Source organism: Elephas maximus, chromosome 5 (assembly GCF_024166365.1).
Source record: "Elephas maximus indicus isolate mEleMax1 chromosome 5, mEleMax1 primary haplotype, whole genome shotgun sequence".
In the NCBI taxonomy this organism is placed as follows: Eukaryota; Metazoa; Chordata; class Mammalia; order Proboscidea; family Elephantidae; genus Elephas; species Elephas maximus.
The window spans coordinates 43,562,318-43,850,675 of NC_064823.1; the positions used below are offsets into that span (position 1 = coordinate 43,562,318).

The window sequence follows — 288,358 nt, forward strand, 5'->3', positions numbered from 1 at the left end:
TTTGTTTTGTTCAGTTTGTTAAAGTCAGTCAAAGTCTCTGGCCTCCTCTTCTGGGGACTCTTGTCCGTTTCTTTACTTAGCTAACTCCTCCTTATTTTTCATGACTCAATTCTGATATGCTGGTGTCTTGGTTTCTTAGTGCTGCTATAGCAGAGATACCACAAGTGGATGGCTTTAACAAACAGAAATTTATTTTCTCACAGTTTTTAGGGGACTAGAAGTTCAAATGCAGGGTGCCAGTGCTGGGGGTAGGCTTTCTTTCTCCGTTGGCTCTGGAGGGAGGTTTTTGTTTTCAGCTTCTGTTCCCCAGTTCCTTGGGGATGTGAGATGAGTATCTGCCCCTTCATTTGTGCTTCCTTCACTGTGCCTAATCTGCTCTTTCTACATCTCAAAAGTGATTGGCTTAGGGCACACCCTACACTGGTATGGTCTCACTAACATAACAAAAAGCCCTGTTCCCAAATGGAATTATATATAGGGGTTTGGGATTTGCAACACAAATTTTGGGGGGACACAATTCAATCCTTAACACCTGGTATGTGCTCCTTTAGCACCCTGAACCTCTCCTACGATAAACTATTACATTCCTTAGGCTGTTTAATTATCTGACTCTCTTACTGGAAAATATTTGCTAACATTGAGTGTTTAATATTTACTGTGTCCTTTATTAAGTATTTTCTTTGACATATCTCATTTGGTTCTCATATCAATCCTGTGAAGGAGACACTTTGATTATAAATAATTAAACCAATGCTTATGTTAAGTAGTTTGCTAAAGTCATACAGCTAATAAGCTCCATAAGGGTAGCATGGTGTTGGTCTTGCCTACCATTTAATTCTTAAGGAATAAGCATGTACCTAGCATTTAGATATTGAATAAATATTGTAAGAGGTCCCTGGGTGGTGCAAACAGCTAATGTTCTCAGCTGCTAACTGAAAGGCTGGCCTTTTGAGTCCACCCAGAGGCTCCTCAGGAGAAAAACCTGGTGATCTACTGCCCAAAAATCTGCCACCGAAAACCATATGGAACATAGTTCTACTCTGACACACTCAGGGCTGCCATGAGCCACAATCGACTGGACAGCAACTGGTTGATTACATATTGTAAAGTCAATACAAAAAAATGCTATATAAATAAATAATGTAAGTGTACTTATGTGTGGTGGACACATCTCAGTCCACTGGCTGGGGAAACTAGAGGACAAAGGTTAAATGGCCTGCCTATGGTCACACAGCTAATAAGTAGCCTGACTGGTATTTGAACCTGAGCAGCTGACTTCAGAGCCCATGCTCTTAACCATGGCCTAATTCTTCCTTTGCATGAATAGAAATGCTTAAAATGGCAGAAATATTAAGAAAATAAATGAAACCATCAACAAAGCACAGCAAATTAAAGAACAAAAAACCCAAACCAATTGCCATCGAGCTGATTCCCACCCACGGTAACCCCATGTGTGTTAGAGTAGAACTGGGCCTCCATAAGGTTTTCTTTGGCTGACTTTTCAGAAGTTACCTCCAGCCTTTTTTCTGAGGCACCTGGGGGACTCAAAACTCTAAACTTTCAGTCAGCAGCAGGATGTTAGCTGTTTGCACCACCCAGAAACCCATAGAAAATTAACATCACCATTTACTAAGGCAATTCCTTAGTCCTTGAGACTGTCTCCCATGAAGTCCTCAGTGTACTGACAGGGGATAGAAGCACAGTCCTGGACATTGAAAACATGTCCAAAAGAAAGGATTCTTTTTTATTCTGGAACATCCCAGCTTCACTGACTAATCAGTGATAAAAAAAAAAATACCAAATATTTAACTGAAGTATTTCCCTCATTCTTTTGGCACTGAAATGTATACTCAAATGGCATTCTCTGAGGAAAATGGGGAAAGAAATCCGATGGGATTAAGGTGAAAAGTTGAAGTCTACCAGCTATACCGAAAGAGGGCTGCTGTGGTCCAGGAAAAAAAGAAGAATGGAAAAATTCTTGTAGTTCCTAACAAGGCAAAAAAGTTTAACTTGGTCTTGTCAAGTACAAATAGCACTTGGGTGGCCAGAGAAAAAAGCAAAGGAATGCTTTCTTAGGTGTGTTTTTCTACCTTTCCAAAAGAGAAAATTTTATTGTTGTGAGTCATCTAATTTCTGTATTGTTTTGGTAGTTTTTACTCTAAAGAGTTAGGCCTTATCAGCTTTTCTTTTCTTTCCTTTTTTTTTTTTTTGTTACAAAAAAGAAGAAATTTGAATAATAATCAAAAAGACAATTTACTCTTTGGGGGATGATGACAGGGGAGATGAGGGCAGAGGGATCTCTAGAAGGGTGATCTTTCTCACCACCATCAGGATTTACGTCTCTGCAGCTCTTGGTAGCTCCAGTGCCCAGACTCCAGTAATTGTCACAAATCGGGTGGTAGAGCCTTATTTGACTTGGCTGTTGTCTTTTTTGAAACACTGTACTATCTTGTGATTGTACATATCCGAGATTACTTGATGAAGAATAGCAACAGTTTGTGGTCTCAGCCCATCAGTTAAACATGTTTCAACCTAAAGAACCCGATTTGCATTCTATCTGGCTATTGAAAATTCTATTCAGTAATACTCAAGGATGGTGGAGCTCCTCCTTGGAGCCTCATGAGGGTGGAAGTCTAGATTCCCTACTCAGCCTTTGCAGGCTTGAGTGGGGTAGGGCCACAGCTTTTCTGCAGTGTCTGGGTGGAGTAGAGCATTTATGATCTCAAAGCTTTCTGTCTTGCTAAACTGCCCTTTTCCTAGTCCTTTTGCTAGAGAGAGCAAGCTGTTGTTGAGCGCTTTTTGTGTCTGCTCCTGTTGGTGTTTCTCGGTTGCTGGCTTTTTCAGCTCCAAGTCTGGGACATGAGTCAAAAAGAAAGCCCAGGGAACTTACGCCTGGTCCAGAAGTTCCTAGATGGTCTGCCTACCCCTAGGAGTCTTCTTATGTCTGAGATTATATACATGTCTCTAGTGTTTTTAGTGGGAGGAGAAGTACAGCATGTATTCCATTTTCCTGAAACTGGTAGAAAACAAAATAAAACAAAAAAACCAAACCTGTCGCCATCAAGTCAATTCCAACTCAGCAACTCTACAGGACAGAGTAGAACTGCTCCATAGGGTTTCCAAGGAGTGGCTGGTGGAATTGAACTGCTGACCTTTTGGTTGGCAGCCAAGCTCTTAACCACTGTGCCACCAGGGCTCCAAGACTACACCCTGTCAAAGGCAGAAACTTTCGAGACCTGGGGAAACAAGGCAGTCCTGTTGAGTTCTGGCTCTCACAGATTTCACTGTTTGACAGAACAAAATGTTCCCTGGTCCTGTGCCATCTTCACAATAGTAGATATGTTTGAGCCCATTGTTGTAGCCACTGTGTCAATCCATCTCATTGAGGGTCTTCCTCTTTTTCCCACCTTAGGACCTTTATAGTGTCTCTTCCTTCTGCCTAGAATGCTTCTGCTTCAGATATCTTAGATCTTCCTGACCTCACCTCCTTCAAGCCTTTGCCCAAATTTCAGTTTCTCACAGAGGTCTATACTGACCACCCTATTTAAAATAACAACTGCTCACCCACCTCCAGTACTTGACTTTTTTTAATAGCACTTATCACTTTCTATTATACTATATTATATCTATCATACTATACCACATCTGTGACATGGTTCTTTATCCAAGTCTGGAAGTTGTGGGAGAAGCCTGAGATTCTTGGATGCCAGCTTCAGGCAGTAGAACCATACACGCCAAATGTAGTCAGTCACCGCAGCAGTGATTGTGGTGGAACACGCAACCAAAGGCCTGAGAGACAGCTGAGGCAATGAGAAACTGGGGAGAAACATAAGATGCATCTGAATACCCAATACAGCCCTTTAAAGCAGTAGGTAAGAAAGCTAGGAGAACAACGCAGGAGGTCCCACATTTGACTAGCAGGAGTCTGAGAAACAGAAAAGAGAAAATATAGGGGACAAAGGAGCTATGAGAGTATTTTCCAAAATATGAGAATCTTTTCCAAAACTGAAGTTCATGGGTTTTCATATTGAAAATACTTAATGAATGAAAAACTGTATTTCAGAATCAACAACAAAGACCCCAAAATATTATAAGTCAAATGCAAAAGATGGACATTCAGAATGGTATTGGACTGCTAAACAACACACAGGATACTAAATGAGGGTGGAGCAATGACTTCTGTGATCTTAGAAGCCTAGGAGTAAAATTAAATTACTAGTTCAGTATGAGGCTAGAATTGTTTTCTGATATGTAAAACAAAAAACCCATTGCTATTGAGTCAATTCCAACTTATGGTGACCCCATGTGTTACACAGTAGCATTGCTTCAATAGAGTTTTCTTAGCTGAAATCTTTATCGAAACAGGTTGCCAGGCCTTTCTTCTGTGGTGCTGCTGAGCGGGTTTGTACTACCAACCTTTAGGTTAACCAAAATCAAACCTGTTGTTTTGAGTCAATTCCGACTCACAGTGACCCTATAGGACAGAATAGAACTGCCCCATAGGGTTTCCAATGAGTGGCTGGTAGATTCGAGCTGCTGATCTTTTGGTTAGTCTACCAGCTACTCACCCCAATCCATATTAATTTCTTCCTGGGACTCAGCTAGTATCGATCTTCTCTAGCACTCTTTGCTGTTAAGTGTTGCCATGTTACAGAACTCTTAGCTACTTTAACATGAGTTGATATGAATGACACCATTTTCTGGTCTGGTCTACAACATCTTCCCCATACGTTCCTCCATGTTCTTTTCTCCTTTGGGCTTGTTGGAATGTGGATGAATCCTCGGGAAAACCTGGCAAAGATGGCAGAGTGTCACTGCAGCCTGGTCCTAGAATGACTACATGGAGCAGGGCTCCCTGCCAACTTGTTCACCCCACCCCCTATACAGTTATATGAGCAAGAAAGAAGCTTCAATAGAGTGTGTGTTTAGACATTTTAGAGTGGTTTTATGGCAGTGATCCTAGCCTAGTTAATACAAGGGTATCCCACAGAGGAGCAGAGTGAAGGGTGAAAGCCGTGCAACCAGGCTGTCCTGGAAGTCTGTTTCACTTGGAGCAGAAGGACAGGGCACATTAGGAGGAGGTCACCGGGAGAAAAATGGAAGTGATGTGTTGGAACGTTTGGAAAAAATTTTTGATAGAGGTTTAGCACACCTATTAGAGTATTTAAAAAACAAAATAATAGATACACAGAAAGCTAAACAAAGACAATTTCAACTCCAGGAAAAACAAAAGGTTGTATGAAAAGGAAATATGTATAATGCGCAACTTGCTTTGAGCAATGAATATTTTCTGGTCATAGTAATGTAAAGGACTGCTGGCTTAGATGAAAATTATAACACAATTATATTGAGAAGCTGAAGAATTAAAGGGAAATGTGTGTGTGTACATATCTGTGTGTATGATGACACGCTTTGACTTTTGTAACAGAAGGTGAATAGAAAATGTTTAAAATAGATCAGAAAATAGCAGACTAAGTCTATTATTTTAAAATATATAATAATTACCAGGAGAAACAGCACACAAACTGAAAATGTTTTCCACTGGGAGTGGGGTGAGGAAGTAGGACTGTGGGCTAGGCAAGGGAGCGTTTGTTTTCGTGAAAGCCTTTTAGCTCTAGTTGACGATTAAAAAATTACATATATGCACATATTGGATAAAATCATTTATATATTGTAATTTTTTTTCTTTTTTAAAGATTGGGCAATTGCCATCGAGTCCATTCCTACTCATAGCGACCCTACAGGGCAAAGTAGAACTGCCCACAGCCGTAATCTTTATGGAAGCAGACTGTTACATCTTTTGCCCACAGAGCAGCTGGTAGGTTTGAACCACTGATCTTTAGGTTAGCAGCCAAGCCATTAACCACTGCACCGCCAGGGCTTCTTCCTTAAAGACTGAATGAGATGTGAATTAGGCAAGAAGTGCAGAGAGCTCTTTCAAGAAGCTTTGCCTGCAAAAAACAATGGGGCAAGAGCTGGAAGATTCAAGAGAAGACTGAAAATCTTTTAAAAACTAAGGTAATAATAGCTAACTAGCTAAATCGTGCAGGGTTTGTAATGAAAAGCAAAGCTCCCTGCCCCACTCTTTCCAACTCATAGTTTTCCATTCGCTTATAAACCCATGGAGGCCCTGGTGGAGCAGTGGTTAATTGCAACGGCTGCCAACCTGAAGGTCAGCAGTTCGAATCTACCAGATGCTCCTTGGAAACTCTATGGGGCAATTCTACTCTGTCCTACAGGGTCGCTACAAGTCGAAATCGACTCCACGGCACTGGGTTTGGTTTTTCAGTTATAAACCCATGGTTTCTGTCAGCGTATTACGTATGAATGCAATTTTCTGCCTGTGAGAGGAGGGCATGCATAGGGATTTCTGCAAAGTGAATAAGCAGATTGGCTCTGGCACAACTGTTCTGCCTGGTCCCTACCACCAGCCAGCCTCTTCAGAGGGAGGGAACGCCCAGCGGGGAAACTAGTGTGTATGCATGAAGTTAGAGGACTTCAGGGCACTGCTCTTCGGAATCCTGTGACCTCACAGAATCACAATGTCCACACCAGCGAAATGCTTGTGCAAAGATTAAAGAAAAAAAACAGTTCTGCTTGCAGTTTAGCTTAACACCGTGAGGGCTGAAGCAAAAATGAGAACTGGGCTCAGAAAAGCTTTTCTGTTGGCATCTCTGTGCAGACTCTGAGTGACTGTAATTATAAAGAGGCATGCAGTAGTCCTGTGGTCACACATCTACCGAGAGTAGCCTGGGTAGGGATATATTTTATTGTCCTCAAGTGACTACAACCATAACAATCATGCTGTAAACATACAATGTTTACCTTCTGAACTTTAATGAAGCAACCGTACCAGTAAAAAAGAACAACCAAAATTACGGAAGGTTTCAAACAAACATAAAAAACCCCAAAGGAAAATGACTTACCTGGCCTGCAGGTCATTATCTAATGATATTTAAAGATTATATTTTTAAAAACTTAGCTTCCTGTGCTTTTTCTTTTCCCGGCACATTTAAAGAATGACAGATTTGCCTAGTTTAATGTAATATAATCCATTATAAAAAACCACTGAACTGTAAAGCTATGGGCAGGGCTAGCACAAAAATATATACCACTGCCCTGGAGGAAAATTCAGGTGGGAGGAAGGTAATGGTAACTAACTTGGAAAGAATCAGCCAACCATTTCCAGACAGATATTTCATAAGTATTTCCCACCAGGGACCTAACTCCCAGGTGTTTCCATAATACTGTCAGCCATATTGAAATGTTGGTAGGGGAGCAAAAGCACTTGATCTTGTGACATGTGGTTACTACCAGCCTAGAAGAGGGGATTCAGATCCTTCGAAGACCAGATAGGTAAGAAAAATGAGAGTGATGGTTGGACTCAAGAGTACACTCATTAAGTTTAATCTACACTTATACATGTATATACACATACTGACACACCAACCATCAAAACTAAAAAAACCAAACCCATGGCTGTCGAGTCGATTCTGACTCACAGCGACCCTACAGGACAGGGTAGAACTGCCCCATAGGGCTTCCAAAGAGCAGCTGGTAGATTCAAACTGCTGAGGTTTTGGTTAGCAGCCAAGCTCTTAACCACTGTGCCACCAGGGCCCCACACCAACCACACTGCTGGCCGAACAAGAGTCAGCTGGTCACATCCTTCCTAAAACCAGTTGCTGTCAAGATGATTCTGACTCATGATGACTCCATGTGTTTCAGAGTAGAACTGCTCTCCATAGGGTTTTTATGACTGTGACCTTTTAGAAGCAGATCACCAGGCCTTTCTTCCAACGTACTTCTGGGTGGGCTCAAACTTCTAAACTTTCGATTAGTAGCCCAGAGTTTAACTGTGCCACCCAGGGACTACATCCTTCCTATGGGCAACCAATTTGTGATCTCTGCTTAGTTGCAGGAAAAGTTTCCCAGCCCAAGCCCTAGGATCATAAAGGATCTTTAGAGTCTTCAGGGTTCTGATCCCATCCTGGAGCAGAACTGATTTAGGTCTAGAGGCAGTTAATCCAAAATAATTGCCTGAAATCCCACCCATCCTCCACCCTCCAAGGTCTGCTTATACACCAACTCCTCCATGAAATCATCCCATTCCCCCTTTGAGCCTTATTGTCTGCTTGCCTTTCTCAGTACCTCTGTTATTGCAAATCTCACTGTGTTGTATTCCCGTGGCTTTGTACATGTCAGATTCAGCCTGTGGATCACAAGGCCCAGCGTTACCTGTGTAAACCCTAAATAATTGTTTGTAAAATTTACTCTAAGCAATTTCTGGGCATTTTGATTGGTTCCTATATATTATAGAACATGCTTGAACTGTATCCAAATCAGAGTACCTCCCACCTAACTTATTCTCTCAGCCTTTCCCAAACTGTTGTTGCTCAAAACATTAGTCCCAAGAGATACTCCTGGAGAGGTGCTCCATGGTCAAATACTGCACTCCATATCCTGACAGAGAGTCACACGTTGATATTGTAAAGGCTCGGAGAAGGTCAGGAGAGATAAAAAAAAAAAAAAAGTTTACCTTTTTTTCACTCAGGGTTTTCTTCACATATTGGACCATGGAACCCCTTTTAATGGAACCCTTTAATATCTTTTTCCTTGGAATGTCACCTTTTGAGAGGCAGCATCCTATATTGGGCAAGGACACAGAATCTGGCACCAGGCTGCTTCTGACCCAATCTTGGCTCAGTCATTCATTGTCCTTGGGTAAATCACTAGACTTCTTCATGCCTAAGCTTTCTCATCTGTAAAATGGGCACAATAATAGGACATACATATAGGGCTGTTATGAGAATGAAATGAATTAATACATGCAAACTATATGCCTGGCATGTAATAAGTACTATGTAAGTGCTTAATCCATTACCTGTCTGTCAGCTTGTCATAATGTGGTGGCTTACGTGTTACTATGACGTTGGAAGCTATGTCACCAGTATTTCAAATACCAGCAGAGTCACCCATGGTAGACATGTTTCAATGGAGCTTCCAGACTAAGATAGACTAGGAAGAAAGGCCTGATGATCTACATCTGAAAATTAACCAGTGAAAACTTTATGGATCATAAAAGAATACTGTCCAATATAGTGCTGCAAGACGAGCCTCCAGGTTGGAAGACACTCAATACACAATAGCCACAGCAATGGACTCAAACATACCAGTGATCATCAAGATGTCACAGGACCAGACAATGTTTTATTCTGTTATAAATAAGATCACCACAAATCAGAGCCAACTCAATGGCAACAAATAATAACAACAAAGTGGTAAATAGAATGTTGGGGTCAACCAGGCCCCAGCCTAAATTTGAGGTTTAAGTTCAATAATCTCTCCTCTCTATCCACTCCAAATTCAGAAACAAAAAAGAAATCAGATAGAGTCTGGAAGACTGAGCTGAAACTATTGGTTTTATGACAAATAAAAGCCGATTAGAGAAGGGGCTCACTAAACGATTTGTTAATATGGCCCTGCCTCTTCCTCTCTAAAAAAAAAAACAAAACAAAACCCATTGTCATCGAGTAGATTCCGATTCATAGTCACCCTCATTCAATTCTACCGTCACAGTCACAGGCTGAGTTGGACATGTGGCTTTTTTTACCGGGGCAGGTCATTACAGCAGAGTGAGCAGAGAAGTGTCCTGAGAATCAGCTGCTCTAAAAGAGAAAGAAAAAAGACAACTTCAGTTCCTACTTCCCCACATCACCAATCAGCAATTTCACTCCTCCTTGCTTGGGGAGAACGTGTGAGAGGTCAAGAGAGTATAGAATTGTTCTCAGTTCTTTTTCTCCTAGGTCCCAAATTTGGAAATTCCCCCGTCCCTATGGAAAATGAGATGGTAGGGATATATCCCTTAGCCCCCTACACAAAATGTTGGGATGAAATGGATCTGAAGATGTGATCCTGCCTTAAAATTCTAGCTACTTGTAAGATAAATACACACATACATACTCACATGCAAAATACCAAATGTTTGTGAGGATATGGAAAAATTGGAACCCTCATCCATCCATTGCTGGTGGGAATGCAAAATGGTACAGCCACTGTGGAAAACAGTTTGGCAGTTCCTCAAAAAGTTAAACATTGTACTACCATCAAAAAACCATATCACCCAGCAATTCCACTGCTAGGTGTATACCCAAGAGACCTGAAAGCAGCAACGCAAACAGACACATGTACACCAATGTTCATAACAGCACTATTCACAATAGCCAAAAGGTGGAAACAACCTAAATGTCCATCAATGGATGAATGGATAAAGAGAATATAGTACATACATACAGTGGAATGCTACTCAGCCATAAAGAGAAATGATGTCCTCATACATATTACAGTATGGATGAACCTTGAAAACATTAGGCTGAATGAAATAGGTGTATCACAAAAGGACAAATATTGCATGATCTCACTTAGGTAAAATAATAAGAATAAGCAAATGCATAGAGACCAAGGCTTATTCGTGTTTACCCCCCCCACCCCCACCCAACCCAGGGAGGGAGAAAAAAGGGAGAGTCATTATTTAGGAAGCAGTGAATTTCTGTGTGTGGTGATGGGAAATTTGGCAACAATTATGGGTGATGGCTGTACAACATGATTAATTTAATTGTTATCACTAAATTGTACACCTAAAAATGTTGACTTGTCAAATGTTGTTATATATATTTTTACAACCATAATTTTTTTTTTTTTGGCTACTTGGAGTCCCTTGATCTCACCTAGGGCTCAGAGGTTACCTAGACTCTGGGGGATGTGGATACTCCTTGGTGTTGCACTTGGGGCCATCTCCAGTTGGCTGTGCCCTTGGGACCTAGGTATTTCAAGAATGAATTTTTTTGTGAGGTTTCACCAATATCCTTTTTGGTCTTGGAAACAGCTTTTTAGCAGCTAATGTACAACAACACATATTTACATCATTAATAAAGATTTGGGAAAAACAAATATTCAGTAATGGGAATAAAATGAAGTTGCACACAGGGCAAAGATACTGTTTCAAATAGTAATGGAATTTTTAGGGCAGTGATACTATTCTGTAGGATATTGTAATGGTGGACACATAAAATTCTGCATTCGTCATAATGCCATAGAAGTGTACAATGGGCAGAGTGAACCCTAATGTAAACTCTGGACCTTAGCTAAATCAAAATTAAGAAATAATGTGCAAGGGGGAAAGGGGTCTATGGGAACTCTCTGTACTTTCTGCACAAATTTTCTATAAACCTAAAACTGCTCTATAAAATAAAGCCTATATTTAGTTTTTAATGTGTTAGATCTGCTTGGGCTGACTTGGAGGGGGAATAGTATGCTTGTGGGAAAATGGCAGGTACTGGAGGTTGGGTGGGAGCCAAAAAGTAAGAATGATGCCAAAGAGTCTGTTTGTTCTGTTTTCTAAACTCATCCAAGAGATTGCTTGGATATTGCTTCATGGTCCAGTAGTCTCTGGGCTGCTAAACTAAACCAAAACCATTGCCAAAGGGCCAATGACAACTCATGGCAATTTCATGCGTGTAGGGTAGAACTGCACTCCATAGCGTTTTCAAGGCTATGGCCTCTTGGAAGGAGGCATCTCTGGGTGAGTTCTCGCCACTAACCCTCTGGTTAGTAGTCAAGAACTTAACCGTTTGCACCACCCAGGGACTCCCCGGGCTGCCTAGGTCTTTGAATATTTGTTTAGCAGCCTCTGTTTCTTAATTCATTCATCTATTTATTAGTTTATCCTTGTATTAATTAATTCGACAAGCTTTCATTGTGTACCTACTGTGTGCCAGGCACTTGGTAAGACATCGAGAATATAGAGATGAATAAAACCTATTGCCCATCCTCCAGATGTAGTGGAGGCTTTAAACATGGAAACAGAATAGATCTTGAAGGCAGAGATAGAGAGTTGTTCATCACTGTATCACCAACACCTGGCATGGTGGCTGACATATAAACCCAAAACCCATGACATCGAGTCAATTCCTACTCATAGCACCCCTATAAGATGGAGTAGAGCTCCCCCACAAAGTTTCCAAGGCTGTAATCTTTACAGAAGCAGGCTGCTATATCTTTCTCCTGCGGAAGGCTGGTGGGTTTGAAACACTAATCTTTTAGTTAGTAGCTGAGCTCTTAACCACTTCACCAACCAGAGCTCCTGGCTGGAATATAAACCAAAACCAAACCAAACCCAGTGCCATCGAGTAGATTCCGACTCATAGCGACCCTATAGGACAGAGTAGAGCTGCCCCATAGAGTTTCCAAGGAGTGCCTGGCGGATTCAAACTGCTGGCCTCTTGGTTAGCAGCCATAGCACTTAACCACTACGCCACCAGGGTTTCCGGCTGGAATATAGTAGGCATTTAATAAATGTTTGTTGAAGGACTCAGTGAAGGTATTGGACATATATCAATAAAGCAACTATCACATTGTAATGTTAAACTACCAAATATATGTAATGTAATCAAAGACTTCAATACATACCAAAAGGTCCCTTGCATGGTAGGAATTTAATTAAGATTTGCTGATTGGAAAAATATCCCAACATAATCTACACAGTATGTATTCTGTAATATATGGAAACGTCAACCGTGTTAAATCTCTGCTGAGCTCTAACTATGCTTTAAATGATTCATCGTGTAGTTAAAAGTTCCAGGGTAGAGTGTTCTCTTCCTTAACACTAGCTAATATTTCATTCAGTTGTGGCTCAACCTAAGTGAAACCATTGACATCAACAAAGGACATCAATTCTTCTAGTTACCTCCGTGAAAAGGATAGCATGGCATGGGACCACAGTAACTGTGAGGGCATTTATAGCAGTGGGTGTGTTTATATTCTTATTGATTTCTGATAGCGCTTTTAAAATAGAAGCCATAAATTATGCATGGTCAAGACCAGCTGGGAACTGTAAGGGAACTACACTTAAAACAAATGGCTCAAGAACTGTGGAGTCAGCTGGCTCACAGGGAGGATTTCTAACAATAGTTTATTTGTAACTGCTTGTTATGGATTGTATTGTGTCCTGCAAAAATGTGTGTCAAATTGGCCAGGCCATGATTCCCAGTATTGTGTGGTTGCCTACCGTTTTGTGATCTGATGTGGTTATCCTATGTGTTATAAACCCTAACCTCTAATAAGGCAGGATTAGAGGCAGTTATGTTAATGCGGCAGGACTCAATTTACAGGGTTAGAGTGTATCTTAAATCATCTCTTTTGAGACATGGAAGAGAGAAGCGAGCAGAGAGCAGAGAGGGCTCATTACCACCAAGCAAGAAGAGCCAAGAGCGCACACGTCTTTTGAATCGGGGGTCCCTGAGCTTAGAAGCTCCTAGACCAGGGGAAGACTGATGACAAGGACCTCCTCCCAGAGTCAACAGAGAGGGAAAGGCTTGCACTGGAGCTGGCTTCCTGAATCTGGACTTCAGCCTCCTAAACTGTGAAAGAACAAATGTCTGTTTGTTAAAGCCATCCACTTGTGGTATTTCTGTTACAGCAGCACTAGATAACTAAGACACTGCTACTAGCCATGCTCATGGCCTTAGAGTATGCTAAGGGTGTCTCATGTGTGGCTATAACCACAGATCAGATGCCAGCTGTGGAGAGGGCACATACGACCCAGTGCCTGCCTGTGTTAGGTGTTATTATTAGGAGTGGTTCTAGGGCTATGTCCTGTTCCACAGATGATCACCCAAAGGGGGCCACTGAGCTCCTCACATGAGACCGTGGCCTCTATTAACTGAGCAGAATTCTCTTCATGTCACAATATGACAGAAACTCTAAAAGATCACATGATAGGGCTGCATTTGTTCAATAAACCAAAAAAAAAAAAAACAAGCTTGTTGCCATTAAGTCAATTGTAACTCATGGTGACACCACGTGTGTCAGAGCAGAACTGTGCTCCACAGGGTTTTCAATGGATGAGTTTTTGGAAGTAGATCTCCTGGCCTTTCTGAGTGAATTTGAACCTCCAAACTTTCAGTTAGCAGCCAAGCACGTTAACCTCTTGCACCATCCAGAAACTCTGACTAGGACTACCTGGTGCTTTATAAATATTTATTAAATTGTTCCATGAATGATTAAATAACACCAGAGTTATCATTTCACAAGGAATATGGTTTAAGTTATTTTAGCAGAAGAAATTTCTTTCTCTTTTTCTGTCTCAGGTGGGATTATTACTTACCACAGAGATGTATACTTGGTCTTTTGGTAACTAGTGAGGGACACATCAACAACTCCAGCTGGCGGAGAAGTTGACACTCTTAGTTTAAACATGATTCAGAACTACAGGAAAAGTCTTGAGGCAATAGCTATCCTACAACCACAGAGTGAGGATCTCAATGAATGGAAAACACAGGAATCAAATTGGCTACATCCGTGGAAAGAGACAATGGAAAAGCTCAATGTCACCAGCCAGAACAAGGCCAGGGGCTGACTGCAGAACAGACCACCAATTGCTCATATGCAAGTTAAAGCTGAAGCTGAGGAAAATTAAAACAAGTCCATGAGAGCCAAAATATGACCTCCTGAATTTGGAGACCATCTCAAGAATAGATTTGACACTTTGAACACTAATGACTGAAGATCAGATGGTTTGTGGGAAGACATCAAGGACACCATAAATGAAGAAAGTAAAAAAGTCATTAAAAAGAGAGGGGAAAAAAAAGAAAAGACCAAAATGGATGTCAGCAGAGACTCTGAAACTTGCTCTTGAACGTTGTGTAGCTAAAGCAAATGGAAGAAATGATGAAGTAAAAGAGCGGAACAGATTTCAAAGTGCGGCTTGAAAAGACATAGTAAAATATTATAATGAAATGTGCAAAGGCCTGGAGTTAGAAAACCAAAAGGGAAGAACACACTCAGCATTTCTCAAGTTGAAAGAACTGAAGAAAAAATTCAAGCCTCAAGTTGCAATATTGAAGGATTCTGTGGGCAAAATATTGAATGATGCAGGAAGCACCAAAAGCAGATGGAAGAATACACAGACTCACGGTACCAAAACGAATTGATCAACCTTCAATCATTTCAGGAGATAGCGTGTGAACAAGAACCAATGATACTGAAGGAAGGAGTCCAAGCTGCACTGAAGGCATCGACAAAAAACAAGGCTACAGGAATTGACGGACTATCTATTTGAGATGTTTCAACAAACAGATGCAGGGATGGAGGTGCTCATTCATTTATGCCAAGAAATTTGGAAGACAGCTACCTGGCTTTGAGAACTAGGGTGCACTTGACCCAAGCCATGACATTTTCAATCACCTCGTATGCATGTAAAAGTTGGGCAATGAATAAGGAAGACAGAAGAAAAATGGATGTATTTGAATTATGGTGCCAGTGAAGAATATTGAATATACACCAAGGACTGCCAGAAAATGAACAAATCTGTCTTGGATGAAGTACAGCTGGAATACTTCGTAGAAGCTCTCTGACCTGCTGATCTTGGTTTCACCAGCCCCTGCAGCTATGTGAATCAGGAGAAGCCTCTATCGAGATCCATGGACTTAGGACGTTCCAACCTCTACAATTGCGTGAGCCATTTCCTTGATATAAATCTCTCTATAAATACATTTATACACTTCACTGGTTTTGCTTCTCTACAGAATCCAGACTAAGACAGGCAGGAACCTAGAACCTTTGGAAAGTGGTTTGCCAATGCTCTGGGACCTTTTCTTCTGGCATGCCATGTGGAAGTAGAGTTCATTCTTTTTCTTCATTTTTTTTTAATTGTACTTTAGGTGAAAGCTTACAGCTCCAGTTAATCTCTCATACAAAATTTTATACACACATAGTCATGTGACACTAGTTGCAATCCCCATAATGTGACAGCACACTCCCCCTTTCCACCTTGGGTTATCTGTGTCCATCCAATCAGCTCTTGTCCCTTCTTGCCTTCTCATCCTGTCTCCAGACAGGACCTGCCAATTTGGTCTCATGTATGTGCTTGAACTAAGAAGCACACTCTTCACGAGAATTATTTTATGTTTTATAGTCCAGTCTAATCTTTTTTTTTTTTTTAACTTTTATTGCGCTTCAAGTGAACCTTTACAAATCAAGTCAGACTGTCACATATAAGTTTATATACACCTTACTCCATACTCCCACTTGCTCTCCCCCTAATGAGTCAGCCCTTCCAGTCTCTCCTTTCGTGACAATTTTGCCAGCTTCCAACTCTCTCTATCCTTCCATCCCTCCTCCAGACAGGAGATGCCAACACAGTCTCAAGTGTCCGCCTGATACAAATAGCTCACTCTTCATCAGCATCTCTCTCCTACCCACTGTCCAGTCCCTTCCATGTCTGATGAGTTGTCTTCGGGAATGGTTCCTGTCCTGGGCCAACAGAAGGTTTGGGGACCATGACAGCCAGGATTCCCCTAGTCTCACTCAGACCATTAAATATGGTCTTTTTGTGAGAATTTGGGGTCTGCATCCCACTGATCTCCTGCTTCCTCAGGGGTTCTCTGTTGTGCTCCCTGTCAGGGCAGTCATCGCTTGTGGTCGGGCACCAACTAGTTCTTCTGGTCTCAGGATGATGTAAGTCACTGGTTCATGTGGCCCTTTCTGTCTCTTGGGCTCATAGTTATCGTGTGACCTTGGTGTTCTTCATTCTCCTTTGATCCAGGTGGGTTGAGACCAACTGATGCATCTTAGATGGCCGCTTGTTAGCATTTAAGACCCCCGACGCCACATTTCAAAGTGGGATGCAGAATGTTTTCAAAATAGAATTATTTTGCCAATTGACTTAGAAGTCCCCTTAAACCATAGTCCCCAAACCCCCGCCCTTGCTCCACTGACCTTTGAAGCATTCATTTTATCCCAGAAACTTCTTTGCTTTTGGTCCAGTCCAGTTGAGCTGACCTTCCATATATTGAGTATTGTCCTTCCCTTCACCTAAAGCAGTTCTTATCTACTAACTAATCAGCAAAAAACCCTTTCCCACCCTCCCTCCCTCCCCGCCTCGTAACCACAAAAGTATGTGTTCTTCTCAGTTTATACTATTTCTCAAGATCTTATAATAGTGGTCTTATACAATATTTGTCCTTTTGCCTCTGACTAATTTCGCTCAGCATAATGCCCTCCAGGTTCCTCCATGTTATGAAATGTTTCACAGATTCTTCACTGTTCTTTATCGATGCGTAGTATTCCATTGTGTGAATATACCACAATTTATTTACCCATTCATCCGTTGACGGACACCTTGGTTGCTTCCAGCTTTTTGCTATTGTAAACAGAGCTGCAATAAACATGGGTGTGCATATATCTGTTTGTGTGAAGGCTCTTGTTTCTCTAGGGTATATTCCGAGGAGTGGGATTTCTGGGTTGTGTGGTAACTCTATTTCTAACTTTTTAAGGAAACGCCAGATAGATTTCCAAAGTGGTTGTACCATTTTACATTCCCACCAGCAGTGTATAAGAGTTCCAATCTCTCCGCAGCCTCTCCAACATTTATTATTTTGTGTTTTTTGGATTAATGCCAGCCTTGTTGGAGTGAAGTGGAATCTCATCGTAGTTTTAATTTGCATTTCTCTAATGGCTAATGATCCAGAGCATTTTCTCATGTATCTGTTAGCTGCCTGAATATCTTCTTTAGTGAAGTGCGTGTTCATCTCCTTTGCCCACTTCTTGATTGGGTTGTTTGTCTTTTTGTGGTTGAGTTTTGACAGAATCATATAGATTTTAGAGATCAGGCGCTGGTCGGAGATGTCATAGCTGAAAATTCTTTCCCAGTCTGTAGGTGGTATTTTTACTCTTTTGGTGAAGTCTTTAGATGTTTTTTTTTTTTTTTTTTTTTTAGATGAGCATAGGTGTTTGATTTTTAGGAGCTCCCAGTTATCTGGTTTCTCTTCATCATTTTTGGTAATGTTTTGTATTCTCGCCTTGTATTAGGGCTCCTAAGGTTGTCCTTATTTTTTCTTCCATGATCTTTATCGTTTTAGTCTTTATGTTTAGGTCTTTGATCCACTTGGAGTTAGTTTTTGTGCTTGGTGTGAGGTATGGGTCCTGTTTCATTTTTTTGCAAATGGATATCCAGTTATGCCAGCATCATTTGTTAAAAAGACTATCTTTTCTCCAATTGACTGACACTGGGCCTTTGTCAAATATCAGCTGCCCATATGTGGACGGATTTATATCTGGGTTCTCAATTCTGTTCCATTGGTCTATGTGCCTGTTGTTGTACCAGTACCAGGCTGTTTTGACTACTGTGGCTGTCTAATAGGTTCTGAAATCAGGTAGAGTGAGGCCTCCCACTTTCTTCTTCCTTTTCAGTAATGCTTTACTTATCCGAGGCTTCTTTCCCTTCCATATGAAGTTAGTGATTTATTTCTCCATCACATTAAAAAATGTCATTGGAATTTGGATCGGAAGTGCATTGTATGTATAGATGGCTTTTGGTAGAATAGACATTTTTACTATGTTAAGTCTTCCTATCCAAGAGCAAGGTATGTTTTTCCACTTAAGTAGGTCCTTTTTAGTTTCTTGTAGTAGTACTTTGTAGTTTCCTTTGTATAGGTCTTTTACATGTTTGGTAAGATTTATTCCTAAGTATTTTATCTTCTTGGGGGCTATTGTGAATGGTATTGATTTAGTTACTTCCTCTTCAATGTTCTTTTTGTTGATGTAGAGGAATCCAAGTGATTTTTGCATGTTTATCTTATAACCTGAGACTCTGCCAAACTCTTCTATTAGTTTCAATAGTTTTCTGGAGGATTCCTTAGGGTTTTCTGTGTATAAGATCATGTCATCTGCAAATAGAGATAATTTTACTTCCTCCTTGCCAATCTGGATGCCCTTTATTTCTTTGTCTAGCCTAATTGCTCTGGCTCGGACCTCTAGCACAATGTTGAATAAGAGTGGTGATAAAGGGCATCCTTGTCTGGTTCCCATTCTCAAGGGAAATGTTTTCAGGTTCTCTCCATTTAGAGTGATGTTGGCTGTTGGCTTTGTATAGATGCTCTTTATTATGCTGAGGAATTTTCCTTCAATTCCTATTCTGGTAAGAGTTTTTATCATAAATGGGTGTTGAACTTTGTCAAATGCCTTTTCTGCATCAATTGATAAAATCATGCGGTTTTTGTCTTTTGTTTTATTTATATGGTGGATTACATTAATGGTTTTTCTAATATTAAACCAGCCTTGCATAAAAATTAGCCTTGCATACCTGGTATAAATCCCACTTGGTCATGGTGGATTATTTTTTTGATATGTTGTTGAATTCTATTGGCTAGGGTTTTGTTGAGGATTTTTGCATCTATGTTCATGAGGGATATAGGTCTGTAATTTTCTTTTTTTGTGATGTCTTTACCTGGTTTTGGTATCAGGGAAATGGTGGCTTCATAGAATGAGTTAGGTAGTATTCCGTCATTTTCTATACTTTGAAATACCTTTAGTAGTATTGGTGTTAACTCTTCTCTGAAAGTTTGGTAGAACTGTGCAGTAAAGCCATCCGGGCCAGGACTTTTTTTTTGTTGGGAGTTTTTTGATTACCATTTCAATCTCTTTTTTTTGTTATGGGTCTATTTAGTTGTTCAACTTCTGATTGTGTTAGTTTAGGTAGGTAGTGTTTTTCCAGGAATTCATTCATTTCTTCTAGGTTTGCAAATTTGTTAGAGTACAATTTTTCGTAATAATCTGATATGATTCTTTTAATTTCAGTTGGGTCTGTTGTGATGTGGCCCATCTCGTTTCTTATTCGGGTTATTTGTTTCCTTTCCTGTATTTCTTTAGTCAGTCTGGGCAATGGTTTATCAATTTTGTTAATTTTTTTAAAGAACCAGCTTTTGGCTTTGTTAATTCTTTCAATTGTTTTTCTGTTCTCTAATTCATTTAGTTCAGCTCTAATTTTTATTATTTGTTTTCTTCTGGTGCCTGATGGATTCTTTTGTTGCTCACTTTCTATTTGTTCAAGTTGTAGGGACAGTTCTCTGATTTTGGCTCTTTCTTCTTTTTGTATGTGTGCATTTATCGATATAAATTAGCCTCTGAGCACTGCTTTTGCTGTGTCCCAGAGGTTTTGATAGGAAGTGTTTTCATTCTCGTTGCATTCTATGAATTTCCTTATTCCGTCCTTAATGTCTTCTATAACCCAGTCTTTTTTCAGGAGGGTATTGTTCAGTTTCCAAGTATTTGATTTCTTTTCCCTAGTTTTTCTGTTATTGATTTCTAGTTTTATTGCCTTGTGGTCTGAGAAGATGCTTTGTAATATTTTGATGTTTTGGATTCTGCAAAGGTTTGTTTTATGACCTAATATGTGGTCTATTCTAGAGAATGTTCCATGTGCGCTAGAAAAAAAAGTATACTTTGCAGCAGTTGGGTGGAGAGTTCTGTATAAGTCAATGAGGTCAAGTTGGTTGATGGTTGTAATTAGGTCTTCCGTGTCTCTATTGAGCTTCTTACTGGATGTCCTGTCCTTCTCCAAAAGTGGTGTGTTGAAGTCTCCCACTATAATTGTGGAGGTGTCTATCTCACTTTTCAGTTCTGTTAAAATTTGATTTATGTATCTTGCAGCCCTGTCATTGGGTGCATAATATTTAATATGGTTATATCTTCCTGGTCAATTGTCCCTTTTATCATTATGTAGTGTCCTTCTTTATCCTTTGTGGTGGATTTAACTTTAAAGTCTATTTTGTCAGAAATTAATATTGCTACTCCTGCTCTTTTTTGCTTATTGTTTGCTTGATATATTTTTTTCCATCCTTTGAGTTTTAGTTTGTTTGTGTCTCTAAGTCTAAAGTGTGTCTCTTGTAGGCAGCATATAGATGGATCGTGTTTCTTTATCCAGTCTGAGACTCTCTGTCTCTTTATTGGTGCATTTAGTCCACTTACATTCAGTGTAATTATAGATAAGTATGTGTTTTTTTTTTCATGTGTTTAGTATTGTCATTTTGATGCCTTTTTATGTGTGTTGTTGACAATTTCATTTTTCCACTTACTTTTTTGTGCTGAAACGTTTTTCTTTGTAAATTGTGTGTTCCGCATTTTCATAGTATTTGACTTTATGTTTGCTGAGTCATTACGTTTGTCTTGGTTTTTATTTTGAGTTATGGACTTGTTATACCTCTTTGTGGTTACCTTAATATTTACCCCTATTTTTCTAAGTAAAAACCTAACTTGTATTGGCCTATAACGCCTTGTATCCCTCTGCATATGGCAGTTCTATGCCACCTGTATTTAGTCCCTGTTTTTGATTATTGTGATCTTTTACATATTGACTTCAATAATTCCTTGTTTTGAGCATTTTTTTTTTTTTTAGATTAATCTTAATTTGTTTTTGTGATTTCCCTATTTGAGTTGATATCAGGATGTTCTGTTTTGTGACCTTATGTTGTGCTGGTATCTGATATTATTGGTTTTCTGACCAAACAATTTCCTTTACTATTTCTTGTAGCTTTGGTTTGGTTTTTGCAAATTCTCTAAGCTTGTGTTTATCTGTAAATATCTTAATTTTGCCTTCATATTTCAGAGAGAGTTTTGCTGCATATATGATCCTTGGCTGGCAGTTGTTCTCCTTCAGTGCTCTGTATATGTCATCCTATTGCCTTCTTGCCTGCATGGTTTCTGCTGAGTAGTCTGAACTTATTCTTATTGATTCTCCCTTGTAGGAGACCTTTCTTTTCTCCCTGGCTGCTTTTAAAATTTTCTCTTTAACTTTGGTTTTGGCGAGTTTGATGATAATATGTCTTGGTGCTTTCCTTTTTGGATCAATCTTAAATGGGGTTCAATGAGCATCTTGAATAGATATCCTTTCATCTTTCATGATGTCAGGGAAGTTTTCTGTCAGCAGATCTTCAGCTATTCTCTCCGTGTTTTCTGTCCTCCCTCCCTGTTCTGGGACTTCAATCACTTGCAAGTTATCCTTCCTGATAGAGTCCCACGTGATTTTAGGGTTTCTTCATTTTTTTTAATTCTTTTATCTGATTTTTTTTCAGCTGTGTTGGTGTTAATTCCCTGGTCCTCCAGATTTCCCAGTCTGCATTCTAATTGCTCGAGTCTGCTCCTCTGACTTCCTATTACATTGTCTAATTCTGTAATTTTATTGTTAATATTTTGGATTTTTGAATGCTGTCTCTCTATGGATTCTTGCAACTTATTAATTTTTCCACTACGTTCTTGAATAATCTTTTTGAGTTCTTCAACTGTTTTATCAGTGTGTTCCTTGGCTTTTTCTGCAGATTGCCTTATTTCATTTCTGAGGTCATCCCTGATGTCTTGAAGCACTCTGTAAATTAGTTTTTTTATGTTCTGTGTCTGATAATTCCAGGATTGTATCTTCATTTGGGAAAGATTTTGATTCTTTAGTTTGGGGGGTTGTAGAAGCAGTCATGGTCTGCTTCTTAATGTGGTTTGATATGGACTGCTGTCTCTGAGCCATCACTAAGATATTGTAGTGATTTATTCTATATTTGCTCACTGAGTCTTATCTTGTTTTGTTTTATTTGAATATACATGGATGGGCTACTAGATTGCGCTGTCTTGATAGTTGTAGCCCTTGACTTACTTATGTCCTATTTCCAGCTGGTTTGGGCTGTTACCAGGTATATATGCCTGAGTCCATTCACTATTCTTGAGTAGAATCTGATTTTGGGTCATCAAGTGTGTGATGCACACTGTCACCTATCCACCTTGAGAAGTAGTGGTGATAGTTGTGTGCACCAGATTCTAGTAGCAGCTGGGGTTCACACTCCGAGGGGGCAGGATGCTGACAGGCTTCCCCCAAATGTCAGTGAGGTAGGTGTGTCTCTATTCCTAAAGCACCTTGGTGGGTGGGCTCTGTAGCTGTACCTTAGGCCCCCAATACAAGTACCTCTACAGATTGGTAGGTGTCACCCTCCTTAGATCCCTAAGGCAGGAGGCTAGGTGGTCTGGGGGGAGCTTCAGCCCTCAGTTCCCTGTTGTAGGTCAGTGGGGGTTCTGCTGAATACGCAGAGATATCAGACCTGGGAAACTTGTCTTTCCAGTAAATCCACTAAAACAAATGCAGTTAGATCCCTATCAGAAATGCCTTTGCTTTATAATAGCCACCTTGTTCCCTGTAGGGATGAAAGCCCGAGACTGTGGATCACATATGCTTGGCTGGAGCTGGTTCTGTGTTTTTAGCCCAATTAGGGAAGGATTTTTGGTCCCTGGGTTTTTTGTGTTTGCTTCTCTCAGGCCAGAAGAATGGGTTAGGAAAAGACCAAAAAAAAAAAAAGGAAAAGATAAACCTCGGAGCAGTTCTTCCTCTGGCTCAGGAAATTCCAATGTTAATGAAGCAGCCTGGGAAGGGGAAGTCCAGTCTAATCTTTGTCCAAAGAGTAGGCTTTGGGAATGGTTTTAGTTCTGGCTTAACATAGCATCCAGGGGCCATGGCTCTGGGAGTTCCTCCAGGCTTAATCAGACCATTAAGTCTGGTCTTTTTATGTGAATTTGAGTTCTGTTCCACACTTTTCTCCTGCTCCATCAGGGACTCTCTGTTGTGTTACCTGTCAGGGTAGTCATTGGTGGTAGCTGGGCACCATCTAGTTCTTCTGTTCTCAGGCTGATGAGTCTCTGGTTTATGTGACCCTTTTGTCTCTTGGGCTAATATTTTCCTTGTGTCTTTGTTGTTCTTAATTCTCATTTGCTCCAAGTTAGGACCAATTGATGTATCTCAGATGGCCACTCACAAGCTTCTAAGGCCCCAAACACCACTCACCAATGTGAGATGCAGAACATTTTCTTAATAAACTTTGTTATGCCAATTCACCTGGATTTCCCACAAGACGATGATCCCCAGACCCCAGCCCCAGTTACTCTGTCACTTGAAGTGTTTGGCTGTGTTCAGAAAACTTCTCTTAACAAATATTTGTTGATTACTGCATGCTAGCTGCAGGGTCTACAGTGGCAAGAGACCCAGACCTAATGAAATTTTCTGGTAGTCTAGTGAGCAAAAAAAACTTTAAAACCAAATCACAAAAATAAATAAAAGTGTTTCAAATAGTGATATGTGTTGTAGAAGAGAAGTGTAAAATCAAAAACAAAACCAAACCCATTGCCTTCAAGTCAATTCCAACTCACAGTGCCCCTACAGGACAGAGTAGAACTGCCCCACAGGGTTTCCAAGGCTGTAATCTTTATGGAAGCAGGCTGCCACATCTTTCTCCTGCAGAGGAGCTGGTGGGTTTGAGCTGTAGACCTTTCATTTAGCAGCTGAGTCCTTAACCATTGCACCATCCGTGCTCCTCAACATTGTTATAGGAGAGCCTAATTTAGATTTAGGGGTTGGAGAAGACCACATTTTTAGTAAATGACATTAAGCTGAGAGTTGACGCCTGGGTTGAAGATAGCTAAGCAGTGTGTATGTGTGTGTGTATACAGATGCCTGGTGTGTTTGAGTGGTGGGACCTAAGTGTTGGGTTGATGGGAAGTATCCAAGGCTGAAGAAAGATCTCTTAGGGGTCTTGGGGGTGGGGAGAAGAGCTTGCTCTTATGAAAAACTGTTGGAAGACGGAGTGGTTGTCATATGGCATCTGAGGCAGAGACAGGTATGAGTTGAAGCTGGAGAGAGAGGCAAAGCTGTGTCATTCAGCATCTTGTAGTCCATGTTGAGGATTTGAGATGATATCCCAACAGAGCGAGTGTGATTGCAATGATCTACAGTGTGAAGATGGAGTAAGGAGCACTCCGGCTGGTGACCTGAACAATGGTGTATCAGCATCAATTCTTAAAGGGTACAGGGATTGGCATATGACCTTCGGTGCAATGGCAATGAAACAGGGTCATGTTTCATGGTGCATTTTGTAGGCTATCAATGATTGTGATAGTGCTTTATCAATGGTGTGAGAAACCATGCAGGAAAATCTTATGTGCTAGGTAGGTTCTCTTCAAAATGTCAGATGCCCTGAGCCTATGTGCAAACACGTGGAAGGCAGAGCCAGTGAACAGAGAGTCCCACTGAAAGCTGGAGTAGGCAGTCTAACCACAAGCTGTGATATAAACAAGACCACTACAGACTCAGTATCAGAGAGTCCCACTGAAAGCTGGACTAGGCAGTCTAACCACAAGCTGTGATATAAACAAGACCACTACAGACTCAGTATTACATTAAAAACATAAAGACTCTATTAATTACAGACCAATATCTCTCATGAATATAGATGCAAAAATTCTCAACAAAATTCTAGCCAATAGAATTCAGCATCCTATCAAAAAAAGTAATACTCCATGACCAAGTAGGATTCATACCAGCTATTCATTTCCATGCAAGGATGGTTCAACATTAGAAAATCAGTCAACAGAATCCACGACATAAATAAAAAGAATCACATGATCATCTCAATCGATGCAGAAAAGGCATTTGACAAAGTCCAACACCCATTCCTGATAAAAACTCTCAATAAAATATGTATGGAAGGGAAATTTCTCAACATAATAAAGGGCATCTATGCAAAACCAATGGCCAACATCATTCTTAACAGAGAGAGGCTGAAAACATTCCCCTTAAGAACAGGAACAAGACAAGGATACCCTTTATCATCTCTCCTATTTAACATTGTGTTGGAAATCTTAGCTAGAGCAATAAGGCAAGAAACAGAAATAAAGGGCATCTAAATTGGTAATGAAGAAGTTAAACTCTCCCTATTTGCATATGATATGATGCTGTGCTTAGAAAATCCAGAAGACTCTACCAGAAAACTACTGGAACTAATAGAAAGATTCGGCAGAGTAGCAGGATACAAGATCAACATACAAATATCAGTTGGATTCCTATACACCAAAAAAGAAAATGATGAAAAGGAAATCGGGAAAACAATACCATTTATAATAGCCCCTAAAAAAAATAAAATACTTGGGAATAAATCTAACCAGGGATGTAAAAGACCTATACAAAGAAAACTGCAAAACACTACTGTAAGAAATTGAAAGAGATCTACATAAATGGAAAAACATACCATGTCCATGGATAGGTATACTCAACATTGTGAAAAATGACAATTCTACCCAAAGTGATTTACAAATACAATGCAATACCGATCCAAATACCAACAACATTCTTTAAAGAGATGGAAAAAGTTATCATTAACTTTATATGAAAAAGGAAGAGGACCCAGATAAGTAAAGCACTACTGAAGAAGAAGAATAAAGTAGGAGGACTCACACTATCTGACCCCAGAACCTACTACACAACTACCGTAGTCAAAACAGCCTGGTACTGGTACAACAACAGATACATTGACCAATGGAACAGAATTGAGAACCCAAATATAAATCCATCCACCTATGGTCACCTGATCTTTGACAAGGGCCCAAAGTTCATCAAATGGGGAAAAGACAGTCTTTTTAACAAATGGTACTGGCAAAACTGGATGTCCATCTGCAAAAAAATGAAACAGGACCCATACTTCACACCATATACAAAAACTAACTGAAAATGGATCAAAGACCTAAATATAAAGCCAAAAACTATGAAATTCATAGAAGAAAAAATAGGATCAATGCTAGAGGCCCTAATACATGGCATTAATAGGATACAAATCACGACCAACAACACACAGGCTATAAGCTAGATAGCTGGGATCTTCTAAAAATTAAACACTTATGCACATCAAAAGACTTCACCAAAAGAGTAAAAAGAGGACCCACAGACTGAGGAAAAAAAAATTGGCTATTACGAACCAGACAAACATCTAATCTCTAAAATCTACAAGAAAATCCAACACCTCTACAACAAAAGGACAAATAATCCAATTAAAAAATAGGCAAAGGATGTGAACAGACACTTCACCAAAGAAGACATTCAAGAGGCCAACAGACACATGAGGAAATGCTCATGATCTCTAGCCATCAGAGAAATGCAAATCAAAACCACAATGAGATATCATCTTGCTCTGGCATAACTGGCATAAATCAATAAAACAGAAAATAACAAATGTTGAAGAGGCTGCGGGGAGGTTGGAACTCTTAGGCACTGCTGGTGGGAATGCAAAATGAAACAACCATTTTGGAAAATGATATGGCACTTCCTTAGAAAGCTAGAAATAGAAATACCATATGATCCAGCAATTCCACTCCTAGGAGTATATCCTACAGAAATAAAAGTCATAACACGAATAAATATATGTACACCCATGTTCACTGCAGCATTGTTCACAATAGCAAAAAGATGGAATCAACTAGATGCCCATTAACAGATGAATGGATAAACAAACTGTGGTACATACTCACAATGGAGTACTACGCAACGCTGAAGAACAGTGATGAATCTGTGAAGCATCATATAACATGGATGCATGTGGAGGACATTATGCTGAGTGAAATAAATCAATCACGAAAGGACAAATATTGTATGAGACCACTACTGTAAAAACTCGAGAGGGTTTACATACAAAAAGAAACAGTCTTTGATGGTTACGAGGGTGGGAAGGGGTGGGGACGGAAAAACACTTAATAGGTAAGTGATAACTTTGGTGAAGGGTAAAACAGTACACAATACTGGGGAAGGCAGCACAGCCTGTACAAGGCATGGCCGTGGTAGCTCCAGAGATACCCTGAAACTCCCTGAGAGACCGAATTGCTAGGCTGAGGGCTGTGGGGACCATAGTCTCAGGGGATATCTAGCTCAACTGGCATAGCAAGAGTTTATAAAGAAAATATTCTACATTCTACTTTGGTGAGTAGTGTCTGGGGTCTTAAAACCTGTGAGCAGCCTTCTAGGATACTCCATCGGCCTCACTCTTTCGGGAACAAGGAAGAATGAAGAAAATTAATGACACAAGGGAAAGATTAGTCCAAAGGACTAATGGACCACATGTACCACAGCCTCTACCAGACTGAATCCAGTACAACAAGATGGTGCCTGGCTGCCACCACTGACTGCTCTGACAGGGATCACAATAGAGGGTCCTGGACAGAGCTGGAGAAAAACGTAGAACAAAATTCTAACTCAAAAAGAAAGACCAGACTTGCTGGCCTGACAGACCAGAGAAACCCTGAGAGTATGGCCTGGGGACACCCTTTCATCTCAGATATGAGGCCACTCCTGAGGTTCACCCTTCAGCCAAAGATTGCGTAGGCACACGGAACAAAACAAGACTAAAGTGGCACACCAGCTCTGAGGCGGGGACTGGAAAGTAGGAGGACACAGGAAAGCTGGTAATAGGGAGCCCAGGGTTGAGGAGGGAGAGTGTTGACATGTCGTGGGGTTGTTAACTAATGTCATTCAACAATGTGTGTACTGTTTGATTAGAAACTCATTTGTTCTGTAAATCGTCATCTAAAGTTCAAAAAAATATATAAAAAGAAAAAATAAGACTCTATTATTATTGATTCCCTATTGCCTATTGAGGCCCATTTAAAATGTTGACCCCAAATTTTGCCCTAATAGAACCTCTCCTGGCCAGCTGTTCCATCCCACCTCCCAGCTCTAGAAATTAATAAAATAAAGTAAAATAAAAAAGATGTTGTCAATTCCAACTCATGGCAACATGTATTTCAAATAGTGTGCTCCATAGGGTTTTCAATGGCTGATTTTTCAGGAATAAATCACCAGGCCTTTCTTCCAAGGCATCTCTGGGTGGACTCAAACCACCAACCTTTCAGTTAGCAGCTGAGTATGTTAACCATTTACATCATCTAGGGACTCCCCCAGAAATATAAGGGGAATAACTTACTCATTAGACCTTTGTGTTAAACTTGAAAAAAAAAGTTTTCCCTGTATATTTCTTAAGAAAGAGTAACCAAAAATCACTAAGTTGCAAAATAGTTCACATTCTAAAGAATGTCTGTGGTTCTGCCCGTTTGCAAAGCCTGGGCTGGGATTTTTTTTTTTTTTAAATGTGGCTTATGGGAAGCATACGTATAATTTTGTTTCCAAACCTAAAATCCAATGAGCCAAGTAAAACCCTATAGATTAGTAGAGAAAAAGGAGGGCTAGCATTCCAAGCTCTGTTTATATGAGTTCAAACATCAGATTAAAAAGAAAAAAAAAGGAAGTTGTTGCATAAAAGCATTATTTAAAGGCTACCAGATGGATTATGTGATCTATTGTTTAGGGGTGTATTAGGTCAGAAGGGTAATAAATTCTTGACTTTAAGAAAATATTCCAGATCACGACCAGGCCTGCTACAGAATGAATCTGAATTGGCTGGAGAAGCAATGGGCTAATTGTTTCAGAAAATAGAGAATGAGGACAAAAATGTACTAGGAATGCACAGTATATATGAAGCCCACACACTCCTCTTATGATTCCACACATGAGTGAAAACCTCCAGTCCTAAGGCAGTAAATCCAAACTGAGACTTCGACTTGATGGCACTGGGTTTTTTGGGTTCTATCCATATTTATGCCCATTCCAAAGAAAGATGATCCACTGAATGTGGAAATTATTGAACAATATAATTAACATCACACAGAAATAAAATTTTGCTGAAGATCATTCCAAAGCAGCCGAAGCAGTATATTGACAGGGAACTGCCAAATTCAAGCTGGATTCAGAAGAGAATGTGGCTGATGTCAAATGGATCTTGGCTGAAAGCAGAGAATACCGGAAAGATGTTTACCTGTGTTTTATTGACTATGCAAAGGCATTCAACTGTGTGGATCATAACAAATTACGGATAACATTGTGAAGAACAGGAATTCCAGAACACTTAAAAAAAAAAATTTTTTTTTTTTAATTGTGTTCATGTGGAACATGTACATAGACCAACAGAACGAGGGGATGCTGTATGGTTTAAATTCAGGAAAGGTGTGTGTCAGGGTTGTATTCTTTCACCATACTTATTCAATCTCTATACTGAGCAAATAATCCAAGAAGCTGGACTATATGAAGAAGAACGGGGCATCAGAACTGGAGGAAGACTCATTAACAATCTGCAATATTCAGATGACACAATCTTGCTTTCTGAAAATGAAGAGGGCTTGAAGTACTTACTCATGAAGATCAAAGACTGTAGCCTTTGGTATGGATTACACCTCAACATAAAGAAAACAAAAATCCTCACAATTGGACCAATAAGCAACATCATGATAAACAGAGAAAAGACTGAAGTTGTCAAGGATTTCATTTTACTTGGATCCACAATCAATGCACATGGAAGCGGCAGTCAGGAAATCAAACAAAGCATTGCACTAGACAAATCTGTGCAAGAGACCTCTTTAAAGTGTTAAAAAGCAAAGATATCACTTTAAGGAATAAGGTGTGCCTGACCCAAGCTATGGTGATTTCAGTCACCTCATTTGCACGCAAAAGCTGAACAATGAGTAAGGAAGACCAAAGAAGAATTGATACCTTTGAATTGTGGTATTGGCAAAGAATATTGAATACATCACGGACGAAGAAAGAACAAATCTGTCTTGGATGAAGTACAGCCAGAATGCTCTGTAGAAGCAAGGATTGGGAGACTTTGTCTCACATACTTTGGACATGTTATCAGGAGGGACCAGTCCCTGGAGACGGACATCATGCTTGGTAAAGGAGAGGGTCAAAGAAAAAGAGGAAGACCCTCAACGAGAGGGACTGACACAGTGGCTGCAACAATGGGCTCAAGCGAACAACGATTGTGAGGACAGCACAGGACCGGGCAGTGTTTTGTTCTGGTGTACATAGAGTCGCTATAAGTAAGAACCGACTCCATGGCACCTAACAACAACAACCATTATGTGCTTTGCTTAGCAGAATGATAACTTTGCTTTCCTCCATCTTATTGGCCTAATCTTAAAATAATGGGAAAATAATAATAACCTACTTGACAGCTAGAACTATGTCTATGAAGAAAAATCATTATAAAGCCACTAACAAATATATGCTGGATTTACAGACTGAGCAGTGTAAAGTCAGAACAAATATTTGCCAGATCTTATTTGCCACAGGATTGTGCAATCTGCCTTCTAGATAGCACAGTGAGGCTGTTCTTACCCCCTTCCTAGTCTTGGACCATGGAGACTAGATACAGCCAGCTAGACTAGACAGTCTAACTATAAACTGTGATATAGACAAGACCACTACAGGGGCAGTGTTACATAAATTCTCTATTATTACTGATTCCCAATTGCCCGCTCAGGCCCAGATGGTTCCATACTAGAGTGCCAGGAAAATAGGCACCTCTCAGCTGTCAAAATGGCTTGAAGGTGAGAGAGTTAAATTCTGATTACCATTTAGAGCCCAAATTATTCCAAATGTTTTGTACCATATTTTAATTGTATCAAAATTAATTTGTTCTCTCTGATTATTCAGTTTTCAAGAGACTTAAGGGTGTATTTAGACAACATGCTAAATTTTAAGGAATGACCCCTAAAAGGGTTAGTTCAAGGATTTCTTAGTTAATATTTGGGAAGTGCTAATAAAGAAAAAAACAGTTACTTTGACCATGACAAGCATTATTTTATTTAGAATTGTATAAAGATCTAACTTTATGATTTGTGTTGGGGTTTGTCTGATGTTACAGTTAAGGTCAATTGTCGTTGGGTGCCATAGAGTCAGTTCTGGTTCAGAGTGACCCCATGTGATGGAGTAGAACGGCCTCCTTGGGTTTTCTTGGCTGTACTTTCTACAGAAGCAGATTATAAAGTCTTTTGTCTGTGGAACCCTTGAGTGGGTTCGAACACCAACCTTTCAGTTGACAGCTGAGGGCTTAACTGTTACACCACCAGGACTCCTTAAAATAAATTAGGATATTATAAAAATGGAAAATGCTATTTAAATTCTCTGTTTTATTAAGAGTCTCTACATGAAAATACTTTGTTTTCTCCCAGTAAAAATGTTCGAAGTCCTTAAAAACAATGTTGACAGCATCGAGCTGTATAACTTCTTTACTAAACTGAGTTTCCACAATCAAGGAAAACAATTGTTCTAAAATGGTAACTAAAAATTAACTTTGCATGTCCTACATGTTAATATTTTGCATATCTTTATAAGTCATAAATCAAATGCAGTCTGGACTTGTTACTAATAAAAAGCAGGAGGGGAAGGGGTTAAAATATCTAGAGCTGAGCTGTTTCGGAGTTCCAGTGATTGAGATACTAGTTTTAAGTGGACAATTGAAAGGCCCCATCCTCTCACCTCGTCCCCAGCAGCTGCCTTTATTTGAACACCCTTCATGGGACACAACTGAAAAGTGGAGGAAAGGATGGTCATTTGAAATTGTTTCTTTGGAATCCTCAGGACAGAGAAATAAACTCATGGCCTAAAGGCATCATTAATTCTTGCAGTAAGGCAATAATTAACCTTTTTATAAGCCATTGTTATTTTCAGATACTTCATGCATTTTATTTGCTGAAAGAGTAGCCTTCATTAACAAATGCTTTTTGGATACTATGTTTAAATCCCGATCACTGCGGAAATTAACATATATTAACTTTGCCAATGTTAAAAGAATTTTTTTAAAAATTTAAGCTTTAGGTAAAGCACAATATGATTTTTCTCATCTGCTGATTCATTTTAATACCTAAGAATATGTTTCCTGCCAGTATCTTGGATTTTGATTTGTAGATTGCCTGTACTCCGTTCTTCACCATCTTCCCATTCTCCTGAGGCCATTTCATAGGTTGTTAGCGTCTGTGTTAGAAGGAATAAAGTTAGCCCAATGTTGTGTTACTGCTTACGAGTTCTAGCAATTGAGGAGGTACGGATGGAAAAGTCAGGAACAAGTTTCTCTCATCATATTATTTCAGGAGTTTTCGCCCATACTTGTTCTCTCCCTAAGTTCTAAGTATTATTTCTGCACAACTTTTACGGGTTGCACTAAGCAATAAAATAATAACAGTATAAAGATAATGTTACTTACATTCAGGACAGTTTCTGTCTAAAGCAATTGGTAAGAATATCTGAGGCTTTCAAATGATATTTGCTTCAGCTCTACTTTAATAAGAAAAACAGTCATCAATAGTTTTTAAAAATACCCTTGGGTTTGCACACTACTGAACAGCATGGTCTATCTTTGCCTGTAATTTAGTTTTGGGACTCTAAAATGGTTTGATTCTGTTGTCATCGTGGACAGAATAAACTGTTGTAAATACCAGGTGAGGTGGAAGAGGCCAGCTGTCTACCAGATTCTGTTTTACCCTTCTTTTAAATTATAGAATTTTAGGAAGGCCCATAGCTTACAGCCTAGCGATACCATTTCCATTTTTTTTTTTTTTTTTTTTTACAGCTAGATCTGCCCATGTATCTACATTCTCCCCAATGCGAGAACTGTTGTACATAGTGTAGCTATGAGTCAGAACTGACCCTATGGGACCTCACAACAACAACAGTGGAATGTAAGTTCAGGTGATACGTGCCATTTCCAGGTTCAGAGCGTAAAACACAGCACGCACGCTCCTCCAAGCTCTTTCCCTTCTCTTGAGTGCTAAACAGGGACCGTTCTGGGCCCAGCTGCAACCATGCAGGTAAGGAACACCCCCTAGAGGATGGGAGAGAAACAAGAGTCATTCATCCTTTCAACTTATATTCACTGAGAATTTACGCCATACAGATAGCATTCTAAAGGCTGAGAACACATAAAATCTCCACCCTCACTGAGCTCAAATGGGTAGTAAAAAAAAAGGTAAATAAGTATAATGTGTAGTTTGTTAGAAACAAATGCTAAGGAGAAAAATTAAAGCAGTGAGGGGAGATTTGAAATGTCGACTCATTACTAGACCATTATAAGAAACTGAGAACAAATAGTGCATAGACAAGGTAATGACAGTAGGAGGAGAAGCTGTTGAATGTGAGCCGAGAGAATTTGCAGATGGGCTGAATGTGGACGTGAAAGAAAAAAAGAAAAGAATCAAGGATAATACCGAAACATATTTTTTAATAGTGCTCGTTGTTGTTGAAAATATGGACAGCAGAACATAAACCAATTCAACGATTTCTACATGTACAGTTCAGTGGGCATTGATTACATGCTTCAAGTTGTACAAACATTTTCACCCTCCTTTTCTGAATTGTTCCTCCCCCGTTAACATAAACTCACTGCCCCCTGAGCTTCCTATCTAATGTTTCCAGTTGCTGTGTCAATTCAACCCCATACAGATAGTTCTTTAAAGGAACCCATCACTCAAGGCAGATATTCTTTATTGAGTAAGTTAAACTATTTCATTTAAAGAAGACTTCAGGGGATAATTTCGGTTTAAGTTTAAAGATTATCTCAGGGTAATAGTTTCAGGGGTTCATCCAGCCTCCATGGCTCCAGAAAATCTGGATTCCATGAAAATTTGAAATCTGTTCTGCTTTTCACCCCTTTTGATCAGAATTTATCTGTAGAATCTTTGATCAAAACATTCAGTAATGATAGCCAGGCACCATCCAGTCCTTCTGGTCTCATGGCAAAGGAAGCAGTTGTTCATGGAGCCAATTAGCCACACATTCCATCTCCTCCTCTTATTCCTGACTCTCCTTCTTCTTCTGTTACCACAGCAAATAGAGACCAACTGTTACGCCTTATACCGCCACTTGCAAGCTTTTAAGACCCCAGACACTATAGACACCAAGATTTTTGACTTGAGGAACTTGAAAAAATTAGAGTAATTGCTGTTAGTTTAGATTGGAATGACTATAGGAGGACTTGGGAGAAAATATCAGTAACTCTAATTTTGGACATGTTAAGGGTGTGATGCCTGTTAGACTCCAACAGGGGTGTCAAGTAGTCAGTAGAAATATGAGTCTTCAGGTCAGGAGGGGATTCAGACTAGAAATATTCATTTAGAAGTCATCACTTTGTATCAACACATAAGTTAAGATGTTATTTAACATCATGGGACTAGATGACATTACCTAGGGAGTAATATAGAAAGAGAAATAGTCCAAAGACTGAACCCTGTATACTAATCTTTCAATGTAAAGGATATAAGAGGGAACCAGTCAAGAAAACTGAGAAGGAGCAGCAAGAAAGATTAGAAGGTGTGTCAAGAAGTCTGGTGTCTTGAAAAACAAGCAAAATAAGCTAGAAAGATGGAGGGAAATTGGATCCCTGAACGACTGTGTGGAGCAGTGCAGCCCATTTATTCATTCTGCACATTAAATTCAAGAAAAATAATCTTTATACTTCTTATTTGTTTTTTCACATCATAACAATAACAGTGTTTACTGAGGACTTACTCTGTGCTAGACATTGTGTTCATCTTTCTAGATACAACATTGTCCTCTTTTTTTTTTTTTTCAATAAAGACAGATGCTTGCATACCCACTGCCCAGCTAAGATAGATATGGAACATTACCAGAGGCTTTGAAGCCCTGTCTTTGAACTTTCTTGATTATATCTATCTCCATACCTCTTCTGATGAACATTCAGACTTACCAGATTTTTGCTGTTACAAACAAGCTGTTATAAATGTTTTTGTACATGTCACCTAGTGCACATATGCAAGAATTTTTTGCTCTGAGGTGTACCAGAGTGGAATTTTCTTCATCAAAGGGTATGTAGATTTCAACTAGATATTTCCTAATCATTTACAAAAGTAGTTACACTAATTTACTTCATACTTTTTAATCTGCTGAAATATTGAGTCTCTTAGATAAGAAATTTTAAACTTTTACCCTAATATCAGTCAAAGAGTAAATGGTATCACCAAATAAATCTTCAAACCCACTGCCGTCGAGTCAAAACCAAAAAATTAACATTTACAAGAAATCTGTTTCTAAATATCATCTTTGAAGTGGTGTGTGTGTGTGTGCGTGTGTGTGTGTGTTTGGAAGAGTTTAAACATCTTAATGATTTTTTTTTCAAACAAGTAATTTGAAGTTAATTCTAGTATAATTTTTATGGTCTTACAGAATGCCTTGTTTCTGGTTAAATGGAATCTGCCTATGTACACTTGATAAGTACTTCTAGTTTTGCTTTCCTGAGAACAAACCAGAGGTGAAATTGAGATGATGAGAGATTATTTAATTGAAGAGCTCTTTCACTGATCTTTGACCTTAGTTATTCTATGGTCCCACTGTACTTGGTTATTCTGTCGTTACATTGTACACTCTTGACTTTTAAGAGCCAAGAGGACTACCTCCTTAACCAAGTTCTATTTTTTAATTAATAGTTCTGCCTGAAGGAAATGAACAGGAAAGGATTAAGTCATTTTGATACTCATTGGTGTGTTATGTAGTCATTTTCAAATTTTGTTTCTGTGCCCAGATATGTCACAGTGGGTACATCTTCTTGACTATATATTACATGAGGACACTACTGTTAGGATTTCTAGGCAGTCTATTTGGTGTTATCCCTTTCCTCTCACAACCTATTATCGTCCCTTAATCTAGAGACTATGAAGATCTTTGTTACCATTTTATAAAAGTGCAGATTTTAAATTGTACTCCTATAATCTTCCCTTACAGCCGAGTAATGTCTGATGCGGCCCCAATGTTTTGCAGGGTCTAAATGCTATAAAGTACTCTGTCATGGATTGAATTGTGTCCCCCCAAAATATGTGTCAACTTGGCTAGGCCGTGATTTCCAGTATTGTGTGATTGTCCACCATTTTGTCATCTGATGTGATTTTCCTGTGTGTTGTAAATCCTAACCTCTATGGTGTTAATGAGGCAGGATTAGTGGCAGCTATGTTAATAAGGAAAGACACAATCTGCAGGGTTAGGTTATATCTTGAGTCTATCTCTTTTGAGATATAAAAGAGAGAAGCGAGCAGAGAGAATAGGGACCTCACCACCACCACCAAGCAAGAAAAGCCAAGAGTGGAGTGTGTCCTTTGGACTGGGGTCCCTGTGCTGAGAAGCTCCTAGACCAGGGGAAGATTGATGACAAGGACCTTCCCCTAGAGCTGACAGAGAAAGAAAGCCTTCCCCTGGAACTGGCACCCTGAATTTGGACTTCTAGCCTCATAGACTGTGAGAGAATAAATTTCTCTTTGTTAAAGCCATGCACTTGTGGTATTTCTATTATAGAAGCACTGGATAACCAAGACATGCTCCCTTTTAAATATAATAGGAAACTCAACAACAATAAAAACAAAACAGAGTAGAACTGCAGATGCAAAGCTGACGTCATCAAATGTATACCAGGCCAGTCTTGAACAAGAGCCACGCCTTCAGATTCGACCAGAATGGAAGGATCCTAACTCAGAGAAATATAGAGGAGAATAAAAAGCACTTGGAGCAGTAGATGCCAAATTTCTTAACCTGATATCCAGGAACTGCAGAATTCTGGAGTCTAAATGGCATCGTATAGCATAAGTCAGAAAACCTAGTATTACAGATTAAATTGTGTCCTCCCAAAATATGTGTCAATTTGGCTAGGCCATAATTCCCAGTATTGTGTGGTAGTCCTCCACTTTGTGATCTGATATAATTTTCCTATGTATTGTAAATCCTAACCTCTATGGTGTTAATGAGGCAGGATTAGAGGCAGTTATGTTAATGAGGAAAGACACAATCTGCAGGATTAGGTTATATCTTGAGCCAATCTCTTTTGAGATATAAAAGAGAGAAGCGAGCAGAGAGGATAGGGATCTCATCACCACCAAGCAAGAAAAGCCAAGAGTGGAGTGTGTCCTTTGGACTGGGGTCCCTGCGCTGAGAAGCTCCTAGACCAGGGGAAGATTGATGACAAGGTCCTTCCCCCAGAGCTGACAGAGAAAGAAAGTCTTCCCCTGGAGCTGGGCCCTGAATGCACACTTCTAGCCTCCTAAACTTTGAGAGAATACATTTCTGTTTCTTAAAGCCGTTCATTTGTGGTGTTTCTGTTATAGCAGCACTAGATAGCTAAGACACCTGGGTTCCAGTGTCAGCTCAAACACACGCCACCCGTGAACCCTGGGTAAGTTATTTAGTCTTTCTGAGCCTCTGCTTTCCCATCTGCAAAATGGGAGGCAAAGGTATGGCAATCATGAGACCAGCTGGTGAAGTTCTGCAGGGCCAGGACTGGAGGAAGGTATTTCATGCAAGGCTAAGGGGAAATACCAAAATCAAGGAAGTAAGCAAAACTAAGGTCAAAGGAAGAAACCTATTCGATATGTTAAAAAGTGGCATCTATTCAGTTTGCCAAGATTAAAGGGGCAGAAGTATTTTTCAGAACTCAGCTTACTTAACCAGAAACATGAAAATCAAAAGAAAGCAAGGGCAGTTGGTTGAGTGATGTCAAGAAGGAGGGAACATTCCAGGGACATTGTCTAGAATAGTGTCACTGACCATTACGTGACAGAAGTGGGATGATCTTTGGGTGGGTGTACTCTTCATATGAGACGATAATACCTATCCTGTCTACGTTGTCTGATTCTTCCTTCACGTTTACACTTACTTGTTCACTCATTCAACCCATTAAGCAAACACTAATGAGCAAGACACAGAACTAGTCAGTGGATATAAAATTGTAAGTAGACATGATTCTTAACCTCCTGAAACGTACAATCTAAGTAGAGACCACAGATTTTAATCAAATAAAACTACTTAATTTACAAGCACACCACTTATTACAAGCCAGTTGCATTGTTCTAAGTGTCTTGCAAATATTTATTTAATACTCATAACAACTGTAAGGTAAAACCAAAAACCTAATGCCGTCGAGTCGATTCTGTTAGGTATCATTATTATCCTCAATTTACACATGAGAATACTGAGGTATAGAGAGATTAGATAATATGCTCTAGGTCACAGTTAGCAGAGAAGGATTGGAATCCAGACAATCTGGGACCAAAATCCATACTCTTAAACCATATATTTGCAAACTGTGATAAATGTTCTGTAGGAAAAGTATAGGGAATATAATGGCTTCTAACAAGTGGATCTGATTGACCCATCTTAGGGGAAAGAAATGAAATTAGACCAGAAGTTTAAAAAAAAAAAATCATGGCTTAGTGTCAAATATCCCAGGTAGTTCAACCAATATGAAATAGAAAATAGGACATTGAATTTGGCAATAGAGAGGTCAGTCACGACTGTGGTAACAGTTTCAGAGGGTTCTGGAAGCAGAAGATAAATTAGTCAGTTTCTGGTTAATTTTCAGTTTCCCAAGAAGGAATGGGGTGCTCTGGGAAGTGGGAAGTTCCTCCCTTTGGAGATTTTCTTCATAATAGGCCGTTAATCCTCATTTCCCATTAGTACATGTTTTAGTCATTATTGCCATTTGTATCCTTATTTTTTCAAATTATGGTTTATTTTCAAATTAAGTTTTGGGGGTTTAAAAATGTTTACTTTGTCTGAAATATATACCAGTGTGTGTTCTTTTTATAGAAAAAATGATGGAATTTTTTTTTTAATATTACTTTTCTAGGAATGTGAATGCAGGTATCTTCTGAGCTTCTTAATTTTCATCTGCTTTTGTTTGCTCTGAGCCTAGCACACTGCCCAGCACTGTGCAGGCCCTTAACAAATGTTTATTGGTGCTAAAGCAACCAGTTCCTTTGGTTAAAAACCTGCCCAAGTACGTATTCGGCAAGATATAGAGCTGTGGTTCTCAACCCTGGCTTCGCATTAAAACCATCTTGGCGATTTTTAAAATACCAATAGCCAGATCCCACCCCAGGACAATTAATCAGAATCCCAGCGCCCAAGCCCTCGGTAGGATTTAAAAGCTTTCCAGGTGATTCTAACGGGTGGCCAGGGCTGAGAACCACTGGTGTGGTCCAAAGTTTTTTGAATTTTATTTTAACATAGACTTCTCTGCATTTTACATTTTGCATCAGGCTTTGCCCCATTTTTTTTGCCAGGTTTTTAAAACCAAGAATGAAATAGCTTCTCTATGCTCCCCTGTTTTAGTACATTTAAGGATTTAACATGAGAAGGAAAGATGGCGATTGGGGAGGCAATAGAGTTTTGCTCTCTTAGCCTTTGTTCCACCCTCTGGGTTATTATGACCTTACCCTTTGGCCACTTACATGGCAATTAGTTCTAGAAGTAGTACTTGGCAACCACATGGGCAGAGTTCATGAGGGGACTATCTTACGAGTGCTATTTGTAATCAAACCCATAGTGGTTTTGGAACTTCGAAAACTCAATGAAAGGGTAGAGTTAAAATTTAAAAGCTATATGAAGTTCAAGGAGCTTTTGCCCTTCAAAGGCAAAGCAAAGTAAAATTAAGGGGTTCAAAATCATAGTTCTGAGTATGATGTCTTTAAAAAGATTTATTTTTGGAGCTAATTTTGGTATAGTTGTGCCTAAGATTATAAACACTGCCTTCTGATCTTTCTTCTTCCATTTACGTTCTTATAATCCTCCCGTTTTTATAACTCAGGGGTAAGAAGTATCAGAATTAAAGGCCTTTTCGTTGTCCTCTGTAGTAAAACATTGTTTTCTTTCCATAGTAAATGAAACAGTCACAAAACTTATGATTCTGCTTCAAAGATAAATAAATAATTCAAGTGAGTGGTTTTAGAAAGAGCTACCCTGTTCAGAATAAAAGAAAATGTTTATTTAGAAAATGAAAATGTTTTCTCAGGAGGGCACTAAATTTTGAACAAATATTTGAGAAAATATTTATTCTGTAGGGAACAGCATCACCAGAAAACCATGATAAATAGGTTGCTTCACATTATAAACATTTTATACCTTTGTACTAAACTTATCAGGTACAAAGTAAAGAGAAAAATTGGCTATTAAGTAAAAAATCTATCCAGTCAAACTAGTAATTTAAGCCATCTAAATTCACTCTGATTTTACTAGTTAAATTAGCAGGATAATTACCAGTTTTGAACTTGGTTTTATATTATATAACATTAGTATCATTTTGTATTTTTTTTATGTACGGTTATAACATTACTATTCAGTAAATAATTGGTTCCAATAAAATTGGTTTTGTATCTTAAATATAATAATGGCCTTATTAAGATTACAAAACATTTGAATTAACTAATTAAACTACTTGATTGGTCGATAATTGTATGTTGAGGTATTTTGAAGTAAACAAATCTAAACGCTAAACTTTGAATTAGACTTTGGACATCAATTCCTGCTTCATTCTATGGTTTTCCTCAAACTTTTTAGTGTTTTGTGTGTGAATTAAATGCTTGAAATTTTTTAAGATGTGCATCAGAACTTGACTGTAATGCATTCAAACTGTTGTGTCTGTATGTATATGCCACATTTATTAAATAAGTAAATTTAGAAAAAGAAAAGTCAAGTCCCCTATGAAAGTAATAGGAGAACTTCTGCTCTCAACATGAGGTCATGGTGAATTACTGTCAGTTTTCTACTCTGGATTATAAATCTTGTTTTACTCCTCTTTCTTTCCTTCCTTCCTCCCGCCTTCTCTTCCTTCCTCCCTGCCTTCCTCTTTTCCGCCTTCCCTCCTTTCCTCCCTCCCTTCCTTCCTTTCTTCTGTTCATTCTCCCTTTCCTTTTTTTTCCTTCCTTTCCCATCCCTTCCTTCCATGCCTTACTTCTTTCCTCCATTTCCCTTCCTCTTCTTCCCTTATTTCCACCTCCTTTTCTTCCCTCTCTTTCTTCTTTCATAAAATATTTATTGGATCTATGCTATACACCAAGTATTGGCTAGCAGTAAGGTCGTGAACCCCTGTCTGCATGGCAGTTTTATATTCTAAGTTGGAAGGCTTAGATGGAAAATTGGAAAAAAAAAATGAGAAATTACAATAGTATTAAATAATAATAATAAAAATAAAATTTAGCAAACATTTTCTATGCGTTAGATGCTATTCTAACCATTTAATTGCATTACCTAATTTATCCTCACAACAATCCTATGAAATGAGCACTATTATTTCCACTCTTCTACAGGTGGTGTAACTGAGGCCCCAAGAAACTAAACAACTTGGCTACAGAGATAGTAAGTGGTGGGAAGTGTGATTTAAATGCAGAGTTTGGCCTCAGAACCTGTCGTCTTAACCTCTAATCTATACTACACAGAGAAATTCTTCAACTGAAGAGAAGGTAGCAAACAAAATTGCTTGGTTTGTTTATTTGCAGCATCAAAATATTTTTTTTCTGTGCTTTTTATATAAATATAAATTTGACATAACTTTGCAGAGAAACTTTTCATCTTGAGTGTCTGGTGGAAATCTGTTGTTTTTCCAAGGTTTAGTTCATATTTGTCTTTTTATACATAGGACCCAGTTCTGCTTGAAAGCATGTTCCAAATTTTGACTGCAGGACTGGAAAAGTATCTTGGCTGCAAACTAGATTGATCAAATAAACTTTCCAAATGAATGGCTTTTCAAATGGATTTGGCCAAGGATATGTGTATAGTAAAGACAGATTTCATGTCTAAGCATTGGTAGAGTGTTTCCTTAGGGAAAAAATGGTTAGTGTTGCACACCTGGCATTTCCTATGGCCGCTCTGAGATAGATAAGGGCATCTTCCAGTTTGGGAATTGAGGTGCTAATAGCAATTACAGCCGTATCCAAAAGCTCTTATTTCAGATTCTGCAGGTGCTTCAGTTACAGTCTATATATGCATAACACTATGACTTTTCTCCGAGTGAAATAATAATGATAATCGAAAGTTACCATTTATCTGGTGCTTTCTATGAGCCAGACTCTCTGCTAACCAAAACAATGGAAAAAAATAACATTTAATAAAAGACAGTAAGTGCTACCGTGAGTGCAACAAGTGTACCTGGGAACAGAATGCCACAGACGGAAAGGGAAAGACAGGAAGGTGAAGTAGCTGATATTACCTTAATGTTGTGAAGGGTCTATCCCTAAAATAACTGCTAGGACATTCTCAACTGGTGCTTCCAAGCCCTGATGTCTCTCCCATGGCAGGAGGCAGTGCCCTTGGTTGGATATGATGGCGACAACAGCAGCGCTTTGAGCCTTCAGGAGGCTGAGAGTGGGTAGCTTGGTATCAAGTCCCTAAACAGGTAAGACAGCCAGAGTGGATGTGGGAGAGGAGACAGAAGGTAGTAACTGTACCCTCTTGAGATCCTTAGGCCTTTGTATGAGCTCTGACCTCTTCTTTGTCATTTTGTAAGCAGAACACGAAGAAATACACCTGGTGCATACAGCACAGAGATTTTATGAGGCCTATAAAACTTTTTGTTTTTTTTTTTTAAACTAGTTATGAGGCAAGTTTGGAGGCCAGATTTGAAGAAAAGTTGGAAATGTTTGGATTAAGGTGCAAGAATTTAGATGTTTAACCAGGAGTTGGTAACATGGTGACTAATGATACCACTCTGGAGACTATTTAGGTGACCTGTGTATTGTTTTAGCTACTTTATTCATACTTAAAAAAAAAAAAAAAAGTTTATATGAAGGAGAGCCAGAAGCAAGAGAGCTTCCTTTAAAATAACCACAAACCAGTTGTTGTCAAGTCAACTCTAAGTCATGGTGACCCCGTGTGTGTCTGAGTAGAACTGTGCCCCTTAGGATTTTCAATTGCTGATTTTTCAGAAGTAGATCACCAAGCCTTTCTTCTGAGGCCCTCTGGGTGGGTTTGAGCCACCAAACTTGTGGTTAGCAGCCAAGCACATTGACCACTTGTACCACTCAGGGACTCCAAAATTCACTGTAGATAATCATTTAGCCTGCCACAGTCCCATGAATGGTGACAGAACAAGTGAGACGTCTGGGTCAGAGATAAAGGACTTCATTACAAAAGCAACCACATAAATATCAGCATAGTTGTGCCTGTTCCCCAAGTCCCAACCCCACAAGGGAAGCAGAAGGCTAGTGGGAGTCTACACACGCAGTGGGGCGGGATTAGGAGAGGAATCCTAAATTTAGGGAATTCGCTGCTGCTCAGAAAGCAGTAAGCAAACCCGTGCTTTGTCTGGAGGGAGACAAGCTATAGGCTGAACCTACAATGTGCTCCATCACCTCTTTCTCTGGGCAAATCTGCTACAAAAGACCTCTTTAAAATCTTGAAAAGTAAAACGCCATTTTGATGACTAAGGTACAAGTGATCCAAACCAAGATATTTTCAATTACCTCATGTGCACGTGAAAGCTGGACAATGAATAAGGAAGGCCAAAGGAGAATTGATGCATTTGGATCATGGTGTTGGAGAAGAATACTGAATATACCACGGACTGCCAGAAGAATGAACAAATTTGTCTTGGAAGAAGTACAGCCAGAATGCCCCTTAGAAGCAAGGCTGGTGATCAAAATGGTGAGTAATGGCAGCTGGGCACTATCCAGTTCCTCTGGTCTCATGGCAAATGTGGCAGTGGTTCATGGAAGGAATTAGCCACACATTCCATTTCCTCCTGTTCTTGACTCTCCTTCTTCAGTTGCTTTAGGCAAAGAGAGACCAATCGTAACTTGGATAGCTGTTTGCAAGCTTTTAAGACACAACCAACTAGGAACAGAAGCACTAAACATGATATTAGGCAATCATCTTAGATGTTGCATAAAATCATGACCCTAAACCTCCAAACTAAGGAACCAAAACCCATGAGGTTTTTGGTTGTGCGTAAGCAGCCTCAGCAGGTTCTCTTTGTTGTTGTTGTTGTAAATATATCTATCACACAACTTTTTCCAATTCAACTTTTTACAGGTTTACAACTTACTAACAATAATTACATTAATCAGCTGTGCAACTCTATAAGCAATAACACACACACCCCTTTCCCTATCCCTCCCACCCCTGGTAACCACTAATAAACTTTGGTCTCCATACTTTTGCCTGTTCTTATATTTTTCTGTAAGTGAGGTCATACAATATTTGTTCTTTTGTGATTGATTTATTTCACTCAGTATAATGTCTTCAAGCTCCATCCATATTGTAGCATGTACCAAGACTTCATTTTTCTTTCTGGCTGAGTAGTATTCCATTGTATGTATATACCATGTTTTGTTTACCCATTCATCTGTTGATGGGCATTTAGGTTGTTTCTACTTTTGACTATTGTGAATAGTGCTGCAATGAACATTGGTGTACAAGTATCTGTTTGAGTCTCTGCTTTCAACTATTCTGGATATATACCTAGAAGTGGAATTGCTGGGTCATATGGCAGTTCTACTCTGTCCTATAGGGTCACTATGAGTCGGAATCAACTCGATGGCAGTGGGAGTGGGTTTATGGTAGTTCTATTTTTAGTTTTTTAGGAACTGCCACACTGTTTTCCACAAGGGGTGTACCATTTTGCATTCCCACCAGCAATGCATAAGGGTAGTAAACTATTTTTTGAGAGTTTCTGCTCCCAGTAAGCTATGATTCTCTATTCTTGCCTGTCTTTCCAGTTTTAGGGTGGTGTTTTACCCACATAACTTGAATTCTTTGATAGATCTAAGAAGAATAGTTGATTTTCAATTGGTTCAGATTTTTTTTCTTGCTATGAGGACAGAAGCAATGACTTTCAAACTCTTCCAAGCTCTTTTCAGATCAGCTAACTCATTATTTTTAATGGCTATATGTTGTTAGTGTTCGGTGCCATTGAGTCAGTTTTGACTCATAGCGACCTCACGTGACAGGGTAGAACTGCCCCATAGTGTTTTCTAGGCTGTAATCTTTACGGGAACAGGTAGCCATGTGTTCTCCAGTGCAGCCGCTGGGTGAGTTCAAACCATCAACCTTTCAGTTAACAGTCAAGCACTTAACCCATGTGCAATCAGGGCTCCTTAATGGCCTTATAGTATGCTGTATAAATTGTTGTTGTTAGCTGCTGTTTAGTTGGTTCCCTATGCAAGGGGGTCCCCCCCACAACAGGATTGGATTATTGTGATCCATAGGGTTTCCATTGTTTGATTTTCAGGTAATCCACCTCTGTATATACATATTTATACACACACACACACACACACACACACTTGTGTAACTACCTCTGAAGGATTGATTTCTAGAGGTGGATTTGCTAGGTCAGTGGGTATGTGCATTTTAATTTGTTAAGTTTTGTTAGTATATAACAAAGAAACCAAACCAGTTGCTGTGGAGTTGATTCCAACTCATGGTTACCCCGTATGTGTCAGGGTAGAACTCTTCTCTATAGGGTTTTCAATGGCTGACCTTTCAGAAGCAGATCGCCAGTCCTTTCTTCCCAGGTGCTTCTGGTGGATTCCAACCTTTCCATTGGCAGCTCAGCACATTAATCATTTGCAGGAGTGCCTATCTGCCCACAGGCTACCCCTTCCCCCCAAACCATAAAGAGTTATAAATACTGTACTAAAATAGATGAATTCTTATACAGATATTAATAGATGGATTATCATACAGACATTAAAATGTTAAGTATGAAGGAAGTTTTACAACATGAAGATGTTTATAACATAATATTAAGGGTTAAAAGTCAAATGCTTTGTATGTCAAATTATAAGTTTATAGGAGTGAGAAATGAAAGGGTATCTGGAAAAGTAAAAACAATTTATTTGCTTGAGTGGTAGATGTGGAGATAGTTTTTCTCCTGTTTTTGTTTTCTGGTATTATGACATTGCTGTTGTTTGTACAATAAGTACACTAAAAATGATAGCCTTTAAATAATTAAAAGGAAAGGTGTATATAAAAATAAATTCTTATCAGATTTATTGGCTAGCCTCAGTATAGTCTGATTTTGGTATTTCTCCCTTCAAGTAGACAATGACAAAGTGTCATGACATAGGTACATGTTGTTGCAACTAGGTACCTTATAAGAGATGGTCCTTCTTTAATAGGGAATGCTATAACGCTAAAGAAAAAAAAAAATGTCACGGGCACATCACATTGTTTGTGAAAATTACTGGTGTGGTACCAATCCAATAGACTCAGCACAGTCTGTTGAATGTGGACAAAGGTTCATTTGTTTAAATTCTCCTTTTGCCTGAGAAGGTCATAAAGAATGTTTTCCACTCACTCTTTTTCTTCTTCTGTAAGTAGTATTTTTAAGTTTTAATGATTAAAAAGAATGCTTCAATGATGATAAAATAGCAGAGTTATGATGATAAATGCCTTCGCCCATCCTGAAGTGGGTTTGGAAGGATGGCAAGGCCTTTGCCAGGTACAGAGGAAATGGACTCAAACATTTAGGTCATAGCCTGGCCCAAAGGGCAAAAGCAGGCACGGCCTGGGGTATGCAGCGTTCTGAGAGATCCATCTAACTTGAGCAGAAGGCGCCTGCTGTGATGTAAGAGGAAATAAGGTTACACAAGTAGACCGAGAAGAGGGGAAGAGAAGAGCAGGCTCAGAGGCCAGGCTAAAGAGTTTGGACTGAGTGCATTAAATGGCATTGACTGAAATAAGGACACAGTGTGGGCCCTCAGCCAGGAAATGAGAAAAAGTAAATACTTGTTATCCTTACCAGGATGGGAAGGCATGTTCTTATCTGCTTCTGGGGGTAGGGCCAAGAGAGTACATACAGTTCAAAAATAAGACAGCATTTTGTCTCATTGCTTTAAATTTTTTTCAGTCACAAAGTTTGCCTTATTCCAATCTCCAAAAGACATTAAAAAAATACATGAACTTCTTTTGTTTATCAAACACAATCATGAGTTAAAAATTGTTGAGAAACACAGAATACAAGCTCATGTACTTATACTGTATTTTACAATATAATTAAAGTAATGGGATATAAAAACCAAACAAACCTTTTGCCACCGACTCCATTTTGACTTGTAGCAACCGCCCTATAGGGCTTCCAAGGCTGCAAATCTTTACGGAAGCAACTGCCATATCTTTCGAAGAGTGGCTGGTGGGTTCGAACCACTGATCTTTTCGTTAGCAGCCGAGCGCTTTAACCATTGTGTAACCAGGGCTTCTTAATGGGATCTAACAGACAGTTATAATTTTTTTTAAATTGTACTTTAGATGAAGGTTTACAGAACAAACTAGTTTCTTCTTAAACACATGTTGTTTTACGACATTGGTTAACAACCCCACGACATGTCAACACTCTCCCCTTCTCAACTTCGGTTTCCCGGTTACCAGCTTTCCTATCCTCTTCTGCCTTCTAGTCCATGCCGCTGGGCTGGTGTGCCCTTTTAGTCTTGTTTTGTTTTATGGACCTGTCCAATCTTTGGCTGAAGGGTGAACCTCAGGAGTGACCTCAGTGCTGAGCTGAAAGGGTGTCCGGGGGCCATACTCTCAGGGTTTCTGTGGTCTGTCAGGCCAGCAAGTCTGGTCTTTCTTTTTGAGTTAGAATTTTGTTCTACATTTTTCTCCAGCTCTGTCCAGGACCCTCTATTGTGATCCCTGTCAGAGCAGTCAGTGGAGGTAGCCAGGCACCATCTCATTCTACTGGACTCAGTCTAGTGGAGGCCGTGGAAGATGTGGTCCATTAGTACTTTGGACTAATCTTTCCCTTGTATCTTCAGTCTTCTTCATTCTTCCTTGCTCCCCAAGAGGTGAGACCAGCGGGGTATCCTAGATGGCCACTCACAGGCTTTTAAGACCCCAGATGTTACTCACCAAAGTAGAATGTAGACCATTTTCTTTATAAACTCTGTTACACCAATAGAACTAGATGTTCACTGAGACCATGGTACCCACAGCCCTCTGCCCAGCAGTTCCGTCCCTCAGGGAGTTTCAGTTATAATTTTTAAATTGATTTTTATTTTTTTGAAACTGATACATGCCAAATAATACTAACAGATGTTCACTGAGACCATGGTACCCACAGCTCTCTGCCCAGCAGTTCCGTCCCTCAGGGAGTTTCAGTTATAATTTTTAAATTGATTTTTATTTTTATGAAACTGATACATGCCAAATAATACTAACAGATTTATAAGAAGAAAAAATTAGTTTCCTGACTCATATTTCCCTGTGCCCAGTCCCCTCTCCAATTTCAACTATTTCTCCTGTGCCTCCTGGTGTTTACGTACATGTGAGTATTATATGTTTACACTGATCTATCTTTATATGTCAGTTTTGTACATGATCTATTGACTTTTCACATAAGTAGATGAGGATTTAACTCTGCTATACAACCATCCTGCTCCCCTCCCTCCAACCTCCCAATATAATTAAATCACAGATTTTGTTACTTTTCTATTCAGTATTTACATCATTTCTATTGTCTGCATATATTTCATTGCTGAATCAACCAGTGTAACCTGATTATGTTTCCTTTCTTTCTTCACAAAGTTAATAATTGTGCCAATTATTTATTTACGAGTCTTCCATCTACCTATTGTTAATTCTTCCTACATGCGTCAGTAGTCTCTCAAAATAAGTTTTCACATGGTCCAATGTCAGATGATCTGCAGGTTCCATTTTTTATTTATTTCCAGAAACAGTTCCTCTCCTCCTCCAACCTTGACTTCTTGCTTTCTAGCCTCATATTATTGTTTGTCATTCTGGTGCTTTCTTTTGCTATTATCCTGGCAAATCCCCTCCCTCTCTTCTGCTTTGGCCCTCTCATTTCCTGAATTATTTCTTCTTTTTTGGTTTTCTCCCTGGGTGTTAGAGACCTTGCATACCTGAAAATGTCTCTGAACCTCAGAACATTCTCCAAAGTCATTCAGTTTCTGCGCAGAAAGGTGCTTAAGGCTTGTGCCTGGCGGCGGTCGGGGGTGGGGGGGCGGTGTGCACCTGGCTGCTGGTGTTTGGGGACTTGGGAAGGGAAAGAGAGCTGGTGGGGTGGTGGCGTCTCTCTGATAAATATATAGGCTTCCACTTAATTCACCTGTTTTGAGCCTCACATCTCCCCTTGAGTTTTTCTGTCTGCTATTCATAAGCCCAGAATCTTTGATTCATATTCTGCAAGGAACAAGTCTTAATTCTGAGAATTTTGAAGGAGAAGTTACCAGACTCTTCAGGGTCTTACTGCCTCTTATGCAGATTTCCAGCACTTCTCAATTCCAGACCTGTACCTCACACTCCCTTTCTGTAAAACTCAATTCCAGAGACTTTGAAGCTTGGTTCTCCTTCTGAAGGAATTTAGGTTCAGCTTCCTCTACTCACCTAAGTTGTGAGTTTCCATCTTCCAATATGTTGATATTTTCTATCCCCTGTTATTTTCTCTCCTGTTCTTTTGGTCTTTTAGGCATATATATATGGAAACCCTGGCGGCTTAGGGGGGCAGCTCTACTCTGTCCTACAGGGTTGATATGAATAGGAATCAACTCCATGGCAATGGGTATATATCCATATGTCATTTTAATAGGCATTAAGAAGAGAATGGAAATGATACATGCATTCAACTTACCATGTTTAATCAGAAATCTTTATTTCTATTTAAAATCCAGTGGTAGTAGTATATCATTTTCTTCCTTTATCTTTTATTGTTAAATTTATTCTTCAAAGATGTTTTTGGTGCAAATATTAAAAAAAAAATTGAGTTATCACCTTCTATTTTTCTTAACATGAAATTACAATGACAGCACATTATCATTCTTTTGGGTCCCTGGGTGACCACAAAAGGTTTGAGGTTCGGACCTACCCAGTGACGCCGTGGGAGAACGTTCTGGAGATCTGCTTCTGTAAAGGTTACAGCCAAGGGTCAAAGAGGAAAATTAATAACAGACATCTCACTTTGATTTTTGAGTTTTCTCACCCATGAAACCAAATATTCGCTGTAAAGAAATTCGTGACTAAAACCAATCCTGCGAGCAGCTTTTCTTTCACCCCGAGTTGTTAATCTTTTCTTTCCCACTGGAAGCCAGGCTTACTAAATTTGAATTTCAGAAGATGGCTGAATGGAGGGGCAGAGACCATCTGGTGACCTGAATCAGTTTGACCTCAGTAAAGGTGGGAGGGCAGGGTCCGATCAATCATGGTAAGGTTAGCCGGTGGTCGAGCTTCTGCGTATCTGCCTTCTCTTTCTCTTTATAAGCCTCATTACACCTAGATTCTTTGAGCCATTTGCTTTTTCTGGAATCAAAATGGTCTCCCTATATACATGTAAATAACCGCTTAGAATAAATCTTACGTTCAGATTTCGTTGAGTTTTAATGACTTTTAGCCCAAGAAAACCCTACGGAAGGCAGTTCTACTCGGTGATATGCGGGATCCTCCTAGGTTGGAATCTACTGACGGCAACAGGGTTTGGTATTATTCTTTCAGCTGCCTTGGAAAATGAGATTTTTAATTGGTCGCTAGTGACTTTTGATTGTTTCCCTGGCAATCGTTTCCCTTCACCAGCACCTCCCCATATATCAGTTTGTCGTGTTGATTCAAATAAAGACCCGACACCTCTGCAAGTATCATCCCTTCCCATATTCTCCAATTCCTCTAAAACTGCGTTTCTCAAGGAACTTGCTTCAGTTATTGTAATGCCTGTACATAGTTACATTTCTGGAGAACACAGGGCAAAGCTGTCAAAGTAAAAACAAATTGATTTTAAAATCACTAACCTTAATACTACATAGACTGCCTTGATCTCCGGAATTACTGTGCATTTAGTACAGGAAGCAAGGAAAGGGACAGTGCTATATTCACTAATGTATATCATATTGATATAAAAATAATGTAATGATAAATAGTTAACCTATGATATAAATAATTTTTATTTAAGAAATTAATCATTGAAACAAGTAACCAGAAGCATTTCCTATATACCAACAGCTGGTACAGTAGTTATTGGCCAGTATTTCTCTTCTCTTAGGGTGACGAATTGTCTCTGTATACTATCTACATAGAAAAACATTTGGCATTCGAAATGCTGAACAATTGAGGGGACTTATTTTTTCACTGAAGTGATTGTTTTAATGATATATAAACAAAAACAAAAAAAACACCCAAACCCACTACCTTCAATTCCAACTCATAGTGACCCCATGGGACAGAATAGAACTGTCCCATAGGGTTTCCAAGGAGTGGCTTGTAGATTTAAACTGCTGACTTTTTGGTTAGCAGCCAAGCTCTTAACCACTGCACCACCAGAGCTCCAATGATGTATAAGCATCATTAAGCTTGCTCTACCATTTATATTTTCTGAGTGTAGTGTCATACGTGATGGGTTTAAACCAGCCGTGTGTACATAGTCGTGTATTTTATAAAGCAATTAATACCTTAAAAAACTAAATTTTCAATCAAATGGTTCCTCTGCTGTATCTCTTACATCAAAACTAACAGTGTCTCAAACAAAGAGACTGCTCAATATATTTATGCTTGATAATTTTTTTTGTGTGTTTGTGTATGCTGTTTAGGGCTTTTGGTATGTAAAGAAACTCCAGGGGGAACTGTACAAGCTAGGTGTACATATATCATGTAAGAATTAGTTTTGATTTCATGCAAAACATAACGTAGGATGAGATTCACTTATTCCGACCTGGAAAGCCATTATTCTACTAGACACGCTTTCATTCACAGTGCCTAGGAAATTATCAGCTCACTTTATATCCTCTACTTCCACAGAACAGTGTATCCTTTCCCAAATTCGTAGATAAGCGAAAGCCCACTGCCAAGCCAAGATCCCCTGATCAGATATACCTGCCTCACTCTCAGCAGCTTTTTATGTTTCTCTGACCTTCCTCTAAACCTTTCAACATAAATACCTGTTTCTTTTCCCTACAAGTCGTACTTCCAGGCTATGGAGCACAAATGGGAAAAAATAGACAAAGCTCATTGATTATTTGCTGATTCCCAAACTTAGCTCAGTTTTACTTCCTAGGTACCTTCCTTACCAATTGCCCATAAAGACTATTCTAAACCATTAGCACTTTTATCAAGCCTACCACTCTGCATCTACACCCAAAACCTGGTGGTGCAGTGGGTAAGAGCTCAGGCTGCTAACCAAAAGGTCAGAAGTTGGAATCCACCAGCTGCTCCTTGGAAACCCTATGGGGCAGTTCTACTCTGTTCTGTAGGGTCACTAAGAGTTGGAATTGATTTGATGCCAATGGGTTTAGTTTTGGTTTTATCAGAGAAAATGGAGTCCCTGGCTGGAGTAAATGGTTAATGCAATCTGCTGCTAACTGAAAGTTTGCTGATTTGAGTCTACCCAACGGCGCCTCAGAAGAAAGGCCTGACAGACTACTTCAGAAAGATCAGCCATCGAAAACTCTATGGAGCGCAGTTCTACTTTGACACATACGGAGTTGCCATGAGTACGAATCTACTCTTTGGCAACTGTTTTTGTTTTTTAAATCAGATTAATTAACAACAACAGCTACAAGATAATGAACACTTACTGTCACTTTGCAACAAAACTATATAGTAGATTTTTAAATTTTTATAAGCACACAGCTCATCAGATACTTCTGACTCATGCCTTATTATCTCTTTTCTGTTTGTTTTTCCCTTTATTATCTTTTCAAATACAATGTTTGATATACACAAAAATATATAATGTTTATATAATTTTTGGAACTAAATAATAAAATGAATGCCCACAAACCTATCATCTAGCTTCAGAACTAGAACATAACCAGTACCGTTGCATTGACCTATGTGTTCCTCAGTTCTCCTAAACTCTGGCCTCCCCCCGCTCCCAGAAGTAACCACTGTTTTGAGTTCATTTTTTAATTCTTAATTTTAAAATAATTTAAAGTACAGAAAAATTGCAAGAATATTACAAAAAATTCCTGCATACCCTTTAGCAGATTCAATAATCGTTGTGATTTTGCCGCATTTGTTTTCTCATTCTCTTTATATACAAGCTGTTATTTCTTTTTTTTTTTTTTATTGGCATTAGGTGAAAGTTTACAGAGCAAGTTAACTTCCCATTCAATAGTTTGTACATAAAGTGTTTCATGACCTTGGTTTCATTCCCCACAATGTGTCAGCACTCTCCCCACTTCCACCCTGGGTTCTCCGTTTCCTTCTGTACTGATTTTCTACCCACAAGTTATTTCTCAACCATTTGAGAAGAAGTTGCAGATACAACGTCCCTTTATCTTTAAATACTTTAGTATGTAAAAAAACAAAATGTAGTTTCTAAAAATAAGGACATTCCATTATCAAAATTGGAAAATTTAACATAGATACACTACTGTATCTAATTATAGGCAATTTTCAAATTTCACCAGTTGTCCTAATAAAATGTAGCCACCCCATTGTACCCCTCCACAACTCTCCCCACACCCCAGTACAGGACCAATCCAGGATCACATGCTACATTTAGTTGTCATGTCTTTTCCGTCTTCCTTGGTCCGAAAGACTTCCTCGGTCTTTGTGTTTCTTGATCTTAACACACTTGAAGAAGAGCTTCAGCAAATTATTTTGCAGAATGTTCATTGATGTGGGTTTGTCTGATGTTTCTTCATGATTAAATGGAGGTTATGGATTTTGGGCAGGAACATTATATAAGCGTTGCTGTATCCTCAGGAAGCATATGATGTTAGTTCTCCCTGTTAACTAGTGATGCCAACTTTGATGGCTTGGTTAAGGTGATGTCTTTCCAGTTTATCCACTCCAGAAGTACTATTCTCCTCTTTGTAATTAATAAGCGATTTGTGGAGACATACTTCGAGATTATGTAACTATTGTGTTCTGCATCAAATTTCAACCCAATAGTTTTGGTATCCATTGATAGTTTTTGTCTGAATCATTTATTACCAGAATGGTTACCAAATGGTGATTTTCTAAATCCTTCAAAAAAGAAAAAAAAATTTTTTTTTTCTTTTTTTTTTTTTCATGTGGCGTGCTATGCCTTCTACCTAAGGGATCAGCAATTCAAATCCACCAGGCGCTCCTTGGAAACTCTATGGGGCAGTTCTACTCTGTCCTATAGGGTCGCTATGAGTTGGGATTGACTCGATGGCAGTGGGTTTTGATCATTCCTTCTGCGCGTATTAGTTGAGATTCTACCATAAGGAAGACTTTTTTCTTTTCCCTGCTTATTTATTTATTATAGTAGGAACTCATTCTATTTGTTTAATCTCAGTGTGAAATTTCCTCATTGATCAGCCTTGCTATCTCTGTCGTATGTCAATTTTCCATATGTTCTTGGGTCTTTCTGGGCTCTCTCTTTTGTTCATTGTTCTTTTGGCTTTACTCTGTGCCAAAACAATACTACATATCTTAATATGGAATTACTGTTAGTCTCAATCTCTGGTTGGCCAAGTTCCATTTTTTTATTGAGGAGTGCTTTGGATATTCTTGCTTTTCTGTATAAATTTTAGAACCAGCTTGTCAGATTTCACAAAAACCTCTTCTCATATTTTGTTTGAAATTGACATTGTAGGTTAATTTGGGGAGAACTGCTTTTTTTTTTTTTTAAGTTGAGTCTTTCTTTCCATGAACATAGCATGTTTCTTCATTTTCTTAGGTCTTCTTCTGAGAGTCTTTTAATAAAGTTTAAAAATTCTTTTCTGTATAGGTCTTACACATCTTTTATTAGATTTATTCTGAGGTATCTTGTTACTGAGTTCTTTAAATGTAAGCTCTTAAAATTATGTTTTCTAAGTGTTATGTTACAGAAGTGTTTTGTAAGTATTTGTTAGGTTTTATAGAGATACAATTGAATTTTGCATATTGATCTTATGGCAGACCTTTAAAGAAGTTTCATTTTGGATTTTTTATATGAACCCAGTGCCCTCGAGTTGATTCCGACTCACAGCGACCCTATAGGACATAATTATAAAACTATCTTATAATTGACCCTGGTGGCATAGTGGTTAAGTGCTACGGCTGCTAACCAAAAGGTCAGCAGTTCGAATCCACCAGGCACTTCTTGGAAACTCTATGGAGTTCTGCTCTGTCCTGTGGGGTCACTATAAGTCAGAATCTACTCAACGGCAATGGGTTTTTGGATTTTACCATATAATTTGTGAAATAATGAAATCCTTTGTCTTTCCAATTTTTTGCCTTTGATTTATTTTTCTCGTATTTCAATGTGAGATTGATAAAAGGATTAGACGAACCTGAGGCTGTTGCTTCCCTAACCGAATCCATCCTGGTCCCTACTACAGTATGGCACCATCTGGTGGTGGTGATTGTTCACTCCAGCTTAAACATTGATGGGAACGATTAACAGTCTGTAGTTAACTGAACTTCAGAACCGTATCAATGATTCCAGGAATCATTGATGAAACAAGTTCTAATGATTTCTCCCCTGACCAAAAACAGTTGTCATCTAGTTGACTCCTACTTACAGTGACCACGTATGTGTCAGAACAGAACTGTGCTCTCGTACAGTTTTCAATGATTTTTCAAATGTAGATCACCAGGCTTTCTTCCAAGGTAGGTCTGGGTGGACTCAAACTGAACCACCAGGCTTTCTGTTAGCAGTCAATTTTATTAGCCATTTGCACCACCCAGGGACTCGTCTATTCACCCAGAGTGGGAATATTGAGTTGGGAGATTACTGAGCAAGCAGGATTCAAACCCCACTTCCCCTCTGGGTTCTGTGCCATTTCCCTGGCTAGTTCCCTCCTCCACCCCATTCCCTACTCAATCTCCCAGCCGCTGGAGGTAAGAACTAGCCGCCACCCCATTTCCACTTGGGTGGTTCAGTGGTAGATGGGAGTCAATCATTCGCTCCATTATCTCAGAATTCATGCTATCCTGGGTGTATTTTCACAAGGTTTCATTGCATATATGTGTTGTTTGTATATTTTTGCCCCTCCTCCAGTATAGCATAAACTGCAAAAGATTAAGGATTTTTATTTGCTTTATTCACAGCTATATTACTAATGAGTAGAAAGGTTCAAAGATATTTACTGAATAAATGAGTGACAGAATATTGAAGGAGTCCCTGGGTGATGCAAAAAGTTAAGTGCTCAACTATTAGCTGAAAGGTTGGAGGTTAGAATTTATCCAGAAGTGTCTCAAAAGACAGGCCTGGCTTTAAGGTCACAACCTCGAAAACCTTTTGGAGCAGTTCTACACTCTACACACGGGGTCACCGTGAGTCAGAATAGGCTCTATGGCAACAACAAAAACAACAGAATATTGAAATTTTCCTTTATAGGTAAATTTGTCCATTTCTCCCTGTAATTCTATCAATTGTCGTTTTATTTTGAGGCTTTTTTTATCATGTTGTTGTTGTTGTTAGGTGCCGTCGAGTCGGTTCCAACTCATAGTGATCCCATGTATGCAAATTTAAAATTGTTATAGCTTCTTGATTAACTCAGTCTCCCTTAATGATAATTTTTTGGTCATAAAACCTATTTCAATATTAATATGCCACCCAGCTTTCTTTTATTTGGTATCTGCCAAGTGTACCTTCCACTTGTTTTTACTCTCAACTTTTATAAATTCTTATGTTTTATGTTTCTCTCTTCTAAGCAGCATTAGGTTTTTTTTTTTAAATACATTTGGGCAGTCATTTAACTGATGAGGTTAGTCCATTTATGTTTATAGTGATTGTTGATGTATTTGAATTTATTTCTATATGTCTTTAAAACCTGTTTAACCTGGTTATTGATTTTTTTTATTTCAAATTTTTTCCCCTAGAAAATTGTTTTGGTTCTTTTCCAGATCGGTTATTCCTGTAAGTCTCTTTTTGTTTGTTCATCGTTGGAATTCAATCATTTTTTAAAACATTCTATACTCAATCCACCATTCTATGGGTTAAAGTTACAGTAGTTCTACTGGATAACATTTATATAGTGGAAACATAACTGTTAAATATATTGGAGAACACTTGCCTAACTGTCAGATACAAGCACTTTGCATATATTAACTCACTTAACCCTCATTTTATTGGTTAACCTCATTTCCCAACAGATTAGGAAACCACAGTAGAGAAGTAAAAAAATTTGGCCAAGGCCACATAGTTAGATCACTGAGCTGGGATTTCAACTCAAGTTGTTACTATACTCTCTCCTACTTTCAGTATAAAAAAAGGACGGGGAAAAAAATTTTTTTTTTTTTTTTGCTAATTTCTGAAAGAAAAGAGATTTTATTTTATTTTTTTAGTGCTAGTAGTTTTCAAATTTCTTCATGTGATAATTGACTTCTCACATTTCTTCTTTAGTTTATTGTTCTTATCTTTTGTTCATTTTTTCTTTTTGTCTTGAAGTTCTAAATGATTTTCTGTATAAAAAGTTCCTGGTTTCAACTACAATAAAATGTATTTTTACTTAACAGAATTTTTGTTTTATCAAAAACAAAATCCCAGTGAACATTTTAATCTACTAAGGGAAATCAGTCATAAGATTTATCAGACATCATATTTTCAGAGAGCTGTTGCTTCCCATCATTCTCGTTACCAGGAAATGCTTAGCTGTTTGTTTTCCCAGTCTCTGAGCTCAAATTTTCATAAGGAAAGCATATGAGGAAAGAAGGAAATGTAAACTTCTTTACAGACATCGTACAAAACATCATGTCGTCATCTCTATTACACTAAATAAAACTTTATTAATTACCTCAAACAACTAAATATAGTTAAAGTGCCACAAACAGGATAGGACATAATTAACAAATAGACACAATTTAGATTTCTGTTATTTTAAAGAAAAAACTAGAACCCGAAATTTTTTTTTAAAGTCAATCTATTAGTGATCACGCAAATTATAACAAGGGATCTGTATTTCAAGAATGAGTCACTAAAGAGCTGCTTTGTAGAAATACACAGAGGTTTATTTAAATTAAAAAAACAAAAAAGTTTAAGAATCTAGAAGAGTCACACACTTCCATTTGAGGATCTCGGCATTTGCCCAGATCTGAAACCGAGTCTTATGAAAACAGCATGGTTTAGAAATGTTGCCATCTAGTGTTCACCTTTAGAATTAAAAAAAAAAAAAAAATTTTTTTTCCCATAAAATTGTTAGTTGCAGTTGAGTCAACTCCCACTCGTGGCAACCTTACCTGTAACAATGAAACGTTGCCTGATCCTGTGCTATCTTCATGATTGTTGGTATGTTTACACCCATTGTAGTGACAATGTGTCAGTCTGTCTCACTGAGGGTTTCCCTCATTGTTGCTAACCCTCTATTTTTTACCAAACATGATGTCTTTTTCTAGCAATTGATCTACTCTAAATTGTGTTTCAATAAACAGCTAGAATCTTAACTATTTGAAATTGGAACCAGAGATCAAGAGAGAGTTTCCTGAAGTAACTCGGCAGAGCTTTAGAAATTAAGGAAAGAAAGGAGAGGGTCACTGAAGATGTGTGTATGTGTGTATGTATGGGGACAGCAATCCGGGACAGATCACCCAATAAGCACGCTATGTACGGGTTTATTTGCACTTACTGACTAATCTGTGGTGCACAATTTCACCTGTTCTTCACTACATCTTTGATGTGGTGAAACTCATGCAAATTAGTCAGTAAACACAAGTAAGCCCATGCGTACCTTGCTCACTGTAAGCCTGTGCGCACCTTACTTATTGGTTAATCAACCCCTGACAGCAATGAATGATGATAGATGGTGGAAAGAGAAAATGGCAAAGGCACAGGATCCTTTAGGGTGAATAGACAATGTGAGAAGGTTGGGGTTAAATCTTTGAAGTGAGTAGGAAAAAGGTAGCGTAATTGGCATTAAAATGTATGGATGTCAAATTTTTAACAAATATACCAGATATTTACAACTTTTGAAGGATTTTATCTTGTTTTAGATAATAATAGCTACCATTTGTTGAGTGTTCAGTGAGTGTGTCAAACATTCTAAATGGTTTACGTGCAATATGTATTTAATTTTTATAATAACTCAGCTATTATAGACACACATGTTATCAGGAGGGACCAGTCCCTGGAGAAGGGAATCTTGCTTGGTAAAGCAAAGGGTCAGCGAATAAGAGGAAGACTCTCACAGAGATGGACTGAGTGGCTGCAACAATGGGCTCAAACACAGCAGCAATTGTGAGGATGGTGCAGGACCAGGCAGTGTTTTCATTCTGTTGTAAACAGAGTTGCTGTCAGTCAGAGCTGACTCGACAGTATCTAACAACAAGGATAACTCAGTTACCCCATTCTTCAGATGAGAAAATTGAGGAACAGAAAGATTAAAAGCTTTTAAGCAGCAAAGCTGTGATTCTTCTAATCCAAAAGGCTGGCTCCAGTGCTTGTGTTCTTAATACATATGCTATACTTCCTCCTACGATAAGTACAGAATTTAGGCTCTTGTTGTTGTTGTTAGGTGCCGCCGAGCTGGTTCCAACTCATAGCGACCCTATGCACAACAGAACGAAACACTGCCCGGTCCTGAGCCATCCTTACAATCGTTGTTATGCTTGAGCTCATTGCTGCAGCCACTGTGTCAATCCACCGCGTTGAGGGTCTTCCTCTTTTCCGCTGACCCTGTACTCTGCCGAGCATGATGTCCTTCTCCAGGGACTGATCCCTCCTGACAACATGTCCAAAGTATGTAAGACGCAGTCTCACCATCCTTGCCTCTAAGGAGCATTCTGATTGTACTTCTTCTAAGACAGATTTGTTTGTTCTTTTGGCAGTCCATGGTATATTCAATATTCTTCTCCAACACCACAATTCGAAGGTGTCAATTCTTCTTCGGTCTTCCTTATTCATTGTCCAGCTTTCACATGCACACGATGTGACTGAAAATACCATGCCTTGGGTCAGGGCGCACCTTAGTCTTCAAGGTGACATCTTTGAAGAGGTCCTTTGCAGCAGATTTACCCAATGCAATGTGTCTTTTGATTTCTTGACTGCTGCTTCCATGGCTGTTGATTGTGGATCCAAGTAAAATGAAATCCTTGACAACTTCGATCTTTTCTCCGTTTATCATGACGTTGCTCATTGGTCCAGTCGTGAGGATTTTTGTTTTCTTTATGTTGAGGTGTAATCCATACTGAAGGCTGTGGTCTTTGATATGCATTAGTAAGTGCTTGAAGTCCTCTTCACTTTTGGCAAGCAAGGTTGTGTCATCTGCATAACGCAGGTTGTTAATGAATCTTCCTCCAATACTGATGCCCTGTTCTTCTTCATATAGTCCAGCTTCTCTGATTATTTGCTCAGCATACAGATTAAATAGGTATGGTGAAAGGATAGAACCCTGATGCATACCTTTCCTGACTTTAAACCAATCAGTATCCACTGGTTCTGTCCGAACAACTGCCTCTTGATCTATGTAAAGGTTCCTAATGAGCACAATTAAAAGTATTCTGGGATTCCCATTCTTTGCAATGTTATCCATAGTTTGTTATGATCCACACAGTCGAATGCCTTTGCATAGTCAATAAAACACAGATACACATCCTTCTGGTATTCTCCGCTTTCGGCCAGGATCCATCTGACATCAGCAATGGTATCCCTGGTTCCACGTCCTCTTCTGAATCCAGCCTGAATTTCTGGCGGTTCCCTGTCAATACACTGCTGCAGCTGTCTTTGAATGATCTTCAGCAAAATGTTGCTTACGTGTGATATTAATGATATTGTTCTATGATTTCTACCTTTGGTTGGATCACCTTTCTTGGGAATAGGCATAAATACAGATTTCTTCCAGTCAGTTGGCCAGGAAGCTCTCTGCCATATTTCTTGGCATAGATGGGTGAGCACCTCCAGCACTGCATCTGTTTGTTGAAACATCTCAATTGATATTCCATCAATTCCTGGAGCCTTGTTTTTTGCCAATACCTTGAGAGCAGCTTGGACTTCTTCCTTCAGTACCATTGATTCCTGATCATATGCCACCTCTTGAAATGGTGGAACATCGACTAATTCTTTTTGGTGTAATGACTCTGTGTATTCCTTCCATCTTCTTTTGAAGCTTCCAGCATCATTTCATATTTTCCCCCATGGAATCCTTCATTATTGCAACTCGAGGCTTGAATTTTTTCTTCAGTTCTTTCAGCTTGGGAAACGCCAAGCATGTTCTTCTCTTTTTGGTTTTCCATCTCCAGGTCTTTGCACATGTCATCATAACACTTTGTCTTCTCGAGATGCCCTTTGAAATCTTCTGTTCAGCTATCTTACTTCCTCAATTCTTCCTTTTGCTTTAGCTACTCGATATTTGAGGGCAAGTTTCAGAGTCTCCTCTGACATCCATCTTGGTCTTTTCTTTCTTTCCTGTCTTTTCAGTGACCTCTTGCTTTCTTCATGGATGATGTCCTTGATATCATTCCACAACTTGTCTGGTCTTCGGTCACTAGTGTTCAATGCATCAAATCTATTCTTCAGATGGTCTCGAAATTCAGGTGGGATATACTCAAGGTCATATTTTAGCTCTTGTGGACTTGCTCTGATTTTCTTCAGTTTCAGCTTGAACTTGCATATGAGCAATTGATGGTCTGTTCCACAGTTGGCCCCTGGCCTTGTTCTGACTGATGATATTGAGCTTTTCCATCATCTTTTTCCACAGATATAGTCAATTTGATTTTTGTGTGTTCCATCTGGTGAGGTCCATGTGTATAGTCACCATTTATGTTGGTGAAAGAAGGTATTTGCAATGAAGAAGTCGTTGGTCTTGTAAACTTCTATCATTTGATCTCTGGCATTGTTTCTATCACCAAGGCCATATTTTCCAACTACTGATCCTTCTTCTTTGTTTCCAATTTTGCATTCCAATCACCAGTAATTATCAATGCATCTTGATTGCATGTTTGCTCAATTTCAGACTGCAGCAGCTGATAAAAATCTTCTATTTCTTCATCTTTGGCCCTAGTGGTTGGTAGGTAAATTTGAATAATAGTCGTATTAACTGGTGTTCCTTGTAGGCGTATGGATATTATCCTATCACTGACCGCGTTGTACTTCAGGATAGATCTTGAAACGTTCTTTTTGACAATGAATGCAACACCATTCCTCTTCAAGTTCTCATTCCCACCGTAGTAGACTACATGATTGTCCAATTCAAAATGGCCAATACCAGTCCATTTCAGCTCGCTAATGTCTCAGATAGTGATGTTTATGTGTTCCATTTCACTTTTGACGATTTCCAATTTTCCTAGATGCATACTTCGTACATTCCATGTTCCGATTATTAATGGATGTTTGCAGCTGTTTCTTCTCATTTTGAGTCATGCCACATCAGCAAATGAAGGTTCTGAAAGCTTTACTCCATCCACGTCATTAAGGTCGACTCTACTTTGAGGAGGCAGCTCTTCCCCAGTCATCTTTTGAGTGCCTTCCAACCTGGGGGGCTCATCTTCCAGCTCTATATCAGACAATGTTCTGCTGCTATTCATAAGGTTTTCACTGGCCGATTCTTTTCAGAAGTAGATTGCCGGGTCCTTCTTCCTAGTCTGTCTTAGTCTGGAAGCTCAGCTGAAACCTGTCCTCCATGAGTGACCCTGCTGGTATCTGAATACTGGTGGCATAGCTTCCAGCATCACAGCAGCACGCAAGCCCCCACAGTACGACAAACTGACAGACACATGGGGGAGAATTTAGGCTAGGGTCACCATATAATAGCAGGTAGGAAGTTTAGTCAATTATCCAAATAATTTTGACCACGATTTATTATTTTTGTTATCTAGCTCTGATGTTTGATAAACTCATCTAACAATTGCGGAGCTTTTCTTTTTACATCCGTGCTATGCTCTTGGTAAATTTCAGTACATAGATTTGTCTTTCATATAAAAATATGAAACTATTCTGCTTTCATTTGTCATTGAGTGTTTATATTAACTTTATTTAAACCAAAAAAAAAAAAAAAAACCCACTGCTGTCGAGTTGACTCTGATTCATAGCGACCCTATAGGACAGAGTAGAACGGCCCTATAGAGTTTGCAAGGAGTGCCTGGTAGATCTGAACTGCTGACCTTTTGGTTAGCAGATGTAGCACTTAACCACTACGCCACCAGGGTTTCATTTTCTTCAGTAGTGATGGTAAATTTCTTCTCTTCAACTCTTGGTCTTCTTTGTGCCACTAACACAACTATGGCAACTGTATTGGTCAGAGTTTTAGTTACAAATAGAAAAAGCTACTCTTGCTAGTTTAAGCAGAAAAAAATATTTATTAAAGAATGTTACTAGCTCAGAGAATCTTTGGAGGATTAGTGAGTCAGATTTGGAGGCTATACAGTTAAAAACAATGCCCAAACCACATTGGAAAATTGTACCAGGAAAGACTCCAGTGAAATCAGTCACTACAGGACACACCGCTCACTCTGGACGTGAGACTCCAGAACTTCCACCATTCTGACCTTGAAAGATCACATCTCAATTGCTACATGTACTGGAAATAATGGATTTCCTGTAGCCCCTGCCTTGACATGTATCTCCTTTCTGATTTGGCATCTGTAATGACTAGTTTTATGTGTCAATGTGGCAAGGCTATTTAAAAAAAAAAAAAAAAAAGAACAGTTAAGTTGATTCTGACTCATGGCAACACCATGTGTACCAGAGTAGAACTGTGCTCCATAGGGTTTTCAGGAGCTGATTTTTCTTCTGAGGCATCTCTGGGTGGACTCGAACTTTCAACCTTTCAGTTAGCAGCCAAGCATGTTAACCACCCAGGGACTAATCAAACACTAGTCTAGGTGCTGCTGTGAAGGTATTTTATAGATACACTTAACATCTACGATCAATTGATTTGAACTATTAAGCACTCGACTATTAGCCAAAAGGTTGGAGGTTAAAATCCACCCAAGGCGCCTAGAGAGACAGGCCTGGTGATCTGCTTCTGAAAGGCCACAGCCTTGAAAACCCTGTGGAGCAGTTCTACTTCGCACACATAGGATTGCACGGAGTGAGGACCAATGGCAAACAACAACAAAAGAGATTACTCTCAGTAACGTGAATAAGACTCATGTAATCAGTTGAAGGCCCTAAGAGCAAAAACTGATGTTTCTCAAAGAAGAAGGAATTCTGCCTAAAGCTGTAACATAGAAATCCTGCCTGAGTTTATATTCTCCCAGCCTGCTCTTAAAATTTCAATCTTGCCAGACTTGCTAATTCCTTAAAATAAATCTCATGTTCTATTTCTCTGGAGAACCCAGACTGATATAATAATGTCTCACACAGATGTATGCGTGATTGGGAGGACCTTGGCCACGTGCCTGCACTGTAGCTGCAAGTGAGTCTGGGAGAGTGAGTTTTCTGTCTTCTACCAGGTGCAGGTGAAGCACAAGGTAGGCAAATTCCCAGACAGGGAAAGGGTGCCAAAAAAAAAGTGCATAAAGGGAATCAGCCTTAAAACATCAATAGCCTTGTTCTTTGACCAGCTACTCTGCTAGTACATTTCCTCTGAGACCTAGTTGCCATTTGCACAGTCCCTAAACATTTCTTTAATCTATTTTTTAATTTTCAGTGGATGAAGCTCTTACTTATCTAGAATTCAAATAACTATCAAGCATGATGGCACAGTGGTGGTTCAGCGGTAGAATTCTGCCCTTCCATGCAGGAGACCTAGGTTTGATTCCTAACAAATGCACCTCATGCATTCAGTTTGTTAGTGGAGGCTTGAGTGTTACTATGATGCTAAACAGATTTCAACAGAGTTGACAGACTAGGAAGGAAGACCTGGTGATCTGCCTCCAAAAACCAGCCAGTGAATACCCCAGAGATCACAGTGGTCCAATCTGCGGCTGATCAAGGTGATGGTGCAGGACTGGGCACCATTTCCTTCAGTTGTGCATGGGGTCTCCATGAGTTGTGGGCCGACTCAATGGTAGCTAACAACAACATCAAGCACAGTTAAGCACAAATAACTGGATCCTTCCCCTTACCTCACCACCACACCCACCTAGAGTATACCTTTGTAGGAAGGTATTAAGCAGCTTAATATGAAGACGTTACTTGCCAATTATTCATCCCTCTTTATGGTAGTAAAAGAATCCCAACCTCCCTCAGATGAATCATCTCCTTTCCAGAAGACCCTGGCCCAGTTTGGCTAATCAGAATAGTCCACATATGCCCCTCCTCCTCAATCACTGTGATTAGTTCTAGATCAGGTAGGTACATGGCCCAGGCCAAATTAATGAAATAAAACATGCTGGCAAGTAAGTATTTGTCTGTATTTTTCGCTTTAACCAGGTTCACCATTGAATGTAACAGAGAATTTTGCTGTTTCTTGCTGCCCGGTGTTTAGAGGTCAGCACAGGGTTAGCTGCATTTATTTTGTTTCTTTTCAACATGTGTGCCTCCGCTCTCTTCAGATTTAACATTTTGATCTCTTTCCTGCATCTGACTATTCTGGGTCAAATGCTGGGGTGTAAGCACATATTTCATGAAAGTATTATAAATTTTGAAGTTTCTGAGTGGTGTGAGTGGTTAATGTGCTCAGCTGCTAACCAAAAGTTTAGAGGGTTGAGTCCACCCAGAGGCATCTCCGAAGAAAGGCCTGCTGATCTACTGCTGAAAAACCAGCCGCTGAAAACCCTGTGGAGCACAGTTCTACTCTGTGGACACACACATGGGGTCACCATAAGTTGTCATGACTAGATGGCAACTGGTTGGTTTTTATTATAAATTTCAGGCAAGACTTGCATTTCTCTAACGCCTGTGGATTTTATGGGTCCTTTGTCTTTTTTTTTTTTTTTGTCAAGCAACGGGAAACCCTGGTGGCATAGTGGTTAAGAGCCACGGATCCTAACCAAAAGGTCAGCAGTTCAAATCCACCAGGCGCTCCTTGGAAACCCTATGCGGCAGTTCTACTCTGTCCTATAGGGTTGCTATGGCTATGAGTCGGAATCGACTCGATGGTAACGGTTTGGTTTGTCAAGCAACAGTAATACCCTATTGTACGGTTTCATCTCTTAGCTTGTCCTCCCTAGTTTTAACTGTCCTCTACCTTCTAATGATAAATTAAATCCTAACTGAAGAGCAACTGTCCTCCTGAAGGAAACAGAACACTATCACTGAATCTAAATTTCCTTTGGAGGAAATATTTCATTAAAGGTATTGTACCTGAGTATACAAGAATCTGATTCTTGAGTTGTGTTTCTGCATAAATTACAGAATGAGTCATAACAGAGTGTCCTGGTTGGAAACTACAGCTGTGATAAGCACTATGACCCGTTGATTCGAAGAACTGAAGCTTTTGTCTTTGATGCGCCACAATGCCTTCCTTCTTCTCTAGTTTTTCCTTCAACAATATTAACTTTGTAGTGTATTGGACATAATATTATTTAGTGTGTCATTTTATATTATCTTGAAATATGTTCCTGCAATTCCAAAATAAAAACCTACCCTTCAATATTTAAATTCTTATTCTACAACTGTGCTTTAATCATGTTCCTTTTATAAAATACCTATATGGAATAACTTCTGTGTGGGTATCAGGAAGTCGTGTCCAATGAAGTTAACCAAGAGGAATACAGCTTTACTGTAAGGAACAAAGAGCTGTGACTTAGGACCCTGTGTGTTTTGTGTTGCCAGATTGCTCAGCCTAGAAAGGAGCAAATCCTAAAATGGAAATGATTTCTCGATATTACAACATAGTAACGCAACATCTGGGCTCTGGCTAACTTGTTTGCAATGAAGTCATGGGTTTCTCAGAAGCCTGCATCACAAAACCTCAGGTCACTGTGACCTACTTAATACTCTCCTAGACATCAGGAAAAAAAGGATTACGGGGCAGGCAAAGGCTAGGGAGAAGGGAAAGGCAAAAGAGGAGGGAAGAAAGAGAACTCTGTTTAACTGGTACATTTTACCTTCTGTTAGGTGGCCTGGAAGGAGCCCTGTGGCACAGTGGTTAAGAGCTGGGCTGCTAGCGGAAATGTTGGCAGTTTGATCCCACCGGACGCTTGGTGGGAGAAAGATGTGGCAGTTGGCTTCTGTAAAGATTGACAGCCTTGGAAACCCTATGGGGCAGTTCTACTCTGACCTATAGAGTTGCTATGAGTGGGAATTGACTCGACAGCAACAGGCTTGGTTTAGTGGCACAATGGTTAAGCGCTGGGCTGATAACTGAAAGGTTGGTGGTTGGAACCCACTCTGAGGCTCCATGGGAGAAAGACCTGGTGATCTGCTGTGGTAGATTACAGCCTAGGAAACCCCATGGGGTAGTTCTACACTATCACACGGGGTCACTAGGATTGGAAATCGACTGGACAGCACCCAATGAGAGGGTAAATGTAATTAGTATCCTGAAGCTTGTAAACAGCACGATCATGTTCCCTAACTGAAATTAGGAACTGGTTTTTATGTCAGGAATGTATAATTTCCTAATTGCTACTGAGATTTGTTTCAGCCTCAACAAGCAAATGTGCTTTTAAATTAGATTTGCCCTATGACAAATAGATGTCTCAACCTCTATTCAATTTTTTCTTAGTTCCTTACTATATGATTAATTTTGTTTACTATAAGAAATATGCACAGAAAAATTGGTTTCTCTGTGATTAAATATTTTATGACTTCCTTTCTTTGATTTTTAATTTTTACTGATAAAGTGGTTATTTTCAAAAGTAATGAAGGCAAATGATTGTAGTAAACAATGAATTATTTAAGGATTTATAAATAAGTGATGTCTAATATACTTCTTCTGAAACAAGTAGTTTATGAAACAGACACATGTATTTATAAATATAATTAAGGCACAATATATTGCATTTATGTAATAATTTTTCCCAAACAGTTAATATATTTTTTTCTTTGTCTATTGCTGCCTAACAAACCGCCTCAGAATGTAGTGACTTAAACAATAGCTGTCTTATTCTATCTCACAGTTCTGTGGTCAGGAATTTGGCCAGACCATAGAGAGGTGGCTCATCTCTGCTTCACTTGATAGCTACTGGGACTAGATGGCATCTTCACTCATGTATCTGCAGCTTGAGCTAGGATGCCTTGAATGATGGGGTCTGGCTGGAACTGCTCATCCAAGGTCATATATGCGGGGCTTTGGCTCTCCCTGTTGGTTGGGTTCCTTGGTCTTTTCCATGTAGTAAAGGGCCCTGAGTGGCACAAATGATTTGTGCTCATCTACTAACCTTAAAGCTTGGCAGTTCAAATCCAGCTTTGCAATGGAAGAAAGGCTTGGTGATCTGCTTCCACAAAGATTAGAGCCAAGAAAACCCTATGGAGCAGCTCTACTCTGTAACACATGGGTTCGCCACGAGTCGGAATCCACTTGATGACAACAGGTCTTTGTTGTTTATCAGAATCTTGCCTCCTGTGGCCTCTCCACATAACTTTTCCATCGAGGCAGCCAGACTTAAGAAGCTGTCATGCTTAACCCTGGAGCTGACATACAGTCACTCCTGCCACATTCTGTTGACTCAAGTAAGTCACAGGGTCAGCCTGGAATCAGCATGGGAGGAGACTACACAAAGGGGTGAACACCAGGAGGCACGGTTTGTGGAAGGGGAATGGAGGATCTGTGGAGACGAACTACTACAATAAATGTGACCCTTGACAGTGTAATTTCCTGGGTTCTCAACTGTATACTGTAATAGTTTCTCAACAGGTGTGCTTTGTGTAATCTGAGGCTTGAGGAATGCTTTTCAAAAAAGGCATCCTGGTTGAGTAAATTTGTGAGACAGTGCAAGCTATAGCCCTTCTCTTGGGCTTGTTGGCATACTGAAAGCAGTAAGTATTGTCTTAGTCATCTAGTGCTACTATAACAGAAATATCATAAGTGGATGGCTTTAAAAAAAGAAGTTTATTTTTTCACAGTCTGGTAGGCTAGAAGTCTGAATTCAGGTGCCAGCTCCAGGGGAAGGCTTTCTCTGTTGGCTTTGAAGGAAGGTCCTTGTCAACAGTCTTCCCTTGGTATGGGAGCATCTCAGCACAGGAACCTCAGGTCCAAAGGATGTGCTCTGTTCCCCACACTGCTTTCTTGGTAGTATTTTGTCCCTAAGTCTCTGCTACCTTCCTTCTCCTTTTCTCTCTTGAAAGATAAAAGGTAGTACAGGCCACACCCCAGGGAAACTCCCTTTACATTGGATCAGGGATGTGACCTGGGTAAGGGTGTTAGAATCCCACCCTAATCCTCTTTAACATAAAATTACAATCACAAAACGGAGGACAACCACAGTATACTGGGACTCATGGGCGGACATAACTCAATCCATGACAAGGGTTTGCAGTAGACAAGTCCATTTAACTTTGTTTAACTCAGCATTCCCCAAGCATCTGAGGGCATAAAACTGTGCCTAGCATTTAGTTACCACTCATAAATATTTGTCGAATGAACTTTATCACAGGACCCTTTTTCACAAAACACACATGGACATTTCAAAGAAGTGGTGTTTCTATGTAAGGAAGTTTGGAAAACACTCAGCTATACAGCCCCTATCAAGGTACTTCCTAATGAACTGGTTACTGTGCCTTAGGCTTCATGGCTCCATCTCCTGGTCGCAGGTGATTAGATCCCAGATGAGCACCTGAACCAAAGGCAGCCATCTATGCACTGGTCAGCAACTTATGAGGTAGCCTGGTACAAGAGCTTTTTCCAACAGGAGTAGCCTAATTTGCACTGTGATAAAACCAAAAACCAAACCCACTGCCATGGAGTGGATTCTGACTCATAGCCACCCTATATAAAAACCCTTTGCCGTTGAGTCGATTCCGACTCATAGCGACCCTATAGGACAGAGTAGAACTGCCCCACAGAGTTTCCAAGGAGCGCCTGGTGGATTCAAACTGCTGACTTTTTGGTTAGCAGCCACTACGCCACCGGGGTTTCCATTATATGCAATACTTAGATGCTATTTCTTCATTATACTGGTTGTGTGGATGCTAAAACCATTTCCTGTTTCTCTTTCTTCCCCTATATTTTAGAACAATCCCCCTATCCTGTGTATGTGTCTATTTCTTACTATCTGAAAGGATCTAAGTAATACATGGTATCACGGAGAAAGGCTTATGCTCACATGTTCAGAATGAAAAAAACACTCTACTCAGTTTTCCAGCTCAGGGGAGAAGAATTCCACTATCTTAAAAATGCCCCGTGCTCCACCTATTCATCTATCAAAAGTACGGAATGAATTTGTATGCCATCCTTGCACAGGGGCCAAGCTAATCGCTGTTTGTCATTCCAGTTTTAGTATTATATGCTGTTGAAGCAGTACAAATGTGTCTTTTTTTTTTTTTAATCTTATTTTCTAAGTGGAGCCCTAGTGGTGCAGTGGTTAAGAGCTCAGCTGCTAACCCATAAGGCCGGCAGTTCAAATCCACCAGCCGCTCCTTAGAAACCCTATGGGACAGTTCTACTCTGTCCTACAGGGTCGCTACGAGTTGGAACCGACTCAAGGGCAACCAAAAACAACAGTTTTCTAAGTAGCTATCACTAATTTAGTAACCCCAAATCCTTTGTCAATTGTCTAAATCACTTTCAATATGGTCATTCTTACCAGATGCACTATCAATTTCACCTTCTTTAAGGAGGCTCTTTGAGGAACTTCTGCTCTCTTTGAGAGTAGTCTGATTACCTTCTAGACCTGGTATACAGCAGTCATCCTGGGTCTCGCTTCATCAGCAGTCTGGGGATTCCCTTCAGTTATCTCCTGTGTGGGAGCTCCACTTTTCTGGATGCCATGTCTTTCCCTTTCTAATTTGGTGGAACATACCTTCGAATATATCCTCGAGAAACGGTGTGTGATAATTCCAAACTTTTAGGTTGGAAACGCTTTTCTTTCAGAGCTGTGAAGGTTTTGTTCTATTTAGCTTTCAGTGCTTTCCTTGATAATTCCAAAGTCATTTTATTCCTGATCCCTTGTTTGTGAACTTTCCTTTTTCTCCTGAGAAGCTTGTAGAATTTCCAAATAATTTCAGAATTCTTGAGAACAGTATTCTGAAATTTCATAGTGTTATGCTTTGTGTGTTTGATTTTTATCTGTTAAGCAGGGCATTCAGGGAAGTTCTTCAGATCTTGGAAATGCTATCGAATTATTTCCTAATGTTGAGTTTTCTCGCTTCTCTTTTTCTGGTACTCCTAATATTTGGATGTTGGATTTCTTGGACTGTTCTCTCTTTTTTAAATTTTTTATTTTATTTTTTGCATTTTCTCCTCCATTTCCCATCTCATGGATGTTTTGCTCTTCATCCTGAGAGATATGCTCACTTTTTCTCCCACTCTTCTGCTATCATGTTTTCAATTTCTAAGAGTCCCATTTTGTTTCTTGAATATTTATGACATTACCTTTTCATTGATAAATATTTCAGTATATATCTCTAATAACATTTCTAAAAAATAAAATACCATTGCCATACGCACAAAATAAATCTTTAATGCCAATAATCCAGAAACTTCAAATTTCCCATTTTATAAAATGTTTTAAAAGTTTTTTTTGTTTGTTTGCTTGAATCAGCATTCAAGTGAACTTCATATATTTCATTGGTTGATATTTCTCTTAAGTTTTCTTTTAATATTTCAGCTTCTCCTCCTTATTTAGAGCCCTGGTGGGGCAGTGGTTAAGAGCTCCGGCTGCTCACCAAAAAGTTGGCAGTTCGAATCCACCAGCCAACTCTTGGAAACCTTATGGGGCAGTTCTACCCCGTCTTATAGGGTTGCTATGAGTTGGAATCAACTCAACAGCAACAAGTTTTTTTTCCTACTTATTTATCTTTTACTTAAATGTAATTATTGAAAAATCAGGTCATTTATAATGTAGAACTTTCCGGTTTGAATTTGGCTGATTGCATTTGTCGTGTTGTTTTACATCTTCCTGTTTTACATCTTCCTCTTTCCTCTGTATTACCTATAATACCTGTAAATTGATAATTAGATCTGGAGTCTTGATTAGAATCATTTTTTTTTTTTTTTTGGCATGAATACTTTATCAGGAGACAAAAGAGTTTTGGTGTTTTTTTATTTTCATGATGTCAGCAGCCATTGAGGATCATTATCTTTATCCATTATTGTGTGAAATGGAGATATTCTATCATTCCTTCTTCATTTATTAGCTGTTCAAAGAGAAGCTTCTCCTCATCAACTTTTTGGTTACCTAATATATAATTAGTACAGAAAAAACAGGGGAAATGCTTAATCCTTTCCCTTTATCAGTTTTCAAAATAACAAGGTGGTTCACTAGCATCCTACAAAGGTGACAATGAGTTTTTTCTTTTTCAATTATCGTCATAAAAAAAAAAAAAACTCCTATATTTAAACATATTTAGTAATGTTTCAATATCTTGTAGTTATTTTCCCTCGAATGCTCTAATTATCCCATATTTGATCTGGAAAGGTTTCTTCAAGTTGGCTCCTGAGTTCTTGCAACATAGTCCTAGTCGTTTTTGATAGTTCCCTTTTTTCTGGCCTGATGCAATGTTTCAGGCTCGTTTGTATGACCCACATCTGGAATAATAAATAATAAATTTGAATTGATTGTGTCAATATAAATTTATGATTTATTTTACCTTAAAAAATCATCTTTCAACTTAAAAAGCCTAGAAATAAGGACCAAGGCACAAGCAGTGGATACTCTTAGAGCCCAGATTGTGATACTTAAATACCATTTCCGTCTAACAAGAACCAGACCTCTTTGGAGAAATGACTGATTCCACATGTGGACCTGGGTTCTCATCTGAGGCCTAGAGCCCTCTCCCATGCTCGTTCCTTTTGGCAGGATTCAGTTCCTTGCAGTTGTAGGACTGTGGTCCCCTTTTCTTTGTTGGCTGTTGGCTGGAGATTGCTCTCAGCTCCATGCAGCTGCTCTCCAGTCCTTGTGTTTGGGCCCCTCCATCTTCAAAGCCAGCAACAGCACACCAAATCCTTCCAGGCTTCAAATTGCTCTAATTTCTTCTTTCGTTGCCAGTCTGATAAAACTGTTAAGGTGGTGTTGGCTAGGTTTCTCAGTTACAAAGTTAACATTTTCATTTTGTAATTACTAAGTAATTTGTGAGAAGAAACTTTGAGACATTGTGAATATTCTGTTGCTCATTAAACAAAAGTATTAATAGTATTACTAATATCTATTTGTTTCTTGCTTGAATTCATTATTATTGTGATGACTGCAGTGATGATTTTTCTAAATCTATCATTCCTTCTATAGTTACTAGTTTGTATTCTATGGTGGCAGAAACCCTGGTGGCATAGTGGCTAAGAGCTACGGCTACTAACCATAAAGGTTGGCAGTTCGAATCTACCAGGCGCTCCTTAGAAACTCTATGGGAGAGATTTCCTTTATTTATTTGTTTATGTCATTATGGACTCATGGATTCTAATTTTATTTTCTGTTATAATCTGTTACTTTCATTCCCGTGATGCTCAAATTGTCCCAGTTTCGGTCAGAGAGAGGTCCTTCAAGCTGGCTTCTCTGTCCTCTTGACATGTTCCCATCATTCTTGCAGCACTTGCCTCTGGCAAAACAAGGTTATCTTGGCTCACCTCGTATTTTCCCTTCTTAACCTGGAATCAGCCATTTCCCCAAGGATCCCTGGTTGTTTTTGTGGGGAATAGCATTTAGAAATCAAGATTTAGGCACTAGGCATGGTCTTTACTGCCGGGGTATCATTGTTTCTGAACTCTTTCAGATGACAGAGCCAGGAGAGCTACATCTATGTTTATCTCTGTGTCAACACATTTATCAGTTAAAAACCATGAATTCATGCTAGTACTTCCAATTCCAATCAAACACCACAGAGTTCATTTTAGTTTTTTCTATTTTCCAAATGGAAAATTTGCTCCCATTCTTCTTAATAGATTTACTCAGTTGCTCAACACTAGAATACACAGAAAGCAGCTTCATTCTAACTAATCTTAATCATTGCACAAAAGCAAATCTACTGAGAGTCTAAGGTTGTTCACAGTTCTTTTTGTCTTTAAACTGAAAGTCAAAGCAAGCACTGCTTTCAAAAGTTACTTGAATTAGTTCCTTTTCCCCACCTTCTCCTCACACTTCAGTATGCTCATATTATTCATTTGAAATACTGTTAGGTTCATTAATTTATTAGTCTTGTGTTTCTTTTTGCACTAACAAGCATTCGATGTATATTTTCTTTTATCAAGTTCTTTTACACACAAAATGTAGTATAGCATATACTTTTGTACTTTGCTTTTTTCTCTTAAGAATATATCCTGGAAATAACTCCATATAAGTTTCTAGAGATCTTGCTCATTCTTTTTTTTTTTTTTCTCATTAGGTGAATAGCATTCTGTTTGGTGGGTATACTGCAGTTTGGTCAATGACTTTCCCATATAAGCGCATTTAGATTGTTCTCAGTATTTTTTAGTGAATAGTCTTGTGCACATCTGTTTTTGTATTATTGCAGGTATATACAGGGTACGTTCTTAGAAGGGAAACTTCTAGGTAAAAGGTAAATACATAAGTAGTTTTTGTTTGTTTTTTACTTTTACAAGGTGAATTCTACTACCTGTTTTTTTTTTTTTTACCATTGTGCTTTAGGTGAAGGTTTATAGAGCAAACTATTTCTCATTCAATAGTTCATACACAATTTGTTCCATGACACAAGCTGCACTTCCCACAATGTGTCAGAACTCTCCCCATTACCACCCTGAGCTTGCCATTTCCATTTGTCTGCTTTTCCTGCCCCTTCCTGCCTTCTCATCTTTGCTTTTGGGCATATGCTGTCCTTTTGGTCTCATGTAGATAATTGTTCTAAGGAGCACTTTCCTCATGTGTATTATTATTTATCTATAGGCCTGTCTATTACTTGGCTGAAAGGTGATCTCCAGGAATGGCTTCAGTTCCATGTTAGAAAAGTGTCCAAAGGCTATAGTCTAGGGGTTCCTCCGATTTCTCTCAGACCAGTAAATCTGGTCATTTTTATGAACTTGAATTTTGTTCTACATTCCCCGCCCCCCCCCCCCCCAACCAGGACCTTCTATTGTGATTCTGGTCAGAGCAGTCAGTAGTGGTAGCTGTACCACCTCGTTCTTCTGGTCTCAAGCAGGTGGAGGTTGTGGTTCCTGTGGTCCATTAGTCCTTTGGACTAATTGTTTCTTTGAGTCTTTGTTTTTCTTCACTCTCCTTTGTTCCGGATGGAAAGAGGACAATAGTTATCTCTTAGATGGGCTGCTCACAAGCTTTTAAGACCCTAGATGCTACTCACCAAAGTAGGATATACAGCATTTTCTTTATGAACTATGTTATGCCAATTGACCTAGAGGTCCCCCAGGTCTATAGCCTTTAGCCTTCAAGCCCAGTAACTCAGTCCTGCGAGGTGTTCTGTTATGTCTAGGTTGTTTCCACGACTGTGCCCCTGTATGCTCTATTACCTATTTGAATATGCATGCAGGACATGTGAATATGTATGTAGAAATACCTGCAGCCAAACCTATGTATGCACATGGGTGTGCTCCCATATGACCTCCTAAACATATTCAGTTGACATATTTACCTGTGTATCCACTCATAAATTATTGTTTGTTGTTACCGTTGCAGGATTGTGTATGTTATAGTATTTACCTTCGTTGCCTTTTATTCCTGTGTGCCTTTCAGTGTCTTCCCTTGCCTTGATTATGTTGTGCTGACTTCTCCCATATTGTGTATTGCCTTTCTCTTCACCAAAGTTAATATGTGTCTACTCTCTAGTTAATGATTTTCCCTCCCCCACCCCCCCATACCTGGTAGCCATCAAAAAATGTTTCTTTCTGTGTGTAAACCTTTTCTTTATTATTTATATTCATTTTTTATGATTGACTTATTTCACTCACCATAATGTCCTCCAAATTTCTCCACGTTGTGAGCTGTTTCTCAGGCTCATCATTATTCTTTATCGTTTTGAAGTATTCCATTGCATGTTTGTACCACAGTTTGTTTATTCACTCATCCATTGATGGGCACTTAGGTTGTTTCCATCCTTTTGTTATTGTGAATAATGCTGCAATGAACATGGGTGTACATATGTCTATTTTTGTCACAGCTCTTATTTCTCTAGGCTTTATATACCTAGGAGTGGCATTGCTGGATCATATGGTGTTTCTATTTCTAGCTTTTTAAGCAAGAGTCATACCATTTTCCATAGTGGCTGTACCATTTGACATTCCCACCTGCAGTGTATGAGTTCCAATCTCCCCACAACCTCACCTGCATTTGCTGATTTCTGTTTTTTTGGTCAGTGCCATTATTGCTGGAGTGAGATAGTATTTCATTGTAGTTTTGATTTGCATTTCTCTAACGGCTAATGATAGTGAATATCTCTTCATCTGTTTGTTAGCCACCTGAATGTCTTCTTTGGTGAAGTGTCTGTTCATGTTCTTTGCCCATTTTTTTTAATCGGGTTGTTTGTCTCTTTGTTGTTGAGGTGTTGAAGTTTTGTATATATTTTAAGAGATTAGACCTTTGTTGGATATGTTGTAAGTGAAGATTTTTTCTAGTCTGCAGGGGCTCTTTTTACTGTTTTGGAGAAGCCTTTTGATGAACATGTGTTTAATTTTTAGGAGCTCCCAGTTGTCTAATTTGTCTTCTGCTGTTTGTGCATTTTTAGTTATGTTTAGTATTCTATTTATGCCATGTATTAGGACCCCTAGCATTGTTTCTATTTTTTCTTCTATGATCTCTATAATTTTAGGTTTTACATTAGGTTTTTGATCCATTTTGAGTTAGTTCTGTGCATGGTGCGAGGAGTGGACTGGTTTCATTTTTCTGCAAACAGACATCCAGTTTTGCCACAACTGTTTGTTAAAGAGACTACCTCTTCCGCATTTAATGGACTTCGACCCTTTGTCAAAGATCAGCTATCCACAGATAGATGGATTTACTTCTGGGTTCTCAACTCTGTTTCTTTGGTCTCTGTGTTTCTCATTGTACTAGTACCAGGCTGTTTTGATCACAGTGACTATACAGTAGGATCTGAGATCAGGGAGTGTAAGGCCTCCTATTGTGTTCTTTAATAATGCTTTGCTTCTCTGTGGACTCTTTCCTTTCCATGCAAAGTTGGTGATTATTTTTCCATCTTAAAGAATGATGTTGGAGTTTGGATCAGGGTTGTATTATATTTGTAGGTCGCTTTGGGTAGTACTGACATTTTCATAATTTTCCTATCCATGAGCATGGTATGTTTTTCCATTTATGTAGGTCTCTTTTGGTTCCTTGCAGTAGTGTTCTGTAGTTTTCTTTGTGTAAGTCTTTTACATTCTAGTTAGATTTATTCCTAAGTATTTTATCTTTTCTGCCACTTGTCTATCAGTTTGTTGTTCTGTGGTATCTTGCATGCTTCTGTGATGCTGGAAGCTATGCTGCCAGTATTTCAAATACCATCAGGGTGACCCATGGTGGACAGGTTTTGGCAGAGATTCCAGATTAAGACAGAGTAGGAAGAAGGACCCAGCTAGCATATGCACGCAAATGCTGCACAATGGTTAAGGAAGACCAAAGAAGAATTGATGCATTTGAATTATGATGTTGGCAAAGCATACTGAATATATCATGGATGATGGGCCAGAAGAATGAACAAATCTGTCTTGGAAGAAGTACAGCCAGAATGCTCCTTAGAAGTGAGGATGACAAGACTTCATCTCACTTACTTTGGACATGTTATCAGGAGGGATCAGTCCCTGGAGAAGGACATCATGCTTGGTAAAGTAGAGGGTCAGTGAAAAACAGGAAGCCCCTCAATGAGATAGACTGACACAGTGGTTGCAACCATGGGCTCAAACATAGCAATGACCGTGAGGATGGCACTCAACCAGGCAGTAGTTTGTTCTGTTGTACACAGGATACTATGAGTTAGTATCAACTCAACGGCACAACCACCACAACAACATTTTATCTTTTGAGGGTGATTGTGAATGATATTGTCTTCCTGATTTCTTTTTTGGAGTTCTCTTTGTTAGTGTAGAGAAATCCAACTGATTTTTGTACATTGGTCTTGTATCCTGTCACTTTGCTGAATTATTGCATTAGTTCCAGTAGCTTTCTTATGTAGTCTCTGAGATTTTCTATATATATGATCATATCATCTATGAATAAGGATAATTTTATTTCCTCCTTTCCAATTTTTATGCCCTTTATTTTCCCTGTTTTGCATTATTGTTCTAGCTAGGACTTCCAGTGCAATATTGAATAAGAGTGGTGATAGTGGGGATCCTTGTCTAGTTCCCATTCTCAAGGGGAATGCTTTTAGTCTGTCTCCATTGAGAATAATGCTGGCTGTTGGTTTTGTATATATGCCCTTAATTATGTTGAGGAATTAATTTTCCCTTCTATTCCTGTTTTGCTCTAAGTTTTTATCAAGAATGGTGTTGGACTTTATCAAATGCTTTTCCTGCATCCGTTGAGATGACCGTGTGATTCTTGTTTTATTTATGTTCTGGATTACATTGATTTTTTGATGTTGAACCATTCTTGCATACTTCGTATGAAGCTACTTGGTCAAGATGTATTATTGTTCTGATATGCTGTTGTAGTCTACCGGCTAGAATTTTGCTGAGAACTTTTGAGTCTATGTTCATGGGGGATACTGGCCTATAAGTTTTTCCTTTTTTTTTTTTTTTAGTGGTGTCTTTTTCCTGGTTTCGGTATCAGGATTATACTGGCTTCATAAAATTAATTCAGGAGTGTTCCTTCCTTTTCTATGTTCTGGAATAGTTTGATTAGTATTGGTGTTAACTCTTCTCTGTTTGGTAGAATTCAGAAGCCATCTGGGCCGGGGCTTTTTGTTGTTGTTGTTGGGCGTTTTTTATGGCCTTTTCTGTAAAAATGGCATGGGGGGCATCGTCTGACCCCTTCTCACTTCACAAAGGGGAGGAAAATCAAGATCAACTGCCCAAAGCTGATTGTTATGAAGTGGAGCTCAGGCATACCTCCTCTCCAAACTTTTTATCAATTCCGACACCTACCGTCCCTCCCATGGTACTCTCTACTTCTCTGTAGGGTTCAGTATTTCCTTGCAATGGCCACACAGAACTCACAGACTATACCCATAGTTATGGGGTTTATCAGGGGAGTAACAGGTTACAATTCAGGCTCAGGAACACTTAGGATGCAGTTCTTCAATCAGGACAGCCTCTTCTCAGCTGTGCCTGTAGGCACACCTCTCTTTGGCCCGTCTACCTCTTGGCCCCTCAACCCAGTCTCTGCCTGCTCCGTTAAGTGTTACAAAGCTCTTTTAGCTCTGCCCGTAAGTTACTGGAGGCTCTGTACTCTGCCAGTAAAGGTGCTCAGTTTTCTCGGTCTATGGGTCCAGAAGCTGTCTCCTGCTGGTCTTCTGCCAGTCTCCTGCTGGTCTCCTTCTGGTCTCCTGGTTCTGCTGCCTCTGTTGCCACTGTTTCTCTGTCACTGCTTCTCACCATCTCTGGTGTTATAGCTCTTCCTCTCTGTCCTGGTTATGCTGCCTCTGCTGCATTTCTTTGTCTTCTGTTTTGCAGTTCCTCTCTCTCTCTCTTTCTCTGCAGTGTCTTCCTTTAAGCCTCCTGGGGATGACAAAACTGACCAATGTCCTTGTTAGGGTTCCACACACCTTATTTGCATGGTCCCACATCCACAAGGGTGCTGTGCCATGCACCTTATTTACATTATTGGCAAGCTATCCAATCCCCTTGGTGGGTCACAAGCACCTCATTTGCATAGTCCCACCCAGTAATTTGGTGAGACTCAAAGACTATGGCTAGAAGGGCCATATTAAGCAATTCACTGCACCACATCTTCAATTTCTTCCTTTGTTTTGAGTCTGTTCAGATTTTCTACCTCAGTTTGTGTTAGTTTGGGTAGGTAGTATGTTTCTAGAAATTTGTCCATTTCCTCTAGGTTTTCAAATTCTGGGGAGTGTAATTTTTTGTAATATTCTGTTATGATCCTTTTTATTTCAGTTGTTTCTGTTACGTCACCCATCTCATTTCTTATCTGCGTTATTTAAATCTTCTTTTTTTGTCATTTTGTTCAGTGGTTTATCAATTGTATTTATCTTTTCAAAGAACCAACTTCTAGTCTTGTTGATTCTTTTTCTGTTTTATGAGTCATTTATTTCTGCTCTAATCTTTATTATCTCCTTTTTTCTGGTGGGCTTCCTTTGCTGCTTTTTTCCCCTATTTGTTCAAGTTGTAGGATTAAGGTATTGTGCTTGGCTCTTTCTTCTTTTTTTGATGTGTTTATTGCTACAAATTGACCTCTGAGCAATGTTTTTGCTTTGTCTCAAAGGTTTTGACATGTGTTTTCATTTTCAGTTGATTCTAAGAATTTTTTATTTCATTTTTAATTTCTTCTATTACTCACTGGTTTTTAAGCAAGGTGTTATTCACTTTCCATGTATTTGATTTTTTCTCCTAGTTCTTCCTGCTATTGATTTCTAATTTTATAGCATTGTGATCTGAGAGGTGCAGGTTAAGAGCTTGGCTGGTAACCAAAATGTTGGCAGTTCAAATCCACCAGCTGCTCTTTGGAAAGGGCAGTTCTATTCTGTCCTATCGGGTCACTATGAGTCAGAATCGACTCAACAGCAACGGATTTGGTTAGGGTTTGGTGATCTGAGAAGATGCTTTTTATTATTTTGATATTTTTTCATTTATTGAGGCTTGCTTTGTGGCTTAGAATATGGTCTATTCTGGAGAATGACCGATGTGCATTGGAGAAGAATGTGCACTGTGCTGCTTTGGGTGGAGTGCTCTATATATGTCTATGAGGTCAAGTTGCTTGATTGTGATGTTTAGATCTTCTGAATCTTTGTTCAGTTTCTTTCTAGCTGTTCTGTTCTTCCTCAAAAGCGGTGTGTTAAAGTTTCCTACTGTTATCGTATAATTGTCTATTTCTCTTTTCAATGTCGTTAGAGTTTGTTTTATGTATTTTGGAAGTCTGTTATTGGGTGCATAAATATTTATTATGGTTATACCCTCTCGATGGATTGCCCCTTTAATCATTATAGAGTGCCCTTCCTTGTCTCTTATGTTGAATTTTGGTTTAAAGTATATTTTATCAGAAATTAATATTGCCACTCCTGCTCTTTTTTGGTTACTGTTTGCTTGATGAATTTTTTTTTTTTTTAATCCTTTGATTTTTAGCTTATTTTTATCTTTGTGTCTAAGGTGTGTCTTTTGTAGGCAACATATTTATGGGTCATGTTTTTTTGTCCATACTATTACTCTCTGTCTCTTGACTGGTGCATTTAACTCATTTACATTCAGTGTGATTACTGATAGGTATGAATTTACTACTGTCATTTTGTTGCACCTTTTTTTTGTGGTGTTGATGGATTCTTTGTTCTGCTTACTTTTCTCTCCTGAGTTCTTTCTGTTTATGAATTTTCTTTTTATTTCTTTCATTGTTGTTGATTTTGTGTTTGCTGAGTCTTTATGGTTTTCTTCTTTTTAACTTTGGTGAGTAAACCAAACCAAACCAAACCAAGCCCGCTGCCATTGAGTTGATCCCGACTCACAGCAACCCTACAGGACAGAGTAGAACTGCCCCATACGGTTTCTAAGGTAGGTTTATTAATTTTCTTTGTGGCTACCCTGAAATTTACCTTTATCTTCCTAAGTTTAAAACAGTCTGTTATATCTTGGTATCACCTTGAGTTCCTCTCCATATGGAAGTTCTGTAGCTATACCATTTATTCCTCCTTTTTATTTTGAAGTTGTTGTTGCTTACAGATTGATGTCTCTGGTTCCCTGTTTTCAGTCTTGTAGCTTATTTTATTTTTGGGAATTCTTTGTCTTGGCTGGAATCTGGGTGATGTTGTCATATGCCTTAATCTCAGGTTGTTGTCTGATGTTGTTGGTTCTCTGTCCAAAGGACTTCCGTTAGTATTTCTTAGAAGGTTGACCTGGTTTTTACAAGTTGCCTTTATTTCTGTTTATCTGGAAATGTCCTGTTTTGCCATTATATTTAAGAAACAATTTTGCTGGATATCTAATTCATGGTTGGCAATTTTTTTCTTTCAGGGTTTTTATATATGTCATCCCACTGCCTTCTTGCCGACATGGTTTCTGCCGAGAAATCAGAGTTTAGTCTTATTGGTTCCCTTTTGTAGGTGACAATTTTGTTTTTCCTGAGCTGCTCTCAGGATTCTTTATCTTTGGTTTTGGAAAGTTTGATTATGATACATCTTGGTGACTTTCTTTTGGGGTCTATCCCGTATGAGGTTAGCTGAACTTCTTAGATGGATATCTTCTCATGTTTCATGATATTAGGGAAGTTTTCTGCAAGAAAATCTTCAAAAGTTTTCTCCATGCTTTTTTTTTGGTCTCTGCTGCTCACTGATTTGGAGGGGGGTTATGGGATGCGGGAGGGTGAGTGTAAAGTAGCATGCTTACTACCACTCTTCAGGTGGGTGGGGGTAGCGGATGGGGCTGGGTTAGGGAGGTGAGGGCTCATATTATGGTCTCTGGTCAAGTGAGGTGGCCGAAGTATGGGATTCTCTGCCTCTTTCTATTGGGGGGGGAGGGGAAGGGGAGTGTACCCCTTTGCTAGCAGACGTGGGTGCCTGTGCAATTTTCATCCATTGCAGTCAGCAGTCAGGGCCTGTCCCTGACCAAGTGTTGGGGGGGGCTACCTGGGGTCCAGTCAGGTGGGTGACCCTTCTGCCAATACTCCTCTGTTCCACTGCCTCATGCACGTCACCCATCCCAGAGATCAAGGACCACTACTTGTGAGTATATCTGACACTGGATCCTGGCTCCCTCCTTGTGCTGTAGTAGATGTCAGGATCCCTGGAATTCTCACCTTCCTTTCTATGTTTTCCTTCCCTAGATTTGGATCATAATCCACTCAGCTTTCTTCTGTTTGGGTGTGTTTGTATAGTTTCTCTGTCTCTTAAGGGCATGTCTTCCTGTGCTCCTCACCTAGACTTGCTGCTCACTTTGTCTCAAGATGGCCACATTGAGCTGGGGTGGATGACAGAGCTCTGTTTCACTCCTCTTTCACTGCGTTCGTTCAATTTTTTCTTCCAGTTGGTGTTCAGTTCAATTCTTTATCCTTCTTTATATATGTTCAGGGTTCCGGGGTTGTTATCTGCATCTGTTTCACTTAGTTTCTTGAGTCTTTTCTGTAGACGGATCGTATGGTGTGTCTGACTACTCTGCCATCTTAGCTTCACTCCAAGGTTGTTTTTATTCATCGCCAAATTCCCCTCCATAGTGATTGTACCATTTTCTAGTCCCTCTAGAATATATGAGAGTGCCCACACATTCTCACCAACAAAATGTGTTGGTAAGCTTTTTTTTTCTGTCAGTTTGATGTGTGAGAAATGGTATTTCAGTGTAGTTTTAATTTGTATTTCTCTTATTATGAGTGAAGTTGAAAATCTTTTCATATATTTATGGGCCATTTTTTGTATCTTTTATTGTAAATTATTTGTCATTTATTCTGTGTGGCTCTCCCCCTTCAATTTTTAAGGTATGCTAGGGATATTAACTCTTTACCTGTGACATTTTTTGCAAATATTTCCTCCCAGTTTGCCGTTTGTTATCTGACGTTATGATTTTTTTTGGTCACTCAATTTTTTTCTTAAAATTTCATGCAGTCAAATTTATCAATTTCCTTTATTGCTCCTGAATTTGGAGTCATTGTTAGAAAGCTTTCTCCTTACACCCAGGCTATGAGGAATTCACACATATTTTCTTCTGCTACTTCAAGAGTTTTATTTTTTTACATTTAGCTCTCTTTTCCATTTGGAGTTTATGAATCTAATTTGTTGAAATATTTTAAATGTTCTTTGTATCATACTTGTTACAGTTGCAATGTTACATTTGTTTTTTATGTCAGGAGCTTTACATACACTTGGTAAATATTCATTAAATGAATGAAAAGGAACACATAACTTATGTGATGTTCAGCTGCACAAAGAATCAAGGAAACAGCTGCTTCTCAAGAGAATGTGTGGAAAAGGAGCTTTCAGTCATGGTAAAGAATATAATAGAAAATGTATAGTCAATGATACTGTCATGTGGCTACAGGGCAACATGGCATTTGGAAAGATTGTTCATTTAGGAATCAAATAACTTCCACTATGTTAAGTCAACTTTTATGTCAAGTATTATGCTAAGTGAATTATGTGCCAATTATGTCACTAAGAAGCTGTGGTATAAGGTCTAAAATTAAAACCCAATATTAAGTGCTGCCTTGACATCTGAAAGAAATCAGAAGGCCTCAAATGGCCTAATCACAAATTCTTCTCCCTACTCTGCTCCTGTGAATAAGATCCCTTAGCCAAACAACTTTCCTTATCCAAGAGACCAGGTGCAGTTCCTGCTTATCGTCGAGTTTTGGATTTCAGTTTCCTGCCAATTGTGAAATTATTCAAACAAGCCCATCACATCCTTCCATGGGAACCAGGGGGCACCCAGCCTTTTGATACTACAAAGCCTTTCTCCCACAGTCCCTGGTTGTTTACCCTGTTCCTCTGAGTACCTTCCATGTGGCACTGCGTGGCATGTGGTGTCATCCCCTCTAGGCTATGAGTACCTGTGACTAACAAACTACCGTCAATCTCATTTGTCCAATGTTGGGTGTCATGTATTTAGACATACCCATAACCCTAGAGTGGAAGCACCCCCTCCCCTTGCCAATGGGGTGAATCAGAGGTGATTAAAATAGAAGCTATGCAACTTGGAGGAAATTACATTACCTTTCTCTGTTTTAACTTCCTTACAAATAAAATGAGGGAGAACTAGATGATCTCCAAGGTCCTTTTCAACTCTAACATTTTATAAATCTGTCAGAAGATAGAAAAGACCTAAGATATCCAAGGGCAAGTAATAAAAATAAAGAAATAATGTGTGTATAGAGTAGATAAAGAGATTAAAAATGATAGGTGGGAGGTGAGAATGATTTCTGCAGATTTGTTTTGAATTGACCAAACAGAAAAGAAAAAAATTTAATGTGGAAAAGCATGTAACATTCCAAAAGAGAAATAACCTAAAAATGGAGAAAAAAAAAAAGTGTCTTAGGAAGGCAGATCCAAAATTCCATCTGTTGGATTTATATGTTTCCTATGTATACCTCAGAAACCCTGGTGGCGTAGCGGTTAAGTGCTATGGCTGCTAACCAAAGGATCGGCAGTTTGAATCCGCCAGGCGCTCCTTGGAAACTCTGTGGGGCAGTTCTACTCTGTACTATAGGGTCGCTATGAGTCGGAATCGACTCGGCGGCACTGGGTTTGGTTCGTTTTTTTTATATGTACCTCTGCTTCTGAAAGGTTACAGCCTTGAAAACCCTATGGAGCAGTTCTACTCTGCACACATGGGGTCACCATGAGTCAGAATCGGCTTGATGGTAACTACACAGTTTTCTGGTAAAAACACAGGAGGCACTGGATTTTCCTCCACTCTCTTCTTCCCTTTGGCCATTGTCAGTGTTATCCCCTTCTATGTTTATACTCTTCCAATCTCACTATGGGCTTCAGGCTTTTTACTTTATTAGTTTGATCTAAATGTATTGTGTAACTTCCATGTGGTAAGAACAGTGTTAGGCAGTGGAATAGGGCCTTTGATGGTTTTTGTGCGTTGGGAGTATTGGTAGACTGTCCAGTTAATAGTCTTAAAATCCTCCCTTATCACTTACGCTTTTTCTTTGTCACTCCAGGACTTATTCAGCTCTCCTGGTGGCACATTGGTTAATTGCTCAGCTGGTAACCAACCCACTAGCTGTTCCACAAGAGAAAGATGTGGCGATCTGCTCCTGTGAACATTACAGCCTTGAAAACCCTATAGGGCAGTTCTACTCTGCTCTATAGGGTTGCTATGGGTTGGAATTGACTCCACAGGATGGGCAATGCTCCTAGAATTCTTCTGGTATATCTCACCCCAGTACACTAATACAAGCCTTGTATCCTAGCTTTGTATCAACCCCAGGGTAAAACCTCTATCCCCCTACTCCTCTTGCCTCTTGACTGACTGAGCACCAGCTGTAGTCTCCAAGGGACACTAACAGAGCCTTAGAGCTCTTCTTCTTGACCATCATGCAGAGGGTCAGAAGGAGTCTTACTGTCAGGGATGAATTAATATTCACCAATTTATTGATTCAAACTTTTTTTTCCATTCTTACTATTTTGCAGCTTTGTTCTAATCACGGGAGAGGTAAAGTTAAATGAGAGATGGCTGGTATTGAGCTTTTCTAAAAACCAGTTGCTCTTGAGTTGACTGACTAATGGTGACTGCGTGTGTATCAGAGTAGAACTGTGCTCCATAGGATTTTCAATGGCTGATATTTTGGAAGTAGATTGCCAGGACTTTCTTCTGAGGTGCCCTTGGGTGGAATAGAACTTCCAACCATTTGGTTAGCAGCCAAGTGTGTTAACTGTTTGTACCACCCAGGAGCTCCTGTCAACCCTTTAGGAACTTAGATATTGTTGGAGGTAAAAAAAGGTTTAATTTTTACAATTATAGTGTTATAATTGCTATGATATGATACACACAAGTACTATAAAAAGGCTTGTTAATCCTGGCTTCTTGGAGAAAGCATCACTAAGATAACTTTGTAAGGGTAAATAAGAATATGAAAAAATAGGAGAAGGGTATTTTAGGTAGAAAGAAGATCAGTAGCAGGAAAGAACAGGCAACATTTGAGGTAAAAGTAGTTCCATAAGATGTGAGCAAATTTTTGAGTAGAGCAAAATTTTGACCAGACAGGATCAGGCACAGGTTCTAATCCTTCTTGTACCACAGACTGCTTTCACAGCCTGGTGAAGCCTAAGGACAACCCCTCTCCTCCCCGCCCCGCTCCGCTTTTTTTTAAATAATATTTTAAAGGGAAAGGAAATCAATTGTATTGAAATCCGGTTCTATACAAGGACCCTAAGTTAAGAATTCCCTAGAAAAAGCTATGGGAACCACTGACATTTTAAGTAAGGAGATTGGATTTCCAGTTTAGAAATATCACTGTGCCAACAGTGTCAAGAATGGAGTGCGTGGCAGGGAATAGGGAGCAGCTCCATAGGTGGGAAAAGGTTTAGTTAAGGGGCTTAGTGGTAAATCAGGTTGGATATGGGCAGGGCCTAATTTAAAACTGTAACAGTCGGGCACATAAACGGGATATGTTTGTTAGCTACTAAAAGGCAACGGTTTAAGGTGCTGGTGATTGTTATGTGTGCACATACAGGCTGGAGATTATGGTACAAATAGAGCTGCAGGCGGCTATTTTGGAACCAGGGGGGTAAGCTACGGAAAATAGCCCATAGAGCAAGCGGGTGGGAGAGGGGAGCTAACTCATTTAGCAAGCCCCCGCATCCCCTCAGCCGCCACCCGCCACCCGTCCATTCTCCTATCACCTAGGAATAATTAGGTGAATTTGAAAATGTCCTCCACAAATGGGCCGTTTTTACCCACTGGTAACCAACGGCCCTAAAAGCCTAGATTTCAGTGATCTAAGAATTCACCGAGAAACTAACAATACAGAAGCCCCATTACTACTGGGAAACCCTGGTGGCAGTAGTAAGAGATAATGCCGCTAACCAAAAGGTCGGCAGTTCAAACCCACCAGGCGCTCCTTGGAAACCCTATGGGGTACTTCTACTCTGTCCTACAGGCTCGCTATGAGTCGGAATCAACTCGACTGGAACGGATTTTTTTTTTTTTTTATTACAAAGTCGTCGATAAGAAACACTGGAGAGAAATCTCCCGCTATTAAAAGAGGCCTCCCAGTACGGAAGGAGGCACTTTCCAAACAACCACTAACCCCGGTGGAGAAATTAGTTGTTGATGTCCATTGACGAAGCACTTTTTTTTTTAAATTGTGCGTTGAGTACAATTTAAAGCAAAGGAAAACGTGTTGACTGAACTTTCCGGTAATCGATTCTTCCCCTTCGCGAGAATGGAAAATGTTTTTAAAAAATGTGGCCAAGCACACACAGGGACAGATTGGGCCTCAGGAAACCTGTGGCCGGGTTTCAGAAGGAGAAGTCAGAGGACCCAAGTCCACGTCAGCGCCTTCTGCGAACCAGCCCCAGCGACAGAGGGCCGTGCGCACGGAGAGTGGTGAGCAGCGCATGCTCCTTGCCCTTTCCCGACAGGCCTGCGCCCGGAGCCCGGGCCCAGCCTCCCCGCATGCGCAGAGCAAGGCGGCGAGCCGGGAGAGTCCCACGGCTTCCACAGTTATCTTCCCAGGCCCCGCCTTTCCGCTTGAGCAGCAGGAGGAGGAGCGTCGCTCCCAGCCCCGCCCCCGCGTCGCGCCCTCCGCTTTGCCCCACCCCATGGCCCGCTGCCCCGGACCCATTAAGTAGGCGCGGCTGACGCGCCGCAAAGACAGAGCCCTTGAGCACTAGCGCATGCGCACTTCCGCGCGCGCCGGCCCCAGGCGTGGAGGTCGGTCCCTCCCGCCCGCCACGCCCACGCCGGCCTCACCTTTTTGCTACCCTCGGAATACTGAGAAGCTCGGCATCCGTGCGCGTCCCGCAGCCATGGAGATCCCCGGGAGCAAGAAAGTCAAGTTGAGCAACAACACACAGAACTGGGTGAGTTGGGGCCGAGGGCGAGTGGGCGGGGACGAGGAGCGGAGGAGGCTGTGGGATCCTCAGGATGCGACTCGTTCCGGAGCTGTTGCCTCCCCGTATCCTTTGCATCCTTCCAGAAGCGCGGGGGTGGGGTAGTGCTAGGTGGTGCATTTGTGAGTGATGGAATGCAGAGTTAAGACTTTGAAAGATTTTTGATGGGGCCGCGGCGCCCCCCAGCTGGGGCGGTGGATGACTGCGGGGCAGAGGGCGCGGTGGGGGTTGGGGGCCTGGGGCTGGGCGCTGCATGAAGTCCGATCCACCGTCGGTGGGAAGAACGCTCCCATCCCTAGCTCCTAGGCTTAGGTAAGATTTCGAGGCAAATTCTTCACCAGTGAGCTGGCTGCTGCCGGCATCCCCTGGAGTGGCCTGAACGTCTGCGTACCAAACGGAGGAGTTTGCCAGGCGGGCGCCTTCAGCGCTTTCGCGGTTTTTCTTGGCTCTTCTACTGCATTTGGCCCAGGTTTGGGTCCGTTTTTGAATTTCAGGGTGAAAGGAGAGGACTCAACAATGTGGCCATTCATTGAGTGAAATTGCCCTGAACTGAAGTTCTTTGTGGTTCGATGTTAAATCTGTGTCCAACAAATAACAGGGAGTTTTAAAAGATTTGATTACTGGTGACTGTAAGGTATGGGAAGACTAATGGTTTATAAGATTCAGCAACGACTGTCAGTTGACTTTTACGTTAAGTTCTGTGTTCTCAGAAGTCTGCTTCCTTTCTTGATTATTCTTGATAAGGAGCAGCGTTATGCTAAGATTTTAAGTGCAGAGTGGAGTCCAGCTTTTACTGGCTTTAGGTTTAGAGGAAGGTTTTTATTTCACAGGACAACGAAATCATGAGGTTTAAATGTAGCCTTGCAAATCATCACTTGCCCTTGGTGAATCAAAAAAAAAAAAAAAAGCTATTTCGGGCAGATGTTCATTTAAAGTCACGAATTTACCATTAGTATCTCTATGGGGCAGTTCTATTCTGTCCTATAGGGTCGCTATGAGTTGGAATTGACTCGACAGCAGTGGGTTTTTGGTATAATTTACCATATCCGTTGTTGTCATCAAGGATTCTGGCCCACTTTCTTTTTCCTTTTGGTTATTTAAGTCTTCCACAGGTGATAAGGAGGGAAAGGAGATAAAAGGTAGATTAGAGCAGTGGAAAGGGCCCTGGACACTGGCCTGGTCCTCAGTCTCATCTTTACTGTTTAGTAGCTGTGTGATCTTGAAGAAAGTCAGTTTACTTTCCTGAATCTCAACCAACTTAAGGGTATAATATAGTACAGACTCCACAGGGTTGTTTCGAGGAGCAAAGATGACATATTCAAACCTCTGCTGTGAAACTCAGACTGTTGGTATTGCTCATGTAACCTTCAGGTATTTCGTGGTTAGGGAAATAAAATTGACTAAAATTGGGCATTTTTACATAATTTCAGTTACACCATTCGTAATTCAGAGCTAGTCCTTGAGTGGTGTAAATGTGCTTGGCTACTAACTGAAAGGTTGGCAGTTCAAAATCACCCAGAGACACCTTGAAAGAAAGGCCTGGCAGTCTGCTTCCAAAAAAATCACAGCTTTGAAAACCTTATGGAGCAGTTCTACTCTGTCACACGGGTTTGCCATGAGTCACAGTCGACTTCATGGCAGCTGGATTGGTTTTGTTTTTTTTTATCCATTATCCACCTATTTGTTATTCCGTTTGCCAAACAAATGCCTATTCTGTGTAGAAACCTAAAGAAAAATGTGAGACTCCGCTTGCCTTCTGGTTGGTTATGGCCTGGCTAGGGTTGTAAGTGGCATTTGTCAGGGGATGAATATGTATCATTAAGTACCACTGTGAGTGGTGTAAGACAAGTTTTATTGCAGTTTAAAGGAGATATTAGTTTGGCATGGGGTGTTTTCTGGAAGGTGTTAGGGGAAATTCAGATCTGAGGCAGAGGGGACCTGTATGAATAAGGGTTATCCTTTGCTCTTCAGTTGATTCTGACTCATAGTGACCCTACAGGACAGAGTAGAACTGCCCCATAGAGTTTCCAAGGAGCGCCTGGTGGATTCGAACTGCCAACCTTTTGGTTAGCAGACGTAGTAGCTCTTAACCAGTATGCCACCAGGGTTTCCTAATAAGAGTTAGGAATAGGAATTTTCTTTTTTTTTTTTTTATTAAACTCCAGCGACAATGGAGAAACTTGTTTGACTACTCTGAGCTGTTCTCATTGGAGTGGAGATAAGTTTGAATAGGCAGGATAGTACTAGGTTGTGCATTTTATATGTGTTGGACTGTAGAGTTAAGACTTGACTCTGGAAGATTTTTGATGGGGATAGAATTTTTTATTTTCTTAGCAGTGTAAGCCTTTTCTCTGCTCAACAAGAACACCCATCATCTCTCCCTCCCACATACTTGAATCACTGATAGGTGCAAATGTGGAGAATCTGTAAACCCTTTAAAGTTTCTATCACATGATAAAATTGGTACTCCAGTAAGTCAGGCCAAAGAAATGTGTTAGAGCCTATACATCGAAGTCCTGGAGAACAGACAGGGTTCTGTTATTGATGTGTGTCATCGAGTCGATTCAGACTTGTAGTGACCCTATAGGACAGAGTAGAACTGCTCCATAGGTTTTCTAAGGCTGTAAATCTTTATGAAAGCAGACTCACATCGTTCTCCCGCAGAGAGGCTGGTTGGTTTGAACCGTCGACCTTTCGGTTAGCAGCCGACTGCTGTAACCACTGCACCACCAGGGCTCCAGACTGGGTTATTAAAAAAAGCCATTGTCCTCAGGTTGATTCCAACTCATGGTGACCCTATAGACAGAGTAGAACTGCCCTGTAGGATTTCTAAGGAGTGGCTGGTGGATCTCAACTGCAGACCTTTTGATTAGCAGGCATAGGTCTTAACCACTGCGCCACCAGGACTCCAGACAGGGTTATAGGGAGGTTTGAATGAATTAACAGATTTGAAACAGTGAAGGTTCCTGGGACATGAGTACTAGCTGTTCCTGTTATTTGTTAATTCACCTAATGTGAGGGCAAAGGACTGGGCTCCGGTGTCAGTGGAAATAAAGGAAGAGATACATTAAAAACAAGGAAGAATAAAGAAAATCTTACTAGGTTTAGGGGATGAAAGAAGGAGAAGTGTTAAAAGATGATTCTGGGAAATGGGGATAAATGTTGCATTCAGGGAAATTGGGAAGTAGCTTGAGGTGGAGGGGGAATTAATGGTTAAATGCTGAAAGACAGTTGACTGTCTGCCAGGTACAATTTGAAATGTTTTACTTGAATTAATCTATTGAGTTTTACAACATCTCTGTTAGATAGTTACCATTGGAGACAGCAAGAACCCTGGAGCCAGACTGCCTGGCCTGAAATCTGGGCTCCATTATTTAATAACCGTGCAACCTTGGGCTAGTTACTTATTTCTGTGTGCCTCTGTTTCCTTACCTGTGAAGTAAGAATGATAGCCTCATAGGATTATTGTGAATATTAAAGGCGATGATATATGAAAAATGCTTAGAATAGTGTGTGTCATATAGTAAATGTGTGTTAGCTCTTAATGTTTACAGTTATTGTCATATTTGTTACAGTTGTTGTTAGCTGCTGTCAAGTTGGCCCCCGACTCATGCTGACCCCATGCACAACGTAACAAAATGCTGCCTGGTCCTGCCGTCCCCATGATTGGTTGTGAATTGGGGCTGTTGTGTCCCATAAAGTTTTTCAGTGGCTGGTGTTATGGATTAAATTATGTCCCCCCAAAATACGTGTTGTAAATCCTAACCTCTATGCTTGTGGTGATAATTTGGGAATGGGTTGTCTTTGTTATGTGAGTGAGGCAGCATTAGTGTAGGGTATATCTTGAGTCATTCCCTTTTGAGGTATAAAAGATTTAACAACCTAGCAGAGGAGAGATGGGGTAAGATAGATGCTAAGACACGTGGAGATCTCCAAGGAACCAGGAAGCAAAAGCTGAAGAGGCAGGGACCTTCCCCTAGAGCCAACAGAGAGAGAAAACAACACCCTAGAACTGGCACCCTGAGTTCATACTTCCACCCTCCTAAACTGTGAGAAAATAAATGTCTGTTTGTTTAAACCATCCACTTGAGGTATTTCTGTTAGGGCAGTGCTGGATAACTAGGATAGCTGGTTTTCCCAAGTAGATCTTTCCAGTCCGTCTTAATCTGGAAGTCCTGCTGCAACCTGTTCAGCATCGTTGCAACATTCAGGCCTCAGTGACACAGGGGTGGTGGCGGCACATGAGGTGCACTGGCCAGACATTGAACCCGTCTCCGCATGGAAGGTGAGAATTCTGCCATTGAACCACCAATGCCTCATTTATTACAAATAGTATCTCCTTTTTTTTTTCTTTACTTCTAGATTTTATTTATTTTGTTGTTGAGAATATGCACGGCAAAACATGCACCAATTCAACAATTTCTACAGGTACAATTAGTGACTGATTGCATTCTTCAAGTTGTGCAACCATTCTCATTTTCTTTTTCTGAGTTTTTCGTCCCTCATTAACAAACTCACTGCTCCCGAGGGTTCCAATCTAATCTTTCAAGTTGCTTGAGGACAAAATTTTTGAACTCATGATTAGCCAAGAGAATCCCACCCATGTGGCCTCTAATCACAGCAGCCTTGTAGCCCTGTACCATTTGTTTTAGCTTAGCTTTGAAATTATACTGGTAATACGTAGAGGTATTTCAAAATGACAAAAAGAAGATCCCTTTGTTCGTCCCCTTGTCTGTACTGCCTCCTCCATCTTAGTTTCTGTCCCCAGGAGTAACAACTGTTACCAGTTTTCTTGACAATTACATGTACTATGCATTTTTAAAAACGTTCTAGTAAAAAGACACACACACACACACAAAAAAGGCTTTTTTAGGAGTTTAAACTTTAGGTACGGTGACAGTGAAAAGATCTTCATCCTCTCCTACAGTATGCATTTACTCTGAATTTGAAACATTACTAATATATATGAAGTAAAGTTAACATGTCCCCAGGAGCCAAATTTGTATGTAAATTAGAATTCCATACACTATTATAGTTTTAAAATTTTTAAAATCTTTTACTGTCAGGAAAACTCTGTTGTCACCTATGTGTTATTGACTAAGAAATTTGTAAGTTCATTAGATAGAAATAGCACACTAACGAACTGCTTTCTGGATTTGGCTTACAAACCAGTTTTATTTGGCCTGCACAGTGTTTACAAAATTTTCAATTTAAGTGCCGTTAGTTGGGGCATACATTCTCCATAGAGTCTGTCACTGCCTATATAGCTTCATTCATTTTTGAAACCTGTTTGGCCCTAAAGGCATTTGAATTTGAGACTCCAGTTTTGAGAAAAGGTTCAGAGTTAAGCTAAACTACTTTTGTTTTGCCCAGATATTGTTCTCAGATGCCTTCAAATTAGTTTTGACTTATAGCAACCCCACTTACAACAGAATAAAACACTGCCTGGTCCTGCACTAGCCTCACAATCGTTGCTATGCTTGAGCCCATCAGTGGAGCCACTGCGTCAGTCCATCTTGTTAGAGGTCTTCCTCTTTTTTTTTTTTATAATTTTTATTGTGCTTTAAGTGAGAGTTTAGAAATCAAGTCAGTCTGTCACATATAAGCTTATATATACCTTACAACATACTCCCACTTACTCTCCCCCGGAGTCAGCCCGCTCCCTTCTTCCAGTCTCTCCTTTTGTGATGGTTTTGCCAGTTTCTAACCCTCTCTACCCTCCTATCTCCCCTCCAGACAGGAGATGCCATCACAGTCTCAAGTGTCCACCTGATACAAGTAGCTCACTCTTCGTCAGCATCTCTCTCCAATCCATTGTCCAGTCCCTTCCATGTCTGATGAGTTGTCTTCGGGAATGGTTCCTGTCCTGGGCCAACAGAAGGTTTGGGGACCATGACCACCGGGATTCTTCTAGTCTCAGTCAGACCATTAATTCTGGTCTTTTTATGAGAATTTGGGGTCTGCATCCCACTGTTCTCCTGCTCCCTCAGGGGTTCTCTGTTGTGCTCCCTGTCAGGGCAGTCATCTATTGTAGCTGGGCACCATCTAGTTCTTCTGGTCTCAGGATGATGAGAGTCTCTGGTTCATGTGGCCCTTCCTGTCTCTTGGGCTCATAGTTATCGTGTGACCTTGGTATTCTTCATTCTCCTTTGATCCAGGTGGGTTGAGACCAATTGACGCATCTTAGATGGCTTTGTTAGCATTTAAGACTATAGACGCCACACTCAAAGTGGGATGCAGAATGTTTTCTTAATAGAATTTATTTTGCCAATTGACTTAGAAGTCCCCTTAAGCCATAGTCCCCAAACCCCTGCCCTTGCTCCGCTGACCTTCGAAGCATTCAGTTTATCCTGGAAACTTCTTTGGTTTTGGTCCAGTCCAGTTGAGCTGACCTTCCATGTGTTGAGTATTGTTCTTCCCTTCACCTAAAGTAGTTCTTAGAAAAAAAAAAAAAAATTTTTTTTTTCTACTAACGAATCAGTAAATAACCCTCTCCCACCCTCCCTCCCTCCCCCCCTCGTAACCACAAAAGTATGTGTTTTTCTCAGTTTATACTATTTCTCAAGATCTTATAATAGTGGTCTTATATAATATTTGTCCTTTTGCCTCTGAATAATTTCACTCAGCATAATGCCTTCCAGGTTCCTCCATGTTATGAAATGTTTCACAGATTCATCACTGTTCTTTATCGATGTGTAATATCCCATTGTGTGAATATACCATAATTTATTTAACCGTTCATCCCTTGATGGGCACCTTGGTTGCTTCCAGCTTTTTGCTATTGTAAACAGAGCTGCAATAAACATGGGTGTGCATATATCTGTTCGTGTAAAGGCTCTTATTTCTTTAGGGTGTATTCTGAGGAGTGGGATTTCTGGGTTGTGTGGTAGTTCTATTTCTGACTTTTTAAGAAAATGCCAGATAGATATCCAAAGTGGTTGTACCATTTTACATTCCCACCAGCAGGGTATAAGAGTTCCAATCTTTCCGCAGCCTCTCCAACATTTATTATTTTGTGTTTTTTGGATTAATGCCAGCCTTGTTGGAGTGAGATGGAATCTCATCGTAGTTTTAATTTGCATTTCTCTAATGGCTAATGATCGAGAGCATTTTCTCATGTATCTGTTAGCTGCCTGAATGTCTTCTTTAGTGAAGTTTGTGTTCATATCCTTTGCTCACTTCTTGATTGGGCTGTTTGTCTTTTTGTGGTTGAGTTTTAACAGAATCATATAGATTTTAGAGATCAGGCACTGGTCGGAGATGTCATAGCTGAAAATTTTTTCCTAATCCGTAGGTGGTCTTTTTACTCTTTTGGTGAAGTCTTTAGATAAGCAGAGGTGTTTGATTTTTAGGAGCTCTCAGTTATCCGGTTTCTCTTCGTCATTTTTGATAACGTTTTGTATTCTGTTTATGCCTTGTATTAGGGCTCCTAATGTTGTCCCTATTTTTTCTTCCATGATTTTTATCATTTTCATCTTTATGTTTAGGTCTTTGATCCACTTGGAGTTAGTTTTTGTGCATGGTGTGAGGTATGGGTCCTGTTTCATTTTTTTGCAAATGGATATCCAGTTATGCCAACACCATTTGTTAAAAAGACTATCTTTTCCCCAATTAACTGACACTGGTCCTTTGTCAAATATCAGCTGCCCATATGTGGATGGATTTATATCTGGGTTCTCAATTCTGTTCCATTGGTCTATGTGCCTGTTGTTGTACCAATACCAGGCTGTTTTGACTACTGTGGCTGTGTAATATGTTCTAAAATCAGGTAGAGTGAGGCCTCCCACTTTCTTCTTCTTTTTCGGTAATGCTTTACTAATCTGGGGCTTCTTTCCCTTCCATATGAAGTTGGTGATTTGTTTCTCCATCACTTTAAAAAATGTCGTTGGAATTTGGATCGGAAGTGCATTGTATGTATAGATGGCTTAGAGTAGAATAGACATTTTTACTATGTTAAGCTTCCTATCCATGAACAAGGTATGTTTTTCCACTTACATAGGTCCCTTTTAGTTTCTTGCAGTAGTACTTTGTAGTTTTCTTTGTATAGGTCTTTTACATCTTTGGTAAAATTTATTCCTAAGTATTTTATCTTCCTGGGGGCTACTGGGAATGGTATAGATTTGGTGATTTCCTCTTCCACGTTACTTTTTGTTGATATAGAGGAATCCAACTGATTTTTGCATGTTTGTCTTGTAACCTGAATCTCTGCCCAACTCTTCTATTAGTTCCAGTAGTTAGGCAATCTTACTCTTATCTCTAGTTTCTGATGCTTGCATCTCTTTCTTATGTTTTTGTGTCTCATCCGTTTTTAAGTATACAATTCACTGGTTTTTATTCTCTTCAAAGAGTTGTGCAACTATTATCATCTAATGTTAGACCATCTTCATCACCCCCAAAAGAACCTCTGCCCCCAAAGAAGTCACTCCCTACTCTTCCCGCTTTCCCATCCCGAACAACCACTTACCTACTCTCTGTCTTTATGGATTTGCCTATCTAATTATTTCATATAAATGGAATCATACAGTATATGGCCTTTTGTGACCAGCTGCTTTCACTTAGCATCATGTTTTCAAAATTCATCCTGGCTGTAGCATTTTTCAGTAGTTCATTTCTTTCTTTTTTTTTTTTTAATTAATTTTTATTAAGCTTCAAGTGAACATTTACCATTCCAATCAGTCTGTCACATGTAAGTTTACATACATCTTACTCCCTTCTCCCACTTGCTCTCCCCCTATTGAGTCAGCCCTTTCAGTCTCTCGTTTCGTGCCAATTTTGCCATCTTCCCTCTCTCTCTATCTTCCCATCCCCCCTCCAGTCAAGAGTTGCCAACACACTCTCCAGTGTCCACCTGATTTAATTAGCTCACTCTTCATCAGCATCTCTCTCCCCCGCACTGACCAGTCCTTTTCATGCCTGATGAGTTGTCTTTGGGGATGGTTCCTGTCCTGTGCCATCAGAAGGTCTGGGGAGCATTGTCTCTGGGATTCCTCTAGTCGCAGTCATACCATCAAGTATGGTCTTTTTATGAGAATTTGGGGTCTGTATCCCACTGGTCTCCTGCTCCCTCAGGAGTTGTCTGTTGTGCTCCCTGACAGGGCAGACATCGATTGTGGCCAGGCACCAACTAGTTCTTCTGGTCTCAGGATAATGTAGGTCTCTGGTTCATGTGGCCCTTTCTGTCTCTTGGGTTCTTAGTTGTCGTGTGACCTTGGTGTTCTTCCTTTCCCTTTGCTCCAGATGGGTTGAGACCAATTGATGTATCTTAGATGGCCGCTTGTTGGCATTTAGGACCCCAGATGCCACATTTCAAAGTGGGATGCAGAATGTTTTCATAATAGAATTATTTTGCCCTTTGACTTAGAAGTCCCCTCAAACCAAGTTCCCCAGACCCCAGCCCCTGCTCTGCTGACCTTTGAAGCTTTCATTTTATCCTGGAAACCTCTTTGCTTTTAGTCCAGTCCAATTAGGCTGACCTTCCTTGCATTGAGTGTTATCTTTCCCTTCACCCAAAGCAGTTCTTATCTACTGATTGATCAATAAAAAACCCTCTCCCTCCCTCCCTCCCTCCCCACTTTGTAACCACAAAAGTATGTGTTCTTCTCCGTTTTTTCTATTTCTCAAGATCTTATAATAGTGGTCTTATACGATATTTGTCCTTTTGCCTCTGACTCATTTCGCTCAGCATAATGCCTTCCAGATTCCTCCATGTTATGAAATGTTTCAGAGATTCGTCACTGTTCTTTATCGATGCGTAGTATTCCATTGTGTGAATATACCACAATTTATTTACCCATTCATCCGTTGACGGACACCTTGGTTGCTTCCAGCTTTTTGCTATTGTAAACAGAGCTGCAGTAAACATGGGTGTGCATATATCTGTTTGTGTGAAGGCTCTTGTATCTCTTGGGTATATTCCGAGGAGTGGGATTTCTGGGTTGTATGGTAGTTCTATTTCTAACTGTTTAAGATAACGCCAGATGGATTTCCAAAGTGGTTGTACCATTTTACATTCCCACCAGCAGTGTATGAGAGTTCCAATCTCTCCGCAGCCTCTCCAACATTTATTATTTTGTGTTTTTTGAATTAATGCCAGTCTAATTGGTGTGAGATGGAATCTCATCGTAGTTTTAATTTGCATTTCTCTAATGGCTAATGATGGGGAGCATTTTCTCATGTGTCTGTTGGCTGCCTGAATATCTTCTTTAGTGAAATGTGTGTTCATATCCTTTGCCCACTTCTTGATTGGGTTGTTTGTCTTTTTGTGGTTGAGTTTTGACACAATCATGTAGATTTTAGAGATCAGGCGCTGGTCTGAGATGTCATAGCTGAATATTCTTTCCCAGTCTGTAGGTGGTCTTTTTACTCTTTTGGTGAAGTCTTTAGATGAGCATAGGTGTTTGATTTTTAGGAGCTCCCAGTTATCGGGTTTCTCTTCATCATTTTTGGTAATGTTTTGTATTCTGTTTATGCCCTGTATTAGGGCTCCTAGGGTTGTCCCTATTTTTTCTTCCATGATCTTTATCGTTTTAGTCTTTATGTTTAGGTCTTTGATCCACTTGGAGTTAGTTTTTGTGCATGGTGTGAGGTATGGGTCCTGTTTCATTCTTTTGCAAATGGATATCCAGTTATGCCAGCACCATTTGTTAAAAAGACTATCATTTCCCCAAATGACTGACACTGGTCCTTTGTCAAATATCAGCTGCTCATACGTGGATGGATTTATATCTGGGTTCTCAATTCTGTTCAATTGGTCTATGTGCCTGTTGTTGTACCAGTACCAGGCTGTTTTGACTACTGTGGCTGTATAATGTGTTCTAAAATCAGGTAGAGTGAGGCCTCCTGCTTTGTTCTTCTTTTTCAGTAATGCTTTGCTTATCCGGGGGTTCTTTCCCTTCCAGATGAAATTAGTGATTTGTTTCTCTATCCCCTTAAAATATGACATTGGTATTTGGATTGGACGTGCGTTATATGTATAGATGGCTTTTGTTAGAATAGACATTTTTACTATGTTAAGTCTTCCTATCCATGAGCAGGGTATGTTTTTCCACTTAAGTATGTCCTTTTGAATTTCTTGTAGCAGAGTTTTATAGTTTTCTTTGTATAGGTCTTTTACATCCTTGGTAAGATATATTCCTAAGTATTTTATCTTCTTGGGGGCTACTGTGAGTGGTATTGATTTGGTTATTTCCTCTTCGGTGTTCTTTTTGTTGATGTAGAGGAATCCAAGTGATTTTTGTATGTTTATTTTATAACCTGAGACTCTGCCAAACTCTTCTGTTAGTTTCAGTAGTTTTCTGGAGGATTCCTTAGGGTTTTCTGTGTGTATAATCCTGTCATCTGGAAATAGTGATAACTTTACTTCCTCCTTGCCAATCCGGATACCTTTTATTTCTTTGTCTAGCCTAATTGCCCTGGCTAGGACTTCCAGCACGATGTTGAATAAGAGCGGTGATAAAGGGCATCCTTGTCTGGTTCCCGTTCTCAAGGGAAATGCTTTCAGGTTCTCTCCACTTAGAGTGATATTGGCTGTTGGCTTTGCATAGATGCCCTTTATTATGTTGAGGAATTTTCCTTCAATTCCTATTTTGGTAAGAGTTTTTATCATAAATGGGTGTTGGACTTTGTCAAATGCCTTTTCTGCATCTATTGATAAGATCATGTGGTTTTTGTCTTTTGTTTTATTTATGTGATGGATTACATTAATGGTTTTTCTGATATTAAACCAGCCTTGCATACCTGGTAGAAATCCCACTTGATCAGGGTGAATTATTTTTTTGATGTGTTGTTGGATTCTATTGGCTAGAATTTTGTTGAGGATTTTTGCATCTATGTTCATGAGGGATATAGGTCTATAATTTTCTTTTTTTGTAATGTCTTTTACCTGGTTTTGGTATCAGGGAGATGGTAGCTTCATAGAATGAGTTGGGTAGTATTCCGTCTTTTTCTATGCTTTGAAATACCTTCAGTAGTAGTGGTGTTAAGTCTTCTCTGAAGGTTTGGTAGAACTCTGCAGTGAAGCCGTCTGGGCCAGGACTTTTTGTTGGGAGTTTTTTGATTACCGTTTCAATCTCTTTTTTTGTTATGGGTCTATTTAGTTGTTCTACTTCTGAATGTGTTAGTTTAGGTAGGTAGTATTTTTCCAAGAATTTATCCATTTCTTTTAGGTTTTCAAATTTGTTAGAGTACAATTTTTCGTAGTAATCTGAAATGATTCTTTTAATTTCATTTGGCTCTGTTGTGATGTGGTCCTTCTCGTTTCTTATTCGGGTTATTTGTTTCCTTTCCTGTATTTCTTTAGTCAGTCTAGCCAATGGCTTACCAATTTTCTTAATTTTTTCAAAGAACCAGCTTTTGGCTTTGTTAATTCTTTCAATTGTTTTTCTGTTCTCTAATTCATTTAGTTCAGCTCTAATTTTTATTATTTGTTTTCTTCTGGTGCCTGATGGGTTCTTTTGTTGCTCACTTTCTATTTGTTCAAGTTGTCGGGACAGTTCTCTGATTTTGGCTCTTTCTTCTTTTTGTATATGTGCATTTATCGATATAAATTGGCCTCTGAGCACTGCTTTTGCTGTGTCCCAGAGGTTTTGATAGGAAGTATTTTCATTCTCGTTGCTTTCTATGAATTTCCTTATTCCCTCCTTGATGTCTTCTATAACCCAGTCTTTTTTCAGGAGGGTATTGTTCAGTTTCCAAGTATTTGATTTCTTTTCCCTAGTTTTTCTGTTATTGATTTCTAGTTTCATTGCCTTGTGGTCTGAGAATATGCTTTGCAATATTTCGATGTTTTGGATTCTGCAAAGATTTGTTTTATGACCTAATATGTGGTCTATTCTAGAGAATGTTCCATGTGCACTAGAAAAAAAAGTATATTTTGCAGCAGTTGGGTGGAGAGTTCTGTATAAGTCAATGAGGTCAAGTTGGTTGATTGTTGTAAGTAGGTCTTCCGTGTGTCTGTTGAGCTTCTTACTGGATGTCCTGTCCTTCTCCGAAAGTGGTATGTTGAAGTCTCCTACTATAAATGTGGAGGTGTCTATCTCACTTTTCAGTTCTGTTAAAATTTGATTTATGTATGTTGCAGCCCTGTCATTGGGTGCGTAAATATTTAATATGGTTATGTCTTCCTGATCAATTGTCCCTTTTATCATTATATAGTGTCCTTCTTTATCCTTTGTGGTGGATTTAAGTCTAAAGTCTATTTTGTGAGAAATTAATATTGCTACTCCTCTTCTTTTTTGCTTATTATTTGCTTGATATATTTTTTTCCATCCTTTGAGTTTTAGTTTGTTTGTGTCTCTAAGTCTAAGGTGTGTCTCTTGTAGGTTGCATATAGATGGATCGTGTTTCTTTATCCAGTCCGTGACTCTCTGTCTCTTCATTGGTGCATTTAGTCCATTTACATTCAGCGTAATTATAGATAAATAAGTTTTTAGTGCTGTCATTTTGATGCCTTTTCATGTGTGTTGTTGGCCATTTCATTTTTCCACATGCTTTTTTGTGCTGAGACGTTTTTCTTAGTAGATTGTGAGATCCTCATTTTCATAATGTTTAACTTTATGTTAGTTGAGTCGTTACGTTTTTCTTGGCTTTTTTCTTGAGTTATGGAATTGATATTCCTTTTTGTGGTTACGTTATTATTTACCCCTATTTTTCTAAGTAAAAACCTAACTTGTATCGTTCTATATCGCCTTGTATCACTCTCCATCTGGCAGTTCAATGCCTCCTATATTTAGTCCCTCTTTTTGATTATTGTGATCGTTTATCTGTTGATTTCCATGATTCCCTGTTATGTGTATTATTTTGTTTATTTATTTATTTTTTAGAATTAATCTTAATTTATTTGTTTTTGTGCTTTCCCTATTTGAGTTGCGTTGATATCAGGATGTTCTGTTTTGTGACCTTGTATTGTGCTGGTACCTGATATTATTTGTCATCAGGCCAAACAATCTCCTTTAGCATTTCTTGCAGTCTTGGTTTAGTTTTTGCAAATTCTCTAAACTTGTGTTTATCTGTAAATATCTTAATTTCTCCTTCATATTTCGGAGAGAGTTTTGCTGGATATATGATCCTTGGTTGGCAGTTTTTCTCGTTCAGTGCTCTGTATACGTCGTCCCATTCCCTTCTTGCCTGCATGGTTTCTGCTGAGTAGTCTGAACTTATTCTTATTGATTCTCCCTTGAAGGAAACCTTTCTTTTCTCCCTGGCTGCTTTTAAAATTTTCTGTTTGTCTTTGGTTTTGGCAAGTTTGATGATAATATGTCTTGGTGTTTTTCTTTTTGTATCAATCTTAAATGGGGTTCGATGAGCATCTTGGATAGATATCCTTTCGTCTTTCATGATGTCAGGGAAGTTTTGTGTCAGGAGTTCTTCAACTATTTTCTCTGTGTTTTCTGTCCCCCCTCCCTTTTCTGGGACTCCAATCACTCGCAAGTTATCCTTCTTGATAGAGTCGCACATGATTCTTAGGGTTCTTCATTTTTTTTAATTCTTTTATCTGATTTTTTTCATCTATGTTGGTGTTGATTCCCTGGTCCTCCATTCTAATTGCTCGAGTCTACATTCTAATTGCTCGAGTCTGCTCCTCTGACTTCCTATTGCGTTGTCTAATTCTGTAATTTTATTGTTAATCTTTTGGATTTCTACATGCTGTCTCTCTATGGATTCTTGCAACTTATTAATTTTTCCACTATGTTCTTGAATAATCTTTTTGAGTTCTTCAACAGTTTTATCAGTGTGTTCCTTGGCTTTTTCTGCAGTTAGCCTAATTTCATTTGTGATGTCTTGAAGCATTCTGTAAATTAGTTTTTTATATTCTGTATCTGATAATTCCAGGATTGTATCTTCATTTGGGAAAGATTTTGATTCTTTTGTTTGGGGGGTTGGAGAAGCTGTCATGGTCTGTTTCTTTATGTGGTTTGATATGGACTGCTGTCTCCGAGCCATCACTGGGAAACTAGTTTTTCCAGGTAATCAGCTAAAAAAAAATGCAGTCAGATCCCTATCTGAATTCTCCCTCTGCCTCAGGGTATTCGGATGTTAATGGAGCCGCCTGGGGAGGGTAGGGGAGGGATCAGAGAGCTAGGAGTGTAGCACCTCAGAATATAGAGCTGATCCCCGCGTTCGTGCTCCGCCCGCGCCCGCCAAAATCCCGGCGGGACGGCTCCCCCGGTGGGACGCTGCTCTCCCCGCTCCAAGATCAGTCACTTCCTCTCGGGGACTCCTCCCTCCGGCGCGCCACTCCGCTCCCTCGAACTGGGTGCGAGTCGCCCGCACGAACGGCTGGGCCCGGCCCCGGGGTCAATTGAGAGAAATATAACTGGTCCCCGCGCTCACGCCCCGCCCGCGTCCGTCTAAATCCCAGCGGGACGGGTCCCCGGCTGGGACGCTGCTCTCCCCGCTCTGAGACCTGTCACTTCCACCTGGGGACTTCTCCCTCCGGTGTGCCGCACAGCTCTCGCGAACTGGGTGGGCGTCGCCCTCACGAACGGCTGGGCCCGCCCACGGGGTGTATTCAGGCGAATATAACTGGTTCCCTTGCTCACGCCCTGCCCGCTTTAGCCAAAATCCCAGCGGGACGGCTCCCCGGCTGGGACGCTGCTCTCCCCGCTCCGAGACCAGTTACTTCATTTCTTTTTATGAGTGTATGGATATGCCACATTTTGTTTATCATTGATAGGTTGATGGACATTTGGGTTGTTTCCGTTTTTTTGGCCATTATGAATAATGCTGCTGTGAACATTTGTGTACAAAGTTTTGCAGGCACTCTACATGGTTTTGATAGTTAATTTCAACATCTGAGTTAGACATTTGTGTATTTGTGGCTACCTAGGCCCTGAACCCCATTTGTAAGTATGGGGAATGCTGCACTATCAGCCAAGGAGGCCGGGGTCAGTGTAGTGATTTCCTTATTTACCAGTTTATAATTGATCTCCCTTCATGAAACAGTTGTATCCCCAGTATCTGTTGTTGTTGTTTTTAGTTGCCGTTGAGTTGATTCTGACTCATGGTGACCCCACATGTGTAAAGTAGAGCAGCTTCATAGGTGTCGTGGATTGAATTGTGTTCCCCCCATAATATGTGTCAACTTGGTCAGGCAATGATTCCCAGTATAGTGTGGCTGTCCTCCATTTTGTGATTGCAATTTTATGTTGAGAGGATTAGGGTGGGATTGTAACACCACCCTTATTCAGTTCACCTACCTGATCCAAGGGAAAGGGAGTTTCCCTAGGGTGTGGCTGCATCACCTTTTATCTCTCAATAGATGAAAAGGAGGCAAGCAGGGAGTTAGGGACCTCATACGACCAAGAAAGAAAGCACCAGGAGCAGAGCGTGTCATTTGGATCCGGGGTCCTTGCACTCGAGAAGCTCCTCGACCAGGGGAAGACTGAGAACAAGGACCTTCGTCCACAGTTGCCGAAGAGAGAAAGCCTTCCCCTGGAGCTGACACCCTGAATTTGGACTTATAACCTACTAGACTGTGAGAGAATAAACTTCTGCTTGTTCAAGCCATCTACTTGTGGTATTTCTGTTATAGCAGCACTAGATAACTAAGACAGTAGGGTTTTGAAGGCTGTGGCCTTGCAGAAGCAGATCACCAGGCCTGTCTTCTGAGGCGCCTCTTGGTGGGTTTGGACAGCCAATATTTTGGCAAGCAGTTGAGTGCTTAATCATTTGTGACTCCAGCTCTAGTGCCTAGAATTAACAAATATTGAATGAATGGCTGGGAAGTCCCAGATTCCTTTCTGACTTCTAGGTATTTCCTAGGGCCAGGCTTTCCAACTGGAGATCATACAGGGGCTGTTCCGTTGACGGTATTAATAGGAAAATAATAATAATAATTAAATCAACATTTAACTATTCTTTAATCTTTAAAACAGTAGTTGGAGAGCAGTAGTGTGTATGGAAAGAACACTCATGGCAGTTGATGGTGATCAGATAAGCAGACTAATAACTGATTCAGTAGGTCTAGGGTGAGGCCTAGACTCAGGAAGCATCAAAAGATGGTAGAAAAAATACACAGTCACTATACCAAAAAGAGTTGGTCAACGTTCAGCCATTTCAGGAGGTAACATATGATCAGGAACTGATGGTACTGAAGGAAGAAGTACAAGCTGCACCGAAGGCATTGGTGAAAAACAAGGCTCCAGGAATTGACGAAATACCAATTGAAGAAACAGATGCACCTTTGAAAGGGCTCACTCATCTATGCCAAGAAATTTGGAAGACAGCTACCTGGCCAACCAACTGGAAGAAATCCATATTTATGCCTATTCCAAAGAAAAGTGATGTAACTGAACGCAGAAATTATTGAACAATATCATTAATATCACATGCAAGGAAAATTTTGCTGAAGATCGTTCAAAAGCAGCTGCAGCAGTATATCGACAGGGAACTGCCAGAAATTCAAGGCAAATTTAGAAGAGAACGTGGAACCAGGGATATTGCTGATGTCAGATAGCTCCTGGCTGAAAGCAGAGAATACAAGAAAGATGTTTACCTTTGCCTGTTCTGTCAGTAGAAACTGGTGATTGAAGACTCTGACAGGAATTCAGAATCCGAAGGAAATGAATTCACTCTCAACCCTTAAATGACTCACTAATGTCGTGTTTTGTCGGCAGAATTGTTTGAAGGATTTGGTTAGGGTAGGGGGAAAAGGAAAAGAAAAGGGAATAGAATAAGATTGCATACAGAAGTGGCCTTTGGATACTTAATAAAATTCAGGCATAAGCCCACCACCTTACAATTTCAGTATTTGAAAGGTGTTTTGTGCCTTCCTCTGAAAAGCTAGGAGGTAGGAGAATGTGGCAGATCCTTTTTTTGGTATCTGTTATAATCTGAAAAATATCAAACATGCGTAAATAATTAACCTTCTTAAACCCAGACTGGGAAACCCTGGTTGCGTAGTGGTTAAGTGCTACGGCGGCTAACCAAAAGGTCAGCAGTTAAATCTGCCAGGTGCTCCGTGGAAACTCTGTGGGGCAGTTCTATTCTGCCCTGTACAGCTGCTATGAGTCGGAACGGACCCGATGGCAGTGGGTTTTTTTTTTTTTTTGGTTATACCCAGACTGCTGCATTTACTTGGCAGGATCTTTTTTTTTTTTTAAATAATTTTTATCGTGCTTTAAGTGTAAGTTTACAAATCAAGTCAGTCTCTCACACAAAAATTTACAGACACACTCCCAATTACTCTCCTCCTAATGAGACAGACTGCTCCCTCCCTCCACTCTCTTTTCGTGTCCATTTCGCCAGCTTCTAACCCCCCTACCCTCTCATCTCCCCTCCAGGGAGGAGATGCCAATATAGTCTGAAGTGTCCACCTGATCCAAGAAGCTCACTCCTTACCAGCATCCCTCTCCAACCCATTGTCCAGTCCAACCCATGTCTAAAGAGTTGGCTTCGGGAATGACTCCTGTCCTGGGCCAACAGAAGGGCTGGGGGCCATGACCACCAGTGTTCTTCTAGTCTCACTCAGATCATTAAGTCTGGTCTTTTTATGAGAATCTGGGGTCTGCATCCCACTGCTTTCCTGCTCCCTCAGGGGTTCTCTGTTGTGTTGCCTGTTAGGGCAGTCGTCCGTTGTACCCAGGCACTATCTAGTTCTTCTGGTCTCAGGATGGTGTAGTCTCTGGTTCATGTGGCCCTTTCTGTCTCTTGGGCTCATAATTCACCTTGTGTCCTTGGTGTTCTTCATTCCCCTTTGATCCAGGTGGGTTGAGACTCATTGATGCATCTTAGATGGCTGCTTGCTAGCATTTAAGACCCCAGACACCACTCTTCAAAGTGGGATGCAGAATGTTTTCTTAATAGATTTTATTATGCCAGTTGACTTAGATGGCCCCTGAAACCATGGTCCCCAAAACCCCGCCCCTGCTACACTTGCCTTTGAAGCATTCAGTTTATTCAGGAAACTTCTTTGCTTTTGGTTTAGTCCAGTTCTGCTGACCTCGCATGTATTGTGTATTGACTTTCCCTTCACCTAAAGTAGTTCTTATCTACTATCTAATTAGTGAATACCCCTCTCCCACCCTCCACCCTCTCATAACCACAAAAGAGTGTTCTCTTCTCGGTTTAAACTATGTCTCAAGTTCTTATAATCGTGGTCTTATGCAGTATTTGCCCTTTTGCAACTGACTAATTTCACTCAGCATAATGCCTTCCAGGCTCCTCCATGTAATGAAATGTTTCACAGATTTCTCACCGTTCTTTATCGATGCGTAGTATTCCATTGTGTGAATATACCATAATTTGTTTATCCATTCATCTATTAATGGGTACCTTGGTTGTTTCCATCTTTTTGCTATTGTAAACAGTGCTGGTTGTTTCCATCTTTTTGCTATTGTAAACAGTGCTGCAATAAACACGGGTGTGCATATATCTGTTCGTGTTATTTCTCTAGGATGTATTCTGAAGAGTGAGATTGCCAGATCATATGGTAGCTCTGTTTTTAGCTTTTTAAGGAAGCGCCAAATCGATTTCCAAAGTGGTTGTACCATTTTACATTCCCACTAGCAGTGTATAAGTCTTCTCACCTCTCCACAGCCTCTCCAACTTTTATTATCTTGTGTTTTTTGGATTAATACCAGCCTTGTTGGAGTGAGATGGAATCTCATTGTAGGTTTAATTTGCATTTCTCTAATGGCTAATGATTGTGAACACGTCCTCATATATGTGTTAGCTACCTGAATGTCTTTAGTGAAGTGTATATTTGTATCTTTTGCCCATTTTTTAATTGGGTTATTTGTCTTTTTGCAGTTGAGTTTTTGCAGCATCATGTAGATTTTAGAGATCAGGTGCTGGTTGCAGATGTCATAGCTAAAAACTTTTTCCCAGTCTGTAGGTAGTATTTTTACTTTTTTGGTGAAGTCTTTGGATGAGCATAGGTGTTTGATTTTTAGGAGCTTCCAGTTATCTAGTTTTTCTTCTGCATTCTTAATAGTGTTTTGTATAGTGTTTATGTCATGTATTATGGCTCCTAACATTGTCCCTATTTTTTCTTCCATGATCTTTATCGTTTTAGATTTTCTATTTAGGTCTTTGATCCATTTTGAGCTTGTTTTTGTGCATGGTGTGAAGTATGGGTCTTGTTTCATTTTTTTGCAGATGGATATCCAGTTATGCCAGCACCATTTGTTAAAATGACTGTCTTTTCCCCATTTAACTGTTCTGGGGCCTTTGTCAAATATCAACTGCTCATATGTGGGTGGATTTATGTCTGGATTCTCAATTCTGTTCCATTGGTCCATGTATCTGTTGTTGTACCAGTACCAGGCTGTTTTGACTACTGTGGCGGTATAATAGGTTGTAAAATCAGGTAGAGTAAGGCCTCCCACTTTGTTCTTCCTCTTCGTAACGCCTTATTTATCTGGGGCCTCTTTCCCTTCCATATGAAGTTGGTGATTTGTTTCTTCATCTCATTAAAGAATGTCATTGCGATTTGGTTCGGAATTGCATTAAATGTATAGAGCGCTTTTGGTAGAAAGACATTTTTATGATGTTAAGTCTTCCTATCCGCGAGCAAAGTATGTTCTTCCACTTATGTAAGTCTCTTTTGGTTATACCTTCCTGGTAAATTGTCCCTTTAATTATTATATAGTGTCCTTCCTTATCCTTTATGATGGATTTAACTTTAAAGTCTATTTTGTCAGAAATTAATATTGCTCCCCCGGATCTTTTTTGGTTGTTGTTTGCTTGATATATTTTTTTCCATCCTTTGAGTTTTAGTTTTTGTCTTTAAGTCTAAGGTGTGTCTCTTGTAGGTAGCATATAGATAGATCTTGTTTTTTAATCTGTTCTGCCACTCTCTTTCTCTTTATTGGCTCATTTAGTCCATTTACATTCAGTGTAATTATGGATAGGTATGCATTTAGTGCTGTCATTTTGATGTCTTTTTTTGTGTGTTGTTTACAGTTTCTTTTTCCCACTTAATTTTATGTGCTGAGTAGATTATATATTGTCCTGTCCTCATATTTCTTGTCATTGATTGTGTTTCTGCTGAGTCTCTATTTTTTTCTTGTATTTTATTTTGATGAGTAGGATATTTTGTCTCCTTTGTGGTTACCTTATTATTTACCCCTATTTTTCTAAATTTAAAGCTAACTTTTATTTCTTTGTATCGCCGTAGCTTCCTCTCCACATGGAAGGTGTATGATTACATTTCTTAGTCCCTCTTTATTATTTTAGTGTTGTCTTCTTTTATGTAATAACATCACTGTTACCCTGTTTTGGGCTTTTTTTTTTTTTTTAAATAATCTTTCTTTGTTTTTTTGGACTTCCCTGTCTGGGTTGACTTCTGGTTGCTCTGCCCAGTGTTCTAGTCTTGGGTTGATACCTGATATTATTGATTTTCTAACCGAAGAACTCCCTTTAGTATTTCTTGTAGTTTTGGTTTGGTTTTTACGAATTCCTGAAACTTGTGTTTATCTGGAAATGTCTTAATTTCACCTTCATATTTAAGAGATAGTTTTGCTGGATATATGATTCTTGGCAGGCAATTTTTTTCTTCAATTTTTTAAATATGTCATCCCATTTCCTTCTTGCCTGCATGGTTTCTGCGGAGTCAAAACCCAAGTAGTCCGAGCTTATTCTTATTGGCTCTCCTTTTTAGGTGACTTTTCGTTTATCCCTTGCTGCTCTTATAATTCTGTTTATCTTTGGTTTTGGCAAGTTTGATTATAATATGTCTTGGTGACTTTCTTTTCAGATCTACCTTATGTGGAGTTCGAAGAGCATCTCGGATAGATACCTTGTCATCTTCCACAATATCAGGGAAGTTTTCTACCAACAAATATTCAACAAGTCTCTGTGTATTTTCTGTTATCCCTCCCTGTTCTAGTACTCTAATCACTTGTAGGTTATTTCTTTTGATACAGTCCCACATGATTCTTAACATTTCTTCATTTTTTAAAATTCTAGCGCCAAGTGATTTATCTTCGAGTTCGGAAATTGTGGCTTCTACTTGCTCAATTCTGCTCCTCTGACTTTCTATTGAGTTGTCTACTTCTGTATTTTTATTGTTAATCTTCTGAATTTCTGATTGCTGTCTGTCTATGGATTTTTCCAGCTTATTAAGTTTTTCATTATGTTGCTGAATAATCTTTCTAATTTCCTCAATTGCTTTATCTGTGTGTTCCTTGGCTTGTTCTGCGTATTGCTTCATTTCCTTCCTGATGTCTTGAAGGGTTCTTTATATTAATCTTTTGTATTCTGGCTCCAGTAATTCCAGGAATGCACTTTCATCTAGAAGATCCCTGGATTCTTTGTTTTGGGAGGTTGTTCAGGAGATCATTGTCTGCTTCTTTATGTGACTTGATATTGACTGATGTCTCCAAGCCGTCTATAGGTTTTTGTATTATTTTATGCTTGCTTACTGTGTCGTAGCTTCTTGCTTTGTTTTGTTTTAGTATACCCAAATGGGTTGCTTGAGTGAGCTAGCTTGATTATTTTCACCTTTGGAGCTCTGACGTCCTGTTCCCAGATGGCTAGAGCTGTTATCAGGTATATCAGTCTAGGAGCCCATTCACTCTTCTTTTATGAATTCAGCTCAGGTGTCCGTGTAGCTGTTCATCAAGTGTGTGGAACAGGCTCTGTCCTACAGTCTTAGAGGGGCAAGGGTGATTGGTGTATGTACCGGTATCTGATTGCAGCAGGGGGTCTCACTCTGAACAAGGCAGGGGGCTGAGAACTGACCCCCTAGTGTCTCTGAGGAAAGCACATCCCTGTTCCCTAGAGCGTGCAGGTGGGTGGGTTCTGCAGACGGACCATGGGCACCCAGAGTTTTTGGTTGTAAGGACTGGGAGGTACCAGTTATCCTTGGACCCCTGTCGTGGGTGTCTGGGTGACCTGAGTGAAGCTACCAGTTCTTAGGTCCCTGATGAGGGTAGGTGAGGACCTTGTTTAACGGGCAAAACAATGTCAAACATCAAATGGTCACCTCTCCACTGCACAGCTGAAGTGGTTGGAGTCTGCCAACAAGGGCCTATTCTCCTGAAATAGGCCCACCCAGGTCCATGCAGAAGGGGAAGCTGCTCGAAGTCCATGGACCGTTTATGCCTGCACAGGAGCTGCTTCTGCCCTGAGTTCCCCCGGTTAGTGGAGCTGGCAAATTACGTTTTCCCCCAACTGCAAATTTTTTTCTTCTCCAATTCTGGGAGGATGGCTCTAGGCGCTCAACAGGGGCTGTCTCAGGCCCAGGGAGTTCAGCTGCTGAAGCCCGCTTGGGGGTGGGGGTGGGGCATGGTAAAATATATGCAAGTACTTAGCTTTTGCCGAGAGCACCATTCTTCTCAGGTTCCTCTCAGGTTCCGGAGGTATGAGTAGGCTGTGTGGCTGGCTGCTTCTCCCTGAGGAAACTGCGGCCGAACGCTAGTACGAGCCCGCTGCTGCAGCACCGGGAATAGTGCCTGAGGGCTCCCCGCGATTCAGGTCCGGTAACTCCTCTCCGCTTCTGAACGGTCCCTTTCTCCTGCTCCTCAGTTCGTTTTCTAAGCTTGCCTTTGAAGCTCAGGGCTCCCAGCTTGTCACAAGTATACTCGTTTCACTTGTTTTTTTGGGTCTTTGTTGTAAACAGTCCTCGCCGGAAGCGTCTGTCTATTCCGCCATCTTGGCTCCGTCTCTTCGCAGAATCGTTTTTTTAGTGTAGGAGGGAAGAAACCATGAGGAAGCATCCTTTTCTAGTTATTCAAACCTGTTGAAAACCAAACCCATTGCCATTGAGTCGATTCTGACCCATAGCGAGCCTGTAGGAGAGAACAGAACTGCCCCATAAAGTTTCCAAGGCTGTAATCTTTGCCGAGGCGGTCTGCTACATCTTTCTTCTGTAGAGCAGCTGGTGGGTTTGAACTGCTGACCTATTGGTTAGCAGCCAAGCACTTTAGCTGCTGTGCCACCAGGGCTCCTTAGTGATTAAAACAGTCTCTGTTTATTTTGTATTTTCCCACACCCACGTCTTCAGCAGTTTATAGTTTGTCAGATAATTGCTTTTACACATTTTACTCAAATCAGAAAAGCAGAAGATAGTTTACAGGGCCAAAAAGAATTAGAATTCATAAGATGCATGTTTCTTTTTGCCCAAGAACAAAGTAACTTAGAAAAATTCCAAAACAAAGTTACCAAGTTAAACAGGTTCTGGAGTATAGGCAGGAGAACTTGGGTGTCTGCTGACCTGAGGGAAGAGGAGGCGCTGAAATCCTGTTTTTTGTTTAAGTTCTTGGAAATGTAGAGCTGGTAAGTTTGCTTCATCAATTTATTGAAAGGAAATGGGATATAAGGTCCCTTTTACTGTTTTTCATAAGTGATTATTGAACATATTAAGTATAATTTTATTGGAAATTCATCTTTTAATGAGATGGTTTGGTTGGGGGGTTGACTTTTGTGGTACATCTTTTAAAAGAATTGTCACATTTTCTATGGTTTCGGAGAATTTTCAACCTGAGGGCAGTGAGCCACATTGTTGTTGTTAGGTGCCATTGAGTTGGTTCTGACTAATAGGAACCCTGTGTACAGCAGAACGAAACACTGCCTGTCCTGTGCCATCCTCACAGTCGTTGCTATGTTCGAGCCCATTGTCGCAGCCACTGTGTCAATCCATCTCATTGAGGGTCTTCTTCTTTTTTGCTGACCTACTTTACCAAGCACGATGTCCTTCTCCAGGGACTGGCATTTACTGATAACATGTCCAAAGTATGTGAGGCGAAGTCTCGCCATCCTTGATTCTAAGAAACATTCTGGCTGTATTTCTTCCAAGACAGAATTGTTCTGTTTTTTGGCAGCCCATGGTATATTTAATATTCTACATCAGCAGTGTAGTTCAGGGGCATCAGTTCTTTAATCTCCCTTGTTCATTGTCCAGCTTTCACGTGCACATGAGACAATTGAAGACACCATGGCTTGGGTCAGGTGCACCTTAGTTCTCAAAGTGACATCTTTGCTTTTTAACACTTTAAAGAGGTCTTTTGCTGCGAATTTGCTCAGCACAATATATCGTTTGATTTCTTGACTGAGGCTTCTGTAGAGGGTTAATTGTGGATTCAAGTAAAATGAAATCCTTGACAACTTCAGTCTTTTCTCCTTTTATCATGGTGTTGCTTATTGGTCCAGTTGTGAGGATTTTTGTTTTCTTTATGTTGAGATGTGATCCATACCGAAGGCTGTGGTCTTTGATCTTCATCAGTAAGTGCTTCAAGTCTTCTCCGTTTTCAGCAAGCAAGGTTGTGTTATCTGCATATTGCAGGCTGTTATTGAGTCTTCCTCCAATCCTTATGCTGTGTTCTTCTTAATATAGTTCAGCTTCTCAGATTATTTGTTCAGCATACAGATGTAATACGTATAGTGAAAGGATGCAACCCTGACACATACCTTTCCTGATTTTAAGCTATGCAGTATACCCTTGTTTTGATCAAATGACTGCTTGTTGGCCTATGTCCACATTCCTCATGAGCACTATTAAGTGCTCTTAGAATTCACATTTTTCACAATGTTATCTATAATTTGTTATGATCCACACAGTTAAATGCCTTTGCATAGACAATAAAACACAGGCAAACGTCTTTTAGTGTTTTCTGCTTTCAGCCATGATCCATCTGACATCAGCAATGATATCCCTCATTCCACATCCTCTTCTGAACTGGTTCCCTGCTGATGTACTGCTGCAACCAGTTTTGAATTATCTTCAGCAAAATTTTACTTGCTTGTGATATTGTTTGATAATTTCTGCATTCTGTTGGATCATCTTTCTCTGGAATGGGCATAAATGTGGATCTCTTCCAATTGGTTGGCCAGGTAGCTGTCTTCCAAATTTCTTGGCATAGACAAGTGAGGGTTTCCAATGTTGCTTCTATTTGTTTTAATATCTCAGTTGGAAATCCATCAGTTCCTGGAGCCTTTTTTTCCTGCCTGTGCCTTCAGTGCAACGTGGCTTTTTTTTTCAATATCATTGGTTCTTGATCATATGCTGCCTCCTGAAATGGTTGAACCATACCAGAAAACCAAACCTGTTTCTGTTGAGTGGATTCTGACTCATAGTGACCCTGTAGGACAGAGTAGTACTGCTGTGTAGTGTTCCAAGGAATGGCTGGTGGATTCAGACTGCCGACGTTTTGTTTAATAGCCGAGATCTTAACCACTGTGCCGTGAGCGCTCCTAATGAGCCATAAAACCAACGTGTGAGAGATGCCTTTCTCCTTTGTAGTAGGTGAGGATTGTAAAGGGACAGATGGGAAAAGAGATCCTTAACCTCAGTGTCTTCTCAGGCAGATGAGCTTTAGGAAAGAGTACATATGAAAGTTGAATATCTGATGTAAATTGGTTCCTTAAAAAATATCCGTGCTTATGTACTTGCAAGGGTACTTGTTCCCCATTTTGAAGACCTTTTGACCAAACCACAAACCAGGTTGCATCTGTCTCTGACTATTCCATGCTTGCACCTGTGTCATGTACTGTTGAAAAAACATTTGATTGAGTCAGAGTTAAATTATTAATAATATTCATTTAATATTTAACACTGACCATGGCTGGAGAAAAATAGTCATGCCAACTGCTCTTGGTTTACATTTATGGTCACTGACTTCCATTTAGTTGTTGAGGCTGTCCAGCAGTCATTCTGCATTTTCCTTGTGCATTCACTTTCCCACTTTTCTTTGTGCTTGCTGTTCCCTCTTATCTGAAATGTGTTTCTCCAGAGATCAGCAAAAGTCTAAATGCCCTCTTTGGTGAAGCCTTTCCTAGCCACTCTGTCCACATTTTCAACCTCTCTCTGCCTCTGATACTTCTTAACACCATTTTTTGCTTTATTTATATTTCCTGCTTTGACACTTATTACTACTGTCTAACTTATTCATTTTTCTTGGTGTTTCCTTTTTTATTGTCTCACTAATCTCAAACTAACATTGCACATCACTTGGAGTGTTTGTTAAAATACACACTGTTATGTTACACCCCAGAGTTTCTGATTCAGTCGGTCTGGGGTACAAAAACTGTAATCTGTTGCCATGGAATTGATTCCTACTCATAGGGATTCCTACTCATAGTGACCCTATAGGACAGGTAGAACTGCCCCATAGAGCTTACAAGGATCGGCTGGTGGATTCGAACTGCTGACCTTTTGTTTAGCAGTCTGAGCTCTTAACCACTGCACCACCAGGTACAACCTGAGAATTTGCATTTCTTAACAGGGCCTAGGAGATGCTGAAGTTGCTGGTCATGGGCTACACCTTGAGTATCACTGCAGTAGGATACAAGCTCCATGAGGACAGTGATTTATATCTGTACTCTTGTTTCATAAGCACCTAGAAGAGTGTCAAACATGTAGTACGCAGTAAATATTTTTGAATGAATGAATGAATAAATCATGAATACCACTGCCTTGACACATAAAAATGATAAGAAATATCAGTTACAAACATCCTGTCAAAAGAATGCTTACACTTATTTTATCAAGATATAGCTTGTTGAAAATCATCTAAATTATGTTTTTGCACCATAAAAAGAAAAAATAGAGCTGTGTAATTTTTTTTTTTTAGAAAATAGCCTTTCTTGAGATGTACATCTTATATCTTTCAATTTACCCTTTCGAAGTGTACAATTCAGTGGTTTCTAGTTTATTCACAGAGTGGTACAACCATTACCACAGTCAACTTTAGAATATTTTCATCACCTCCAAAAAGAAATCCCATACCCATTAGCAATCACTCCCCATTTCCCCACAACTGCGGAGCCCTGGGCAGCCATTAATCTGCTTTTAGTCTCTATAGATTTCTTTATTCTGTACCTTTCATATAAACGGAATTATACAATGTGTGGGCTTTTGTGACTGACCTCTTTCTCTTACCATAATGTTTTTGAGGTTCATCCATGTTGTAGCATGTATTAGTACTTCATTGCTTTTTATTGCCAAATAGCATTTCATTGTATGAATATAACACATTTTGTTTATCTATTGATGAACAACTTGGTTGTTTCTACTCTATGGCTGTTATGAATAATGCTGCTATGAATGTAGTAGGTATACTAGTTTTTATGTGGGTATATACCCAGGAGTAGAATTGTATGATCATATGGTAATTGTTTTTAATACTTTGAGGAACTGCTGTTTTCCAAAGTGCCTGTACTGTTTTACATTCCTATCAGCAATATTTCAGTCCCTGGGTGGCACAAATAGTTTGCACTCCACTCTTAACCTGATGTGGAGCGCTGCTGGCGCAGTGGTTAAGAGTTCAGCTGGTGAGCAAGAAAGATCGGCTGTTGGAGTCTACCAACTGCCCCTGGGAAACCCTATGGGATAGTTCTGTGCTGTCCTATAGGGTTGTCGTGAGTTGGAATTGACTCGATGATTAACCTAAAGGTTCGCAGTTCAAACTCACCCAGCGGTGCTGTGGAAGAAAGCCTTGGTGAGCTGCTTCTGTAAAGATTACAGCCAAGAAAACCCTATAGAACAGTTCTATTCTGTAACACATGGGGTTGCCATGAGTTGGATTTGACTCCGCAGCAATGGTTTTTGTTTTTATCAGTAATACCTGAGGATTACAGTTACTCCATAACCTCACCAATACTTGTTATCATCTGTCTTTTTGATTACAGCCATCCTAGTGGATGTGAGGAAACGCTGGTGGCATGGTGGTTAAGTGCTACAGCAGCTAACCAAAGGGTTGGCAGTCCGAATCCTCCAGGTGGCCCTTGGAAGCCCTATGGGGCAGTTCTACTCTGTTCTGTAGGGTTGCTATGAGTCTGAACTGACTACACGGCACTGGGTTTGGCCTTTTTTTTTTTAGTGGATGTGAAGTCCTATCTCATTGTGGTTTTGATTTGCGTTTCCCTGATGACTAATGATGTCGAATATCTTTTCATGTGCTTACCGGTCATTTGTATAGCTTCTTTGGAGAAATATCTATTGAGATTCTCTGAGGCCTATGTAATTTTATGCCCTTTTTGTTTAAGAAGAAGAAAACTTCGGAGAACTAAGAAGTTATACCCAGCCTGTTCCACTTTTGTTGCAAAAGCAGCCATTTTGTGATGCTGGCACACCCTTTATTCACAGTGGTTAAGTGCTTCAGCTGCTAACCTGAAGGTTGGCAGTTTGAATCCACCAGCTGCTCCTTGGAAACCCTATGGGGCAGTTTTACTCTGTCCTGTAGGGTTGTCATGAATCGACCCAAAGGCAATGGGTTTAGTTTTTTACTCAAGTGCCATTTCCTCAGAGAAGTCTTTCTTGCTTATCTTATTTGAAGAGGCACTCATCTTCTATCTCTCTTTCCTTTCTTACTGAGCTTTATTTTTCTACAATGCACTCCTCACTCTCCGACATTATAATTGTTATGTTTTTATTGGTTTCCTCCCCAGTGGAATATAAATTCATGAGGGTAGAGACTTCGTTTTGTTCATTGCTTGGCACACCAGTAGGACCTCAGTTTATATTAGTGGAATGAATAATTGAATGAATTAATGAATGTGTGAAAAGACTGGGTTCTGGAGTCCACCACTTACTAGACTAGCTGTCTTGGGCAAGTTGTATAACTTTTCACAGGCTTAATATTGTCATCTGTAAAACCACAGTAGTAACAGCACCTGTGTCATTGGGTTGCTGTGAGGATGAAATTAATTGGTGTATGTAAAGCACTAAACACTGTGCCAGCTACATGATGGGATAAATAAAGAGCTAGCTGTTAGTTTATCTTTTTCCTTGTATTGGGCACATTACATAGGGTAATGAACTGTATGTGCATAAGAAATGTTTATTTTTTTATTGTACTTTAAGTGAGAGGTTACAGCTCAAGTTAGTTTCTCATACAAAAATTTATACATACATTGTTATGTGACCCTAGTTGTTATCCCTGTAATATGTCAGCACACTCCTCCTTTTCACCCCAGATTTCTCATGTCCGTTAAACCAGCTCCTGTCCCTCTCTACTTGCGCATTTTGCCTCCAGACGGGAGCTGCCATTTAGCCTTCTGTATCTACTTGAACTAAGAAGCACAGTCTCCATGAGTATCATTTTATGCCTTATAGTCTCGTCTATTCTTTGTCTGAAGAGTTGGCTTAGGGAACGGTTTTAGTTCTGGGTTAACAGAGAGTTCCAGGGCCATGTCCTCCTGGGCTTCCTCCAGTCTCAGTCAGACTTTTAACTAGGGTTTGAGTTCTGCACCCACTTTTCAGGAACTCTCTGCTGAGTTCCCTGTCAGGGCCAGTCATTGGTGATAGCTGGGCAGGCTGATGCAGTCTCTCGTTTATGTGGCCATTTTTGTTTCTTGAGCTGAAATTTTCCTTGTGTCTTCAGCGTTTTTCATTCTTCTCCGCTTCAGGTGGATTGAGACCAGTTGATGCAACTTAGATGGCCACCCGCTAGCTTTTAATACCCCAGATGCCACTCACCAAAGTGGGATGCAGAACATTCTCTTAATAAACTGTGTTATACCAGTTGACCTAGATGTCTCCTGAAACTATGGTCCCCAGACCCCTGCCCCTGCTACTCTGTCCCTCGAAGTGATTGGTTGTATTCAGGAAACGTCTTGGGTTTTGGTTTAGTCCAGTTCATCTGACTTCCCCTGTATCGTGTGTTGTCCTTCCATCACCTAAGAATTCTTGTCTACTGTCTAGTTAGTTAATACCCTCTCTATCCCTCCTTACCCTCTTAAGCATCAAAAGAATATTTTCTTCTGTATTTAAACCTTTTCTTGAGTTCTTATAATAGTGCTTTCATACAACATTTGTCCTTTGCGACTAATTTCATTCAGCATAATGGGTTCCAGATTCCTCTGTGTTATGAGATGTTTCCTGGACTCATCATTGTTTTTTTTATCGTTGCATAGTATTCCACTGTGTGAATATACCATAATTTGTTTATCCATCTGTCCATTGATAGGCACCCAGGTTGTTTCCATGTTTTTGCTATTGTGAACAGTACTGGAATGATCATGGGTGTGCATGTATCTATTTGTGTGAGGGCTGTTATTTCTCTAGGATATATTCTAAGGAGTGAGATTGCTGGATCATATGGTAGTTCCATTTCTAGCTTTTTAAGGAAACACCAAATCGATTTCCAGAGTGTTTATATACCATTTTACATCACCACCAGCAGTCAGGACAAGGCCAGGGGCTGACTGTGGAACATATCACCAATTGCTCATATGTAAGTTCAAGCTGAAACTGAAGAAAATTAGAACAAGTCAGTGAGAGCCAAAGTACGACCCTGAGTATATGCCACCTGAATTTAGAGATCATCTCAGGAATAGATTTGATGCATTGAACACTAATGACCGAAGGCCAGATAAGTTGTGGAATGACATCAAGGGCATCATACATAAAGAAAGCAAGAGGTCATTAAAAGGCAGGAAAAAAGAAAAGACCAGAATGGGTGCCAGAAGAGACTCTGAAACTTGCTCTTGAATGTTGAGCAGCTAAAGTTAAAGGAAGAAATGATGAAGTAAAAGAACTGAACAGAAGATTTCAAAGGATTGGCTCAAGAAGACAAGGTGAAGTATTATAAAGACATGTGTGAAGACTTGGAGATAGAAAACCAAAAGGGAAGAACACACTCTGCATTTCTCAAGCTGAAAGGAGCTGAAGAAAAAATTCAAGCCTCGAGTTGCAATAGAGAAGGATTCTATGGAGAAAATATTAAACTATGCAGGAAGCGTCAAAGAAGATAGAAGGAACACAGAGTCATTATAGCAAAAAGAATTGGTCGATGTTCAACCATTTCAAGAGATAGCATATGATCAGGAACTGATGGTACCGAAGGAAGAAGTCCTAAGCTGCTCTGAAGGCTGAAGGCATTGGCAAAAAACAAGTCCCCAGGAAAATTGATGGAATGCCAATTGGGGTGTTTCAGCAAAGGGATGCAGTGCTGGAAGTGCTCACTCTTCTTTGCAAGACATTTGGAAGACAGCTACCTGGCCAACCAGCCAGAAGAGGTCCATATTTACGCCTATTCCCAAGAAAGGTGATCCTACTGAATGTGGAAATTATCGAACAATATCATTAATATCACATGCAGGCAAAATTTATTGAAGATCATTCAAAAGCAGCTGCAGCAGTATATTGACAGGGAACTGCCAGAAATTCAGGCCGGATTCAGAAGAGGACGTGGAACCAGGGATATCATTGCGGATGTCAGATGGATCCTGGCTGAAAGCAGAGAATACCAGAAGGATGTATACCTGTGTTTTATTGACTATGCAAAGTCATTCGACTGTGTGGATTATAACAAATTATGGATAACATTGCGAAGAATGGTAATTCCAGAACACTTAATTGTGCTCATAGATCAAGAGGCAGTTGTTGGGACAGAACAAGGGGATACTGCATGGTTTAAAGTCAGGAAAGGTGTGTGTCAGGGTCGTATCCTTTCACCATACCTATTCAATCTGTATGCTGAGCAAATAATCCAGGAAGGTGGACTATATGAAGAAGAATGCGACATCAGGATTGGAGGGAAGACTCATTAACAACCTGTGTTATGCAGATGACACAGCCTTCCTTGATGAAAGTGAAGAGGACTTGAAGCACTTACTGATGGAGATCAAAGACCATAGCCTTCAGTATGGATTACACCTCAACATAAAGAAAACAAAAATTCTTGGGACTGTACCGATAAGTAACATCATGAAAAACAGAGAAAAGATTGAACTTGTCAAAGATTTCATTATACTTGGAACCTCAGTCAACACCCATGGAAACAGCAGTGAAGAAATCAAAAGACGCATTGTATTGGGCAGATCTGCTGCAAAGGACCTCTTTAAAGTGTTGAAAAGAAAAGATGTCACCTTGAAGACTAAGGTGCGCCTGATCCAAGCCATGGTATTTTCAATTGCATCATATGCATGTGAAAGCTGGACAATGAATAAGGAAGATGGAAGAACTGATGCCTTTGAAATGGGGTGTTGGTGAAGGATATTGAATATACCATGGACTTCCAAAAGAACGAACAAATCTGTCTTGGAAAAAGTGCAACCAGAATGCCCCTTAGAAGCAAGGATGGTGAGACTGCGTCTTACACTTACATACTTTGGACATGTTGTCAGGAGGGATCAGTCCCTGGAGAAAGACATCATCATGTTTGGTGAAGTACAGGGTCAGTGGAAAAGAGGAAGACCCTCAACAAGATGGATTGACAGAGTGACTACAACAGTGGGCTGAAGCATAACAACGATTGTGAGCATGGCGCAGGACCGGGGAAGTGTTTCTTTCTGTGGTACGTAGGGCTGCTCTGAGTTGGAACCGACGTGATGGCACCTAACAACTAGCAACCTCTCCAACATTTATTATTTTGTGTTTTTTGGATTAATGCTAGCTTTTACTCCACTTTTTTTTTTTTTTGTTGGGGTGAGATGGTATCTCATTGTAGTTACGATTTGCATTTCTCTAATGGCTAATGATTGTGAGCATTTCCTCCTATACGTGCTAGCTGCCTGAATGTTGTCTTTGGTGAAGTGCCTGTTCATATCCTTTGTCCATTTTTTAGTTGTGTTGTCTTTTTGTTGTTGAGGTTTTGCAGTATCTTGTAGATGCTAGAGATTAGACCCTGATCAGATGTTATAGTCAAAATTTTTTTCCCAGTCTGTAGGTTGTCTTTTTACTGTTTTAGTGAAGTCTTTTTTGTTGTTGTACTTTAGATGAAGGTTTACAGAACAGGTTTCTCATTAAACGGTATACGTATTGTTCTGTGACATTGGTTAACAACTCCACAACATATCAACACTCTCCCTTCTCGACCTGGGGTTCCCTGTTACCAGCTTTCTTGTCCCCTCCTGCCTTCCAGTCCTTGCCCTTGGGCTGTTGTACCACTTTAGTCTCGTTTCATTTTGTGGGTCTGTCTCATTTTTGGCTGAAGTGTGAACCTTGGGAGTGACTTCATTACTGAGCTTAAAGGGTGTCCTGGGGCCATACTCTTGGGGTTTCTTCAGCCTCAGGCCAGTAAGTTTGGTCTGTTCTTGTGAGTTATAATTTTGTTCTACATTTTTCTCCAGCTCTGTCTGGGACCCTTTACTGTGGTCCTTGTCAGAGCGGTCAGTGGTGGTAGCCGGCACCATCTAGCTGTACTGGACTCAGTCAGGTGGAGTCCATGGTAGATGTGGTCCATTTGTCCTTTGGACTAATCTTTCCCTTGTATGTTTAGTTTTCTTCATTCTTTCTTGCTTCCAAAGGGGTGAGACCAGCGGAGTATTGGTGAAGTCTTTTGATGAGCATAAGTGTTTGATTTTTAGGAGCTCCCAGTTATCTAGTTTCTCTTCTGGTGTTTGTGCATTGTTAGTAATGTTTTATATTCTGTTTATACCATATCACTCGACAGCACTGGGTTGGTTTTTGGTTTTGGTTATACCATATAGTAGGGCTCATAGTGTTGTTCCTGTTTTTTCTCCCATGATCTTTATCATTTTAGATTTCATATTTAGGTCTTTGATCCATTTTGAGTTAGTTTTTGTGTATGGTGTGAGGTATGGGTTTTGTTTCATTTTTTTTTGCAGTTGGATATCCAGTTATGCCGGCACTGTTTGTTAAAGAGACTGTCTTTTCCCCATGTAACAGACTTTGGGTCTTTGTCAAATATCAGCTGCTCATAAAACCAAAAGAAAAACAAAACCCACTTCCGTCAAGTCGATTCCAACTCATAGCGACTCTATAGAACAGAGAAGAACTGCCCCCATGGAGTTTTCAAGGAGTGCCTGGTGGATTCAAACTGCCGACCTTTTGGCTAGCAGCCGTAGCTCTAAACCACTATGTCACTATGGTTTCCCAGCTTCTCATAGGTGGATGAATTTACATCTGGATTCTCAGTTCTGTTCCATTAGTCTGTGTATCTGTTGTTGTGCCAGCACCAGGCTATTTTGATTACCATGGCTGTTTAATAGGTTCTAAAATCAGGTAGTGAGGCCCCGCTCTTTGTTCTTCTTTTCTTCTTCAGTAATGCTTTGCTTATCCAGGGCCTCTTCCCTTTCCAAATGAAGTTGGTGATTTGTTTCTCCATCTCATTAAAAAATGTCATTGGAATTTGGATTGAGATTGCATTGTATCTGTGGATTGCTTTGGGTGAAATTGACATTTTGACAATGTTGAGTCTTTATATCCATGAGCAAGGTATGTTTTTCCACTTTTGTAGGTCTCTTTTGGTTTCTTGCAGAAGTGTCTTATAGGTTTCTTTGTATAGGTCTTTTACATCTCTGGTTAGATTTATTCCTAAGTATTTTATCTTCTTGGGAGCTATTGTAAATGGTATTGATTTGGTAATTTTCTCTTCAACTTTCTCTTTGTTGGTGTAGAGGAATCCAACCGATTTTTGTATGCTTATCTTGTATCCTGATACTTTGCTGAAATCTTCTGTTAGTTCCCGTAGTATTCTTGTGGATTCTTTAGGGTTTTCTGTGTATAAGGTATCGTCTGCAAAAAGAGGTCATTTTACTTCTTCCTTAGGATGCCCTTTATTTCTTTTTCTAGCCTAATTGCTCTGGCTAAGACCTCCAGCACAATGTTGAATAAGAGTGGTGATAAAGGGCCTCCTTGTCTGGTTTCCGTTCTCGAGGGGTGTGCATTTAGACTCTCTCAGTTGGGATGGCGTTGGCTGTTGGCTTTGTATAAATGCCCTTTATTATATTGAGGAATTTCCCCCCTGTTACTATTTTGTTGAGAGTTTTATCGTGAATGGGTGTTGTACTTTGTCAGATGCCTTTTCTGCATCATTGATAAGATCATGTGGTTCTTGTCTTCTGTTTTTTTTTATGCAACGGATTACATTGATTGTTTTTCCCATGTTGAACCATCCCTGCATACCTGGTATGAATTCCACTTGGTTGTGGTGAATTATTTTTTGATACATTATTGAATTTTATCGACGAGAATTTTTGCGTCTGTGTTTATGAGGGATACTGGTGTGTAGTTTTCTTTTTCTGTGTTGTCTTTACCAGGTTTTGGTATCAGAGTTACGCTGGCTTCATAGAATGAGTTTGGGAGTATTCTGTCCTTTTCTATGCTCTGAAATAGCTTTAGTAGTAGTATTGTTAACTCTTTCTCTGAAACAGTTCTCCAGTGACTTGTTCAAGTTGTAGAGTTAGTGTATTGATTTTGGCCCTTCTTTTTGGATGTGTGCACTTACTGCTGTAAATTTACCTCTGAGCACTGCTTTTCCTGTGTCACAAAGGTTCTGGTAGGATGTGTTTTCTTTCACATTGGATCCTGTGAATTTCTTTATTCTGTCCTTAATTTCTTCTATAACCTGGTAGTTTTTGAGCAAGGTGTTGTTCAGTTTCTGTGTATTTGATTTTTTTACTTGCCTTTTCTGTTACTGATTTCTGCTTTTGTGGCTTTATGGTCAGAAAAGATGCTTTGTAATATTTTGATGCTTTGGATTCTGTTAAGGCTTTCTTTGTAGTCTATTCTGGAGAATGTTCCATGTATGTTGGAAAAGAAAGTGTACTTGACTGCTGTTGGGTGGAGTGTTCGGTATATGTCTCTGAGGTCAGGTTGGTTGATTGTGGCATTTAGATCATCTGAGTCTTTATTGAGCTTCTTTTTGGCTGCTCTGTCCTTCACCAAAAGTGTTGTATTGTAGTCTTCGTATTATTATCGTGGAGCTGTCTCTCTCTTCAGTGCTGTTAGAGTTTGTTTTATGTATTTTGTGGTGGATTTTGCTTAAAAGCCTATTTTGTCAAATTAATATTGCCAGTCCTGCTGTATTTATTGTTGTTGATATATTTTTTCCATGCTTTGAGTTTTAGTTTTCTGTGTCTTTAATTCTAAGATATGTCTCTTGTAGGCAGTATATAGATGGATCGAAATTTTTAATCCATTCTGCCACTCTCTCCTTATTGGTGCATTTAGTCCATTTACATTCCACATAGTTATTGATACGTATGAGTTTAGTGCTGTCATTTTGATGTATTTTTATAAGTTGTTGACAGTTTCTTTGTTCCACTTACTTTTCTGTGCTGAGTTGTTTTTATGTATTTTCTTTTCATGTTTTTCATTGTTGTCGATTTTGTATTTGCTGTGTCTTTATGTTTTTCTTGTTTTTTATTTTTGATGTGTAGGATTGTTAGTGTCCTTTGTGGTTACCTTAATATTTACCCCTTTATCTCTAAGTTTAAACTAACCTTTTATTTCTTTACATCGCCTTCACATTCTCTCCACATGAAAGGTCTATAACTACATTATTTAGTCCTTCTTTATGTTGTTATCTTTAACACATTGACGTGTCTGTTTCCCTACTTTCAGTGTTTTAGCTTTGGTTTATTTTTGTAACTTCCCTTTCTGCGTTTATACCTGGTTGTTCTGTCCTGTTTTCTAGTCTTAGCTTATTATCTGATGTTTTTGATTTTCTGACCAGAGGACTCCCTTTAGTATTTCTTGTAATTTTGAGTTTAGTTTTTACAAATTCCCTAAACTTCTGTTTATCTGGGAATGTCCTAATTTCGCCATCATATTCGAGAGACAGTTTTGCTGGCTGGCAATTTTTTTCCTTCAAGGTTTTATATAAGTCTTCCCATTGCTTTCTTTCCTGCATGGTTTCTGCTGAGTAGTTGGAGTTTAGTCTTATTGACTCTCCTTTGTAGATGACTTTTCATTTACACCTAACAACAACCCAGTGCTGTTGAGTTAATTCCGACTCATAGCGACCTAGCCACTCTTAAAATTCACTCTTTATCTTTCGTTTTGGCAAGTTTCATTATGTCTTGGTGACTTTCTTTTGGGATCCACCTTGGGTTTAGTGAGTTTCTTGGATAGATATTTTTCATCTTTCACGATATCAGGGAAGTTTTCTGCCAACAAATCTTTAACAATTATCTCTGTATTTTCTGTTACCCCTCCTGTTCTGGTACTCCAATCACTTGATAGAGTCTGGCATAGTTCTTAGGGTTTCTTCATTTTTAAAAATTCTTTTATCTGATTTTTCCTCAGATACGTTGGTGTCAAGTGCTTTATCTTCAATCTCCCTAATTCTGACCTCAAGTGCCCCAGTTTTGCTCCTCAGACTTTCTGTTGAGTTGTCTAACTGTGAAATTTTATTGTTAATCTTTTGGATTTCTGTTTGCTGTCTTTCTGTGGATTCTTGCAGCCTGTTAAATTTGTCACTGTGGTCTTGTATAACCTTCTTGAGTTCCTCTGTTGCTTTGTCTGTATGTTCCTTGGTTTGTTCTGCATTTTGTTTGATCTCTCGAAGAGCTCCATATGTTAATCTTTTGAATTCTACCTCCAGTATTTCCAAAGAGTTCCCTTCCTCTGAAAGATTTTTTTTAATATGTATATATTTTTAATTTATTGTGCTTTAAGTGAAAGTTTACAAGTCTAGTCAGTCTCCCGTTCAAAAACTTACACCTTGCTACATTCTCCTAGCTGCTCTTACCCTAATAAGACAGCATACTCCTCCTCTCTACCCATTATTCCCTGTGTCCATTCAGCCAGCTTCTGTCTCCCTCTGCCTTCTCATCTCCCCTCCAGACAGGAGCTGCTCACACAGTCTCATGTCTCTACTTGAGCCAAGAAGCTCACTCCTCACCAGTATCATTTTCTGCCTTATAGTCTGGTCCAATCCCTGTCTGAAGAGTTGGCTTTGGGAGTGTTTCAGTCTTGGGCTAACAGAGGGTCCAGGGACCATGACCTCTGGGGTCCCTCCAGTCTCATTCAGACCATTAACTCTGGGCTTTTTACGAGAATTAATATCCACATTCCACTGTTCGGCTCTGTCGGGGATTCACTGTTGTGTTCCCTTTCAGGGCAGTCATTGGTGGTAGCCAGGTACCATCTAGTTCTTCTGGTCTCAATCTGATGTAGTCTCTGGTTTATGTGGCCCTTTCTGTCTCTTGGGGTCATCTTTACCTTATGTCTTTGGTGTTCTTCATTGTCCTTTGCTCCAGGTGAGTTGAGACCAATTGATGCATCTTAGATGGCTGCTTGCTAGTGTTGAAGACACCAGATGCCACTCACCAAAGTGGGATGCAGAATGTTTTCTTAATACATTTTCATATGCCACTTGACCTAGATATCCCCTGAAACCATGGTCTCCAGACCCCTGTCCCTGGTACTCTGACCTTTGAAGCGTTCTGTGTATTCAGGAAACTGGAAGGTTTCTTGATTCTTTGTTTTGGGCCCTTGCTGAAGCCATCATTGTCTGCCTCTTCATGTTTTCTTTAAATTGACTGTTGTCTCTGAGCCATAAATATGTCGTTATGTTTATTTTTGCTTACTGTGTTCTAGCTTTTTTGTTTTGCTTTGATATGCCCAAATAGGCTGGTCATGCAAGCTAGTTTGATTATTGGTGCCTTTGAAGCTCACGTCCTGTCACCAGGTGGTTAGATCTGTTACTAGGTATGTTAGCTCAAGAGTTCATTTACTTTTCTTGTATGGATTCAGCTCAGGTGTTCAAGTGTGTGGTGCAGGCTTTCACCTACAGTCCTAGGTGGGCAGGGGTAATTGGAATAGGCACAGGTATCTGGCTGCAGTAGGGGATCATGCACTGAGCAATGCAGAGGTCTGGCGGCTGCCACTGAGTGTCCCTGTTCCCTAGAGTGTGCAGGTGGGAGGGTTTTGCAGCCGGACCATGGGCACCATTGCTGTTTGCTGTAAGGACTGGGAGGCATCACTTATTCTTGGTCCTCTGTCGTGAGTGGCTAGGTGGTGTGAGTGGAGCCACCAGTCCTCCGGCCCCTGATGTGGGTAGGTGAGGACCCTGCTTAATGGGCAGAATGGTGTCAAGTGTCACGAATCTACCACTCCCCCTTACAGCTGATAATAGTTGCAAATATGCTTCAGGTGTATACCCTGTTGTATTGTGCTAATGAGGGCCTACACTGTTGAAATGGGCCCACACAAATCTATGCAAGGGTGAAAGGCATTCAAAGTCTGTGGACCACTTATGCCTATGCTTAGGCAAAGGGGTTGTGTCTTCCCTGAGTTCCAGGCTTAGGGGAGCTGGCAGATTATTTTTTCCCTGTTTGTTAGTTTGTTCCCTCTTCAAAGCTGGGAGAACAGCTCAGGACATGCTGCAGTCCTACTTTTGACCCAGGTGATGTAGCAATCACTGAAGCTGGCCCAGACCTGGTACATTGCGGGGAGGGAACAGGTATATGGGAGAGAGGTTATTTCCAAAGGGAGTGTTTTTTTCCTCTGTGCGGTAGGTTAGATGCATGTACTTACCTTTTGTTGATTGAGCACTGCTTCTCACTGGTTCCAGAGGGTCGTGCAGACTCTCTGCTGCTCAGTCTCTCCTGATGTGGAAAGTGTGTCCCAAGTGCCACTGCTTGCCTCACTGCCGACACCAGTGGATCCAGCCTGCAGGGTGCCGGTTCCCGCTGGCTCAGGTCTAGCAACTCCTCGCTGCTTCTGAATCGTCTCTCTCTCCCCCTGCTGTTCAGTCCGATTTTTGACTTTCCCTTTGATGTTCAGGGCTCCTAGATTGTCATATATAATGAATTCATTTGTTTTTTCAGGTCTTTGTCATAGAGGGATCATAGGAACTGTCTGACTACTTGGCCATCTTGGCCCTGACTCCCTGTTTATTTTATCTTTTAAAGGACCAAAAACCAAGCCAAATCTAAACCTGGATTCAGACTCCAGTGAACCAGAATTCTTTTTTTTTTCCACTCAGGGAATGCAGAGAGCAACTAATGTCACCTATCAAGCTCACCATGTCAGCAGGAACAAGAGAGGCCAGGTGGTGGGGACCAGAGGTGGCTTTCGTGGTTGCACAGTTTGGCTAACAGGTATGGTCAAGAGAGATAAATGTATTTAAAAGCTGTGTTTATAAGCAGCCTGGATTATCTTTCCTGCATTATCTATTAATTTTCTTCAGCTGCTTTAATTTCTTTGCACTTTGTGTTCACTGTGATAATCTCAGTGAAACCTTCTGTATCAGTAATTCAGTTTCCAGCAGTATCTATTCTTACCTTATTTCTAATTCCAAAAAAAATCCCACTGCCATCGAGTTGAATCCAACTCATAGGGACCCTGTAGGACAGAGTAGAATCGCTGCCTAGTGTATCCAAGGCTGTGATCTTTACAGAAGCAGACTGCCACATCTTTTTTCTGCAGAGCAGCTGGTGGGTTCGAATGGCTGACTTTTCAGTTAAGCAACCAAGTACACACACATACACACATATGTATGTATTTCTATTTTAAAACACACTTTTATTGTAATTTAGGTTGTCTTTGTTAGGTAAAAAGCTAGATATTCAGGTCTCAGGTTTTTTTTTCTTCTGATATTTGGTACTCAATTGGTAGTTAAAAACAACGACAAAAAAAATCAGAAACTCCCTCTCCCTAGTCACTTTGTTTCAGCTATTTTTGCTGGGCAACAAATTACCCAAAACCTAGTGGTAAAAAACGACAGCCATTTTATTTAGCCCACTGTTTTGTGGGTAAGGGATCCAGGAAGGCTCAGGTGGGCAGTTTTCACTTGGCCTCGCTTGGTTGCAGTATTGACTTGGGCAGCAGTTGTCTGAAAACTCTGCTGCGTATCTAAGATGTCTTCCTCAGTTGTTGCTACTTGTCAGCTGAAAGTTTAGCTGGGCCGTCGACTAGAATACCTACTTGGAGTCTCTCTGGCATGGTGGTTTCAGGGGTTTAGGGACTGACTTTTCCTACGTTGAGTGTCCAGAGAGAAGCTGCATAGCCTTCCTGACCCAGCCTTGGAAGTCACACATTCATCACTTCCACTATGTTCTTGTTGTTTCAGGCAAGTCCTGAGTCCAGTCCCGATTCAAGGGAGGGGAATTAGACTCTATCCCTTGATGTGACAGTGGCAAGGCACGTTGTGGAAGAGCTTGTAGCGTGGAAGAATCTGTTTTGGCTGTCTTTGGAGAATATAATCTGCCATACTTCTAATATATATTTTAATGTATATAGCATATAAACAAACATTAAGCTTTTCAACATATCTTCCTTTCTCAATTTTTTCCAGCTATTTTTTATCAGCATACTGGACTTCAATATTTCATCTCTTGTTTTAAAATTACCTTGGTTATGAACACTGTTATTACACACTCACCAAAGTGGTGAGCGTTAGCGCGTACCTCTGCTCTTTTCTTCTCTTATCATTGGTTGAGGTGGGTGGGTTGAAATGAGGGTATTCTTTCAAGGTTAGTTGTATCATAAACTGGACTCCCTGACACCTTTATCATGGTGGACTTAGTAGAAGTGGTGATCCTGGGATATGGAGGTGACTGTACTATTTCACTTCCTTTTTTTCCTTTTTCTTCCCTTATCAGAAATATTGAGGTGTAGATAATTTCACAAATAATTTGGGTGTATAATCTTGTTTTAAAATTTGGCATGCAGCTTTAGAATAGATGTTAATAAAAGGACAAAGTAATATCTTTGGTATTAAAATTAGGTAAGCCTTTTTGAAATCGGTGATTTCAAGAATGCCTTTGTGCATACATATGTATTATTAAAAACATACATGGTTACTGTGTTGAAACTAGATGTTTTCCTAGGTAGGAGGTAGTTCTTAAGTAGAAAAATCGTGGGTAGGAATATAACCGAGAGACTGCTATGAGTAATGAAAGTAATTAAGTCCGTAATTAAAGTTCTTTATTATTACTAATTACTCTTCTCACACTGCATATGGAATCTGTTTGTGCTGTTGAATTTAGGCTTATCTGGAGCAGGGAAGACCACGGTGAGCATGGCTTTGGAGGAGTACTTGGTTTGCCATGGTATTCCATGCTATACTTTGGATGGTGACAACATTCGTCAGGGTCTCAATAAGAATCTTGGCTTTAGTCCTGAGGACAGAGAAGAGAATGTCCGTCGTATCGCAGAAGTTGCTAAGCTGTTTGCAGATGCTGGCCTAGTGTGCATCACAAGTTTTATATCACCTTATACTCAGGTATGTCCTTTTTGTGCCACTGCTGTTCTAATTACACTTACTGAGAATATGGTATTGGATAAAGCAAACAAACCATTGAACACTGACATGTGCTGAGACTAAATCCAAATTAAAATAATTAGCCTAAAATACTTCTGTGGTGGAAATGACTTCCTGGGTAAGTCCTCTTTGATAAAACCTGCTGTAAAAAACCCAAAGTTGTTGAACTGAAGCCAATGGCCAAATTATTTCAAACTTGACTTTTCAATTCAATAAACCTTTAGCGAATACTCACCATATGTCAGACACCAGGGAAAATCTAAATTTTTTAACATGTGTCCTACTGTGCCTTCTTAGCTCACAGTTTTTAAGTCTCATCTCTCATCACTCTCTTCTCTTACTTTAGAGACCACAACAACACTGAATTGTTGCTTCTTACCCCGGGATTTTTGTTTCCCCACTATCTGAGACGTCTTCTTTTCTTTCCTCTCTCCTCAACTTCAGTTGACTCCTAGTCTTCCTTTGAGAGTCAGGTTAGGTATTTCCTTCTCTTGGGTAACTTCTCTTCTTCCCTTAGTCTTCGTTGGCCTACTTGTCTTTGGTACCCTCACTACTGTTCTTTAACACATTGTTTTATTATAAATATCTGTTCATTTGTTCATGCTGCTAATAGTGGTAATAACATTGATGATAATGGCAGCCACTATTTATTGGACACTTACTAGGTACTGCTAACTGTTTTAAGTGCTCTTATGTGAATTAGCTTATTTCATTCTCATCCTGCAGTGAGGAACTTCGAGGAATCAGGCGTAAATTGCCCAAGGTCACACACTGTGTGTGCTAGAGCAAAGACTTGCTCCTAGACAAGGAGTCTTCAGAACCTATGCTTTTGTCACTGTGCTATGCTGCCTCTAAACCCCACTGGCTCCTTGATGGGAGGACAGGATCTTATTTTTCTTTGTAGCCTTGATACCAAGCCCAGCTCCTGGAACATAGTAGAAGCTCAGTGATTGTTGAATGATAGCACAGCCCTTAGAAAGCCCTGATATCAAACAACAAGTTAGTGTAGTGGGGAAGGGCAGGGACTTGCAGTCAAGACGCAAATGGTCTCAAAACTGAGCTCTGCCAGTTACTGTTGTTTTAACCTTGGCCAGTTTACTTAACCTTCTTAAACTCAGATAATAATGCCTAGCTCCCAGAGTTGCTCTGAGGATTCATAAAGTTGTGCATTTAAAGCCCTCAGCGTGGTACCTGCTGTGTAATAAGTGTTCAGTTAATATAACAAATTTTAATAGCACCATTATAATACTGTATCATAAAGAAATTTGGGTGATTACTTAGAGATATAAAAAAAATTTTTTTTAACTTTAAGGCTCATAAATAAGCATCATATTGAGTGTCAGTCACACAGGTTCACTTAATTGAAGTGACCATGGAAGAAATCCTTAAAAGGTTTTGTGACGAGTAGCTACTTTTCATCCCCTAAAACCTTGTGATTAGTGTCAATACATTAGCTTAAAGTATATTTATAATGAAGCCTATATGTAGAAAGAGAGTTGTTTAGAGTTCCTGAATCCTGGGATATAAACAGTTTTTACAGTAATATAGTAACACTGATGTTCTTGTACCTTCTGGGAATCTTGACAACTCTTGGAAAAGAGGACAGACAGCAACACCTGATTTGGAGAGCTGTCAGCTAACACCTGGGTATCTAAAAGTACTGATCTGCTCTTTGGCTCCCTTGTACTCTTAGGGTGGAGCAAAAGCCTTTGTTGATCTCATGTTTGAAAGCACTAAGAATGAGATTTAAAAAATGAGATTTAAATGTCAAAATCAATAGCACAATTAAGATCAAACCATATAATATAAAGTGTGTGTATTTTTCTGTCTAGTCATGATCATACTTATTTATTCAAGAAACATTTATTGATATCTCTATGTCAGCCTCTGAGCTGGGCATCTTGGTTCCTAACAATAAACCTGACAGTTTGTATCTTGAAGGAGTTGATAGTCTGAGGTGAACTTAGAGACGTGAACAGTTCCGATACCTTGGTGTCAGTGAGTTTGTGAAGGCATATGACTGGTGCTGTGGAAGATTCACAGAGGAGGTACTGCTTGAATTGAGTCATGTGGATGAGTGGGGAGCACACTCATTGGAGGGAGAAAGCTATATCAGACAGAGGAGGTAGTACAGTGTTTGCGAAGGCATGGCTGCCTGAGGGAGTGCGGTCTTTTGGGGAGTTGTTGGCAGGTTAGTATGACGGCTTCACAGGACTGTGGGGGGAGATGAAGCCAGAGTGATTAGAAGAGACTAGATGTATCAGGGGTTCCCAAGACCACTCTCAGGCTCAGTGATTTCCTGGAAGTACTCACAGAACTCAGAAAAGCTATTGCACTCACAGTTATGGTTTATTATAGCAAAAACGTACGGATTAAAATCACCAAAGGGAAAAGGCCTGTGGGGCAAAGTCCAGGAGAAGCCAGGCCAAGATTCCAGGTGTCCCCTCCCAGTAGAGCTGCATGGGGATGTGCTTCATGCTCCTGTCAATGATGTGTGACAACATGTGCAAAGTGTTGCTAACCAGGAGTGCTTTGGTGTCTAGAGCTTTTTGGGGGGATTAGTCCTGTTGGCATGTAGCACTCTGTGTGAGTGACCTCAGCCATTCAGATACCACTTCCCCTTAGAGCAAAAACTCTACACCACAAACCATGTTACTATGACAACTTACCTGGTTAAACTAGTACAGCATGGCCCAAGGCCTTAGGCATACAAAAGCACTCTGAATTAGGCAGAATACTCCAAGGGCTCTGATGCTATCGTCTCCTAGGAGTTGGCCAAGGGCCTGGAATGTACAGGGCCTCAGCAACCCAGGCCTGTTGAGTTAAGCCTTCAGTGCCCACCAGGTGATGAGCTCTGAACTGCCTGGGACTTTATTTCACAACTAGTAGCTTTTGGATTGTAATAAGGGAATAAAGTGGTGGAGTTTGCATTTTAGTGAGGTCACCTCTGAATCCTGGAGTGAGAACAGTCTGGAGGTGGGAGAACAGTTAGGAGGATTTTGCAGTAGTACCAGCCCTTGCAAGGAAAAGGGCATGAATCCAAGCAGTGGCAATGGGAATAGAAAAGATGAGGCATATTTGAGTTCTCTTAAGGCTGTAGCCATGTAAATACATCTATGTCCCCATAAGTCTTTCTCTCTCCCGCCACTCCTGCTCTTCACATGTTTTAGATCCTCCTGGCCCATCTCCTACAGGACCTTGCTCAGTCATTAGATCTACTCTGAAATCTTCAGCCTCTTCCTTCTGAACTGAGTTTTCCCCCAGCAACAAACAAGTCGTTCGTATCCATTAATAGCAAACAAATAAATTATACAAAAACGTTCCTTTAACCATAGGAACTTTTTTAGTCTTTAAATTACCAGAACTTTCTGCTGCATTTCACATGACTAACACTATGGATACCTATAATGCTGGTCCCTTAAACTCGGGTATTGCCTACACTCTGTCCAGAGCCCACTGCTAACCTTATGTGGTCCTTGAGAACATTTCTCAGCTACTTTCATAGTTTAAACTACAACATATATGCTGACAACTTAAACTTGAGTCTTAAATTCTGTCTGTCTTGAAACTAAAAATACACCATTCCCCCACAGTGAGCAGTTCAACCAGGCTTCAAGTCCTAAGCAAAGAAGAGGTTGACTTACAAAGGCAACAGTGTTCCATAGGACAGGGTGGAGGGAGTTTAGACTGAGGGATAAAGGGAGGGGAATAAACTGACCTCAGGATTGTAAATGGACCTTTTTGTGAGTTGCTTTCATGGCAGCTTGGGTTGAAGTTAAACATGGTATTAGAGAAAGACCTGATGACTCCTGGGTTCAAGGTGGACTATAGCTCAGGGTTCCACATAAAATTTAGGTGAAAAATTTTATGAGGCATCTATTGCTGCCCCTCCTGTAAATCTCCAGGTTCCTGGATTTTCTAAACAGCATGCTTTTTTCAACTACTATGAAGAATGGCCTTGTTAACCAATAATTTCTTGGATTTATTTATTTTTTTCAGTTCGTATTTTAAAATTTAAATTTTGACTAAAATATTGTAGACTAACTCAGCTGAAAAGTGTCCTTATTTGCTCTTGATATTAAATAGTACTTTCAACTCATATGATCATTTCTTAATTATGTTGCTGTGTCCTTTTTTTTTTTTATTAAAGGATCGTAACAATGCAAGGCAAATTCATGAGGGTGCAAGTTTACCTTTCTTTGAAGTATTTGTTGATGCTCCTCTGCATGTTTGTGAACAGAGAGATGTCAAAGGACTCTACAAAAAAGCACGGGCTGGAGAAATAAAAGGTAAATAGTTTTATTTCCAGTTTTTCTTTGCTTAGGCATTTACCTTACCATATCTGGGACTGATAATCTTTTCAAGAGATTGGGTCTATTCAGATAACTTGGAGTTCCACGAGGACAGAAACTGAATCTGTTATACCTCTCAGGCCTAGCACAGTACCTAGCTCTGTCAACTAAATGAGTATTTGTTCATTGTGTGGATGATGGACTCCTATTCACAAGGCAGAATTTTTTATTTATTGTACTTTAGATGAAGGTTTACAAAACAAATTAGCTTCTTGTTAATTAATACACATATTGTTCTGTGACATTGGTTGCCAACCCACAACATGTCAACACTTCAAGGTCCCCTTCTCGACCTTGGGTTCCCTATTACCAGCTTTCCTGTCCCCTCCTGCCTTCTTGTCCTTGCCCCTGGGCTGTTGTCCCCATTTAGTCCCGTTTTCTTTTATGGACCTGTTTAATCTTTGGCTGAAGGACAAACCTCAGTAGTGACTTCATTATTGACCTAAAAGGGTGCCTGGGGGCCATATTGTCTGGGTTTCTCCAGTTTGTCAGACCAGTAAGTCAGGTGTCTTTTTTTTTTTTTGTGAGTTAGAAATTTTGTTCTACATTTTTCTCCAGGTCTGTCTGGATCCTCTATCGTGATCCCTGTCAGAGCAGTCAGTGGTAGTAGCTGGGCACCCTGTAGCTGTGCTGGACTCAGTCTGGTGGAGGCTGTGGTACTTGTGGTCCATTAGTCCTTTGGACTAATTTTTCCCTTGTATCTTTGGTTTTCTTCATTCTCCCTTGTTTCAGACAGGGTGAGACCAGTGGAGTATCTTAGATGACCACTCTGAAGGTTTTAAGACCCCAGATGCTACTCACCAAAGTAGAACATAGAACATTTTCTTCACAAACTTATGTTATGCCAGTTGAGCATTTAGTTCCCCGAGACCATGGTCCCCACAGCTCTCAGCAGAATAATTCAGTCCCTCAGGGAGTTTGGATGTGTCTATGGAGCTTTTGTGACCTTGACAAGGCAGAGTTTTAAAGGATTGGAACTTTGGGGATTGGTAGAAGCTTATTTGATATAATTAAGAGGCCTCGCATTGGTTAGTTATGGTGTTGGTGAAGAATATTGAATATACCATGGGTTTCCAGAAGAAGGAAGAAATCTGTCTTGGAAGAAGTACAGCCAGCATGTTCCTGAGAAGCAAGGATGGCGAGACTTCATTTCACGTACTTGGACTTATTGTCAGGAGGGTCCAGTCCCTGGAGAAGGACATCATGCTTGGTAAAGTAGATTATCAGTGAAAGAGAGGAAGACCCTCAACGAGATGGGTTGACACAGTGGCTGCAGCAATGGGTTCAAGCATGACAACAATTATGAGGATGTTGCAGAACTGTGTAGTGTTTCATTCTGTTGTCTGTAGGGTCACTATGAGTTGGAACCAACTTGACGGCACCTAACAACAAAAACAAGCATTGGGTGGATATTAATTGTCAGCTACTCTCCCTTTGTTTCAGTGAAAAGATAGAAAATATCGTAGTCATTGAGGAAAAATGCCTGAATTATAAATATCTTGAGGGCAAGGACAATGTCATGCTTTTATTTATATCACAATGCTTAGAATGGTCCCTTACTCACAATTGTGAAATTAGATTGAAATAATATATCACCGATTCCATCAAAATAATATACCTTGCTTTTTAGATTTTATGGTCGAGCACATGTCTGCTTTCAGAGTTTCAACTGTTAAGAACATTTGATCACTGAGAGATTCAGAACTGATCTCTGATCTCTGCTGTGGCCTTTGATAATAATCATATTATTTATCCTGAGACATCCTTTAACCTTAGTCCTATTCTATTATTGTTAAGGAGGTATGGCGGTTTAGAGGTAGAATTTTTGTCTTCTTTTTTGGAGACTCGGGTTCAATTCCTGGTCATTGTGCCTTATGTACAGCCACCACCCGCCTGTCAGTGGAAGCTTGTGTGTTGCTGTGAGGCTGAACAGATTTCAGTGGAGCTTCCAGAGTAAGACAGACTAGAAAGAAAGGTGTGGTGATCTACTTCCCAAAATCAGGCAGTGAAAACACTAGGGATCACAAGGGTCCCATCTGCAACTGGTCATGGGGATGGTGCAGGACGGGGCAGTGTTTCAATCTGTTGTGTGTGGGTCGCCATGAGTCAGGAGCTGACTTGAGGGCAGCTAACAACAATGTTGTTATTGTTAAGAGAAACAGGATGTGCCAACACTTAAAAAAAAAAAAAAAATTGAAGGTAGATTATTAAGTCACCAAAAAAAAAAAATTTTTTTTTTTTTTTTTATTGTTTAGAGTTCAGTGATTCATGCAGGTAGCTTTTGTTGGCCTTCCCAGCAGGGGATGTGATAGGAGTCCCTGAAGAGCTCTGTGAATTAGATTTTGGTATTCAGCCTCTGGATCTGAAATGGAAAACAGGAAGGGATATGCTTGCCCTTAAGTCTCTTCTGACATTGGTTCTGGAAAGGTTCTAGCAGTTACAGTGATCTTCACCTACTTTGGCAAAATCTACTTCCTCAGGCAAGGCAGCTATTCAGCGTTCCACCACGGAGACTCTGTTCCTTGATAAGTGGCTTTGCTAGTGAGCCCTTTTACCTATTAAGTCTGTACTTTATTGGCTCAGAGTTAGCAGGCTGTTTGACTTGCATAATTTATGATAACGGGGTAGGAAGCTGTTTAGCTCTTTTCACTTTAGTTTTTTTGTAATAGAGATTTGGTAAAGAGAAACAAAATGACATGTCTGGAATCCTGAGTCTAAACCTTTTACTTTCAGTTGTAGCTGGCTTTGGTGTTTTTGTAAGGATGGATTATAAGGGTGGTAGATTTATCTGCCCAGCTGGAGTAAGCTGCTTGTGAGCAGGGACAATATCTTGATCATTTTTGTCTCACTAGCACTTACCACCACGTGTCTGTCAGTTTGTTGAACTGTGGGGGCTGTGATGCTAGAAGCTATGCCACCGGTATTCAAATACTAGCAGGGTCACCCATGGCGGATAGGTTTCAGCTGAGCTTCCAAACTAAGGCAGACTAGGAGGAAGGACCTGGCGGTTTACTTCTCAAAAGCGTTAGCCAGTGAAAACCTTATGAATAGCAGCGGAACATTGTCTGATGCAGTGCTGGAAGATGAGCCCCCCAGGTTGGAAGGCACTCAAAATACAACTGGGAAAAGCTGCCTCTTTAACGTAGAGTAGACCCTAAGGACATGGATGGAGTCAAACTTTCAGGACCTTCATTTGCTGATGTGGCATGACTCAAAATGAGAAGAAAAAGCTGCAGACATCCATTAATAATTGGACCGTGGAGTATATGAAGTATGAATCTAGGAAAATTAGAAATCGTCAGAAATGAAGTGAGACACATGAAGATCAATATCCTAAGCATTAGTGAGCTGAAATGGACTGGTATTGGTCATTTTGAATCAAACAATCATGTGGTCTACTGTCCTGGGAACAACAGCTTGAAGAGGAATGGTGTTGCATTCATTGTCTAAAAGAATATTTCAAGATCCATCCTGAAGTACAGTGCTGTCAGTGATAGAATAATATCCATATGCCTATAAAGTCCAGTTAATATGACTGTTATTAAAATTTATACACCAGCCACTAAGGCCAAAGATGAAGAAATTGAAGATTTTTACTAACTTTTGCAGTCTGAAATTGATTGAATATGCAGCAATCAGGATGTACTAATAACTACTGGAGATTGGAACGTGAAAGTTGGAAACGAAGAAGGATCGATAGTTGGAAAATATGGCCTTGGTGATAGAAACGATGTCGGAGATTGCATAATTCTTCATCGCAAATACCTTTTTTCACCAACATAAGTAGTGACCATACACATGGACATCGCCAGATGGAATACGCAGGCATCAAATCTACTGTATCTGTTGAAAGAGACGATGGAAGAGCTCAATATCATCAGTCAGAACAAGGCCAGGGGCCAGTTGCAGATCAGACCATCGATTACTCATATGCAAGCTGAAGTTGAAACTGAAGAAAATTAGAACACATCAGTGAGGGCCAAAATACCACCTTGAGCACATCCCATCTGAATTTAGAGACTGTCTCAAGAATAGATTTGACTCGTTGAACACTAATGACAGAAGACGAGATGAGTTGTGGAATGACATCATACATGAAGAAAGCAAGAGGTCATTAAAAAGACAGGAGAGAAAGAAAAGACCTAAATGGATATCAGAAGAGACTCTGACACTTGTTCTTTTTTTTTTTTTTATAATTTTTATTGTGCTTTAACTGAAAGTTTACAAATCAAGTCGGTCTCTCACATAAAAACTTAAATACACCTTGCTACATACTCCCAGTTACTCTCCCCCTAATGAGACAGCCCACTCTCTCCCTCCACTATCTCTTTTCGTGTCCATTTCGCCAGCTTCTAGCCCCCTCTGCCCTCTCATCTCCCCTCCAGGTAGGAGATGCCAACATAGTCTCAAGTGTCCACCTGATCCAAGAAGCTCACTCCTCACCAGCATCCCTCTCCGATCCATTGTCTGGTCTAATCCATGTCTGAAGAGTTGGCTTCGGGAATGGCTCCTGTCCTGGGCCAAAAGAAGGCCTGGGGGCCATGACCACTGGGGTTCTTCCAGTCTCAGTCAGACCATTAAGTCTGGTCTTTTTGTAAGAATTTTGGGTCTGCATCCCACTGCTCTCCTGTACCCTTAGGGGTTCTCTGTTGTGTTCCCTGTCAGGGCAGTCATCAGTTGCAGCCAGGCACCATCTAGTTCTTCTGGTCTCAGGATGATATAGTCTCTGGTTCATGTGACACTTGCTCTTGAATGTTGAGCAGCTAAAGCAAAGGGAAAACATGATGAAGTAAAAGATCTGAACAGAAGATTTCAAAGGGCATCTCAAGAAGATGAAGTATTAAGATGACATGTGCAAAGACCTGGAGATAGAAAAACAAAAGGGAAGAACACTCTCGGCACTTCTCAAGCTGAAAGAACTGAAGAAAAAATTCAAGCCTCAGGTTGCAGTATTGAAGAATTCTATAGGCAAAATATTAAATGACGCAGGGAGCATCAAAAGAAGATGGAAGGAATACAGAGAGTCACTATACCAAAAAGAGTTGATCGATGTTCAGCCATTTCAGGAGGTAACATATGATCAGGAGCCGATGGTACTGAAGGCATTGGCGAAAAACAAGGCTCCAGGAATTGATGGAATACCAATTGAGATGTTTCAACAAACAGATATGGTGCTGGAAGTGCTTGCCCGCCTATGCCAAGAAATTTGGAAGCATGCTACCTGGCCAACAGACTGGAAGAGATCCATATTTTTGCCTGTTCCCTAGAAAGGTGATCCAGCCAAATGTGGAAATTATCAAACAATATTGTTAATATCACATGCAAGCAAAATTTTGCAGAAGATCATTCAAAAGCGGCTGTAGTGGTATATCAACAGGGAACTTGCCAGAAATTCAAGTCAGATTTAGAAGAGAATGTGGAATGAGGGATATCATTACTGATGTCAGGTGGATACTGGCTCAAAGCAGAGAATACCAGAAAGATGTTTCCCTCGTTTTATTGCCTATGCTAAGGCATTTGACTGTGTGGTTCGTAACAAATTACGGATAACATTGTGGAGAATGGGAATTCCAGAACTCTTAATTGTGCTCGTGAGGAATCTGTGCATGGATCAAGAGGCAGCTGTTCGAACAGAACAAGGGGATAGTGTGTGAATTAGGGCCAGGAAAGGTGTGGGTCGGGGTTGTATCCTTTTGCCATACCTATTCAATCTGTATGCTGAGCAGATAATCCAAGAAGTTGGACTCTATGAAGAAGAATGGAGTATCAAGATTGGAGGAAGACTCATTAACAACCTGCGTTATGTAGATGACACAACGTTGCTTGCTGAAAGTGAAGAGGACTTGAAACACTGATGAAGATCAGAGACCACAGCCGTCAGTATGGGTTACACCTCAACACAAAGGAACCAAAACTCACAACTGGAGTAATAAGCAATATCATGATAAATGGAGAAAAGATTGAAGTTGTCAAGGATTTCGTTTTACTTGGATCCGCAACCAATACCCATGGAAGCAGCAGTCGAGAAATCAAAAGACGCATTGTATTGGGCAAATCTGCTGCAAAAGACCTCTTTAAAGTGTTGAAGAGCAAAGATACCACCTTGAGGACTAAGGTGTGCCTAACCTAAGCCATGGTGTTTTCAGTCACCTCATGTGCGTACAAAAGCTGGGCAATGAATAAGGAAGACTGAAGAAGAATTGACATGTTTGAATTGTGGTGTTGGTGAAGAATATTGAATATACCATGGACTGTCAAAAGAATAAAGAGATCTGTCTTGGAAGAAGCACAACCAGAATGCTGCTTAGAAGCAAGGATGGTGAAATTTCATCTCATGTACTTTGGACATTTTATCAGGAGGGATTGGTCCCTGGAGAAGGACATCATGCTTGGTAAAGTAGAGGATCAGCGAAAAAGAGGAAGACTCTCAATGTGATGGATGGTCACAGTGGCTGCAGCAATGGTCTCAAGGATAGCAAGAATTTCGAGGGTGGTGCAGGACTGGCCAATGTTTTGTTCTGTTGTGCACAGGGTCAGTATGAGTTGAAACTGACTGAACGGCACCTAACAATAACAACAAGGAACACCACATTAGGAGGCTCCAAGCAAAACACCTGGCACATGCTCAGTAAGTGCTTGTCAGATGAGTGGGATGGCCAACACACATTGAGTGCTACCTTCTGTTTGCAAAGGATGTACACCTAATCCTCACTTATTACCTATCACCTTATTAGAACATTTCGCATTTATGACAGTAGTAAAAAAATCTGTTTTGCATATTAACTAGGTTGCGGACATGGCAATGGCTGCAGAGCATCCGCTCCTTTGAGGAGGATCTCCAGGTGGCTTCCAGGAAGCTGGGCCGAGCTTCCCCGCACCTCCCTCCTCCTCCCTGAATGCTGCCTTCAGCTGCCACTGGGGGCTAGCGTCCTCTGTGGCCACCGGGTGGACTGCAGGGTGGGAGTGGAAGGGAAGGAGCCCTGGTGGTACAGTGGTTAAAGCACTTAATCAGCCTCTCAGCGGGAGAAAGATGTGGGAGTCTGCTTCTGTAAAGATTTACAGCCTTGGAAACCCTATGGAGTAGTTCTACTGTATCCTGTAGGGTTGCTATGAGTCAGAATCGACTCCATGGCAGTGGGTTTGGTTTGTTTTGGGTTTGGGAAGGAAGGAAAGAGAGAGAGTGTTTCGAAGAAATGTGTGCGAGTTTAATGATATCCCATAGTGAGCTGAACTGGGTCTGAAGTCTGCCTCCGTGGGGCTGGCTGCACGGCCAGGCTCCCAGCGCCCTTGCAGGAAGCCTGAGCCTCAGTGACCCAGTGACTCGCCAGACCTGGAGGGCCGAGCAGGATAGGGCTTGCAGGGGTGGGATTGGAGCCCTCTAGGCAGTTCTGCGAGGGAAGCTGTGACCCAGCATACAAGTAAGGTGAAGTGCTTAAGCTGTGGGCCTTCCAGTCACACAACCTGCCTCTCCTCCAGGCCTCCTCCACAGAGGAATAATGCATAACTGGGCTCATTGTAGTGATGAGCACATCAGTAAATCTTAGCTGTTACTATTTCTATGATCATATTTTTTAAATTAAAAAAAATTGAACAAATGAATGTTCGGAAAACAGAAAAAAAAAAAAGCCCTCCATTTTTGCATAATGCTGAATTATATAATGACCTGGTTGGTTCTGGGGGTGCAAAGATGAGTAAGATTACATCCAAAATGACCTTGGGTTGCTTGTAGTTTTCATTCTATATCTAGGAGTGTGTTTGTATTAGACTAGTTTTCTATGTGTTACTGGTTTACTTTCCAAGCATTGCTGAATTCCTGTGAGTAGACATTGATAAAATGTTCATTAGTGTAATATGTGTGTCTGTGTGTGTGTATATATCTTTATATATGTGCACATTTATTTATTTAGTTCAGGTTTGCAAGATGATAGAGTTCTTGATTGTAGAGTTGTTTATTTTGTAAAAATTATTTACTCTTTGTCAAACTGGTGCTTAACAAGCTCCCTACCAATGCCATTTCAGAGCTGTGATGATGAACTTTCAAGGACAGACAAGATTGAACCCGTTCAGGGTCCTCAGGTTTTTAAAGGTCTTTACATAGAATTTACTAAACAGTAAATTTATGCCTGTGCCTGCCATTTTCCTATCTAAATTATTTTCACAATTGTTATTAAGATTTTTTTTTTGTTATCTATTGAAATACAAATATTTTTCTCGCAGTGTAAATTTTATATATGGGGTAGATTAGCTAGGGAAGATAACTTCATTTGATACTTAGATGAAATGAATGGCTATTGGTTTGTATCATGTATTTTAGAATTCCTGTGATAACTGGACCTTTTTTTAATATAATTTATTTTTATTGTTAAAAATATACACAGCAGGACATAAACCAGCTTAACGATTTCTACATGTGCAATTCAGTGACATTGATTACGTTCTTTGACTTGTACAACCACTCTTACCCTCCTTTTCTGACTTGTTCCTCCCCCACTAGCATAGATTCAGTGCTCCCTAAGTTTCCTATCTACTCTTTTGAGTTACTGTTGTCAGTTTGATCTTATATAGATGGATCTTAAAAGAGCACAGTGCTCAAGGCAGAGTTCTTTACTAGTTAAGCTTTACTGTTGTTTGGTTTTAAGAACACTTCAGGGGATATTTTTGGTTTAAGGTTTGAAGATTATCTCAGGGCAGTAGTTTCAGGGGTTCATCCAACCTTCATGGCTCCAGGAAGCCTGGAGTCCATGAGAATCAAAAATTCTATTCTGCTTCCCCCCCCTTTGATCAGGATTTTTTTGTAGAATCTTTGATCAAAATGTTTACTAATGGTAGCTGGGCACCAACCAGTTCTTCTGTTCTCATGGCAAAGTGGATACTGACTGGATCTCTTAATAGTAATACTTTAAATTCATGTTTACTATTCTAATTTATAATCTAAGAATGACCCAGGCATTTCGATGCAGGCAGTCCTTGAATGATTTACATAAGGGGTAATGTCAGGGTATAAGACAAGAGCAACCTATCTTCAGTTCATTGAGCCCACTCCCTTTGGGGAAACATTGTGAATTTTTTCTTTTCTTGGCAGTTACGTGGTAACACATATACAATAAGGAAAATCCAAATAGTGTTTAATGTCTAAGTTGATTATATTTGACTGTGGAATGTATTTTATGATAATGACAGCCTTTTCTCCTTTATCTATGGTTTGCTTAAGCTAATAGTATTTGCTTTGAATGAACACTTGTTTTCTGATGGCAGAAGAAAGCCTGCAGAGATTCAGTTTTTTCGTAGACACAATTGAGAATGTAATGGACGGACTGATTTAGTATCCATTTTTGCATTGAGAGGAGAAAAAAACTGGTCAAGGTCAGTCTTATGCCCAGGGCTCAGGTACTGTGTCCTGTCTCTTCCTGTGGAGAAATTTGAGATACATGAATCACCTGATAGCGAATGCTTATTTCTTCACAGGCAGTGTAGGCGTTTACTTTAGAGAGAAAAAGAAAGATGCATTTAAAGAGGAAACAGAAGCTTAGTTAGAATTCTCCTAAGAAAGAGAAGTTTCAGTATTATAACCCCATAGCTTAGATGGGCAGTACAGATACAAACTTTAACATAACAGCTATTTGCACTGATGGAACAAGCCTGTTTGTTTTAATTTGAATCCTCCTCACTCAATTATCTGATACCTTTTACAGGTTTCACTGGGATTGATTCTGAGTATGAGAAACCAGAGGCTCCTGAATTGGTGCTGAAAACAGACTCCTGTGATGTAAATGATTGTGTCCAGCAAGTTGTGGAGCTTCTACAGGAACGGGTAGGAGAAAGTCGAAGAGGGAACCACCAGAGAGTGATTATACCTGTTACCTAACCTTTCTCCTACCAAAATAAGATGGCATAAATATTGAATACCATTTATATTTTAAATTCCTCACCATGTCAACAGTTTTCTGTGTATCTATGACTGTGTTATGTGTATGTACTTATATACATAGGGAACACCATATATGTACAGTATTTGAAATATTCTGGTCAATGTAAATCTCAGGAAGCTTGGGAGTCAAATTGTACTTACCATATAAGAACTAATAGAAAAAATCCAGCCATGATTAGTCAGCCTTAATAACTTGGCGTTATTACGTTTTTCAAATTGAGATACATAACGCAGTTCACTTTTCCTAGACATTTAGAGAGAGCCCAGATTTTCCCTATGATAACATGTTGATATTCTTAGGGTTGGATTTTAGGGAGGATCCTGTGGAGGGTAAGATTGCAGAACATAAGGACCTTTCCCTGGTTCTTAAGCAAATAGAAGCATAAAGAAGCTTCATGTTACCCAAGGTGCTTAGGCCCACTAATAGGAACATAGTTCCTTCAGGGTTTAGTCTGAGTTGTCAGAAGTTATTTTTCTTTCCCTTCTCCTTTCTCTATGCTACCTCTGTGTGCCCCCTTCCCCCAGCTCACCTCCCCACAGGAGGGCCAATTTACTCTAGTTGGAGAGGATCTAGCCTTCGTGTGAAAGAAGGTCCTTGTGTCGGTAGTTACTCTCTCCCATAGTCATGGTGTCCCTTCCTTTGTTGCTCAGGGCTGCACAGGGACTTGTGATAAAGTGGTACATAGACCATGAAATGTCATTGCTCCTCATCCTGTCCTAACTGTGGCTTATGGAGTTTCAGCCCCTCTTGACCTATAAAACCCTATTACCATAAACTGCTTTCATCTTAGTATCTCTTACTGGATATGTTAGACATACACCTCCTCTTTTTTTTTAATTACCTTTGTGTGATATAAATGCATACCATTTGAATTTTTCTGTATTATGAAATATCTACTAGGTAATTAACCTGGGACTTTCCTTCCTAATTTATTTTCCTTATCTAGACATTTTAGATGAATAAATATAAATAATATGAATGGGTAACTGTATCGCTCTGATGTTTTCTTTGCATATGCTGATATGTTCTCTGTAGGTCAACATGACCTTACCCCAGGAGGTTGTATACGTCATCGTTTTGCTCTCTAGTTTCCTATTAACCTATTTCTGAGCTCTTGCTCTAGCCTTACCACTCTGTTTCTGGCTTCGCTCTCACCTCTCCAAAGCTGCCCCAGCGTTCCTTTTTTCATCATCTATCATCAGTCAGGTGTTTATTAAAAGCCCATTAGGCACAGTCCTAGGCACTAGCAATACAAAGATTAATAAGCTATGTCTGTTCTTGAGGGACTTATGTTGTAGCTGATAGAGACAGAAATAAGAATATATAACTTTCAGGAAGTGTGTTAGAAACTACGATTTCAGTATGCACCTAGCATATTGGGAGACACAGGAATGAGCCTGGAAAGGCTTTATATCGAATCATTCTTATTGTTGTCTAAGTTTTAAAAATAATTTATTTGGAGATAAGCATGAGTTATTGTTGTTTAAGGTATATAGTTTTGCATATAACTTTCTTCTGTATTATTGAAATAAATCCTAGAGGTGTCATTACCGGGTCACACACCAAAAAACAAACCAAACCCATTACAGTCCAGATGATTCTGACTCACAGTGGCCATATAGGACAGAGTAGAACTGCCCCTTAGCATTTCCAAGGCTGTAAGTCTTTGTGGAAGCAGACTGCCACATCTTTCTCCTGCTGAGTGGCTGGTGGGTTCAGACCAACAACCTGTAGGTTAGGAGCTCAGCACTTAACCACTGTGCTACCAGGGCTCCTACTGGGTCGCATAGTGTGGATACTTTTGTCATGTTTAATTGGTGTTGCCAAATTGTTTCCCAAAAGAATACTACCATTTTGTTACAACTTAGCCAACATTGGATGGTATGACTTTTAAAATAATTTGCTAATCAAACAAGTAAAAATGGATAATTATTTGTATTTCATCAATAGCAAGACTTACTTCCTTGTGTATTTAATGATTGTATTAAATAAATAAATGACCGTATTTTTACACAAATAACATGCACTTTTGTGTTTGTTTGCTGGCAGTGCCCTCCCCAGTGAAGTATTTTCATAGGCAACGGCTGTGCAAGTCTTTCATTACATGTTGCTCTGAAGAAAAATTAGTATAGCGAGCTTGTGAGGATGCTTTGGAGGGGGAGGGCATGGCCAGCAAACAGATGCAGAAGGTGTGCATTATTTGCTTAAAAATATGGTAATTTAAATATATTGATAAAATAAGATAATATTTTGGTAAAGTTTTTTGGATCTATATTTATGAACGATAATGGTTTGTAGTTTTCTTGTAATGTCTGGTTTTGGAATCAGGATAATGCCCATTTCTTAAAATGAGTTGAGAATTTTTCCTTCCTCTTCTATTTTCTGATAGAGTTTACGTAGAGCTGGTATTATTTCTTTCTAAAATGTTTCACAGAGTTCTATGCTAACCATAATCTGAGCCTTTAGCGAGTCATAATCTTTTTGCTGGAGGAGTGTCTTGCCTCGATGTTAATGGCTGCTAACTGATCAGGGTGGTGGTTGCTGAGGCTATATCTTAAGATAACGATGAAGTTTGCTGCATCAATTGACTCTTCTTCCTTTCACGAAAGATTTTTCTGTAGCGTGCGTTGGTGTTTGGTAGCATTTTACCCATAGTAGAACTTCTTTCAAAATTGGAGTCAGTCCTCTCAAACCCTGCCGCTGCTTTATCAGCTAAGTTTATGTAATATTCTAAATCTTTTCTTGTCCTTTCAACATGATTCCCAGCATCTTCATCAGGAGTAGATTCATCTCAAACCACTTTCTTATCCATTAAGAATTTATGAGATTGCAACAGTCCAGTCACATCTTCGGACTCCACTTCTATTTCTAGTTCTCTTGCTATTTCCACCACATTTGCAGTTACTTCCTGCACTGAAGTCTTGAGTCCCTCAGAGTCATCCGTGAAGGTTGGAATCACCTTCTTCCAAACTCCTGTTAATGTTGATATTTTGACCTTACCCCATGACTCATGAATGTTCTTAATGGCATCTGGAGTAGTGAATCCTTTCCAGGAGGTTTCCAGTTTGCTTTGCCCAGATCCATCAGAGGAATCACTATCTGTGGCAGCTGTAGCCTTACAAAATATGTTTCTTAAATAACATGACTTGAAAGTCTAAATTATTCCTTGATCCATAGCAGCAGAATGGATGTTGCATTCCAAAACCCCACTGCCGTCAAGTCAGTTCCGACTCATAGCGACCCCGTTGGGTTTCCAAGGCTGTAAATCTCTGTGGAAGCAAACTGCCACATCTTTCTCTTGCTGAGCTGCTAGTGGTTTTGAACTGCCGACCTTTTGGTTAGCAGTTGATCGCTTTACCAGTCTGCCACCAGGGCTCCTTTGGATGTTGTATTAGCAGGCATGAAAACAGCATTAATCTCCTTGTGCATCTCTGTCAGAAGCTCTTGGGTGACCAGGTGCATTGTCAATGAGCAGTCATGTTTTGAAAGGAATCTTTTTTCTCTGAGCAGTAGGTCTCAACAGTGGGCCTAAAATATTTAGTAAACTATGTTGTGAACAGATGTGCTGTCATTCAGGCTTTGTTCTTCCATTTACAGAGCACAGGCAGAGTAGATTTAGCAGAATTCTTAAGGGCCCTGGGATTTTCAGAATGGCAGATGAGCTCCGGCTTCAACTTAGGCACGAGCTGCATCAGCCCCTAACGAGAGAGTCAGCCTGTCCTTGAAGCTCTGAAGCCAGGCACTGACGTCTCTCTAGCTATGACAGGCCTGTATGCATATTCTTGTACACCGCTCTTTGGTCTGCACTGAGAATCTGTTGTTTAGCGCAGCCGCCTCTATCCGTCGTCTCAGCCAGAGCTTCTGGGTACCTTGCTACAGCTTCTGCGTCAGCGCCTGCTGCCTCGCCTTGCACTTTAATGTTACAGAGATGGCTTCTTTCCTTAGACTTCATGGAATGGCCTCTGCTAGCTTCAGACTTTTCTTCTGCAGCTTCCTCACCTCTCTCAGCCTTCACAGAACTAAAGAGAGCTAGGGCCTTGCTCTGCGTTAGACTTCAGCTTATGGAAATGTGGCTGTGTGATCTTCTCTCCAGACCACTAAGACTTTCTTCCTGTCAGCAATAAGGCTGTTTCGCTTTCTTATCATTCATGTGTTCACTGGAATAGCACGTTTAACGTCTTTCAAGAACTTGACCTGTGCACAAGTTGGCTAACTGTTTGGCACAAGATGCCTTGCCTAACTTTCAGTTTATCTCGGCTTTTGACAAGCCTTCCTTATTAAGCTTAATCATTTCTAGCTTTTGATTTAAAGTGAGATATGTGTGATTCTTCCTTTCACTTGAACGCTTAGAGGCCATTGTAGGGTTATTAATTAGCGTAATTTCGTTATTGTTGTGTCTCAGGGAATAAGGAGGCCCTAGGAGAAGGAGAGAGACAGGGGAACAGCCGGTTGGTGGGGCAGTCAGAACACCTAGAACATTTATCAGTTAAGTTTGCCGTCTCACATGGGTGTTGTTCATGGTGCCCCCAAACAGTTATAATAATAACATCAGCGATTACTGATCACAGATCACTATAACAAATATAATAATGAAAAAGTTTGAAATACTGTGAGAATTACCAAGATGTGACACAGAGACATTTGGTGAGCATATGCTATTGGAAAAATAGTGCTGATAGACTTGCTTGATGCAGGATTGCCACAAACCATCAATTTATAAAAAACACAGTATCTGCGAAGCACAGTAATGCGAAGCGCGATAAAACAAGGTATGTCTGTATCTTTTAATTTTGCTAGTGATTTTTTTTTGGGCCTGGGTTGTTTAATTTTCATATATTTGTGGATTTTACAATATTTTCTGTTACTGATTTATAGTTTCTTTTGTGGTCAGAGGATATAAATGGTATGATTCGAATCTTTAAAAATTTTTTGAGATTTGTTTTAGGGCGCAGAACATGTTGGTAGTCTATCATGATAAATCGTCCGTGTGCACTTGGAAAGAATGTGTATTCTGCTGTCATTGAATAGAGTTCTTTTATAATTTCCAGTTAGGTCAAATTGGTTAACAGTGTTGTTCAAGTCTTCTGTATTCTTATGGATTTTCTGTCTACTGAGAAGTGTGTGAAATCTCCAGCTATAATTGGCAATTTTTCCATTTCTCCTTTAAGTTATTTCAGTTTTTGTTCTTTATAATTTAAAGCTCTGTTATTGGATGCATACACCATTAGTATTATGTCATCTTAATGAATTGACCTATTTATTATTATTATGTAATGTCTCTGTTTATCTCTTGTTCCGAATCTACTTTATCTTATATTAACATAGCTACTTTAGTTTTCTTTTGATTAGTGGTTGCATAGTGTATCTTTTTCCATTTTTTTTTTGAAACCTTTAAAATGGTTATCTTGTAGGTAATATATAGTTGGGTCTTGCTTTTTTTTGTTTTTAATTTGACAATCTTTGCCTTTTATTTGGGGCGTTTAGACTATTTGCATTTCATGTAATTATTGATACTGTTGGGTTTAGATTTACCATTTTGCTAGTTCTTTTCTATTTGCCCCATCTGTTCTTTGTTAATCTCCTTTTTCTCTTTTTTTTGATTATTTATTTTTATTTTGTTTTATATTTACTTAAGACCTATGCCTCTTAAATTTTTTTTTTTAGTGATTGCACAAGTGTTTACAAAACACATCTTTAACTTATCATAGCCTACCTGCAAATAATTTTACATATAGTAAAAATTCTTACACATCGGTGTGCTTCCATTTATTCCCTTCCATCCTTGATGCTATTGTTCCCATACATTTTAGTTCTACATGTTATAAATCTCACAGTGTACTGTTAAATTTTTGCTTTAGACCTGTTTTTTTAAGAGATTAAAAATAACAAAACATCTCTTATATTTACCATCATTTTTACTATTCCCCGCACACTTCACGTGAATTCTTTGTGTAGATCTAAATTTCCTTCTGATATCATATTGGTTTTCCTGAAGAGCTTCCTTTCACATTTTTGTGATGTAGATCTCCTGGCAGTGAATTTTCAGCTCGTATTAGTTTATTAAAAAAAAAAATTGTGGTAAAATATATGTGAGATTAGCCATTTTGACTATTTTTGTGTGTACAATTTAGTAGCATTAATTACACTGACAGTGTTGTGTAACCTTCACCACTGTTTACTTCCAGTACTTTTTGCTATCCCAAACAAAAACTCCGTACCTATTAAGCAATAACTTCTCATCCCCTCTTCCAGTCTAGCATCATTTTTAAAAGATATTTTTGCTGGGTATAGAATTCTGGGTTGACAGTTTTTTTCTTTTAGTACTTTAAAGGTGTTACTCCATGGCCCTCTGGCTTGCATTGTTCCTGATGAGAAGTCTGATAAAATTCTTTTATTTGTTCCTCTATTTATAATGTTTCTTTTGCCTGAATTCAAGATTTCTTCTTAATCTTTGGTTTTTTGCAGTTTTAGTGTGATGTGTGTTTCTTTTGCCTGAATTTAAGATTTCTTCTTAATCTTTGGTTTTTTGCAGTTTTAATGTGATGTGTGTAGGTTTTTGGTTTTCTCTTTTTTCCCTTCTAGTTTGGAATTCTCTGACCTTTTTGAGTCAGTGGTTTGCTGTTTTATAAGTTTTTGAAAATACATGGCCATTTTCTCTTTAAATACTTCTTTTGCTCTATTCTCTCCTTTGTCTGGGACCCCAATTACATATATGTTAAGCCATATAATACTGTCCCACAGCATTTCAAGGCTTTTGTTTTCTTCATTTTTGTTCTTTTAATTTTTCATCATAATTTTTGTTCACCTCTTCTCAAGTTCACTGATTCTTCAGCTATACCCAATGTATTTACATGCCATTAAAAGGATTTCTTAAACTGTGATATAATTTAAAAAATTTCTATCATTAGCAACTGGCTTTTATATATATGTATTTGTGTATATATATATGTATATATGTTTTTTATATATAGTTTACATCTCTCTTGACATTCTCCATCTGTTCGTGACTGTTCAGTTTTCCACTAGATCTTTTTAACATATTAATCATAGTTTTTGTAAATTCCTATCTTCTGGTTTCAACATCTGAGTCATTTCTGGATTCGGTTTTGTAGATTGCTTTATCTCTTGACACTGAGTTTTTTTTTTTGCTTTTCGGTGTGTGTGTGTATATATATATACATATTTTAATTGAATGCTGGACATGGTGTTTGGAAGAATAGTAGAGATTGAGGTAAATAGTATTTATGCCCTGGCCTGCCCCTTTTTTGTCATGATGTCAGTGTAGTGGGTTGAGCTAGTCAGTAACTCAGCTGGATTTGGCTTTTGTTATTCTGTAGTTCCTCTTAATGCACCACAGGATTCACAAGTCTCCACATTGTGCTTAGAGTGAGACCTGGCTTGCTAGAGGGCTTTTCTGAGTGTTCCTGCTCCACCCTAAGCTTTCAGCATTCCTTGCCTGCCTGCTTTACAGGAAGTCTCTCTCTCTAGGCTCTTGCTCCACTCTCAGAGTAAATTGATATTGCTTATTACTCGGTAAGGCTCATGATGGAGGTGGAATGTAGTTCTTGGGTTTTCCTCGTCCGGTCTCAGTCTTAGTCAGGATCTGTACACTCCTTGGTCTTGGGGTAGGTCTTTTGCGGTGTTCCTTTTTCTCCCTGAATGGCTTTGAACCTCTGGGAGTCTTGGGTAGTGTGAGTTTTCCGCCCCTCACATGCATTAGCAGATTTCTGGTTTGTATCTGTGCAGGATCCTGGGCCTGAGAGGGTTTCTTTTTTCTCTCGTCTCTTGACAAACCGTTTTTGCTTTTATACTTCTTCCAGAAATAATGGGCCCTGGGAAGGTTTCCTGCCTTTCCTCAGCAGCTTAAGGCTTTAGCATTATATGAGAGAAGGATCTGAGAAGAAGTGGGCAGTTTTCTGCCTGTGTACCGGTAAAGGTGGCTCACCCTCTAGTCTTCATACCTGCTCCCGTTGTTCTCATAAGCACCCATTGTAGGTCCACTTGTGAGTGAATGCAGAACTTCTTGTGTCTGGGGCACCCAGTTATACTTACTTGTCACACTAGTCCACACTTAGCTGACAAGAGTTTAAGAACATTTTAGCTGTTATCTTACCTGCCTTTATTGGCAGCCACTTCTTTTTTCCATGCTCTGCTAAAGGTTCATGTGTCTTGTCTTATCTTGGTGGAGCTTGTCATGCTTTGGAACTCAGTTCATTGTATTGCTTTTGGATCTCAGCTCCATGGCAGGCTCAAGAAAGTTTATGATTTTGTAGATAAACTGGCTTTTTTTCTTGTTAGGGTGGGGTGATGTTCTCTTGCAGAACCTCTGTGCTTTATTTTCTGTGAATTGTCTTTTCTTATTCTTTATTGGGTCTTTTGAAGTTTTCTTATAAACTTATATGAAATCATTTTTCTAAGACATAGATATTCTATGTCATTTTTGTTGGAACTGTGCTTTCTAATATTTTTCTTTTATATTTTTGGTGTGCTTTTGTTTCTAGTTTTGTACATTGAACCTGTCTTTTTTTTAACTTGAGATTTTTGTCTTATCAGAATTAGAAAGTTATACATAGTTTTATTTTTTGTTAGTTTTGATTATCTTTTTTTGATATCTTATTAGTGGTTCTTAAGTGTTTTGTAAAACCTCAGAAAAGTGCACATATATTCTCTTTTATATGTAATTTTAGGGGACTCATGAAACTCTGAAGCCTTTCTATGGACTACAGTTAATTCTAGATACTGAAGATTTAAATAAGTGATTATTAGATTTGATGGGTGATGGGTACTGCAGGTATCTCCCTCCTTCTCTTCTTTTTTTCCCTCAATTCCTAACCACTTCTTTGGGGGCCTTAAATTTAGAATAGCAAGATACGACATTTTTTGGATTTGACACTTTACCCACATAACATGTTTTTTCTTTTTTTTTGGGTTGAGTGACATGATTTTGCTAAATTAAAAAAAAATTTTTGAGAAAATTTTGAAACTCTTTTCTGTATGTCTAAAAATAGTACAGAAAGTTCCTGTATATCCTTCACCCAGCTTCCTCGTATGTTAGTATTTTACATGACCTTAGAACATTTATAAAAACTAGAAAATAATGTTGGTATGATACTGTTAACTAAAGCACAAAATATCTACTTGGATTTCATCAGTTTTTCCACTAATATTCTTTTCTGTTCCAGGATTCAGTTCAGAATCTCACAATGTGTTTAGAATTAAATTAGATTCTGTAAAATGAAAATGAAGATGCATGTTGGGTCTGATGCATAGGACTTTGTATTTATTTTTAATGGTTAAAAATTGAGGGTGAACTGCCACTGTAAAATTGTAGCCTCCTACTACCCGAAATATTACAATATTTCCTTAACTGTTCACCCTGCTTCTAGTTCTCTATGCCTTTTATTCTGCCTATACTAGCTCGGCTGCTAACTAAAAGATTGGCAGTTTGAATCCACCAGCTGCTCCTTGGAAGTCCTATGGGGCAGTTCCACTCTGTCCCATAGGGTCGCTGTGAGTCAGACTTGACTCGATGGCAACAGGTTTGGTTTCTTTTTTTTTTTTAAATACCGTTTGTAGAATCATCTTCCTAAAGTGTGGTCTAATTCTTTCCGTTTTTGCTCTAAAACATTTATTGAATTTTTTTCAGTATTGTTTATTGATTTGTGTCTAAGGTTCACTGTAGTTTGTTTCCAAGTAACATAAACCAAAAAAAAAAAAAAACCAAACCCAGTGCCGTCGAGTTGATTCCGACTCATAGCGACCCTATAGGACAGAGTAGAACTGCCGCATAGAGTTTCTAAGGAGCACCTGGCAGATTCGAACTGCTGACCTTTTGGTTAGCAGCCATAGCACTTAACCACTACGCCACCAGGGTTTCCCCAAGTAACATATTTCATTATTATTATTTTTATGTATTCCACTATAGTTTTTTTTTTTTTTTTGCGCCATTGCTTGCCTTGGTCTCTGTGATCCTGATTAATGCTGTGCTCCTAATTTGTTTGCTACCAATTAATGATTGTACTAGCTGCCCTTCCTTTTACGCAGGTATTAATTGGTCTGTATTATGTCTCCAGAGTGGTCTGATGAGTGAATAATTTCAGTGACCATTTGAAGAGGACAGATATGAAATAAAATTTACTGAGTATTTTTTTAAGGGATGTATATGCACGGCATTGTGTCTTTTTAAATATTCTGATTGTTAGAACCTGGGGTAAGTGGTCACTCTCCTAGTTTAGCTTCCAACCATCTCTCACTTGAGTTTCCCAAGTGGTCTTTGTGCGGCATACTTTAACCTTAATGTAATTGCTTTCTTTTGGTACCACCCTCTTTTGGGGAAAAAGATTTCAGTTATGTGCTTTCCTAAGTAAATGACTTCACTTCCCATTGAAAGCACGTGAGTATTTCTGTGTTGTAATTGCTTGATCTTGTTAGTTAATTTAACAAACACTGAGTGCCTTACATGCTAGGTGCTGTTATGAACACTGAGGGTATGGCAGTGAATAAAACAATAAAAATTACTGCGTTGTGGACCTTAATTTTTGGTCTTTACCACCATTATTTAATTTATAGCATATAGACTAGAAAGATTTATATATAAATATATTCATTTTTCTTTATTTCATAACATAGAATTTAGAAATACAATTGAAGGAAGAACTGTATGTGTATTATATGTACTTATGTGAAAGAATACATTATGATGTGTATCTATATTAAATATATATGTGTGTGAAATGTATACACACATAGGGTTAGGTATGGTCTGGCATTTATTCTCATTCCTTGTTTTTCTCACAAAGTTTAATTCTCAAATGGGTATTTAGACAGTAAGCAACCAGTAGTGAATACCTGACATTCAGCTCTAAGTTCTTGGTTAGTTGATGATGCAAGGAGGCCTTTGCCTACTGCAGCCTGATCAGCAAGGTGATTTGGTGTAATGTGCATTTTCCACAGCAAATTCCTTCTCCCTAGTGATCCAGGAGGTAAACCCTGGTGGCGTAGTGGTTAAGTGCCGCGGCTGCTGAGAGGTTGGCAGTTCAAATCTGCCAGGCGCTCCTTGGAAACTCTTTGGAGCAGTTCTACTCTGTCCTATAGGGTCGCTATAAGTCAAAATTTTTTTTTGTTCTGGTTAGTGATCCAGGGGTGGCAAATGCTGTTCAAATGTCATTACAAAGGCATTTACCAAAGATGGGTTAAAAAACCTACTGCTGTCGAGTCATTCTGACTCATAGGGACCCCACAGGACAGAGTAGAACTGCTCTGTAGGGTTTCCAACGCTGTAAATCTTTACGGAAGCAGACTGCCACATCTTTCTCTTGCACAGCAGCTGATGGGCTTGAACCTCGGACCTTTTGATTGCAGCTAAGTGCTTTAACTGCTGCACCACCAGGGCTCCTTCAAGATGGGTTAGATGAGACCAAATAGTAGAGTTGAAAATATTGCTTGGGAAGTAAATGGGATGAATACATCAAATGCAGTGGTATTTTAAATCAAGGAATAAATCTAAATAGCTTTATAGTGTATGTCTTGGATTGGGGATGTGAAGATTAGAGGTTCTGCATTAACTTGCATTATGTGGAAGAATATAATTGTGTTTTTTTTTTTTAATATAAAGTGCCTGAAAGAGAATGTCAGCAGCGGAGATGGAAGCCAGCAATATTAACTCCTGTTAGTTGAATTCTTACTGTATGCTAGGCCCTCTGTCAGGTGCCTTTAATAGCATTATTACATTTAATTCATGTTAAAACTCTGATAAGTGGTTATAACTATCTTGCATTTACTGATGAGGAAACAGGTTCAGGGAAGTGAAGTTTGAAAATAATTCAGTTGGTGGTAGAGTCAGGGTTTGAACATCGGCCTCTTTCTGCATCCCATGTTCTTGCCTTTCTACTGTGCTGCCTTTCCTAATACCTAGATTCTTTCCATTTCTAGTAATTTCTGAACTCTGAATCTTTTCTCTGACTCCCTTCTCACCTTGCTTTACCAGTTTGTTTCCTAAGTGTGGTGATTAAAAAACTGGAAGGAATGGACATTTCGTTGACTTTATAAAGATTTGGTATTTTTGTAATACTTTTCAAGTAATTCAGAGGTGATCAAAAGCAGCGCCGTCTGGGTTGGGAAGAATATGTACTATGTGAAGAAATGAACTTCCTCATGCCTGTCCACATTTAGTATGAAACGTTTGCCTTATGTAGTACGAAGTGAGAGAAGTGTTTGTCTGTTATCTAATCTGAGTAATGATTATCTTAGGTTCCAAAACCCAGATCTAAGTGGTAAACGAGTGACTCTTGGGCTATTGCACCCTGTAGAATGAAAATTTTATCTCTGAAATAGTCAAAACAAGATTAAGTGCATTTTATCTCTTCCTTTTCAGGGTCAGTTTTGTTAGACCATTTATTAGGCAGAGGAGTGTAGTATGACCTGGGACCTTCAGGAGACTGAGAAGTGCTGTCTCCATGGAAATAACAGTAGTACATGGAGTTTTCTTCTTCCCTATGCTTGCCATTACATTTCTTGTGAAACAAACTCTACCTGGACTTGTTTCTTTCATATTTCTTATTTTTTTCTAGTGAAATATACATAACAAAACAACTCAACAATTTCTGCGTGTACAATTCAGGTCTTTAATGTCCCTTAGTAAAATATGGCATTTATTTTCCAATCTAGGAAAAGTAAGTTTTTAGTGTAATGTATGGTGCGTATTTTAGGATGATGAGTACTTTGGTTACCGTGGGTACTTTAGCATAATGTCATCCTCTGTCATCTCTGGATTATTTTATTTCTCTTGAGATTTAAAAAAAAAAAAAAATTTCTTTTTTTTTTTTAGATCTGGCCTATGTATTGTAATAGAGATAGGTAATGTGGTCATTCTTCTAAAGACTTAAGTTTCTCAAAGCATCTTCATTTTTTTTTTCTTTCTTTTTTTTTTAATATGCTTCTTTTGGCATGTATTTATTCAAGAAAGTAGAAGAAGCTACCAAATACTGAACACTTTAGGATTTAATTTTTTGTTTTCTAACCCTCAAAATGGTCACTAGATGGCCTGCTAGTATTGCTTTTTGACTTGGTATGTTATGACATAAGGAAGTAGGCTTCTTGCTGCTGGTTTTAATCTAAAGTGATATTTTAAATACTGTTTTTAAATCTACCAGGACCCCTAGATTTACTAGTGCTATAAATTATTTAAAGGTTTATATTTTTATGAAATGATGGTTTAGTGCTCAAAATGGATTTTATACTGCACATAAAAGCCAGACTTTGCAGCTCAGTTTTAAAGTGTTGCCAGAATGTCATTTGGTGTTTATGCTTTGGATGCATGTAGTTTAGATAATAGAAATTTAATAGTTACATAAAAATATGAATGAGCCCTAGTGTTTCAAATCTTTTGAGCAGATTTGGCTCAAGAAAAAAGTGCAGAAAATACTTGAAGGAAAAACTTAAAATGTGGGTTCACTATGTTTATTAACATGTTCTGAGTTGGTTAGAAAGATTAAAATGAGAAGCCAAGAGCTACTATTTTCAGGTGGTGAGTGTTGTTTGTCCTGCTTATTGGTTTCTAGATAAAAACAAACAATTGTGGTTGAACAAGGACATGGATTCAGCATATCTCAGGTAATCAATTTGTATTTAGTCGAGCAAAAAAATTTGGGTACTTGTGTTACATTTGAGACGTTAACTTAATATTTAAAAATTTATAATATTTAAGTATTGAAGCTAGGGTATATGAAGAATGGGGCATCAGGATTGGAGGAAGACTCATTAACAACCAGTGTTATGCAGATGATACAACCTTGCTTGCTGAAAGTGAAGAGGACTTGAAGCACTTACTGATGAAGATCAAAGACCACAGCCTTCAGTATGGATTATACCTCAACATGAAGAAAAAAAAATCTTCACAACTGGATCAATAAGCAACATCATGATAAATGGAGAAAAGATTGAAGTTGTCAAGGATTTCATTTTACTTGGATCCACAATCAACATGTGTGGAAGCAGCAGTCAAGAAATCAAAAGACACATTGCATTGGGCAAATTGGCTGCAAAAGACCTCTATAAGATGTCACTTTGAAGACTAAGGTGCGCCTGACCCAAGCCGTGGTGTTTTCAGTCACCTCCTGTGCATGTGAAAGCTGAACAATGAATAAGGAAGACCGAAGAAAAATTGACGCCTTTGAATTGTGGTGTTGGTGAAGAATGTTGAATATACCATGAACTGACAAAAGAACGAACAAATCTGTCTTAGAAGAAGTACAACCAGAATGCTCCTTAGAAGCAAGGATGGCGAGACTATGCCTCACATACTTTGGACATGTTATCAGGAGGGATCAGTCCCTGGAGAGGGACATCATGCTTGGTAAAGTGCAGGGCCAATGTAAAAGAGGAAGACCCTTAACAAGATGGATTGACACGGTGCTGCAGCAGTAGGCTCAAGCATAAGAGCGATTGTGAGAATGGCGCAAGACTGTGCAGTGTTTCATTCTGTTGTACGTAGGGTCACAACGAATCAGAACCCACTCAATGGCACCTAACAACAACAGCAACAGGTTATACAATTCGCACCTCATTAATGGTAGTGTGAAATGCATTACTAACCTGCTGTTCAGGAGGGCTCCCAGGAACTCCCCCTGTATCCCCTTTGCCCTTAAGTACTGGTAACTGAAATGAATAAGATTGGAGGTGAGGTCTTTAGGTAAGATATGGCATTTATGTATGGAAAGGTCTGCTCCTAGCCTGGCCTGTGATCCGTTTTTGTTTTAAAGGAAACTTCCTGAAGTAAGGATTTTGTGTGTAAAGTTGAAAAAGAGCATATTGTTTGTAATAATAGCTGGCTGTGGATTCTGGACATCGTAATGAATCCCCCAAAAACGGAGAGCTTACGTGGCTGGAACATCACATTCTATTGTTCGGGTATCTCATCTTACTTTGAGGTGCTTTTGCTCCTTTTACAGGTTTAATAGTGGTTTTGGAAACTGAGGAGATGTGTCACTGGAATGTGCTAGAAAATGGCTATGTCTGTGTTTTTAAAATTCTTGTATTCTTGGAATCTACATAGAGGTCACTTCTCCCAAGTAAAAAATGCCCATGTTTCCCTTTTGATTCATGCTGTTATGTTTGTGTTGATTCCAGATATATTCACTTTATGTATCTTTTTGGAAGAGAAAAACAGTAGCAACCTTTTGAACTTTATTTTGGCGCTAGTTAGGCATCAGAAATATTTTGCATGTAAGTTTTGAGGCTACAATGCATTTAAAAATATTTCTGGATGTGAATTTTAAAACAGGAAAAATTTTATGAAATGCTTGTCATGAAAAAATTATTTTGACTCAAAAATAAGGAAAAAATTCCTCTTTTTTGGAAAAGGAAGTGACTGTATGCTTCTTTGTGCATACATGCAAAGCAATATGGCAGCACATTATTAACATGGCATTCATGCTAAAACTATGACTGTTATTAGTGTTGTTTCATGCCATCGAGTTAATTTCTACTCGTGGAGACTCCGTGTATTACAGAGTAGAACTGCTCTGTAGGGAAGCAGATAGCCACGCCTTTTCTTCCATGATGTTGCTGGATGGGTTTGAACCTCCAACTTTTCGGTTACCATCTTAGTACAAACCATTAGCACCACCCACAGACCTGTTATTAATGTACAAACCCTAATCTACAGAATGGGCTCGTAGTATAGGTACTACCCTTTCCATTTCAAACAAATTATCCTAGAAATGTTTAGATTTGTTCACAAACTATTTGTACATTTGTTTTACAGTTTAGGGTGTGGTTGGAAGGAAACTCCAGACATTATCTATGGGGACTTTTCTTAGTTCTTAGTTCTTGTTTTTTTCTTTGAACATTTTATTGTGCTTTAGGTGAAAGTTTACATAGCAAATTAGTTTTCCAATCAATAACTCATACACAAATTGTTCTGTGACATTGGTTGCAAGCCCTGAAATGTGTCAGCAGCTTTTCCATTTCTTCCCTGGGTTCTCTGTTGCCATTCATCCAGTTTCCCTGTCCCTCTCTGCTTTTTCATCTTTGGCTTTGGGAAAATGTTGCTCTTCTGGTGTTGTATAGTTGATTGTTCCAAGGAGCACATTCTTCACGGCTGTTATTTTTTATTTTGTAGTCCCACTGATTATTTGGCTGAAAGGTGGCCTCTGAAGGGTCTTGAGTTTCAAGTTGGAGGGTTGTCTTAGGGCAGTAGTCTTGGAGATTTCTCTAGTCTCTTTCAGATCAGTTAAGTCTGGTCTTTTTTTTTTTAATGAATTTGATTTTTGGTCTACATTTTTTACACATTCTAATTGGAACCCTGGTGGCATAGTGGTTAAGTGCTATGACCACTGACCAAAAGGGTCGGCAGTTCGAATCCGCCAGGTGCTCCTTGGAAACTCTATGGGGCAGTTCTACTCTGTCCTATAGGGCCGCTATCAGTCAGAATCGACTCGACGGCGCTGGGTTTGGATTATTGTGGTCCTGGTCAGAGTGGTCGATAGTGGTAGCCAGGCATCATCTATTTCTTCTGGTTTCAGGTTAGAGGAGGCTGTGGTTCATGTGAGCCATTAGTCCTTTGGAATAATTGTTTCCTTGAGTCTTTGGTTTTCTTTATTCTCATTTGCTGTAAGTGGGAAGAGACCAATAGGTACTTCTCAGATGGCCACTCACAAGCTTTTACAATCCCAGATGCTACTCACTTGACTAGGATGTAAAACATTATATTTATGAACTGTGTTTAGATATTCCCTAAGACTATGGCCCTTAGGCTTCAAGTCCAATATTTCAGCCCTGATGTCTAAGTAGTTTCTATAACTATGCCCCCTTATGCTCTATTACATATATGAGTATACATGCAACATTTTCACACACGTATGTAGAAATATCCACAACCATACCTATATATATATATGTGGGTATACTCCCGTGTGACCGCCCTCACCTATTTAGATACATATTACCCTTATACCTGCTCACAAATTATTGTTTGTTATTACTGTTGTTGGAGGATTGTATATGTTTCAGCATTTAACGTACTTGCCCCTTATTTTTGCTAACCTCTTGGTGACGTCTTCCTTTGCCTTGGCCACCTTATGCTGACTTCTCCTGTATTGTGTATTGCCTTTCCCTTCACCAGATTTAACACTTGTGTACTGTGTAGTTAGTGCTTCTCGTCCCGCCCCCTCGCATCCCTGGTAGCCATCAAAGAATGTTTCTTTCTGTGTATAAACCTATTCTTGACTTTTTATTCATCCATGTTGTGAGATGTTTTGCGGATTCGTCATTATTCTTTATCACTGCATAGTATTCTGTTGCATGTATGTACCACAGTTTATTTATCCGTTCATCTGTTGATGGTTGCTGCCGCTCACCAAGTTGGGGATGGTGGCGGTGGGACTCTGGCGGGTGAGTGCTCGCGAGTATACCTAACTCCAGATCCTGGCTCCCTTCCTACTCTGTGGCTGTCAGGATCTCTGGAACTTTCCCTCCTTCCTGTCCTTTTCCTTCTTAGATCCAGATCAGGTTCCACTTACTTTGCTTCCCCCTGAGTGTTTCTACATAGTTTCTCTCTTATTGGGAATGCTGTGAAGTTGGCTTCCTGTGCTCCTCTCCAGGGGTTGCCACTAGCTTCCTCTCAAGATGCCCACGCTGAGCTGGGATGACTGGCAGAGCATATCTACTGCATATCACTCCTCTTTCACTGCGTTCTTTCAGTTTCTTCTTCTAGTTGGTGTTTGATTCTATTCTTTATTCTTCTATTTGGTGTTCAGGGTGCCAGGATTGTCATCTGTGTCCGTTTCACTTGTTTCTCTGGTCTTTGCTGTAGACAGACGGCATGGCTTATCTAACTAAGCCACCATCTTGGCCACTCCTTCTTAGTTCTTTTTTGAGCCTCTTTTTAGAGAGAGTAGATTCATGTACTGGGGTGTATCTCCAGTGTTGTGGTGGTCCTGGAGAGTGGTGAGCCCAAGTGGAGGCAAGGATCACAGACCCAGCCATGTGAGTGGAGTGGAGCAGTCAGCAGTGCACACTGTTGCTGTTCATCAGTGTTTGTGAGCTGATCCTGATGATGCTGTCTTGGGAAATCAACGGAAAAATCCTGTTGCGTCCAATAGAGATCAAAAATCATTCTACTAGATATTTTTCTTTGATTTTCCTTCTCAAAAGAAACCAAGATTGTTGATGGTTAGAAACAGTAGATGTGGGGGATGGGACAAGTGACCAGACCCCACCCCAAAAAACAAAAGATTCTATCTTTACAATAACATAGGTTTTTGAGATGTCAAAGAAAGTGCTTTAGGTAGTGTTGCTCTTAATCACTACAGTTGAGAATGAGATTCTTTTCTTTCCTGAACTCTGTGCCATTTCTTTCCAGACTGCAGATTCTGGCTTTCACAGTTCTGAGAGGTCCAAAGTGGTGGAAATGGAGGTTCTCAAATTATTCACAGTGGCAGGATTTGAACACATTGGTTGGAAATTGCCCACTTATCCTTAATAACACTGATTTAGGCCTAACTGAAATGTTTGGTTTCTTCACTTTTGGTTAGAACTTTGTGAACAACACAGAAAGATAACATGCTGACTGGAAACTGGGAATTATACATGCTTGATAAAAACATGAAAATAAATTAAGAAGAACGATTTGTGTGACACAACATTGTATAACCTAGTTTTCGTGGGAGAGCTAGTAAAGTTTTTTTTGGAGAAGAACAGTGTTGGCATGTTGGTTGGAATCCCAGCTCCAACACTTACCAACTTTAAGAGGTTGGAAAAATTAGCCTGATTTTCTGGCCTTCAGTCTTTCATCTGTGAAATGGGAAATAATAACAGAACCTGCCTTAGACTTGTATCAAGGATTCTGAGTTAATGTATGTAGAGAACTTAGAACAGTGCCTGACATATACCAAGTATAGTGTAATTGTTAGTTCTTATTTATTGACTATTGGGTGTTAAGTGCTTTGGGAGACAGTATAGCAGGAACTTGGGGAAAGTTATTAACCTCTCCTGGGCCTCTGTTTTCTTACCTGTAAAAGAGGGTAGCAATAACTTCTACCTTCATAGGTAGGATTGCATGAAGAAATTCATAAGAACAGTGCCTGGCTTTATAGTAAGTACCCAGTTAATGTTAGCCACCTCAATTCAGATACCTTAAGTCATTTAATTGTCATAACAACGTTAGTACTTTTTTTTTATTGTTGTTTTTTAAGCAAGTGAGTAAGAGACAGGTTCAAGCATAACCTGTTAGAATTTCAGCTCAGATCTTAGGTGTGAAAAGCCTCTTGTCTTACTTCCTACTAAAGGTAAGAACATTAGAAATTGCTGACCTACTGTAGACCCTTGTTTTCTCATGTCTTTTCAGTTTTGAAAATGTTGTGGCCTTAATGTTTTGTCATTAATGTATTTAAATTTTAAGTCTGTTTTGTGGAACTGTGTCATGTTCTTCCTCATCAAAGTCCTAATTAATGCCTGACTGTGTAATTTCAGTTGCTTTTAGACTTTTTCCTCCTTAGGGAGGATTTCAGTTCTTTATTTTGCAACTGCAAAGATTATGTATGCCTCCAGGCATCTTTGGTGTCCGTACATATCCAAGAGGCTGATTGAACATATAAAGTGTGTGTGCAGTTCACTTAAGGCATGTCACTCTGTTCTTCCAGGAGAGGTCGATTCTGAATTTTTATTTTCTAGTTGATGAAGTAACAGGCTTTGTACAAACTGTTGACACTCCCAGTTACCCTCTTAATGTGCCTACAGACAAAGAATGGTTGGAAGGGAATATACGAAAGTGATAGTCATAAATCATATGTAGGGTGATTTGTTTTTCTCATTTCCAAATTCTCTTTGCTATTTTATAATTTAAAATAAATTTATTAAAAATTATTCCTGGAGGTGGAGGCACAGAATGAACTACCTTAAGCTACTTCTCTTGCTGTCTTTAAAGAAGAATCCTTTTTCTTTTGTGTGTTACCCTCTTCAGGTGGATAATGGAATCTAGTATTATGGATAAATTGTGTGTGTTTACTTACCACTTATTTGACTCCCTTGGCAAAATTTAAGACATGTCCTCTTTAGCTTGGGTTCATTGACAATAATCTGCCCCAGTTAGTACAAGGCTGTACAGTATTTGTATCTGCAAAGAGAGAGCATAGAGGCAGCTGGTGGAATTTTCTTCCTTCACTAGTATCTTTTTTAACACCCCTCAGTAAGCAAATGAGTAACTTTCAGCTGTGGGTGCCTACTGGAGTCTTACTAGTATAAGAAGGTCTGGAAGATAATATTGTGCTGTGCAGGGTTTCGGCCTCACACATGCACTTCTCCACCCTCCTGTGAGCTGTAGAACCTCCAGAAATTGCCGGTCATAGCTGTACTCCAAAAGCAATTTAGCTAATTGAACTTGCTGTTGTACCAGGTGGTGGTTATTTCTTTTTTGTCCTTTGGCTTTGTTACTTCCTTTCTTTTCCTCTTTCTTTATTTTACTATTCTTGTTTATTCTTGGGCTGGCGCTGGCGCAAATAGTTTGTACTCATCTATTAACCAAAAAGTTGGTGGTTTGAACCCACCCAGGAGCGCCATGGGAGAAAGGCCTGGCGATCTACTTCTGTAAAGATTAAAGTCAAGAAAACCCTATGGAGCAGTTCTACTTTGTAACACCTGGGTCACCATGAGCCAGAATCAACTTGACGGCAATGGGTTTGGGTTTTGGTTGGTTTATCATGGGAGAGGTCGGAGGCCTTAAATTTACCAATAGGAGGAGCCTGATTTTGGGACACGATTTAACTAACGCTGAACTTGTGTCTCGTTTCTTCCATCTTTGAGGAAACAGAGTCTGTAAGATATATAGGAAAATAATCCTTTCTAGATTTTCAGATCCCATAGGGCCTGCTTCGGTGGTAGACGCAGAGTTTTCATGAGACTGTCTCACTTGGATATACATATCTGATGCTGCCTTTTTCTTTTATTGAGGATATTGTTAGTTGCCCTCAAGTCAATTCCAACTCATGGTGACCCCACATGTGCAGAGTAGAACTGCTCCATAGGGTTTTCAAGGCTGTGACCTTTCAGAAGCAGATCATTATTCCTGTCTTCCAAGGTGCCTCTGGGTGGGTTTGAACCGCCAACCTTTCAGCTAGTAGTGGAATGCGTAACAGTTTGCGTCACCTAGGGTGTAAGTCCAAATATGAATTGAAGTTTCTTCCCAAAATTATCCTTCAAGAAAAGGAGTAGGGAGTGCCTTTAAAGTCTGGCCCTTTCATTAACATTTTATTTTGAATTACTTTATTCTGAATAATTAAGTATTGCTTGAGCAAGACATATGTATACATATATATAATACTTTATTTTGAATTTATTTTCAATAATGAAGTATTGCTTAAGCAAGACATACATATATACATATGTGTGTGTGTATATATATATAAAGTCCACAGCGAGTGCTAGTTTTGTATGCTTATACAGGTTATCTGACAGTTTTGGTTTGGAAAAAAAAAAGCTAAAGTAAACACATTTAGTAATTATACCTAGGGATATGACAAGTATTGTGGACAAGCCTTGTAAAGATCACTTAATGAGCTATTTTGTGGGTAATCACAAATGTATACCTGTAAGATAAAAGGGGAGAAGCATTGTCCTAATATTATATGAATGAGTACTTGGAGCTCGGGTAAAATTCCCAGACTGCATTTCATTATGGGATCAGAAAGTGATGTTTCTCAAATCAGGCAGCGGAAATAAAGATGACATATTCTGCACCCCTATTGCATGACTAAAAGGTGGCTGTAGTGACTGTGAAGACACTAATGATAAAGATGCATTTGAAGAGCTGGACTAAAATTGTTTTATGACATGTCAAAGATAATGGTAATTAGTTTAGAGTCGGTTTTTTTATTTCCAAATTCTCTTTATTGTTAACTAATTTGAGGTACATCTAATTTGCAAAATTATGCTTTATTCTTTCCCATTAGATAATAGGACACTGGGCTTAATTTCTTCTGGTGGGTGGGATGTTACCTGCTTGTGAATTGACCGCCTGACGTTTAGAAAATTGATGGCGAGGGTGGGGGGGAGATACCACATTCAAACCCCTGGTTTATGCTTTTTTGATTTTTTGTCTGTCTCATTTTGCGATGTAGATTGTCTTTGTTAAGGTACCCTTTGAAGAGCTCCAGGTTGTTGAATCAAACATTGAATTGTTACTTTTTGATGTTGTGTAGGACATTGTACCTGTGGATGCATCTTATGAGGTGAAAGAACTGTATGTGCCGGAAAATAAACTGCATTTGGCCAAAACAGATGCAGAAACATTACCAGCACTGAAAATTAATAAAGTAAGTGGTCTAATCAGACATGCGGTCATTAGTTTGTAAAATCTGTGATTTGTAGCAGTGTGTGAGGCCGGGGGTGGTGGTGGGAGGAGGAGTGTTGTGGTGTATATTGTAATTTCCCGGAATGGGGAATATGTTTATCTTGTAAAAGCATAGTCCAAAATTACCGTGGCTTTGATTTGCTCCTAGTCATAATAATTTATTTTGAAATATCAAAAAATAAAGATGTGTGAGATTTTTAAAGATTTATCAGAAGGAATGGGTTCTAACAGTTCAAGAAATCCTAACCTGTAATAATGAAAGTGAATGTTTTTTTTTTTAAACATATTTCTTTATCCCCTGCCAAACTCCTTAATCTTTCTTCTTGTATTTTTAAGAATAATTCTGTTGTATATCTTAATGATATCACTAGATATCATTTCCAGGAAAGAATTGCTTACACTAGACTTCATAACAGTAGAAACAATAATTTACCATTTTCAGTCTTAGAAAATTTTAAATGTTGTTATTGAGGTATACTTTAAAAATAGATTAAGGTATAATCTGTGTATAAGTTGAATTTCTCAACCTTTCTTTTTAGTATAGTAAAAATCCAAAGCACCTAGGGAGGTGCCAAGCCTCAAAGTAAGGAGAAAAGGGGAAAAAAACAAAACAAAACTTCTGGGCTTGCAGAAAGACTTCAGTAGTTATTTCAGGTGCCTGATAGGAGTGGATTACTTTGATGTGCTTTTGTGTGATTGGGTCTCTGGCTAGAAGCCAGCACATGCTGGGACGTGCCAAGGAGGAAGAGTGGGAGAGCAGAGCAGCTCAAGAAGCAAAGGAATAATTAGTTACCTGTAAGTCACTGGCTGACTTTATGTGGAATGAATACACACACACACACAGAATGTGAATGAATGGAATGTGAATTCAGGCCAGCTGGACTCCAGAACACAGAAAAAACAGTAGCGTTTTCTAAATGTGAGCTTTTCTTTAATATAGTAGTTCTCAAACTTGTCCAATTGGCAAAGCATCTGGAAGAGTGTACCGTCTTTGTGCAGCAGTATGAAAAGTGATTAATTAAAAAAAAATCCTGTCAGATACCCTCTAAAATTGGATTCAGTAGAGACAAATGGTGGCCAGTGCCAAGGGTTTAAAAAAAATTAGAGGAAAACTTGAGAATGGGAAAATTTGGTCCACAAATGTGGTTTTCCCTGTGAAAAATTAAAGAAGAGGAAAACCTTGCCCTGACATGATTTTGTGATAGAACACATTGGCCGACATAATTCGAGAAGAAACGCTAAGCTGTACCTTACAGCGCATCACTTGGCCAGCTGCTTCATCTCACTTGAGAGCCACTCATACATAGCCAGTTAAACAAGCATGTCCAGCTCGTGTTAAGTAACTCTTTAACATTCTGAAGAAATACCCTAGAAATCTTAAAGATTATGAAATAATCCAGTCTGTGTAAACTGAAGGGTACCCTTCCATGGCTGAGGACGTCTTTTTGTAAATTCTTGTATTAGGAGTTAGTTTGGCTTTACCAGCACCACTTGCCATTAGTTGGCTTGGACTCAGGGTGACCCGTGTGTGTCGGAGTGGAACTGTGCTCCGTAGGGTTTTCAGTGGCTGATTGGTCAGATGTCGATTACCAGGCTTTCCTCTGAGCTGCCTCTGTGCGGACTTGAACCTCCAGCCTTTGCTAGCAGCTGAGCTTGTTAATCTTTTCCAGCGCTAGGGACTCCTTTGTTTTGGTTTAGGACAGGAGTCATCAAAGTAAGGCTCCCAGACTATTCAACAGCAGCAACATCACCTGGGAACCTGTTAGAAATGCAGATTCTTGGGCCCCACAGCAAACAGTCTAAGTTAGAAATTCTAGGAGTGGAATAAACTTTAACAAGCTTTCCAGGGAATTTTGGTCAACATTAAAGTTGCAGGACCACTGGCTTTAGGAGATGCTGTCCTTATTTGAAATACTTGGAAGCTTAAGGTTATTTAAATTTATTAGGAGAAATTATTTGGCTACAGCCCTTATTCTTTGTTAGACTTTGTATAAATTGTTATCATTCTTGAAATGTTTTTCTCTGTTGCCTTCAAAATTAAACGTTTAAGGGTCATTGTTTTTGTTCGTAAGTATACGAAAAAGAGTTTTGCTTTACTTTCTCATTTACTAGGTGGATATGCAATGGGTACAGGTTTTGGCAGAAGGATGGGCAACACCTCTCAACGGCTTTATGAGAGAGAGGGAGTACTTGCAGTGCCTTCATTTTGATTGTCTTCTGGATGGTAAGATGATTTATAGTTAATACTACGTTGAGTATGGATAAGAAATTACATAGTTGCAGGGAATTGTCATTATTTGTAAAAAGTAGTGGAAGCGTCTTCATAGAGGTAGTGTTTTAAGACTTGGTTCTGTCAGTACTGAGAAATGAACTGTGGGATCTTATTCCATTTTTTTTGTTTTCCTGATCGTGATTTATTACAGGGAAAACTTGGGGGCTAGAGTTGAAAACGGATTTTAAAAGCAAATACGGTTTCCCCTTGCCAAATCCACCTGATCACTGTGGAAAGCCTCTTCCTGCATGCATACAGAATTTTGCTACACTTCTCAGCACTCTGTGAGCCTTACGAGGGCTGTACTTGAGCCTTCTAATACGGAGTCGTAGAGTCCAGGTTAAGGAATTCTGGAATAAGTGGTTAAATGATGTCTTAGTCATCTAGTGCTGCTATAACAGAAATACCACAAGTGGATGGTTTTAACAAAGAGAAGTTTATTCTCTCACAGTCCAGTAAGCTAGAAGTCTGAATTCAGGGTGCCGGCTCCAGGGGAAGGCTTTTTCTCTCTTTTGGCTCTGGAGGAAGGTCCTTGTCATCAGTCTTCCTTGGGCTGGGAGCATCTCGGCGCAGGAACCTCAGGTCTAAAGGATGCGCTCTGCTCCTGATGCTGCTTTCTTGGTAGTATGAGGTCCCCCACTCCCTGCTTGCTTCCCTTTCCTTTTATCTCTTGTAAGATAAAAGGTGGTACAAGCCACACCCCAGGGAAAGTCCCTTTGCATTGGACCAGGGACGTGGCCTGAGCAAGGGTGCTGCAGCCCACCCTAATCCTCTTTAACCACAGGCAGAGATTATGATCTATAACACAGGGAAATCACAAAATGGAGGACAACCGCGCATAGCCTAACCAAGTTGACACACATTTTTTGGGGACACAGTTCAATCCATTACAAGGGAAATAGGAATTCTTCCTGTTCATTTAAAACATTTGAAAGCTAATAATTGACAAAGAAATTGTCCAAAGTATTGTAGTTACCTTTAACTTTGTACTTTGTTGTTGTTGTGTGTCAAGTGCATTCCGACTCATAGCAACCTTGTAGGACAGAGTAGAACTACCTTATAGGGTTTCCAAGGTTGTAATCTTTATGGGAGCAGATTGCCAGGTCTTTTCCCCTGCGGAGTGGCTGGTGGGTTCTAACCACTGACCTTTGTTTTAGCAGCTGAGTGCTTAACCATTGTGCCACCAGGGCTCCTTTCTTTGTACACTGTTGGTAAAATTAATTTCTTAAATAAAAGAAAATATTTTTCAATATCACAAAATCCTACTAAATCAGTACCAAATTCTTCTGTAATTTGACTTCTTTTAACTGAGGAGTGAAGTAGATATTAGAAAATGCAGTTCCTAGTCATTCTCCTCAGGAGACTTTATCACAAGAGCAGAAGGGTTAAATATCGCTTTTTGGCTTTATTTTTCATTGGAGCTGATGATAAAATCTTTATGTACTAACTTCTTTAAAGAAAAAAACAAAAAAGCCCACGGCCGTCAAGTCAATTCTGACTCATAGCAACCGTATAGGACAGAGTAGAACTGCCCTATATGGTTTCCAAGGCTGTAAATCTTTATAGAAGCAGACCACATCCTTCTCCCACCAGAGCTGCTGGTGGGTTTGAACTGCTGACCTGGTTAGCAGCCGAGCGCACTAATCGCTGTGCCTCTAGGGCTCCTACTGTCTGCTTAGTAATGATTTGATCTTGGGTTTGGTGCAAATCTACCTATTTTTCATTTTTAAATTGTACCTAGTGATAATTTTAAATCAGCAAAGCAGCTATCTTTGGTTTTGTTGACATTGTTCATCCAAAGAAGGCATGCCATGATTTCCCAAAAACAGTGTGATGTTTATTTGATATGTTAATAGGATCCATATATGAATTTGAGAGTGTGCGTTTTGTTTTTCTAGCCTGTGCATAATGAGTAGAAAAAAGAAACCTTTTAGAGCTTGAAGGGTTGGGCACTGAGAACGTGCCTTTGGTTTCCCTGAAGACACATTTTGGTTTAAGTCAAGTGACTCAGAGCACGATTTCAGACCATGACACTTGACACCAGTTAGATTGTCAGTGTATCAAAAAAAACAAACAACATATTGAGTGTCTTTGTCTTCCTATCTCAAGTATACCAAGTATACTCAAAGATATTTAATCAACTTGTCACTCATAGCATAGTTACCTTTGTTATCCTGTTAATAATAAGAGTTTAAATTTTTCCCAAAAAGACCCTGAGACAGAGTTCTGTGTCTTATTCACTCATTGGGGTGCTCAGTGTATCTTTTGTGGCATTAGGCTTCACAGCTGAGTCTTTCTTTTTTAAACACTTTCTTTTACTTCTGCGGTTTTGTAGTGAGTTTGCCAAGCTGCACGGTCTGAAGGCACCGTCCCCACAAGATTCTCCTCACTTTAGATACAGCTGCAAGTTCAGGGGTTCCCAGAGCCACCATCATGTCAGGCCAGCTGGTTATAAGTTCGAGGGTTCCCATGATCACCCTCAGGTTTGGTAATTCCCTAGGAGGCCTCATAGAACTCAGGGAAGGGCTGCATTTACAATTACAGTCTTATTGCATCCCCGTGATCTGTTGTGGATTGGACCATTGTGACCCATAGGGTTTTCTTTGGCTGGTTTTTGGAAGAAGATCACCAGGTCTTTGTTCCTATTCTGTCTTCAGGCTGGAAGCTCTGTTGAAACCCATTCGGCATCATAGCAACACGCAGACCTCCGCTGGCAGACAGGTGGTGGTTAGGCTTGAGGTTCATCGGCCAGCAGTCGAACCTGGGTCTCCCACATGAAAGGGAAGAATTCTGCCACTGAACCACCACTGCCCCTTTGGGCCTCTCTGTAGGCGAGGCAGAATTCCTCACTACGCAGACTCCATACCGGGTTTTCTCCCAAAGGACAGTTTCATGAATTGCTGTGAGAAATATTGCTATACATAGGGTTAGTTCTGTTAATTTTTGCCTTTTTTTTTTTTAACTTTGAGTTCTTGAGTTTTTCAGTCTCTGAGCTCATAGCTTGCTCTCTCTCCTGAGTTTCTGTGCCAGGTGCCAACTGAACACTGTTACTGGAACCCATAAATCTCACATTATTTGAAGAATGCCTACTGAAGTGAAAGGTGGATGTTAGTCCTGTTGGGTAATGCAAGCTGTGTGTTTTATCTTTTTTTTTTAATGCCCTGCAGGGGGTGTCATTAACTTGTCAGTGCCTATAGTTCTGACAGCTACCCAGGAAGAGAAAGAGAGGCTGGATGGCTGTACAGCATTTGCTCTGATGTATGAGGGCCAACGTGTGGCTATTCTTCGCAACCCTGAGTTTTTTGAGCACAGGAAAGAGGAACGCTGTGCCAGACAGTGGGGAACAACATGCAAGAACCACCCCTACATCAAGGTCCTGGACAAATCTGTTGTGTTTGATCTTGACTTGTCATAATTTTTACGCTGAAATGTGGGCCTTTCCTGCGTGTTGTCTGTTCTATTGGAATTGTTATTATTTTGCAGAATTGAGACCGGGATGTAGATTAATGTGACGAGTACCTGGTCTTGCCATTTTGATCCAGGTGGATATTTACTCAACATATATTTTTTAAACATCCACTCTCCAGCAGACGTTGAGCTAGGTGCAGGAACATAGGGTTAATGGACATGACAGGCACAGCCTTTATACCCTTGGAGTATAAAATGTGGCTTTGGGAACAGACATGAACCATGCGGTTATAACAGGTTGTGAGGCCAGGCTGGTGTGGGAGCCACACATCTAGTCTGGGCTTTTCATTTAATATTGTTTCTGGTGTGCAACAATAAAATATAATTAGCCTCCCCAAAGTGTCTTATTTTACAAATTATTCTGTTAATCAGCATATGACAGTGAAAAAGAATGTTTCTGTTACTTAAAAAGTCATAATTATTCACATTGGATTTGTTCTCCTTTCATGTGGAAATATAATAGTGTTTCAAGTTTTTAAAGAAATTACAAAATATGTTTTCATTCTAGAGCATCTCCAATCCCCATTTAGTTGGTAATAGTCAAGCAGATTTATCGTTGACTTCTAGATGTTAGTAGCCTACAACTGCTTTGAGCTTGTATGAGAGAAAGGTTCTTATTTTGATCTTGGTTATGCGTTTAAAAAATTATTGTTTTCTTCCCATTAGATGGTTATGGAACAAGGAGATTGGCTGATTGGAGGAGATCTTCAAGTACTGGACCGTATTTATTGGAATGATGGTCTCGATCAGTATCGTCTTACTCCTACTGAGCTAAAGCAGAAGTTTAAAGATATGAATGCTGGTAAGACACAGACCTAATTATCCAATACGAGACTATTTGGAGTCTCTGGTTGATGGGAAAGTTCCAGAAGATTTTTCTAATGCTTACTGAAACGTAAAACAGAATGATGAGTGCATGGTAAGGATCAGCATTGAATCCAATTCCCAAAATGTAGGGATTGATCCAGTCCTCACGTTCCTGCTTCTCCATCCTCTTTGCTAGCTCCACATCACTCTCTCTCTCTCTCTCTCTGACCCTAGCCGCCTAGATCCAGAGACATTGTCCTTCACACTGCCAGATAGGCAGATGCCAGCCTCAAGTGTAGGAAGTCTACATGACACCCCAACCTTCTGACCTGCTGGCCACAGATTTCAGGGCTGGTTTCTTACTACCCCTTTAGGATACCATCCACATCCACATGACACCCCTGTTTTCTGACCTGCTGGCTCCCACTTCCCCTTTTTGGTCTGATAATTTGCTGACTCACAGAGAGTATACTACTTAAAACTACAGATTTATTATAGCCAAAAAAGGATACAAACAAAGAGATGCCTAGGGTAAGGCCTGGGAGGATTCCCAAAGCAGAGTTTCCATGTCCCTAGAGACATGCTGTCCTCCTAAGCAGATGTTCTTGCCAACTAGGAAGCTCTATGAACCTCCGTGTTCAGGGTTTTTATCAGCCAGTCCTGTGTGATTAGGCTAACGCATGCCTCCTGAGGCTAGTCGATATCAGCCTTCCAGGTGAGTCTTTTCTGGTCTGGCCAGCCCCTACTTGCTAGCAGCAGTTTTCAGATGTGGCCCAGAAGTCCCAAACCAAGGTACCACATTTAGTCCAAGGGTTATTTCTTTGAAGCCAAGGACAAAGGCCACCTTATTTAGGGTAAAGCTATGTCTTCTACCTCACAGTGAGAAAAGATAAATGTGCAATGGAATGTGTAAGGAAAGGTAGTCAGTATAATCCAACCTGTGTAGTTTTGGTTATGTTAGTATAATTCTATTTAAAATTATGTTGTGTCTGTATAGAAGACGGATGCTAATAAAAAATTGTCCTTTTATTTATTATGAAGCTCTCACATTAAAGCTAAATGAAACTATAGGACAGAAATTATTTGAATAGCTTACTCGTATCAGTGTGCTTTATATCTTAGAATGTCTTGAGAGTGTTATATGAGTGGAATGCTGCTCTCGTTTATATATTCTGTGTAGAAATCAGGTGGATGTGGTTGCCTTTTTGGAATACTGGGAATCACAGCCTAGCCAAGTTGATACACATTTTGGGGGGACACAATTGAATCCATAACAGTACCTAATGCATAGGATTTTATTTTAAAAAGATAAGTGAGATAATATTTGTAAGGCGATTTAAATAGTACCTGGCATGTGGAGATTAAGATGTCAGGATTTCTGTTGCGTGAGTGAGTCAGAAGCTAGTCTGTCCATATTTGTGTGAAGGTTAGGGAAAGGGAAAGAGTATCTGTTTCTTCTTAAGCTCTGTTGTTGTTTGCCAGTAGTTGGAGTGACAGAAGCTTAAAATGGGTCAAGAACAGGAGGTCTTTTAATTGGTCGCATATTCCTCAGGGCTCCACAGTTTCCACCCAGCCTGTATCATTTATTCACATTTTCTCCTTGGTCCCTTTAGGGTATCTGAGCATAGGACGCTCTGGTGAACTTTACTTTTCTCTGAATTCAAAGCAAATATTGTCTTAAACTACTTGTGCAGGAACTTCTCTGAATGCTACACTTGGAAACACTATATAACAGCTGATTCTCTTCTTCTTTCTTGCTGACATTCCAGTCATAGGGGAATGAAGCATTATTGATATAAGTCAATAATGGTACCCCTATTCTCTTTTGTCAGTGAGTAACTTAAGGATCAGCATGTAAGTCAGTTTTGACTATTAAAATGTAAGGGAAAGAGATTTTCTTTCCTGATAAGAAATTGACTGTGACCCCCTCCCCCCAAAAAAAATCTTTCCTCACTCTCCCCTCCCTTACTGCTTGTTGTGGATTGAATTGTGCTTCCCCAAAATATGTGTTGTAAATCCTAACCCCTCTACCTGTGGTTTAGAAACCCCGGTGGCATAGTGGTTAAGACCGCCAGTTCGAATCCACCAGGTGCTCCTCGGAAACCCTATGGGGCAATTCTACTCTGTCCTGTATAGGGTTGCTATGAGTCGGAATCGACTCGATGGAAAGCGTTTGGTTTGATTTTGGTATACCTGTGGTTATAATCCCATTTGGGAATGGGATTTTTATGTTAATGAGGTAGTATTAGTGTGTAGGGTGTATCTTGAGTCAATCTCTTTCAAGATAGAAAAAGAGCAGATTAAGCAAGGAAGCACAGTTGGGGGAAGATAGATGTCATGCCACTTGGGAAATCTCCAAGGAACCAAGAAATAGAAGCTGAAGAGACGAGGACCTTCCCCAGAGCCGACAGAGAGACGTAGCCTTCCCCAAGAACTGGTGTCCTGAATTCTGATTTCTAGCCTCCTAAACTCTGAGAAAATAAATTTCTCTTTGTTAAAGCCACCCACTTATGTTATTTCTGTTATAACAAACCCAGAAAAAAACAGCCCTAGATAACTGAGACACTGCTTTAGATGCTGTCATGTGAGGATGCGATGTTTGGATTTCCGGCAGCCATTTTATATCCATGAGAATCACGACTATGCCAACCTGTGTCCTGGTACTCTAGAGTTTCTGAACCATGCCTGTCTCCAGATTTCTTATTCAAAGAGATAATACATATTTGAATTATTTAAGACACTTCTAGTTGCTTTTTCTGCTACTTGAAGCCAGAGGATCTGGCAGTTTATTTTGTGTAAACTTCTCTTTTTTTCTTGTGAAAAGGAACATGTTTAGTGGTAAACTTACTGAGATCACCTTATTTAATTTTTTTTTGCTGAAATTTGAATTCCTGTCTGGAATTGATACTAGTAAATTAATTGTTGGCACTGTTGAGGGCACTTATCAAGTATTATCATTTCATAATTGGAGACTTTAATATTACATCTTTGAGGGCCAAACATTTTAAGTCATTTGGAAATTCTTTTGCATAATGAGTTACTGCAACTTTGTTTAGGGTAGCTGACAGCTAGCTATTAGCCTTACATCAGAAAACAAAGATCCTTGGAGTGTTACTTTATTTACTTTTCCATTTTAGATTAATAAGCAACAGACCAAGGAATTATGCTTTGTAGTTCTTGTTCACTCTTCCAGGATGCCAATAACAAGTCATCTATTAACATGTCCAAGCCATAGTTGAAGGGAGAGAAAATGGGAAATACTTATTTTTTCTTTTACCCAGGGCACCTTTTCTCACCCCTCCTTCCGTCTCTCTTTTCATCTTAGAAGAAGTACTTTGTTTATCCCATGTGGGTGTTGTCCTGTGTACAACATTAATATAATCAGTTTTGCCTGTTCTAGACCTTTCTGTAGCTGGAAGGATTAAGACGCCTTTAATACCCACCTCAGGTATTACAAGGTAATATATTTCCAGATGTCAGATTGTTTGAATTGCTGGTGGTTGACTAATATCCTGGAAAGGTAGACTGAATTTCACTTAAGCCAAGCAAGGGCCAGTTAAAAAATGTCAGATTGTTTGAATTGCTGGTGGTTGACTAATATCCTGGAAAGGTAGACTGAATTTCACTTAAGCCAAGCAAGGGCCAGTTAGTATATATTATATACAGAATGTTGGTATCCTTCTGGATTACAGGAGCTCTGGTGGCACAGTGGTTAAGAGCTCAGCTGCTAACCAAAAGGTTGGTAGTTCGAATCCACCAGCTGCTCCTCGGAAACCTTATGGGGGCAGTTCTTTGTCCTGTAGGGTGGCAGTGAGTTATAATCGACTGGATGGCAATGCGTTTGGTTTCTTTGGTTTGACTGGATTACAAAGAGAAAAAGTGACATTTTTTTAAGTTAGTATGTGGTAGTATAAACCAGAAAACCAAACTCGTTGCTGTCGAGTCGATTCCAACTCATAGTGACCCTATAGGTCAGAGTAGAACTGCTCTGTAGAGTTTCCAAGGAGTGCCTGGTGGATCTGAACTGCTGACTTTTTGGTTAGCAGCATTAGCACTTAACCACCACACCACCAGGGTTTCCAAACACATGGTAGTATAGTGCTGAATAAATCTGAGAAAGCTTTGTAGAGTTGTGTTTCAAGCGATAATTTAAATGAATGAGTAGGGACATCAGAAGGCTATTTCAGGCAAAATTGGAAGGGATAACTGAGGATGAGTGAGAAAGTTGAAGCAGAAGCTTAGTTTGTCTTTAAAGTTGCTAGGCTTTCTTGACTGTAAATAGCAGTGAGCTAGAGATACTGTAATAAGGGATTAATAAATGATGGGAGCATCTATTAGTTAGGGTCCCAGGAGGAAACAGAAGGCACGTGCAGATGAGACCCTGAACATAATAGGACAAAGTCTTTAAAGGAGGGTGGCCAGGGTTAAGGGAATCCACAAGGAATGTTGAGGTATTCATGGACTACCAACAGGACCATTACCATCCCTGAAAGGAAAAGGGACGGAAACAGTGTTTCTGAAGCCAGGTAGGAGCCAGAGCTGTGAAGAGGGGCTGCTAGGCAGAAGCTAGTTGGAGGGGAACGTGGGCACAGCCAGAATCACAGCACTGAAGCAGGATGCTAATGGGGAGAACTCCCCCAAACCTTTTCTCCCTCCATCCTCTGGTTTCCTGATAATGTCTCCCATCCTGAAGCCCCTTCCCTCCGCGCACACACAGACACAGACACACACACACAGAGGACAGGGCAGAGAACAGGTAATGAGGGTGGGAGGAAAATGGAGAGCAACCAGTACAGAGCCCAGTTAGCAAAAAAGCTTTATATTCAACATTAATTTTTACTTTAATTTGAGACCATTTCTAGTCTTGAAAGCGTAAAACAATTTATAGTTGCCATGCTTTGGGGAAACCCTGGTGGCGTAGTGGTTAAGAGCTACGGCTGCTAACTGAAAGTTTGGCAGTTGGAACCCACCAGGCACTCCTTGGAAACTCTATGGGGGCAGTTCTACTCTGTCTTGTAGGGTCCCTATGAGCTGGAATCGACTTGATGGCAATGAGTTTTTTTTTTAATATGTTGGGGTATGAGAGTACCAGTTTGGGAAGATTCTAACAGTATATTCATATTTATACTCAGGTGGCCTGTCTCTCTTTTATTGATTCCTTGTTTTTTCTCATAAGCAATTTAGTAAAAGAAAGGCTTGTGATTTATGACAGTCCTAAAGGGAGTGGGGAAACCCTGGTGCCGTAGTAGTTAAGTGCTATGGCTGCTAACCAAAGGGTCGGCGGCTTGAATCCGCCAGGCGCTCCTCAGAAACTCTGTGGGGCAGTTCTACTCTGTCCTATAGGGTCGCTATGAGTCGGAATTGACTTGATGGCACTGGATTTGGTTTGGTTTGGTTTTTAAAGGGAGTGGTGGGAAACGAAGCCCCTTTTTACTAACAGTTCCCTTCAAAAACCCCCTACAAAAGCAAACATTAAACACATATAGACACACACGCCAAAAACCCTGCCTGGCAACTCTAGAACGATTGTTAGTACTTTCTTGTTTGGCTACTGTACTAATTCAGGGAAAATGTAATCTGAGAGCTTTGGGTTAGATAAAGTGGCAAATAATAAAGCTGTGGTTGGATTCGAAGAGGAGAATTATTAATTACTGCTGTATGTAGGGCAGTTTTGCAGAGAAGTTGAAAGGAAGGAAGCAGGGAAGATGTTGTATTTCTGGGTTCAGTGGTCAGGATGCATACCAAGGCTCTGACTGGCAAGTGAAGCACAGTTCTGAGAAATTTGGAGGAAGGGTAACTAAGGCTTAGGAGCACTTTCATGCTCATCATCTCATTTATTGCTTATTGAAGGTCCTGCAGGGAGTACTGAAGTCTGTGGACGCTCAGCCAGGCCCACCTGGCTCTGTGCATTGTGCCACAACAGTACATAATGACAGTGACAGTAGAGTAGGCAGCCCATGCCTATATGTGTCCATTGATGTCAGTACTCCACACTCTTCCCACCATCAGGAAGTGCTTATGGTTGTCATTTCCTTAAGAGCTCAGCTGCTAACCAGAAGGTTCGCAGTTCGAATCCACCAGCTTCTGCTTGGAAACCCTGTGGGGCAATCCTACTCTGTCCTGTAGGGTTGCTATAAGTTGGAACTGACTGGATAGCAGTGGGTATCACAGATCAGACACTTTTCCATTTTCTTCTTCCCCTTCCACCTGCCAGAAGGAGAAGGGGTCAGACTTAACTTACTTGGTTCCATAGTGCATTGGCTTCTGAACTTCTGGGGTGTTCCTTCACTTGACAGACAATACAGGAGATGGATTAGATTTAGGAGTTAGACCTGAGTTTGGTGTGAGATGTGACTGATAGTGAAGGTGGAAGAATTGAGGGTATGGGGGATGGTAACGAACAATATATATTGAAATGTTTTTAGTTATAAGTCTCTGTAACTGATGAATTGGAAGGTCAGAACTTAGAGATACAGCTAACAGAAGACATCTGTATCCGCATAGTAATTGAATCCAGGTGAAGGGATAAGTTTCCTGAGTGAGTATGTTAAGAAAGAATTTCACAGGACCCAGAAATGAACCCTATTGCTCCAAGAGGACTACAGGATGTCAGAAACAGGTGGTTACACCAAAATAGCCAAGCAGAACATAAGATGTCATGTATATTATAATTACAGCTATGTAAAAATGTTTGCCTAAGGAGAAAGACTAGGAGATGCAAAAAACAAACAGTTGTATTGGGTTGCGCATTTGTAGATGATCCTCCCTCCCCCCAATTTTTTCCTTCAATGTTTCATTGTTTTTACTTAAAAAAAAAAAAAAAAGGAAGCAGATGAACTATAAAGGGTTGATTCCACGGCTACCAGGCCTTGAGGCTGTGAGATCGGTGAGGCATATTTTTATGTCCGAGGCAGTAGAGAGGCTGGGCCAGTTTAAAAGAGGAAAGTGCCTTTTGGATCTGGCAGATGTTTCGTATTCACCGTGATAGAGCAGGAAGGGCTGAGTGAGTGAATCTAGTCCTGCAGTCTCATGTGTAGGTGGAGAAACAGAGTCTCCGTTCTTTTCTTTCATTCCTTTATGCTCCTCAGTCACCAGACTTACCTTCTGAAAACGCAGATCTAATCATGTCCTGTTGGAGTTAAAAGAAGTCTGTTCCTTTTACATGTATTTATTCTCCAATTACTGAATGTTTGTTTTTTCCTCCTCCGACTCAGTGATAAGCTCTTGGAGGGCAGGACTAATTTCATTATCACTCTCACCTCAGGCATAAAAACCAAAACCAAACCCAGTGCCCTCAAGTCCATTCCGAATTATAGCGACCCTCAGGCATAAAAAAAATCATGTCTAAAACTGCATTTTTCATTTGGCTTCTTTGCTCTCCCTGTCTGCTTGGGAAGCTGTACAGAGACTGAATCAGATTGGGGGAGTGGGTTGTGAAGGAATACCGGTTAGTAGATAGAAGACTTACAAAGAGATAATGAAGGGATAACGTGCATCAGTGATGAACGAAGTAGAGCTGGGAGTGAGATCCAGGATGTAAAGGTGATTCATTGAATGTGGAGGATAAGGGAGGAAGGAATCTAAGACCCTAAGGTGGGTAATGGTGCTGTGTGCCCAGAGGGCATGGAAGAGGGACAGAGATGCAGGTGGAGGCCAGCCGGAGTTGAATTTGAGGTGCCTGTGGAACTCTTAAGAGATGGCTTGGAGCTCAGGGGGAGAGTTCTGGTCAGAAGATGCAGATTGATGAGTCACTAATGGAGAAGACCCTGCTCTGAAGCCCTGCTCAGGTGACCTCAGGCAAAGGGGAGAGGCTTGAGAGGGAGGGTAGCGCCTGTCTTTGCTGTTGTCACAGTGTGGACCCATTCACCAGTGAGTAGATTGTGATCTGTCACATGGCCCTCTCTGGTGTCCTGGGGAGGAATGGATTGAGTGGATGGTGAAAATGGGAGGTGTTGGTGGAAGTTTTATATAAAAATGTGGGAATGTGTTCCTTACCAGTAGTCCTCTGATTTACCCCCTCTGCACTCTTCTTACCAAATCTCTACTCTCCATTTCCGGTCAGTCCTAGTTTTCTGTAAAACAGTACTGATTATTTCACTTTCTCACTCAAAACATCTTTTTGGTATGCAGCCTCCTCCCTAACCTGGCATTCAAAATCCTGCATAAGAATCTTGTGCCAGGATTTATATCCGGCTACACAGTTCCTTCATCCTTGACAAAATGGCCTATCCCGCGTTCGTCAGACACATCTCTGCTCTTCTGCTTTCGTGCTGATGCTCACACCAGTCTGCTTGTTTGGAACGCCCTTTTTACTTTTCTCTACCAGCCACATTTATTTGTCTTCCAGAGGTCAGCAAACTGCTGCATGCAGCCCAAATCTGGCCTGCCACCTGTTTTAGTAAATAACATTTTATTGGAACACAGCCGCATCCACTCGTTTATGTATTGTTGATGGCTGCTCTTGCACTAGGACCACAGGGTTGAGTAGTTGCAACAGAGACCCTATAATGTTCTCTCTCAGGCCTTTTACAGAGAAAGTTTCCATTAGATTCATAGTGTCAGCATCTTCTACAGGGCAGGACTGTGTCACTCTTGCTTCTTCCCCAGGCACAGAGGACAGAAAACTTGAAAGAAATGGAAAGGATAAATGGTAAAATTACTTTTCAGTCATCGTAATCCTCTCTTATTTTCCAACACGCTGAAGCCATGATCTTAGAGAAAGCAGTCTTAAACTAAGCCGTAAGGAATTGGTAAAGGAAAAGGCAAATGTTTTATACTGATCATGGTGTGACAAAGGGGGAATCACTGTCCTTAAGAAAAAGAGGACAAAAATGTGACATGTTAATAAAAATTTCTGGAAATATCAGTGGTCCCAGAGCCAGAGTGGCTCATTTTTCTTTTTCCTATCCTTGATTTTAGAGTGGATATATGAAAAGAGGAAAATTTAATAGTGTTCTATATATATTGCACTGTATGAGTTGGGGCAGTAATCTGAAAATGTAAACTTCCAGTGCATCGGGTCAGCAAGATTCCTTTGCTCCCATTTCATAAGTTCTGCAGTGGAGAAACCAGATGGTAAAGGTGAAAATACAGCCTGGAACAACAGACACTTAAATCCATTTGTGTAGTTTGTTGATAAATAGTTAAAAAGGATTGAAAAGACTAAAAGTTTAGGAAGGACCTGGCTCTGTTGGCAAGAAAAAATGGACAGACAGATCAAATAGTCATTGGATTTTTGAGTCTAACTGATAGTAAGGAAATAATTCTATTTGGAAGAAATTTTGGCATTAAAATCCTTTATATGCTGCTAATGTGAACTTCTAATAAGTGATCCATCTTAACTTTATATGTTAAATGTCCATTGTGGAGCTAGATTAATTCTGTTTGGAAAGAAAGCCTAGGTAGATAAATCATTAGAATCTTTGATATATGTATATTTGAGATAGAATTTATTTTTTATGTTTCCTTCTGCACATCCTGTTATATAAATACTCTTGCTCAATGGCTCTTTTACAAGATCGGATTTGACCTGATGGAAATCCAGGAATGCAATCATCATACACCTGAGACGTATTACCTAAGTCTCCTATTCAAGGGTAAGAGCCTGTTCCTGATTAACGAGGACAAAGGCTGTGTATCGCAGCACGGAGCTGATGCACCCCCGTCTTGGAAATACTAGCTTGGAGTTTTTGTACTATAGTGAACCTTGAGCAACCAGCAGAACAGTGGGTTCAGTTTCCTCGTGGAAATTTTTAGATATGGTTGTGCTTTTGTTTTGTTTTAAAGAATGAATTGTCCTGAGAAACTTAGAGTGGCTGTGATGTGCATGTCACCTTGTTAGGGACTTTATATTGTTTTACCTTTATATTTATAACTGAATTGTCATCCCCATCTCAAAAATGGTGAAGGTGAAATTCAGTCTTTAAAGGCAAGGGTCTATGACTAGAAACTGGCAGACCTATGATTTGAACTCATATATTTCCTATTCCAAAACAGTACTATTTCTGGTACCGTATGTATTTCTACTCTGTCTCATAGGGTCACTCTGAGTTGGAATTGACTCTATGGCAAAAGGGTTTGTATATTTCTTCTCTTTTAAAACTTGTTATTATGGAAAATGTCAAACACATACTACTGTGATGTTTGAGGGAGCACAGTCTGTAAGATTGTCTCACTTCTGACACCACTTGCAAGTTTAGAGGTCCCCAAGACCACTTTTAGGGTCAATCATTTGCTAGAAGGGCTCACAGAATGCACTGACAGGTGTTATGGTTTATTAGAGCTGAAGGACACAAATTAAAATCAACCAAGAGAAAAGGCAAATAGGACAGAGTCCAGGAAAGTTCCAAATATGGAACTTCCAGTTGTTCTCTTCCTGTGGCGTTGTGGACATCTTATTTTTCTAGTATTGATATTTGACTTAATGCCTGGAGTATTGTCAACCAGAAAAGCTCAACTGAACCTTGGTGTCCTGAGTTTTTATTGTGTCTTCATGGTTGATTTGCCCACATGGCTGACCCCAGTCTTCAGCTCCCCTGGAGGTTGAGCTGATACTGCATGACTCAAAGTCCCTGCCATAAATCACATTATTAGATTTTCTGGTGTGGTCCAGAGCCCCCAGGTAAACAAAGACACTCTTCTCAGGCAAGACAATCCAAGGCGTTACAGATTACCTCCCAGAAGTCGAGGGCAAAGGCCAGACCTCTTTTGGGGCAAGGTTAAATTACATATATATATATATATATATATACACATACACACATATATACATACATTTTTAGTTTTTTTTATGTATCTATATAGATGTATTAGCACTGGGTTTATAAATATATGGAGTCCCTGGGTGGGTGGTGCAGATCGTTAACACGCTTGGCTACTAACCAAAACGTTCGAGGTTAGAGTCTGTCCAGAGGTGCCTTGAAAGGAAGCCTGGCAATCTGTTAGAGAAACCAGCCATTGAAAACCCTGCAGAGCACGGTTGTACTCTTGACACACAAGGGATCACCGTGACTTGGGACCGACTCAGTAGGCAACTGGTTTTGTACTTATATGTGTAAGTAGATATAATAGTATAATGAATCCCCGTATATCTCTAACCCAGCTTCAAGAATTACCAACTCATGGCATATCTTGTTTCATCTATACCTTTATCCACCCCACCTAAGCCCCCCATGTTATTCTGAAGGAATCTCAAATCTCATGTTGTTTCATCTATAAGTATTTTAATATCTTTCAAAAATAAGGATTTTTAAAATCACAACCACAATACCATGATTGCTTCTAAAATCATAATAATATTTTCTTAATGTTATCAAACATCAAGTCAGTATTCAAATTTCTAACAATTTCATTGTAGTCAATTTTTTTTTTTGCTTTTTTACAGTTTGTTTGAATCAGGATCTCAACAAGGCCCATGCATTGTAATTACAGCACTTGCTGTGTCTCTTGTCTTAAAATTGTACTTTGTTTTTTAATTTTGAAATAGTTTCAGATTTACTGAAAATTATAAGAATAGTATCAAAAACTCCTGAATATTCTTCACCCAGGTTCCATAATTATTAGCATTTTACTTTCTTTACTCTTCCATTCCTTCTCTCTTTGAGAGTAAGTTGTTGTTGGGTGCCCTTGACTTGATTTTGACTCAGAGTGACCCTATAGGACAGAGTAGAGGTGTTCCACAGGGTTTCCTAGGACTTTACTGATTGTCTTCATTTAGGTTTGTCTGCTGTTTCCTCATGATTAGATTCATGCATTTTGTCAGGAACACCCCAGGAAGCAATAGTATGCTCTCAGTGCATTATCTCAGTTGGCTCATGGTTGGTGACACCTAGTGAAGTTAACTTTTATCATGTGTTTAAGATGTGTTTGCTAGTTTCTTTCTGCTGTAAAGTTTACAAATAGTTCTTACTTACTAATTATATTAGCAAGTATTTTGGGAGAGAGACTTTTGAGACTCTGTGAATGTTCTGTTCTCATCACTTTTACCCACTAGTTTTCGTATGCTATAAATACTGCCAGTGGTGATTTCCTAATTCCGCCATTCCTTCTATATTTATTAGTTGATCTTCTATTGTAAAGTAGGTTTCCTTTCTCCCCCATTTTTTTATTCATTTACTTCTTTTGTTCTGTGTGGACTCTCGGATTCCTGTTTTACCCAGTGGGTTACGATCCATTGCTATTATTATTTACTTTGACGTTTAGCTTGTCCTGGGTTTGGTCATTGGAGTCCTGTCAAGCTGGTTCCTAAATCTTTTTGGCATGTCCCCATGATTCGTTGAGCACTTCTGTCTTCATGGTACAAGGAGATGTTCCAGCTCGTGTTGTGCTCTACTTGCTCCAGCTGTGGACTCAGCCATTTTGCCAGGGAACCCTGGTTCACTTAAATGTGGAATGATATTTAGAATCTAGAATTTGGGGTCTAGTTTTGCTTATTGCCTTTGTATATTCATTGCTTGTGGGACCTTTCAGTGGACATAATTATATACATACACTCACACATATCTATTTCTGTACCTATCTATGTATCTGAAAATCCATGAAGTTATACTGATATTTCCAGTTCTAACCCAGTACCACATGGTTTATTCTAGCCTTTCTCCTTTCTGTATTTGTATCTTCCTTCGTCCTTATCCTCTATATTTATTTATTTGCTTTCCCTCCCTGTATGGAAGCAATCTCCCAATCAAATGGGCTATCTTCTCAGCCTTGCACCTGTTGGCCCCAACTATACAGGCAGTCTCCTTGGCCCCAGTGCAGCACCCTAGTGCTGGGCCAGAGTCCCTGTTCCTCCTCCACCACAAGTACAGCAACTCACATCAGTCCAAGAATAGAATTCACTAATGCTTACTAAGTGTCTCTGTTGTGATGCAAGGTGTTTATAAGAAAGGCAGTATAAAGTCGGGGAAGAGAGGACTAGACTGAGCAATGAGACTTAGGCCAGAATCAGAATGGCAAATTAAGTTCAGGCAGTAATCACCTGGTTAAGAAATATTGATGTTCCTATGGAAGTCAATATTAAAACAATTCAGAAGGATAGAAAAACTTTCAGGTCTGCGCCTTCCCCCATCTTCTCAAAGCAGAATTATTTTAAATGCTCATATAATTTGTATCAAGACTTTCATGTCCTTTTGTACCTTCTGTCATTCCAGCTATTTTCTGGGTGAAAACTAGTCATGTTCATGTATGAGAGAACTTGAAAGCATAATGATAATACTGTAAATCTTTTTTTTTTTATTATGCTTTAAGTAAAAGTTTACAAACCAAGTCAGTCTCTTACACAAAAACTTATATACACCTTGCTACATACTCCCAGTTGCCCTCCTCCTAATGAGACAGCCCGCTCCCTCCCTCCACTCTCTCTTTTCATGTCTATTTCACCAGCTTCTAACCCCCTCTACCCTCTCATTTCCCCCCCAGGGAGGAGATGCCAACATAGTCTCAAGTGTCCACCTGATCCAAGAAGCTCACTCCTCACCAGCATCCCTCTCCAACCCCATTGTCCAGTCCAATCCCTGTCTGAAGAGTTGGCTTTGGGAATGGTTCCTGTCTTGGGCCAACAGAAGGTCTGGGGGCCATGACCACCGGGGTCCTTCTAGTCTCAGTCAGACCATTAAGTCTGGTCTTTTTATGAGAATTTGGGGTCTGCATCCCACTGCTCTCCTGCTCCCTCAGGGGTTCTCTGTTGGGTTCCCTGTCAGGGCAGTTGTCGGTTGTAGCCGGGCACCATCTAGTTCTTCTGGTCTCAGGCTGATGTAGTCTCTGGTTTATGTGGCCCTTTCTGTCTCTTGGGCTCATAATTACCTTGTGTCCTTGGTGTTCTTCATTCTCCTTTGATCCAGGTGGGTTGAGACCAATTGATTCATCTTAGATAGCTGCTTGCTAGCGTTTAAGACCCCAGACGCCACTCTCCAAGGTGGGATGCAGAATGTTTTCTTAATAGATTTTATTATGCCAGTTGACTTAGATGTCCCCTGAAACCATGGTCCCCAAACTCCCGCCCCTGCTACACTGGCCTTCAAAGCATTCAGTTTATTCAGGAAACTTCTTTGCTTTTGGTTTAGTCCAGTTGTGCTGACCTCGCCTGTATTGTGTGTTATCTTTTCCATCACCTAAAGTAGTTCTTATCTACTATTTAATTAGTGAATACTGCTCTCCCACCCCCCTTCCTCCCCATTCTCATAACCATCAAAGAATATTTTCTTCTCTGTTTAAACTATTTCTTGAGTTCTTATAATAGTGGTCTTATTTTTTTTATACAATATTTGTCCTTTTGCAACTGACTAATTGCACTCAGCATAATGCCTTCCAGATTCCTCCATGTTATGAAATGTTTCACAGATTCCTCACTGTTCTTTATCAATGCGTAGTATTCCATTGTGTAAATATACCATAATTTATTTATCCATTCATCCGTTGATGGGCACCTTGGTTGCTTCCATCTCTTTGCTATTGTAAACAGTGCTGCAGTGAACATGGGTGTGCATGTATCTGTTCATGTAAAGGCTCTTACTTCTCTAGGATATATTCCAAGGAGTGGGATTTCTGGATCGTATGGTAGTTCTATTTCTAGCTTTTTAAGGCAGCACCAAATCGATTTCCAAAGTGTTTGTATCATTTTACATTCCCACCAGCAGTGTATAAGTGTTTCAGTCTTTCCACAGCCTTTCCAACATTTATTGTTTTGTGTTTTTTGGATTAATGCCAACCTTGTTGGAGTGAGATGAAGTCTCATTGTAGTTTTGATTTGCGTTTCTCTAATGGCTAATGATTGTGAGCATTTCCTCATGTATCTGTTAGCTACCTGAATGTCTTCTTTAGTGAAGTGTCTGTTCATATCCTTTGCCCATTTTTTAACTGGGTTATTTGTCTTTTCGTAGTTGAGTTTTTGCAGTATCATGTAGATTTTAGAGATCAGGTGCTGATCGGAAATGTCATAGCTAAAAACTTTTTCCCAGTCTGTAGGGAGTCTTTTTACTCTTTTGGTGAAGTCTTTGGATTAGCATAGGTGTTTGATTTTTTAGGAGCTCCCAGTTACCTGCTTTCTCTTTTGCATTGTTAGTGATGTTTTGTATACTGTTTATGCCATGTAATAGGGCTCCTAAGGTTGTTCCTAATTTTTCTTCTATGATTTTTATCGTTTTAGATTTTCTGTTGAAATCTTTGATCCACTTTGAGTTAGTTTTGTGCGTGGAGTGAGGTATGGGTCTTGATTTATTTTTTTGCAGATGGATAGCCAGTTACGCCAGCACCGTTTGTTAAAAAGACTGTCTTTTCTCTGTTTAACTGTTTTGGGGCCTTTGTCAAATATCAGCTGCTCATATGTGGATGGATTTATGTCTATATTCTCAATTCTGTCCCATCGGTCTTTGTATCTGTTGTTGTACCAATACCAGGCTCTTTGACTACTGTGGCGATTTAATAGGTTGTAAAATCAGGTAGAGTAAGGCCTCCCACTTTGTTCTTCTTTTTCAGTAATGCTTTACTTATCCGGGGCCTCTTTCCCTTCCATATGAAGTTGGTGATTTGTTTCTCCATCTCATTAAAGAATGTCAGTACTGTAATTCTTGGAATGTTAAAGAATGGGGCCAAAAATAAAGCAAAAAAAACAAAACCCTGGACAAGTTGGACAAGTAGAGGGCTAAAGTCTCCCTCCTGCCCCTTCTGTCATAGTCATAGAATAGGCTCAGGCTTGACAGTAGACTAGAAAAATGTACTAGATGGCTTAAAAAGTATTGGAGGAAAAGTGTCTGAGTCACACTTGAATCGGCATGGCCTGATGATGTGTTAGATGTTCTGAGGGTAATAAAATAGAGATTTCTAACTGGACGTTCTTCTGATGCTGTTGTATGAGTTTACTCTATGACCCCAAAGAACCATGCCTCCTAAGAAAGGTCTCCTGGTGACACGTCCCATGTAGAAATGAGACTAGAATTGCAAGCAGGAGATGTAGAGTTTAACCAGTTTAATCAATGTAGCAGTTTTTATTTTTTGAGTAATAACCATGGCACTTGTGGGGGACTTTGTTGTTACTAAACTACAACTCAAAACTCAGTCTTTGGCTTATAAAACAGAGTAATCAGTATAAATAAGCCTATTTGGATGGTAAGTAAAGTTTTGAAACTACAAATTTTTCGACCTTTCTGTCTCCGTTAATTAAAACAGTGTCTTAGGTCCTATGGTGGAATTGACATGGTAGGTGGTTAAGGCACAGATCAAGAATTTATGTCTGTTGCAAACACTTGCAGATACTGGGACCAGAAAGTCTGACAACCATTCTCAAATTTCCCTTGAATGCAGAAAGTCATTGTTATAAATCCGTGACGGTGACTGTGACACTACACATCCTGTACTAAACATAATATTGTTTATAAAAATATAGAAGAAATATAGGTCATGTTGCTTGAGTAAATGGTCAAAGCAGTGTGTATTTTTTCACCCGTTTCTGTTTCCGAGCATATACACGTTTGCTTAATACTATGCATCAAGCTTCAAGAGGGATTGTTTATCTTCTGGAAGATAATCTTCCAAGTGTACTGTTCTTAACACTGAAAATTCTCTTTTCAGACGCTGTCTTTGCATTTCAGTTACGCAACCCAGTGCACAATGGACATGCTCTGTTAATGCAGGACACCCATAAGCAACTTCTAGAGAGGGGCTACCGGCGCCCCGTTCTCCTCCTTCACCCTCTTGGTGGCTGGACAAAGGAAGATGATGTTCCTTTGATGTGGCGTATGAGGCAGCATGCCGCAGTGCTGGAGGAAGGAGTCCTGAATCCTGAAACAACAGTGGTGGCTATCTTCCCATCTCCCATGATGTATGCTGGGCCAACTGAGGTAGACCGCAGCTAAGATTTTCACTGAAGCACTGTTGAAACCACTCTTATTACCACACATAGTGTCACCTATAACAGACCTGTCTACTGGTTTTCCTTTCACCTGTAGATATGTTCCAAGCGTTCAGCAGCTGGAGTACTCCCCTGCTCTGACAAGGATGGTTTCCAGAGGCAGCCCCACCAAAAGATCACTTGTGCCTTCTTGGGGAAGGGAAGGCAGAGAGTGGCTTCTCATTCTTACTGTGATTCTTGGTCCCAGTTTTGAAGGAGGGAAATGTTCCCTGTAGAAAGTGGGCTGGATCAGGTTGGAAAGGTACCTGCTGGCATGTTGCAGACCCAGCTCTGAAAGCACTGATCTGATCCCTTTAAAAGAGGCCTAAATTACTCTCCCAAGGGACAGTTTTGTCCTGATTTCTGCTGCTTCTGAATATTGGAAGGGCTAAAGGAATTTCAGTGGGAAATAAAAGCATGGTGTCTTAAGAAAAAAAGTTGAGACGTTCTTCATTTGTCCCTTTGTAAAGGACTACAGTATAATAGAATCAGGAAGTCAAATTGCTTCTTGATCACAGGGGAGCTCTGGATTTCTTCTTAGATGGTGGTCAGAAGCGATGTTTTGGGATCTTTTTATATTCATGTATAAAGAAGACTTAATGAGGCTTTAACTTCAGTGCAGAGTAGGCTTTCAAGGAATGAATAAAGGAATGAATGCCCTAAAAAACTGTGGGCGGGAAATTTTTACCCAGCTTCTTGTTTTCAAAATAAAGAATTATTGCATTATTTTTCATCCTGTCTTGAAGGGAGATGAATCTACTTAGTAAGATTTATCTGGAAGGCAAACCCTTTTAAAAAGAATCTAAATAATTTAGTTTTATACACTCTGCTATGTTTTCCTCCAAAAAAAAAAAAAAAAGTTTAAAAGAGAATCCAAATATGTTTGACTATTTGGGATTGAGCCTAAACATTTTTATTGGCACTTAGTTGCGGAGTTGTGTGCTCTGTTTTCTCTTTGTTCAAGAAAACAAAAAAAACCAACATTAAGCTAAAAGATTAAACTGTATTCAATGCTTCTTTTGGATCCAGCCTAAAAAAGTGCATTGGGGCTTCCACATTAGATAAAACTCTGCATGTTCTTCCCTCTTTGTTGGTATAAATGTTCATAAAAATTGGCCAGCGTTAGCCTTTTGGTTTACTGGAGACCTTTAGTTCTTGCATCTTAAAGGGAACAAATTTTTTTAGAAATAACTTGTAGTTTTGTTCCAAAACTTTGCCTGTCCTCTGTTTTGGTGGTAGTGTTATTGTTTTTGAAGGAATCTTTTGGCCTGAGGTCTTTCTAACTTATAGGATGAATGGTTTGTGACATGGGAATGACCCAAATGAGTTAGGGTTAGGAACAGTGTGAGGTGCAGGAAGCAATTTGTCTTTTTGTTCTAGGTTCCTAAGAGGTGGTTCAACTGGGGACCTGATGTTGACTAAGCCTCATGAAAAAAGGCATGATATAATTCATGGCCGTGTGGTGAGGCCGATATGAGCCCTAAGGACAGAGGCTCACCTAGGGGCCCAATACTGACGAAGCCTCATGAGGTATGATGTAATTAGTCATGGCCGTGTGGTGAGGCTGATAATGGCTTCAGAAGACTGGGGCTCAGTGAAGCTTCTGGGTTGGAGAAGGTAGCCATGTCCTTTGGGGATATGGAAGCTTTGCACAAAGACTTCTCCTAGACCTGACCCTACGTGTTTGTGTCTTTTTTCCTGCTAGATTAAAGATAGCCCTTTCCCTATGGTCTGTGATTCATTTCAGGGAATTATAGAACCCACAGGGACAGTGAGAGCCAGCAGTGGCTGGTGTCTGCCTATTTGACAGTCTGAAGAATTGTGTCCTTTTAACTTGTGTGCTCTGATGCAGCCATGGGTGGCCGGGCATGAGAGAGAAAGGGCTGGCTGGGCTGAAGTTGAGCGAGTCATGTGGATTTCTGAGCTGGCTGCCAGTACCCTCGGTCCCAGACCCTGGTGGCTGGGGATGAGAGAAAAGGATGCATGGAACAACTGAGGTCTGGACTGACCAGGGAAGCAAAGTTACGATTTTTGGATCAGCTTCCCTGGACTGGTTTGGCACAGATTAGTGTCAGCAGAAGGTGGGATTTGCTGGAGAGCATGACCCCTGATGAAGCAAACAGGTTTATGATGATTAAGAGTCGGGTAGGAAAGTGAAGGAATTCACCTTCCTTGTTTAGGACATATTTTTCCTCTTTGCATTCTTATTCCCAGTTTAAAAGAAGGAAGAGAGGAAGTTTTATCAACTAAATAAAAATTGCTTTTCAAAAGGTGAGAGTGGAGGAATAGATAAATAATAAAAATAGTCAGCTATAGTAAAACAGAAAATCCTTTCTTCAGAGAGCACCACAAAGAGTCAGGGTCTTTTGTCTAAATTAAAAAGATTTTTATACCGCCTGACTTAAGAGCCAGGTGTGTTTTTTAAGGGAGATTGAAAAATGAGGTATCTAAAGGTACCTTTGGGACTCTTGCATTTTGGCTTTCCTTAGAGTCTTTTTCCTTGCAAGCTAATTGGTGTGCTGGCTGCAACAGGCCCTTCCCCGGCCTCAGTCTTTACTTTGATTGTTACCACAAGGGCATGGTCTGGTAACAAGAATGAGAGAGCTGTTGAGGAGTCCAGGCTTGGTCTGTGCCTGATTCGCCCCCAGCTGGTTTGTAATCACAGGTTAGACTTCTTCACAGGTTAGGCTGTGTTTAAGTGCACAGTAAACGGTTATTTAAAGAACCAAAGATTCTTTAAAGTTCTCTCCTATTCTGATCACTTTTTGTCTTCTTTGTCTTTGTTCTTTGATTTGTCTCCGTTTCTTTTTGCTTCATATTGGAGTACAATATATATAGAAAAAGGGCACATTTCATATGCGTACAATTAGATGAATTTTTCTCATCTGAACACACTCATATAACCCAGCACCCAGATCAAAGCAAGACTGTTTACAGCATCCAAGAAGTTCTTCCTCCTGTCCGCTTGCACTCACTACCTTCCCTCCCTCCATTAGCCATCACTATCCTGACTTCTAGCATTATAAATCCAGTTTGCTTGCGTTGAAGGTTGGATTAGCTGGGGATGCAGACTCTGAGACTGAGATAGTATCTTAGTTATCTAGTGCTTCCGTAACAGGAGTGCCACAAGTGGATGGATTTAACAAAGAAAAATTTATTTCCTCACAGTACAGTAGGCTAAAAGTCCAAATTCAGGGTGTCAGCTCCACGGGAAGGCTTTCTCTCTCTCTTGGCTCTGGAGGAAAGGCTGTTGTCCTCAGTTTTCCCCTGGTCAAGGAGCTTCTCAGATGCAGGGACCCAGGGTCCAAAGGACACGGTCTGCCCCCAGTGCTGCTTTTTTGGTGGCATGAGGTCCCCCCTCTCTGCTAGCTCCCCTTTCCTTTTGTCTCTTGAGAGATAAAAGGTGGTGCAGGCCACACCCCAGGGAAACTCTCTTTACATTGGATCAGGGATGTGACCTGGTAAAGGTGTTACAATTCTGCCCTAACCCACTTTAACATAAAACTAACCACAGAATACTGGGAATCATGGCCTAACCAAGTTGATACACACATTTTTGGGGGACATAAATCAATCCATGACAGCTAGGTTTCAGGAAGTTTATTAGGAAGTTTGTTTGGGATCAACACCTGTGGACTGGGCAGAGGGAGAAGTTGAGCTGCGATGCAACCTCAGTGGAAGCCTCAGTTGGCACCTTGGGGAATCTGAAAAGGCCTTCCAGAGTTGTTCTAAGTTGCATAGGAAATAGACCTTTGTATGCCCGTGTTGACCAGTCTTTGGCTGCCTAGGGAAGGGAACATACCCTCGAGTAAGACAGCTCTTTGCAGCACTGGCAGTTTTTAAAGAGGACTGACAGCTTAGGGATCTGCTGACACTGTTCCCAGAAGCTGGGGGAATAATTCTTCCTTCCTGAAGGGGAGGACCTGGGTAGTGCATCTAGCCAGTTTTAATACTTTTTATCAATGAAATCTTAGAGTGCGTAGTCTTTTGTATCTGGCTGCTTTGACTAACATTGTCTGTAAAACTCACCCCTGTTGTTGTGTATAGTTGTAGATTGTTCATCCTCAATGCTGTGTAGTCTTCCATTGTGTGATTGTACCAAATACTGTTGAAGACCATTTAAGCAGTTTCCCAGTTTTTGCTATTAAAAGAGTCCTTATAAGATGTTAAAAAAAAAAAAAAAAACCTTTTGTGACTCTTAGCAACCCTATATAGGACAGAGTAGAAGTGCCCCATAGGGTTTCCAAGGAGCAGCTAGTGGATATGAACTGCCAACCCTTTGGTTAACAGTTCAGCTCTTACCCACCGTGCCATCAGGACTCCATGAAGATGTTAGTGCGTGTCTTTTGGTGAACGTTTCTGCTGGTTATATCCCTAGGAGTGGGGTTGCTGGGTCACAGGGTATGCATTTGTTCAGCTTTAATAGATGCTGCCGGTCAGTTTTCTGATGTGGTTGTACCATTTTCCTTTCCCATCAGCAGTGTATTTCCTCCCCAGTACTTGACCATCTTTTTCATTTTTGCTGTTTTGGCCTTTTAGCCCTGACTGTTTAGCTAAACACTGTGTAATACCTACTATTTCTTAACCAGTCTCAAAACTCTTCTCATTGAGCCAGTTTCATGGAAGAGGAAATGGAGTAGTAAGTAGTTATACACAATGATTAAGATATAGAATATAATAGATGATTTTTACTGAGCTCTTATTATATGTGCTAGACAGTATTCTGGTGGCATAGTGGTTAAGTGCTACGGCTGCTAACCAAAGGGTCGGCAGTTCAAATCCACCAGGTGCTCCTTGGAAACTCTATGGGGCAGTTCTACTCTGTCTCATAGGGTTGCTATGAGTCGCAATTGACTGGACGGCACTGGGTTTCTGGGTTAGACAGTATTCTAAGTGCTTTATATATGTTAACTAACTTAATCCTTATAACAACACTAAGAGGCTAACTAGTTGCGGTCTAGTCGACTTGTTTGTAGTAGAACTGTGCTCCACAGGGTTTTCAGTGGCTGGTATTTTGGAAGTACATCACCAGGTCTTTCTTCCCAGGTGCCTCTGGGTAGACTCAAACATCCAACCTTTTGATTAGCAGCCAAGCTTGTTAACCATTTTACCACCCAGGGATTCCATTAAAAAAAAAAAAAAGTTGCCATCAAGTCGATTCCAAGTCATAGCAATCTCCCTAAGAGGGTTATTATTCCCAATTTACAAACAAAACAGTTACCTACCGAGAGGTTGAGTCATTTGTTCAAAGTCATACAGTACGTGGTAGAGATGGAATTTGAACTCGGATAGTCTGGCTCCAGGGCCATGTGCTATAACTTCCATAGAATGTTGCTTTTATTTGTGGCCACTGGTTTTTTGAAAACAGACTGGGAAAAAATTCGTATTCTCCAGGAGTGCCAGAATAGTGAGTTAGGATGGTCCTGAGTGACATTCAGTAAAGGTGGATTCTCTAATACAGTGACAGTTTTGGATTGAATTGTGTATCCCAAAAATGTGTGTCAACTTGGCTAGGCCCTGATTCTCAATATTGTGTGATTGTCCACCAATTTGTCATCCGATGGGATTTTCCTATGTGTTGTAAATCCTACCTCTTTGATCTTAACAAGTCAGGATTAGAGGTAGTTATGTTAATGAGGCAGGACTCAATCTACAAGACTAGGTTGTATTTTGAGTCAGTCTCTTTTGAGATATAAAAGAGACGTGAGCAGAGGGACCTCATTATCGCCAAGCGAGGAAAGTCAGGAGTATACGTGTCCTTTGGACTCTGGGTCCCTGTGCCAAGAAGCTCCTAGACCAGGAGAAGATTGATGATAAGGACCTTCCCCAAGAGCTGACAGAGAAAGCCTTCCCCTGGAGGTGGTGTCCTGAATTCGGACTTCTGGCTCGAGAGAATAAATTTCTGTTTGTCAAAGCCATCCACTTGTGGTATTTCTGTTATAGGAGCACTAGATAACTAAGACAGAGGCTTTCGGACTTTTTATTTATCATAGCTTAGAGTTGTGAGTTGAAGTATTCTTTGTATAATCTGTATTCTTCCTCTGTGTATTCTCACTGATACTTTATTCTTATCGATACTCCCTTCATGGTATTACTAATAACTTGCCTTATGTTTTTGTTGTTGTGAGGAGTAAATAGGGTAAATGTAAATCACTTAATACATTGTGTAGCTCATAACAATATATACTAATTAATATTATTGGCTGACTTAAAAAACAATAACAAACATTTCGCTGCAAGTTCTCAACATCCCGAGGATTCTGTCCCCACATCAAGGAAACTCTGTCCCTCAACGCTGCCTCGTACATCTCTGTAAAGCCCTAGAGTTTTGATGATGGCAGAGAACCTGGGATGACCTACTCCCTAAGCTTCATGTCAGAGCATGTGTCTTAGGCCTGATTTGGAATGTTCTTTGGTGTTCGATAATATATAAAGCTAAAAAAAAAGTCTTTGAGTGCTTGCTTATGTATTACACATCCAACAGATGGTTTACATGCATTGTGTAACCTAATCTCCACAATAACTTGGTGAGGTAGGTTTTATTCCCATTTTATTAGTGATGTTACTGAAGCTTCAAGAGGCCAGATAACTTACCTGTGGTCTTAAAGCCAGCGAAACACAGAGCAGGACTGAAACGCAGGTCTTGACTCCACAGCCTGTGTGTGCTTTTCACCAGGACCCACTGTTCCCAAGGAGCCACTAGGTAACAATGTGCCTGGGCAGTTGGGGGGCTGGCAAAAAAGTCAGATGCTCTGGGTGTTTACACAGAGCTTCTAGGGTCTCTAGGAAGAGTAAGTAAAAAGGCACATTAAGTCATATCTGCTTATAGATCTCTGCTGAGTATAAATTATAAACTAAGAGAGGTGGTTCTTTTCAGGAAGCATTGGATCTGGCAATTTTTAACATCTGAACTTTTAAAGGATAAACTTTAGAAATTCTAGTTAACATCTTAATATTTTAATGTTTATGACCTGACAAAAACAAAAACCAAACCCATTGCCATAGAGTCAATTCTGACTTTCAGTGACCCTGTAGGACCGAGTAGAACAGCCTCATAGAGTTTCCAAGGAGTGGTGGGTGGATTTCAACTGCTCATCTTTTTGGTTAGCAGCCGGATGCTTAACCACTGTGCCACTGGGGCTCCTGTTTATGACCTAGCAAGATTAAAACTGCTAGATTGAGAGCCTTATGAAAACTATCCATTTCTTTTTCTCAAGTGCCTCACTTGTGTGTCTGACTTATTTGGCATATTCACGGCCTTAAGTGAAAAATTTTTTTTGTAGCAAAAAAAAAAAAAAGAACCCATTTTTGTAGCTTTTCCAGTGACATCAGGAAAAAGTCTGCCAGTAATGCTTATTTGCCAACTAATAATAATAAAAACAATAACTCTTCCTTTAATCATTTTCTGTAGGTCATTTAGGAGGCATTGGGACCAGATTTTTTGTTCCTCTAGCACAAATGCTTTTCAGAACAATGAGCAGCTGTTAAGCCCATTTGGTTATCAGCAGGATGCTCATGATTTTCCAGTCTGTAAAGATTTAATGGGTTGATTTTTAAATTCTAGTTTAGGAATTGTGAGGGGCAGAGTGAGTGTGGAGAGAGAGAGTTACTTTTCTAATGCTAAAAAGGTATTATATATGTACATTTTTATTTTTGTAGGATATTAACCATGTAAGAAATTTTAAGTGTTCCTTCCCAGGAATTACTAAGTTCATTTCTATAAAGGACAAAAATGCTTCCTAAGACCTATTACATAAAAGTGCTTAAAGTAAGTTGTATTTTGGAATGTTGGATATATACAACTAACTCTTGACATTGTCCCCGCTATATCCTGGGTTTATGAAGTTTTCAGTGAGAATCCAGTTGAATTTTTGAGAAAATGCATTGTTGAAGTTAAGGATTTTTCTTTGCCATGAAAGTTACCCAAGTACTGTTAAATGACTCCTTCGTAGAATCCGATTCTGCATATGGGTAGATGTTCTCAGAGAGAGTAGGAGCATATTGCCATTAGGATGCCAGTTTATTTAATTATTCCATACTTCACATCATTATCTGAAGCAGTGAATAGGGTCTCTGTTAAGACATAAACTCGTTCCTCCCGATAAACACTACTAAGAGCTCTTTAACAACCCAAAGGGACATTATTCCTTAAGATTCGAGCCTAATTAGGGAACTGTAGACTCCAAGTTTAATTGTACCTTTGAGTTCTTTGATAATCTTGTCTTCTACTCGTTTATTTTATTCATAAGTTTGTTGTGTAGGTGACACAGGTCCATAGTTCTTTATCCAAAATCTCTGGAGTCATGTATGATTTAACTCGCCTGGTATGTCTGGGACAGTACCCCAGCCTTAAGCACATTCATGTTTCTGTAGCAAAACAAATGGTTTTTCATGCTGAACGGGATCAGTAAATGCCATAAATAACCTCATGCTAGTTTTGATCAGGTTTTGCTACCAAATAAGTCAGGGGACTGGAATTGCAGAAGTTCTGCTGAAGTGTATTCATGTTTTAGTTAAGGTCAATAAAATATAAAAGAGAAGGAAAAATAAAATATTTTTTAGCAAAACTTTTAAAATATGGTCAGAATGTTGTAGAAATCTTCACTCTTGTGAATATTTTTTGCAAAGTTTAGGCATCCTTCCTTTTTTTTCCCCCAGCTTGTAGTGAATATAAAAAGTTGTGGTTCGTGTACTTTGAAACACATTTAAGCAGTATAAGGGAGGAGCCCTATGAACCAGGTTAGGTAACATTTGAGTTGTATTTTAAGAAATGTTTTATTTTTTTAGATTTATTTTAAATGATATTTAGGTGCTATGTTTACTTAATTTGGGGGGGGTAATGTTAACCTTAATAAAGTGTTCCACAGTCACCCCAGAAAGCATCCTGTCATCCCCTGCAGAGATAATAAATTGATAATTGGCACAAAGGGCTAGACTGGACCTTCCCAACAAGGCCTAAAATCAAGCCTTAAAAGGATAAGGAGAGGTGCCAGTAAATTACCTGCCTACTAGAACCAAGCTTTTAATATTCTTTAAAAGAAAACAATTCAGGCTTAGACATATGAAGAAGCAGGGAAGAGTGACTAGATACCTACCTTGAGATGGCGACACTGATGTTGGAATTTGTAAATAAGGGCATTAAAGTTTCTTAAAGAAAAATACGATCTTAATGAATGAATAGATGGGGAATCTCAGAAAAAAGGAAGCTATATATATATAAAAAAGAATCAAATGAAAAACCAAGAACTTTAAAAGTATAATACTTTTAAATGAAAATGGAAATGAAAACACTTGTTGGATGGGACTTAACAGCAGATGAGTTGGCAGGATAAAAGGTCAGTGAACTGAAGTCAGATCAACAGAAATTATTTGGGAAAAAAAAGGAAAGTAGATTGAGAAAAAGGGATTTGGGAACAGTAGCAGGCTGTCTTAACAGAAGTATAATTGCAGTTCCAGAAAGAGGAGAGAGAGAGAGAGAGAATGCTGCAGGAAATTTTTGAACAATAATGGTTGAACATTTCCCCAAATGGGAGAAAAAGATCAGCCTTCAGATCCAGGGAGCTCAGTCAGTCTCAGAAAGGATAAATACAAAGAAAATCACACCTAGACATATCATACTGAGTATGTTGAAAATGAAAGATAAAGAGTAATCTTGAAGACAGTGGGGAGAGGGAACATTTCATATAGGGAAGTAATGGGAATGATGACTGCTCATCAGAAACCACGCAGACCGGAAGCAATGGAATGACATCTTTAAGAGAAAATAAAAGCAAAAAGAAAGAGATGGGAGAGGGTGGAAGAAACCATATAATCTAGAATTCTATATTTAAGCAAAAATATCCTTTAAAAGTAGAGGTAAAGTAAAGACATTTTCAGACAAATGAAATGGAGCATTTTGATAAACGAAACTGAATGGTAGCTCTTAACCACTGTGCGACCAGGGCTCCGAGCATTTTATTAGGCAGTGTCAAAAACCTAAATGTGCAGAGAACCACCAAAAATTAGCATAACAGAATATATTTATTGTAAGTAGATACAATTTGAATTGGGGAGCATCAACCTGAAAGTTTCAGGAAGGTACTCTGAAGAGGGGATAGTGAAAACAGGTTACATAGGCAGGGCCCAGGTAGGGTAGTCTCCTGAAACCAGAAAAACCAAACCCACTACCGTTGAGTCGATTCCGACTCATAGCGACCCTATAGGACAGAGTAGAATTGCCCCATAGGGTTTCCAAGGAGGGCCTGGCAGATTCAAACTGCTGACCTCTTGGTTAGCAGCCGTAGCACTTAATCACTACCCCACCAGGGTTTCCTGAAGGTCGTTGTAATTCTCCAAAAGAGCCCAGTGCAGTGCCTAGGGCAGAATGGCCTCTCCTAAGCAGCTTTTGCTAAGCTATTGTTTGACTTGAAGGTGACATTCCGTTAAGTAGTTCCTTAAAGGCTTAAGGTTCAAAAGGACACGTTAAGGGCAAATGGCTCCTGTGGGTCACCCCAACCTCATGGACCCAGAAATATGGATTCCAGAATTAAAATGGTTTCTCAGGAGGAAAAGTTTTTCAGAAACCTCCCAGCAGACTTCTGCAAAGGTCCCATTATTTGGTCAGATGCTCCTGACGTATGGCAAGGAAGGCTGAGAAAGCAAGGATCTGGCATTTTTATCCTTCTGGATGGTGGTGGTTTCTGTCATCAAGGACTAGCAGAGCAGAGCAAAGTCAGTTGTTATATAGGCAATCAGCAGTGTTTGCCACATGGAAATCAAGTTACCTTTATGATCAGAAAAGAAAGCAGCAAAGCTATTTTTTTTTTTTTTTTTTTTAATGTGGTACATAGATGCAAGTAAAGCAGAAGGTAAGTCATTTATTGTTAGCTTGGCCATTTATAGATTCTTAGAAGGCTTTATAAAAAGAGTTTAGAAATAGTCCTGTATTGCTTCATCAATATGCATTCAAACATTTTCAAGCACAGGGTGGTAGGCAATGGGTGTAAAAAGATAATATATCTTGATCTCAGTCTGCTGGCAAGATAAACAGGCAGCTTATACTGGTTTTTAGTGGCCATCTTCTAGGCAGCATACCTTCTTTTTCCAAGTAGGAATGAATTTTCTTTAGAAACACTGATTAAAAAAATTTTTTTTGTATTTAATCAGCGTCAAGCAATTAATTTAATTAGGGTTGTCAGAAAGTGTTTCACAGAATAAGAGAACAGCAGCAATGGTTGTGGCTGTCCTTATTGAGGGCCAGGGGCTATCCTAAATGTTTTTAAGTCTCATTATTATGTGAGGCATTATCATTCTCATTTTTATTAAATAGAAAATTGAGGCTTAGATAAGGAATTTGCCCAAGGGCACTCATTCACTAAGGGGTGAAGCCAAGATTTCAGTCTAGGGCATCTCGACTCCATGTTCTTAATCAAATACACCACCCTGTAGGTTCTAGCCTTGGAAACCGTGATGGAGTAGTGGGTGAGTGCTACAGCTGCTAACCAAAAGGTTGGCAGTTCAAATCTACCAGGTACTCCTTGGAAACTCTATGAGGCAGTTCTACTCTGTCGTATAGGATTGCTATGAGTTGGAATCGACTCCACGGCAGTGGCTTAACGGGAATGCAGTCTCTCGGTTAAAGCATCGTAACTTTTCAGTGGTTTATAAGCTGACTTACAGTAGGCATTCTTGGAAAAATTGGATTTGTGTTGTTTCTTCTTGTCTGTTAAAACTTGAGAAATATTCTCATGGGGGAGCCATTCACTAAAATCATTTTAATCACCTGCAGGGGAATGTTGATTCCATGTTTACTGTGTTTATATTTAGTTTTCTCATATAATCTTTAGAAGAGGTCAAAGAGAGAATTTAGTTTTCTGGTGTTTTTATACGGAGCCTTGGTGGCGCAGTAGTTTAACGCATTTGCTTACCGAAAGGATAGCAGTTTGTGAGACCACCAGCGGCTCCACAGGAGAAAGATGTGGCAGTCTGGTTTTGTAAAAGATTTATGGCCTGGGAAACCCTTTGGAGTCCCTGTGAGTTGGAATCGACTTGATGGCAGTGGGTTTGGTTTGGTTTGGTATTTTTACAGAAAGAGCCCTGGTGGCTACGTGGTTAGGTGCTTGGCTACTAACTAAAAGGTGCGTGATTTGAACCCACCAGCCACTCTGTGGGAGAAGGATGTTGTAGTCTGCTTCTGTAAAGATTAAAAAAAAAAATTACAGCCTTGGAAATCCTATGGGGCGGCTCTGCTGTGTCCCTCAGGGCCACTATGAGTCAGAATTGACTTGATGGCAATGGGTTTGGGTTTTTTTTTGTGGTTTGCTGTTTTTGCAAGACTCAAAATTAGGAGAACTGGTGACTGTGACCAATATGCTCTGGACTTCACTTTCCTCATTTGTTTAAAAAGGGCAGAGAGGATGGGATTAAATGATCCAAGCATCCTTACATATTAAAATTAAACCTTACATTCTCAGTTTACTTACCTTCTGATGCTTGAATGATTGAAGAGTTTAGGCATAAATATTTAATGAACAAATTAAGTTCACCTGAGTTTAGAGAACATAGCCTTTTTTTAATATAGCCAGTCAATGAAAGGTGCTTCTGATTTGCTTGAGGCAGAAAAGATTTTCCATTTAAATGGAGATACAAAGTGGTTAATTGATGGTAAAATGCTGACTGACCTCTTGATAAAAATTCTTGACTCTAAAGTAGGAGATTTCTTTGTATCTGCTGTGTAGGAGCAGAGGGGAATGAGCACAGTTTTTATTAAGAACTGAATCTGAGGATGGGTAAAGGAACAGGTAGCATACGTGGGTACAAAGGTCAGTTAGCATTGTGCTTTGTTATGTTGTTCATACAAAACTATTACAGTTCATTGCAAGCAGAAGCAACGCTATAGTAGAAAAAGATGTAGTTATGGGACCGAGGTAAGAGCTAGGATGATGCTAAGGCTTTTTAAATGGACCAGGTTTGGAAGGGGTTCTCATTCCTTTGGTCAGAACTCAGCCTGATGGCTACAACTTATTACAGACAAAAATCTAAACCAACGTGTTGCCATTGAGTTGATTCTGACTCAAAGCGACCCTTTAGTACAGAGTAGAACTGCCCCACAGGGTTTCCAAGGTGTGGCTGGTGGATTCGAACTACCAACATTTTGGTTAGCAGCCAAACGCTTAACTACTGTGCCACCAGGGCTCCCTTATTGCAATTGTAGTTCATCTGTGTGCTCAGGAAGAAGGCTAGAGTAAGGTGCAAAGAAACATAGATATATGGAAAACTAAGCAGGTGGAAAATCGGGGCAGTTATTAGCTCTGGGAAAAAGAAACAGTTGTACAAAAAGGGAAATAAAATAATGATGAAGATAATAACAAATAACCAAATATTACAAAATTGGGTGGCTTATAAGAACATAAATTTACAGACAGAGTTCTGAAGGCCAGTCATCCAAATTTAGGGTGTTCGCAGGGCCATGTTCTCTCCAGAGACTCCAGGGGAAGGTCCATTCTAGTCCCGCTCCCCTTCTGGTAGCCCCAGGTGTTCCTTGGCTTGTGTTGTTGCTAGGTGCCATCCAGTCAGGTGAAACTGAAAGACTGAATGAAAGACTGCCCAGTCTTGCTCCATCTCCGTGGTTGGTTGGGAATTGGACTGTTATGATCCATAGGGTTTTTATTGGCTGATTTTCAGAAGTAGATCACAAGACCTTTCCTCCTAGTCTTAGTCTGGAAGCCCTGCTAAAACCTGTTCAGCATTGTAGCAACACACAAGCCTTCACTGACAAGTGGTAGCTGGGCAAGAGGTACATGGACCGAGAAACCCAGGTCTCCCACGTAGAAAGTGAGAATTCGACCACTGAACCACCACTGCCCCTCCTTGGTTTGTAACTGCAGCATAACTTCATCTCAAATGTCTGTTTTTCTTTTTCTCTGTGACCCTTCTCTTTTACGCTCAGATTGAATTAGGACTCACCATACTGCAGTATGACCTCGTGTTAACTGATAACATCTAAAAAGACCCTTGTTCCAGACAAGATCGAATTCATAGGTACCAGGGGTTAGAACTTCAACTTACCTTTTTAGGAGATAAGTTGAGTCGGTAATAACAGATAACATTTATTGTGTACTTACTGTGCACCATGTATTATTCTAAGTCCTCATATATTTCACTTATTATTTTTTCTTAAAAATTTTATGAGGTAAATACTATAACCCCCATTGTACAGATAAATGTTGTTATCATCATATTGGGCAAGAAGATGGGGAGTGAGGAGAATGAAGTAAGAGGCAGACATGATCTTTTATAGTAGAAATTCTAAGTAATGTCAAAATAGTATCTCTATCATGTAAAATCTAAAATTAAACAGTGAAGACACAGCAGGCAGAATAAGCGTGCTGTTTAAAACAATGGAGGTAAACATCAGTAGAAACAACTAAAAAAGTTAAAACCCCTCAAGGTGACCAATTCAAGTAGAGTATGGGATGGCCTTTGTACTTTTGCACTTTCTGAATTATGTTGATAAAAATGTAAGTACCTGGTATAAGAGAAACTATCGAGAGAGTAAAATAATAATGAAACAGTAAAGATGTTTTGTTTATCATGTGTAGTCATCATTTATACATTGTTGTAGTAGTACAGTGATGGTTGTGTAAATCACTAAGTAAAGGAGACCTACACTGAAGGGAGCTAAGACCAGATTTCTAGCCCTGGCTTGCTCTAAGCTTTATTGGCCACTTAACCTTTGGGGCGTCACTCTCTTCAAATTTTAATGAGAGCGTTGAATTAGAGATGATCTTTGAGCTCTAAAGTTTCACGATTCTTAGGTGCTAGACTAAATTTTTGTTTTTAGTCAGTAACTCCTAATATGAAGATATAGGCCTCAAAACTAGTCTTGGATACAACATGGTTGTTTACTCACAACTGACCTCTTATTTTATTCTTATCCTAGCATCTTGGGTTGTAATCCATTAGCTACATGATTTTCTCAATGCCAGTTTATGGAAACACTTACATAATTTTTATCTAGGAGTTTTTTTTTTTTTTAACCTATTAAAGTATAATACAGAGAAAAATGCATAGATCATAAGTGTATGTATAGCTCAATGAACTTCTACTGTTAGCACACCCTTTTACCTTTTTATCTCGGATCGAGAAAGAGAACATCACTGGTATACCAGAAGTCCCTTCTGTCCACTTCTCTCCAAGGGTCAGTCATTATCCTGACTTCTGACCTCATAGATTAGTTTTTAAACCACATATAAATGATATCCAGTACTTATATAAAATCATACACGTAGAAACGTGTACATTCACATATCTCGTAGGTAACACATAAATACATATAATTACACAGTAATGCTTTCAGAATTTTTTTTGGTGGGGTGCCCAATTTGTTTCTGGCATCCTAAGATGATACATTTAGGTTGATGAGATATCCTATTGATAGATATTGACTGTATAAGAAGCATATGCATTTATTATCTACTTACTACTTCCAAGTACTTGGTCATAAAAAATATAAGTTATCTAATATGAAAATTTTATTTTAGGTCCAGTGGCACTGCAGAGCACGGATGGTTGCAGGGGCCAATTTTTACATTGTTGGACGAGACCCTGCTGGCATGCCTCATCCAGAAACAGGGAAGGATCTTTATGAGCCAACTCATGGTGCCAAAGTGCTGACAATGGCTCCTGGTCTGATCACCTTGGAAATAGTTCCCTTTCGAGTTGCAGCTTACAACAAGAAGAAGAAGTGTATGGACTACTATGACTCAGAACAGTAAGTTTTACATTCTCTGCACAAATCTACCAAACAGCTTGTAGTCTAAGCTGCTGTAAGCATTGTCTCATCTTCACAACAACTTTGGGGATGACAGACTTTGTTGTGGCCATTTCAGAGAAAGGCAAACCAAAGAAACTAGTTTCTCAGTATACTGGAAGTTAACAGTAACAAAAATTTGAACCTACTTTCATGGTTCATGGTTCCAGGAACTCTGGTTTGAATTCTTTAAGGTCAATACTGACATTTTCTTTGTTTACCGTGTCTACGTAGTTTACCGAGCATATAGTAGTAGTCCAAGGACATGCTGACGACTGCTTTAGTATGCCCAGGCCATCTGCTAAGGAGAGTTGAGCTGATGTTTGAGCAATCTCCGTGTGACAGACATTGTCCAAGTTGCTTTAAAGACATTAAATTATTTCTTCCTCACAACCCCTTTATAAAGTAGGTGCTGTTATTGTTCCCATTTTACAGGTAAGTGACCTGAGGCATACAAGGTGAAATAACTTGTATAAGCTCACAGAACCAGTAAATGGCAGCCCAGAAGTTGAACCCAAGCAGCCTGGCCCCGGAGCCTGTGCTCTCAACCACTGAGAATGGGTCCAATTCTAGTGCTACTGTAACACAGATAGCACAAAGTAGGTGGCTTTAAAGGATACAGATATATTTTCTCACATTGCCCGCCACGCTGGTTATTGTCCATAGTCCTGGTCTCTCCGTGCGTCTTGGTAGTCATCTCATGGCATCTGTCTTCCCTGGGTTGTGCCTGCCTCTGCGTCTGATCTGCTCTCTTTATAACTCAGGACTGGTTAAACTTAGTATACACCCTACACTGATTTGGCCTTATTAACATAACAAAGAAAACCGTATATCAAAACAGGATTACATCCACAGGTATAAGAGTTAGGATTCCAACACACATTTTGGAAGGACACAATTCAGTCCATACTAGAGTATGACTTCTTTCTTCAAAGATCTTAGGAAGAGAAAAACTTAACAAACCTTTAGTACAAATTGTTGGTAGTATTGAGCACATGTGTACCTCCCTTTGACTTGATAAAATTTTATTAATTGTATCTATAGATTATATCTGTAGGCAGTACTCGCTGTATGTTTAAAGTGGCAGAGTGAGGCTGTAGAATCAGAAGTAATGGGTTCTCGTCCCATTCTTGTTGTGTGACCTTGAGAGTCATTTGTCCTCTCTAGCTTGTGTCTTTACCTCTGAAATGATGAGAGTGGATGAAGTGATTCCTTCAGCACTCAAAATCAGTAGTTCTTTCCACAATCTGGAGCACTGAGTTATTCCTGCACCTTAAGTCGGTGCTTGTACATACTGGTTGTTTTGTTTATTGACCCTTATTTGGTACTAATCATATCTGCTTATTTAGTACATCTTTTTTTTATTGTTGTTGTTGTGGAAATTAAAATTTATGTTGAGTAAGTAGAGCAGGTATGTAGTTCTTATTTATGTTTCATCATTGTTGCTTCTACTGATGGGTACTAATTGAAAATCGGTCATGGCCTCATAACCCTTAGTCTGAGAGCTCTCATCCTTCTTTCCATGGTGCTTTACAGTTGGATCTGTATATTGGAATATGGCTGGCTGACTCTGTCCTCATTGAGTGTGGCCCATTTTGCAATAATGGGGGCAAGAAAAAGAAAGAAACATTTAAAAAATTAAAACATTCTCTTTGTCATTTAATTTCTTTGAGATAAAGTAATAAGTTATCTGGACAAAGAAAGGCTACTTTGAACAATGGGGCTTGGGGGACTTGCTGGCTTCTCATTTAATGACATAAACTGGAAGAGAAAATGCACAGTTTTAAGATGATAGCAGGCTTTTCTGAGTGATGAACTGTGTAGCTAAAGTACAGGGTCATTTTATGAGAAGAGGCTTACATAACTGGTGTGGGCAAGTAGAAAAGGGCACCCAGCTGCTCTCTGTGGCCTAGGTGCTGAGCTATTCTAGACTGTATCTTCTGAAGATCTGAAATGTGGCCCAGATTCCACATCAAGAGAAGAATTTGCAACAAAGTGGAATGTTTTTACCCTTGTACAAAATCAGGACTTGCCAATACCTACAAATAGTTCTCAATTGTATTTTTATTACCTTAAAAAAAAAAAAAAAAAAAGGCTATCAATCAATCACAATTTTATTGTTTAAAAAAGAAAGTCCTTAACGGTGGTATGCTAAGAGTTGTAAATAGACTTTTTCTATTTCTAGGTATTCTGTCCCTTTGATCTACAGGGATGCTTTGGAACTTTTTAAAAAAAGAATTTTAAGAAAAAAGTAATTATAGTAAACTTTGAAATATATTACCAGAAAAGGTGATTGAAACTAAAAATATAGATAAATTATTAGGGAAAGTAAAAAAATATCGGGTACAGTTTTGCCCCTTTGTAGTTAAAATTATATGGGGCCACCATAAGAGATTTTAATTTACTTGGCCTGGAGGGAGGTTAATTCTTTAAAATGCTGTCCAGCTGAGAACTCCTGTAGGAGGGTAGCAGTGCCTTTCTGTCAATCTATAAAACATCCAGTGTCCAAGATGGGATGCAGGGAAAGGCTAGCTTTAGCTTCTCACCCGGCATGTGATTTGTTTGTTTAGATTGTGTACAGGATGTTATAAAAATAATCTTGTTCTTAGAGTGGCACGTTGCTGTTGTTAGTTGCCATCAAGTCAGAGTAGAACTGTGTGTGCAGAGTAGAACTGCTGCATACGGTTTTCAAGACTGTGACTTTCTGGAAGCAGATCACCAGACCTGTCTTCTGAGATGCCTTTTGGTGGGTTCGAACTGCCAACCTTTTGGCTCGTAGTCCATCACTTAACCGTTTGTGCCACGCAGGAGCTCCTGAGTGGTGAGTAGCTGCATTAAATTAAATCACTTATGGAGTGGCAAGGGAGGGTGAGGGGAGAGAAACAAATCATTCTGCTAGTGGCCAAATACTTAAGTCTTAGATGAGTTTTCACTTTGATGTGTTAGGAAAACTATACTAAAAGGACTTGAGCTTTCCTTTAACATTTCTCCTTATGCTGGTAAATTTCATCACTATTTGCATGATCAGCTGGTTTAATCACACGCGAGACGCTAGAACCCATCTGTAGGTAGTCGACTAATGTGTTGATAAGTCCTTGATAACGTTCATGTTTTGTGAAATCTGTGTCATATTGCTCTAAATCTTTCTTTTAATCATTCAAAAGCTAAATAATTACATCAGTTCTCATAAGATTTTCAAAAGATGAATTCTGTATTAGTTGCATGAGTGGCTCATTTTCTTGGAATTTTTTGGGTTACCAAATCTTAACAAGTTGTAACTTGGGAAGCTTTAAAACTGCTTTGGTTTTGTAACTTTTTATGTTTGTGTTCAAATATAATTAGGTTGAAGGGAATATGCTGGAAAGTGATAAGATTTTGTGGAAAGGCAACAGTCTTTGATGTAGTGAGAAAATGCAGTTACTAATTATGCCCACATGAGGTTGTCTTATGTTTGATTAATGGACATTATTCAGTGTCAGCTTTTATGTAATTAATGATTTTGTAGCTTTTGGTTTGAATCAAATACTAGTGTTAGACAAGGTTTAGGGGGAAAAAGCTCCATGAAAATTTCAGGCAAGATATTATGGGTAGGAATTATGATAAGAATCATCTGTTTCCATTTAGGAAGTTAAGAAGGTTCATATTAGCTATAATAGTGACTCAAGGAAATGTACTACATTTTTTACTCAAATAACACGTGCCTTCTACGTTTGTTTGCCAGCCGCTCCCTTCCCCTACAAGGTATTTCGCAAGCACCGCTATGTCATTTTTTTGACTGGCAAACAAACATAGCAGGATTGTGTTATTTGGATAAAAATTATATGGTAGTTTTAGTACTACAAGATTAAAAATGTTCTTGCAGATACTAGAAGCAAACTTTTAGAGATAATTCATTTATCTTACTTGTAAATGCAAATTTATGATTCAGAGTATTGAAATAGCGAGTCAGAAAGGAGACCATGTACCTGAGTGAGGATGCCTTGTAGAAATGAATAAATGAAAGGACAGGTGGATATAAATGTTGTGGACTGGTTATTTCCAAGTTATAGAGTATTTTTCTTTCTTTTTTTTAATGCTATGGTGTACCCTAAGTCATTACTGTTAGTGCCATTTTAAAAATCACTCTAATTCTAGGCACAATTCAGGCTTTTTCAGAGAGTCTTTTCTTTTGTATACTTTTCCACAGGAGAGCTCATCTATTCTCAGTGTTTTCTGTGTGTGGTGACTCTTGAACTATACTTCAGTGTTTCCAAGTTGCTAATGTATTTGTTTTCTATTGCCATGTAACAAATTACCTCATACCTCATGGCTTAAAACAGTACCCGTTTATTATTTCACAGTTATATAGGTCAGAAGTCTGGGTGAGCTTGACTGGGTTCTCTGGTCAGATTGGGTTCTTATCTGAAGGCTCTGGAAAGAGTACATTTCTCAGTTTATCCGTGTTGTTGGCAGAATTCAGTTCTTTACAGTTGTAGAACTGAGGTCCTCACCTTCTTGCTGGCTGTTGCCTAGGGGTTGGTTGCTTTGTGCTCCTAGAGGTCACTCTGAGGTCTTTCATCATGGCACCCTCCATCTCCGTATCGGAGAACCTCCCTCATTTCGAGTCTCTTTCATGCTTAAAATCTGACTTCCCCTTCTGGTGGTGGTGTTCTAGTGTGCCATTGAGTCAATTCCGACTCAGTGACTGCAATGTGACAGAGTAGAACTCCCACATAGAATTTTCTAGACTGTAATCTTCACAGGAGCAGATTGCCAGGTCTTTTCTTCTGCAGAGCGACTGGTGGATTTAAACCTCCAACCTTTTGGTTAGCAGCTGAGTGCTTAACCATTGCACCACCAGGGCTCCTTTCCCCTTGTGCTATCAGCCTGCTTTTAAAGGCCTCAGATGATTGTTAGGTCCACCTAGACAATCACGGTGGACAATTACATTTACAAAATCTTTGCCATGTAATGAACTAGTCATGGGAGGAGTGCTAGGGTGCGAAGGTCATGGGGCCATCTTGGAATTCTGCCTACCACACTAATGGACATTTCTGCTCAGATTTCTTGATATTACTTAAAATATCCAGAGTCAGTTTTACGTTTCTCCTTACTCACTCTTCCCATTACTTAGAACCTTGAACTCCTTTATGTCTTTACCTTGCTTTTCACATCCAAGTCTTGTCATGTTGACTACTGAAATATTTATTGTGTGAATTCCTTTCTTTCCCTTTCCAGCCACATAGTATTTGTAGTAGACAAGAATTTCTGTTACAGTACTGGGAAAATGTCTTTTCCATTAATTGACAAGATGCTTTTGTTTTATTTATTTTGATATTCTAAAGACTTTTAGAAGTCTGACTGTAGTTGCATGAATTTAACGAGTCTCATCCTGGGTTTATAGATTTTGAACATACTTTAGTGTGGAGAGTTACTGTATGACCATTAATAGATGAGCTTCAATTTAAAATCTATTTTATGCCATCTTCATCTTACTGTACATTTGAATTATAGTTAGGAATAGTACTGGTATATATATTTTTCAAAATCAAATTATGTATATTGCATTTTGTGTGTATCATATGTTGTATTGAAGTCCATGTATTACATTGATATTAGTAGAAGAATTTCTAAGGATCCCTGGTGACGCAGTGTTTAAGCACTTGGTTACTAACTGAAAGATTAATGGTTCAAACCCACCAACGGCTCCATAGGAGAAAAGACCTGGCAATCTGTTCCCATAAAGATTACAGCCTAGAATATCCTTTGAGGCAGTTCTTCTGTGTCACATTGGGTCACTATGAGTCAGAATTGACTCAACAGCACACAGCAACAAAAAGAATTTTGATTTTGCTGTGCTTTACTCATTTATTATCTATTTATTGAGCTTTTAGTGTGTACATGCCATTGCCAGGTTTGGGCCCTGTAGTTAGACAGACATTGTTATTGTTCTTCTGGGACTTGTATTCTGGGGAGGAAGACAGACAATAAACCATTAACAACACAGTTAATTAAAGGTGGTACATGCTCTGCAGGATACTTGTAGATAGCTTTGCTAGCACTTGGTAGGGATCTTGGTGGTGGGATGGTTTCCTGAAGCAAGTGATGTTTTTGCTGAGCTCCAGAATATGAGTAGGCATTCCCTTGGTGAAGAAAGGGGAGAGCAGTATCCTGACAAAAAGGGATCAGCACGTGCAAAAGTCCTGAGGTAGAAAGGATCATAGAGGATTTGAAAAGAAGGCCGGGGTGGGATAAAGCAGAGAGTGAACGGAAGATGATAAGGCAGTCAGAGGCCACTTTTTTTAAAAGAGAGGAACTGGATTAATTCTTAAAATTTAAAAGAGTGTGCTGTTACAACGTAGAATGGATATAAGATTGTGTTGTTACAATGTAGAATGGATATAAAGAAGTTCAGCTTTCTGGTAATGAGGTAGGCTAGATTATACAGATTGACTCTCCCAAGAAATCAACTAAAAATGCTGGATAACGTAAAACATATTTATAAAAGTGTAGTGAAGCTGACAAGATGATAAGAACTGTGAAGCCAAACCGTTACGTGAAAACTGGAATTTCAAGTAAGCTACACCCTGAAGCTGCTTTTGCCCTGGTGGACCTAGTAAACTATGTTGATTTTTTTGGTCTAGCGGTGTAGGGAAGACAGAAAACACGACTCTGCCCTTGACCAAACTGGAGAGACTACTTCCCACCAAAAGTGGAAGGTAGAACCTGAAGTGAACCCAATCCATTCTCTTACCCCAGGGGAATGTGAGCAGAGCATTGAGCTTTAAACCGAAGAGCTCAGTTCTGCTCAAATAAGCCAAACTCATGTTACCTGGATATTGTAAAACAAAACAAAAACCTCAAGCTATGAAGCTAATTTCAGATGGTTCTTGACTACACATGTAAGTGTTCAGTAGAAGCGAATGTAAACTCTCTGGAGATTTATACCTTTATCCTAGGCCTCAATTTATTTGTGTAAATAATATACAAACTTAATGAACAATTTCAGTCAACAATGACATAATATAGAACAAAAACCAAACTCGTGTGATCAAGTTGATTCCGACTCATAGCGACCCTATAGAACAGAGTAGAGCTGTCCCATAGGGTTTTCAAGGAGCACCTGGTGGATTTGAACTGCTGACCTGTTGGTTAGCAGCCGAGCTTTTTACTACTACGCCAGGAAGCAAAGCACCATAAGCAAGAAACAGTGGAAACTACAGATAGCAGAAACAGTCCTGTAGAGACTTCACATAACTAGAATTACCAGACATAGATTACAAAATAACTATACTTGCAGTGTTCATTAAAAATAAGTTGGAAAATATCTACAAGGAACATAAAAGAATAAAAATGATGTAGCAGTTTAGAAAAGAGAAAGAAAGGAGGGGACACCAGTTTGAAAGTATGTATCAGTGTGAGCAAGGGTGATGGTAGCTTCTATTAATGTGGGCTACAGCAGGGGATTAGAAAAAATGGATTGATTTAGAAGATATTTAGGAGGTACAAGCAGTAAGACTTGTAAAGTATAATTGCTATATTAAGTGAACCCTGATTTTTTTCTTACACAAAGTGTGAACTTAATATCCTCCCTCCTCCATATCTCAGAACACACACACAAACAAAAGATTCAGTTTGGCATTCTCCTTTGTAATTCCAGAGGTGACAGGCAAGAGTTTTGTAAAGAATTGATTGATGTAAAAGTGCAATAGAATTAGCGTTTTTAGCATTGTTATTGAAGCCTTGGCAGCTCAGTGGTTGTTTCGCTGCTAACCAAAAGGTCGGTAGTTCGAATCTACTAGCTGCTCCTTGGAAACCCTGTGAGGCAGTTCTGCTCTGTCCTGTAGGGTCGCTATGAGTTGGAATAGACCAGATGGCAGTGTTTTTTTGTTTTTTAACATTGTTACTATATGCAAATATATTTGAAATAGTCTGTAGTAGAACAATATTTTGTTACTGAAAGTGTGATGGTGAGCTTCTGATTCTTATTTTTCATTTCATGAAAGAAAACTGCTTGTAAAGAAAAGATTTTATGTAGTTTGCTCCTCTGAGAGTCTCTCATCCACCAATAGAAGATGACAGTTTTTTCCCTAATTTTTAGGTGAACTAACTTCAGTCAGTAATGAGATAGGTAACTTGAAAGGCTTCACTGTCTTCATCCTTTCACAGGGCCCCTCTTTTGAAAACATTGTAGAGAAGATTAAGTTTTCTAGAAATAAAATAGAAGTAATTTTTTTTTTTGATGGTTTATGTTAGGAATGATAGATGAGGCACCATTAAAGAGATGCTATTGTGGTGTTTTCACTATAAAACCTAGCAGTCACTATATCCTGCTGTTAATCATAATATCAGAGAAAAAGGGAGATGCATTAAGCAGTAACTAATTATGTATGTAAGACAGAGCGATGCCTTGTTACTCTCTGGGGCTTTGGCCCCAGTGTAGAACTCCAGTGAGTTTGACTAGACTAACCCGTTGCCATCGAGTTGATTCTGACTCATAGTGACCCTATAGGACAGATAGAACTGCCCTGTAGGGTTTCCACAGCTGTAAGGAAACCCTGGTGGCATAGTGGTTGAGAGCTACAGTTGCTAACCAAAGCATCGGCAGTTCAAATCCACCAGCTGCTCCTTGGGAACTTGATGGGGTAGTTCTGTTCTGTCCTAGAAGGTTGCTATGAGTTGGAGTTGACTTGACGGCAAGCGGTTAGTCTAGTCTAACTCACTAGACCAAAGCCCCAGAGAGTAACAGAGGGTTTGGTTTTTTTTTCACTTAATGAAAGTAGACTGCCACGTATTTCTCCCATGGAGCGGCCTAGTGGGTTCAAATCACCGCCCTTTTGATTAGCAGCCGAGTACTTAACTACTGCACCACCAAGTCTCCTTAGACTAGACTACATGGAAGGTTTTTCTTTTTTTTTTTTTTAAATACTAGGGAATCCAGTAGCCTTGAACCAAAGCAGGCCAAAGGTCTACTCCTTCTTTCTCCATCCCAAAGTCCTGACTAAATTACATTATTCTTGCTTAATGAATGAATATCAGAACTGGTGACCAGTCAGTACCTGAGGACAAGGATAAGAGCAAATGAAATAGTGCTCAAGAGAGTATTTTCCCCAATGCTTACTGTTGTCGTTAGCTGCCGTCCAGTCAGCCCCTGACTTATGACGAGCCAATGCACAGTGGGATTCGATCATTGTGATCCTTAGAGTTTTCATTGGCTGATTTTCAGAAGTAGATTGCTAGGCCTTTCTTCCTATTTTGGAAGTTCCACTGAGACCTGTTCAGCATCATAGCAAAATGTAAGCCTCTATTGACAGATGGGTGGCTGACAGATGGGTGATGGCTGCACTTGAGGTGCATTGCCAAGGAATCAAACCCGGGGCTCCCCCATGGAAGGCAAGAATTCTATTACTGAACCCACTAGTGCTTAGAGCAGAGTAGCCTGGGCATCCCACTCTAGCAGTCCAAGGTGCTCTCAGCACTCCAGCCTAGTGGAACGGACGTGTGTCTTTTAAAGCATTTATTTCTATAAAATTCCTTCTTTGTGGGTAACCTGATTTTGACTCATTTTTAGGGGTGAGTGGGGTAAATTCCTTCTAGAGGTCAGCCAATAAAAATCTATATGTTCTAGAAAAAATGCTGAAAGCATTTAAAAAGGGAAAAACAACATCTGTGGTATCATCTATATGTGTATGCTTTGCTTCCATATTTTTTCTGTACACTCATTTAACATAGTTGAGTTCATAATATTGTTTCCTACCTTTTGTATTTATTTACTTCTCATGAGCATCTTTCCATGCTATTAGAAATTCCTTGTAAACATTTTAATGGCCCTGTGTCAGTGACTACTATTATGCTGTGCTGTAGGTCCTGATGATAGTGGTGTGCCCCGGAGGATTGAGTGCTGAGCTCGTGAAGGCGCTCGTCATTGAGAGTAGCTGGATAGCCTTGCTCGTGGCACACGCGTATCCTTAAGTATCAGTGAGAGCAAGCGGCAGCTGCTTGTCCCATCTCTTTACTCCTACCCTTTCTCCTCAAATATAGAGTGTAGTTTTCTATACCTGTACTTTCCCATGCTACACTATTGAGATTTGGCCCCAGTCTCTCAGAATGTAGAGCTGTGCTATGTCCAGCCACTGGCCTTTCTTACTGTAAAGAGTTCCAGGAGGAAATAGCCACACGTTATATTGCTTATGTTTTGATCGTCTTCTAGCTGCTGCTTTTGTGTGTGTGTGTGTGTGTGTCTTTGAGATTGCTTTCTCTCTCTTTTTTTTTTTTAAGTACTTTTTGCCCTTCAGTGCCTGGGAGGAGGGAGATTTACATCTTATAACAATATCAAACGACATTTTCTTTCTTATCAGCATACCAGTTAGCAGGGTTTCTCAACCTCAGCACTGCTGCCATTCTTGTTGTTATTGGGTGCCATCAAGTCGGTTCTGACTCACAGTGACCCTATGTACAACAGAACGAAAAACTGCCCGGTCCCTCGCCATCCTCACAATCTTTGTTGCTGTGCTTGAGTTAATTGTTGTAGTCACTATCAGTCCATCTTGTTGAGGGTCTTCCTCTTTTTTGCTGACTCCCACCTTGCCAAGCATGATGTCCTTCTCCAAGGACTGGACCCTCCTGATACCATGTCCAAAGCACGTGAGACGAAGCCTTGCCATCCTTGCTTCTAAGGGGCATTCTGGGTGTACTTTTTCCAAGACAGATTTGTTTGTTTTTCTGGCAGGCCATGGTATATTCAGTATTCTGGGCAACAACACAATTCAAATGTGTCAGTTCTTCTTTGGACTTCCTTATTCATTGTCCAGCTTTCACATGCATATGAGACAATTGAAAATACCATGGCTTGGGTCAGGTACATGTTAGTCCTCAAAGTGGTATTCTTGCTTTTTAATACTTCAAAAAAGTCTTTTGCAGCAGATTTGTCCAACACAATATGTCATCTGATTTCTTGACTACTACTTCCATGGGCGCTGATACTGACGTTTCAGGCCAGGTCAGTCTTTGTTGTGGGGGCTGCACTGTGCATTGTAGGATGTTTAGTGGCATCTTTGGCCTCTACCCACGAGATGCCAGCAGGATTCCTGCCCCTAGTTGTGACAACCAATTATGTCTCAGACATGGCCAAATATCCTCTGGGGGGCAAAATCACCTCGGTTGAGAATCATGTTTATAGGAACATTGAGAGTATTTTGGAGCCTTATGCTTTTCTCAGTGGTTAAAAGTTCGGCTGCTAACCAAACGGCCAGCAGTTCGAATTCCCCAGCCACTTCTTGGAAACTCAATGGGGCAGCTCTACTCTGTCCTATAGGGTCACTATGAGTCAGAATCGACAGCAGTCGGTTTGACTTTTTTTGGTCTGCTCTTCTCCATTATTTCATCCTTATTCTACACGTCAAAAATAGAAAAAGATTTTTTTTTTACCCTGAAGAATTTTTTATTTCCATATTTGGAACTACTTTATGTACTTTGAGGGTACTAGAGTCCTGATTTCTAGATGAACAACAATAGTCACATGTGTCTCAACAGTAAGCAAGTAACAGAACAAAGAAATGCTGATGACGCATCAGAAAGGGAGGATTATTCAACACAGAGTGGTGTCCTTATTATCTAGAATGCGGTACTTGGATTCACTTAATTTTCTGGCTCACCCACAGATAATTCAGTTGTTTAGGCTACCATTTTTAAAAAGCCTTCAGAACTATTATTTCTGTCTATATTACCTCCTGTCCTAGTGAAAGACGTTGTACAGTAATCAGTACCCAAGGACATTAGTGTGCCACTCAAAATAGTTTGCAGCAGTCCAAAGAGCCACAAGTACCAGTTGCCATCAAGGTGATTCCAACTCAGGGCAACCCCATGTCTTTCAGAGTAGAACTGCACTCCGTAGGGTTCAATGACTGATTTTTCAGAAGTAGGTCTCCAGGCATTTCTTCCGAGGCTCCTCTGGGTGGATTTGAACCCCCAGCCTTTTGATTAGTAGCCCAGCACTTAACTGTTTAGGCCACCCAGTGAATTCTAAGGCTGAAGAGAGGGTGTCTTAATACAACCAAACTTCAGCCATGTGTCCCCTACCAGATGATTTTATTTGGATGATTGAGCATCTGAGAGCTTCAGGGATTAGTTTTCTGAGAATTGGGGTTCATTCTTGAATTATCAGAGACTGCTTCCAGAAGCAGATGAAAATCATATACCTCCCCTCCTGTTCAAAGTATAACCAAAAAAAAAAAAAAAACCAAACCCGTTGCCCTGGAGTTGATTCCAACTCATAGTATATCAGCCCTAAATTTTGTATATCAAGATATTCATGGACTCTTTTGAAACCTATCCCATGGGTGCTCAGTTAAATCTGCTGTTCTACACTGTGGTAGATTATAGATTTCATGACCCTGTATGCTAAAGGGAATTGAGCTGACTCTGCAGTACACTCTAGAACACCCTGAAAATTTATAATTTGACTGAATGTCTGGTAGAGGCTGTTTGCTAGCTTTTATTTATAAGGCTTGAGTGCTGGGAGGAAAATGTGATTAATTAAGGATTTTGGTTAATTAACTAGAAAATTAAATTTTTGTGTGTACGTTTTGGTCTTTGGTTTGGAGATTAAAATTAAGTTTGTCTTATATGATCCCAAACAATAGTTTTTAGTGCTTGAAAAAAAAAAAAACTTGAAAGACATCCATAAATAACTTCACCAGGTTTTGAAGAGATAACTATTAATTTTACTCCTGAGAATTCTTAGTGGTTTTTTTTTTTTGGGTCCATTATATATGAGCTGCTTTCAAGTTGGATGTAAAGTCAGATCCAGAGTAGTTAATTAGATTCACTTAAAAGTTTCTACCGTTGAGGGGGCCAAGATGGTGGACTAGGTAGACGCTACCTCGGATCCCTCTTACAACAAAGACTCGGAAAAACAAGTGAATCGATCACACATAACAATCTATGAACCCTGAACAACAAACACAGATTTAGAGACAGAGAACAAACAAATACAGGGAAGCAGCGATTGTTTTCAGAGCCTGGAGCCAGCGTACCAGTCAGGTAACCTTTGGCGCCTGACGTAGGGCAGAGCCCAGGGGAGCAGACGGCACAAACAAGGGGCCCAGCCCTAGCCCCCGAACTCACTCCGGGAGGGGGCCCAGCCGGTTCGCGCAGGCGGCGTGGCGACGCAGCCGGTGGGAGAAGTCCCTGGGAGGCAGTGACTGATCTTGGAGCGGGAAGAGCAGCGTCCCAGCCGGGGAACCGTCCCGCCGGGATTTTGACTGGGCGCAGGCACGGTACAAGCACACAGAGCTGCTCCACTCCCCTGAACTAACCCCGGGAGGGGGCCCAGCCGGTTCGTGCGTGGGGTGTGGCGACGCAGCCGGTGGGAGAAGTCCCCGGGAGGCAGTGACTGGTCTTGGAGCGGGGAGAGCAGCGTCCCAGCCGGGGAACCGTCCCACTGGGATTTTGACTGGGCGCAGGCATGGCATAAGCACGGAGAGCTGCTCCACTCCCCTGAACTAACCCCGGGAGGGGGCCCAGCCGGTTCGTGCGGGCGGCGTGGCAAAGCAGCCGGTGGGAGAATTCCCCGGGAGGCAGTGACTGGTCTTGGAGCGGGGAGAGCAGCGTCCCAGCCGGGGAACAGTCCCGCCGGGATTTTGACTGGGCGCAGGCACGGCATAAGCACGGAGAGCTGCTCCACTCTCCTGAAATAACCCTGGGAGGGGGCCCAGCTGGTTCTCGGGGGCGGCACGGTGACGCGGCTGGTGGGACGAGAAATCCCCGGGAGGCAACGACTGATTTTGGAGTCGAGAGTGCACCGTCCCAGCAGGGGAACCTTGACGTTGGGCGTGGGGCTGGCAGCGGAGGATATGACTGTGACTCCAGTGGGCCAGACCCCCTGGGGGCAATCTCCACACAGCCAGCACACATAGGTGACGCGCCCCGCGGGAATCTCAGATATAATAGTCATTCCAAGCAAGACAAGCAACTCTGGTTATATTCTGAGGTGCTACTCTCTTATCTCTCTGATCCCTCCCCCACCCTCTCCAGGTGGCTTCATTAACATCCGAATTGCCTGAGCCAGAGGGAGAACTCTGATAGGGATCTGACTGCATTTTTTTTAGCAGATTTTCTGGAAAAACTAGTTTCCCAGTGATGGCTCGAAGACAGCAGTCCATATCAAACCACATAAAGAAGCAGACCATGACAGCTTCTCCAATCCCCCAAACAAAAGAAGCAAAATCTTTCCCAAATGAAGATACAATCCTGGAATTATCAGATACAGAATATAAAAAACTAATTTACAGAATGCTTCAAGACATCATAAACGAAATAAGGCAAACTGCAGAAAAAGCCAAGGAACGCACTGATAAAACTGTTGAAGAACTCAAAAAGATTATTCAAGAACATAGTGGAAAAATTAATAAGTTGCAAGAATCCATAGAGAGACAACATGTAGAAATCCAAAAGATTAACAATAAAATTACAGAATTAGACAACGCAATAGGAAGTCAGAGGAGCAGACTCGAGCAATTAGAATGCAGACTGGGACAACTGGAGGACCAGGGAATCAACACCAACATAGCTGAAAAAAAATCAGATAAAAGAATTAAAAAAAATGAAGAAACCCTAAGAATCATGTGGGACTCTATCAAGAAGGATAACTTGCGAGTGATTGGAGTCCCAGAACAGGGAGGGGGACAGAAAACACAGAGAAAATAGTTGAAGAACTCCTGACAGAAAACTTCCCTGACATCATGAAAGACGAAAGGATATCTATCCAAGATGCTCATCGAACCCCATTTAAGATTGATCCAAAAAGAAAAACACCAAGACATATTATCATCAAAACCAAAGATAAACAGAAAAATTTAAAAGCAGCCAGGGAGAAAAGAAATGTTTCCTTCAAGGGAGAATCAATAAGAATAAGTTCAGACTACTCAGCAGAAACCATGCAGGCAAGAAGGCAATGGGATGACATATACAGAGCACTGAAGGAGAAAAACTGCCAGCCAAGGATCATATATCCAGCAAAACTCTCTCTGAAATATGAAGGCGAAATTAAGATATTTACAGATAAACACAAGTTTAGAGGATTTGCAAAAACCAAACCAAAGCTACAAGAAATACTAAAGGATATTGTTTGGCCAGAGAACCAATAATATCAGATACCAGCACAACACAAGGTCACAAAACAGAACGTCCTGATATCAACTGAAATAGGGAAATCACAAAAACAAAGAAATTAAGATTAATTAAAAAAAAATACACATAACAGGGAATCATTGAAGTCAATAGGTAAAAGATCACAATAATCAAAAAGAGGGACTAAATACAGGAGGCATTGAACTGCCATATGGAGAGTGATACAAGGTGATATAGAACAATACAAGTTAGGTTTTTACTTAGAAAAATAGGAGTAAATAATAAGGTAACCACAAAAGGTATAACAACTCCATAACTCAAGATAAAAGCCAAGAAAAACGTAACGACTCAACTAACATAAAGTCAAACACTATGAAAATGAGGATCTCACAATTTACTAAGAAAAACGTCTCAGCACAAAAAAGTAAGTGGAAAAATGAAATTGTCAACAACACACATAAAAAGGCATCAAAATGACAACACTAAACACTTATTTATCTATAATTACGCTGAATGTAAATGGACTAAATGCACCAATAAAGAGACAGAGAGTCTTGGACTGGATAAAGAAACACGATCCGTCTATATGCTGCCTACAAGAGACACACCTTACACTTAGAGACACAAACAAACTAAAACTCAAAGGATGGAAAAAAATATATCAAGCAAACAATAAGCAAAAAAGAAGAGGAGTAGCAATATTAATTTCTGACAAAATAGACTTTAGACTTAAATCCACCACAAAGGATAAAGAAGGACACTACGTAATGATAAAAGGGACAATTGATCAGGAAGACATAACCATATTAAATATTTATGCACCCAATGACAGGGCTGCAAGATACATAAATCAAATTTTAACAGAATTGAAAAGTGAGATAGACACCTCCACAATTATAGTAGGAGACTTCAACACACCACTTTCGGAGAAGGACAGGACATCCAGTAAGAAGCTCAGTAGAGACACGGAAGACCTACTTACAACAATCAACCAACTTGACCTCATTGACTTATACAGAACTCTCCACCCAACTGCTGCAAAGTATACTTTTTTTTCTAGCGCACATGGAACATTCTCTAGAATAGACCACATATTAGGTCATAAAACAAACCTTTGCAGAGTCCAAAACATCGAAATATTACAAAGCATCTTCTCAGACCACAAGGCAATAAAACTAGAGATCAATAACAGAAAAACTAGGGAAAAGAAATCAAATACTTGGAAACTGACCAATACCCTCCTGAAAAAAGACTGGGTTATAGAAGACATCAAGGAGGGAATAAGGAAATTCATAGAATGCAACGAGAATGAAAATACTTCTATCAAAACCTCTGGGACACAGCACAAGCAGTGCTCAGAGGCCAATTTATATCAATAAATGCACACATACAAAAAGAAGAAAGAGCCAAAATCAGAGAACTGTCCCTACAACTTGAACAAATAGAAAGTGAGCAACAAAAGAATCCATCAGGCACCAGAAGAAAACAAATAATAAAAATTAGAGCTGAACTAAATGAATTAGAGAACAGAAAAACAATTGAAAGAATTAACAAAGCCAAAAGCTGGTTCTTTGAAAAAATTAACAAAATTGATAAACCATTGGCTAGACTGACTAAAGAAATACAGGAAAGGAAACAAATAACCCGAATAAGAAACGAGAAGGACCACATCACAACAGAACGAAATGAAATTAAAAGAATCATTTCAGATTACTACGTAAAATTGTACTCTAACAAATTTGAAAACCTAGAAGAAATGGATGAATTCCTGGAAAAACACTACCTACCTAAACTAACACATTCAGAAGTAGAACAACTAAATAGACCTATAACAAAAAAAGAGATTGAAATGGTAATCAAAAAACTCCCAACAAAAAAAAGCCCCGGCCCGGACAGCTCCACTGCAGAGTTCTACCAAACTTTCAGAGAAGAGATAACACCCGTACTACTGAAGGTATTTCAAAGCATAGAAAATGACGGAATACTACCCAACTCATTCTATGAAGCCACCATCTCCCTGATACCAAAACCAGGTAAAGACATTACAAAAAAAGAAAATTACAGACCTATATCCCTCATGAACATAGATGCAAAAATCCTCAACAAAATTCTAGCCAATAGAATCCAACAACACATCAAAAAAATAATTCACCCTGATCAAGTGGGATTTATACCAGGTATGCAAGGCTGGTTTAATATCAGAAAAACCATTAATGTAATCCATCACATAAATAAAACAAAAGATAAAAACCACATGATCTTATCAATTGATGCAGAAAAGGCATTTGACAAAGTCCAACACCCATTTATGATAAAAACTCTTACCAAAATAGGAATTGAAGGAAAATTCCTCAACATAATAAAGGGCATCTATGCAAAGTCAACAGCCAGTATCACTCTAAATGGAGAGAACCTGAAAGCATTTCCCTTGAGAACGGGAACCAGACAAGGATGCCCTTTATCACTACTCTTATTCAACATCGTGCTTGAAGTCCTAGCCAGGGCAATTAGGCTAGACAAAGAAATAAAAGGTATCCGGATTGGCAAGGAGGAAGTAAAGTTATCAGTATTTGCAGATGACATGATTATATACACAGAAAACCCTAAGGAATCCTCCAGAAAACTACTGAAACTGATAGAAGAGTTTGGCAGAGTCTCAGGTTATAAAATAAACATACAAAAATCACTTGGATTCCTCTACATCAACAAAAAGAACATCGAAGAGGAAATAACCAAATCAATACTATTGACAGTAGCCCCCAAGAAGATAAAATACTTAGGAATAAATCTTACCAACGATGTAAAAGACCTATACAAAGAAAACTACAAAGCTCTACTACAAGAAATTCAAAAGGACCTACTTAAGTGGAAAAACATACCTTGCTCATGGATAGGAAGACTTAACATAGTAAAAATGTCCATTCTACCAAAAGCCATCTATACATATAACGCACTTCCGATCCAAATTCCAGTGTCATTTTTTAAGGTGATATAGAAACAAATCACCAATTTCATATGGAAGGGAAAGAAGCCCCGGATAAGCAAAGCATTACTGAAAAAGAAGAAGAAAGTGGGAGGCCTCACTCTACCGGATTTCGGAAACTATTATACAGCCACAGTAGTCAAAACAGCCTGGTACTGGTACAACAACAGGCACATAGACCAATGGAACAGAATTGAGAACCCCGATATAAATCCATCCACATATGAGCAGCTGATATTTGACAAAGGCGCAGTGTCAGTTAATTGGGGAAAAGATAGTCTTTTTAACAAATGGTGCTGGCATAACTGGATATCCATTTGCAAAAGAATGAAACAGGACCCATACCTCACACCATGCACAAAAACTAACTCCAAGTGGATCAAAGACCTAAACACAAAGACTAAAACGATAAAGATCATGGAAGAAAAAATAGGGACAACCCTAGGAGCCCTAATACAAGGCATAAACAGAATACAAAACATTAGCAAAAATGATGAAGAGAAACCCGATAACTGGGAGCTGCTAAAAATCAAACACCTATGCTCATCTAAAGACTTCACCAAAAGAGTAAAAAGACCACCTACAGACTGGGAAAGAATTTTCAGCTATGACATCTCCGACCAGCGCCTGATCTCTAAAATCTATATGATTTTGTCAAAACTCAACCACAAAAAGACAAACAACCCAATCAAGAAGTGGGCAAAGGATATGAATACTCATTTCACTAAAGAAGATATTCAGGAAGGCAACAGATACATGAGAAAATGCTCTCGATCATTAGCCATTAGAGAAGTGCAAATTAAAACTAGGATGAGATTCCATCTCGCACCAACAAGGCTGGCATTAATCCAAAAAACACAAAATAATAAATGTTGGAGAGGCTGCGGAGAGATTGGAACTCTTATACACTGCTGGTGGGAATGTAAAATGGTACAACCACTTTGGAAATCTATCTGGCGTTATCTTAAACAGTTAGAAATAGAACTACCATACAATCCAGAAATCCCACTCCTCGGAATATACCCTAGAGAAACAAGAGCCTTCACACAAAGAGATATATGCACACCCATGTTTATTGCAGCTCTGTTTACAATAGCAAAAAGCTGGAAGCAACCAAGGTGTCCGTCAACGGATGAATGGGTAAATAAATTGTGGTATATTCACACAATGGAGTACTACGCATCGATAAAGAACAGTGACGAATCTGGGAAACATTTCATAACATGGAGGAACCTGGAAGGCACTATGCTGAGCGAAATTAGAGGCAAAAGGACAAATATTGTATAAGACCACTATTATAAGATCTTGATAAATAGTAAAAACTGAGAAGAACACATACTTTTGTGGTTACGATGGGGGGAGGGAGGGAGGGAGAGGATTTTTTATTGATTAATCAGTAGATAAGAACTGCTTTGGGTGAAGGGAAAGACAACACTCAATACATGGAAGGTCAGCTCAAGTGGACTGGACCAAAAGTAAAGAAGTTTCCGGGATAAAATGAATGCTTCAAAGGTCAGTGGAGCAAGGGCAGGGGTTTGGGGACCATGGTTTGAGGGGACTTCTAAGTCAATTGGCAAAATAATTCTATTGTGAAAACATTCTGCATCCCACTTTTAAATGTGGCGTCTGGGGTCTTAAATCTTAACAAGCGGCCATCTAAGATGCATCAATTGGTCTCAACCCACCTGGAGCAAAGGAAAATGAAGAACACCAAGGTCACACGACAACTAAGAGCCCAAGAGACAGAAAGGGCCACATGAACCAGAGACCTACATCATCCTGAGACCAGAAGAACTAGTTGGTGCCCGGCCACAATCAATGACTGCCCTGACAGGGAGCACAACAGAGAACTCCTGAGGGAGCAGGAGATCAGTGGGATGCAGACCCCAAATTGTCATAAAAGGACCATACTTAATGGTCTGACTGAGACTAGAGGAATCCCGGCGGCCACGGTCCCCAGACCTTCTGTTGGCACAGGACAGGAACCATCCCCGAAGTCAAGTCATCTGACATGAAAGGGACTGGTCAGTGGGTGGGAGAGAGATGCTGATGAAGAGTGAGCTAATTATATCAGGTGGCCACTTGAGATTGTGTTGGCATCTCTTGTCTGGAGGGGGGATGGGAGGATAGAGAGAGAGGGAGGCTGGCAAAATTGTCACAAAAGGAGAGACTGAAAGGGCTGACTCAATAGGGGGAGAGCAAGTGGGAGTATGGAGTAAGATGTATGTAAACTTATATGTGACAGACTGACTGGATTTGTAAACGTTCACTTGAAGCTTAATAAAAGTTAATAAAAAAAAAAAAAGTTCCTACCGTTATTTTTGGTGTTTTCTATCAGAAGAAACTCCTGCTTATCATCTGGTTATCAGTTTTTAGGAAGTTTGTCTACAGGAGTGTGAATCTTCAAAAGATAACATATGAAGGGCCATCTGCTGACCCCTGCTCTTGTCCATGTGAACAGCTGTTGCTGGAGGCTCTGATGGCTGCAGTGTGACCTGAGGGACAGCTGATGACTGTAAAAACTTTAAATCTTCAGCAGGTGGCCAGGAGTCACTGTACTCTGGAGTTAGTCAGGATGCTGGCCACATGTAGTTAGTGTGTGAGTGCAGGACGTTAGGAGTCCCGCACAGTCCAAGATGCTGGCCACATGTAGTTAGTGTGTGAGTGCGGGTTATGAGGGGGACCCACACAGTCTGCTAGATGGTGTGTGTGTGTGTGTGTGTGTGTGTGTGTGTGTGTTTTATTTCCCCCTTGCTGTCCTAAACCCTCCCCCCGCCCTTTTTTTTGGTTTGTTTTTTTTTTAAGAGCTGGGGTTCTGTTTGCTGTAAGAATCTGTAACCAACTGGTCTTGAGAAGAAAAAAGAAATAACCAAACATACTTGCATTTCTTTTTTCAGGTGCCATGGGAGATTGGTTAGCTAGTGTAATTAAATGTAGTGAAAGCCTAGTATCCTTTATTTTAGTAGCCTTTTGTGCTTCTAGGCAGATTCCACATTACCCACAGGTAAACTTCAGAACTAATTTTAGTATCATTCCAGGAATTCTTTGGTTTTTGCTTGATTTAATTATTTCTGTGAAATGGTATCCATTTAAAGATGTAATTGTGGAAAATATGACTTGGTTACAGATAGTGACTTAGGTCATGTCCTTGAACCTAGCATCTCATCATAAGTAAAATCCTTATGTGACAGAGAGAGAAATACAAGTATGAGACAGGCAGAGGGAAATGTGTTTTCCGGAGCCAGAGTGGAATGGAACTACCACAGTGGGAAGCGAAACTCCCATTTCATGTGATGAAGAAATGCTTGTGGCATGCGGGGCAGATGGAGTGTGAAATAGCTTCAGGAAAAGAGGTACCCAGGGACCTTGAGTTTGAAATGCAGTTTCAGAAGGAATGCAAGCAAACTTCTGGACTTCAGACAGTTTGGCATTCTGGGGAAAGAAAGGACTTTAATTGGTCTGGCTTTTTTCCTTTAATCAAAAAGTCAAGGCCAAGTCATCCAGTAAACTGCTGTCTTACTTCTTTCTCATCAACGTCAAGAACAAGCACTTTCTGCATGCAGCACAAGTTTTAATTTTTTTGAAACGAAAATTTAAAATTTGCATGAACAGGAGGCTTAAGGGTCATAATTTTCCTCAATGAAATGTATTTAACCAAAATCCCTTTGCCATTGAGTCGATTTCTGACTTCTAGTGACCCTGTAGGACAGAGCAGAATTGCCCCATAGGGTTTCCAAGGCTATAAATCTTTACAGAGGCAGACTGCCACATCTTTCTCCCATGGAGCTGCTGCTGGGTTTGAAATACCTACCTTCGGTTAGCAGCCGAGCACTTAACCACTGTGCCACGAGGGCTCCTTGAAAAGTAAGGAAGAGAAACATTCTATCAATGTTTAGTCAGATGATTTCTCAGCCAAGCTAAGCAATTTTATAACATGTTGGAGGTAGGATTTTTAGATGTAAATGGAAAGATGTTTGGACCTTCTCTGTTGCAACTCATTTCAATACCCTTGACTTCCTTTCTAGTCCCTGTGTTGCTAAGTCCTGCCCTGGGATGTAACTCCTCTGGCCTGGAGGTAAAGTCTACTAACTGTGTTGATAGGGGCAGTGGTGGTTCAGTGCTACAGTTCTCGCCTTCTGTGTGTGCCAGAGCACCTCATGCCCAGCCGCCACTCATTTGTCAGTGGGGGCTTGTGTGTCGCCATGCTGCTGAACAGGTTTCAGTGGAGTTTCCAGACTAAGATGGACTAGGAAGAAAGGCCTCACTTACAAAGATCAGCCAGTGAAAACCCTATGGATTGCAACAGTGTGATTGGTAATCAATCGTGTATCGGGCAGCATTTTGTTCCATTGTGCATGGGAATGCCATGAGTGGGTGCCGACGCCATGACAGCTAACAACAAAAACAATGTTGATGGATTCTAGTATAAACTCAGTCCCACGCAGGTTCCTTTTATCCTCAGAAGGCAGCCTTTATAGAGAAGGTTGCCATCCTGCCTTAACCGCCTCATGTTTTTCTAACCCCGAATCATCGCTCTTTCTCTTCACCTTCCCTTTCTTCTTTACTTCACTCCTGACACTGTCACAGTTCCACTCCTTGTGTTCTTCATCTCAGGTTTTCTCCTTCTTTAATTTCTCTCCAGTTCTCTCTTTACTGGTTTTCATCCTTCTCACTTTTATCATCCTTGCCATTTATTACCTGTGTACCGATAGGGTCGCTATGAGTCAGAATTGACTTGATGGCAACAGGTTTGTTTGTTTTTCCCTTTGGTGTGTAGATGCTAAGATGCCCCCCTTCCTTAAAAAAAAGATCTCATTTTTGCACCATTCTGAATCTCTGCCATTTACCGCCATATCCCGCTCCGTCAGCACCTACTAAAACTCTTCTATTAAAGATTTAAATTCTCATTTTTAAATTCAGTGGTCCTTTTCTCACAGTCGTCTTCCTTAGCCCCTTTGTGGCCTTAACATGTTAGAATTTCTCTTCTTCCGTGACCTCCATATAATCATCTTGGTTTTCTCCCTACTTTTTTTGATAAATTCTTTCCCTTTGCTGAGTCTTCTTTGTTTGGATTGCTTATCCATTTTCTCAAACTCAGTTTCTATTTTAGTGTTGATAAGTTTAAAAATTACATTTCCAATGCCAGTCTTCCCTAAAAATTTTTTTGAAATCTGTCCTGTCATAATTTTGCTGTCTTCTGGGCACAGCTCACATTCAATCAGTTTCTCTTTTTTTCCTCCCCTTAGAGTATAGCCATTTGGATAAGGGAAAGACAATAGCTTATTTTGTATGTCGGCTATGATAATCGCCCATCTGCATGGGCTAATATAATAAAGTAGATCTGAATTTCTTGCTCATTGAACAGTTAATAGAAGTGGAGATACCCCACAGATTTAAATTATTTGAATCAAGCCATCTTGTTATGAAGCAATATTTGTTCCTTTTCAGTGATCACCTTTGATAACTTTGTATAGATCTTTAAAAGATGTTTTATCTAAGATGAGAATTGTTGAAAATGCTGAGTGAGTTGAAAGTGTATGTGTATCTTCCTGTCTTTCTGATAGTGCAGGGCACATAGGAAGAGTAGGCAGGTCAGCTAGGGGGAGATGTTTCATGCCTGAATTAAAGGAGTAGTGCCTTTCTCTGTAACAGTAAGGGATGGGATTATAAAGCACTGGCATTGATTTTCCTGTGACTCATTATATGAGTCACACTGTTTTACATTCATGTCCCATATGTATACCTGTTGCTGTTGAGTCTATTCTGACTCATAGTGACCCTATAGGATGGAGTAGAACTGCCCCATAGGGTTTCCAAGGCTGTAAATCTTTACAGGAGCAGACTGCCTGCCACATCTTTTCTCCCGCAGAGCAGCTGATGGGTTCGAACTGCCGACCTTTTGGTTAGCAGCCAAATGCTTAACCACTGCACCTGTATGTATAGCATTCCAGAGTAAAACTCTTAGACTTGTTTCAAAGGGGAAGGGGCAATCATTAAAGTTTTAGGACTGCACTAACCTAAACCAAACCTGTTGCATTAAGTCAATTACGACTCATAATGACCCTATAGGACAGAGCAGAACTGCCTCCATGGGGTTTCCAAGGAGCAGGTGGTGAATTCAAACTGCTGGCCTTTTGCTTAGCAGCTGAATGCTTAATCACTGTGCCACCAGAGCTCCAGCACTGCAGTTGAGGGTTGGAAAGGCTGGAATTGGGGCCAGCAGTGAGTCTAAGAGGTTGAACTAGGCCCAGGACCTATAAGTTGATTTTAGGATTAAGAGTGGAGGTCTTGCCTAGCGGAAGACCAGGTACAGGAAGTGCTTAGTGGTGGGAAGAAAACCAAGCCAGAGATTCAGGAGCCCTGTGAGCAGTTGGGTTATTGAGCATGCAGATAACAGAAGTCAGAAAAGCAGAGGGAGAGACCAGAAATCTGGTGGACAAATCAGGATCACTAAGGAGGTCATGACCCTGCTTTCTTGGTCAGAAGCCCAGTCCCTGTGAATGGACCACCCAGAAGCTCTTAGATGGAACTAAATGCTCCAGGCCAGGAAGATGGTATGTGGGTTCCCCTGACTACAGTGGGGGTGAGCAGTGCCAGAGAGAAGGGCAGATCTGGAGAGGAGTATTGAAGAGAGCATTCTGAAGTGCATGTGGAAACATCCAGGGTGAGTAATCCCGATTTAGGTCAAAGGGAATGTATAAATAGTTCAGATAAGCCATGGCCATCAGAACCTTATATCCCCCTTTTCTAAAAGCCAGAGGACAAAGGGTCGTGACTTATTTAGAACTTTGAATGGCTCTATATTGAGCCGATAAAATTCTCTCACACATATACTATTTCATTTTATATTTTGGCAAATATTTATTGAGTTCCTAATTAGAAAGATGAGTAAAGTACCTGATCATTGATCAGTAAATGTTTATTGAATGTCTACTCTGTGCCTAGCACTATTCACATATCCTCTTTATTGCTAATGTCTATCACTTAAGTGTGATTTAATAGCCATTATAAGTACTGTGGACAATGAATAAGGAAGACCAAAGAAGAATTGATGCCTTTGAATTATGGTGTTGGCATAGAATATTGAATATACCATGGACTGCCAGAAGAACAAACAAACCTGTGTTGGAAGAAGCACAGCCAGAATCCTCATTGGAAGCAAGGATGGCAAGACTTGTCTCACGTACTTTGGCTATGTTGTCAGGAGGGATCAGCCCGTGGGGAAAGACATCATACTTGGTAGAGAAGTAGTAGTTGTTAGGTGCCATTGAGTTGATTCTGACTCATAGCGACCCTGTGCACAACAGAAAAAAACACTGCCTGGTCCTATGCCATCCTCACAAGGGTTGTTATGCTTGACCCCATTGTTGCAGCCAATGTGACAGTCCATCTTGTTGAGAGTCTTCCTCTTTTTTGCTGACCCTCAGTCCCTGGGGCAGGACCTCATGCTTGGTAAAGTGGAGGGTCAGCGAAAGAGAGGGAGACCCTCGATGAGATGGATTGACACAGTATCTGCAACAATGGGCTCAAGCATAACAGCCATTGTGAGGATGGCATAGGGCTGGGCAGTGTTTTTTTCTGTTGTACACAGGGTCGCTATGAGTTGGAGCCAACTCGATGGTACCTAACAACAACAACAAGTGCTGTGGGGCAAGAATAGTAAGCATAATACAGCACCCTGTTTATCTGCTGTTGTCTGGGGTGATATTCCAAATGATTGCATTTTCAGGCTAATTAAAGATTACACTATCTAAATTTAATTAAAATCAATTTGGATAGAGATTTTCTTCAGTGTATTTTTTCTCATTAGAAAAAGTATTTTGTGATTATAGAAAACTGAGAAATGCAAAAAGCATGATGACTAATATAAAAAGCTCCTGTAATATCACTTTTTAGAGATAGCTGTTATTAACATTTGGGTGTGTTTCTTTACAGCCCTCTCTCTCTCTGTAATTGTGTGTTTTGACAAAATTACAGTGCTGTAAAGTTTTGTGTCCTGATTATTTTACTCACCACTGCATCATGAACATCTCATCACATCTGTTACTATACTTCAGTGACTGTAATCCACTCAGAACTGTACCACAGTTTATTCAGCCATTCCCTTGGAACCTTTAGGCCCAAGTAGTATTTTGCTACCATAAAACAACTTTAAGATAAGCATCTCTGTGCACAATCTTTGTCTGTATCTCGAATTATTTCCTTAAGTTAGATTCCTAGGAATGTGATTATTGATTGAAAGGAATCTATTTCTCTTTGAAGAGAAAACACACTCGGGATATGTCTAGAAGCCAGGGCCCCTGGCAGTATGATTTCGTTGGATCCTCAGGTTAACTCTGCAAATAATGGGGTGGGGAGGGAACATATAGCCACTAACTAGAAAGTAAGCAGGGCCCATGATCTGGTGGCCTGAGTAACCCAGATTCTTAACTGGGTCCTACATCGGCTGTCTAGGTTGATTCCCTATTTCAAGGGAAAATAGTGGAATTGTGGGTAGACAATATGTATCAGAGCCGTAGGCGCTCTGGGCTTAATGGCTGAGGGCTTTTTTGTTTATGTGTGTGAAGATGAGATGAATTATTAACATTGCCTTTGTCTCATCAGTGGAATAATACTGGTTATTGCTACTTAATTGTTGTTGCTAAAAAAAAAAAAATTCTGGATTTTCTCTGAATGCTTCATTATATGCATGCATTTAGCCTTTCAGATGAAAATTTCCTTCAGAAGTTTTCAATCTATGCTAGCTAAATTAGATTTGGTATTATTATTATTTTTTTAAAGCCTAGTTCTAGATTAGTGGTTACCAGGGGTTGGGATGGGGAAAACGAGGGAGGGAGGTGGGTGTGGCACTAAAAGGGCAGCTAATTATCACACTCCTAGGAATCTGACTTAAGGAGGTAATTAGGTGCAAAGATTATGCACACAGGTGCCTATCTTAAAGTTCTATGGTAGAATGGTTTTATGTGGAACGGTTCTATATCTTGACTGTGGTGATGGATACGTGAACCTAAACATGTGATAAAATTGTGTAGAACTAAAAACACACACGGAGCCCTGGTGGCACAGTGCCTAAGAGCTTAGCTGCTAACCAAAATGTCGGCAGTTCAAATCCACCAGTTGTTCCTTGGAAACCCCGTGGGGCAGTTCTACTCTGTCCTGTAGGGTCGCCATGAGTTGGAATCAACTTGATGGCAACAGGTTTGGTTAGTTTAAACACATACAAGTACAAATAAAACTGGGGAATTCTGAATAAGACTGGTGGATTGTTTCAATGATGATACCTGCTACCATCTTGTACTGTAGTTTTTCAAGATAGTACCATAGGGGAAACTGGGTAAAGGGTACTTGGGATCTCTCTCTATTATTTCTTACAACTGTGTATGCGTTTACAATGATCTCAATAAAAATTTCAATTAAAAAAGTTTTTTTCCTAGATCTAAAAATGGGTAATATTTGATGGTTCAATGACAAATTTGGAATCAGGTTGATATTGACAAGCACTGCTTTTAAACCAGGTTACATTTAAACTTGTTGACCATAAACAGAAGGAACAAATGCTTTTTAAAAACTCGCTACACACTACAACGAAGTTTTTAAAAATATAAAGCAGTTTTCTTTTTTCCTTCCCTTTTAGCCATGAAGACTTTGAATTTATTTCGGGAACACGAATGCGCAAACTTGCCCGAGAAGGCCAGAAACCTCCTGAAGGTTTCATGGCTCCCAAGGCCTGGACTGTGCTGACCGAGTACTACAAATCCTTGGAGAAAGCTTAAGCTGTTCACCCCGTAGCTCCACCTTTGACTGTCCATTGATTAACAAGAGGGGACCACATGATCACTGTTGGCTTGGCTTTGTGGTGGTGTCTGTCTGGAAGTGCTTCTTAAAAACAGACCATTTTCCTTAACTAGCATCAGTTTTGGTCTGCTTTATGAGTTCTGTTTTGAACAAGTGTAACACACTACTGGTTTTAATGTATCTTTTCCAGTTATTATAGTTAATACTCCCACAATAAGATTTTAAAATCTTGTCTTTTTATATTATATTTATGCTTCTAATGATTTTTTCAAGCTATGATATTAGTTTTAACCAGTAGTATACACATTGAATCTCACTTTTCATCCCTTAAAAAAAAAGGAAAAAAAATCATTCATTGAACAATAAACTTGGCTAGAACTTGTTTTGGGAATTTTACATAAAATCTGTAACAATTAGATTTTTTTCTATTCTGAAAATATAAACTGCCTTCTTTCCAGTCAACTATTAATCTCTCAGCTGTTGTAATCTCAAGTATTCTTATGGTCTGTGTAAGCCCTGGATGATCTTTCTTTATTCAATAAAATTAGATTTTTTGGCTTATGTATGTGATACTTTTTATGTTGTTTTTTCCTACATACACTTCTTGTGAAAAATGTTCTGGTGGAAGAGGAAAATACAGGCATCTTTCATTACTGAATCTAATTAGTTCCTAACACCACGTTGCATACATAACGAATTTTTGGACAGCAAGAGATGGTATTCCATTACTTTCAGTGGGAAAATAAGAGTGCATTTTCAGTCCATGTAAAAACTCGACCAGTTCCCCTCAAATCTCTGTGCTATTCTTAAACACCTATGTAACATCCCACCAAGGATTTTGAATATATATGTAATTAGATACTTACTATTTTAGTTAGCTTAGGTTGTAGAGACAATCTCTAAAATCGCAGAGGCTTAAAATAAAAAAAGGTTTATTTCTCCTTTATGCCATGACCCCTAGGTTCTGCTCACTGTAGTCACCCAGGGAGGGTCTCTCTGCTACCTTTTGCTGCCATCTCAACAAGAGGCTCCAGAGAAAAGTACCATGAAAATCACATACTGGTTTGTAAGTGCTTTGGCTTAGGCACAGCACTCATCATCTGTCCCCACAGCTCTTTGGGCAGAATGGGCTGTGTGGCCCTGCTCAAAGGGGGCCATAGTAAAACTACCCCAAGAGGATGGCTTTAGAGAACAGGAATTGATTGTCTCAGAGTTTTGGAGGCTGGGAGTCCAAATTCAGGGTGTCAGCAGGGCTATGCTCTCTGCTTAGAAGCTCAAATCAGCATTAGCTCTAGGGAGAGGTCCTCTTCTCTTTCAGGCTGAAAGGTTCAGCTCCTGGAAGCCCTGGCATTTCCTGGCATTCTTTGGCTTGTACTCATGTCATCACATATTTTTCCCCCGTGTCTGTGTGTATGTCTCTGTGTGTATTTTCTCTTTTTATAAGACACCACTCAGAAGGGATTAGGTTTAGGACCTACCCTACTTCTGTATGACATGATTAACACAACAGAAAAAAAAAAGCCTTATTTCTAAACAGGGTCACATTCACAGGTATAGGGATTAAGACTTCAGCATATCTTTTTTGGGGGACACAATTCAGTCCATAATAGAGGGTTAGGAAATATAGATGCCCATGTGTTCAGGAAGGCAAGTAGATGGGAAATTTTGGTGACCAAGAGTAATCAATACAAAACTCGCCATTCTGTTCTCTATATTGAAGCTGGAGAGTAGGGAGAAGAAAAGATTCTCAAGGAGCTTGTAGATACACACCTGCGATTATGATTCAGTGTTAATAAGGGCAATAGTAGATATGTTTAAGACACTGCGTGGATAGTGGTGGAACAGAGGAAGGAATAATTAACAGGTGGCTTGCAGGTGGGAGGTGAGGGAAGAGTAAGAAAAGCTTCACAGCAGGGATGACTCCTGAGTTCAGTTTTGAAAGGAGCATATGTTTGCTGGGTAGAGAAGGAGGGGAAGCGTGTTCTAAAGTAAGCAGAGAAACATGAAACTGTAGGGCGTATTTTGAAACCTGTAAGTATTTTATGGTACAGCTGGGGTGTCAAATGCTAAGTGTGGGAAGCAGTGAGAGATGAGACCCAAGCATACAGGGCCTTCACTTAAGGCAGGATGTGATGAGATTCTGACTTGGTGGACTAGCAATAGAGACGGAAAAGAGAACAGAGCAGAATCAAGACATGCTTATGAGGTAGAATTGGCAGGTGTGTGTCATTCCTTCAATGCAGGGACTGAGAAAAAAAGCCAATACAGATTTCCAGATGCCTGGTTGCAACTGGGTGGATGGTGATACTAGTAATAGACAAGTTAAAGGGAGGGGAATGCCAAATAGTCAATGGTTTTTTTGAGGCGGGGGGGACAGAGACCTACCAAGTTTCCTCTGGCTATAGGCTATCCAAGTGGAGATGCTTATTCAGGAGCTGGATATGCAATTCTGGCTAAGATGTCAGCTTTTTTGATTTGCAATCATACTTTCTATGATAAAATAATCTTGCATGACCTGGCCTTGAAAATCTAGCATTATAAAGGGATGGCAGATTGTATGTGGAGCTAGCTAGTGTATTGTCGTTGAGGCAAAGGGAACAAAATACCACTAGGCAAAGAAACTGAAGGGGGAGGAGAAAAAAAAGTAAAAAGGGATCATATAGAGAGAGAATCAACTAGTGACAGAGTAGATAAATAGAAAAAAAAAAAAAGGAAATTGAGTAAGTGGATAGTGAAAAAAAATTAGGGAGTAGTGTACAGGATGGAGCCCTAGTGGCACAGTGGTTAAGAGCTTGACTGCTCCCCAAAAGGTCGGCAGTTCGGATCCAACAGCCGCTCCTTGGAAACCCTATGGGGAAGTTCTGCCTAGTCCTATAGGGTCACTATGAGTTAGAATCGACTCGATGGCAACAGGTAATGGGTAGAGGATATGTTGATGAGACAAATTAGAGGTGGTAGTTGATGTTTGTTTGTCTCCACATGACCTAGATCTCTTTATTTAGCCAGAGAGCTCCTTTACGCAAGTCGACAGAGGCTGAGGAGTCCCTTGATGGAGCAAATGGTTAAGCACTTGGCTACTAACCAGAAGGTTGTTGATTTGAGGTCACCCAGAGGTGCCTCAGAAGAAAGCCTTGGTCATTTACTTCTGGAAAATCAACCATTGGAAACCCTGTGGAGCACAGTTCTTTTCTGACACAAATGGGGTCGCCATGAGTTGGATTCACTGGCAACTGGTTTAGTTTACAGAGGTTGAAGGGCACCACAGATTTTTCTTCAACCAGAAGTAGCTGGGTGTAGCATGGCACTTAAACTAGGGTAATCCAGAAGCAGCTTCCAGAGATGATGCATCTGTAGGAGGTAATGCGAAAACAGACAGTAGGAGTGAATCTTGGTTTATGGTAGCTGATGATGGAGTCGAGATTCTGGGGCCAACAAATGCCCAGCAGAGATGGCACCAGTGGCAATGGGGTCTCATGTGCACAAGTGACATCCTATCCAGAGTATCCTGGTGGCATGACCTTAACTGAGTCCTCTGCTGCCAAACTTCTTTCATTCTTAAACATTTTCTGAGCCTCGTTTTCCTGCATTTTCCATCAATTCTATAAGATACCCAACAGCCTTCCCATAAATTCATTTGCTGCCTGAATTATCTGGAGTAAGTTTCTATTCTTTGCCACCAAGAACACTGACCTTAACAGGTAGCATACGGCAAAAATATGTATGTCATGTAAGAGACTAAATTTCCAAGATAATTTTTACTGTCAACAGCATATTATAAAAGCTAAAAATATAGGAAAATAAAGCATTTCTTTTTATAATAGGTACTCAGAAAACTGAATGCCCTTTCAAAATGACAAGGCTAGACTTAAAAATCAAAATGACAACGTGAAGATAAGCAATCCTGATGAACCCCATTAGGATGAATTGTGGTCTAAAAAGTAAACCTGTCTCATTCCCACTGTGTCCCTTGGCCTCCAGCCCGCCAGAGAAAAAAGGGATGTAGTAAAAACATGGTCTAGGCCCCTGTGCCCTCGGGACTAGCCACCCTTGGTGTATGTTCCGTAGAAATGGAGAAGAAAAGAAAAGCAACCAGTGATTTCCACCAGTCCACAGGTTGGTGTGGGTGTCTTTACAAATCTGATATACACAGAAATTTTATTCTTCCTCTTCCCGGTTCATAAAAGTGAGCACAAACCAATTTTTAAAACATTTACCCTTACGCCAAACCTCTCCTGCCAAGTGGTCTTAGAAACCCGAGTGCCATTTTTATCTATCCATCAGCTGGACAAGTGAATGGAATTTTTTTTTTTTTAAAGGAAGGAAGAAAAGTGTAATCATCTTGGCAGAAATATTATGTTTTAAATCTGTCAATTCTCTATTCCACTGTGATAACCAAGACCACATATTTGCGTTTCATTTCCCTCCAGGAGGGGAACAATCGCGTCTGTCTTTTGGAAGTCAGTATTTAAATACTTTATTAGGAAAAATTTGGACGTTATGCTTCCACATATGGTATATTTTTATTAGCACGTATGCATCCAGGGGTGAGTTGGCTCACAAAGGAAGGAGGTATTTGCTCATTGGGCCTCTTTTATGTGTGGGGTATATTTTTTAGAGGGTCTACAAACCCCTTTGGTTGAGTTTCTGCTAGGTTCCATTTCCTAACCCACACTGTCTTTTCCCCAATGTAATTACATATAAGTTGTGCAAAAAGCACCTGGCCCGCCAAACTCCCAATCTGGACCGAGATAAAAGCTGGCTTCCTAAAGATATGTACTCGAGGGTTATGATTGAGCAAGAGTATGTTAAAATCGTTGTTTTTAGTTGCCATCGAGTTGGCTCCAACCCATGGTGACCTATGTTTAACAGAAAGAAGCATTGCCCAGTCCTGCCCCATCTTCATGATGGCTGATATTTTTGAATCATTGTTGCGGCTGTGGTGTCAGTCCATCTCGCTGACGCTTTCATTCAGTTTTATGACCCTCTACCAAACATGACGTCCTTTCCTAGTGATTGATTGGTCTTTCCAAATGGCAGGTCCAAAGTAAGAGAGCTGAAGTCTCACCATCCTCGATTTTAAGGAAGATTCTGGTTGTATTTCTTCTAAAACTGATTTGTTCGTTCTTTTGGCAGTCTATAGTATATTATTCAGTATTCATCTCCAACACCACAATTTGAATGCATCTATTCTTCTGTTTTTTTCATTGTCTAGCTTTCCTGTGCATATGAGTGATTGAACAGACTATGACTTGGGTCAGGCGGACCTTAGTCATCAATGTGACATCTTGCCTTTTTAAGCTTTTAAAGAGGTCTTTTGCAGCAGATTTGCCCAGTGCAATCGATCATTAGATTTCTTGACTGCTGCTTCCATGGATGCTGATTATTGATCTGAGTAGAATGAAATTATTGACGACTTCAATTTCTTCTTCATTTATTATGATGTTGTTTAACAGTCCGGTTGTGGGGATTTTTTTTCTTCATGTTCAGATTGAAGCCTCTTTATGCACCACTTCCTGCTTCCCCCAGATTTCAAGGAAAAAGGCTGCTTATGGCCCCAGAATTTAGGTACTAGATTTGAAGAACTGAAATAGGGAACACAGAAAATGTTATCACAGGCCTTTATCTCCTGGCCCTGTGCCTGTGCAGAGTAGCTATGATGATCTGCCTTCGTTAAGGAAAATCTCTCCGTGGAAATGAATTAGGAGAGTGACTCTCTCTGCCTTCTTTCCAACAGGTCTGGCTTATCCAATTTGAGAACTGTTTCTTCTTCCCAAGAGCATAACCACTCCTACACCCCAAGAGAAAGTAGGCATCTGTTCATTGGGAAGAATAAATACCCAGGAATAGGAAAGAAAATTGTGAGAAAGAAATGAGGGATGGTTTAAGATACAAGCTGACCCAAAGACTTATGAAAAATACTAAATGGTGGTTGTTTCAAGCCACTGAGTTTTAGCATCACATTGATCTGGCAACAATTCTGGTAATGGGAACTACAAATTCATAAATACAGATAATGATATTGTTTTAAGTAGATACACGGCAGAGAGCAAACCAAAAAATCTTTAATAAGCAATGACTTCAACAGTAGTTTTTTTTTTACTTCTAAAGTTAAATGACCATCCAGGCAGTTACAGATTCACAAGAGTTGGTGACCAGAATGCCAGGTTTATCAGCCGAAACACCAAGTGTGTAGTGCTGGCAGGTCACCACACATATGATCAGAGTACCTGAGCCAAAGTCCTTATGAGAACTTTTGCCTTTGTGTTTCCTGACTTCATGTTTTAATTTGTATCCTGTGCATTATATTGACATTTTTCTTCACATTTAGTTTCCTTAAAAAAAATGAGAACAAAAGAAAAATTTCAATGCCCAGGGTAGTCATCATATACCACATAATAGTTGCGCTGAGGAATGGGGGTCTTACTTTTTTTTTTTTTAATAAATATTTTTAAGTCTTTGGAACAATAAGGGAGGGATTTGGTTCCTTTTATTCATATCTCTAATGGATTAAAAGTATTATGCTCAAAGTATGCATAAAATCTTTCCTCTTACTGCCATAAAAAAAAAAAAAGAACCTCAATAAACAAAAGTAAGTGTAATATAGCTTAGAGACAAACTTGAAAACTTTCAGTTCAGTTATGGTGATTAAAATGATTTAAATGACATTAAATGGAAACTTTTAAAAGGTAATCTTTCTGAAAAAGGGTCTGGAATGCTGACTTCTATCGTGATAATCTGAAAAAGAGTAGAGGCGATACAGAAAAAACAAAGACCTCTTTTTTTAGAGGAGTTTGGGGTGTTATGTTAAGTGTGAGAAAAAAATGTGGAAGGACTTGTTACAGAACTTTCCAGGTAGTAGGTATTCAACATGTGCTTGCCTCCTTCCCTTTCTAGATAGACACTATGAGTTGCCCACACAGTCTTCATGCCACCCTTCTTCTTTACAGACAGGATCTTCTTTACAGAATGTTCCCATCCCTAGTGGATGACTCATCAGGGCTGAGGCCTTCTAACTTGGGGGGCTTGAATGTTCAGGAGAGCACCGGTTAGGAGACTATTGATGACTTTAATGAGAGGAACATCATGGGCACGCCGGGAGCTGAAGCCTACTGCAGTAGGAAAGAAGCGTTCACAGTAGATACAATAGGAAGAGGCACTGTAGGTTTTTAGCCAGGAGTGTGACATGAGGCAGGTAGTGTTTTAGGTAAATGACTTTGGCCAGGGTGTGCTGAGTGGAGAGGAGAAACTGAAGAGCAAGATGCAGAGGGACCAGTTAAAAGGCCTGTGCTTTTCCAGGCTGGGAGCCAGGAGGGTCTGACTTCGGTGTTGAAAGGAGTAATGGAGAAGGGAGGATGCCTTTTCCATATTCCTAAATAAATTCCTGAGCCTCACAGTTCTGAACCTGTTCTTTGGTGGCCACATATGTTTTGACTTCCTTGCTCACTCACAAGTGAGCTTTTGACAATGGGTGTTCAACAAAACCAAATTTCTTCCTTTTGCTGCAGCTCCAAACACCAGATGTGTCTGTTTTAAGCAAATCTGTTTTCAGGGTCTGTGCCTCAGGAAAGCCTCTAGGGTTTCTCTCTTTTTCCTCTCCCCTGGTGACCCTCCCTGTAATTGTTCCAACGCTGTCGTCATGCTATGGGATACTCCCTACATACACCAGGAACACCTGGGATGAGACCTAATAATTGAGTTCCTAGACCGTTCCATGTAAAACTGCTGGTGCTTTTTCTTGATTTAGATTTCAGGACTTATGAGGAAGAACCCTGAGGAAATAATGCCAATAGCTAATATTTACTGCATATATTTACACACAGGCACTGCATATTTACTTGCATTTCTAATCCTCACGACCATATGGTATAAGGTGCTATCTTTGTCCCTATTTCACAGATGCAGAAACTGAGACTTAGTTTCAGTAACTTGCTCAAAGTCATACTCTAATATGTGGTGGAGTTGGGGACAGGGACCAAGGTGTGGCTGAATCCAGAGCCTGAGTATGTGTGAGATACTGTTTCCACTGAGGGATTTAGAGGTGGCCAGAAATGCAAATTAGCCCTTTGAGGACAGTGGGTATTGAAAGATAATAATATAATAATGAAACAAGAATAATAAATAGTTGAACATCTGCTGTGCACCAGGTTCCATGTGAAGAATGTTATACAGTAAATGTATCAGATAGGTAGAACTCCCATTTTAGAGATAGTTAAAGTGATGCTTAGAGCAGTTAGGGAAATTATCCAAGATCATGAAGCTAGTGAAAGGTGAAGTCAGGACTAGATTCAAACTCAGGTATTCTGCAAAGTTGGCACACATTTTAGGCTGCTCTGAGTGAACACTAATTCATATGTATTTTCTGATTTTCATAATATGCTTACAGTTCAGGCCACCCCATAGTTTACACTCACAGCGTTTCCTTAAGAGTTGTCTGAAGACTTCCTGAATCAGAACTGCTTTTGATGCTAGATAAAAATGGAGATTGCTGGACCCAATGAATCAGAATCTCTGGGGGAGGGGTCCAGGGAGCTGTATTTCTCACAAGCACCCAGGTGATTCTTACCCACATTAAAGTTTGAGAACCACACTGCCAGACCAGTGGTCTCCAAAGTATAGGGCATGTACTCCAAGATACTTCAAGGGTGCAGAAAGAAAATATTGAAACTTCCTTTACAATTATTTTCATTTAGACTATAAGAAATTAAACATACTGGTACTAAAGATACAGATTGGCACTTATTCACCCTACATGGCAATTGGTCCTGTGTCAGGAAGTGTATATGAGAACGCCTTTCTTAAAAAAAAAAAAAAAAAAAAAATTTTTTTTTTTTTTTAAAGGAAGAGTGATGTATCAACAACTTTAAAGGAAGAGTGATGTATCAATAACTTTTCACTGCATAGTAAACCGCTCTGAAACTTAGTGGATTAAAGCAGTGACTAATTGATTCAGTTCTTGATTCTATTGGTCAGCAATTTGCAATGGGCTCTTCTGAGCAGTTCTGCTGATCTGGGTTAGGCTTAGCCGATCTTGGCTGGGGCTCACTCAAATGTTGGTGGTTGACCACCCGCTCGGGTTGGGGGCCCCATTTCTCCATGTAGTCTCTGGTTTTCTCACAAGCTAGCCCCTGCTTGTTCATGGTAGAGTTCCAAAAGCAAGATCAGAAACACGCAAAGCTTGCAGAAGCCCCGGCTTGAAACTCGCACAATGGTGCTTCTGTCACATCCTATTGGCTAAAACAAATCATAAGATTCAGACCAAAAAACTAAACCAGTTACCATCAAGTCAACTTCAACTCCTCATGACCCCATGTATGTCAGAATAGATCTGTGCTCCATACGGCTTTCAATGGCTGATTTTTGGGGAGTGTGTTGTTGTGTTGAGATTGCCAGACCTTTCTTCCAAGTGCCTCTCGGTAGATTCAAACCTCCAATTTTTTGATCAGCAGCAGATTGTGTTAACAGGTTGCCCTGTCAAGGGACTCCCATAAGATTCAAAGAAGAAGAAATAGTCTCCACCTCTTGATGCAAACAGTGTAAAGTCTCATTGCAAGGCCACATTGCAAAGGATAAAAACCAAAACCAAACCCAAACCCAAACCCACTGCTGTGAGTTGATCTGAACCCATAATGACCCTATAGGACAGAGCAAAACTGCCCCATAGAGTTTCCAAGGAGAGGCTGGTGGATTTGAACTGCCAACATTTTGATTAGCAGCCAACCACTGCACCACCAGGGCTCCAAAGGTTAGGAGGAGGGAGGTATTTTCTGGTCATTGTTTCGCTCTTTACTACAAGAGGGAATTCTACCAAGCAGTGGAATTGATGGTGCCCCCCTCACTCATTCATTCACTATTATCTGTCACAATACATCACCATTTCCATGATACAGAGCATACTGATGTGGTTAACTTTACAGAAATCAAATAAAGGGTAAGTTTTGTAAAGCAATGGAAGGAGACTATAAGAATCATTTGTATCACACTAAGTTTCACTGCATTTCTTATGGAAGGGTACTAAAGAACCATTTAACTTAAAGATGTATTTTGCATATATTTTTTAAACAAAAAGACAAGTGGTCCAAATTTATTATTCTTTTCTGTAATGACAAGTGATTGTCAGTAGTATGCTAACCAGCAGATACTTTTTGAAAATATAAACACACTTAATCTGTCCCTCAAGTTTTAAATGATGTTTTAACAATGAACTAGAAAGTAATTGCTTTTCAAAAGAAACTTCTGCTATGAACAAAATGTTTTGAAATTGGATGTTTGGAAGTGGTTCCATTGTATGTGATTTTATTGTCAGAAACAATGCAAATATGTCATGTACAAATATTCTCATACCTAAACTGTTAAAAAAAGGAAATTAAATTCTGTATCCATTTAACAAATCTTTCAGTTAAAGAGTTTTAGTGGGTTTTGAAACTATTTGCTAATAATAAGATGCAATACTTTCTGATTCATCTACAAGGAAACTGATACCAGAAAGATGAAAATTTACTAGAAAAAGTTCAACAGGAAAATATTGCAAACTTGGTAGATGGGGTTGAAAAATAAACTCCAGGATTTACAACCAATGATATAAATATATTTTTTTCATGTGGATTTAATTATCTGTGTAAGGAAGTTTTTTCAGATGACAAGCAAAGCTCAGTGACATTATAAAGCATTGAATTAAGATTTTAAAAACATAGCACAAAAAAAACATAGCAAGTCATATTTAATTACTTTGTATTCATTAAAGTCATTAATTTAATGCTAAATTTTTAGGGTAAACATTGTGTTTTAGAAAACATTAATAAATAAAAATTCATTTAAAAGTATAGTTTATATTATCTTTATCGCATCATTTCAATGTTCTCTTTTCAAGCTTCATAATTAACAAAGACTTTTATTTTTATTTTTATTAGTACAATGGAACCCCCGGTGGCGTAGTGGTTAAGTGCTACGGCTGCTAACCAAAGGGCCAGCTGTTCGAATCCACCAGGTGTTCCTTGGAAACTCTATGGGGGAGTTCTATTCTGTCCTATAGGGTCGCTATGAGTCGGAATCAACTCGACGGCACCGGGTTTGGTTTTTGGTTTGGTATTAGTACAATAGACACATGCATAAAAATAAAGGAAGATCCATGCATTTACTGGTTGTGTGTGTTCAAAATAACACCAATAAGGAGAAGCAGATGATCAAAGATCACTGTGAGAGGGGCACTGTGTGATGAGTTTCGCCTTCATGAGCATGTGTAGAAAGTAGATGTTCACCCAGGCTTTTGGGTGCTGTACAAACATGGTTAAGAGCTTGGCTGCTGACCAAAAGGTCAGGAGTTCAAATCTACCAGGCGCTTCTTGGAAACCTTACGGGGCAGTTCTACTCTGTCCCGCAGGGTCGCTAAGAGTCGGAACCAACTCAAGGGCACCTAACAACAACAACAAACATGGATAACAAGGAGTACAGAGGTGAATGGTAGCAATACAAGCTTTATTACGATTTTGTAATTTCCCCAAGGTTGCTACCTTTGACTATCCCTGGCTTGTTTCCAAGTAATGATTAACAGTAAAAACCATTTTGACAAAAGGGTCTTCAGAAGCCCAGGGAAATTGGGGACACTGCGTTCTAGTCTGTGATTACTCTTTAGGCAAGATGAAACCCAAGATACAAAAAGGGTGTTAGAATCTTTTAAAAAGGAAAAGCCAAATGCATGCAACCAGGGATGAGTTAACAGAGGGTTATTTTGGGAATTCTCTCTGAACCTGAAACATGCCTGGGACTTAATGATCCATTGTTGTTAGCTGCCATTTAGTCAGCCCTGAATCCTGATGACCCCAACTCATGATGACCCCATGCAAAACAGAACAAAATGCTGCCCAATCCTATGCCATCTCCCTCATTGGTTGAGGATTGCACTCTTGTGATCCATAGGGTTTTCACTGGCTGATTTTTGGAAGTAGTTCACCAGGCCTTTCTTCCCAGTCTGTCTTAGTCTGGAAGCTGCATTGAAACCTGCTCAGCATCAGAGGAACACACAAGCCTCCACTGACAGATGGGGGATGGCTGAGCATGGTGCGCATTAGCTGGGAATTGAACCCGGTTCTCCTGCATGGAAGGCAAGAATTCTACCACGGAACCACTACTGCATCCCATTAATAAAAACCCATTAATAGGTTTGCATAATTCTTTGTTAGGGTTTCAAAAACTGTATCTACCTCTTGTTTGCCAGTACAATATGAATTTTCTTACCACAAAGTCAATATCTTAGGATTCTCTAGTGAAACAGAACCAGTGAGAGTATTTGTAGATAGGTAGATAAACATAGATATATATACAGAGAAATTTACTTCAAGGGTTGGCCCACGTAACTGTAGGGGCTAGAAAGCTGAAAATTCATAGGGCAGGTGGCAGACTGTGGAGAGTTCTGTAGGCTTGCATCCCAAGATCCTTAGGTCAGGCCACAGGAAGAGCACAGAGTAGAGAGAGAGATTAGGGTTTCCCAAAATAGCTATTTATAGTGTGGAGGCAGACTATACCAGAGGGAAACTTCCCTTTCAACTGACTGATTACATCACATTAGATTATGAGGTGTTTACATTACATTACAGAACAGCAACTAGTCTAGTGTTTAGCCAAACCACTGAGAACCATAGCCTAGCCAAACTAACACACAGAATTAACCATCACAGTCAGGATAAGCAATGCTACTGCTATAACAAATAATCTCAAAATCTCAGTTTATTTCTTATTTTCATCACACCTACTTTTCAGTATATGACTTCCTTAATCACTGTGGAAGAGAAGAGAGAATAGGGATGATTATTCAGGGTTTTCAAGACCAGGCCTGAAAGTAGTCTATCATTTTCTACCTAGATTTCATTGTCTAGAATTGGTCACATGACTCCAACCTAACTGCAAGGGAGGGTGGGAAATGTGTCTCAGAAGGTGTAAAATGGTCTAGTGATAATTTAGCTAGTCTCTGTCACAACGTTTAAGAAAATTTCTAGATTTTTCAAAAAGATTTGCGATACGAGATTTCATATGACGAAACAAGATAAAATAATAAGTGAAATGAGAGTGAGAAATATCTTGTCCTAAACATTTATACTTGATAAACTTGAAATCCTTTGCTTATTTATCATGCATCAGAAGTCACTATTCCTTTTCTCATCATGCTAAGATTCATACTCCAAATCAATTTCCCAGTGCCTATGGCAAACAAGGGAGGATCCCTGATGGCACAGTGGTTAAAGTGCTTGGCTGCTACCCAAAAGCTTGGCGGTTAGAACCTGCCAGCTGCTCTGTGGCAGAAAGATGTGGTAGTCTGCTTCCGTAAAAGATTTACAGCCTTGGAAACCCTATGGGGCAGTTCTACTCTGTCCTATAGGGTTGCTATGAGTTGCGGTCGACTCAATGACAGTGGGTTTGGTTTGGCTTGGTTTTTGGTTATGGCAAACTGGCATCAAAATGGAAGTCCTGTTTAATTAAACTCATCCACATAACTTACTTTGGCTCTTGACATATGCCTAGGAAGTAAGAAGGAGTCTGATATTTGCCTTCTCCATTTTATATAAAACAGGAACATAGGAACCTTAGGTTCGACTATCATGCGAACAATTGTCATAATGCTTAAGGTCCCATGATAGATGCAGAGTGGGTCTGAAAGGGATTCTTTATCAAGTTATTGTTAAGGAATCTTGATTTTAAACTCATAGCCTGACGGTGTCCTTGATTGCTATGACACATCAGTTATGGTATAAAGCTTATTTCAGTATGACTTTAAGCCAAATACAGCTGTTCTGTAGGATTTTCTTTTAAAATAAGTTGAGAAATATACATGTTTGTCATGCATAAACTCATTTAATTTATTGCAAGGTAGTTATGGCAAGGTATGCAATTAAGACCTCAAGACATTTATTTAGAGCTGGAAAATTAGAATTAACAATTACAATGTTGTTCAATGTCTAGAATCCAAATTTTTAGACTTCAGGTGTGGTCTAATGAGTGGTTTCAGGAAGAAGATTTTGCCACGCCTGGAAATTGGCAGAGGTTCCTTGTAGCTAAGGTTCAAGGTCAGCAGCGGTGTGTAGAGTCTCAGCAGGCTCTCAGTCTTCAGAGACAAAAAAAAGACTGGTGAAAGATCCCTTTGTCACTGCCTTCTTTCCTTGACTAAGAAGACATCAAGTGCTTATATATGAATTTCTCACCTTGACATCACACAATAAGGGCCAGTGTGACGTCAAAGGCTAGTATGTTTCATTTTCTCCCGAGGGTTGGAGGTAAGGCAAATGCTGCATCTTGTATTCAACTTTTAGATATTAGAAACGTTGTTAATGATTTATGTCTCAAGGCTAGTTTACAGAGATTAACCACGGGTTTTTGTAGTATGCAGGGGCAAAGTCAACGTAACATTTGTTTACTACATTCTTCATATACTTCTATATTTCTATGTCTAAGTTCAAAAATGCTCTACTTCTAAAATCACATTATGAACAGCTTATGTCTCTGTGGCTTAAGGTCATTACAAAAGCAACATAATAATGCTACATGGATATTACAGACATATGTGATTTAAGAGCATTACAAAGTTGTATGTAATTTGACAACATTACAAAAAGAAAAAAACATAATAATGGCCAAGTGTGTCCCTGAGACAATTACTTCATTTCTCTGAGCCTCAATTCCCTCATCTATAAAATGACATTCTCACAGGGATTTTGAGTTTGGTAAGATAAAATCTTTGAAAGCAGCTAACTCACTCTTCCTGGCACATAGTACGGGATTTATAAATGTTCAGTCTGGATTTATTTTTTTCTCGATCTTCCTGAATTTTCCAGTTGTAACCTGTGTTCCCCTCTGACGTGGTGCTGGAGTGGGCAACGGAGATATGGCTCATGGCTGCCGAGGGAAAAGCACCAGTTTCAGCACTGCAACCTGGTCCTCCAACTCTGCTATCTCAAAAAGTGAGTCAGCGTGCTCTGTAACACGTAGGATTCTACCCGTTGCCGTTGCCATTGAGTCGATTCCGCCCCTATAGACAGAGCAGAACCACCCCACAGGGTTTCCAAGGAGCAGCTGGTGGATTCAAACTACCAATCTTTTGGTTAGCAGCAAAGCTCTTAACCACCGTGCTACCAGGGCTCCATGTAGGATTGTAAGTATTTATAAACATAAGCATCACTGAATTTTAGCCAGGTTTTCAGTCTTGTGGGGAAAAAAGAATGGTGGGGGGCAACATTAAACAGGCCTATAGTTGTAATGCAATGAGTACATTTTGGGATAAGGAGCTGGGAAAAGAGAATATGGCCAAACACGTATGAGCGATAATCTGTGGTGTGCTGGGCGATTCTTGGCAAGCACAGTGCGGAGCATGTCAGAGCTTTGAGGGTCCCCTTTGTTCTTTCCTTCAACTATCTCAGATTCACTTGCCAGGGAAAATCTGAGCAAGAGAGGTTGGTCTCACGCCTGGAGCTGTCTCATCAGCCCTGTATTTCTGTATTCTATTTTCATCCATCTTGGTCCAGGACTGTGCACAGGAAAGCTATTTGAGAAGAAAACTTTTGGCTTCTTTATGAAATGTAAAAGGACAGCAGGGACTTATCCATTTGTCTTTAGCGGTTATTTGTAAGACTCTACTTTTCTATGTGTGGGAAGGAAAGAAAAAGATCCTGCCATCCTTGAAAACTTCAGGTTGATCAATCAGCGAGGGAATGTCTATTGTCTTCTTTGTGGAGGTTTACTGAAACTTGAGGAGGAAAAATGTTTGCTCTAGCTATTTCCTGAATAATTAAGGGGTATTTTTTTCCAGCAATTTAGATACTCAATACTAGTGTATTGCTGTTGGCATTCATACTTATGTTTAGGCAGGCAGGGGTTTAAAACTAGGGGTCTAGGACAGGCTTCATAAATTTCACAAACCCCTGAACCTATAGGAAAAAAAATACATGTATGAGTATGTGTGCGTATGTGTGTGTTTGTGTGTATGCACACCTGTGTGCTTTTTTCTGGCCTTTAGCAGATTCTCACAAGCATCTGTAACTACCTCACTCACAGCCCCAAATGTGGAGAATCACTGATTAATATGGTATCAATCTGTTAACGATGAATCTCCCTATTGGATATTGCTACTGTATTTCCTTGAGGGGTTTAGCTAGCGTTATTTGTAGCAGATCTTATTTGTGTAGCCCTACATATATTTATGGTACAATTTAATGAATTTCAGAATTTAGAACTGAAAAATCTGTGTTCAGATTCTAGTTCCTCCACTTTCTGACCATATTAACTACGCCAGGTAACTTCAACTCTGGGCATCCATTCCTTCAGTTGATGGAGGAATGATAACCCATGTTTGCAAGGTTTGTGGGAGGCTCTGAGAAATAAGGCTTTTGAAACTCCAACATGGGGCACAGCCAAATATGAATACATCTTGTAAAGGCAAGATTGTGTAAGGGATCTGCCCAAGCTGGGTAACAGTCTTTTTTTTTTTTTTTAAATTAATAAATGCTAATAGAAGAAAAATGAGGAAATTAGGCAAAGCATTAAGAAGAAAGGAAACCAGCTATAATCCCACAACCCAAACTCACTGTTAACATTTTATTGTATGTCCTTCAAGTCTTTTTTTTTAATGGATGGGTCTTTTTAAAAAAAAAAAAAAAACACATAGTTGTAATTATATCATATTTGTAATTAGACCATATAGTTTATAAGCATAATTTATTTAATCCTTACTTTTATTATTGGATTTTAGATGATGTTCATTTCCAAAGTATTAACAATTTTTCCCATAAATATAATCAGTTACTTTGCTGTTAGCTGCTGTTGAGTCACCCCGACTCATGGTGACCCCCTGCAAAATGGAGTGAAAAGCTGCCTGGTCCTGCGCCATCCCCATGACCAGTGGTGGATCAGACTCTTGTGATCCATAGGGGTTTTACTGGATGATTTTCAGAAGTAGTAGGTCGCCAGGCCTTTCTTCCGAGGTGATCTTAATCTGGAAGCTCCGCCGAAACCTGTGCAGCGTCACAGCGACACTCAAGCCTTCCCTGATAGGTGGGTGGTGACTGCGCATAAGGTGCACTGACTGAGAATCGAATCCAGGTCTCCTGCAAGGAAGGTGAGAATTCTACCACTGAACCTCCAAATACCTATCATTTGGCATAAAACTTTAATAAGGGATTATGTCTGTAGATCTCTCAAGGGGGAATTACTATGGCAGAGTCCAGAGTATTAGCCTTTTTTTTTAAAAAAAAGGCTCTTACATGTATCTGGATTCACAGATTCATTGTTTCTAACTTTTATGTTATGCAATGACACATGTATTTAGAAAAGTGCACACACTCAGGAGCACAGTTCAATTCCCAGTTATTTATTCCAAAGCAAAACCAGTGTACTTACACTGCTATTACTCCGGGTGCCCCTCATGCCTTCTCCCAGTCACTATTTCCTCCTTTCTCCACAAAGGCAACCACAGTACAGTTTCCTGGGGAAGTCCCTTTCTTGCTTTTATTTATAGTTTTATTATCGAAGCATACACCTCTAAATAGTGGAGTGAGACTTTGCCTGCTTTAAAACTTTATATAAGTGGGATCATACAGCATGGATTCTAGTGTTTGATTTTTTACGATTGTGAGAATCATTCATGTCGTTGCAAGGAGCTATATGTTCATTCTCATTACAATAAAGTCTGCAAATCTTGACAGCAATTATGAGCTGCGGCCCCTGCTCATTACGTTACAATAGCTAAAGGGACTTTTATATTTAGGACTTAATAACTAAGCAAAAGAAGCTGAAATTTATTTAGTGTCTACATTGGTTCAGATACCACAGATTTGAATGTGGGAGAAGAAAGCAAGTGGGCTATGTGTTTGTGTTTCAGTTTTTACATGTAGAGTGTCTGAGATGGGAAATAACTAATATATGACATATGGAAGATAACCTATGTCCAAAATACTTGCTCCTTACTTTCAAAATACAAGGTCATACAGGTATGTGTGTGTTTACTTGCATAATTATGAAAACCTTTATTTTGCCCCAGGGAGAGGAAAAAATACAAGTTTCTTTAGGACAGTAAATTGTCAGTCCCTTTTTAAAGTGAGATGTGTGTTTCTGTATTTAGATACCTTAATGTGCTGACGGAACCCTGGTGGTGCAGTGGTTGATGGTTTGGCTGCGAACCAAAAGGCTAGCAGTTCCAATCCACCAGCCACTCCTTAAAAGCCCTATGGGGCAGTTCTACTCTGTCCTATAGTGTTGTTACAGTCAGAATTGACACAACAGCAAAGGGTTTGGTTTTTTGGTTTAATGTGCTGATATGACAGTAGAAGTTTACTTGGTTAGATTATAACTTGAACCATCAATTGTTGCCTGCCCCCATGAACAGAGAGAATGTAAGATAACGTTATTGACAAAAACTATTAAGCAGGGTATACTTGATTTAAAAACAGATAAACACAGAAGTTTTACATCTATAAGCTACAGAGATTTTTAAGCAAATGCCTTCCTTGTCTTCCAAATGTCTTAAGCAGATCCATCTTTAGGTACCAATTCATTTAAAAATAGATCTGTCTCTTTTCAGCTCACACATTTGCGAAACGGAGGCCCCATGGACTTTAATAAATAAAAGCAGATCCACTACCATTCTCTCTTTATCTAAGAAGGATGAGTTTTTGTATCTATGGCAGCCTCAAGGTTTAAACTAGCAGTGTCCCCAGACAAGGCCCCAGCGACTCTGAGCACATTTCAGTGGTTTCGGTGACTACACCTTCTGTGGTGAAACAAAGACGGGCTTGCTGACTCTGTATCAGGCTCTTCATCCTCTCCTGAAAAACTGCCTTAGCATATGCCCATGTCTGTGTGTCCATTCTTTACTCTGAGAGAAGACGAAGCAGAACTTCCTCTTTAGTAACTGTATTTAAACAATTAATATGATTTCAATACACAGTGGACATTCAGTACATATTTAGAAATTGTTGTCATGACCGAGTTCTGGCAGCCAGCACACCTGTGTCATCGACACTTGTTATAGCATCTATAATGTCCCCTAGGAGTTTTGGCAACATTATAAAGGCCTTGTTGTCAACCAGAGGCCTTCTTGCTACCACTGTGTTTGCTGACAAAGAGAGGAACAAGCAGCAATCTTCCAGTGGCCCTCGTGATTCAAATGGAATCGAGTCCCAAAATGAAGCAATTAAAACTTGATGATTTTCAGGGTACAGGAGGAGAAATGAATGCTTGGTTTGTGTTTTCTTAAGATAGAGTGATTCCCAATAAACCCCTTGTTGGCACCTTAGTTATTGAAATAAAGTTCTATGTGACCTGTTTAACATCAATAATTCATTTCTGAAACTGAGATTTTTATGTAACAAATGCTGACTTGGAGCTCCTTCCCCACATCTTTAACTAGGAAATATATAATGTATGATATACCGCTCCCTCCCTGCCGATTTCCTAAAATGGCACTAAAGCAGTAATTATGTATATTACTCATGCACGTAAGTAATAGACTATACAATATTGACAATATTGACTCCTGATCACCTAACAATAAAAAATGTGGTTAACAAACAATTGCTTTGCATGGAGTAACACACTGCACTTCCCCTCTGCTAGCTCTTTTCAGCTTTTAAACAAAGTCTACACATGAATCTGATATTTTACCAAATGTATTTGGAATCGCTAAATTTTTCTTACAAATCATTTTATTTCACATGTTGTAATGAGTTTTAGGAATATAAACATAAATCCCTCCTATGTAAACATTAGCCAAAATAAAATAAGTTGTACTAAAATATATATACTTTCCATGAAAGTTAGATATTGAAACCAAAAAAAGCTCTATCATAGAACATCAGTCAGGTAATAGGACTGTACAAAATTCTATTTTAACTGCATAGTCATTAATCAATTAAATTCTGGCATAAATAGTGTTTACATTCATTGAGTAGTCTGCTGGCATAGTCATTTTGTACTGTAAACATGCAAATGCCATTTCATAGTAGAGTTAGCTCCTTCCCTAGTTCTGCTCTCCATAATCTCCAGAGACTTTCAACCTATTCACAGAATAGGCGTAGCATATCTAGAGATTTTATTATACTTATCCCCCTATGGGTATGTGAGGAGAGTTGGACACATAAGTACAAAGAGAAGGGATAGAACCGGAACTGATGCTGTACAGAATTTCTCACAGGTTTTCAGGACCAAACCTCTTATTCGGCTGGTGTTGCCAAGGCAGAACACAACATGTAACATTTCCCACTGTGGGTAGATTGGAAAAAACACTGTCTTTGAGCCAAACAGACCTGGTTTCAAATCCAACTCCACCACTGTGTGACTTTGAGCAAGTTACTGAACCTCTAAGACTCATTCTCCTCAACTATTATAGAGAATGTTTAGCATGCCTACTTCTGAGGGTCATGGTAAGGATGAAATGACATGATTAAATTTAAACGATACATAAAAACTCATAACAGATCCACAATAATCTAAGGACTCAAACATGTACGTTATCTGAGGTGAGCTACATGTCATGGCATAGAGCCACCAATCAATATCAACAAATACCCAGTAGTCTGAGTGTATAAAATACCATCATGCAGGAATAAATTCCACAAATTTATAAACCATTAAATTAACACCAGAATGATTTAAAATTATTTTCCTTTCAACTTAATGCATTTTGTCTTCAGATTACAACAGGCACTAATGTTGTCTGTAAGGACAGAGATTTAAGTGACTCTGCGGGTTTTAAGAGTGGATGGTATTCACGGAGGGGGAGTAGCATTCTCTGAGGCTCTGCTGGACTCCTTGAGGCTGAAGACTGTCATTCATCTTTGCAACTTGAGCAGCTAAGCACAGTGCCTGGTGCGTAGAACCGATTTCCTAAATCTTTTCTAAAATAAATAAGAGGAGGTAGCGGGGATCGGGGGGAGTGGAGGTCATTCAGGCCAATTGTATTTGATGAACTTCAAATCTGATTTTACGTACAGTAGGTGGAGCTGCTTCCCCAGCAAAAGTCTGGTTTCTTGCCTCAAAAATGTGCTCCCTAGGAGTGGAGCTCCTGGAGTGAAATGTTGCATGTTCGGGAGGAATAGGGCGAGGGTGAGGTTTCAGGAGTTTGGTAAATTGGTATTACAGAATTATAAGAAAATGACCTTTTCTTGCCCTCAAGAGTAGCCTGGGTTAGGAAGCATTCCCATCCCTTGTTTCTGTCTCATGACAAGCAACGGGAAGCAGTGGGCAGGGGGAACTCAGGGGACTTAGTCTATTTTTGTGGCCGCTTTGCTGCTGCTAATCAGCCAGTGTCAACTCTGCCTGGTAATACACACGGTTGGAGCCATACCCCTTCCTCCCCAACAATGGCCCTCATTCTCTAGCAGAGCCTCTCCAGAATAACGGGGCCATTACCCGCTCTTCCCTGATTCCTCCTGGTTTGCTAGGCTTCCCCATGCCAAACATCCTATCAATTATAAAAAAAAGGAAGATATAAAAAGTTATTTTACTAAAGGGTCAGCTGTACTTCACAAAGAGCAGTTCAGCAAGGAGGAACCAAGCCTATAACTTAGTGAGTGTCCCCTTGTGTTCCACAAGCCCTTACAGATTGAGGCATTGCAAAGAAGAATAACCCACGCAGTGGTCTCTCTCCCTTCTCATTTCTACTTCTGTAGCCAGCTATTTCCAGCTCCAAAATCCTGATCTATCCCTTTCCTCTGGGCAACTTCTCTCATTTATACAGGATTTTGCAAACTCCAATGACTCTGGTTTTGGTGAGGTGCTCACTGACTCTCTCCTCTGCCAAACTTGGCTGACTTTGAAAGAGAAGAGGGAGATTCAAGGAGCGTGAGCGAGAGGGGCCCTTGCACTAAGCCTCATGCTATGGAGGACGCTCACACATACACACACGAGATAAAATAAAAGAGTACGTGGACATTTTTATCCCTGAAATTCTGCAGCTCAGACCAGTTACAGCATGACCCGTAGTTGTAAACATCTCCTCTTATGACTAACACAATTCAAAAAAAAAAAAAACCCTTTGCCGTTTGAGTTGATTCCAACTCATAGCGACCCTATATGACAGAGTAGAACTGCCCCAAAGGGTTTCCAAAAAGCAGCTGGTGGATTCCAGCTACAGAGCCAGTGAAAGTCTTCTCCACATCTCTTGCCCTCTGTCTTTGAAAGACAAGGTGTACTGTGTCTGTGTGCCATGAAGGTCTGTAGGTTGTGCTTCTACAGATATCAGAGATGGAAACTACTTCAGGGTGCAGCAAGGATAAGACAAAAGACAAATCAATGAACTTGTCAAACGCTTCCTCTCAACAGAAATGCAATGGCTTCTTGCGTAATGGAATACCAATTCCCAGTAGTGCTGGGAGTCCACTTTCTTCTCTTTATGTTTCAATTTATGGGTCCAGAGATACTTATGAAATTAGCAAAGTAGTCTCAACACTTTGTGTATGGTTGCTGGGGAAAATTTTTAAATTTTACAATTCATAAGACTTAAATTTTATATGTGTAAATTTAGCTGTAGTTGGTGATGAGTGTTAACAATTTTTTACACTGGCAACTGGATGGACATGTACTGCTAGAACTGCCAATTGTTTTATGTTTATAAATATATTTAATAAAATCTACTTCTATTTTCATGCTATTAAATTAAAATTTTAGCATTCTTTACATGATTTTTATTTGAAATTTTTAGTCAATGATAATTTGTATTTTGTTTTTTAGTTTCCATGATAATTTTGAAAGTACTAGAAGAAAATCATTGATTTGAAAATATGTATAAAAATAGTTTTAGTTTTTAGTATCTTTTATTTCATACTTATTGATAAAATATCCAAGTTTTACATACTTGAATATCATTACATTTTGTTTTTAAACTATTAGATCATTCTTGTCTGTGGAACACAATTGTGTGAAAAATTTTCACCGTAAAAATGTAATTAGTGGTTTTGCTGAAATAAAGACAAGATAATTTTATGAAATAAGTGCGTGCTAATTTATGAATCATGTTGTTGTTGTTGTTAGGTGCCATAGAGTTGGTTCCAACTCATGGTGACACTATGCAAACAGAATGAAACACTGCCTGGTCCTGCGCTATCCTTACAATCGTTGTTATGCTTGAGCTCATTGTTGCAGCCACTGTGTCAATCTTATGAATCATACAGGTGTTTATTTTATTAGTTGTACACACATCACTGGCTCATCAATAGGACACTCAGATATACAGAATAACAACTAAATTTAGTGTTTTTTAATTTATCAAATTTCAGTCATATAAAAACCTTAGCTTAATATAGCTTTTCCAGTTTTTTTGTTATGAATGCATTTATCAAGGTGGAAAGAAAAAACATGATCTATACAAGAGGTAATTTTTACCTTTTACATCCTTAACCCACCCACACTTAGATAAATGATATATGGGCTTTTATCTATCTTCAGAAAGAGAAAAGCAGCCCCAGATATGTGGGACCTGGACTCCTATCAGCTGGTCCTCAGGGTTGCTTGGAGCTGACCTGGCACTTACAACTAGCCCAGGTGTTGACCTGTTGAACATAACTATTTCACAGAACACCCACATCAGACAAGCCCACTCTGTGGCTGCGATATCTCAAGACAGAAACAAGAGCACTCTGTAATCATGCTCTGGGGGTAAAAACATTTTCCAAACCTAAAAATGACCACACACCCCCTGACCCCGGCTAATGGAGTCCTTGGATGGTTCAAATGATAAACATGCACTACTGGTAACTGGAAGGTTGGAGGTTTGAGTCCACCCAGGGGCACCTTGGAAGAAAGGTCTGGTGATCTAATTCTGAAAAATCAGCCATTGAAAACCCTATAGAGCACTGTTCTATTCTGACATACATGGGGTCATCCTGAGTTGGAATTGAGTCAGTAGCAATTGGTTTATTCTGGCAAATATGAGAACCTGCTACTTTTTTTTTTTTTTTTTAACTAATATGACTTAGCTTCCACTCATTTTTCCCATTTTTTAGATAAGAGTTATTAAGATACCCCACATAAAATTATGCTTTCTTCCTGACAGCATCCAAAGTCCCACTTCCTAAAACCCTCCTCAAAATCACTTAACACAAGCCTAAATCCTGTAAGTCCCTTCTCATATCGTCTTTCTGAGAAGCCCCATGTCCCCCGTGATGAACCTTCTTCCTCAATACAAAGAGTGAATAATCCTAACATGCTACAAGGATGTTCCTGGTGGTCTTCGTCGGGAGGGCATTGCCAGTACTTCTGCTCTGTTGTTGTTAGTTATCACTGAGTCAACTCCAACACATCGAGACCCCCATGTACAACAGAACAGGACATTGCCCGGTCCCGCACCATTTTCATGATCATTGGTATGCTCGTGTCCATTGTTGTGGTCACCATGTATTTTGAGTATCTTCCAACTTATATTTTGAACGCCTTCCAATCTAGAGGGCTTATCTTCTAGCACTATATTAGAGAATATTCTGTTGTGACCCATAGGGTTTTCATGGGCTAATGTTTGGAAATAGATTACCAGGTCTTTTATCCTAGTCTTAGTCTGAAACCTGTCCACCATGAGTGACCCTGCTGGTATTTGAAATTCCAGTGGCATGGTTTCCAGCATCATAGCAACATACAAGCCACCACGATATGATAAACTGACAGATAGGTGGTAGATTCTGGCTCGAGACCCAGTAAAAACGTTAGGGAGGCGCTGCCTGTGGACTTTGAGTCCAGTTCAGCTTCCCTACAAGCTGGAGTTGTTGCTGGTTTCCCACTAGATACCAAAGAACCAAGTGCACATCCCCAGGGTGTTCATTAATCCCACTCTAGACACCACAGGAGGAAAAAGAAACTCCTGCTGTTAGAATAACTTTAGCCCTGTTCCCTGCAAAACAATTAACCCTGGCATTATTTAAACGTTCATGGAATAATTCAATACAAATATTTATAAAGCACTGATTGCGTGCTAGTAACTATTATAGTTGCGGAGGACGTAACAACAACAACAAAAAACAAACCTGTTGCCATTGAGTGGATTTCAACCCATAGCAACCCTAGAGGACAGAGTAGAACTGCCCCAAAGTTTTCCAAGGAGCATCTGGTGGATTCAAACTGCCAACCTTTTGGTTAGCAGCAGGGCGCTCTTAATCACTTCGCCACCAGGGTGTGAATAAATTAACAAAAATTCCTGTGTTCATGGTGCTTACATACTATTATGTTAAGGAACAATTTTACTCTTTCCTGTGTCTGGCTTATATTAAAAGAGCCCCTATATTTAATGCAAGTGGCTCTTAGTCATTCGGGGGTGCATAAACCAACTGAAGGAGATGCTCTTTGATGACCAATCTCACTCCGCAGTCACTGCCGCCTCCTCCCACTCCCTCCCCTCTTTGTCCCACACACTGATTGCCAGAGGAGAGGAGTTTCAATGTCAATTTTGAGATAAATGCACAAAGTAGAGGGCTAAATTCTGTAAACGTTGGTGGGTGTTTTGGACTGCTTTGGCTGTTTAAAGTTATTTGTGATCAGCAACATGTATGTGTAAACAAATAATTTATTAAATAAAAAAATGATTTCAAATTGAATATGCTCACTTCCATCTTGAGTGTCTTGCTGGCACTATTTAGGAAAGCAGAGATTCTTCTTTGTAGTTGGGAAAGGTAATCTTAATTCCAGCGTCAATTTGGTTATCACAAAATCTAAAATAATGTAATCCAAATTTAATTCAACGCAACAAATTTGTATCAAATACCTTCTAGTGGGAAAGATACTATCTTTCTTTTGTGAAGGTTAAAATGCTTTGCAAACATTGGCAGACAATTTCAAATAATGCTTAGATCTGATCTCAATAAATGTATCGCATACAGTATATATGGTTTATTATATACATGAAACAACATTTTTAGTAATGACTCATATATAATAGTGTTTGCAATGTGGTTTCCATTATAACTCTAGTCCTCATCTGCTAGTAACTTTCTCAAAATTTAATCTTTTGGGTTGAAGTTTTCCATGCCTGGTTTAAGCTCAAAGGTATTTAAAAAATATTTGTAAAGTTGCAGGTCAATTCCTTTGGCTATTGTATAGACTTCTTTTAATTTCAATGTAGACAAGAGAAAAAAAGGGGGGAGGGACTTGAGTATCTGGGCATGGTATTTGTGTGTTCAGCTAGAACCGTAAAAAGACCTTTATAACCTGTACCTAAGATCATTTCACTCAGCTCATTTCCTGAAGTAACTGGGGCATGGTTTGCTGTTATCTGGTATGCCATTAGTTGTTGCAGGAACCATTCCTTTACATGGAAACAGAGGATAAAAAAGACCCTTAGAGATTAGATTCCCATGACGTTTAAATATTTATGTTTAGTTGATTCTTGTGACTAACTGCACATAGTGCCCTGACTCTGATGGTCTTGGGATAAGATTTCAGCCGTCTATAACCCATCATTGCCCTAACAGGGAACAAAACAGAGAACCCCTGAGGGACCAGGAAAGCAGTGGGATGCAGACCCCAAATTTTAGTAAAAAGAACAGACTTAATGGTCTGACTGAGACTAGAAGGACCCCAGAGGTCATGGTCCCCAGGCCTTCTGTTAGCCCAAGACTGGAACCATCCCCAAAGCCAACTCTTCAGACAGGGATTGGACTGGACTATAACATAGAAAATGATACTGGTGAGGAGTGAGCTTCTTGGCTCAAGTAGACACATGAGACTAGGTGGGCAACTCCTGTCTGGAGGGGAGATGAGAAGGCAGAGGGGGACAGAAGCTGGCTGAATGGATACAGGAATAACAGTGTGGAGAGAAGGAGTGTGCTGTCTCAGGGGAAGAGCAACTAGGAGTATACAGCAAGGTGTATATAAATTTTTGTATGAGAGACTGACTTGATATGTAAACTTTCACTTAAAGCACAATAAAATAAGAGTTCAGCCATCTATCATGTCCTTTCCTCCCATTCTCAGCCCCCTGTAGCAAATGTAATATGATTTCAGGAAATCAAAAGTACTTCTCATTAGAAAATATGGATGATTGTAGTCTTTCTAGGTATTTATATCAAAAAAGATAAGTCTTTCTGGTTTTAGTTTCGATGGACATCTTGCCAAATGGGTCTCTGAAATGTCCTGCAGACATGAGTTTTGTCTTAGGATATCTATAAACGTAGCCATAAGTGCGCCCTCGCTTACCCAAAAATAAAGAATAAAGATACAGTCCTCATAGAAGACTTTGGTGGCTGAAGCTTATTGGTGAATGAGAATAAACAGCATTCTTGGGGACTAAAAAATAAGGTGAAGGCACAAGCAAGAATTCCTTCTGGGCTCACACAAGATAAAATGACATACCCTGCATTCTCATGTGTCAGGAGTCTTCACCTAACACTTGAGTTCAACTCTATTCTCATAGTAAATGTCATTAGAAAACCATCACTTTTGAAAATGTATAACTTGATCTTTACTTTAAAAAAAACCCATCAAATTGCCCCAAAGGCATCTTTAAAAAATGACATCTTAAGTATCCTTTTCCTAAAGTCATACCGTGTATGTATAGATGCATAACTGCTTTGGATGCCTGTCTATTCCCTTTCTGTAGCTCTTCCATGTAGACGTATACATCTACATCCGTGTAGATTCAGAATTTTCCACAAGGAACAAAGGGAATCTCATAATGAAAAGCAACATTTTTTATGGAACCGTGCCAAGGTACCGGATCCTCGCTCTTTTCCAGTTGATTTATCTTAATGATTCTCTGTCAGACAAAAGCCTTTATGAATTCTGCATAATGTCCTATTCAATTACAGCAGCATGCTTGCCTTGCTTTGCAAGGCTAAGCTTGAGACAGCTTTCCCCCCGCCCAAGAATCTCTCCTATATTTAGTGACAAAATCAGACCAGTTATTGCTGGAGGAACATGACTAACAAAAAGTTTTTTCTTTTTTTTTTTTTAAGAAACATGCTTAGGAAAATGAAGCCTGGAAAAGGTTTATCAACCTTGTTCCAAATTTGAAGCTAGCTTTTCATTTCTTTACTCACTTTGGTTAGACACAAGCCTTGGAATCATACTTTGAATTGCTTTTATGTTTAAGCGGACAGAATACATTGCCAAAATATTCCTTTCAGCCTCATCCTTCTAAAGAGAAACAAGGACAGAGCTCTGGGTTGGTCTGTAGTGTTACTGTCTGATTGAACTTTGTGATAATTGAAATGTTTTCTTTATTTTGCTCAGTCCAATATAGTGACCGCTAGCTACATCTTGTTGTTCAGCATTTGAAACGTGGCTAGTGTGGATGAAAACTGAATTTTAAATTTTGTATTACAGGCAGTCCCCAGGTTACAAATGTCATACTTATGTTATGAACTAACCCCTGTAAAGCCTACTATATTAAAAATTCAAGGTATGTCCAATGGTTCATAATAACAAATGGGTGCTACTTTGTGATGCTCATCAAAACATTACTATTATTATTACTGTATTATCATATTAAAGATGTTTTAGTGTAACTGGAAGTGTTTCTTCAATGTTTTTTACGCATAGAAAGCATACCATATACTAAATACTGAGACTAACGTTTGACTACCTGACGTTAGGTATGACCCATACCTAACTGTTCTGACTTAGGTGCATATTTAACTTAAAGACAGATTTAGGAACGGAACTTGTTTGTAATCTCGGGACAGCCTGTATTGTAAAAAGGCACCCCAATACTGCATTTCTCTTAAGGGATATAGAAAAAATTTGGAAACAGCTAGTGGTGATGGTTGGGCAACATGATAAATGTAATTGATGTCATTGAACTGTGTATGTAAAAAATGTTGAAATGGCAGAAGTTTTGTTATATATACTTTTAACACACACACACACGCAAACAAAAACAAAACAAAAAACCCTCCCCAAATTTAGTGGCTTAAAACAATGATTTATTCTTATTTCTTATGTATCTGTGTGTTGACTGTACTCAGCTGGACAGTTCTTACCTGGGGTCCCTCCTGTGGTTGCAGTCACGTGTCAGATGGGGTGGAGTCATCTGAAGTTCTCAACTGGGCTGACATCCAAAATGGCTCCTCACCACATGTCCAGTGTTTGGGCTGGTACAGTTGGAACACCTGAGGGGTGGCCAGGCATCTCTCTCCATGTAGACTCTCCATGTGACTAGCTTGGGTTTTTTCAAAGCGTGGCAGTCTCAGGGAGTTGAACTTCTTACATGGAATCTGGAAGTAAGAGTGGCAGGTTTATCAAGCATGGAGAATGGCCCAATGTTTCTTGTTCTATAATATATTGGTCAGAGCAATCGTAGAGCCTACTCAGATTCAAAGGGAGATGGCTTAGACCCTGCCTCTGGATGGGAAACAACCAATTGCCATTGAGTCATTTCTAACTCCTGCTAATTGCATGTGTGTCAGAGTAGAACTGTGCTCCACAGGATTTTCGATGACTTAGTTTTTGGAAGTAGATCATCAGGCCTTTCTTCCAAGCTGCCTCTGGGTGGACTCAAACTTCCTGCCTTTCGATTAGCAGCTGGGTATGTTAACCTATTAACCATTTGTACCTACCAGGGACAGATGTGGCTGTCTCTATTCCTTCACAGCTACTCTGTAGAGTGGCAAATTCTCATAAGCATAACCACTAAAAGAAGGTTAAGGCAAATCCTTTTGTTTTTCCTCTCTACTTGACCAATAAATTAAATTCAATTGCTGTCTTTAGGGCAAAAAGTGACAAAAGCAAATAATTTTGTGCTTTTGATGGGCCTTTTGATGACATCTAAATTGAACTGGGGCCTCATGTATGAGGAGAAAATTAGTGGTTTTATTTTAGTCCAGGACTGAATTTTATGAGGCAAACAAATACCATTGGCCAAGGTCATTTTCATGGTTCTAAAATGACGGAAAGGAGTCCTGCCGGAGCAATGATTAAGCGCGCTCGGCTGCTAAGTGAAAGGTTGGTGGTTTCAAGCCCACTCAGTTGCTCTGTGGGAGAAAAACCTGGTGATCTGCTCTTGTAAAGATTACAGCCTGAAAAACCACATGGGGGCAGTTCTGCTTTGTCACATTGCGGCACCGTGAGTCAAAATCATCTCGACAACACCTAATGACAACAAAATGACTGAGAATACAAATTCTGGCTAAAAGTCATTTTCGCACGGCATGCACTGAGCTCTGCTTTAATCTCTGAATACGTAATGATTAATCTCCTTTTCATTTTGTTAATGCAGCTTCAGTAGCCAGGGTTGTCTTTTGATTAAACTTTTTTAAATGACACATTCAATGTCAGGCAGTTTTTAAAAAAAAATTAATAATCTCATGTTAACAACAACAACAACAACAACAACAAATGCTTCAATTTCTATAAGCGGTGCAGAAGTTTAGTATCTCTTTGAATTTTTCCTGTTGCTGTACATTTTTGTACAGACAAATTTGGTCATTTGTGTTTCATTATACGCGCAAAACATTTATTCAGTTGAACATCAACTCTTTCAACTTTAAGGCAACCGCATGGATATCCTGTTGTCAGGCAGCTTCATCCTGCCTGGCCCAAGAGACTTAGGTTAAGGTGAACATTACTTCTATCTTTGAAGACCGAGTGCCTTCCAGGACTGCTGTTAATAGTTTAGACTTGCAACGCAGCATTAATCAATAATGTTCACAGGACTCCGTGTGATGACCTGGGTCTAGGTTTCTGTGTCGTGTGGAAGGTTAACAATTTCATCGAATGTAGGGTTTTGGGTTTAGTCTTGGGATGGTTTACATATCCAGCTGCCACACTGTCAAATGGTCTCCCGAAGGACCTTCTTGTATTGCTTTGATTTGGTTTTCTGCTCTTTGTGTCTTAGATCTTTGAGGCAGAATGTGTTTTTTAGGTAATCAAATTCAGCGAGGCTTTAAGGTGTATCTTGCAGAAGGAAATCTGGCTGTGTAGGGCATCCTTGGTGCACACTAATTAAAGGAATGATCTACTCATCACTATTCTGGGGACCAGATTCAGGGTGACTGGTAGCATGCTTTGTTCCATCCACCCCTTTCCTCTCTCCTGTTGTCACCTGCATTCTGATCCCCCGTAAATCACATCACCTGTTCCTTTAGGCCTTTCACCGATCCACTTCAGTTCTGTTTGCTCTGGCAGCTGCTGCTGAGGCTCTGGCTTTCTTTCTTTTTTTTTGACTTTTGGTAACTGGCGGGGCTTTCTCAGCACAGACAGAATAGGATGAATAAGGGTGTGGTTTTGGGATTGCAAAAATGGCAGAATTGAGAAACCAGTGTCTCAGAACTGAAATACAATTTGTCACTCCCATACCTCAGGGCACTGCAAACGCTCTCCATTCTCACAGCTTCTACCTATTCCTTGTCCACTCTCCCATCCCTTCAGTACCTTCTCCAGGGTACTGTGTATCTGATTAATTTACTTTCTTACTTCCATTGCTTTCCATTGCTCTTAACATAAGGTCGAACCTTATGGTAAGGTGGTCTGGGCTACATGGACTCTACCTTTCTAGGCTTTTCTCTCAGCATTTCCCACACACTCAGCTGCAGCCATACTGAACATTTGTCAGTTCCTTGTCTCACAACCCTCTTTACTACTTGTGGCTTTTGTATAGGGGCATGCTGTCTCTTCCAGTAAAACATGCTCCCCGCTCTTCTTCTCCCAAATTCCAACACTTCTGCCCCCTTTAAGGCCCGGTTTAAATGTCACTCTCTTTAGGTTGTTATTGTCTCTGGCCCCAAAGACTAGGTTAGACTCACCAGTCATAGATACCCTTTTCTCTCATTCATTCTTCTCAGGGCACTTCACATTATTTATTCTATATTTGTTTTTATGTTCTCACCTAGAGTGTAAGTTCTGTACAGGTAAGGGTCACATTTGACTTGGTCACCATTGTATCCTTGGCATATAACACTGTGCCTGGACCAGAATAAAACAAAACAACAACAAAAAAACCCTTTGCCATCAAGTCGATTCTGACTCATAGTGACCCTATAGGACAGAGCACAGAGTAGAACTGCCCCATACGGCTCCCAAGGAGTCCTTGATGGAATAAAACTGCTGATCTTTTAGTTAGCAGCCATAGCTCTTAACCACTATACCACTAGGGTTTCCAATATTTGCTGAAACACTGTATAAATCCCACCTAACAGAAATATCTCTGATGAAACCTTATTGTTGACATAAATACCAAATAAACAATTTTAATATAAATAACTTTTCTTTGTATCCACTCTATATCGAGATTTCATATTTATCAAAAGTATTATCATCCTTCCTCACAAAATTAAACACAGAATTACCATCCAAAACCAAACCCATTGCCGTGAAGTCAGTTCCGACTCATGGCAACCCTGTAGGGCAGAGTAGAACTGCCCCATAGAGTTTCCAAGGAGTGCCTGATGGATTTGAATTGCCGACCTTTTGGTTAGCAGATGTAGCCCTTAACCACTACGCCACTAGGGTTTCCAGAATTACCATACGACCCAGCAATTTCATGCCTAGCTATATACCCAAAAGACTTGAAACCAGGGACATAAACAGATACTTGTACACCAGTGTTTATTGCAGCACTATTCACACAATAGCCAAAAGGTGGAACCCAAGTGTCCACCAACCGACGAATGGATAAACAAAATGTGACCTAAACATACAATAGAATATTATTCAGCCATGAAGAAAAATGAAGTTCTGATATGTGAAAATGTTACGCTGAGTGAAATAAGCCAGACACATAAGGACAAATACATGACCCCACTTACGTGAAACATCTAGAACAGGCAAATGCACAGTGACCACAGTTTATTAGTGTTACCAGAGGTGGAGGGCAGGGTTGGGGGAAAGGAGGACTCAAATGCTTAGGGGACACTGAGCTACTGTTAAAGGTGATAGAAAAATTTGGAAACTAAGAAGGGAAAGTTGCACAATACGGTGAACTTAATTAATGTCACTGAATTGTACACATAAAAGTGGAAATGACAAAAATTTTGTTATATAATTTTTTTCTACAGTTAAAAAAAAAGTTATCATTCTCCCCTCCGCTTGGTTTCAGTGTTCACAATAAGGAATCATTCTTGGATTCCAGTTTATAAATCCACAGCGGCAACACTGCCGGAGATATTTTTAGTTATTCTCAACATGCAGGTACAAAGAAGGCCATAAGTCAAAAGCAACAAAAAGCACTCTTCTTTGGTACGAAGCCGTGGCCCGTATTTCACATTGCTGGACTTTGCTTTGTGCACATTGTGCCTGGCCAACCCCAAGTATACATGAAAGGGCTTCATCAACTTTTAACAAGCCATATGGTTAAAACATCTACACATATTTCTTCTGATACCTTCAGGCACTGCTAAGCAGCTGGTATTAATGAATAAGCATGGCCAGTGAATCATGGTATGTTGTTGCTAGAAGGAACAGTTTATAGCCAGGAGAATTATAGATTACTCGGCAAGAACACACAGGAATAGAAGGGTGTGTGATTTCTGCATCTCATCTAGATTTGGCCACCTGTACTGCTTAAGGCAATGCAATGCTGGGCTGATTAGCAAGTATTAATTCTATTCCTACTGATTGTGGCCCTGGGAGATGGGACCAATACTTTCATCTTTCCTAAAACTGTTTCAGGACCACTATTCTTAACTGAAGCCACCAGCAGGACTATGAAAAGAGACCCTAAGCAACAGCCCCAGCAACAACGACAACGTTTTGAAATGCTGTTTCTCTAGATTTTCTGTCTTCCCTTGCAGAAAATGTATTCGTTTCCTCCCACTACATATATGAAGTTTTTATTATGTGATCCAGTTCTTCCTACAACCTTATTAACAGACACAATTCCTACCATAACCCAGATGTAGGAATTTTCTCCTGTCTGCATGGGATCATTTTAAGCTTCGTATAAACTTTGATGTAAAACTCAGCCTTTTCTCCAGCTTTTAAACAAAGCCATGCCTATTATGATTCTGGTAGTTTTCATATTACTCTGAATATCTCTTTAAGACAGTCCCATTAACGTATCTCAAGAGTTTCCTTCAGAGCCCTGGCCTCCAGCTTCATCTTTTTTCCCCCTCATTCTTTGCCCTGTCCTATGCTCAGTTCCTCTGACTCCTCTTTTCCCTTCCACAATATTCATATCAGCGTCCCTCTTCAGCAGAAACTTCGCTAGCTTTGGCCCATAGCCTTCCAAAAGAGCTTTTTACGGTAAAGGTTGTCAACCACTTATCCCAAAACTACTGCCATCAAGTCGATTCGGACTCATAGTGACCCTGGAGGACAAAGTAGAACCGCCCCATCCGTTTCCAAGGCTGTAATCTTGGAAGCAACTGCCATATCTTTCTTCTGTGGTGTGGCTGATGAGTTTGAACTGCCAACCTTTTGGTTAGCAGCTGAGCACTGAACCACTGCACCACCAGGCCTCCTGATCAACTATACCAAAAAAACCCATCTTACTGTCAAGGCGATTCCAACTCATAGAGATCCTATGAGTTGACCAACTATAAAACCAAAAATCAAACTCATTGCTGTGAAGTTGATTCTGACTCCTAGCAACTCTATAGGGCAGAGCAGAACTGCCCCATAGGGTTTCCAAGGAGCAGCTGGTGGATTCAACTGTTGGCGATGTCGCTCTGTGTTACCAGGGTTCCATTACATTATAATACGTTGGAGTTTACGTCTCCTTTTTCTTCTCTTACCCCTTTCCTTTTTTCCCCATTTCCTATTGGCAGTCAATTAAAAAAAAAAAAAATCCAAATAAATTGTGTTTGGCTTGGATGATTTATTTTTCAGGCTTCAGACATAATGAAATAAATTCCCTAAAATGAATTTGGGTGTGAGTATTTTCCTCTTCAGTACAGTGCTTTTTGTAGAGTTAGCAAAATTATGATATAAAGCAATGAGGTACAAAGACATAGAAGGAGGCCTGGTGGGACAGCAGTTAAGCACTCAGCTGTTAACTGAAAAGTCAGTGAATTGAAACCGCCCGCCACTCCAGGGAAGAAAAGACCTGGTGATCTGCTCCTGTAAAGATTACAGCCTAGGAAATCCTATGGAGGCAGTTCTACTCTGTCCTGTAGGGTCAGTATGAGTCGGAATCTATTCGACAGCACGAAACAATAGCAACAGATGTATGTATATCCCTCTCAGAGTACTTATCCTGGTTCTATACATATATAGGTGTGGGAATGGTTCCCCCACCACCTCTAGGTTGTCAAAAGTTTCACCTTCCTTCTTTGGGGTTTATGAATGGTCTAGGATAGTGCAAAGGGATTTGGAATTTGGAGAGATATAAATTTCACAGGGCAAATTTCAAGCCAAGTCTGGAGTGTTGTTATAGGGAATTTTTAATCAGATGTGGGTGGGAAGAACAGTTATCCTGGCTTTTGGATGGAGGGTACGAAGAGTGTTGTAAATGCTTTTTTATTACTACTGTTATTATAAAATATAATAAAGGAGTTCTTGGACACGTAGAAAAGACAAAAATAAAAACAGCTTCTGGAAAGTTAGAGGAGTGTGTGGGAGCTGGCCCAAAATTAGATAACCAAGTTACAGAAAGTAGATATAAGTCTAAAAGGCAAGGGCCGGGGGTTTTCATGTCTGGAAGAGAAATCTAAGTTGAAGAACCTGTGGAAAAGAGAGCTCGAGTTGAGCACCGTAAATATCTAATAATAATAATAGTAGCCAAAGTTTAATGAGTGCTTATTACGTACCAGAAATATTTGAAGCACTGTAAGTCTTAACATTTCCAAGCATTCTGTAAAGTTTGTACTATTATTTCCTTATGAAGCCAGAAGTCATGAAAAGACACCTTTTTTATGAAGTAGGGACAAGTGAACTACATCTTTAGTCCAGGGTATACCAATAAAGTTTGCTATATGTCTGGGTACATGGGTGAAAAAGATCCTCCAACGATTGCGCTCAACATGTTTCTGGAAATAGAGTTCATGTTACCCGTATGGCATGGTAACTGCAAACTGAGAAGTATACTTATACTCACTCATCTATGCCAAGAAATTTGGAAGACGGCTACCTGGCCAACTGACTGAAAGGTGATCCAACAGAATGTGGAAATTATCTAATAATATCATTAATATCACACACATGTAAAATTTTGCTAAAGATCATTCAAAAGCAGTTGCAGCAGTACATCTGCAGGAAACTGCCAGGGATTCAAGCTGGATTCAGAAGAGGACATGGAGGGAGGGATATCACTGCTGATGTCTGATGGATCTTTGCTGAAAGCAGAGAATACCAGAAAGATGTTTACTTGTGTTTTATTGGCTATACAAAGGGATTCAACAATGTGGATCATAACAAATTATGGATAACATTGCGAAGAATGGCAATTTAGAACACTTAACTGTGCTCATGTGGAAGCTGTAGATAGACCAAAAGACAGTCATTGTAATGGAGCAAGGGTATAATGCATGCTTTAAAATCAAGAAAGGTGTGCATCAGGGTTGCATCCTTTCACCACACTTATTCAATATGTATGCTGAGCGAATAATCCCAGAAGCTGGACTATATGAAGAAGAATGTGGAATCAAGATTGGTGGAAGACTTATTAACATCCTTCTAGATGCAGATAGGAAACTCTGGTGGCATAGTGGTTAAGAGCTACGGCTGCTAACCATAAGGTCAGCAGTTTGTATCTATAGGAACTCCTTGGAAACCATTTGGGACAATTCTACTCTGTCCTTCAGGGTCGCTATGAGTGGAACCCACTCGACAGCAACGGGTTTGCCTTTGGGTTTTTATATGCAGATGACATAACCTTCCTTGTTGAAAGAGAAGAGGACTTGAAGCACTTACTGACGAAGATCAGGAGGGGCCAATCCCTGGAGAAGGATATCATGCTTAGTGAGGTAGAGGATCAGCGAAAAAGAAGAAGACCTTTTGCGAGGTGGATTGACACAGTGGCTGCAACAGTTGCCTCCAGCATAACAAGAATTGTGAGAATGGTGCAGGACTGGGCAGTGTTTTGTTCTGTTGTACATAGGGTTGCTATGTATTAGAAACGACTGGACAGCACCTAACAACAACAACATACTTAAAAAATCTTAGATAATGAATGATAAAAGTAACTCAAGCATTAAGACAGTTTAGCAAGGTAGCAGGATATAAAATTTTTGTCGTTGTTAGGTCCTGATATATAGTGATACTATATACAACAGGAGGAAACATTGCCCGGTCCTGAGTAATCCTCATGATTGTTTTTATGCTTGAGCCCATTGTTGCAGCCACTGTGTCAATACATCTCATTAAGGATCTTTCTCTTTTTCACTGACCCTCCCCACTGCCAAGCATGATGTCCTTCTCCAGTCACTGGTCCCTCCTGATAACATGTCCAAAGCATGTGAGATGAAGTCTTGCCATCCTCGCTTCTAAGGAGCATTCTGGCTGGACTTCTTCCAAGACAGATTTGTTCATTCTTTTGGCAGTGCATGGTATATTCAACATTCTTTGCCAACACCATAACTCAAAGACATCAATTCTTCTTCAATATTCCTTATTCATTGACCAGCTTTTGCATGTCTATGAGGTGATTGAAAAAAAGCCATGGCCTGAGTCAGGTACACCTTAGTCCTTAAAATGACATCTTTGCTTTTTAACACTTTAAAGAGGTCTTTTGCAGTAGATTTGCCCAATGTAATATGGCATTTGATTTCTTGACTGCTGCTTCCATGGGTGCTAATTGTAGATCCAAGTAAAACGAAATCCTTGACAATTTCAATATTTTCTCCATGTATCAAGATGTTGTTTATTGATTCAGTTGTGAGGATTTTTGTTTTCTTTATGTTGAAGTGTAATTCATATTGAAGGTGGTAGTCTTTGATCTTCATCAGTAAGTGCTTCAAGTCCTCCTCACTTTCAGCAAACAAGGTTGTGTCGTCTGCATACTGCAGATTGTTAATGAGTATTCCTCCGATCCTGATGTTGCATTCTTCTTCGTATAGTCTAGCTTCTCGGATTTTTTGTTCAATATAGAGATTGAATAAGTATAGTGAATGGATACAACCCTGACACACACCTTTCCTGACTTTAAATCATGAAGTAACCCTTTGTTCTGTTCCAATGGCTACCTCTCAATGTATGTATATGTTTTGCATGAGCACAATTAATTGCTCTGGAATTCCCATTCTTTACAATGTTATCCATAATTTGTACAATCCACACAGCCAAATGCCCTTGCGTAGTCAACAAAACATATTAAACATGTTTCTGGTATCCATCTGACATCAGCAATGATATCTCTTGCTCCACATTGTCTTCTCAATCTGGCTTGAATTTCTGGCAGTTCCCTGTTGATGTACTGTTCAACCACTTTTGAATTATCTTCAGAAAAAATTTACTTGCATGTGATATTAATGTTATTGTTTGATAATTTCCACATTCGCTTGGATCAAATTATCAAGTAAAATAGATAGCTTCCGTACATACAAATAATAACAATTTAAGGATTTAACAAAAGAGAAAACCCCATCTACAAAGGCAAAAAAAATAAAAAATAAAAAGATAAAATGCTTAGGAATAATAAGAAATACACAAAACTTATATGAAAACAATCATAAAGTACTTCCAAGAAAGCATTATATCCTTGTGTTTGGATAAGACATTTCAATATCATTCTTATTATATTAACTAATACATTGGTGATCACAACAAACATACTAACAACCTTTTTCATGGTGGTAATCAAGCTATACTAACATTCATATGGCAAAATAAATACATAATAATAGCTAAGATAATACCGAAAAGGAGGAGCTATGAGAAACAGGACAACTGCTCTCCATAAACAAGTTTTCCTAGAGTTAAGGTAATCAATAATTAAAACAATGAGGTACTAATGTATGAACACTCAGACTAATGATATAGAATCAAAAGTTCAAAACAGGTCCAAATACATAAGCAAATTTATTACAGGATAAAAATAGTACCTGAAATCTCTGGGGTAAAGCAAAACTTTTAAATAAATGGTATTGGGGCAACTGGATAGCCATTTGGAAAAAAAAAATTAAATCTATTCCTCACATCATGTTGCTGTTGTTAGGTGCCATTGAGTTGGTTTTGACTCAAAGCGACACTATGTGCAACAGAACGAAATGCTGCCCTGTCCTGCACCATCCTCACAATCTTTGTTATGTTTGAGCCTATTGTTGCAACCACTGCATTGCAATTCATCTCGTTGAGGGTCTTCCTTACAGATTTGTTCATTTTTCTGGCAGTATATGGTGTATTCAATATTCTTCGCCAGCCTCATAATTCAAAGGTATCAATTTTTATTCAGTCTCCCTTATTCATTGTTTAGCTTTTGCATGCATATGAGGCAATTGAAAATACCATGGCTTGGGTCAAGCACACTTAGTCCTCATAGTGACATCTTTGCCTTTCAGCACTTTAAAGAAGTTTTTTGCAGCAGATTTGTCCAATACACAATATCGTTTGATTTCTTAACTGCTGCTTCCATGGGAGTTAATTGTGGATCCAAGTAAAATGAAATCCTTGACAACTTCAGTATTTTCTCCCATTATCATGATGTTGCTTATTGGTCCAGTTGTGAGGATTTTTGTTTTCTTTATGTGGTGGTGTAATCCATACTAAAGGCTGTGGGTTTTGACCTTCATCTGTAAGTACTTGAAATCCTCTTCACTTTCAGCAAGCAAGTTTGTTGCATTTGTATATCACAAGTTCTTAAGGAGTCTTCTTCCAATCCTGATGCTGCATTCTTCTTCATATAGTCCAGTTTCTTGGATTATTTGCTAAGCATACAGTTTGGATAAGTATGGTGAAAGGATACAATCCTGATGTATACCTTTTTTTATTTAAAACCATAAAGTATCCTCATATCATATACAAGAATAAACTTCAAGTGGATAAGAGATCTAAATGTAAAAAATAAGCTAGATGAAAACATTGGTAAATTCCTACAGAGGAGAAAGATTTCTACTTATGACTTAAAATCCTGATACATTAAAAAATTGATACGTTTGATTACGTTAAAAAAAAACAAACCCTTTTTCATGGTAAAAAAAATCACTAGCAAAGTCAAAGGACAAATTACAAATTGTGAAAAAAATCTACAATATTTATTAAATATAAAGTGCTAATGTCTCTAATATGTAAAAAATTTGAATCAGACATAGGTCTACTATGCCTACATGACAACTTGAAGAGGAGTGGAGTTACATTCATCATCAAAAAGAACATTTGAAGATCTATGGCTGAGTACAACACTGTCTGTGATAGGATAACATCCATATGCCTACAAGGAAGACTAGTTAATATGACTACTATTCAAATTATGCACCAGCTACTAAGGCCAAAGATGAAGAAATTAAAGATTTTTACCAACTTCTGCAGTCTGAAATTGATCGAACATGCAATCAGGATGCACTCTTAATTACTGGTGATTGGAATGGGAAAGTTGGAAACAAAGAAGGACCAGTAGTTGGAAAATATGGCCTTGGTGATAGAAATGATGACAGAGATTGCATGGTAGAATTTTGAAAGATCAATTACTTCTTCATTGCAAACATAAACAATGACTGTACACAAGGACCTCAACAGATGACATACACAGGAATCGCATCAACTATATCTGTGGAAAGAGATGATGGAAAAACTCAATATCATCAGTCGGAACAAGGCCAGGGGCCAACTGTGGAACAGATCATCAATTGCTCATATGCAAGTTCAAGTTGAAGCTGAAGAATGTTAGAACAAGTCCACGAGAGCAAAAGTACAACCTGAGTATATCCCACCTGAATTTAGACACCATCTCAAGAATAGATTTGATGCATTGAACACTAATGACTAAAGACCAGACGAGTTGTGGAATGACATCAGGAACATCATACATGAAGAAAGCAAGAGGTCATTAAAAAGACAAAAAAGAAAGAAAAGATTAAAGTGGATGTCAGAAGAGACTCTGAAACTTGCTCGTGAACATCCAGTAGCTAAAGCAAAAGGAAAAAACGATGAAGTAAAGAGCTGAACAGAAGATTTCAAAGGGCAGCTCAAGAAGACAAAGTAAAGTATTATAATGACATGTGCAAAGACCTGGAGATAGAAAACCAAAAGGGAAGAAGGTGCTGGGCATTTCTCAAGCTGAAAGAACTGAAGAAAAACTTCAAGCCTCGAGTTGCAATATTGAAGGAGTCTACTGTGAAAATATTAAACAACACAGAAAGCATCAAAAGAAGATGGAAGGAATACACAGAGTAATTACACCAAAAAGAATTGGTCAACATTCAACCATTTCAGGAGGTAGCATATGATCAGGATCCGATGGTACTGAAGGAAGAAATGTAAGCTGCACTGAAGGCACTGATGAAAAACAAGGCTCCAGGAATTGACAGAATACCAATTGAGAAGTTTCAACAAATGGATGCAGCACTGGAAGTGCTCACTCATCTATGCCAAGAAATTTGGAAGACAGCTACCTGACCAACAGACTGAAAGAGATCCATATTGTCTTAGTCATCTAGTGCTACCATAACAGAAATACCACAATTGGATGGCTCTAACAAAGAGAAATTTATCCTCTCACAGTCTAGTAGGTTACAAGTCCAAATTCAGGGTGTCAGCTCCAGGGGAAGGCTTTCCCTCTCTGTCCGCTCTGGAGGAAAGTCCCTGTCCTCAATCTTCCCCTGGTTGAGGAGCTTCTCAGGCACAGAGGCCCCATGTCCCAAGGATGCACTCTGCTCCTGCTGCTGCTTCTTGGTGGTACGAGGTCCCCCTGTCTCTCTGCTTGCTTCTATCTTTTATATCTCAAGAGATTGCCTCAAGACACATTCCAATCCTATAGGTTGAGTCCTACCTCACTAACACAACTGCTGCCCATCCTCTCTTATTAACATCATAGAGGCAGGGTTTACAGCATACAGGAAAATCACACAATACAGGGAATCATGGCCCAGGCCAATTGATATACACATTTGGGGGGACATAATTCAATCCATGACACATATTTATGCCTATTTCCAAGAAAGGTGATCCAACTGAATTCAGAAATCATTGAGCAATATCATTAATGTCACACACAAGTAAAATCTTGCTAAAGATCATTCAAAGGAGGCTGCAGCAATATATGAACAGGGAACTGCCGGAAATTCAAGCCGGATTTAGAGGAGGATGTGTAATGAGGGATATATATGGTTGCAGATGTTAAATGGATCCTGGCTGAAAGTAGAGACTACCAGAATATGTTTACCTGTGTTTTATTGACTATGATAAAACATTCGACTGTGTGGGTCATAACAAATTATAGATAAGATTGAGAAGAATAGGAATTCCCGACCACTTAATTGTGCTCATGAGGAACCTGTACATACACCAAGAGTCAGTCTTTCCAGCAGAACCAGGGGATAGTGAATAGTTTTAAGTCTGGGAAGGTGTGCATAAGGGTTGTATCCTTTAACCATACTTATTTCATTTCTATGCTGAGCAAATAATCTGAGAAGCTGGACTGTATAAAGAATAACGGGGCATCAGCATTGGAGGAAGACTCACCAGCAACCCGCCATATGCAGATGACACAACCTTGCTTGCTGAAAGTGAGGAGAACTTGAAGCATTTATTGATAAAGATCAAAGACCACAGCTTTCAGTATGGATTACGCCTCTACATAAAGAAAACAAACTTTCTCACAACTGGACCAATAAACAGCATCATGATAGACGGAGGAAGTATTGAAGTTGTCAAGGATTTCATTTTACTTGGATCCACAGTCAACACCTATGGAAGCAGCAGTCAAGAAATCAAAAGATGTATTGCCTTGGGCAAATCTGCTGCAAAAGACCTCTTTAAAGTGTTGAAAAACAAAGATGTCTCCTTGAAGACTAGGATATGTCTGACTCAGGCCATGGTGTTTTCAATTGCCTCATATGCATGTGAAAGCTGGATGATGAATAAGGAAGACTGAAGAAAAATTGATGCCTTCGAATTATGGTGTTGGTGAGGAATATTAAATACACCATGGACTGTCGAAAGAATGAACAAATGTGTCTTGGAAGAAGTACAACCAGAATGCTCCTTAGAAGCAAGGATGGCAAGACTATATCTCACATACTTTGGACATGTTATCAGAAGGGATCAGTCCCTGGAGAAGGACATCAACCTGGGTAAAGTAGAGGGTCAGAGAAAAAGAGGAAGACCCTCAATGAGATGGATTGACACAGTGGCTGCAACAATGGGATCAGGCATATCAAAGATTGTGAGGATGGCACAGGGATGGGCAGTGTTTCCTTCTGTTGGACATAGGGTTGCTATTAGTTGGAACTGACTGGACAGCACCTAACAACAATAATAACAACAACAAAGTCAAAGGACAAATGACAAATTGTGAAAAAATATCTATCATATTTATTACATATAAAGTGCTAATGTCTATAATATGTAAAAAATCATTAACAACGGAGAAAAGATAAAACACTCAATTAAAAATGGGCAAAGTACATGAACTGACCATTCATAAATATCATTTAAAAATGGCTCTCAAACACATGAAAATATGTTCAGCTTTACTCGTAATAAGAGAAATGCAAATCAAAACTGATGCAATAAAATTTCTCACCTACCAGATTTGCAAAAAATAAAAAAGCTTAGCAACACATTGATGGCAAGATTGTGAGAAAACAGCCATTCCCATCCACTGCACATGGAAATGCAAAAATGGGCATCCTCTACGGATGAGAATTTGGCAGTATCTAACACAACTACATATGCCTTTACTCTCCAACCTAGCAAACCCATTTTTAGGGATTTAACCCAAAGATATGCCTTCAAAATTATGAAAATATACATGCACTAGTTTACTCACTGAAGCATTGTCTGTAACTTTAAGATATTGAAAACAGCTTAAATGCCTATATATTGGGGACTAGACCAAATTATGGTACATTTATACAATATAATATTATGTAGCTGTTAATTCTCTTAGCCTGGTTACTCCTCCTCACTGTTTACATCGTTTCCACTCCCTTCTCTGCATCTCTAGAAACCCTACCTGTTCAAAACCCTAATCTCGAAAATTTTTTCTTCTCCTATTGGTTCTTCTAAATTCATCGTTTTTGAAACACAAAGCCAAGTAGATTCTCCCTTTTAATCTGCCTTCTGCTGTGCTGTATCTTATCCCCTCACTGGACAATAAGCACAGAAAAGCATTGTTCTGGAATGGGGTTTGGGAGTGGGTTCTGAGTGGAGTGAAAAAAGTAAATCTGTAAAAGAAAAAAATATTATTTACCACTTGCATTTTGTACTTTTAGACAAATTCATTAATGATAATGCAATAGCAGTTTTAGGAACTGAATATCAGCCACTGTGGGAAAGTAAAGTGTTATTTAGCTTACCTGAACCCCAGTTTCAGAATAGAATCTCTTTTTTATTATTCTGCATTTGGGTAAAAAGCATTTGGGTAGTTAGCTTAAATTGGAACACTGGAAAAGTGAAATGTATTTGACTCTTGGCAGAAATGATAAGCAGAGAAACCTAATGGCAGAGATCAAATTGTTAACATATAGGCATTTACATCTCTTAGCCTCCCACTTAGAATAAGGTCAGCTTGTTTTTCTCCATCCTGGACTTTTTCTTTCAAGCATTTGAATTTGGTAAACTCTCAATGTGTCTTGTTGGACACTTTTGCCTGTAATTCTTTAAAACCATGTGTGACTTAATCCATATGCTTTTCATTCATTTACAATCAAATCATCAAAATACAGCCTTTAAAGAGCTATTTGATTTCAAAGGACTTTTTTTTAATAAGCATTTAAAACCCTTTGAAAATAAAAAAGGGATGCCACATTTTTCCAAGAGTAAACACAGCACAACCAAAAACACACACCATGCCCAGAGAAATTCAAGCTTCTGAATTTTAATTCTACCTCATTCTTGGCTAAATAAGCCATTCCCTATCTTCCTTTAACTCCTGGTGAAGTGTGAATGGTTTTGAGATGAGGAAGTAATATTTTTAAATTACTATTTAAAAATTGATTTAGCTACTATTAGAGCAGCTCCCGAGGTCCCAGAGACTGAGGGAGCTAGAAGAAGAGTCTAGAGGACTGGTGACAGCCCCCCTTCTACTGAGTTAAGATTCCACTAATTTCACAAATGTCACTGTGGAAATGTATCAGGAAATTTTACAGTGGCTTACAAAGCTGTAGTTACGTGTCTCTGTGCAATGTCCCCTTGACTTACTAAAGATCAGTTTCTTGGCTTATTGAGGTGTAAGTTCTACGGTGACTCTCTTACACTTGGGGAGAGTCCTTTGTCTCTGTCCACAGTCATATATGACCCTCAAGTAGGGTGACCTACTTTGCAAATAACAAAAGATATGAAAAGTTGATCATAAATAATTGTTTGGAGGTTCAATTTTGTGGGGATTTCATTGTCAGATGAAGGAACATCACATTGCCCTTGTGGTGAATGTTTAATTATTAAATAGAGGTGGCCTATACTTCCTCCTTCAATTTTTAGGGAAATCTAAACCTTGGTTTGCAAAGAGGATCATTAAAAAAAAAAAAAAAGAAATCAGATGTGGCTGTTGAGGTCTGTGCAAAGATACTCAATTTCTGTAAAAGCAACTAGAGTAAGAATGGAGCTGTGGTGGTGCAGCGGTTAGGGCTATGGAGGGCTACAGCTGCTAATGGCAATTTGGATCCACCAGTTGCTACTTGGAAACTCTATGGGGCTGTTCTACCCTGTCCTATAGGGTTGCTATGAGTCAGAATCGACTCCACGGCAATGGCTTGGGTTTAGGGTAAGAACATATTGCCCACTGGAAGAAAATGAGACAGATTTTATTATTTTTTAAATACTCTAATATGAACTTTTTCTTATCTCACATTAATCCAACATCCAGTCCTCCTTAATGCTGTCTCCAGAACATGTCCTGGATCTGTCCACACCTCTCCATGTTCACATGAATCTAAACAACCATCATCTTTGGCCTGACTACTGAGGTAGTCTCTAATGGGTCTCATTGCTTCCCCTCTTGTCCCCCATAACTAATTTTTTCCACACCACAGTCATTCAGATTTTAAGAACATAACTCAGATAACCTCACTCCTTTGTAACTTCTCATTGCTTTTAGAATAAAACATAAACCCCTTACCATGGCCCTCAGAGTCTTGTCTACTTCTTCAACCTCCTTTTGTACCTACCACTTCACTCTTTGCCATACTGGTCTTTTTTTTGTGTGTGTGTGTGTCAATGGAACACTCCAAGTTCTTCCCCTATCAGGGCCTTTGTTGTCTTCTCTTTCATTAAGAGTCAGCTAAAATGTCACCTTCTCAGAAGAGTCTTGTCCTGGCTACCAGATTAAAGCAAATCTCATCCTCTTCTTCCTTTCCTACTGCAACCTCTTTCCATCATCCATTTTATTTTCTCCATAGTCCTTATTACAATCTATATTTCTTTATTAGTTTACTTATTGATTATCTTGCTCCTCCACTAGGCTGAAAGCTTCTTGAAGTCAAGGATTGAGTCAATCTCGCTCTTCACTAGCCATCTGATACTCCGCGTATACCTGACACATACCTGGCATTGAATGAACACCTGTTGAATAAGATTGTGTGCTTTTACTGGGGTATTCTTAAATTGTTTTTGGTTTTGCCCTTGTTTCAGGTGTCACTGGAACCCTGGTGGCGTAGTGGTTAAGAACTATGGCTGCTAACCAAAATGGCAGCAGTATGAATCTACCAGGTGTTCCTTGGAAACCCTATGGGACAGTTCTACTCTGTTATATAGGGTCACTATGAGTTGGAATCGACTCAGTGGCAATGGGTTTTAATGGGTTCAGGTTTGTCATGGATTGAATTGTGTCCTCCCAAAATATCTGTCAACTTGGCTATGCCATGATTCCCGATATTGTGTTATTGCTCTCCATTTTATAATCTGATGTGATTTTCCTAAGTGTTGTAAATCTTGCCTCTATGATGTTAATGAGGCAGGATTAGAGGCAGTTATGTTAATGAGGGAGAACTCATTCTACAAGATTAGGTTATGCCTTAAATCAATCTTTTTTTGAGATATAAAAGAGGGAAATGAGCAGAGAGACATGGGGACATCATACCACCAAGAAACAAGAGCTATTCTCCTGGCTCCTTTGGACCTGAGGTCCCTGTGCTGAGAAGCTCCTTGAGCAGGGAAGATTGATGACAAGGACCTTCTCCCAGAGCTGACAGAGAGCTGACACCTTGAGTTTGGACTTCTAGCCTCCTAGACTGTGAGAGAATAAATTTCTCTTTGTTAAATCCCTCCACTTGTGATATTTCTGTTACAGCAGCACTAGACAACTAAGTTGCTAACTAGTATTTGGTATCAGAGTAAGCAAATTTAGAGGAATGTGAAACATGAAAGATCAAAATGGGTGAGAAGATAGAGCTATTTTAAGAAATAAACCAAAAACCCAAACCAAATTCATTACCATTGAGTCAACTCGATTCATAACAACACTATAGGACAGAGTAGAACTGCCTCATAATGTTTCCAAGGCTGTGATTTTTTTTTTTAATAATTTTTATTGAGCTTTAAGTGAACATTTACAAATCAAGTCAGTCTGTCACATATAAGCTTACATACACCTTATTACATACTCCCACTTACTCTCCCCCAATGAGTCAGCCCTTCCAGTCTCTCCTTTCGTGACAATTTTGCCAGTTTCTAACCCTCTCTACCCTCCTATCTCCCCTCCAGACAAGAGATGCCAACACAGTCTCAAGTGTCCACCTGATACAAGTAGCTCACTCTTCATCAGCATCTCTCTCCAACCCATTGTCCAGTCCCTTCCATGTCTGATGAGTTGTCTTCGGGAATGGTTCCTGTCCTGGGCCAACAGAAGGTTTGGAGACCATGACTGCCAGGATTCCTCTAGTCTCAGTCAGACCATTAAGTATGGTCTTTTTATGAGAATTTGAGGTCTGCATCCCACTATTCTCCTGCTCCCTCAGGGGTTCTCTGTTGTGCTCCCTGTCAGGGCAGTCATCGGTTGTGGCCGGGCACCATCTAGTTCTTCTGGTCTCAGGATGAGGTAAGTCTCTGGTTCATGAGGCCCTTTCTGTCTCTTGGGCTCATAGTTATTGTGTGACCTTGGTGTTCTTCATTCTCCTCTGATCCAGGTGGGTTGAGACCAATTGACGCATCTTAGACGGCCGCTTGTTAACATTTAAGACCCCAGACGCCACATTTCAAAGTGGGATGCAGAATGTTTTCATAAAAGTATTATTTTGCCAATTGACTTAGAAGTCCCCTTAAGCCATAGTCCCCAAACCCCCGCCCTTGCTCCGCTGACCTTTGAAGCATTCAGTTTATCCCGGAAACTTCTTTGCTTTTGGTCCAGTCCAGTTGAGCTGACCTTCCGTGTATTGAGTATTGACCTTCCCTTCACCTAAAGTAGTTCTTGTCTACTAACTAATCAGTAAATAACCCTCTCCCACCCTTCCTTCCTCCCCTCCTCATAACCACAAAAGTATGTGTTTTTCTCAGTTTAAACTATTTCTCAAGATCTTATAATAGTGGTCTTATACAATATTTGTCCTTTTGCCTCTGACCAATTTCGGTCAGCATAGTGCCTTCCAGGTTCCTCCATGTTATGAAATGTTTCACCGATTCGTCACTGTTCTTTATCGATGCGTAGTATTCCATTGTGTGAATATACCACAATTTAACCATTCATCCGTTGATGGACACCTTGATTGCTTCCAGCTTTTTGCTGTTGTAAACAGAGCTGCAATAAACATGGGAGTGCATATATCTGTTCGTGTGAAGGCTCTTATTTCTCTAGGGTATATTCCGAGGAGTGGGATTTCTGGGTTGTGTGGTAGTTCTATTTCTACCTTTTTTAAGAAAACGCCAGATAGATTTCCAAAGTGGTTGTACCATTTTAAATTCCCACCAGCAGTGTATAAGAGTTCCAATGTCTCCGCAGCCTCTCCAACATTTATTATTTTGTGTTTTTTGGATTAATGCCAGCCTTGTTGGAGTGAGATGGAATCTCATTGTAGTTTTAATTTGCATTTCTCTAATGGCTAATGATTGAGAGCATTTTCTCATGTATCTGTTAGCTGCTCGAATATCTTCTTTAGTGAAATGTGTGTTCATATCCTTTGCCCACATCTTGATTGGGTTGTTTGTCTTTTTGTGGTTGAGTTTTAACAGAATCATATAGATTTTAGAGATCAGGTGCTGGTCGGAGATGTCATAGCTGAAAATTTTTTCCCAATCTGTAGGTGGTCTTTTCACTCTTTTGGTGAAGTCTTTAGATGAGCATAGGTGTTTGATTTTTAGGAGCTCCCAGTTATCTGGTTTCTCGTCATCATTTTTGGTAACATTTTGTATTCTGTTTATGCCTCGAATTAGGGCTCCTAATGTTGTCCCTATTTTTTCTTCCATGATCTTTATCATTTTAATCTTTATGTTTAGGTCTTTGATCCACTTGGAGTTAGTTTTTGTGCATGGTGTGAGGTATGGGTCCTTTTTCATTTTTTTGCAAATGGATATCCAGTTATGCCAGCACCATTTGTTAAAAAGACTATCTTTTCCCCAATTAACTGACACTGGGCCTTTGTCAAATATCAGCTGCTCATATGTAGATGGATTTATATCTGGGTTCTCAATTCTGTTCCATTGGTCTATGTGCCTGTTGTTGTACCAGTACCAGGTTGTTTTGACTACTGTGGCTGTATAGTATGTTCTGAAATCAGGTATAGTGAGGCCTCCCACTTTCTTCTTCTTTTTCAGTAATGCTTTACTTATCCGGGGCTTCTTTCCCTTCCATATGAAGTGGGTGATTTGTTTCTCCATCACATTAAAAAATGTCATTGGAGTTTGGATCAGAAGTGCATTGTATGTATAGATGGCTTTTGGTAGAATAGACATTTTTACTATGTTAAGTCTTCCTATCCATGAGCAAGGTACGTTTTTCCACTTAAGTAGGTCCTTTTTAGTTTCTTGTAGTAGTACTTTGTAGTTTTCTTTGCATAGGTCTTTTACATCTTTGGTAAGATTTACTCCTAAGTATCTTATCTTCTTGGGGGCTACTGTGAATGGTATTGATTTGGCAATTTCCTCTTCGATGTTCTTTTTGTTGATGTAGAGGAATCCAAGTGATTTTTGTACGTTTATCTTATAACCTGAGACTCTGCCAAACTCTTCTATTAGTTTCAGTAGTTTTCTGGAGGATTCCTTAGGGTTTTCTGTGTATAAGATCATGTCATCTGCAAACAGAGATAATTTTACTTCCTCCTTGCCAATCCGGATACCCTTTATTTCTTTGTGTAGCCTAATTGCTCTGGCTAGGACCTCTAGCACAATGTTGAATAAGAGCAGTGATAAAGGGCATCCTTGTCTGTTTCCCGTTCTCAAGGGAAATGCTTTCAGGCTCTCTCCGTTTAGAGTAATGTTTGCTGTTGGCTTTGTATAAATGCCCTTTATTATGTTGAGGAATTTTCCTTCAATTCCTATTTTGGTAAGAGTTTTTATCATAAATGGGTGTTGGACTTTGTCAAATGCCTTTTCTGCATCAATTGATAAGATCATGTGGTTTTTGTCTTTTGTTTTATTTATATGGTGGATTACATTAATGGTTTTTTGAATATTAAACCAGCCTTGTATACCTGGTATAAATCCCACTTGGTCGTAGTAGATTATTTTTTGATATGTTGTTGAATTCTATTGGCTAGGATTTTGTTGAGGATTTTTGCATTTATGTTCATGAGGGATATAGATCTGTAATTTTCTTTTTTTGTGATGTCTTTACCTGGTTTTGGTATCAGGGATATGGTGGCTTCATAGAATGAGTTAGGTAGTATTCCGTCATCTTCTATGCTTTGAAATACCTTTAGTAGTAGTGGTGTTAACTTCTCTCTGAAAGTTTGGTAGAACTCTGCAGTAAAGCCATCTGGGCCAGGGCTTTTTTTTGTTGGGAGTTTTTTGATTACCGTTTCAATCTCTTTTTTTGTTATGGGTCTATTTAGTTGTTCTACTTCTGAATGTGTTAGTTTAGGTAGGTAGTGTTTTTCTAGGAGTTCATCCATTTCTTCTAGGTTTGCAAATTTGTTAGAGTACAATTTTTCATAATAATCCGATATGATTCTTTTAATGTCATTTGGGTCTGTTGTGATGTGGCCCATCTCGTCAAGGCTGTGATTTTTATGGAAGCAGACTGCCACATCTTTTTCCTCATAGAACGGCTGGGGGGTTCAAACTGCCTACCTTTTGGTTAGCAGCTGAGGGTTTTCACCACTATGCCACTAGGGACCCTTATTTCAATAACTGGAGAATAAAAACAGTAAGTAAGTACACAAGTAACAGTAGGTAAGTACAAAAATGACATAATTTTATTTTCTTTTTTATTTATTCCAATTAAATTATTAACCTTAAAAGTTAATAAGTCAATATCCAGACTTCCCAGGAATACATTATGTTAACCAAAAACACCAAACCAGACTTCCCAGGAATACATTATGTCAACCAAAACAAACAAACCAAAGTCATTGCCATTGAGTCGATTCCAACTCATAGCAACCCTATAAGACAGAGTAGAACTGCCCATAGGTTTTCCAAGGAACAGCTGGTGGATTTGAACTGCTAACCTTTTGATTAGCAGCCAAATGCTTAACCACTGTACCACCAAGGGCTCCATTATGTTAACAGACTTTGTCATTTCCAGTAAGGGCTTTCCTAACAGTCATATTCAGGAGCAACAAAAGAGTAATTGATCTCCAGTGCTCAGATGGTTTGCAAACCCCCTGATGGACCCTCAATTTTTGCAAAATCTTCAAGTTAAGCTTTGCTGTTATTTATTAGAGGTTGACATAGTTGAAGTAGGACAGAAAATAAGATAAATATTGAGACTAATTCAGAGCTGAATCCCAGACTAATTTCTCTGTCTAGAGGAGTGGTGAGGATTTCATAGGCCTTTTGGAGTAGCCCTGCTGGTGCAGTGGTTAAGAATCTGGCTGCTAACCAAAAGGGTGGCAGTTCGAATCCACCAGCTGCTCCTTGGAAACACTATGGGGCGGTTCTACTCTGTCCTATAGGGTCACTATGAGTCAGAATCAACTTGGTGGCAATGGGTTTGTTTTTTTCCTGGAGTAGCAATAGTGCTCTCTCCACCCTGCTCCTAGGGTCCTGACCTTTGCCCTTTCTTCTAAGAGAAGAAGTTAGCACCTGGAATTGCTGGCAAAAAGAGAACTGGGTGAAAGGGTCCTTACCTGTTTTTGGCACACTGAAAAGCATTGCAACTGAAACATGCAAGGGGGAACCTGGTCCTGTCAGAGTCAGCAGTGGGAGTGAGCAGGTTTGGGAGACAGAAAATGAGCTTCAGGCAAATAACGTACTGGGGGTGGAGTTCAGAGCCCCAGGATTACCTCCAGTTGTCATCGTCACTCATTTAGCACAGGACAAGAAGGATGTAAATTAGTGCAGAATTTTAAAGTTTTGCTGGCACATCTGGCTTTTGGTATCATTAGAAGCACAACCTCTGCTTCGATTTGCTTCAGTTGTTCTAGAGCAGTGGCTATGATGGTATGCTCCAAGGGACTAGCCACATCAACAGCATCTAGGAACTTTTTGAAAAATGCAAATTCTTTGGCCCCATGCCACATTTCCTGAATCAGAAATGAGGTAGAGCACAGCAACCTGTGTTTAAAAAGCCCTCCATGTGATGATGATACACACTGGAGTTTGAGAACCACTGTTCTAGAGACTCAGTTCGCTCTTTCACCTCAAAAACATGCTGTCTGGAAAAGCTGTGAGCTCAGCCATTCACATTTTAGTATGAGTGACTTCAAATATATTACATGTTTTCCAGCTATATATTCTTTAAGGATTAAAGAAATTTTAGGCATTAGTGAGGAGATTTTTTTAAAGGAAATAGGTAATTTTCTCACTGCCCCTGAAACTCAGTCACTTGTAATGGTGTCTTTTCCCGTGACATCAAAAATATTTTGAAGCTTTTTTTTCGTAGAGAGATCAAGAGCAAATTAGGACCCACAATTTATGGTTTATTAATTCCAATCTGTTTTCTGAGTATTTTTAGCATTAAAAAAGATGTTACTTTTTGGCCAACACATTTTCTCAGTCAGAGGGAAATTATAGAAGTGTAGTGTTATAAGGTTTTACTAGATAGTTATTCCTTATGATAGACCTACTGGTAGTTAGAGGTGGCTTTGGATCCAGAAATACTGGAGTTCAGATCTCACCTTTGCAATT

General features: G+C 39.8%; 1 protein-coding gene across 1 annotated transcript; it reads left to right on the top strand.

The window, feature by feature from the left end:
- Window positions 1-88,427: 88,427 nt before the first annotated feature.
- PAPSS1 (3'-phosphoadenosine 5'-phosphosulfate synthase 1) lies at window positions 88,428-235,738 on the top strand. Its single transcript, XM_049885571.1, has 12 exons — window positions 88,428-88,616; window positions 129,209-129,323; window positions 131,214-131,449; window positions 135,639-135,777; window positions 145,533-145,651; window positions 167,963-168,076; window positions 170,227-170,338; window positions 173,554-173,759; window positions 174,521-174,656; window positions 191,225-191,493; window positions 207,065-207,294; window positions 235,059-235,738. Exons 1-12 carry the CDS (start codon window positions 88,431-88,433, stop codon window positions 235,195-235,197), a joined length of 2,001 nt encoding a protein of 666 aa, XP_049741528.1. The 5' UTR covers window positions 88,428-88,430; the 3' UTR covers window positions 235,198-235,738.
- Window positions 235,739-288,358: the final 52,620 nt, after the last annotated feature.

Coding starts and splice junctions, on each gene's coding strand:
- PAPSS1 (XM_049885571.1), top strand. CDS start 88,431: ATGCGCACTTCCGCGCGCGCCGGCCCCAGGCGTGGAGGTCGGTCCCTC. Junction 129,324..131,213: donor TTGCACAGTTTGGCTAACAG/GTATGGTCAAGA, acceptor TGTTGAATTTAG/GCTTATCTGGAGCAGGGAAG. Junction 135,778..145,532: donor ACGGGCTGGAGAAATAAAAG/GTAAATAGTTTT, acceptor TACCTTTTACAG/GTTTCACTGGGATTGATTCT.